The 226,949-nt window shown below is 40.6% G+C and overlaps 16 protein-coding genes and 3 long non-coding RNA genes across 28 annotated transcripts; 14 read left to right on the forward strand and 5 right to left on the reverse strand.

Moving 5' to 3' along the window:
• Positions 1-10,390: 10,390 nt before the first annotated feature.
• On the forward strand, positions 10,391-17,682 carry skor2 (SKI family transcriptional corepressor 2). Its single transcript, XM_068335345.1, has 7 exons — positions 10,391-12,385; positions 12,990-13,053; positions 13,722-13,799; positions 16,017-16,082; positions 16,214-16,312; positions 16,544-16,611; positions 17,626-17,682. Exons 1-7 carry the CDS (start codon positions 10,397-10,399, stop codon positions 17,680-17,682), a joined length of 2,421 nt encoding a protein of 806 aa, XP_068191446.1. The 5' UTR covers positions 10,391-10,396.
• Positions 17,683-20,098: 2,416 nt separating this feature from the next.
• ier3ip1 (immediate early response 3 interacting protein 1) lies at positions 20,099-21,620 on the forward strand. The gene is made up of 3 exons (XM_068334200.1): positions 20,099-20,232; positions 20,493-20,594; positions 20,852-21,620. The coding sequence occupies exons 1-3, from the start codon at positions 20,142-20,144 to the stop codon at positions 20,905-20,907; spliced, it is 249 nt and encodes an 82-aa protein (XP_068190301.1). The 5' UTR covers positions 20,099-20,141; the 3' UTR covers positions 20,908-21,620.
• A 1,965-nt stretch (positions 21,621-23,585) lies between these two features.
• Positions 23,586-28,213, forward strand: hdhd2 (haloacid dehalogenase-like hydrolase domain containing 2). Of its 3 annotated transcripts, XM_068334199.1 has the most exons (11): positions 23,586-23,640; positions 25,159-25,273; positions 25,426-25,528; positions 25,677-25,782; positions 26,316-26,400; positions 26,484-26,649; positions 26,822-26,872; positions 27,030-27,093; positions 27,238-27,340; positions 27,428-27,475; positions 28,078-28,213. In XM_068334199.1, coding segments are annotated over exons 2-10 (780 nt in total). In that variant the 5' UTR covers positions 23,586-23,640; positions 25,159-25,172; the 3' UTR covers positions 27,429-27,475; positions 28,078-28,213. The 3 variants fall into 3 exon arrangements, with proteins under 3 accessions (XP_068190300.1, XP_068190298.1, XP_068190299.1); XM_068334197.1 differs by lacking the exon at positions 28,078-28,213 and having other exon boundaries at positions 27,238-28,031; XM_068334198.1 differs by lacking the exon at positions 28,078-28,213 and having other exon boundaries at positions 23,617-23,640; positions 25,164-25,273; positions 27,238-28,031.
• Positions 28,049-33,148, reverse strand: katnal2 (katanin p60 subunit A-like 2). Its single transcript, XM_068334196.1, has 16 exons — positions 32,895-33,148; positions 32,050-32,120; positions 31,799-31,965; positions 31,660-31,696; positions 31,416-31,518; positions 31,245-31,334; positions 30,981-31,052; positions 30,763-30,840; positions 30,343-30,441; positions 29,487-29,550; positions 29,258-29,376; positions 29,064-29,155; positions 28,783-28,893; positions 28,479-28,641; positions 28,303-28,405; positions 28,049-28,189 (listed from the first exon to the last, which is right to left on the reverse strand). Exons 1-16 carry the CDS (start codon positions 32,946-32,948, stop codon positions 28,050-28,052), a joined length of 1,563 nt encoding a protein of 520 aa, XP_068190297.1. The 5' UTR covers positions 32,949-33,148; the 3' UTR covers position 28,049.
• Positions 28,254-28,929, forward strand: LOC137608128 (uncharacterized). The gene is made up of 3 exons (XR_011038157.1): positions 28,254-28,374; positions 28,444-28,708; positions 28,791-28,929. It is a non-coding gene; the product is annotated as an uncharacterized lncRNA (long non-coding RNA).
• On the forward strand, positions 29,239-31,794 carry LOC137608127 (uncharacterized). 2 transcript variants are annotated; one of them, XR_011038156.1, is made up of 5 exons: positions 29,239-29,378; positions 29,472-29,564; positions 29,646-29,977; positions 31,418-31,562; positions 31,640-31,794. It is a non-coding gene; the product is annotated as an uncharacterized lncRNA (long non-coding RNA). The 2 variants fall into 2 exon arrangements; XR_011038155.1 differs by having other exon boundaries at positions 29,272-29,564.
• A 7,889-nt stretch (positions 33,149-41,037) lies between the features above and the next one.
• palm2akap2 (PALM2 and AKAP2 fusion) lies at positions 41,038-106,382 on the forward strand. 3 transcript variants are annotated; one of them, XM_068335586.1, is made up of 16 exons: positions 41,038-41,106; positions 48,643-48,694; positions 57,171-57,251; positions 61,169-61,290; positions 70,757-70,871; positions 71,067-71,088; positions 72,006-72,119; positions 73,030-73,854; positions 79,651-79,736; positions 96,563-96,775; positions 97,147-97,509; positions 98,052-98,150; positions 98,247-98,348; positions 98,467-99,895; positions 100,476-100,651; positions 103,436-106,382. In XM_068335586.1, the coding sequence occupies exons 1-16, from the start codon at positions 41,063-41,065 to the stop codon at positions 103,553-103,555; spliced, it is 3,963 nt and encodes a 1,320-aa protein (XP_068191687.1). In that variant the 5' UTR covers positions 41,038-41,062; the 3' UTR covers positions 103,556-106,382. The 3 variants fall into 3 exon arrangements, with proteins under 3 accessions (XP_068191687.1, XP_068191689.1, XP_068191688.1); XM_068335587.1 differs by lacking the exon at positions 41,038-41,106 and adding an exon at positions 48,331-48,368; XM_068335588.1 differs by lacking the exon at positions 73,030-73,854 and having other exon boundaries at positions 41,045-41,106.
• Positions 106,383-109,117: 2,735 nt separating this feature from the next.
• Positions 109,118-121,271, forward strand: LOC137608383 (solute carrier family 46 member 2-like). Of its 3 annotated transcripts, none has more exons than XM_068334725.1 (8): positions 109,118-109,654; positions 110,178-110,348; positions 111,081-111,290; positions 112,877-113,048; positions 113,387-113,470; positions 117,380-117,536; positions 119,412-121,019; positions 121,151-121,271. In XM_068334725.1, exons 1-7 carry the CDS (start codon positions 109,181-109,183, stop codon positions 119,527-119,529), a joined length of 1,386 nt encoding a protein of 461 aa, XP_068190826.1. In that variant the 5' UTR covers positions 109,118-109,180; the 3' UTR covers positions 119,530-121,019; positions 121,151-121,271. The 3 variants fall into 3 exon arrangements, with proteins under 3 accessions (XP_068190826.1, XP_068190827.1, XP_068190829.1); XM_068334726.1 differs by having other exon boundaries at positions 120,886-121,019; XM_068334728.1 differs by lacking the exons at positions 117,380-117,536; positions 119,412-121,019; positions 121,151-121,271 and adding an exon at positions 116,536-116,856.
• LOC137608382 (solute carrier family 46 member 2-like) lies at positions 121,235-128,268 on the forward strand. The gene is made up of 8 exons (XM_068334724.1): positions 121,235-121,281; positions 122,346-122,801; positions 123,445-123,615; positions 124,346-124,555; positions 124,899-125,070; positions 125,446-125,529; positions 127,377-127,533; positions 128,086-128,268. Exons 1-8 carry the CDS (start codon positions 121,279-121,281, stop codon positions 128,201-128,203), a joined length of 1,371 nt encoding a protein of 456 aa, XP_068190825.1. The 5' UTR covers positions 121,235-121,278; the 3' UTR covers positions 128,204-128,268.
• Positions 128,269-129,713: 1,445 nt separating this feature from the next.
• LOC137608384 (solute carrier family 46 member 2-like) lies at positions 129,714-135,248 on the forward strand. Its single transcript, XM_068334729.1, has 7 exons — positions 129,714-130,265; positions 131,222-131,392; positions 132,085-132,297; positions 133,050-133,221; positions 133,487-133,570; positions 133,759-133,915; positions 134,777-135,248. Exons 1-7 carry the CDS (start codon positions 129,792-129,794, stop codon positions 134,859-134,861), a joined length of 1,356 nt encoding a protein of 451 aa, XP_068190830.1. The 5' UTR covers positions 129,714-129,791; the 3' UTR covers positions 134,862-135,248.
• A 2,759-nt stretch (positions 135,249-138,007) lies between these two features.
• Positions 138,008-141,738, forward strand: LOC137608840 (solute carrier family 46 member 2-like). The gene is made up of 7 exons (XM_068335431.1): positions 138,008-138,487; positions 138,967-139,137; positions 139,569-139,769; positions 140,288-140,459; positions 140,861-140,944; positions 141,317-141,473; positions 141,621-141,738. Exons 1-7 carry the CDS (start codon positions 138,008-138,010, stop codon positions 141,676-141,678), a joined length of 1,323 nt encoding a protein of 440 aa, XP_068191532.1. The 3' UTR covers positions 141,679-141,738.
• A 1,539-nt stretch (positions 141,739-143,277) lies between these two features.
• On the forward strand, positions 143,278-149,650 carry LOC137608385 (solute carrier family 46 member 2-like). The gene is made up of 7 exons (XM_068334730.1): positions 143,278-143,931; positions 145,387-145,557; positions 146,072-146,284; positions 146,745-146,916; positions 147,602-147,685; positions 148,210-148,366; positions 148,811-149,650. Exons 1-7 carry the CDS (start codon positions 143,458-143,460, stop codon positions 148,890-148,892), a joined length of 1,353 nt encoding a protein of 450 aa, XP_068190831.1. The 5' UTR covers positions 143,278-143,457; the 3' UTR covers positions 148,893-149,650.
• LOC137608387 (uncharacterized) lies at positions 148,254-150,467 on the reverse strand. The gene is made up of 3 exons (XR_011038183.1): positions 150,349-150,467; positions 150,105-150,148; positions 148,254-148,391 (listed from the first exon to the last, which is right to left on the reverse strand). It is a non-coding gene; the product is annotated as an uncharacterized lncRNA (long non-coding RNA).
• Positions 150,468-150,522: 55 nt separating this feature from the next.
• Positions 150,523-157,244, forward strand: LOC137608386 (solute carrier family 46 member 2-like). The gene is made up of 7 exons (XM_068334731.1): positions 150,523-151,126; positions 151,374-151,544; positions 151,992-152,210; positions 152,445-152,616; positions 153,119-153,202; positions 154,471-154,627; positions 156,247-157,244. The coding sequence occupies exons 1-7, from the start codon at positions 150,647-150,649 to the stop codon at positions 156,302-156,304; spliced, it is 1,341 nt and encodes a 446-aa protein (XP_068190832.1). The 5' UTR covers positions 150,523-150,646; the 3' UTR covers positions 156,305-157,244.
• A 1,738-nt stretch (positions 157,245-158,982) lies between these two features.
• snx30 (sorting nexin family member 30) lies at positions 158,983-170,288 on the reverse strand. The gene is made up of 9 exons (XM_068334490.1): positions 169,993-170,288; positions 167,129-167,353; positions 166,270-166,380; positions 165,997-166,155; positions 165,447-165,636; positions 164,455-164,654; positions 163,902-163,991; positions 163,192-163,344; positions 158,983-162,951 (listed from the first exon to the last, which is right to left on the reverse strand). The coding sequence occupies exons 1-9, from the start codon at positions 170,113-170,115 to the stop codon at positions 162,874-162,876; spliced, it is 1,329 nt and encodes a 442-aa protein (XP_068190591.1). The 5' UTR covers positions 170,116-170,288; the 3' UTR covers positions 158,983-162,873.
• A 3,282-nt stretch (positions 170,289-173,570) lies between these two features.
• inip (ints3 and nabp interacting protein) lies at positions 173,571-175,865 on the forward strand. The gene is made up of 4 exons (XM_068334421.1): positions 173,571-173,818; positions 174,245-174,341; positions 174,565-174,652; positions 175,198-175,865. The coding sequence occupies exons 1-4, from the start codon at positions 173,794-173,796 to the stop codon at positions 175,294-175,296; spliced, it is 309 nt and encodes a 102-aa protein (XP_068190522.1). The 5' UTR covers positions 173,571-173,793; the 3' UTR covers positions 175,297-175,865.
• A 150-nt stretch (positions 175,866-176,015) lies between these two features.
• LOC137608225 (uncharacterized) lies at positions 176,016-180,708 on the reverse strand. Of its 3 annotated transcripts, none has more exons than XM_068334418.1 (6): positions 180,571-180,708; positions 179,636-179,932; positions 178,529-179,012; positions 178,242-178,415; positions 177,232-177,426; positions 176,016-177,070 (listed from the first exon to the last, which is right to left on the reverse strand). In XM_068334418.1, exons 2-6 carry the CDS (start codon positions 179,921-179,923, stop codon positions 176,763-176,765), a joined length of 1,449 nt encoding a protein of 482 aa, XP_068190519.1. In that variant the 5' UTR covers positions 179,924-179,932; positions 180,571-180,708; the 3' UTR covers positions 176,016-176,762. The 3 variants fall into 3 exon arrangements, with proteins under 3 accessions (XP_068190519.1, XP_068190520.1, XP_068190521.1); XM_068334419.1 differs by having other exon boundaries at positions 180,496-180,689; XM_068334420.1 differs by having other exon boundaries at positions 176,934-177,070; positions 177,159-177,426.
• A 1,439-nt stretch (positions 180,709-182,147) lies between these two features.
• LOC137608049 (sorting nexin-18-like) lies at positions 182,148-189,413 on the forward strand. Its single transcript, XM_068334061.1, has 4 exons — positions 182,148-183,378; positions 183,694-183,987; positions 184,980-185,362; positions 189,008-189,413. Exons 1-4 carry the CDS (start codon positions 182,615-182,617, stop codon positions 189,232-189,234), a joined length of 1,668 nt encoding a protein of 555 aa, XP_068190162.1. The 5' UTR covers positions 182,148-182,614; the 3' UTR covers positions 189,235-189,413.
• A 144-nt stretch (positions 189,414-189,557) lies between these two features.
• Positions 189,558-208,641, reverse strand: LOC137608050 (chondroitin sulfate proteoglycan 4-like). Its single transcript, XM_068334062.1, has 22 exons — positions 208,499-208,641; positions 206,637-206,800; positions 205,006-206,106; positions 204,441-204,851; positions 204,239-204,360; positions 203,788-203,896; positions 201,773-203,098; positions 201,363-201,455; positions 200,570-201,061; positions 200,200-200,310; positions 199,687-199,872; positions 199,407-199,589; positions 199,094-199,270; positions 198,508-198,706; positions 198,278-198,409; positions 197,471-197,646; positions 197,175-197,370; positions 196,722-196,893; positions 196,227-196,608; positions 195,804-195,956; positions 194,779-195,360; positions 189,558-194,038 (listed from the first exon to the last, which is right to left on the reverse strand). Exons 1-22 carry the CDS (start codon positions 208,560-208,562, stop codon positions 192,938-192,940), a joined length of 7,632 nt encoding a protein of 2,543 aa, XP_068190163.1. The 5' UTR covers positions 208,563-208,641; the 3' UTR covers positions 189,558-192,937.
• Between the last annotated feature and the right edge of the window lie 18,308 nt (positions 208,642-226,949).

Consider the following 226,949-nt stretch of genomic DNA (forward strand, 5'->3'; position numbering starts at 1 on the left):
GGAGGGAGGGGACGGCGAGGATCATCAAGCTGTGATGACGCAAAAAGGCAGGTAAGTACACATTCATTAACATATGGTGGGAGTCAAGCATGGACTCTAGTGATTACCAGGTGTACACTGCATGTTTTGCAGTGTCAGTCATCTGTCTGTCCAACACTAGAATGGTGGTGGTTTACCGCGATAAACTAAAAGGCTTTAGATGGCTTACTTCAGTCTGTGTATGCCCGAAGTTTAGGTGCATTACCCAAAGCTGTTTTGACTGTGTTTATCTCACGTCTCATATAATCCTGACAGGTTCTATTACATGTATTTATACTAATATTTGTGAAGAGACACCCGCTGATTCAAATGAATTCTAGCTGATTAGGTCACTGAGATCGCTGTTCCTTCTCCTCTTTCTTTCACTTCTTTAATTTGATTTCTGTGGGAAAGTAAGCTCTCTCCTCTCCTTTTTATCCCTCTCCTTCATAATTGTATCTGTGCATCACTCTCTATGTAGCCTGGTGATTAAGCGGTAGATTAACCTCCAGGCCCCATTAATAATACAGAAGCAGAAAAAGCCCTGGTTGTTCCGCTTCCTGTCTGCTGCACTAATAGAGTCCTGAACACTCACATGAATGTGGCTCTTGTTTACTCAGGCAGATGGACTGACAAGTTGGGAATGTGGAAAGGCACAAAGGTGAGAGGCATCTAGGCATTGTGTGTAGTGGAATGTATGTAAATTGTGAGGCCAAAAGTATCTAGATAGATGAACACTACACCAACATGTGATTAATCAGTCTCACTCCAAAAGAATGGGCTGTAAAATAAAGATTTGCATTCCAATCGGATTCTTTCTTACCAGACTATTTGCTGTATTGTCATTGGTTCATGCACAGGAAGCTGAAATTGCACTCAAATCCTTTTTGATACTAAAGCAGTAAGATCTGTGTGAATGAAAGGTGTCTTGACACTTTTGGACATGTCTTGCAAAGTCTTTCTGCTGGCTTTGCCTCAGCTGAAATTGAGGCCATCCCATAACCAACAGGTTGCAAACATGATAGTCAGAATGCGTCCTACTAATGTGAGCCTGAGTAACACACTCAGCCCCTTTTGCCTGTTAGTTGCTCTGCATGAGCACCAATAAAATGTACATGTGCAAACACAGGAGACAGGCAATTACTTTCATGCCATTAAACATGCCTCTTCTTTTCAAATGTGCTCATATCATTTAGGAGTTAAGCGCTCCACATATGAGTACAAGGTTAATAACAACGAGGAACTGAATTTTCTTTTCTTTTTTTAAAAAAAAAAAGCTTCTACACACATGCACGCTCACACACAAAGCCAATAGACACACAGACAATACTGAACACGGGCCTTATGGGACGACATTTGTGGTAATTCATTCAGAATCCATTTTAACGCATTGTGCAGGCCTAAGTGCCAATCTTCCTTTTTGGTGAGTTTCCATGATTTTATGTCCCATATAAAACGATGCAGTTTCCTCCACAATGGCCTATTTAAGTTACATTACCATCGAATATTCCCCAGTAAAGAAAATTAAGCCGTGATACTGTGAGATCATCTCGGTTAGTTATCTTCTCCCCGCCGAGATGTGTTGCTTTGACACCCTGCGGAGAACTGAATGATTCTCTTGGACGAGAGATAATAGTCTTATGCAGAGTGGTGCTTGCCTACAAGCTCTCTCTCTCTCTCTCTCTCTCTCTCTCTCTCCCTCTCTCTGTCTCTCTCTCTCACCCCCCCCCCCTCTGTCTCTTTGCTTTACATACCTGAACCAAAAAACGAGTTGTATGTTTAGTGTTGCATAATGTTGCTAATTTGAGTTGTAAGTGTTACTGAAGGAAAATAACGTTGAACAAATGCATGGTGTAGAAACTCTGAATATGTGCCTATCACAAACAGACTCATACCTGTACATCAATGTAAATGTCGTTCAGCAAGAGGGTGATGTGTGAAGTGTTTCCATATAGCAAAATCAGACGGCGCCTTTCAATGTAAAATTGGTCTGCTCAGGTTTTGCAGTACTAATTGCTACATTAATATTATACAAGTAATAATAATAGCAATACATAATCCATTTTCTATTGTCACTTATACAATGTGGGTTTCCAAGGGGGGGGGGGGGGGGGCTGGATCCTTTCCCAGCTGACCCTCAGTGACAAGTTGGGTCACCCTGGAAGACCAATCACCAGCTCACCACGGTTGCCCGTTCATATATATGGGTCATTTTGTGTCAAAATTTGCTGAATTGGCATGTTTTTAGACTAGAATGAAACCCCACCACTCAGAGACAATACAAGTAAATACAGCAAGCATATCCAAACCTTGAGTCTGGATGCAAACCCAGTGCCTTCTAGCTTTAAAGCAAAACATTTCTCTGCTCCCACTACGCTTCTTGACACACTTTACAGCACACACAAAAAGTTTAAAGCAGCCCACGCCACACACTTTCTTGAAACCTTTATCTGAGCTATATTGAGCTATACTCGGGAGATAAAACCAGTCATAGAACCAAATCGGTGGTTTAACATGTTTTAGTTCATTAACTTCAAATTGTATTGTGTGCATTGGATTCTTGCTGCCAGTTTTCCACAGTACGCCACAAGTTTTGGCTTAGATTGATATCACAGCTTTGGGAAAACACTTCCAATCTGTTATGAAAATGATAAGGTGAAAGTTTCACCTCAAAATAACCTCATTGTTTGCAGGGAAGAATTGGTTATGCCAAAAACATTCAACCCTGACAGCTTCATGCTGTCAGTCACTGCAGGGGACATCGGAAAACCATTGACTTGCTTGTTTATCTGTCTGCTCCTGAGGAACGTGTGCAATCTTTTATGTCCAAATTCATCAAATATGAATGAACAAATGTAAAAACAAATACCATAAACACAGCAACAACAACAAAAAATCTACAGTTTTTCAAAATTGTCTACACACTATTTTAAAACATGCTGCAAATCATATATTTTAGAAGGGATTCATAAAATCCACAGTGGAAGTAGAATTTTTTTTTTAAAAACCTCTACAATGACTAGTGCTTGAAATACAGTAATTCCTCGCTTATTCGCGCTTCAGGATGAACGGCTTCACTACATTGCAGAGTTTTAGTGGGTAGTCACGTGATGCAGTAGGCACACGCTACTGGCTGACAGCAGCCGAAGTGCGCTGCGTTCGAGACTCCGGGAACGCAGCGCACTTCCATGAGACACAAAAGTGCTTTAAACAGTCGATAAAAGTGTGGGGAACTGTGATACAGACATAAGGTGGTTTAATATTAGTATGGGAAGGGTTCATAAACGTTTAAATTACGGTAAATAATAAAATAAATAGTACATCGCTATATTGCAGAATTTCGTTTTTCACGGGTGGTCCTGAACATTAACTGCGAGTAATGAGGGATTAATGCAAATACTTTGTTTTTTGTGTTATATTACAAGAAATCTCCATTCTGTTGAACACACAAACACACACACTCACACACACACACACAAAGTGCACTGCCCCCTCTGACCTTGCAGGCTTGTCGTTAGTGCGCACTGTAGCGCCCAGCAGTCTGTCTGCACTGCAGCTAATTGGCTTCAGCTCAGTGTTCACTGTTAACGTCTCATTACTCATTCCACTTAGAATAACTTCCACAAGTTTGCTTGTGTTCAGGAGTCATTACAAGTCAAGCAAGCCTTTAATTATGACCCAGCATCATTCAGTAAGTAAAATTGTATCTTCCAGGCGCTCTGGATGTACAGTTATGCTTGGAGGTCACATGTAATAGTAAAATCAATCAGAGGGAGAATAAATAAATCATTTTCTGATCAACAACATAATAATGTATTAACATAATTCTGGTATGCACAACACCCTCTACTCTACGCCATCACCACAAATTCCAATATGGAATCAATCGACCCACTAAATATGAGATATACACATTATAATTATTCTATGACTGACTATAACAGTATAGAAAAATTAATAGCAGCTTGCTCTTGACCTTTAACCCCTCCACTAACATCAGTGTTCAAGGTTGGAAAAACAAAATTATACAGAAATGTTATGAAAAAACTTTTTTTTAAAATTGTCTACATGTAATAAATATGATGTATTTTTATGGTTTCCTTTGACATTGTCTTTTCCTCTTTTGCTCCATAGACTGTTGTGATTTATTGTTTTTCCTGACTGCTCCAGTTTAATTCTTTTTTTCTTATTGTTTTGTTTTGTTTTATCATATATATTTAGTAATTATATTTAGTAATTATCACAACAGGCTTCTGCTTTTTTATTTACACCTACAATCTTTTTGGATTTAGGGAGGAAATCATCAACCCTCAATCAAATCAATCTACAAAAACCATGAGCTGCTATAAGGGTTTTAAATTTAGGGATTAAGAAACAAAGCACACTTAAATCTTTGACCTCCTTGGTGTAGCATGCCTCCATTACATTATGATCAAATTAATGATTATGCGTAAACCTGAGGGGCGAAACTTACTTAATCTTGATTAATAAACAATAAAAGCAATTAAATAAATACATAAAAGAAAATCTCATGGGATCTTTAGTGCATTTATGATTGATTAAAATCATTGCGCTTCTTTGTAGATTTGCATCATGTGTTTTGTGGATTTTACTTTATTTTTTAAATTCTCACCAGCATGCTTCTGATCTTCAATGAAATATGAGGATCTTTTGCGGTTGGTCTGCCGTGTTAATTGGTACAAGCGCCCCAGGCGACTACATGCAACAAACTGGGGAAAGCATCATTCACTTGAGGGATGCGTCTGTCCTGCTATGGGAACAATTTTGAATCGAAGCATAACGAATTTCAGTAAAGACATATTTCAAATAATGTACTTAAAACGATGTTTTAAAGTGAGATAGTGAAAACACCATAACAATAACTACTTATATATATATATATATATATATATATATATATATATATATATATATATATATATATATATATATATATATATATATATATATATATATATATATATATATATATATATATATATGGGAACTTATTCTGAAATAAACGTGTGGCTCTAGTTTTTACAATTTGTACATTATAATTTCTATTTTATTGCTGCAATAAAACTACAAACATTATAAAATAAAGAGTGACGGACGCGCCCTTATTTCAAACGCTCATTCAAAATCCCCTGCCCTCTCCAAATTCACAGAACAATTTTGCTCATCAAGGGGAATGGGCAGACCTCGTTATTATTTTCTCTATTTTATGTGAGATGTATGTTAATTGTGATGAACAGCTAAATCTTGCATCCAACAGAAGACTCCCATCCAACAACAGACGTACGGCATTAAGTGAGGATTAAAACTGGGGCATGCATGCAGGGCGACTGTGCGCCATGCTGTATAGCCTACATCTGCCTTTAAATCCACAATAATTAATAAAAGCATGGTAGCTTGCTCTAGGATGGCTTGGAACATGTCCCCTTTCACATGGTAAAACACTTATTTCTGCATTATTTGAGGACAGTTTTTTGTTTTGTTTTTAAATTCCATCCTATTAAACTGCCAAGATCAAAGTTTTGGAAAATAATTCAATAATAAATTCAAATCAATGCTATGTGTATGTATGTGATTCAGGTTTGCTCCAGTGCATTTTGAGGAATAAAGGAGGGGCGATTCATTTCAATATGGTAATCACTCACCCGGGGCATGTTTCATTTATTGACAGATTTGATGTTAAGTGTCTCAGGATCACTTACTGTTGAAGCTCTTCGTTTATTATGTTTCTCTGTCTCTCTCCCTCATTCTCCCTATAGTTTGACCCTCTGAGGTCACACAAGCAATTCTTTTTTTGAACGCATGATTAATTTCCCGGTAGGGAGGCCGACCACTGCATCAAGAAACAAATGTTAAATGTATTCCAAAGGGGCTAATGGCGCTATTGTATTCCAATAAGCTTTGCTTTACGTGGCTCAGACATGATCCGCTTTTGATAACATGTTGGAAACATCTTTCTAAAGGAAAGAGACTGAGCACTTTGGTTTATTGGCGTAGCAATAGTTAAACTGTTTTTTTTAATACTTAAGTATAGTTGGAAATTCGGTATGGTTCAGATAAAGACCGTCAATTTCAAGTGAATAAATAAACAACATGTATAAAAATCAGTTTTTATCACACAAAACCACGATTTTCTGCATGCTGCAGAAAAATCCCCATGTGAAAACCTACAAAACTCGGCAGCGAAAGGTGTAACATCTAATCTTTAGTGGTAACGGATATAAAATATCATAAAAGTTATTAGACCGTAGGCTATAAACTCATCACAGTCATCTTTAGAATGTTTTATTTCTCAGAAGTGTTCGCCGAAATGATTCTTCTCCAACGGAAAATTGTTTATTAGCTCTTAAATCCGCTCTTGGCCTACCAGTTTATTGGATCCCATTATCATTTGCGCTCATCTGTCAGCTGTGACGTCATCAGTTTCAATATAGCTGCAGCACGTGCGAAGCACCCGCTCGTGAACCGCAGCGCAGACGTGTTCCCGCGGCGTCCGTCCGGAAGACAAAAGCACGCGCGCTGACAACCTAAATTGGTTTGAAAAAGAGCAGATGGGGCTCGTGGTGTCCGTGTCGCACACACGAGCCTCCAGCGCACACTCGCGGACGTCACACTGTGAGCTAAAGTGAGCCTGACATGTTTATCAGGACGGTGGTGAGAAAAGATCGGGTGACAATAATTTACAGACATAATACCACACAGTTATATTGAACGCTGATTGGACACGCACATTTTAAAAATTATTTTTTTTTTTTTTAAAAAGACATTGAATAAAATATTTTCTCAAATATCTGTTGTTGTTGTTGTTGTTGTTTTTTTTGTGTTTTTTTAAATACTTTCACTAAATTTAAAGCTGATGTGATTTTCTTGTTTGGGAATCTACAACATATATAAAGCTCTGATTCGAACTAATGAGTAATGTTAGAACTGTAATAAATAAATAAATAAATAAATAAAAGTCTACCAGGTCACAAGTTTAAGAGGGAAAAAAAAAGATTGGCAAATCGCTGTCTTTACGATGTAGACTCTGTCTTATATGGAGAAAGTTTTATGAGGTGCTGACAGTGTAAGTGAAATAAACATGATGGTCATGTCAGCCATTTGTGAATGTTTATTTTTAACCACTTCATTCTTTATTCTTTTCTTGCATGAATAATGCATCATGCAGATGTAGCCACTTCCCTTTGGGAAATAAAATTAATTTTTAGTAATTACTAAGAATTCATTCTGCGTGATGCCAAAATTCATCTTCTTTTACAGTAGAATCAACTAAAACATTGTTGGCTATACTGCACGTGTGTTTCTTTAACGTTTGTAAATCTATTTCCTTTGTGAAACTCCATGCACATTCTATTTCGTAAACCTTTTCTTTTTCTTTTTGAATTTGTTCCTTTCGTCCAAGATCGTATGTGCCTAAAAAGAGTTTGTCCCGAAAACAACTTCATTAAGTTGTTTTAATTAACGAGGACAATCCCAATCTGAACTGACATTATCCTGACCCTATCAGCTTCATGTCTCTCTGTCCTGTTTTGTTCACATTCATCCCACATGTTCAAGCTTGTGTTTTAATCCATGCCTGTGTTTAAAAGTCACATTTATAATGCTCAATATGGCTGCTGATGCCAGCACCGCTTTTATCAATAATTTCCGAATTAATCAAAGTATCTGCTGCTGAGTGTCAAATCACACACGTTGTTATTTACTAAATTATTCCAGGAGTCGAATCTTCTTTTAACCACGTGTCTGTGATCCGAAGCATAGATTGGCTGCATAACTTTATGCCGTGTCAACGCACTTTATAATGAATATTAATGACGTCAGTATAGAAGTTGAAATTAAACTGTAATTCGTTGTCTGGTCTGCTGTGTTGTCATACTTTAAGAGGCCATTTAGAGTTTCATCCCCTGAGACTTCAAAGAGGTCGTTCCGCGCACGCGCCGACATCCAGCCCGCGAGCGCAGTCCATGGCTCGTGCGTTCCGTGTGCGTGCTGTTAGTTTGACTTTTCCAACAAATGAGTGACGTTATTGTAACGCTCTTGTCGGACGGGGGCAGCGTGTGTGTGTGTGTGTGTGTGTGTGTGTGTGTGTGTGTGTGTGTGTGTGTGTGTGTGTGTGTGTGTGTGTGTGTGTGTGTGTGTGTGTGTGTGTGTGTGTGTGTGTGTGTGTGTGTGCATCGTGGTGGGCTGAGCTCGCGCTGCACGCCAATCAAACTCGAGGCGGGTGTGTGGTCGAGAGAGACAGGGAGAGAGAGTCAGATCGGATTAGGACGCGCGTGGGGTCCCTGATAGGCGAATAAAGCCGGCGCGCGCGTCGCGGTTTACTCACACCTCCAGATCAACTCGGTCGACAGTCCGACACCGAACCCGGAACCGGTTCCACGTGCTGTTCCAGGATATAATCCAGTGAAATCGGTTAGTTTACGTGATGAATATGAGTTTTTTTAAAACAATTTGCGAAGAATCGATCTTTTTCGTGACGGGGATATTTTCTGGCGCCGTGACCGTTTAGGGATTATCCTCCAGACTCAGAGGTAAGGACCGCTGCAAAGTTGATTCACATTATGTTCAAAACTGAACTTTATGGCAAACGTGTGCAGTTAGGTTCTTACTTTCAAATAAAGGCGCTTGAAAAAATACCATTCCGTTACAGTAACTCTAATTAAAGATTCTCTTGACACGTATGAATTATTATTATTATTATTATTATTATTATTATTATTATTATTATTATTATTATTATTATTATTATTATTATTATTATCACCATCATTATCATAAATTGACCTAATAAATCAGGCTTGATTTTGTTCTTATGACTAAACTGTATCGCTACTTTGCTAGAAATCAAACGGGGGCTTCATATAAACGATAAAAATATAAATAGTGTGATATATCCTGTAACCACGTTTTGAACACTTGCGTTTAATTGGTTAATTTGTTCTGGCGTAATGTTCCTTCTCCTTCAGTTTGTTAATTGTTTATCACACAGTTCCACCACGTTGTGCTGTAACAAGTAGGCCTAGTATTCGGAACAAAAAACGTGTTAATAATTAGTCGCTACATGAGGGATTATTTACTTTTTAAATCCCACATTTCCTAAAATTAGCAAATGACAAAACAATTTCTCCCCTTTTCTCAGTTGTTTCTGTGCTTATTTTTTTTAAACTTATAGTACAGTACTTGTATTTAAAAAATAATAATATTGGCGTGTGGAAATAGAAATTATTCAAAGTTAATTTTCAAAAATCCTTTTCAAAAAATATTCACTTTAAGCCAGAAGTTAATAAAAGTATAATACGTGCTTTTTATTTCAAATTCAAAATATTTCATTATAAGTTTAAATTTGAACACAATTATGTTTGTTGTTTTTCCACAATGAGATGTAAAAAAACAAAAAAGAAAAGAAATGGCCTGTTTTAACAAATTAAATATTTGACTGATATAAACTGGATGTGCAGTACCGCAGTAACCTTTCTTACAGAAAGATGGGACTGGCATAAGGGTTCTAAAATTGTATAGTTTAATTATTACCAAAAACATATTTCTCTGTCTCTGTTTTATTGAGCACTAGTGGGATGAGTTGAATAAAAATGGTTGTTTTTTATGATAAATCTTTAATCAATTAAAGACTGAAATTGTGCAGTTAAATTTTAAGGAAATATTTGAAATATTAGTTTTCTTTTTTTGTTGTTATGTATGATATTGATTTTAGAATGCTGTAGTTTTTAACAATTATTTAACATCAGTGTGGCATCATCATGTGTCACAGTTCTTTTCCAATGTCGTTAAAAATGCACTCAAACAAACTCAATACATTATAACTATGAAAGGAGAAGTGAGTATTTTTAAATTAAATTGAAGGACTGACATTCCTGATTCAACATTTTAGGCACAGCAACAGCCGTAAAAAAAAAAGAAAAAGTAAATCAGTCATAATTTTGCTTTGGACCAAACACTTCACTTAGCATTCAAGCAGTGATAATTCATTGTATAAAGTTTCTGTGCCGTCAATAATTCAGTGAGAGAGGGCTGTGATCAACAGCAGTCCCATGTTGGAGATAAAGTCTGATTTTATTTTTTACTTTTAAATTGAATTTCATAATTCACTTTCATCTGTAGTTCTTTTTGGTATGGTTACATTTCTATTAGACAAGGTTAAAAAAATGACTTAGAATTATTTTAAACACATCCACAAACAATCCAATATTTATAAATAATTAGGTTACACAACATGAAATCTCTACTGAGTTCTTCATCATTCATTCTGTTTGACATGACTGATTTTTGATAACGACAAATTCAACGCATGGAATTTTCTTCTCTGTCTTTCATGCAGGTAATTCAAAAGTTTCCACCAAGTATGGACAAGACCCATCTTTCAAGCACAAATGACATCATAATGAACAGCTCAACAGGTCCTTACCAGCAGGAACCCCTGACTCCACCCAGGCCCACCCATCTCCACTCCTCATCTTCTTCGCTATCCTCTCCCTCTCCATCCTCTTCCTCTTCGCCCCTGAAGCCCAACCAGGTCGGCCAGGTCATCTTGTATGGCGTTCCCATTGTTTCACTTGTCATCGATAACAATGAGAGACTTTGCCTAGCACAGATTTCCAACACGCTCCTAAAGAACTACAGTTACAATGAGATTCATAATCGTCGCGTGGCGCTGGGCATCACCTGTGTCCAGTGCACTCCTGTTCAGTTGGAGATTCTCCGTCGGGCTGGTGCGATGCCTATCTCATCACGCCGCTGTGGCATGATCACCAAGCGTGAAGCGGAGCGCCTCTGCAAGTCCTTCCTGGGAGAGAACGCACCACCCAAACTGCCCGACAACTTTGCCTTCGATGTGACACATGAGTGTGCCTGGGGTTGCCGTGGTAACTTCATCCCAGCACGTTACAACAGCTCCAGAGCCAAATGCATCAAGTGCTCTTTCTGCAACATGTACTTCTCCCCAAATAAGTTTATTTTTCACTCCCACCGTACTCCAGATGCCAAGTACACCCAGCCTGATGCCGCCAACTTTAACTCCTGGCGACGACACCTCAAACTTAGTGACAAACACCCAGCCGATGAGTTAGTTTTCGCTTGGGAAGATGTCAAAGCTATGTTCAACGGGGGCAGCCGGAAGAGAGCACTGCCTTCATCAGCCCAATGCAGCTCCATGGGCCCTATGAAGACTCTTACAGGCTCAGTGGTACCTCACATGATGGGACCTGATCTGGGTTCTCAAAAAAGAGCCCGGTATGAAGATGAGGAAGATCTGGATGGCGCAAGCCTGTCTCCCCGTAAGACACCACGTAGCTACCCAGTCATCCCTGTCCCGAGCAAAGGTTTTGGCATGCTGCAGAAGTTCCCTCCTACATCCCTCTTCCCCTCCCCATATCCCTTCCCAGCATTCGGCCTCTGCCAGCAGAAAAAAGACGACAATGATGTTTCAAGTGGGCAGAAGGGAACAGGGTTGTCAGGTCTTTTGTGGCCTGGGCGCAAAGACACTTTTTATCCCCCTTTCTGCATGTTTTGGCCGCCAAGAACAGCAGGAGGAATCCCTGTCCCTACCTACCTCCAGCCTCAGCCCAGCGCCCTCTCTTCCCTGGCAGACAACCCCTCTCTCAGGCAGGCCTTTTTGGATCTGTCAGACCCCAGTGAGCCTCTACCTGTCAATGGAAATGCAAATAGTGTTGGTCCAGCCATGCCCCCTGGCAGTGGGACTACCACATCCAGAACTGGATTGTTTGACCCCGAGTGCACAACGGTAACGCCTGACCTTCGCCCTGTGACATCAGAGGGCTGGCTCAAACTCCTAGACACTCCAACTCTCCAAGCCAGGAAGCCAAGCTACGGCTCTGCCTTCCGCCCTGTCATTAAGGATGCCGAGAGCATTGCCAAACTCCATAGCAACAGTGGAGGGGTTTCTGGGGCAACAGATGACGACTTTGGAGTAGTGGTGGCCAGGTCAGACCGCCACCAGCGGCTGTCACCCAGCAGCAGCTGCAGTTACGTGAGCGAAAGCGGAGGAGATGGAGAGGTAGATGGAGTAGAGGGTGAGGAGGAAGGGGAGGTGGATGTGGAGTCGTCAAAGCAGGAGGACGAGGAGGAGGAAGCGAGCTTTACAAGCAGGCCGTCACAGACTCAAACCAACCTGTACCTCTCTGCACTGAGCGACAATCCTGGAGATGAGAGGGGGAAGGACAGAGGGAGTAGCACTGTGTATCCTGGCATCTCCCCTCCCTCCTCTTCTGCCCTCGTACAGCAGGCATCCCCCAGCCTGCCTGCCTCCCCTCCTGCCAGCCTGCCTCTCTCCAGCTCCACCCCACCTCACCGAGAAGACCCAGCTTACAAAAACGTAAATATCCCCTCAGGCCACTTCAGCTAATTATTATTTAAATGGTGCTGCAGTCGGGCAGTGATGTGATCTGCATAAGCAGATTGATAGGCTGGTTTCTCCCTGTAGAAATTGAAAGAGTCACCCCACTCTGATCCAGGCTAATAGGCCCAGGTGTGGATTGTTTAATGGCCACAGTGTGTTTGTTCTCCCTCTGTCACCTCAGCCTGTTAGGGCAATGCTAATCTTTAACCTATCAGCTCCCACACTAACTAGGCCTCCGAGAGACAGAAAGAGGAGGGAGCTGAAGTTATGACGACCAAAAAAGAATGAGTTAAATCCTATTAAAAAAAACACATATTCTTCACAATGGATTGGGTTTAAGTAATTACTGGCAGATAAAAGCAAGCTTTCTTTTGCAAAGACAAGCTATTTTATGTTAAAAAAAATCATATTATCAGAGAAGTATAACAGATACCTGCAATATAAAGGGATGTCTGTTGTTGCAAATAATATATTGATTTTGCAACATCTTATATTTCAATGTGTTATAACTGAACTGAAAAAAATCAATGAATAACGAATCACAAGTCTAAGATTCTAACTGGCTGTATGTTGTCTACAGACTCACAAAAACAGAGATGAAGGACTACCTGCATACGCAACCAAAGACAACTCCAGCATTTCTGGTGAGTTTTTTTTTTTAAATGACAATTTAAAAGGTCAAATGACTCTTGGAGAAATCATTTCTTATGGTGTTATTTGTCTCAATTATTTGGCAATATTAAAAAAAATATTTTTTCAATTTCCCATTTAATAATAAAAAATGTTTTCTTGAAAGTTCAAACACATTATGCACTTTAAAGCATTTATATAAACTAAAAAAAAAATCACTTTGCTTCGCTCTGCTGTCTGCACGGGTCGCTTGACACCACCTCGTTCACCGTGCAGTGGTTTTACTATGTGTTTGGTGTCATCAGATGTTTTAACATGTTTTTACACCATTTCATCAAATAGCTTTACACAACCTATTTCGGCAAACTGTTACACACTATCTGTTTCATCAGATGTCTGAGTCAGTTGTATTATGCCGTCTTTGTTTCATTTAGTGTCTGACTGAGTGGTTTTATAGTGTCTCCTGGTCCCTGCAAGGCTCATATTCTTGTGATGTTTCATTTGCTCCTCTCATCTCTTACTCTGACCCTCTCCCCAACAAAAATGTCTCACGGACACACACCTGCACACAGAGGACACACATTGGGTGCACACTTAGTTATCTCCATGTGTCCGGATAACCAGCTCAACAAATGGGCCTTACTGAAACTCTCCTGTCTGTCTCTGTTTCATTTTCCCTCAGATGAGAGCAAAGAGCAGAATAGTTTCTTCGTACCAGAGAGTGAGACGTCAGCGCCTGACTACTGGAGGGAAAGCTCAGGTAGAGACACTGTTTTTCTGCTTGTGGAGCAGCTGCAGACGTTAAATGACAACATAAGTCAATGAAAATATGACGGCAAAATTTTGTAACTGCAAGTTAGGCACTCCCAATAGTATAATTATTGGGGTGGTAATGTTAATATAATTACTACATTTGGTTTTACTCTAGTTTTATTTGAATCTCACATCTGAAGTCTCCATATTTAATCAGTCTCTGTAAAAGCAGGAAATAAAAACAACATTGTTTGCAAATGCAACTTTTGGCTGTAAATGTAATTTAGAATTTTCAAACTATGATCTTTAATAACTTTAATGCAGACCAGGAATCAAATTCATTCTCTTTAACTGCAGTCTAACATTAAATCCATTCCATGTATATCTTTTGCTTTTGTAAAAAAAAAAAAAGAAGAAGAATGTGCCTTGTAAATATCCCTACACATAAAACAAACAATGCTGATTCAAAAACTCATTTCGAAAAGGATATGACTTCATATACACAAGTTACAGTGGCTTTTCTTCTTATTACACAAATGAGACTCAGAATACTTAAAGCTCCTCAGTCTTCAGCTTCACCCCCCCCCCACCAACCCTCCCCTCTCCTCCTCCTCTCAGACAGTGAATTAAGGGATTCATATAAATACACAGAGAAATGAAACAGCAGTAGTAAGCTGCCTCTGCCACCGCGGCTCCTCTCTTTAGCGGCATTGTCACCAGGGCTGTTACTCTTAGGGGGGCCGTTATAGTTCAACAAGAAAACATCAGCTCAGAGATAAGCAGCCGAGCTGGCAATCTCCATCCTAGACTCATATCGCCGCCGACATAATTGCCTTTTTTTCCCTTCCTCAGCGCAAAAAAACCTTTCCGTTTGAAAAAGATCACAGCTTATTGCCTTTTTATATCTGTCAGGAAGACATTAAAAGTGCTTTATGACATCTGTGCCAACATTTATATCTACCCCCCCCCCACTCCCTCAACCCCCACATACACACAACGTAATGATCCCTGCGCATAATGTATAATGTATTTCGAAAAATTACACGAAACAAATTAAATGAGACCACCTTTCCCCTGATTGCCAAATGTCTCCCTGGGCGGTGGGAAGCTCTACGTGATTAGAAGGCCTGATTCCTCCGAGTCCCACCACCACCACCCCCATCCACTGTCTTTAAACTCTCCCTCTGTTTCTAGGGAGAAAAAATAATCTAATTTTCCATTTATGTAATGCAAACCGCCTTGGCTTTGACTATTCACGGTTAATTGACTGTCAAACGAGGTTGTTATCCTCGGGCACTGTCTGCAAATTTGCTTGTCAAATGAGACAGAGAGAGGAGAGGAAAAGAGAGGGAGGAGAAGAGGAGAGAAGAGAGCTCTCTTTCTCTCCCTCTGCTAAATGAGAGAGAGAGAAGCATAGGGAGGCTTAAGGAGCCAGGATATGAAATGACTGTTGGAGAATATACACATCGAGATGGTTGGATCGCTTCATTTAAGGTGTACACTCTCACAATTCAGATGCTGGCTCATACACATCCATACACATAAACACAACAAAACAAAACTTTAAAGGTGACAAATATGAAAATGTCTCATAAAGATTTTGGTTGAAATAAAGCCCTGCATACTTTTCATATGAAATGTATAAAAGTATTAAAGCAACAAGTACAAATCACATGAAATACAAAAAATACATTTAAATGAGGTATATATTACTTCCTCTTACTGTCACTGATTTCGGTCAAAGCTATGTGTCTGACAAAAAGTGATTGCAAATTGTGCTGCCACGTGAAGCAGAGGAACCTGCAAGCTTATTTAAATAAAATTGGTGAAACATTCTTTATACTTATTTTTTTCAGCACAGGGATGCAGTTCAATTTTAAGAGCTGCAAAATCAATTTACTCACATCTGCAAAGACAAGTGTGTCCTTTTGTTGTCCTAATAGAGAGCAGGAGGAGCAGGAGACTGTTAGACTTACACTGACACCTATTGGCCAAATAACGAATTACAGCCTTCTTGGCTGAGGCGATTGAGAAGGTTTAGTGCTGTTAATGCATAAATAAAGAGAGGATACAATTAGGAAGACTGATGGGAAATCAGTCCATGATAAGAATAATGGACATAATACTGAAATACTTATGTTGTGATGGAGTCTGCATCTACATCTGCTTCCTGCACCAAATGTACTGTAACTATAACTGGAATTAATGTCATATCTGTTCTCAGGTGATCCAAACCAAGACACAGCCTCTCCAGTGCCTCTAAAGAAGGATGTCGAGCACATGGAGAAAGGTAAAGGTTTGTCATCTGAATCACATAGGTTTTAGGAAAACTTTTCCATTTCATCCTGTGAGTAAGACATGCTTTACTGTATTTATTTCTAACAGACAGTCCTGTTTTCGTCTGTCTTCGTTCTCCTGCAGAGGAGCTCCAGAAGGTCCTACTTGAGCAAATTGACTTCAGGAGGAGACTGGAGCAGGAGTTTCATGCTCTGAAGGGCACCTCACCATTTCCTGTATTCCGTAAGTCTTTTTTTCCCCCCCTCTGCTTGTTTTGTTTTTTTCATTCTCTGAAGGACAATTTCTCCTTCTCTACCTTTCTTAAGTTCTTTTCTACGCCCCCATCCTCCTCCTACTGTTCTATTCCCCTTGTTTATGTAATTCACCCTCATCTTTTATGAGCTGTCTTTTATAACTGTATTCAATCATGACAGCACAGCTCAGGCACATCATAGATTTTTACGCTAATTTCAGATAATTTCCAAGACCAGATGAAACGAGAGCTCGCCTACAGAGAAGAGATGGTTCAACAGTTACAGATGGTAAGACCATTTAGATGCAATCAGTGCTGAACACTGATGGAAAATAAATATAACTTCTACACCTTTAATGACAAATAAAACATCCTTTTAAAGATACATTACTTAGAAGAAGCTAATGATTTAGAGAAGGAATATGATTGAGACTAACTATGAAGCACTTTTCAATAAAATATAGTCATCCAATTTGAAATGTTTAAAAAAACAAATGAGGGGATGGAATGCAAACATAAATATGAAATCTTACACCACTGCTTAAAATTAAAACTTTTAAAGTTAGGGCTGAACTGGACATTTCTGTGGTTGCTTATTTGTCCATCAAAAGACAGAGTCAATCATCTGGCTCGTCTTTCATGGGTGAGTGGTTCCTCTGCAGCATTCTTGTGAGTGTTCTGGTCCACATCCATCACCCAAGCTGCTGGCAGACAGGCTGACAGACGGTGTCTGTCTTTGCTTTCTGACACAGACAACATCTGCACGTGTGTGTGTTTGTGTGTGCGCTTGATCACAAACCCTACACATACACCAAAACTCACGCGAGTGCACGCTGTATGCAAGTGAGCGTAAAGGCAGACGGCTGAACGGGCATCAGAACTTATTGCAGAGCGTGTACGTACACAACGAAGAGCACATGAATGCATGCCGGTTAAAAAAATGACAACTGCCTCCACAACCAGCAGATGGATCCGTTTGAGAACTAATGATACTTTAATTTTACGCTCATTCTAATGTACTCCAACACAACTTGGGTTAATATCACTGCAGCTTATTTTAGAATCTGATGAATGAATATCAAACATATAGTCTAGATACATTGCTCTTGCTTTTAGGTTGACTTTAATGCATTCTTAATCATACTTACAGAATCATACTTACATCAAATACTTACAGAAGTTGAAAATAGGAAAATGCATTCAACTGTTCATCTCTATCACCATATCCTGTTTTATTATCATTAGTTGTCCGTCTTGTCTATTCAGGATTTATATAACTTAATTTCAGACTTTTTTCTTTTAGATTCCCTACGCAAACATCATCAGAAAAGAAAAGATCGGCTCTCATCTCAACAAGTAAATAAAAGGTGAATGCAATAATACAGCACGTTATTAGAACAGTGACTAATATATGTGTCTGTAATGTGAGGATATTAACACTTGTAAGACAAGGCAGCTGCAGCACTTCGTGTTTTTAAAAGGATTTTTAAAAAAAAACGTGAACCTCATTTATACTGAATTTTATTAAATTCAGATCAAGTTATACTCCTTGGTGTACTTTTATTTTAAGCTGGTAATTTTATGGTGAGGTTTAGTGATTTTTTTTTTTTGTTGCTATTTTAATTTTTCAGCAATTTCCTATCATGATCCAGTAAATCTCAGCTAACAGTAGTTTAATAATGTCTGAACCCACTGTAAGATACATTTGAAAAGCACAAATACTAATGGGTTGCTGTTTATTTTTTGTTTTCACAGGCTGAGTTAACAAAATCCTACGCAAGAACAAAGTCTTTGGATTTCTGTGAATGCTCCACGAATAATAAATGAAAAGCACATTTCACCCCAAAATTAACAGAAATATTGAAGGGAGATGCAAAAAAGAAAGGAATAAAACCATATAGTATTCGTACATTTCTTGCTTTTCCCTGGGACATGTCTGGCTCTGCAGTTAGTAATAGACTCTATTACTAACACTTTACTAAAAATCTGTCCAGTGACAACACATCTGGACACTGCAAAAATATTTATTACTACTACCAACTCCCATAGTCCAGTTTAGTGCCCAAACTGAGTGATCTGAAGTGGGACCAAACTGGTGACACAAAAAGGCCACCTGCCCACTGCCCACCACACTAGGACGCAAAGCTTCATCCAACAAGGACCAAACACCCACACCCTGTCTTGTCTTTTGAAAAGGGGCTGCTGAAGATCACCAGGAAGGCAGTCGTGTTGTAAGAAAAAAGTCAAAGCAAGACTGTCATCGTGCTGCTGGCCAAACTGTACATACACAAAACTGAGGAGGCCGACAAACTTCACAATAAGATTGTTGTCGTCTCAAAAGGGACCCTGAAAAGAATTGTTGGTCACCAACCCGTTAGTGTAATCTCAGAGGGACTCCCCTCTTCGTGTCCAGCTTTGTTTATTGACCAAACTTCCCCTTGAACACAAATTGTGACATTCAGGTTCAGTCACTGATGAAGAAGTCAGATATTAGTAGTGACTCAATGAAATGTGTTTCATTTCCATAACTTGAATTTGCCAGAGGAATAAATTAAATGGGAAACAATAAAGTGTTTCTATTATGGGGATTAAACCTAATGATGCATTTGGACCAGTATTAATACAGTGTGGCACCACTAGAAGGTTTTGTGTTTTATGCAAACTGTACACCTGCAGAAAAAAATTGTATCCACTTTTAGCATTGGAGTGATTTCTTTTCTGAATGTATAAAAACATAAAGTATTAAGTTCAATGCATATGGTTATTTTATACTATTAATATCTAAGCATGTTAAAGTGTCTTCACCCAGATTTTCAAGAGTGAACATAAACTGCTATCATCAGCTGACTGTTTAGGTGTCATCAGATGGTCCATGAGACATTTAAAGGCCAATTCTGTGTAACGGTTTGCTTTTTAAATCAATGCCCACGGCAGCGAGGCGCAAGAAGCTGAAGTTCTTCAGTGTTGTACAGCTCTCTGTAAATGAATTCACCTGATTGTATAACATGTCATACGTGAGAATATTGAACCTCACTGTCGGTCTATATGTGTTTGTTTGTTTGTTGGTTTATTTATTCATTTATTTATTTGAATATCAGACCTAAGACCCTGATTGTGAAAGTATTATTTATTCTAATTTTAAGTTGATGATGATAATGATGGTGCAGTTGAGCGTACGCAAATAAAGAATAAAAGACAGAACTCACACACCTCATTTATAGAATGAAATTAATTGATGAATAAAGTTGTCCTTTATGAGAGAAATGTTATCATTATAAACTGTCAATGCAGATGTATTTAAATATGTCCTTGTTGTTTCTCTACTATTTATGTGTAAATTAAAAGTCTATACAGTAACAAGAATGTTTGTGGATTCTCAGAAAAAAACAAATGCAAGGTATTATAGTATTTGTTATACCACTACTTGTAATTTTAAAAAGTGACACAAGTCACTTTGTTTATTAAAGACATTGTTTGCATTGACATTAAGTTGTTGAGTTACAACCTTTAATACTATCATTAAGATCATTGTCAGTTTCTCAGATGAAAACTATGTTTATTCTATATGTCTTGGTTTATTGTGAAGTCAAGTGTATGACTGAGTAAAATTCTTGTTAATTCATAATTTCATTATTGCATTTTAACCATATTGGAAGCATAGTGTGAAGCATCTGTGACAGGAGGCTCGAAACAGTAAAAGGTGACGCGCATCCTTTCCTTCTGCTGCGCGACAGTTCCCTGCTGGTTTACGGCACCTGTGTCTCCGGGGGTGGTGAACGAAGAAGAAGAAAAAGAAGAGACGAAGAAGAAGTTACCAGCATGGCGCTGACGCTCTACTCCCTCATCCAGACTGCTATTCTGTGCACGAATGCCATTGCTGTGCTCCACGAAGAGCGTTTCCTCAGCAAGAGTAAGCTCTCCGCCTGCTTTTAGAACTCGAACATCATCCGCTTCGAGGAAATAACGGTGCACGTCAAGCTAAACACAGCTAGCTAGCGTGAAACGTCACCACTCTGTTACAGCTATGGTAGCTTAAAACCTTAAAAAAGTGTACTGTCGAACAAGATACAGTAATCGTTTCTAATTGTTTTCCTCTACTTTAACATTTCTCCCCACTGTCTCCTTTCGTTTGTTTTGTTTCTATCCTCCCCTCTCTTGGTGCATGTCCAGTCGGCTGGGGTGTGGAGCAGGGCGTTGGAGGTTTTGGGGATGATCCAGGAGTCAAAGCCCAGATCCTCAATCTGATCCGCTCGGTCCGGACTGTCATGAGAGGTACCCAGTTTGTGTCACCGTTTTACTTTACGAAGCAATCCAAGTCACTCTCTTGCATCAATTTCAATTGTCTTCTCAACATAAGACAACCACATAAATATTTTGTAATGATGAAGAATGAAATTAAGCTTAAAACTACTTTAAAGTAGAAAAGCATGTAAAATTTTGTTTGCTTGTTGGTTTTTATTCCCTGAACAGCCAATGCCTTGCTATTTTGAAAGTTGAAGAATTTACCCCCCCCCCTCTTGTTTTCACAGTTCCTTTAATTATAGTGAATTCAGCCTGCATTGTCCTGTTGTTAGTCTTTGGGTAACCGCATCACAGCAGGTCCTGAAAGGAAGCTGGAGGGCTACAAATGGCCAATGACAAACCTCAAACACAGCCAGAAGAACCAGAAATATCCATCACTCATAGACTTCTACTTGATCCATTCATCAGCAAGATGGAAACGTTTTCCCATGGGGCTGCTATGAGAATAGAAGGTCCATATCCAGACAAAATATGAACTGGGACCTCTTCCACTTGAAGATATGGCTGGTGGGGACTCTCCAGCCTGCTTGTCTGCATGTGTGAAATGGAAAGTGTGTCTCCATACTTATTACCCCATCATCTCAAATATTTTCATCATGTTTTCTTTGGGACACATTGAATCTGTTTTGGTGATTAAATTTAGGTCATTATGGTTTTATTATGTTACAAACTTGTTACAAACAGCAGTAAGGCTTGACAATATGTAAATATCCTTGATTACTTTTACTTTTATACACGTGTGAAAGTTACATAACTTTCTTTTTACAACGTAATTTTATTCATATTTTAAACTTCTGCATCATGGGTTATTGTTTTTACCTGGAATATTCAAGGGAGAGGAAACTCAATTAAATAGAGAAGTAAAATTTTGTAAGTCAGGACTTGGCCTACTGATGAATACTGTACCCCAATCCAAACCTTCATCACATTGTCAATGCTGTAAACATCTTGATGCTTTTTTTGTCTCAAAATACAAGTATTATTTTGTTGAACTTATTCTTCAGTATTTGTGATATTTCAGCAGTAGAAGAAAGGAAACTATACTTGCATTAGAGAAAGTTTTCATAAGTTTAAAATGTGATTTGTCTTGAACTACTTTATTGTATAACAAGTTCTGTAAAGACGAGCTTTTGTTTCAGCTGCAGTTAACCAAACTAAAATGATAAAGAGCGTTGTAGTGTTTGGTGAACACCAGTAATCATCTTTACTAGTAAGCATTGTAAATTATTCTCATCAGAGTTATATAAACTCATTTAATACTTATTTAATACTTAATGAAAAAGCATCAGCTTTTTCAGTAAGATGCTATTTCATCTCACCAGCCCTTCATTCTCAGTCCAGGGAAACGTTGACATGTTTTTCTGGACTGATTGTTCATCTTTCCCTGCTCCATTTATTGATAATCCCCATATGTTTTGAATTATCATTTACTCTACTGCTAAGCCTAACATTTTTATTAACACTACTCTAGTGGCTATTCTAAATACATGGGAGGAGGCGATGAGAGAGACATTGGGATCTGTTGGAATTAGAAGCATATGTTTATCATGGAGATTTATACAGCAAAGCCAGTTTGATCTGTGATCAGTCAGTTTAGCTGTGGCCTCAGTAAAATGAGTAATTTTCACAGATGTCAACACATACTTATCTGCACGTCACAATACAGCATATGTGATGTTGGATTCCTGCACATTCATGTTTGATATAATTTGTTTCAGTTACTCTTAATTTAAACTAACTTTATGAAAACCATAAACGTTAAGTTAAAAACGTTAAGTTAAAAAGCAAATACAATTTGTTTGGGGAGTGTAGTTTTCAATGTAGTAGGTAAAAGTGGCATTAAAAATGAGCAAATGGATTGATTGTAAGAGAACAACTCAGCTGCACAAATGAAACTCAAAAGATAAACACTTTTCTCACTGAAAAGAGGAAGTCACAAATGTGTTATTTTTTTCAAAAAACTTTTATTAACTGTTGAAATCCCTGAAGGGAAATTAGGATTCTGCGCTACACGCAGGTTAGTAGTACCATGTAAATATTTTTATAATGTGAACAGGTCTGTAACACACATGAGGGGTCTGTGGGCATTCAGGTGAGGGGGAGGTAGAGTAGCAGGCAGCTCCGTCATGGTGCACCTCCAAATGAGCAACTTGTAAAGGGGATGGCGCTTTGCTCAAGGGTGCCTCGGCAACACTTGGGAGGTGAGCTGACACCTCCCCCTGTCAGCTCACGCTCCTGGGCAGGTTCGGAGCAGGAATCGAACCGCAGATCTTGGAACATTGGATTACCCGCTCTACTGCTGAGCCACTGCCGCCCCACAGAAAACAAAACAAAACAATAAAAAACTGAAAAAAAAGAAAACCATAAAAGTATTGAAGCAAAGTGTTCTAATTCATGCTTGATTGAAAAATTTAACTGATGCAGATATATCATAAAATAGTGTGAGATTAGTTGTTGTTTGCTATACTTTTCACTGTTAAGAGTTTCACAATATTTACTGAAAAACAGAAACCGAAAACAAAATAACAATGTTGACAAAAATATTAATTTGCTGGTGGTCTATGGAAAGAGGATTTGACAAGAGTTGTCTCCAGTGTACGGAGTAAAGATTATTTTCGCTTTGATAATACATCCCATCCTTAATTCTGAATGTCCTAAATGGCCCACTAATGCGATACATCTGTTGGTTGTTAGTGGGATGGAATCATGGTTTTTTTTATTATTCAAATGAGTGATTAAGTGGTTCAGGATAACCCTCTTAAATGATTAGGACATGTGAACAGGAAATAAAATGACAAACATAGATTGATAGAATTATTTCAGAAAGGACAGCGATATCAAAAAGGCTTTCCCCAAAAAAAGGGAAAACACTATTTCCACGTTAAGATTTAGGAGTAGGAGTGGTTAATACCTGCCACCAGGGGCAGCACTGAGCTCGTGGTGACGCAACTCTTTTGTAACCAGCGAAGAAGAAACGTCAACAGGAAATAGAAAGGTGCTGCTTCTGCTGCTGAAGGTTAGCTATGTTGACTCTTCAAACATTATTTTTATTTCATCTTTATGCCGTTTGTCTATTTGAGAGTATTGTGTTGCAAAAATGAGTAGAAATTAAAAGTGTGGTTTAAGTTTTTCTCAAGTGAGTTTCTTTGCATTTTGGCCCAAAGGGGATGTTTATCTTTATTTTGACAGGAGTACCGTTCAAGAGTTTAGCACTCGTAGAGACCAAGTTTCTGCTATTACATGCTGCAGACACAATAATCTATGTCTTGGGAGTCCATGCATGGAGCCAGTTTGTAAATTACGTGAAAGCAATACCAGAAAAAAACAAACAAAGGTATGACTGCTGAAGTAAGTCTGTGAAGATTACAATGGTGTATTTATTTAGAAGATTCCTTTATTAGTCCCCCGTAGGGGAAATTATTTTTTCACTTCTGCTACTAATCAAAGCATGGGTATAAGGTACAAGTCGGAACACACACACACACACACACACACACACACACACACACACACACACACACACACACACACACACACACACACTAAAATGACCGCCTCCCCTAAACCCTTACAATTAGGCAGTTTAATTTAATTTCAAACTCTAAATCTGTTTGCATGGAGAAAAAAAAATGCCATCACAAACTTTTTTTTCTTCATGATGCAGTGAACGCAATCCCTTTTTGATCCTGTGTTATTTGTTTTAAATAAAACACATTTTTTATATTGAGCTATTGTGAAATGTTCATTGTTGAGTTGGTTACTGCAAATAATTAATAGATATTGTTGCTTTAATGCTCCTGTTGTTATTTCTATGTTGCTGGGAAACACACATGCATCTGCACACATTGTCCTGGACACACACTGCCGTTTTCTGTTCTTAGTTGGACTAACCACAAATGACAGATTCGTGGCCCTCAGGTTGTGTGTGTCCATTTAAGCCTTTTTGGGTTAGTATTAAAGTCCTTAACTGTGACCTCACATTGATAACTACATGACCAAAATCCAAGCATGTCTAAATAATCGGGAACGATGCAGTCAAAGTGCAAAAAATAAATACAATCCCAAAAGCTTTATTCTAGGCAGGAAGTCATAACCAGTTGAAAATCCTCTCAGTTTGTCCTGATGAAGGTTTGATCGTTGCAGTAATCTGATCATTTCTGTCACTGCTAATGTGCATTATGAATTTATAATCTATAATATAATAATACATTATTATGACAGAATAAGCTTTTTTAAACTGAGTAAAGCCCCATTTACAGTGGACCTTGGTCAAACTTGGCTGTTTAGAAAATCAGAATCTTCTGTCACAGATGTCTGTGAGCAGATTGTATGTCACAGTGTGCTGCTTGGCTGCAGCTTCTGATAACAACGAAAACTTGACGGTCCTATTGTATTTCCAACACTATTTGAGAAAGTATAAGAAGAAAAATTGTTGATTTAAATCAGGACATCTGGGCGTCGTCATGAGCCACGTCATCTGTACAAGCTACAACACACTCCTGACCTATGGTCGTATGCACCATTCATCCCATAGTGCAGGTCTCCGCCATGGCAGGCAGACGTGCTCTGAAGGCCGTGCTCATCGACCTGAGTGGAACGCTACATATAGAAGACACCGCAGTGCCTGGAGCGCAGGAGGCCCTCGATAGGTAGGAAAACTCCCCCAAACCAGGTACAGACAAAAGTAAGGCTTCACTCTGAAGAATACTCTGTTGTATGACGTTAGAATTAAATTAATCATGAATTTTTCCACTGAAATTCATTTGAATTGTACATGATGTTGATGTCTTGATGGTGTGAGGTTACGGCAGGCGTCTGTTGCTGTGAAGTTTGTGACCAACACCACAAAGGAGAGCAAGAAGAAGTTAATGGAACGACTGCAACGTCTCAACTTCACCCTCCAGGTAGAACATCCAAATCCACGTTATTTAGTCCAAATGTCAATAAAATCCATGTGCAGCAGATCGGAGATTTACTTGTGTGTCTGTAAATGTTTTGGGTTTGATTTTGACCCCTGGGATTCTGGATTTGTTGCTGTTCTTCATCCGATAGGAGAAAGAGATCTTCACATCACTGAGTGCAGCCCGGAGTTTGTTAGAGCAGAAACGACACAGGCCGCTGCTGCTGGTGGACGACAGGGCGCTGGAAGACTTCACTGGTACGGAGCTGTGAGTATGTCTGAGTGAAGGGATAACAGAGATAAGACGCACATTTCGTTTCTAACTAAAATATTAAGTCTAAATATTGTTAATGTCTCCCCTTTTTTCAGTAATGATGAAACCCACCTTGGTTTTAAACTACTATATTTTATAGGTTACCTAAAGTCAGTGAAAATATTCGGCCTCTAGTAGCCTCATCAGCGTATTGTCCTGCTGTAGCCAAACTTCAACACTGACTTTCCCGTAAACTGACCTTCCATCATTTTTAAATTTTGACACCATTTTCCAGTACTGTATTTCACTTTTGACTTGGGGTTGTTAATGATGCCATGTGGTCGTGATTCTTTCTGAATTTCACAACAGCGCTGAAGACGCTGCTGTGAAATTTAGTTTTTTCGCCAAATTAAAAAACAAAAACAAATTATCTTTGTAAATCTGAAGATTTCACAGTGAATGACATTCAAAATAAATAGTGTGTCAAGACTAAAACTGCTGTGATTGAACTTAACACAGTGACATTGTTTTTCTGCAGGGATCGACACAGCAGAGCCCAACGCCGTCGTCGTCGGACTCGCTCCAGATCACTTCAACTACCAAACGCTCAACAAGGCATTCAGGTGACATACGTGTTATGGTGCTCTCCTGTGGACATCATGTAGCACCAAGTTCAGTCTGCTGATGATCCTGCATACGTTCCTAGAATGATCCTGGATGGAGCTCCTCTTATCGCTATCCATAAGGCCCGCTACTTCAAACAAAAAGATGGTTTGGCCCTCGGCCCCGGGCCCTTTGTGACCGGACTGGAGTTTGCCACAGACTGCAAAGCCACCATCGTGGGGAAGCCAGAAAAAACATTTTTCGTCCAGGTTGGGAACTAATATTTTCATGATTTCATTTTTAAAAAAAGCGTATGTATGTATTATATAAAGATTTAAACTTTAAATCAGTTTTAACTCGGCCATACAATTTATATTCACGTATTTGTTGTCTGAGCTAACCTTATGGGTTTGGTGCCTTCTGTTTTCTTCTTTCAAATAGGCCCTGTCCGATTTAGGATGCAGCCCAGATGAAGCCGTCATGATAGGAGACGTGAGTACATTTTCCATTTGGATTCATTAACTGGTTTATTATTTTACCGTTTTATACCATATGCAAATTTCTCTGTGTATGATACACGCATCAAAGCTTGTCGAGAATTTTTTTTTTCTCCATTTGGAACACTGAAATGATTTTGTTTTTCCCACAGGATGCCAGAGATGATGTGGGTGGGGCCCAAAATGCAGGAATGCTGGGAATTCTGGTCAGAACTGGTAAGGATCTCCTCTACCCCTTACATTTTGTATCTTCTACTCTGTTAGATAATTATGAGATATTGAATTTTCTGGTCCAGTTATTGTGTTGATTGTTTGTGTCTGTGGCTGATGTCATCCCGCCTCTCTCCTGTCATCTCTCAGGAAAATACAGGGAAGGAGATGAGAACAAAATCAACCCTCCTCCTCATCTGACGTGCGACAGTTTTCCAGATGCTGTTGAACACATCCTAAAGAACTTACAATAGTATTAGTCACAACAGAACTGTTTATTTTAAAAAGATTGTTACAGTTTGCAGACAGGAATACAGTTTATCTTTTTCTGTGTTTTAAGATCAGAGAGAAGGACGAAAACTATTAGTTCTCTTATCCACTCATCCTGGTAAAGTATGAATCACCATCCTAAAAGAAATATCCAAAAGTAGCAATCATTTCTAGAAAAATGTCCAGTGTTCAGTCACCACAATAATCTTGTTATTGCATCATAATCTATAAATGAAATCTTGAATAAACAAGTAATCAAAGTAAAACTAAAACTTCTCTTAAAACTTTGAGGCAAAAAAAATGCCTGAGAAATGTGGACTGTGGAATACTTGATCTAATGTCAAATATTCCAACCCAAGCCACACCCACTTCCATAATTGGGCGTGGCTAATCTCAACTCATTTGTATTTTAAGATACACACAGACGTTTATTGACAGAATGTTGAATATCCAGGAATCCCATAATGATCCAAGTGATGTTTTAAACAAGACACTTCAGAGGCTTGCTTTGGGTCCTTCAGGGCCATGTGTGACGTTACTAATCAAAGAACAGTCTGACATTGGACCTTCAAAATGGGTTATTTTTGGAAGCTTGAATAAATGACACTATCTTGCCATGGTAACAGCAGCACTTCAGGCATGTTGTAGTCATTATAAAAGTCTTGTACACCTTTGCCTTTGGTGCTTGTGTCTCAGACCGACTCGTACTCTTTCTCCCAGGCTGCATATTTGTCCATCAGGTTTCGGGCTGAGGGTTTGGTGTGTGTGATGACCTCCAGGAAGTCAGCGGTCGTCACAGTTTCCAACTGGATAGGAGGCACGTCAGTATCGCCTGTGAAGAATAAAGTCAGCATCTTATTTCTTAGTATATGTCATGCAAAGTGTGTGTGTGTGTGTCTGCTGTGAGGAGCTGATGGTGATGCAGTTGTAGTCTTCTCTGTGTACCTTCCTGATGTGACTCCAGAGCATCAAAGATCTTGCGGACGGGTCTCATTGCAGCCTCCTTACACACCAGCCGTATGTCAGACCCAGAGTATCCCTCCATCCCCTGAGTAATAGGAGTAATAATATTAAACTGTGAAGTAGATAACGGATCAACGCTCGTCTCAACTGTAACACACCGCTGACAGAGTTTCATAGTCCAGCTCTGTTTGAAGCTCCACCCCTCCCGTGCAGCTGAGGGGAGGCAGCCAATGGGAGATCATGGCTCGACGAGCGGGTAAGGAAGGAAGACCGACTAGAATCCGCTTCTCCAACCTCCTCAGCATGGCGTGGTCCAGCTCCCTGACAGAAAATCAGTTGTTACCGGCAGTTTCCTTCTCATTCACTTCTCCACCAAATGAGACATTTGGTATGACTATCTTTACTTAAGGATCAGAGTATTTCTTCCACCGACTAAACTGTGCCTTTATTTTTACGTGTTACCATGGCAGGTTGGAGGCTGCTAACACAAACACCAGGTCATCTGATCTGGCCAGTCCGTCCATCTGAACCAGGAGTTCCGTCTTCATCCTGCGACTCCCCTCATGCTCTCCTCTGGAGAAAAAAAAAATTCCTTACTTTGATAACGAGACCCTTAATAAAACAATCCCTTTACTTTCTTTATTCTGCCAATAGTCGCTCATGTTATAGAAGTTCTGAGGTGAGCAGACACCGTGTGCCCTTCTGAAGACAAGATATTTGCCACAGTTTATTGTTCATCTCACCCCATGCTGGTTCCTCTCTGGCTCATCACTGACTCCAGCTCATCCAGGAAGATGGTGGATGGGGCGTGGTATCTGGCCAGCTCAAACAGAACCTGTGTAAAAAAACAGGCGTTCAACACCCAAACTTTAACACACAAAAGATGTGATCAGCATCTGCCCCTCAAAAAACAAACATCTGTTGAGGACCAACCTACCCTGACAAGTTTCTCTGAGTCTCCTCTCCACTTGCTGACGATGCTGGAGGCTGAGATGTTGAAGAAGGTTGTTTTACACTCTGTAGCCACAGCCTTGGCTAGCAGGGTCTTACCCGTACCTGTGAGTGCACAAGAGAGAAGAACATACTAGAATTCTTCACATTAGGGCACTGATGAATCTGTTTTTATGAGAAAACCTAACAAAGTTTTACAGCAGTGCCATCTTTACCTGGGGGGCCATAAAGCAGCAAGCCCTTCCATGGACAAAGGATGCCTGTAAAGAGCTGAGGGTACTGTAAAACAAGAGGTAACGAGTCAAACGTGAATTAAAAGCACAGGCATCTTTAGTAAACGGCGTCTATGTAATAATGTTTTATTCTCTCTCTAGGCCAATCACAAACAGAGCTTTGTACAAAGAAAGCTGTGTATCGAGCTGGTGCTGCAAATACCACACATCACAAATTACTCTGAATTTTAGATGGCATACAAAAGCCGAGTCCAATCACCAAGCTGACCTTATACCCCAGAGAATGAATAATAATGGCGACAGAAGTTGTGGATTGGGAGGGTAGAGGTGTGGTGTTATTCAATAAAACAGGCCGGCAGAAAACAGGATCAACGCATCCGTCCTCATCTCTGTCTGCAAATGTCAAGAGGATGCAGACAAGCTGATTTGTTGTCATCATACCCATGAGAGGGGTCCAGGTGATGATGATAAAGGTGTGTGTGCGTTTCAGGTAGGGTTTATTTCCTCCATTATTGTTTTTGTGGAGCATCTTTCATCTGTGCAATCTCTGTATGCAGATAAAAAAAATGTGTGAGCGTTGCTTTGGGTATGAAATCTACATGGTATATCGTTCATGTGTGTTCCTTCATCCTGCTCTATCCATCAGTGTGTGTGTGTGTGTGTGTGTGTGCATGTGTGTGTTTTTCATATCATCTCAGATATAGATTTAATGTCAGCCTAACAGACTGGTCTGACCCCACCGCCCTCCTTCTCTTTAAGCCCTTTAAAGGAGATGTATTCAGAATCGAAGACGAGCGACCGGAGCTGAAATATCAGCGTGCTTCAGCAGCGGCCACACCTTAATGGGATATACGACGGCCTCTTTGACTAATCGCTTGGCATCCTCCAGGCCGATGATGTCCTCCCACCGAACATTGGGGTTGTGCAAATAGATATCCTTTAAGGGCAAACAGACACAAAGAGGCAGAGTGAGAGATGGACGGGGAAGACATGAGACCGAAACGGACACACATCCCAGTGCGATTAGGTTTGTGTAAATAGGTGTCCTTTAGAACGAAGCATCAGATAAGGGAAACAAATAGAATCTGGAACTTCATTAATACAACAGATCGATTCGTTCCCATTGCCATACACTGCCCTCCTGTGGAGGATTCTATCAGTGTAACCTTCTGTTAGGGCAAAGTCAGCATCTTATTTCTCAATATTTGTAATGCAAAGAGTGAGTGTGTGTGAGTGTGTGTGTGTTTGTGTTTACTACCTTGCTGATAGTTGCAGCCAAGTCTCTCATCTCACCACTCATTCCAGAAAAACCACTCAGGGGCTTCAGCAGTCGTTCCTGAATCAGAGCAGGAAACACTTTCACCAGGGTCACTATTTTTTTGTCTTCTTGGTCTATTTTGTGCCAGTCAGACATCAGACAAAACACTAACAGAAGAACTAACAATGCTACTGACAGAATCCATCAGGGGTAGTTACCATGTGCTCCGAGTCAAGGTGAGCTCCTCTGAAAGCGTCACGGATCAAACCTTTGCCATCAGTCACCTGACACTGAGGTGGAAAAACGACACAGCAGATGGTGAAGTTCTGAAGATCCAGGGGAATTGGGAAATATTTTATCACAGGAAATTGTCATTTAAATAATAGTTTGTACTGTTTCCACTTAGTTTCACTGGGTTGATAATATTTGGAAAAAGATATAATGATCGCCCTCTCTCATAAGAAAGACAGTTTCTTCAGTACCTTTCTGTTTCTGGTCGTTTCCTCAGTTGTTCCATTTCTGATGGAGGAAACGTTGAGACCAAATTCCACAGGAATAGAGGAGCCATTCTCCTGGAATGTTAAACATAGTTACCATGATGTCCTGTTCATTTTCATACTCTGATCTGGATCGTTCTGCGTTGGATGTTATACAGGTGCACAGGAGCTGGCCGCTGTCCTCTTGGCTCCGTTTCCAGACTTTGGGCTCTGGCACTGGCTAATTTTGGGGAGAGGCTTCACAGCTGAACGGGAACTCCTGAGGGAAAAGACAGACACAGATAACATCTAGCTATAACTGATGTATGTCATTGAATCAAACAAAATGTGTTGCGTATTTTACTGTTTTTGTTAATATGGGCCTACTTCCTCTGTTACAGTGAACAAAAAGTATGGAAACCTCTTCAATCCGCCACTTTTTGCGGGCCTGTTTTCCACTTGATGCAAAAAAAAGAAGAAGAAGAGAAAATAAGAATTTATTCAGGATGAACATCAGATCTAATTTGCTTTTGCTCAGTGTCTTTGTAATCATCACTGACCTGGTTCTGCTGCTCTCCTGATGAGTTTGGGATATTTCTGGAACTTGACGTAGTGGTAGCTCTCGTACTCCATCAGCACCATCTCCAGATCGACGTTATCGCAAACTTCGAACTTCCTCACGCCTCCGTTAGTCTCCTGATCCAAGGCCACAGCTGTGGCCACATAGCTGGTGAATGGACAAGGGCTCAGTCAAACGATCCACATCAGAAAGTATAAAACAATAAAAGTAAGCACATAACTTCCTACAGACCCTTGTCCCAGCAGGTGCTGGTAAATTAGGATGAGGAGACTCTTCTTCCTCATTTCAGTCCTCATCTCATCCTGTTGGTAAACAAAATAAAATTTCCACATTTAACCATTTTAATTTTGTTCAGAAATATTAACTTCATAGGTTTTCAATGACACATATATGAGAATGTTTAATTATTATATTATTAAAACATTTCAATAAAAAAAAAATCAAATGGGACTTACTTGTTATTTAACGAGGTTAAATTAAATTACATAATGGGAATACAATACTGTAATGCCAAACTTTTACCTTTACTTTCAGAAATGTATGGCAAATTATTAAATGCTCAAACAAAAAGAATTACGGTAAAAAAATTCACTGCAAATAAAACTTACAAATACGCACCAATTTTCAAAAACAAAAAGCTGATTTATTAGTTTAAACAGAAAGCAAACCGGACTTCTTGAGGCGGGACTTTGATAATGGACAGATGGATTCGCCACTAGAGGGAGACAAATTGGCACAAATGATGATCACCTGACTGCGTATCTAGGCAACCAGTAGACGCCGAGGACTTCTGGCTCTGACTGCATGTGAAGCTAAGCTGATTAGCTCAATGGCTAACTGCCTCGCCGGTAATCATATCAGTTTAAATCAAGTTTGCTAAATTAAATGTGTGCAAAATACAACAGCCCATCCCTTAATACGTGTAATAATGATAGAACGTTAGCACGATATATAATTTAGCTATATGCTAAACTAGTGACGAAGCTATAAATGCCCTCCTTCTAAAGACTCTTGCTGCCAAGAGTTCCCCTTAAAACCCCTTCGCAAACACGCTAACACAATGTTAAGGCACTCACCGCTTCCCTAGATTGATGGGAAATTTTGATCGATTGATACGAAAGTTCCATCATGTGTCTGAAGGATCAGACAGACCGGAAGTGAGTCAGGGTTGGAGCCCCCCTCGGATTACCGTAACTACAGGTGTAATGTCTCCTCAGTGCTGCGCCTGTGAGACACTGCATGGGACACGGTCTTTATGTCATGAAGAACTGCATCTGTTCACCAACTTCTTGATTCAACAATTGTTGGAATAAATCCAATAAATTATCCAATAAATTGATATATACAATTTTCTCCGGGATTAATAAAGTATCTATCTATCTATCTATCTATCTATCTATCTATCTATCTATCTATCTATCTATCTATCTATCTATCTATCTATCTATCTGTCTGTCTGTGTCTGTCTGTCTGTCTGTCTGTCTGTCTGTCTGTCTGTCTATCTATCTATCTATCTCTATCTATCTATCTATCTATCTATCTATCTATCTATCTATCTATCTATCTATCTATCTATCTATCTATCTATCTATCTATCTATCTATCTATCTATCTATCTATCTATCTATCTATCTATCTATCTATCTATCTATCTATCTATCTATCTATAAATTTAGGTTGATGCATCGTGAACTAGTATGACTGTTGTATAGTTGGCCGTCCAACAATCCAATTATATATTCAATTGCATCTACATTACAGTAATCACATTGAACACTTCATTTTAATGATAATGTATTTAATTAATATTTTTGCTCAGTCATTCTAACCTTACAGTGTTTTGGTGTGATGGAGTAGGATATGTTCTGGATTTTTGACTATGGAACAGAGAAGGATTGAGAAGGATTGGTGAGCAGAGAGCCAGAGAGCGGTGGTGATCTTTCTTTTAATGGACTTATCAAAGCCGCACCTGCACCAACTTTATATGAAGTTTTGATAAGATCATGTTAACTTTTGAATATTATTCAGTTGTTGATATGTTTGGGTTAGGGTTGAAATTAATAACGTTAATATTTTAGGGTGCTTGATAATTACTCTATGATAGTGGCTTGTCCTCCCTTGTCTGCACCACCCCCTCGCCCAGCTCCCTAATGTCAGTCTAAATATCAATATTATTCACGCTTGTCAAGTTCTTTTAATTCTTACCATACAGACAAAGATCACCCTTCAAAAAATATTTCATGATTCAAAAGGTCTTCATTATAGTGTGTCCAGCCTTCTTTCTTCCCATTGACAGATTTTGATATGAAGTATTGTTTCTCAAGTCATGAATTTGTTTTTTTTGTTTTTTGCCACAGCAGTATTTGCATCTGTGATGATCAGTGCTGGAAACCAGCACAAAGACTGAGTTATTTGGGATACATCATGACCTGATGTCCAGATTAATAGATAACAATCCAGGAAGAATGAATTACATTCAAAAACACTCTCATTTTGGCATCGTTAGCTTTCAGCTTTATCTGGGGGTAAAAGTACATCTGAAGATTCAAGTGATTTCTCCATTTACTTTAGAAAGCCACCAGATGGCAGTATAATCTGTTTTAAGATGAACATGAACTCGTCATCACTGTCCTGAAATAAACACAAAAAACTTTAATGTTGCTGGTAAATCTACACATTATTGAAATAATCTAAATCTTAATTTGCATCATTGATCAGAGGTAAGTTTCAATTATCATCTGGTCCAGCTCCACAGTCCACATTTGACCTTGTTTCCGAGCAGCTGATTGAAGAATGAACCGCCATCTGTGGGGATATGTGAAGGTTGTACCAGTTCACCGAGAGGAGGATTACTGCTGCAATCAATGCTAATGGGAGAACACTAATTACGGCACAATTTCATATACTCCATTTCAATCACCTAAAAAATGTATCTTTTTATAATTGATTGAAATAAATTAATAATTGTCCATCCATCCATCCATTCTCTTCCGCTTATTCCGCGGGTCGGATCGCGGGGGCAGCAGCTTGAGCAGGGAAGCCCAGACTTCCCTCTCCCTAGCCACTTCATCCAGCTCCTCCAGGAGAATCCCAAGGCGTTCCCAGGCCAGCCGGGAGACATAGTCTCTCCAGCGTGTCCTGGGTCGTCCCTGGGGCCTCCTCCCGGTAGGACGTGCCGGGAACACCTCACCAGAGAGTCGTCCAGGAGGCATCCTGACCAGATGCCCGAGCCACCTCATCTGGCTCCTCTCGATGTGGAGGAGCAGCGGCTCGACTTTGAGTCCCTCCCGGATGACCAAACTCCTCACCCTATCTCCAAGGGAGAGCCCGGACACCCTACGGAGGAAACCCATTTCGGCCACTTGTATCTGGGATCTCGTTCTTTCGGTCACGACCCACAGCTCGTGACCATAGGTGAGGGCAGGAACGTAGATCGAACGGTAAATCGAGAGCTTTGCCTTTCGACTCAGCTCTTTCTTCACCACGACGGACCGATACAGAGTCCGCATCACTGCCGATGCTGCACCGATCCGCCTGTCGATCTCCCGTTCCATTGTGCCCTCACTCATGAACGAGACCCCGAGATACTTTAACTCCTCCACTTGGGGCAGGATCTCATCTCCAACCTGGAGAGGGCACTCCACCCTTTTCCGACTGAGGACCATGGTCTCAGATTTGGAGGTGCTGATTCTTGTCCCAACCGCTTCACACTCGGCTGCGAACCATTCCAGTGAGAGTTGGAGATCACGGCTTGATGAAGCCAACAGCAGCACGTCATCTGCAAAAAGCAGAGACGCAATACTGAGGCCACCAAACCGGACACCCTAAACACCTTGGCTGCGCCTAGAAATTCTGTCCATAAAAGTTATGAACAGAATCAGTGACAAATGGCAGCCTTGGCAGAGTCCAACCCTCACTGGAAACGAATCCGACTTACTGACGGCAATATGGACCAAACTCTGACATCGGTCGTATAGGGACCAAACAGCCCTTATCAAGGGGTTCGGTACCCCATACTCCTGAAGCACCCCCCACAGAACCCCCCGAGGAACACGGTCGAACGCCATCTCCAAGTCCACAAAACATGTAGACTGGTTGGGCGAACTCTCATGCCCCCTCAAGGACCCTGTGGAGGGTGTAGAGCTGGTCCACTGTTCCACGGCCAGGACGAAAACCACACTGCTCCTCGTGAATCCGAGATTCGACTTCCCGACGGACCCTCCTCTCCAGAACCCCTGAATAGACATTTCCAGGGAGGCTGAGGAGTGTGATCCCCCTGTAGTTGGAGCACACCGTCCGGTCCCCCTTCTTAAAAAGGGGGGCCACCACCCCAATCTGCCAATCCAAAGGCACTGTCCCCGATGTCCACGCGATTTTGCAGAGGCGTGTCAACCAGGACAGCCCCACAACATCCAGAGCCTTTAGGAACTCCGGGCGGATCTCATCCACCCCCGGGGCCCTGCCGCCGAGGAGCTTTTTAACTACCTCGTTGACCTCAACGCCAGAGATAGGAGAGCCTGTCTCAGAGAACCCAGACTCGGCTTCCTCATGGGAAGGCGTGTCGCCGGAATTGAGGAGGTCTTCGAAGTATTCTCCCCAACGAGTCACAACATCCCAAGTTGAGGTCAGCAGCGCCCCATCACCACTATACACAGTGTTGATGCTGCACTGCTTCCCCCTCCTGAGACGCCTGATGGTGGACCAGAATTTCCTCAAAGCCGTCTGGAAGTCTTCCTCCAAGGCCTCACCCAACTCCTCCCACTCCCGAGTTTTTGCCTCAGCAACCACCAAAGCTGCATTCCGCTTGGCCAGCCGGTACCTATCAGCTGCCTCAGGAGTCCCACAGGCCAAAAAGGCCTGATAGGAGTCCTTCTTCAGCTTGACGGCATCCCTTACCGCTGATGTCCACCAGCGGGTTCTGGGGTTGCCGCCACAACATGCACCGACCACCTTACGGCCACAGCTGCGGTCGGCCGCCTCGACAATGGAGGCGCGGAACATGGTCCACTCAGACTCAATGTCCCCCACCTCCCCCGGAACATGGGTGAAGTTCTGCCAGAGGTGGGAGTTGAAACTCCTTCTGACAGGGGATTCCACCAGTCAATCATCGAACTGCGGCCTAGAGTGTCCTGGTGCCAAGTGCACATATGGACACCCTTATGTCTGAACATGGTGTTTGTTATGGACAGTCCGTGACGAGCACAGAAGTCCAATAACAGAACACCACTCAGGTTCTGATCGGGGGGGCCGTTCCTCCCAATCACGCCCTTCCAGGTCTCACTGTCATTGCCCACGTGAGCATTGAAGTCCCCCAGCAGAACGATGGAGTCCCCAGTGGGAGCGCTCTCCAGCACCCCATCCAAGGACTCCAAAAAGGGTGGGTACTCTGAACTGCTGTTTGGTGCATAAGCACAAACAACAGTCAGGACCCGTCCCCCCACCCGAAGGTGGAGGGAGGCTACCCTCTCGTCCATCGGGGTGAACCCCAATGTACAGGTGCCAAGCCGGGGGGCATAAGTATACCCACACCCGCTTGGCGTCTCTCACCATGGGCAACTCCAGAGTGGAAGAGAGTCCAACCCCTCTCAAGAGGACCAGTACTAGAGCCCAAGCTGTGTGTGGAGGTGAGCCCGACTATATCTAGTCGGAACTTCTCCACCTCACACACCAGCTCGGGCTCCTTCCCTGCCAGAGAGGTGGCCTGCACCCATGGGGCCCGACCAGGCCCCATGGGTGCAGGCCCGGCCGCCAGGCGCTCGCCTTCGAGCCCCACCTCCAGGCCAGGCTCCAGAGGGGGGCCCCGGTGACCCGCGTCCATGCAAGGGGAAACGTGTTCCATTGTTTGTAATCATCATGTGGGGTCTTTGAGCAGTCCTTTGTCTGGTCCCTCACCTAGGACCTGTTTGCCATGGGTGACCCTACCAGGGGCAGAAAGCCCCAGACAACTTAGCTCCTAGGATCATTGGGACACACAAACCCCTCCACCACGATAAGGTGACGATTCAAGGAAGGGAATTAATAATTGTAATTTTTTAAAAAAAAGTTATTTTCATCTGAAAACAAGCCAATCGCATTTCTACACTGATATTTTGATCTATACACATGTATATATACGCACACATACTGTATATGTACATATATATTGAATAATGCTGCATTTTAAAATCTGTTATTGCGTGAAAAGCGTGTATTATTACAATATTATAAATTTGGAACAAATAAATTATTTTCTAAATTATTGTTGTGGGATCGAGACTTCAAGTCTTCCTGTCAAATCAGTCTCCAATAAATTATAAATGAAAAATGAAAATAGCCTTTTCATAGCCGAGTTATTTAAAATGAAGTGAATGATGTCAGACAAAATTCACTGGAAGATTGAGAGATGAGAAACTCAAGAGATTTTATTTTTGCAACAAGCAGCAAAAAGTTGTGCGATACAGCTACTGTGTACGTGGGGTCAGGTGTCGGTCTTGGTGGGAGAGAGGGGTGGGTGGGCAGAGGCTGCATGTGGGATGTCCATTTAAGGTCGGCACCTAAACCTAAAGAGCAGCCTTGAAATAACTGACATACCACACAACATGATAACCATGAGCTCAACATGAACTGGGAAAGAGAGAGGGTGGGGAGGGGGGGTGCAGAGAGATGGCAGATCATTTAAGAAAAAAGAAGACAGCCAGTAATGTGGAATGTGTTAGCTTAAAGCTATGTGACCTTCACTTTGGCCTGTGAGCCTTAGCCCAGTTATAATACGATGGTTTGAATGTGTCAAAGAGAGTAGTTTCACATGATTTTATTTAGATATAGATATATATTTCTTCTTGAGTTTACTTATTTTTTAAAGTTGAATCTGATTTATTATTTATTTATTTTTGGAATATTAGACACATATATATTTGGACAAATTATCTCTGTTTACAGCCACCAGTGTCACATGTTTAAAGATATGTTGTTTTAATTAAGGGCGGTACATTATCAAAAGTATTTGATAAAACATTAAATTTGACTTAAGTAAACTAGATTATAATGTCTAACAACTATCAAGGATTAGGATATGTGCATGTTTTTGATTTTATTGCAGATGCAAAATAAAAAAAAGATAAATACAGTTGCATGTAATGTAATGACTGTCTGAATATTTTATTACACTTAATGCTGCTGTGCATTTAATGACCAGGTTGCATTTGCACTGTTTCTCCCCCACATCATTTACGTTTTTGAAAGACAAGCCCTCCCCATGCAGGGAGAATGAGGAGATGATAGGACATGGAATGAGAACAAAAAGATAATGAAAGGGAGGGAAAAAGAAAGTGATGAACATGTGGAAGGAAGCTTGGATGAAAAAACAAAAGTGAAAGTGGAGAGAGGAGTGTAAAAAGGTACTGAACAAACTAGGAAATGGGCAGTCACAGACTGGAACATCCCGCGACACCCCTGAATTCAAAATTTTATCCTGACCTACTCTCATACAGTAGATTAGGGCCATTTAATAAAAGAGCCATGATCCAACTAGTGCATAGACTGCATAAGGAGAAGACCAGTGTGAGTAAGACCATAGATCAAAGCTAGTGCATAGGTAGATCAAAGCACTAGCTCTGATCTATGGTCTTACACTGGCCTTCTCCCTCGTCTTATCTCAATCCTGAGTGTACAAAAGTTGAAATTTAACCTTGACCTAGTTTTCTCAAGGTCAAGGTCATCATCTCATTTCCATCCCCTTTGCTGCCTGAGTAATGTGCTTTTTGTCTCATCCTTCTATCTGCAACGGTTGTGAAGATATTTGGTGGACTAACAAACGAACGGACGGACGAACGGCCTTACGGATGGAAGAACACACCAACTCTGACAATTGCAATACACCCCCCTTTGTGGGATGTAACAAGTTGGCAAACAGTCTACCTGGAGAACAAAGAGGGATAGAAGGACAAAATTTGCGATTTAGAAAATAGAAAGCAACAGAGGAAGCAACAGAACAATGGCTAGCAGGGCTGAGCAATAGATGGAAGTTGAGATCTTGCTATCCCTCTTTGCTGTCAAGCGCTCAGCCCTCAGCCAGCAGGATAAAGAGCCTATAAAAAGTCCGCTGAGTTTCTCTGATGATAAATCAGAGGCTGCCTGTTAAACTGATTTCATCGTCAAGCTCTTACAGTAGCAACTTGATTCTTATCTTGTGGAGCATCAGAGGAGAAATATCAGCCAACTCTTCACTGCTGATGTCTTCAACAGCTGTTGGCTGTGGGATCCGACATCCGACGGCTGTTCCGTGTTGACTGGACAGTCATGGTATTCCAGTTTGCCTGTGAAATATTCTTATTTTTTCCACGATTTCTCAGAATTCAATTACTTATTATACATGTTAACATGTCAGGAGTTTGTTCTGGATGAGACGACTTCTCTGACCCTGTAGTCATGTCATCCCCTAATGTGTTCACACAAGTTGTTTGGAAAAATAGCCTCCTGACTCCTGATCTGTGTCATCTAAAATTGTCCATCCATCCCTTATAATGTATTACTAATTATAAGGATGTCAGCTTATCCTGTTGCAAGACACTCAAACCTAATAGATAATAATTGTTTCCCTCTAACACTAGACTACTTTTTGAGCATCCAGTCTGCCTCTTTAAATGAATCCCCTCCTCAGTCCCAGAAGGGAGAGGTTGTTCTCAGGGTAGCAGCTGGAGGAAGGTAGGTTAGCCACTCCTTTTCTCTCCTGTCTTTTTTTCCATCTCTCTACCGGCTTTTTCTCATCCTCTATTCTCCATCTCCATCACTTATCTTGTAGATTCCCTGCATCCTCCTCCCTCAGCTCTGTCTGTCACACTGCCTCTCAGTTCTTGCATCTTTAAGTCATTCTTTCTCTCTCCCTCTCACTTGCTCATTTTTTACACGCAAACACCCCAAGCTGTCCCTCTCTCCTTCTCTTTACATCTCTCTCTCTCGCACACTAAAACATGCTTACACCCATCCTCTCCTGCTGACAGAGCAGGGAGGTGCGGGAGTGGCGGCGGCAGCGGGAGCTGCTCTGACACAGCCTGGCGTGACGAGACCACAACACTGAAAAGACAGGAGGAAAGCAGAAGGAGAAGGAGGAGAAACCTAGAAGGAGGAGGAGGAGGAGGAGGAGGAGGAGGGGACGAAGGAAAGAGGAAGTGATAAGAGAGGAGTGGAGGACACAAGTCCATCAGAAGGACACCAAAGGACAGAAGACAGAGGGGAGGACGGGTGAGAGGCGACCGGCGTTGCAGCCATGTCTGACACACCTCTGCAGAGGAACGGAACAGCAACAGCACCGTGAGTAGAGCATCTTAGTCCGTCTGTTTCTGTCTATCTTTCAATCTATCTCTCCATCCCTCCTGCAACCCTCCACCTATCTCCTCTCCATCTGACAGACTGGGTTGCTATGGGAACGGGAGCTCTGTCATGGTGAGGTTTGCTGCTCAGTCATGACTGGCGAGGAGAAACGCTGTACTCCCAGCACACCCTTCCCCTCTCCTCTCCTCTCCTCTCCTCCCTCTACAAACCTCTCACCTCTTCCCACATCTCCCATCCACGGTTTTTACTCTCCACGCTCCATCCTTTGCCTCTTATCCAACCTCTCGTGTCCCTGCATTGCATGAATGTGCATCAGATTGAAAGCAGCATAGTCGGTTTTGAAGGCTGGAAAACCTCACGCCTCAGGTCCAGCCGATGAGTGTCCGTACAGTCCGCCATGCTGCAGTCCCCGTCCTCCTGCGTGTGGTTTGGGTCTTTTTCAGGGAAAGAAGATTTCAAAAATACCTGAATCCTGCAAAATATACCTGTAGTTGTACAAATCTAACTCTGGCCATTTTTAAAGGCTCACATACTTTTTTCAGATTGTTCTTCAGACATCAAGTGTTTGATTATTTGTCCCACAAGAAGTAAAAATGTGCAGTGTAAGCACATATTTTTTTACCAACTGGGTTAATCGCTTAAGATGGGCTCTTTGAGATCACCAAATGACATTTAAATTAACTAAAAAAGGAGGAAAATGTCCCCGTATTTTACAATAAATGTGTAACTCTCAGAACATACTGTCAGTTATTTAATTAGAATTGTCCTTTTCTCTGAAAAAATGTCTGCCTCTGTTCCAGCGGGATATTTGTGTTTGTCTGTGTGTCTTTGAAAAGGATTTGGAAAGAACTTCTGAATGGAATTCCATGGGATTTAGTGGCCTAATGAATCTTGAACAAGACTATGCAGTATTTCACTAAATTTTGGTGCAGCTGTGAATAATTGAGATGGTTCTGGATTTCTTTTTCTTTTTTTTTTTGTGGATTTTTAAAGTCACTTCAAAATTTTATGATCTAATAACAACCAAGACTCTACTTCCAACCAAGTGTGAGGGAAATTCAACACAACAAGGTTGTAGCATAACATAGTGGGACTGTTGCTTTAAGTGAGAGTTGCCTTCTCTACCCTTGTTGTCAGGTTAGAGAGTGTTTCCCCATGATGCCCACAGTGCTGCTGATGGCGTTAGTGAGTTAGTTTTTTTAGTGTTCAATATACCTAATTTATGTTAATATCGAAAAACAAACATTTAGCTTCCAAGTTTAATTATCTGGGCCAATCAACTGTACTAAATATATTCCTTGCTTGAGCAAAGTTTTGACAAAACAACGTGGATAAAAAACAGATAAAGAGTTTTAATTAAGCTGTAGTTTAAAACGTCCTTTCACCACTTTTACAGACTCATTTCAAAATGTTTTATAAGGGCAAAGAGTTTTGGGGATGAAGGGGAATATTTGGCTGCAATACCAAAAGAGGCCACTAGAAAAGACTGAAGCAGTGTTGAACAATAATGCAATACTGTATCTATGTTTAAATGAAAAAAGTATAACCAGCAGGCCAGTAATGGTGAGAAACAAATCATTATTAATGATGTAAAGAATGTAAATTATTATGAATTATACCAGGGATTTTTTTTTTCATTTTAAAGGATTGCGTTTCCAAGCCAAGAACATCACTGAACTTTGTGGGATAGTCTAGCACTTGTAAAACACACAGTACTAGCTTACCAGTTGATTGACAAATAAATTAACTATTATGGCTTACAAAATAATAATTTAAATCAATAATGTAGAGCATGTCATATGGATTAAAAAAAAAGATTAATAATAAGTAAGGGGAGGTGCTTAATCTCTCGAAACCTCTACTTTATACAGAATGTTGTGTTAAAAAATGGATGACCTGGCTTAAATGTGCTGGTGCAGAATGATTCTGAGAGCTTAGCTTGTGTTAGAAAATGTCAAGCATCATCAGCGAACATGTTTAAAGGGAAAACAACCTGAAGTGTGAGGACTGACACAAATTTGCTAAATGATCTTTACCAAAAAGACAAAGCCATTCAGCTGACTGCACTGATTATTTATGACACGAAAGGAAAAGACTTTGCTTTCAGTTTCTTGGCACCTGAACATGCTGCAATCAGCTGCTTCATGAATTACTGTCGAGCGAAGAAGCAAAGCAGGACAAGAGAGTGGGAGTTGTTCTTAAGCATTCAATGGTTTGTGGGTGTAGTGTGTTGTGCTGAAGTTAGTTGTGATGGAGATTCATATGGCTGCATTACAACCAAGTAGCATTTATTGCACCAGTGAAGCTCTCGACAGGCAGTTTGAGTGACAGGTCAGATTTGTTTGCATCCTCTAAACTTTAAAGTAAGCGTGAAAATGCATCGTAGTTTGGGGCGGGTCTGCTATATCAATACCTCAAAAGTTAGTGTTTTAACTGTGAAAATGTGACGATACTTCCTGCCATTCAGACTATAGTACACTGTAATATCCGTCTTCAGCTTTATTTCATTCCCTTCAGATACAAGCTCCATTTTTACACCATAAACAGTCTTATCTCTGCACTGTCCACTGTGTCTGCAGAAAGACAACATACTGTAGTATTTGTGGTCACAGTCACCACATTGGCAGATGGTCCATTCCCCACTGCAATTTATTGTACAGACACATATTACAGGGGGAGACACTTAACTATGATGGGATGGACTGAGCATACACAACTTAATTAAACCAGTAACCTAGAAAGAGCAATTTAATGAACTCCAGCGATGAACGAAGGCTTGTTAAAAATTGTATCAGCTGTCATTAATTGAGAAAAAATTCATTCATTCATTCATTCATTCATTCATTCATTCATTCATTCATTCATTCATTCAAGAAACAAGTTGAAATTGGAGTGATCACACAGACTGATAGAAATAATGACTAACAATAACCATTGATTAAAAAAAGAAAAATAATTATCAGTTCCAGCTGGTACTCACCTTTAAACATGGCTTGAGTTCACTTTATTCATAGACTGCACCATCTATGTTTTTTTTTCTTATCCCTAACCTTAACCTAACCCTAACCTTAACCCTAACCGTAATCCAAACCATAATCCTGACCATCTCCATAAACTCTAAATGACCAGAACATGAATTGTAAACACTGGATAAAAAAAGAAATGGAAATTACAGAGCAGAAGATCTGATAGCATTCAGAGACGGAGCAGATAAAGTCTGGAGCGACTGGACAGACTCAAGTCTCCGCTTCCCTTCTTAAATGAATCCCACAATAAAAATAGTTTCTCACTACCTCTGATCTTGTGAAAAGGTAGCAGCAAAGTTTACTGACGGTGTGATTAATTCATGTTCTGCCAACAATATCATTTAATTATCATTTCCCTTTTATTCCCTTTCCTAATGTGTCTCCAGTCTAAGCAAGAATCGTAAAACAATGGCTGGTCACTGCCTTATGTGTTATTTGTAAGGTATTCACACTGACATCTTAGAATTCAAATAAATAATTTCAAACAAATAAAATATAATATAAAGGTGTTAAGAGAGGAGGCTGCAGTGATCAGGAAATGGTTCATAGATTGAGGGCGAGGATTTATAAACATGTTCAATGTGGTTCAGCTAACCTGTGTGTGTGCAGACGGATGGTGTGACACCTCCCTCAGTCGGGTATCAAATATGAATGAGATCTTGGTCTGGCGCTCCCGTAGCCAACAGTATGTCTTATTGGGTTGCTCCCCCCCCCACTCTTCCCTCTGTCCCTCACCCACATACAATAACTGCAGAAGAGGCCGGTCCTCACTGGATGTGGCTCTATCTTGCGGCTCTTGCTTATTTTGAGAAGCATTGAAATGTGGGAGTAGTGAGCTGGGGAAAGGCAGACCAATGAGATGCCAGCATTAACACACACACACACACACACACACACACACACACACACACACACACACACACACACACACACACACACACACACACACACACACACACACACACACGTACAGTTTTAGGGACTTGTTTTCTTTGTCCGTATTTGTTCATTCCATCTACCTCCTATTCACCATTTACATACTGGTATATTTACGTTTTCCTGCCTCTAGTTCCAACATCTGGAGGCCATTACCTCTGGGCCGGGATGGGGGGGGGGCGGGGGGGCGAGCAGGCTGTGCAGTGAGGTCATCACGTCGTCGTGGCAATGCAGAGGAACAATGATGGTGTTGTCTCAAACGTTGACCAACCAGCCAACGTAGCTGACGCCAGAGCGAAGGGGGTGAAGTGGGGGTGGGGGTGGGGGGGCAGCTTTACTAGGCAAGGAGAGAGTTAAAAGTTAGGGTGAGAAGTGGATTAGAATGGAAATAAAAGAGAAAACGTTACATAGAAGCAGAAGGACATGATTTATAATGACAGTGTTGAGCAGGCAGGGTAACGGCATGACTGGAGTAAATCCAGGTGAAACAGTGACTCTCAGACAGGCCACAAGTCTTAAACTGGTGGGGGCTGTAAAGGCAGACAGCTGCACAGCTGAGCAACCCTGTTTTACTGGGACCCCAGATGGCTCATCGTCTGCAGCCCGCTTGTACCCACGTTACAGAAGACCCAATATGTCTACACGACGGGGGTTTATTTTAGTGGTGAGCGTCAAGCAAAACTTTGTATGATAAAGATGTCCCGTGTTTTTTTTTTGTTTTTTTTGGGGGGGGGGGGTTTCAACAGAATAGGCATAGAGAATAAAAAAAACAACATTTCAAATTATAAAAGTTGAAAGTAATATACATTTCAACATGTAACAAGTTAGCCCTATGCCAAAGAAAGTCGGCATGAAATCGATTCCAGTTCATTAGAAGTACAAGAAATACACCGAACAAAGTTAAAGAAAAGTTAAGCAGTTAAGAAAACCCCCCATATTTAGATTACGCTTAAAAACTGATTACATATGCAAATTAAATGCGGCACCTCCAATTTTATTTAGGAAAGATTGCTTGTTTACATTATAACATGCTGCAAACACAACGATAACAGGTAATCACCACAGGAAAGGGTTAATTTATTGCTTATTCATCTATCTATCTATCTATCTATCTATCTATCTATCTATCTATCTATCTATCTATCTATCTATCTATCTATCTATCTATCTATCTATCTATCTATCTATCTATCTATCTATCTATCTATCTATCTATGTATCTATCTATCTATCTATCTATCTATCTATCTATCTATCTATCTATCTATCTATCTATCTATCTATCTATCTATCTATCTATCTATCTATCTATCTATCTATCTATCTATCTATCTATCTATCTATCTATCTATCTATCTATCTATCCATCCAATAATAATCATACTAATGGATTTTTCTCATTGAACACTTCCTTGCCTCAGAATGAATGTACGTTCAATAATCCATGTCATCTTCAGACTCATGTCTCATCGGGAAATCCGGAATAAAATAGTATATTTATTTATTTTAATCCATTAGATAATTTCGCAGACATTCTCAGACTCTTATATAAACTCAGCAGCATCAGAAATATTAACACAGAACAATTCATATGTCTAGATTGTTTTGTGGTCTCAAAATAATTCTTTATTACAGCAGAAAATTTCATAACCCAGAAAAACAGTTTTCTTTGGAAGTACCTCCTCAAATGGCGTAGTAACAGTTTCAGGTCCTTGTATGTGGTTCTCTTGACTTCAAACTTCTCCAGACATCCTTAAGTGTTTAGCTGTTTACACAGTTAAGGTCAAAGTTCACATTAAGGACCGCTCTTTTCCTCTTGTAGCTGCTGCGTACGACTGCAGTTAATATACGATTTCTCAGAGTAATGTTGTGGCTTGTGTGTGTGTGTGTGTGTGTGTGTGTGTGTGTGTGTGTGTGTGTGTGTGTGTGTGTGTGTGTGTGTGTGTGTGTGTGTGTGTATGTGTGCGTGTTACATGCTTCTGTATTCCCTGAAGAGTCAGCAAGGACTGCCGCTGCTGTTTCTCCTTATAAGGATGTCTCCTGGAGGAAAGAGGGATGAAGAAAATGGACGAAGAGGAGGATGGTGGGGTTGGGGAGTGAGGAGGAGTGTAGGAAGAAGTGGGTGGGTGAAAGGACAGGTAGGAGACGAATAGATGCAGGACATGCAGTGAGGTAGAAGGGAGAAAGATGGATGAAGATGAATAGGAAGAGATGGACTAAGAGAGGGATGGAAAGAGAGAAAGGACAGGAGGAAGAAAATATTGGAGATGAAGAGTAAATTAAACTCAAATAAAGTTAGAAAGGAAAGATCGGAGAAATCTGGGAGGCTTTTACGCAAGCTCTGTGTGTGTGTGTGTGAGTGTGTGTGTGTGTGCACGCGATGTCTTTTCCTTTATGTCTGCCCTAAAGTTTACTTTTGATGTCCACAAATAGAGGAGCAGTCAGCTGTAGGATCGATAACATTTGCTGTCACAAAATATTTTTAAATTGACAGGAATGTGCTGTGCTGCAGGCTTTTTCGCTCTTCTGAAAGCGAGATAATAAAATGCATTACACAAGCCCTAAAATGAGAAAAAGTGTGTGTCCATTTCCAGCTGGTAATGCAGTGAAACAAAAAGGTGTGGAGTTGAAGTGACAACTGGAACACTGACAGCAGTTCTTTAGATTATGTAACACACCTGTGAAAGCTGCAATGCTCGAAGATGTTCTCGTAACCAAGTCGTGTAAGATGACACGTAAAGTTTAAAAATGTCGCTTACACGTTTTATTGTTGAGAACAAGTAAATATTCATCTTTTAAAATTATAATCTACAATTCTACAATAAATTTAAAATATAAGACAAACACCACTTTTTTTTTTATTCTAAGAAGTAAGCCCAAACAAATTCCAAGGTTGTAAGCAGGAAAAATCATTTTATACAATGGCCTGATTCAGACTTTAAACTGTTAATGTTCAGTCTTTTCCCACTGCCTTCAAATAAGACAAATTACTCCTCTGCTTCCCTTTTCCCTACTTCTGCACTTTTGCTCTACTCTTCCTCTTTTTCTCCCATTCGCTCTCTTTCTCCTCTCACAGTGTCCTACCTTCATGCCACTTCTCTCCCCCCCCCCCTACTTCTCTCTCTCTCTCCCCACCTCTCAGCTGCTCCTCCCAGCTGTTTAATCACACACGCTCATGCCTAAAAAAGCCAACCGGGGAGGGCAGGACGGGATAAATGGGAGGAGAGAGAGGAAGCCCAAAAAGAAAGATTGGATGATGGACAGAGCGAGGGAGAGAATGTGAGCAGTAGGCTGAGTGCGAGGCACATGGCCAGTGAATGAGATTTTTTTGCTTCCTCCCGTTTTGAGCTCTTTCTCCCGCTGCCTCCTCTCTCTCCACTTGGATTACCGCAGAGGAAGGACCTTGTCTGGATACTCCTCCTCCTCTTCTCTTCCTCATCCCTCTTTTCTCTACACCTCACCCTGAGGGACACCAGCTCACTTGTCTACCCAGATCTCACGTCTCTCTCTTTCTCCTTTTGCCCCCCTCTTCCCTTGCTTTCCCTCCCCTCAGGATGTCGTGTGAGGAGGCTCAGCTCCACAAAGAGAGGCTGCAGGCCTTGGCGGTAAGTCAGAGCATGTTTGAACTGTTCTCTGTCTGTCTGTCTGTCTGTCTGTCTGTTTGCCTCCATGGCCACCATGTCTTCAATCTGTCCAGGGTAAAATAACTCTCTGGCTCCTACACATCCTCCAGTCTTTCTCCATTCATGTCACTTTCACCTCAATCCAAACACATGGAAGGGGGACAGAAAATAATGTGTGTGCCTCTTTGCTCCATACCAAAGTTCAAGTTCACTGAACTCTGACAAATAAGAACTGCATGACGTAACCACAGCGGTGGGCCAGAGGTGCTGGACATCCCAGTGACCTGAAGCTAGACATTCAGCAATGGCAGTCTGACCTTCTGATATGCTTTATGGCTTTAAGCATACGAGCTCCTAACAACACATCTGTCGTCCAGTTTACTCATTTACTCAAACTATAGCTTGTGGTTTAGCTTTAGGCTGAACACGCACCAAACAAAAGCGTTAATGAACTTTGACTCATGCATGAACCTTTTATCAATGCATGGAGTCATCAAAATGATTTTCAGATGCTAAATTAAAAGTGAATAAGCTCAATGAGCGTGTGTGTGTGTGTGTGTGTGTGTGTGTGTGTGTGTGTGTGTGTGTGTGTGTGTGTGGGGCTCCACAAGATGACATCATCGCCTCCTACACGCATTTTCGTCTCATAAAACAGTTATTGTTGTTGCTCCCGTTCTGATGAGTCTGACTCCCTCACCAGCTTTCTGTCTTTCCATAACTGTCAGCTTTTCGCGTCATCTTTTAAAGGAGGTTGAAACCTACTAAGTAGAAAGCTGTTGGAAAATAACTTACATCCATTTTCTTTCTTCTGTTTGGCCAGATGTGTGAGGTTTCAAGGTGTATTATTTGTAAGGTAGACTGGTAAATGTTTTTGACACTCTCCGTCATGTTTCATGATGGTGGCGGCATCTGTTTCGGCGCTGGTGGGACTTCAGAGCAACCTTTAGACCGGAGACTAAATTTGGCGCCAGCGAGGAACCACAGCATACCACACACACTGAAAACGAAGAGAGGCTCGGTAGCACACACATGGACACACACACACACTCATACGCACAAGAGGGGGAACAGCAGCAGATGGAGAAACTATTTTGGCCACGTTGATCGTGGCAGCTGTACCAGTGTGCATGTAGTCTAACCAGTCAGGCACTTAAGCAAAGGAGGAGAGTGGAAACTTGTCCGGAGGTTGATTGTAGGGGAACAAACATTTCGGGTTCTTGCATCATTCTTGCACATGTTTGGAAAATCACACAAAATCTCGATTGCGTGCAAAAGAGTTTATTTGTTTGTTTGTTTTTGCAATATTTCAGTGGCAACAGAGGTTAACGTTACTGAGAATGCTCCATAGTCTAAATCTGGCCCGATCAGAGGTCCTGCTATAAATTCCAGGAGCTATAACAGTCATTTAAATTAAGGTCAGCTGCTGAGTCGACGTAAATCATTTCGGGCGATATATATCCTCCAAATGAACGTCTGTCTCGTCTAAACTGTGTGTGTGTGTGTGTGTGTGTGTGTGCAAACTATATCAAAGACAATAACAGCAGCAACAGCTTTCAAGCCCTAACAGGCACTTAAGAAGAGAAGGGCTACTATTACACTAATAGTCCTAACAACTCTCTGAGGCAGCTAAGCGCTCTTTAAGTCAAGGAGTCAGCCAGCAATCGCAGTTCCAGTGTAAACACAGTAGCTGGACAAAGTTTCTGAGACTCTCAAGGGGATGGAAAAGAAGATTTTAAAACTGATTTTCTCCCCTCCACCAAGCACCACCTGAACTAGTTTTCACATTTTAAATAAAAGTATTAAAATCCATCCCGGAACAACTCTCGGTTCTCCGCAGGTGCTGAACGTGGACGACGTCGTCGTCATCCTCTCTGGATGAGCGTTGCTTTTTGAACCTCCTGCAGTAAAAAGTACAGCGCGTTCACTCACACACTGTCGCCGTCTTGCAGCCGACATGCTAACGATTCCATCAATAATGGATTCTCTGAGCTTTCATTGTCAACACCGACACTGTCTGAACTCATCAATACTTAAGTGAGTCTCTTGGCAAATTGAAAGTCTCCTGTGGCATCAAAGCCAAGGTTAGACCATCGTATCTGCATCTGAGGTGTCTAAGCATTTAACCCCCAAATCCAGCACAGATTTTAAACAACAATAATGACTGGAATGTTTCAGCTGTTTGCCTTGTTTCATCTTTTGAATTGGACCAAAACATTAAAGTTTAAGGTAGTAAACAGCTGTGATTTAAACTTCCCATCAGACGCAGACACCTATCTACTTGCTATGGTGTGCATGAATAAATGACACTAATGGCAGTGAATCACCAGCCGACGCTAGAATCACCATTCAAACACTGATTATGACACTCGGATGCTGGAGATCCACGTTTCTATGGATACAAATTGTTCCGATTAGCTAACATATGTGATGTCATGATGTTAAATCCAGACCAGTAATTGGTATATAAATAACATATAGTTACAGCAGTCGGACCAACGTTTGGTCTGGGTGCCCTATGAGTGTGTATTCAAATATACGTGTGTGTGTGTGTGTGTGTGTGTGTGTGTTTACATACAGTCATTTAGTAGCTTCCCTGTAAAGTCTGTTACGTGTTTACACAGATGACCTCAGCCTTTTGGGCTCTGTGCTGCCCCCGCTGCTCCCAGCACCTCCACCACTACACACACACAAACACACACACACGCACGCACACACACACACACACACACACACACACACACACACACACACACACACACACACACACACACACACACACACATGGCCGCAGATCACTTGGGACCAACTCAAGTGGAATTAGGAAGTGGTGTGTGAGGAGAGGGATGATGTGTGTGTGTGTGTGTGTGTGTGTGGGAAAGAGAATGAGGAAGTGACAGCTGTGGACAGTGGGAACAAGACAGAGACAGATGTTTCATAGCAAAACTGAGTTTCACCAACTATCCTGAAAGACTAACAGCCAGTCGTGCATTGGGCCACATGTTGATCACCTCAGATGAGCTCTGTGAGGTGAAGCTCATGGTCGTTTTGGAGGTTCTGGATCCACTTAGTGAGGTCTGTCAGAGAGGGGGAGTGGGGTACCTTGAAGGTGAGGGGGATGCTGGAACTAGACCTTGGCATGCGCAGAGGTTTAGGGCTGTGGCATGCAGTAGCAGCTCAGGGTAATGGGCTGCGTTTAAGAGAGGTAAATATAGTGGGGGGCTGGGCCTCCTGCAGGCCTGTGCAGTTTCAGTTTACAGTTTACCTAAAGGTTCAAACAGTGACGGTAAGAATCCTTTGGGCTAGTAGCAAAGTACTGTTTGAGGATGCAGTGTCCTGACATTGGGTTACTATAATAACTTTAGATTGTGATCGTGTTTACATCAAGTTGTTTTTCCACTTTATTTAGGTGTCACCTCTGAAACAGGGTCAGGGTTAGTCAGGCGCTGCATGTTCAAATTTGCATTTCATTCGGGTTATTCTTGCTTTTATTAGCAGTGATCTTGTCTTAACGTAGGTAAACATTATTAGGTAAAGTGTTCTAAACTGACACAAACTTGTCCTTGTGTCTGTCACAGTCAAACACATTCGTGACTACGTCAAACACATCCTGTACAAGAACCATACACTCAGTTTGAGGCGTTTCCAGCCTTAAGGCGTTCCCAGTTAACACATATATGCCATCTAATAATGGAAAATGAAAAACGGTTTATTTAGTCAGAATTGTTGGTCAGTATATGTAACACAACCTGCATCTGATTAGTCACTGGGCTTCTGACCCAGAGACAGACTTGAGTGTCAGATTTTAGAGATTTTGCAAAGAGGGTGTTGCCAGCAATCGGCTACGCAAATTGGACCCTGGGGTCACAGGAGAAGGTTTGGGGAAGGTTTGGTTAATGACTTCAGTAGTTTCTGGTGGTGAGGAGGAGTACGCCTGGGGCAAAGTCATTTTTGAGGGGGAAGAGGGGGTGTGGCTTGTTTGGTAGCAGGGGGTCTGGGGCTCGCCAGGCTTTACATGGCATCTAAAATTAGCAGCAGCTGTCTGCTGAACATTCTGGCGTGTTTGTGCATGCGTGTGTGTGTGTGTGTGTGTGTGTGTGTGTGTGTGTGTGTGTGTGTGCGTTTGTGTGTGTGTGTGAGGTCAGAGTTCACAGAAACATCAGACAGGAGAACGCCGCTCTAGCGGCCTCTGCTCGTTTTGAATTTATTCTCGTGAAATCTGAGCTTTACTGGATTGTAAACATTGCAGAGCGACGGGATGGAGGTGACAGAGGTAGAGAAGTTGAGAACATTACAACCCAGATATACATTCTTACATATACAAAAACTTTATACAGTATTCCTAAACAGACACTCTGATTTACTGTGTGTGTGTGTGTGTGTGTGTGTTTGTGCATGTAAATACATAGGCACATAATATGGACATGATGAATGTAGTCACCACCTGCTCCTATCACACAACAAAGGTGTGCCAGACATGTCAGCGATGTACTAAGCTTGCATTCATCGATACCCTCATTGGTTCAGGTGTTACCGGTTAGCCCTATGTTCACTGTGGGCTTCATACATGTTAATAAAAGCAGTTGATTTTTTTGTTTTTAATGCTTCAGGTGTAAGATGCACCTCATGCTTATTTACATTTGACCATTGCTAAAATAGTTTCATCCATGAATTCATACGAGGGAATGAAGCGTAGTATAAAACCCCCTGACATTTAAAGTGCAGGTTAATTTCAGCCTCTGTTCTGTAAAGCATTCAGTTATGTCCTCCCACTTAATGGAAGATGATCTTTACTGGGAGACGTCTCTACTGGGTGGGTTGGCATGTGCAGAATGTGACCCGTCAGATCTATAACTCACGTCTGGGCAGCAGATCTTTGAATCACAAGAGTTGCTGCTCCGCTGCAGGACAATCACGTCCGATGTGACCCTTTGTGAGCTCATGTGCATCAGCGTACCGGATGCTTTTCATAGAAATGTGTCTTTGTATTAAAATACTTGAGGTTTTTTTCATTTTTATGAAAGCTTTATTCGTACCTGTCTTATTTGGATCATCTACTTGGTTTCAAAAATATAGGATAGAAAATATTTTGGGTCTTTTTAATAGAGCTTGGGAAAGCAGAAAGTCTACTGAAGGGAAACACTTGAAACCCTGATGAGTTAAATTTATATACACATCAAATTTGTCAACCATTTAGAATGGGAGTTTTCAAAATCCTGGATTCTGAATCATCACCCAGCATCACCATTGATGTTAACAGTGACGGTAAAAGTGAGGCACATTGTAATCGAGTCCAGGGCAACGCCAAGACGCAGTGAGTCAGAGTGTGGGAAGTCGTGACTCCGTCACCAAGAATGTCAGCATATTTTGATGAAGAGGAGGACGTCTTCTCTGAGGGGAAATGCAGTGCAGAGCTCGACTCGGGTTTTTCCTCCTGCACTAAGCAAAAGGCTCAGTCTATTTATTGATTATCAGTTTCAGTAATAGTTAATGGGTTTTTGTTTTAACTGTGAGGAGATAGGTGGAACGTTAATGAATCCAACACTCTTCCAAATGAACTCTGTAACTGATACACCTCCACAGTTCTCACCACTGGACCCAGATCAATCCATCTGATGGATATGATTTGTTTCTACATGTAAATACTTACATTTTTGTCAATTCAAACACTCCATAATTTATAACAAGCTATTTCTATACTAACATTTTGTCAGACTGGAACTTTTTAAAGTTGACGCTGTGCATTAAGGGGGTGCTCACACTTTTGGAAGTGACCCCCTTTGGTGTCTTGGTTGTGAGATTGTGTTTCGGATTTTTGTTTTCTGTCTCTACATGTTTTGCCTGCAGGAAGAGGGGTTGAGTAGCCTAGCTACCCTGGTTCAGTGCAACACACTCTTTTTCTGCAGTGTGTGTTGCACAGTGTGTGTTAAACTTTTGCTCACCACCTTAATGGGAATGGGATGAACGTTTCAGTACATTTTATTTCTGGTACTTCATGGAAACAAACGGCGCTAAAACCCTCTTTCATCTGCAGATGTCAAGAAGTTGTGGATTTCTGTACAATCAAGGATTTTCCAAAACATAATACAACTTGGCTGAGCACTGTTTGACTTTGGGAATAAGTTACTGTCTAATTATCTGTGCACATACTTGTGAGTGTATTTGCTTTTTTGTGTTTCTAAGTGTGCATCTGTGTGTGTGCAATTTTCCTATTCCTCAACCACAAGTCCTTAACAGTCCCTGGCATCTGGTGACCATACTGGTGCTCCAGCCCACCAAATGTAATTCACAATCCATGGGAAATGCTGCTGTGTGGGTTGCTGTGGTGTGTGTAGCGTTACCGTGTTACTAAAGGATGGTGTGAACCACTTTCATGGCCTCATGTACAAATAGGACACATGGGATGTCCTGCACAGCACAAACCAATGCCAGCCATTTTTATACAACAGGCAGTCATGAACGTGGATGAGACTGTGTTTGATCAGTGCAGTCACATGGTACCACTGTGACCAGTGACTGCACTGATCAAATACTATGGAAAAAAAGTGGAAAAAAAAACTTCCAGAAATGTACCTGATACCGGAGCTGAGTCGAAGTTGCGGAAATCCAACTTTATTTTGAACATGTCCTCCTCCACCCTGCAGTAACTGGCAAACAGAGGGGCCCCAGTAGCTTAGTGGTTGAGATGTTGACGATGACTCACAGTCCTGTCAACTCTCTGCCATAAAGAAATGTTCCAAAATATTCTAAATAACAAAATTAATTATTAGTCAAGAAGTCCAAAACAGGCCAATCTGCCCATCACAAAAGTAAATCTCATTTTTATGATCTGTCAGGGTAGAGCTGTTGTTACCGTTACCATGTTTTCCATGGAATTATGCTGATTTGGATGTAGAATTATAATGGTAGTATAGTCAAATAACAGATATTGAAAATACAGATTTTGCACACTTTCCACACTAATATAGATATATATATATATATATATATATATATATATATATATATATATATATATATATATATATATATATATAGTTATTATTTTTTTCATTAAATGTTCAATCTGTGCCATTCTTGTCACAAGTACACATGATGTTTTACTTTACTTTGTTTACTCCTTTCGAGAGGTGGTCTTGACTCATTTAGCATTTTGGGGTTTTCCCTGAAGCTTATAATTAGTCAACAGGAAATGTTCTCGAAATATTAGTTCTGCTCCCACTGAGAGGGACAGATAAAGCCACATGCTGCAGTATCTCATGCCCTTCAGCCCCAAGCAGAGTAGACTGGTTTCTGTTTTGTTTATATTCCCATGTATGTGTTGACTCCACATCACCTCATTCCGCTCAGTATTTTTTTTCTCCCACTCGCTGCCCCCCCGCCCCATCCCTCAGCCCAGCCTCCAATCACCAGTTCATCTCCACCTACTGTAAACTTAAACATCATTTTCCTGACCTCAATTCTGACCTCAGGGCTTTAGTGGTTTCAAGGACTAATCGTTCCTCTTTATGGCCCATAGACACCGACTCCCCCCTCACTCGTCGATAAGCCATGACCTCCGACAACCTCTGATACTTCACTTCCTCCCTGTTTACACCCACGGATCATTTTTCTCCCAGTCTCTCTTTAATGAAGAGTTAAACAGTGCAGAGGTAGAGGGTGAACTCTTTAAATAAGCTTATGGTTGCTGTTGGTCGTTTTCAGGTTATCTATCCCAATAGGATCAAAAGAGGAAGCGATGACATTATATATCTGAGGGGTTCAAAGACAAACTACCCTTTAACAAGATGACACGCAACAACAGGTCGTTATTCAACATCATGAAGGAACAGACGAGTCTGACTCATTTTCACAATTTGTGAGAAACTGAATCCGTGACAATAATCTCCTGTACCTGCTCCGAAACTGACCGTGTTGATGATCTGTGGATTCTTCACAGCAGTGTTCATATTTGAATCGTTGTAGTTCACCACAACGTTACTGATTTCAATCATGCTGAGGTGAAAGTGGTGAGAGAGAGCACGCCATATATACAATATACTGTATAATGAGCCTGCAGTGAAATGAGATCGACCTTATTCTTTATCCTTTATCCTTATTCTTTATAATCTTATAATGTAACCTCAGTATTAACATCTAGTTTGCAGTATTTCTGAAATCAAAAACAGGAGGAAAATTTGACTATCAATCGGTCACGTATTATTATTGTTGTATTGAGTTACACAGTTAATGTACAGAAAACCTTAAATAACTGCTCACTTACAAATATAGAATGTTTGAACACCTTCACTGCCTTTTTTAAGGACCTAGTCTTGATCAGCATTAGCATTAAATCTTTCTTTGCTTTTGAGAATTGGTTTGGTAAGCCTCATGATAAATTACAGCAATAAATTATTTAAAAACATTTGTGGTTTTTTCATGTTTTCTGTTTTTTTTTCTCTCTTTCTTTTTTGTGTCCCAGGAGAAGCGAAAGCGGCAAACAGAAATTGAAGACAAAAGAAGCCAGCTCGATGACTTGGTGCTACAACTGCAGCATCTCAAGGTTGGTTTGTGTTACAATTTACAGTATGTAAAGGATGGGCCTGATGCCTCTGGTCACATTACAGTCAGTCCATTACAGCCAATCATCATAAGCTTAATGTTCACAACAAGTTGCCAATTCATCACCAGGCTAATTATGAAGATGAAGCGCTGAAATAAAGATTTATAGCTCATGTGACTGCTGGGATATGTCACAACATCCTGGCAGGATTGTGCACTCATGAACCTCTTGCTTGCTGACGTTATTTACAGCTGTGTGCTCTTGTATAAACTACATAGAGACATATTCCTGTTAGTGAGGGATACTGTATGCGAGAGGTTTGAGGTGAAGAACGGTTTGATGATCGAGGATGCCGTTAGTTTAAGGTCAGATAGAGTCTGGGGGATGATCCGAATGAGGTCGGTGGAAAGGTGAAGGAAAGATGTGGAGTTGGAGTTTGGGTTGGGAGTTAATAGATGGCTGGTTTCTGTTAATGCTGATGCTCTGAGGAGAGCTCAACAAATAAATGTGATGTCTATTAATCTCTGGATCACATAGTTCTCACCTTGACCCTAGAAGAAACACATCTCACAGCTTCATTTAACATGTGTGCAGAAATTATTGAGTCCCTCAGTTCCTAACTGACAGGTCGGGGGTCATGCCATCCTCTCAGCTAAATATCAGTGTTCTCCTGTTTCATCAGGGTTTGCTTTGGCCAAGTGCAGCTGAGCTTTCCAGAAAAACACACAAACACATCCCTTAATGGTTGTTGCCAGTTCCTGCTAACCAAGATTACTCTTCAAGTAAACACAGATTTGCCATTCAGATGGCAAGTGGAGCATAAACAGAGAGACAAACCGCTGACAGGTTGGAGCAGGAAAAAACAAATGACTTTCAAAATCACCGTGATGCTCTTGAACCTTTCAACCCACGAAAAATGAGCACCTTAAGGTCAGTCAGACACCTAAAAAACACACATGACCCGTCCTGTCAGCTGGCGATGGAACAAATGCAGACAGACGGTGCATTTTTATGTGACATCTTTTAAAATCCACTCTTATTTAACTTATTCAGTAGCCGATTCCTGTGTCTCACCAAATGAACTAGAATGTACTTATGTTGAAGACAAAGGCATTGTTTGGAAACTCCTGCATTCCTAAATGTTTCATATAAGCAGGGTGAGCTACTAGTTTCATGAAACCTTTTGTCCTAAAAATACCAATTTTATATTTGCTATAAAAATGTATCCCTCTCGCTAATTACAGTCTTTCTAGTCAGCAGTAATGATCCCATAAGTTTGATTCCTACACGCAGTTTTCCAGAATTTTATACCCTTCTGTGGAAACAAGAGAGAGGAGGATAATTGATTGGAGCCATATGCACACAGTTTGGTCATTAAAGCAGTTCAGTGCAGAACAACCAATGATATAGTTGTTGCACCCATGTTTGATCACACAATGTGGATTTGTGCATTTAAAAAAAAAAAAAAAAAAGTTCTGTTTTTATTTTTATGTAAAATTATGTTAAAAACTTGATACATACAAGTGTGTTTAGAATGTAATGCAGATGGCAGTTTTATTTTGCATGGAATCAATAATCACAACCAATATTTGATTGTATTATATCAACTGCTGGCATCTCAGATTTTTACTTTTTAAAAAAATTCCTCTCCGTCAGTAATTGATAATTGTTTCACCAAAATGTTACTGCTTTATTAAATAGTTAACTGTAGAAATGACTCAGAATGAGGGTTAAGAGATGGGGTCAACAGCCTGACTTAAACAGGGAACCCCTAGAACACCAGGACACCCTACTGGTTATTCATTCCTACTAGTTGTACAGGAACTGGTACAACCCGACATTTCAAGACACCATAGATGAACTAAAACTGAAGCCTCACCCAAACAGCTTCTGAAAATCCTCCCTTTCTGTTATCCATCAAGCTGCATCTTGTATTGATGTGAAGCTATAACAGCTAGAGATAGCATCAAAATGTTCTCTCGCTCAAATACGTCTCTAGTTTGCTTAATAATCATAAACAACTGCTAAACATGGAATCAGAACACTGCAGACATATTTAAAGTTTTGTTTTAGATTCATTGCATTAAACACCAGTAGATCAGAACTCCAGATGTTAGCAGCATCTGGTCACAAAGTCCCCTTTAATGGTTTATCCTGCTGAGTGCCACACGGCCAAGTCAGCATGAAGAAAGCGTTGTTACAGTTCTCCAGAGACAGACTGGCCTGGGAGAGGAAATTGAGACTAGAGGGTCAAGATTTGATAAGGACGTCGAAGCTACACAATTCAGGCGTCTCAGAATGGAGGCGTTGATCCGCGTCTGGGACCGTGTAAACACCCAGCGGTCCCTCCTGCAGCTGGGCCTCCTTGGTGTAAGGATAATTTCCTCTCTGGCAGTTACACATTTTGCTGATTTGATACAAGTCTCTTCTAAATAACTCAAACAGCTCTAAACATTTTTTTTAAAATTATTCTCTAAGCAGTTGTGTGTCAGAGCTCATGGGAAATGGAAAGTCCATTAAACAGCGTGAGAGAGTGGACAGAGCAGGATGGCTCTCAGAGGAACAAGTCAGCTTTATCCATGTCCAGAAAACCTTACGTTAAAGGTCACGGCAGGCCAACATGCTATTGTCGTCACGTAATGGTCACTCTGTCAAAACATAAAGGATATCGATCTGATCTTTATTTAGCAGCAAAACAAATGAACAAAATTTACAAAAGAAAGTGAATGGACGGGGAACACGATCCCTTCATCTGTTTGATGTTTCTATTTGACAAATGGATTTTGACAAATATATATTTCTCATCGATCTCAATGATTAAGTGATTGCATGATGTATCTGAAGTCTTTTTGGGTGTGCGCACACACATGCCAAACACACACACACACACACACACACACACACACACACACAAAAATCACCAAACAAATAGCCCTGCTGCCACATTCTGACACCAGGTGATAAAATGCTTTGGGTCATCTCTTCGGAGCTCATTATGTGCTGTGTTTTTGGAGACAATCATATTGTTAACTGTCAGCTCTTGGACTGAGAGCCAAGCAACGGTTTGACGGTAAACATTCAAAGGTGAAGTGGAGTTCTCCTCTCTGATGTGGTAACAAAACAGTTCTGTCTGTTGGCTCTGTCTAACGTTTGAACCCTGGCTCTGTTCCAGAGATGAGACCTTAGAGGTATGAAGACAGTTCCGGTGTTTACGTTGATTGGCAATAACATGAAATGAAGATGATATATCAGTAGTCAGAATCAAAAGGAAGAATGTGGAGCATTGTTTTAAGCTTTATTTAAATATAGATTTCACATATAAAGACATAGAACCTTTGAAACACTGACACCACATTATATTACCAGTAGTTTGACATTTTGTCTAAGAAACCTGGGTTTCTTCAAATGAAATAGAAAGTAACAAGAAAATCCACTCTTTCACAGAGGGCTGCATTTATTATTTTAGTCTCTCAGTATTTAGATTTGATTCTCAAAATATCAAACTCTTTTTTGCAGTTTTTACATTGCTAATAATTTTTAACACCAAAAAAACAAACAAAAAAAAGAATGATGGTGTGTAAAAAGATAAGTTATCCTGTACAGTGTGAGCAAATTACTGTGGTTCCCTTGGTCTCGTGGTTTATCATGATAGTAACAGCATTTCTACGTTATCTAAAAACTGTGTGCATGTGTGGGCTTATGTTTTTATTAGTTGTAGCTGGACTTGGCAGTCATTTCATAAATCTCTCACAAATGAGTGTCCTTGAGGAAAGTTCACTGGCTGATTGCAGTGTAGAACTATTTAAATGCAATTCTGGATATGACCATCACCATATGCTGTGATCAATGGGCCCACATTTAGTTGTTATACCAGGCAATGCACGCACTTAACTCCTGCATATCTGGTCCCTTTTCAGTCCAAAGCCATGCGTGAGCGATGGCTCCTCCAGGGAATGGGAGCGGAGGAAGGGGAGGCACGGCGGAAACAGCTGGAACTGGATGAAGAGCAGGGGAAGAGGCTAGAAGACCTGATACGCAGGTACGCTAAACACACCGTCTCCTTCACAGAGCTCAAAAGTTGACATGTTGTGTTGGTTGGAGCACATCTGCTTTTTTTCACTTCACTCTTAATATGTAGTTTTCACCTCTCGTAGTCACATCCTATCCACACGCTGCAACTGGAAATACAGCAGTGAGAAAACTGGCATGAATTCATCACAGGTGATACATCCAGTAAAGAGCTGACAGTTTGAGTTGCAAAGTAGAAATGTGGATCCTATTAGGACGCCAACTATAGTATCTTTTATTCACCTCAACTATATTTGAATCATTAAAATCAAGGTTCTGGTGTAGAATGATATTTTTGTGTGAATATATTTGTCTCTGGCAGTGATTTGCAAAGAAGTGAGAAGGTTCTGTGTTTTAATCCACACCTGGGGCTTTTCTTCATGGATTTGTATGTTCTCCTCCTGTATGCTTGGCTTCCCTCTGGTTTCCCACCTTCTTCCCACAGTTAAAGCCTTACAGGAAGGAAAAATGGTTATTCTAAAGTGCTCACAGGTATCTGTGTCTCTATGTGTTGACCCTGTGAGGAACTGGCAACTGGAGGAATGAATTCTACAGGACAGCACTGCGTGGAAACAAAGGTCATGTGATCCTATAATAAATACAGTATATTCTCTGAGAGACTGTATTACAGAAAGGGAATTGGAAGATAGAGGACAGACAAGTGAAAACAGGGTCACATGAAGAGCACGAGATATTAAATAGGTTGACTAAGAGCACAAAAAGACAGAGTGATGTAATTCTGGGGGCACTTCCTACATTTGTGTCTCTGGGAGGAGCTTCCTGACTCCCATCAGTCACTGCTGTGGGATGGCAAGATTTGTGTTTTCCATTTCCAGGATGTGAGATATTCGCAGAGTTGCAACCTAGTCTTCATTTGATGCAGAATAAAAAGTTTAACAGTTTGACAAACATCAAACTACAGAGCATCTGAAATGTCTACTCTGATACCAATTCTGACTATCTACCACAGCATGAGAAAACACCCTTGACATTTTATAGAAACCCTGAGAAATTAATGGTGAAGGGGAAAAACAAATGGGCGTGTTTAGAGTTCAACCTAAAGCAGCGGAAACATTTGGCACCGAGTCTCAAAAGAGCAGAGGAAAATATGACACACATGACTGCAAGAAATAAAAATAAAGCTTTTGGTAAGGATAATGGAGTGGAAGCAGTTTCAAACGGTCAGAGTATAGGTCAATGTGCAATGTTTTATTCACTGATATATTACTTTAGATCAGAAGATCTGACTTGTGAGGAAGTTCATTTGGGCATCCGAGAGTCAGACTCCATCTCCTCATCCGTCATGAAAGAGACTCTGTTGGCTAGCGGCTACTGTAGCTTATCACCAGCACTGAAATAACATCAATATCAGGAGCATTTACTCTGGTAAAGCAGAACAGCAGTGAATGGTCAAAGCGAGGGCATTGTAGCAGAACAAAGTGCATTTGTAATCGCGGAGCCGCTTTGTGTGAATTATTTCATTGAGCCCTGCTGAATAGATCTGCTGTCTGGTTCTCTGTTTGGAAAGAGCAGATATTGCAGTTATTTGTAAAATAAATGAAAACCACATTGATCGTTCTCTACTGTAATTTGGTGGCATGTGTTTTTAAGTGTGGTTCCACTATTTTTTTTCCCCAACAGTCAGAGTAGCCAAATCCATCTTTTTTTAGTTCTTCAATATGGCAACAGACAGGAAGAAGAAAAACCAAAGTGGTGTGATGAGGATGAATTCTTTCTGTCTTTTGAAAACTCTGTGCCGTAAGTTAAAGGCTGAGTTTTAGACAACCACAGTAAGAACCCGATCAGCCACAGTTGGTCATTGTCATGCAGAATGCTTCCCAGAACGCTGTCTACATCTAAACCTACACAATTCTGAATCCATTGTGATAAAAAACAATCCCATATTGTGTTTTAGGTACAGTTGGGGTAACAGCCATTTTCAATTTTGGCCGAAAATACGTCTATATAAAGATCTGCATCAGTAATCATCTTAAAGTAAGGAGAAAAAAATAACTAATTTGCCTCCTGGGAATCAAGCTGTTGCACGGAATGCTTCTTGCTTGTTAGTTTACATGTTAGCAAGGCTACAGATGCCGTTCTCTTCAGACAGTAAGGCGTGAGCTGGAATTTCTTTGGGAGGTGCTCAATTGTCTGGGGTTCAATAATTAAACTGGAAAACAATCTTTTTTCACGGGTAAAATCGAGTTACAACGTTTGGAAGTTGTGTCAAAGACTTGAAACATCGACCTCGACAGACAAAAATAAATAAATAAATGAAATATGTGATGCCACGCTGTGATGGCGGGAGATATTTATTTTTAGACTTTAAGAGACACTGTGTGTTTGTGTATGCATGTGTGTGAGTGTCAGGCAGAGGGTGTGGTGTCTATATTTACACTCAGTGGGACGCTATCCCAGAATAACCTCCAACCCAGGCAAGCAGAGTCTACTCACTGCTGATAGGGACAGAGGTGAGCAGTCAGGATGAATTCTGACTCTGCAACATGTGTGTGTTTGTGTGTGTGTGTGGGGGGGGGGGTTGCAGATACCTGGATCTCAATGAAAACTCTGTCTATGGACATTATTAAACAGACTGCACCATTTTGCAACCAACAGCACAGAAGCTCAGACGTGTCCATCCCACTTTAAAGGCTGTTAGACTAATAACACAAGCACTGGTGAACATTTCACTGACAGAACAAAGATCTTTTTTATATGCTTGGATCGTTTTGTACACTGTGGCGCACATAAAACAGAGTGAGAAAAGGAGGAGGAATGACTATATTCATCTATTGAGAGCATTTCTAGTGCTACTGAGAAGCATGAAAGAACAAGCAACCCTTCAGATTATCCATACAATTATGCAGATCTAATGGGAAATGCATAATGAAAGGCAAAACACAAAAGCATAAGGGCAACAGCATTGTCTTTGTGTGATGTGATATGTACTGCTCGGTCATTTTCATAAAGGGGAAATGGAGCGAACAGTGCCACCTTTGTGCAGTCATCTTCCTTCAGATACAGTTAGAAAACGGAAAAAAGAGAAATAACAGCTTTTTTTAATCTCCCTCTAAAATGAGCAACACAAAAACGTTGCAATGGAGAACAAGCAGCCATTGTGTGCAGCTATTGCTTATTTTTCCTGTAGGATGAGCAGACAGGAGACAGTAATGGGAGAGCGTGGTGGCAGTAGTGGTAACGGCACAGATATCCCTATCATTACATGGACAGGCTACATAAACACAGAGAGGGACGCGGCAGCAGAGGCCCTTTCACAATGCGGCGCTGGCGGTACGCGAACCCACACCCTCCATGCTACTTTTGGATTACTGCTTTCATGTTGCACAGGCGGCATCGTGCAGATGTAGCCGTCGCTGAGGGATAGCAGTGTCGTTTTCTGCTGCACCCACAGCACGGGTTCCTCTTGTTAAAGGAACCATTGGACAGTTTTGGTGTTTTTTGTTTTAAACCACATTGTGAAGAATTTTATATATTCTAATTTCTAGTCCAGAGGAATCAGCAGCTTTTTTTTCCAGCACATTTCCATGTACTGTTCTGCAATACTGTTGATACAACCCATAGAAACTTACTTATAACTAAGGAATTAATAGAATGTGTTATATTTTCAGTTACCCTCATTTACTTACCTGTTCTAAATCCATATGTGTAATTAGATCTGCACTTTCCACTCTTGACCTCTTCAAATTCCACTAAAATTACAGATAAATGTTCTCTATAAGAGAAAACATCTTGTTTGCATCCCGTGTGGCGATGTAATGTGTTTTAGGTGTTTGTTACATCTCTGTGTAAAAAGAGTCAACAACAAGCCATGATGAAATGGCAGCTAGCCATGTTTCGCACAAAAACTACAAAAAACTGCCAACTCATTTTTAAATCTGTATGATCACAAAGGGCTTCAGAATAGAACAACTGACTTATTTCTGACTCATTCACTGTCCTTATTTCTGATCTTATCAGTGCTTGAGATATTACTGTTTTAGTAACAAGCAAACTGCAGATACCCACTTTGTTCAGAACAAATCTTCTTCAAAGCCCAAAATTGGTCAGAGTGTATGACCCAGTTCAAACAGACTGGATTTAAGAGTGTAGCACAGTCTTTATTTATGTCGTTCATTTAGTGTAAATAAAAGCAGATCCAACATTTTTCCGTCTGTCCTAAAATACAAAACCCGTTTACAATAACGTTTGGGCAGAAGCACACTTGGCTTGTGTTTCACCTCTCTAGAACGGAACAGAGACATTTAACCTTCTCCAATTCAAAACAAATCTTCTCAAGCAAAATAAATCATGCATACAGAGAAATCAGGAAGCTCTCCATTGAGGCCTTCGAAAAGAAAACACGAATGTCTTTGAGACGTTTCAGTGTCCGTAAGCCTATAATCTTGTGTAACCTTTTTTCCTTTTTATAATGTAACCCTATAACTATTGCTCTCATATACAGTATAGTCAGTTCAGATTACATTATCCACTGAATGAATGTCCAGTAAATTCCTACAGATAGATCTTGGATGGCTTTATAATCTATGAGTCATTATTGTTATATTTTGCAGAAAGACAAATTAAGAGGATTCCCCAATGTGTACATATCTGATTTATTCATTTTTGTCCAGCCTCATAATTTCAGGTGTTTCTGATTTAAACTTCTTTTTCACAAATCTGGTTTCTAAATGACTCACCTTTTTACAAGCCTGAGAGCCCCAGGCTACACCGGACAGTGCTTTCAGTGTTAATCATGCCCTTTTAAGATAACACAAAACTCAAGGGCAAAGCTGGAGCGCAAAGACAATCCTGTCAACCTCCTTTATTAGTATTCAAATCCAATGAATGTAACATAAACGCCTTCACTATCAAGAAACACTGCACTATATACTTGGGTTTGTATTTTATTTAGATTCCGTTCTTCTTGCCATGTCAGATTACCTGCAGCCTTTAAACTGTCTTTTTGTACCCTTCAGAAACAGACCATAAGACAAAATCTAAATTTAGACCCATGATTTTAAATACAGGAGAGAAAATCATGACAAAAGTAGGGAAAAACAACAATTAAATGTGCTCCTTATCTGAAGCGTCAATCCTCGTACCTGATCTGGTGGATAGATCCTCGCTGGACAGCAGCATTACGCAGCGGACCTCTGACATCAATGAGAGCATCGGAGGATGCTCCCACTTTGGGTTTAGTTGCATTTGGATGTACAATTCACTGCTGTCGACTAGACTTATAACAGCTAATAATAGAATAAATCAAGTTCTTTTAATGGAAACCATTAATGTAATCACATCTCCAGAGGCTATGCTGGAATAACTGGCTCACTGGTTCCTATTAATATATAATATGTTGTTTAATACACATTGTATTATATGTATCAGTACATATTTTGAGTTTAGAGCTGGTATACCATTTTACTAATACCATTTGCAACTACTCCTATTGATATATATTTTATATTAATTTATAGATTCCTTTTATTTTAATTTTATGCATCATCCTTCTTGAATGGGTGCATTTTAAATTTAAATGTACTATAACAGCTCATATGATGCTGAATAACTTATGTAGTACATCTAATTCTCCTGAATTGACACACACACACACACACACACACACACACACACACACACACACACACACACACACACACACACACACACACACACACACACAAACAGAAAACCAGATGTCTGCTCTTCCTCCCCCTGTATGATGTGGAAAACAGTTTCTTCCCACCCAGGCGTCGTCATGGCAGCCGGTTGGTGGTGAGTTGACAGGACAGGATGGTGACATCACTGGTCTGTTTCAGTATCACCACACAGATAGCAACACCTCCAGAGGACAGGAGGAGGTATCAACAAACACACTCACAAATTCAGACACGTTAAAGTCATATGTAACAGACTCACCTAGACTGGTGTTGGTTTTTATATGCAAAGCTGTTTTTGTGTGCCCTCTTAAAGTATAATTTAAAATCATAAAATGTTTTAAACTCCAGAAAACATACTTCCTATTTATTTACAAGAACTTCTCTTTTTGTTTTCCTCAGGAAACATTATGCAGGAATACTTGTTTTATTATAAGGGCTTGGAAGAAATTGGAAAATAAGGTGATCTCACCATTGGAATTATGGTGATAGGAATAAGACGACCCTGTTTTCGGCATGTTTCTGATTCGATCACCAGAGGGCACCAGACACAAGATTGACCAGCATGCTTCTCTTTGCTTTTTGCATTCTTTTTTAATTTCTTTTTAAAAATGTATAAATTTATTGGGTACTAAAGGCAGCAACCCAAACCAATTTACGTGCCCCTCTTCTAGCTGCTGTCTACTACCCATAGTTTGGTATGAGGGGCCGTCAGGGACAAATTCAGAAAATGTTAGAAACTATTAAACTCCCTGAACGGAGAATAAGAAATAAACAAAAGGCAGTTGGTTTCTTCACCTTGACCCCTCAGCTTCAAGGATGACCACTGGAAGTAGAAACAGGAAAAAAAAACTTCAGTCACAAATCTTGTTATTTACCTATTTTGGCAAGACCTCATGTAGCTTACGGGAAGCAGAAGTAAAATCCATTTCCCACCAGAAGAAGGGAAATCAGATCAGAGAAGAAGAAGCAATGGGCTACAGATGGATGTCTGCTGCAGAGAGAATAAACATGGATCAGACCCAAAGGCCTGTCAGTCTCCAACAGACCCCGAAGGTCACAGTTTGTGTGCCAGTATCTGAGGGTCTTTGTAGCTCACTCAACTCATGTTCATATATTGGTTGACATAAACAAATTATTGAAAACTTTTATAAAATTTACTTTCAAGCCCAGAATGCAAAATAACTCAAAAGCATATTTGGAGCTTCTGTTTTTAGGTTCATTAGATGATCTCTGCACTGCTCCGCTTCTCCATGATGTTCCCCTGCTCCAAAAGAAAGAGAAAGTTTGTTTGTGTGTTGGAGTTCACCAAAGTTGAACTTGCCATGGAGGTCTGAAGCACATAAAGGGTTTCATTTCTATTATCTGTCATTCACAGGCCATAAAAAAGGCAGCTGGATATATTTAGCACTCCAGGTATTACAAATAGTCTACTTACAGAAACTGATAACATTTTGCGGAACAGTCCTGTCAACTCAATCCAAGGTTGGATAATAGTTTCTCATACCAGCAAGGCTGAGTTAAATATAGACGTACAATACATCATTGCTATATTTATAAATGACAACAACTGTTAACAATCCGTGACTACAAAATACAATCAGCAATAGTTAAGTGTAGAAAGTTGGAGAAAATTAATCAAACCTACTTGAGACAATATAAAACTGCTGCGACAGTAACAGTGTAAGCATTGAGGCTTTAATACATGTCAAACTCTACAAACAGTTAAACAGACACACTACCGTTCACCATGACCTCGATATGCTGCCTTATAATGCACAATACCCTCTGATAAGATGCTAGCCAATGTTAAAATAGACTTTCATGGATGTTGCCTTATTCGTTGCCATTGCGAGAGACAATAGCCTTTTGTTTTAAACACACATCCCTGAATCATCTGATTTTATGAACCCTGACTGGCCCTGAACTGTGTTGACTGTTCATCCAGATAATGCCAAGGGCAGACTTACAAGAGGCCACTTTTTTTTTGATCAGGAACATCTATCTCTAAAGTTGTTGGGCATTCACATCACATCCAAAGTAGTGTGTGAATATAACAAGCAGCGACAATCAGCAGATTTGTCTACCAGATGCATTCTCTGCTTCTCCTTGCAGCGTTAACCCAAAACATGTTGCTCTGCTGTAGGTTTCTCTTGAAATATAAGTGCTAGTGTCAGTGAAATTAGACGATTATTATTCTACAAATGATTACTTGTGCAGCTTGAATCACCACTAGAATACTCAAATAAAAGTGAACCTGAGTTGAAGGTGGCAGATGGTGAACTAATAAGTGTGAACTGTTGGGATTTGCTCAGTTAAACCTCAATTGTCAGAGCCAAGGCACTGGGTTTCCTGGCAAATGTTAAACACACAATCAGTCACTTTGTTGTCCATCCTAATATCTTCCCTCTCAGATGTTGATATTGGAAAATCTCAACACTGTTCACAGTTGAATGCAGCCTATTCACACTAAAAGCCTGTGCACTTGCTCCAGAAAGGATTGTACAGGAGGCCAGTGTGTACAGTTTGTTCAGGGTTGCTGATGCGGAGCGCTGGTGATTCTGGAAAACTGTAGGACGACCATTAATGGCATTGTTGAGAACCTTGATATCTGTTTAACGTGCACACGCTTGCACACAGTGACGCAAAAGTTCCTTGTGTCACAAAAGAGTGTGTTCTGAAGTGTTGTGAGTTCTGGCAGTAAGTGAGGAAGCAACACTGGTCCTCCTCCCCTGACTATTTCCTACTATTGTTGCTACATCCATCTCTTAAATGTCCCTGTGTGTATGCGTGCGTGTACGTGTGTGTGCCTGTGTGTGTGTGTGTGTGTGTCTGAAGGTTTTTTTTTACCTTCTAGCAATCTAAGCGTCAGATTCTAAGGCAGATTCTAAGGCGGTACGGTGATAAAAATGTCACCACATCCTTCATCACCCTAGTGAAACTTTCTGAATGACACATGAATAAGGTCATATTTGTTTCATGATCATTATTTCTAGAAATCAATTCTTGAATTTTGATGGAGAAAAAAATGCCCAACCAGAGCCTGGGCTCTGGAACTACAACCTCGTGAGAGAGACTGGGCTCTTCATTTCTTTGGTACTGTCCAAGGTGAGAGGCGGTGGGCTGGTATGGGCTTGCGTATACCCCCACAGCTTATTTCCCCACAGCTTATAGCCCCACAGCTTATAGCCCCACAGCTCTGCCACCATGTGTTGGAATTTACAACAGTGAACTAAAGAGTCGAATGTTACACTGCAGGAAAATCCGCAAAGATTTGTATTTCATGAAATGGCCTCTGCCAGATTACCACACAATTTTTGCTACTCCTTGTCTCGAATATATATAAAATGTGGTGATGTAGTGGGTAGAACCTCACAGCAAAAAAGTCTTTAGTTTAAATCCACCTGAGGACCTGGTAATGTTCTGTGTGGTGTTTGTCTCCTTATGTCTCCGTGGTTCCCTCTGGCTTCCTTCTGCCACCAAAAAACAAATAAATTAATGTTGCAAAAATTGCAACATCCATCCATCCATCCATTCATCCATCCATCCATCCATCCATCCATCCACTTTCTCATAGACAGGATGATCACTATCGTGTCATCTACCAGCCTACCTGCCTGGTGGGTCCTGGGTCTGCTGGAGATGCTAGCCCATCAGGGCTTGAGACACATCTAGTTCAATGTATTGTCTTTTCTTTTTTCTTTTTTGTTTGTTTGTTTGTTTGATTGTTTTTTCCAGCATCATAACAGAACATTTTCCTCTATGTTTTCCTGCTTGTAGACTGGAGTCTGAGATCAGTGCGCTTGAAAGTGAAGAGTCACAGATATCAGCCAAGGAGCAGGATCTCCGGGAACGTTTGAAAGAGACAGAGCGATCGATAGAAGATCTGCAAAAGGTATGAGAACATCGCCCGCCTAGAAACATGAGGTGTGTGGAGAATTAGAACTATTGATTACTCAGACGCTGAAATCATTTTGATTTAACTAATTAGTCCATACATTAAGAGAGGGGTAAAGGGCACCAGATGTATGTCACGTTCTGATTCTTTGTGTTTATACTCAAATGCATTTTACCCTTGTTTCTTTTTCAGAGTTTGATGACCCAGGATGGAGGTACAATGACACGCACACAGAGACACACACATTCACACACACACAGACACAAAAGGCAAAACTGCGCAAGCCTTATTGTGATGGTGTCTCTCTCTTTTCATTAATTACTTGTGTGTGTGTGTGTGTGTGTGTGTGTGTGTGTGTGTGCGTGCGTGTGTGTGTGTGTGTGTGTGTGTGTGTGTGTGTGTGTGTGTGTGTGTGTTTGGCAGCCTGCCTGCTAGTGTGTTTGTGTACAGATAATAGTCTCGCTGAGGCAGGATAGATGCAGGACAGAACACGGCCTTGAACCCACACCGACATACACACACACACACACACACACACACACACGCACGCACACACACACACACGTATATAGACATATGCAGCATACACCTGCACACAAACACATGTGGTAAATAACACACACACATACACACACAGAACCCTGCTCAGCGAGACTATTGAAGCTCACACACACACACACACACACACACACACACACACAAGGCCATGACTCTGCAGCCTGCTGTCGCTGCTGTTATCCCCCCCCTATTCACCATCAAGCCCCATAAGCTCCGACAGCTTTGTTCCTGAAATCACAGACGCACTCACACACACTCACACACACACACATACACACAAACACACACACTTCTGCTGCATAAGCAGAGGACCTCAGGGGTGTTAGAGTTGCCGTGGACACAGAAACAGAGATGGGAGAGCTGGTTGTTGTATATGTGTGGAACAGGGGTAGGCAGGGTCACTTGGGGGTGTGGCTCTGGGGGGGGGGGCAATGGGCTGTGTATGTGTGTGTTTTTTGTGTCAGGGTGTGGTTACACATCACTGAGGTATGTGTGTGTGTGAACGCGTGTCCGTGGCTCTCTCTCAGGGCCTCTAACATCCCTCATTTCCTCTCCTGTGCTCCTGCTCGCTAGATACCACCGGCTGCATGTCCGCCCCTCTCTCTGACTGCACGGACCCTGACCCGCCGGCCACCCCGCTCCGGACTGGCCCACCTGTCTCTGGAGACCACACCATACCAAGACCTGGTAAGAAAGAGGGAGGAGAAGAGGGTGAGGGAGAGAGAGAGGAGAGAGAGGGAGGGAGGGGAGGTTTTGGTCCGCAGCCAAGGTGGATCACTGGAACAGACTCATACAGACGAAAGGATGGATGGACACACTTTTACACAATTTCCGTCAAATCTCATAAAGAATCCCTCTGCAACTAACAAACAAACAACAAAATTGCATCCTGGTTAGTGTTAGCTTGAAAAAGACACATTAATCAATTTCACACATCGATCATGATTTGTATTGATAGTAATTAGGATCAACTTTAGTTCGAATGATTCTTCAGTATAATATATTCAAATCATATGTATATGTAGCTGTTTCAATATATTATTAAAGAAGCATCACAAAAAGTCCATTTTGCTGATTTTGACTTAGTAATAGTTTTTCTACCTTTAGTTTGTACTTTGCTCATTAATGAAGAAAAACTAAAGGTATGCCAATAGTCAATTAGACACATGGTTCTCATGTTGAATGAGTAACAAGAAGTTGATAAAACTAAAGATCATTTTTTCATTAATACTGCATATAAAGGACTCCATCTCCCAAGATTCCATATAAGCTTCAAAATACCATCAACGTCAGACTTTTCCTCACATAGAGTAGTTTTGACACAAGGAGGGGGCGTTAAGGTGTGTCCTTGTTTCATCAGCTTTGTCTGTGGTTTGATCAGGACAGGATGAAGGTATGTTCACGTCTCCTCCTTCACTAATAACACATTTACAGTTTGAACTGACTCCGTGTTGTTAGTTTTGTTTTCTCATCCTCACACTTTCCTCCCTTCACTTTTTCCTCTCAAACCCCTCCACCTCCTCCACTGGCCCCTCCCCCCCTCACTTTTCTTTCAAACCTCAACCCACTCCCACCCCCACCCCTCCCCTTCTAACAGCTATGTTTGCCATGGAGATCAACGTGCAACACGACCGGCAAACCGGTGAGCAGCGCGTCCTCTCGGCCAGCCGTGTGAACCCACTAGAAGCGGCTTCACGTGGCGTGAAAGTCTATGATGATGGCAGGAAGGTGGTTTATGAGGTCACTTCCTCTGGGGGCGTGTCCACCACCACCATGGAGAATGGTTGGAGCTCTGCACAGGTTGATCAGCTGGTCCAACAAGCGGCCAGACCTGTCGTACAAAGAGGAGACGGCCGAGGTCAGGTGACCGTCACCCCAACCGCTCCGCACACCTACGTTTCCCCAGCAGACCTCGACGACCTGTCTCCCCCCTCGTGCGCCCCGCCATCGATCCCTGCAAGCCCGCCAGCACAGGTGACCCTCCAGAGAGAAACGCGTCTGGGAATGATGCCTCCCTCTGCTCCCATCACGACCCAGCCCGGCTCCTCGGCCCACCCGGGCGGCGAGCTCGTCTCGCCCCCCCAGGCCAGCACGGAGCACCCGGTCACCATGGTGTTCCTCGGCTACCAGGACATCGAGGACACGAGTGAAAGCAGACGTCTGCTGGGCTTCGACGGCACTGTGAAAGCTGAGGTGGTCCTCATTGACGAAGATGACGAGAAGTCGCTGAGGGAGAAGACGGTCACCGACCTCTCCATCGTTGACGGCACGGCGGCCGACCTGGTGTCGGGGCGGCCGATCACCTCTGAAGGTGCCAGCACGGAACTGTCATCCGATGGCCGCGAGCCTTACAGCGCCTCCTCGCCCCCGGCAAATCCTGACGCCAACACGGCCCCCCCACCTGGCCTCACCCCCACCACAGGTACAGACAAGAGGAAACGCTGCGAGTGCTGCATCCTCATGTGACTGACTCTTGTCCCTCTTCCAACCCTTTTATTATTACCCACCGCACCCCTCTCTTCTCCTCTGTCTCTGGATGGTTACTAACAGAAGCCCTGCCTTCCTCCACCTCCTCTGGACTCTGATTGGCCGACACACACATGCACGCACACACTGTTGTCTGACCTTTTGACTTTTTGCTCAGAGACTTTAATACCTCTAAACCTTTGCTTTCGTTCCCTTTTACATCAACACAGAATCTGCCCTCCTGCCTCTTATCTCCTCAGTGAACAAAGTATATTTCATTAAAGAAAATTAAGTGGGAATTTGAATTAATTCTTGTTGACAAACTGCTAAATCCAGGTGATAATATTACTCTCAGTGGTCAGTAAGACTTTATGGACAGCCACATCAGCGGCGTATCAAAGGAAACAGTATGTCTAGACAATCAAAAGCCAGTTTGTAAAACTTTTTTTTAAACAGATGGGGTCTCAGTTATTTCTTGTCTATCTCCACTTTACAGATTCTGTCCTGGTCTCTCCAAACATACGTAACGACACATAAACATCCATACACTCAACCTACAAACTACCCTTCCTCCTCCAGACTCTGACCAGGGCAGAGCCAGGGGTACTTGTTGCCTTGGTTTCTTTATGTGCCTCTTTATTCTTCCACAATGAAAGTTCTAACAATTTAGAATTAAGTAGAATTAATATTAGACTTTTATTTCAGTTTGCTTTTGTCAACATGATACATTCTCTTTACCTTTTGTTTTGGAATGCCATTGAGTTGTTGGTACGCCTGCTTCCATGTGGAACTGAGGCTTTTGACACTGTAGTCAGAAATAGTCGGACTATGTCCTTCCTCGTCTCTCTCACACTCACTCATTTTCTCCATTAATTCCAGCTATTCCACTGCTGAGGTCATTTCCTCCTATTTTGGTACTTCCTTCCTCAGCAGCCAATCAAAAGCTGTGGAACACCTTTTGGCAACCAGTAGGAGTTTTCACAACTTTTCCTATAGAGCACAAGAGGCTATTGGCAGCTTAATGAGAACAGTCTGGCCATAAAGGAACATGTACTTTCACTGATGAAAACAAAAGCAGGCTACTGCTTACACAACATTGTGTTTTATGAAAATTAAGAAGTGCTACAGATTTACTGAATCACCATTGCAGAAAGATACCAGAGATTATTATGCCTTTAACAATTCCAAGAGATGGAAAACACTGCCAGCTATGAAAAAGGCTCTCCTTGACATACAGTAGGTGCTACAAACGATGTGGCTCGGGCATCATTATAACATCCCATAGATTGCAATGCGGGGCGTTTATTCCTACAGCACTCAGCACGGCGTCCTCACTCTTTTGAATAATTTGATAAATGCTTTGGAAAGATTTAGGTTCGTGTAAAGTTAAATCAGTCAGACAAGTTACTGAGAAAGAGATCCACACATTAACAAAGATTAAAGATCAAAACAATGTGATTTAGAGCATTTTTGTGGCTCAGTGAGTAAATTTTACACCCTTATTCCTATCACTGTTTTTATTAGCATCAAAATGTTTTATTCCCAACATTTCACTAACACTGAACAACCTGCAGGGCCTCAACAATCCTTTCTCTTCTGTCATTTGTTTGATTGCTTTGCTGATCCTTGTCAGGGAGGAAAACACACCTCAACCAACTCTGACAATGGTCATAGAAAGACCAGAAGGTCTCCAGGTAAATCAGTTCCTCCCTTACGTAACGTTGTGCACAACTTGACAGTCCCACCTCTCAACTGCCCCATCGGTGCTCTCGTGTGTTTAGCCTTCAACCCTTTATACTTTATTTTGATCTGCTGCTGTTGCTGTCAGTCGGTAGCACTGACTGTGCAATTGGCCACAATGTGCATCTAGTTTTCTGTGTAGATAAAGAATGTAAATATGCTCTATATTCTATTTAGTTATGATTTTATTTTCCATATCTATATAGAGACCTAGAGATATTTCTGATTATAATGGCTATCAGACGTTGTTCTGATGTTCCACAATGCCATATCACACCTGTATGTGTGAGTGCACACGCAAGTTTGTATATTTCATTCTCTAACTTCACTGCTTTGCTGTGTGTAATCTCACTATTAACCCTTCACAACTCTTCTCCTCTTCTGACCACCATCACTGAACTCTAAACTCTCTGAACTTGTGGCCATTCTCAGATGTTTTACGGTGGGCATCCGAGGATATTAAAACACTATGCAGAGGTAGCTTCTAAAACAACCAGATCACTGGATTTGCATACAGCTCCAGATCACCTTCAGTCTGCATTCGTACTGACCACTGCACAAGATTACACATCGATACACCTTTAGCTTGCATTCACTAGAACTTCAAACAACTTTAAAATGACAGATTTATTAATAAAAAAAAATGTTAAAACACATGAAAAAATGAGATGACTCTTCTGAACGGTTTATAACAAATAAATTCCCTTATTAATTATACTGGGAACAATTATTCACTTTGTCCTTTGTTTGGTTTGATTGAGGAGGCTGTGTGGGGAACCATATTATGGATCATGTGTTAATTTCCGCCAAAGTGCAACACACACACATTATGTGTAAGACAGCAAAGGTGCATGCTTTATATAATTTACAAAATGAACTGCAAAAGGAAAAAAAAGAAAAGAATAAGAATAAGACACACGTAATGGAGTCTGACCAATCCAGTATGCCTGTGTGTGTGTGTGTGTGTGTGTGTGTGTGTGTGTGTGTGTGTGTGTGTGTGTGTGTGTGTGTGTGTGTGTGTGTGTGTGTGTGTGTGTGTGTGTGTGTGTGTGTGTGTGTGTGTGTGTGTGCATATGCACGGCACGTGTGTGTGTTGTAGATTGAGAAACTGTAAGTGAACAAGAGATTTGTGGAGTTCACCAGCCCCATTGCCTCCTCTGACCGTTTTGTCTGCCTGCCCTCACAGTTGTTTGGACTGTTAAAACAAAGAGGAGTCATTTTCTATTGTTCAGTCTCTCTCTCTCTTTTTCTCTCACTCGCTCTTATTCTCTCTCTCTCTCTGGTTATGACAACTCACTGTCACACTGTCTCTCTCTCTCTCTGATTTCTGTATCCTCTCTCTATCTTTGGTCAATAAAGCTAAGTTTCTCCAGTGCCCTCCTGCCGACTCTTGCTTGTTGTTCTTTCCATCTGTCTCTAACATTCACTTTTTCATTGGCTGCTGACAGTAGATCTCAAGCTGTCCTTACCGCACCCTTATCTGCTGTAATACCCACTGCCACTAACAAAGACACAGAACACATATTTTAAATTTATGACTCATTCAATCAATTTTTAATGTTTGGACCCAGTAGCACTTAACTACTTTTTTCCTTTATTGTGTGTTGAGATAAGGTTTTCAAGAAACACAGGATTTATATTCAGTGAAGGTTATCAGTCAACACAAGAAGAAATTGGTATTCATGTTTTAACATGAATGCCACATAAATGCACAAGTGATTCATATATTTTACATTGTAATCTGTTTAGGGTTCATATAATACCAATACAACTTAGGCCAGCGAGCCAAACAGAAGTTAAAACAAGAGTAAATCTCCCATCAATGAATTGGAAATTATTTTCAAAACCCCAATCACACTGATAAGTCACATAATGCCATAAAAGAATAGAAACCATAATAATCAATCATTTACTTACTTTTAAAAAATAACTTAGTTGATTGCTAACCAAAAAATATCTCCTAATACTGTTAAATATCTTCATCATTTGGTTTCAGTGTGTTCACATAATAAAGCTTAGAATAAAGGGCAGCTGTATACAATCTGTCTGTCAGTACAGCCACGTGGTAGAAGGTTGTTGTAATAATACTACAACATTTCTGCATGAATCAGTGTTGCATCTGTTACATCTAATGAATACAGCAGTCAGAAGGTAAGTATTTAGAAAGAAAAAGAAGTTGTCTGGTGTTGACTGGATAAATCTGAGTATCCCCCTGGCTCTGGGGCGCCCCCTTGGTATCAATAGTTGGTACTACTTGATACTGTGAAATACTACAATGGCATTCACCGCATGCTCATCTAACTTCACTGATACCACTGATAACTCCACAGCAGTGGACAGAGGACAAGCAAGACAAGAGGAGGTGAAGGAAAGCACCTACTCTACCTCACTAGAGCACTAAATGTTGTTTAGGGCACTAAATTATATATTGCTGACAGGAACAGTCTACAAAATATAAATTCAAGCTGTGGATATTAAAAGACAACAGATCTCCTTCAACGCTATGAAATCATAGTAGTATGATTTCATCATTCCTATTATCGTGTGTCTCTATTTTTGTATTAAAAGAAATAATCTGAGGGGGGGCACCAGCACAAGTATGACACACACTTTCACAAAAAAGGCACGATACAACACGGTTGAATAAATGAATAAATTATGACTCTATTCTAAAGACATCAAGGCAATCAGCATCTGAACACAGAAGGATCATTCAAGCTGCCTACACACTCCTGCTGCTGGATTTTCCATGATAATGAGCACCAATTGATCTCTCTTTAGACAATAACAGTCTGGTTTTTTTTCAACAGGACTCAGTACTGCAGCTAATTATAACTCAGTCTCATGACATCAAGATAATATGCATGTCAACTAGGGAAAGTACATACCTCTGTAAGTGGACATTGTTGAGCTGTTATTTAGACTATTTTGGGATGTGGTTCTGCCCCTACTATGACTATCAACATCAAATCCTTTAAAGTAATAAAACAATGTAAAAATAATATCATGAAGATCCAAGTTTAGCTAAGATCTCATATTATATCACATGTTCCATTGCGGCATAACTGTTCGATTACAGTATTGGTATTATTATTCATTCAGCAATGTTCAAGTAGGACATTTTAAGATTTACAGATTAATTTATATTTGTAAACTATACATTAATTTGACTTTTATGTAGAGCTTCGATCTCCAAAGTAACTAACACAAGTAGATCTTTTCCTCTGTAAGGTAGTGTTTAAAAGCAAAAATATTGCAAAATAAAAAAGAGCCACATATACAAAGTTCACATACTTTCGATACTAAGTAGTAAATACAGACGTGGTACTTCAAGATTGATGATTTGCCACAATTACTCTTCAGTAATTTAAATAACTAGTATAAATTAACAGTACAGCATTTACAGCGTTGGCCTATTTTGACAGTTTTGTGTTGTTATTTCGTGTTGTTAGATCAGCTGCAGTGAGTGTGAGTGTCAGGAGGTTGAGGATGATCAGATGTGAAGCCAGATAAACATTCATGAGGTGAAACTGGAATGCTTACAGAGAAGAGAACAAGATCAACACAAAGACACAGCCAGAGTGTGCAGTCAAGCCTTAAAGTGTAATAGAACTGTTGGAAAAAAAAACATTTAATAATTCTCACAGTGATAATCTCAAAGATTATCAAATGTTAATCTGATTTGCAATCTTTAATCATTCATAACGTCATTTATAAAATCACCAGTGAATGTTTGCCTTGTTATATTTTCACTGTCAGGCTTACCGGTTGAGGACAAATGGGTTTCCAAGCTCTTATGTACTCTATTTGAAGGACGATATATTCCATCATGTTGAGGCTAGTGAAATTTAGCCAACAAAGAGCTTTACTATTATAGAAAATAATAGTTATTACTATTATGAGGAGCTTTGTCGCAGTACACTGACAAACAGATGGTGTTGGTACAAAAGAACATGAAAATCAATATGAAATGATAATAACTAACAGTGGCTTAAATTTTGTTTCATCGTAGGCTCTGACCAAACATCAGGTGTTACCATGACAACAGAAAATGGGTATCAATCGGTCATGCTGACAGGATATCCCCACACTGCCATGGTGAGTAGACTGTACCCCTGTGACTTTTTTTCATGCAGATTTTTTAACTTTTAATTATGAAAAGCTATTAGATTACGTTCCATGGTACACTGAAGTCGCACCTGGCGTTTCCCCCGCCTCGTGCCCTCATTCAGATGGGATAGGCTCCAGCTCCCGCCACAGCGGATGAAGTGGTAGACGATGAATGAATGAATGAATGAATGAATGAATGAATGAATGAATGAATGAATGAATGAATGAATGAATGAATGAATGAATGATACTACGTTTTACAATAACTCTCTCATTCACAAGGCCTAAACTAAACAGGAGCTAGAGACCAGGTGTGACTTCAGCTAGAAACCTTTCATGATGGAGCTGTAATGGGGGGACTATTTGCTGGTCTTTTATGGGAAATTATGGGCTTTCAAGTCGCACAAGTCCATTATTACTTTTGGACTGGAACACAAATTATGAATGTGTCTGTGCTCTGATTTGAGGGGATGTGGATAAGAGACCCCTGGGAGCTTCTCAGGTCTTTGCTACAGGCACCTACTGGAGTAAATGCGGTTCAGCCTGTCAATGCTAACTCAAGGGATTTAAAAGTTGCTGCTGTGTAGTTTGTGTATTTTATTCCTGATTAACTATCAATGATTATCTTAAATTTGTCAGTAAAAAACAGTTCAAAAAGTAAGAGGCAGAAGATAAGCAATGTAAAACAATGTAAACATATTTTTCTCTGGTAACACAACTGGAATACACAACATTATTCATCAGTAATGGACGTATATGTCTGTTATGAGTACCACTAGTCCTGGTGTGAAGCAGATACAAGCAGCACCCCACAGCAACATAACAAAAAGTTAGAGCCATACAGGTGCCGTGTCAGAGTATGGCTTTCAGATTCCAGCAGTGTGCTGCACATGTCACATGTACAGTACCTGGTTACCTCCACATAGCCAGTGCTGAAATAGACATCTGCCTGGGGGCATGTTTGGAATGCCTTTCAGTCATATTGTGTCCTTTCTGCAGGTGAACCGTTGTGCTGTGGTGTGCTGATATGTTCTTTCTAGTATAGTATTCAAAACAGTATATCTATGGAACTCAGTTAATTCAATGAGATGTTTGGAGCTTTATTTTTTTGTATATGTTTTAGACCATATTATAATAAACTATATATAATGCCATATTTCTAAAGGAAACTTGTTTTGTGTCTGTGACAGACAAACTATCATCTAAATCTTTGTGCTGGATGTCGAGATACCCTGACTCTTATTTCCCAGCGTGAGGCAGGATCAGAAACACTGCTAGAGTCATTTCATTAGGGCACAGTGACCAGTATTGATCCCCTTTCTTCCTGTAGAATCTCTCGTTTTAGCTTTGGTGTGCAGCAGTGGATTTATTATAGACTGAATAAAAGGAATTATTTAATTTTGGTGATTAAAAAAAAAGAATCAGTTAACTATTATATGCTAATTATTGTGTGTGTTGTGTGTATTATTATTGTGAGATGCAGAACAAACAAATGTATTATCTTTAGCCAGGTGTTGGTATTATTCATGTGTGCAGGGTTTGACATTTATCACAGGCTGTCAGCACATTTCTGAGGGCCAGCAGACATTCAAAAAAAAATTTTTTTGAAGAACTTGGCGTCTGTGTTCCTATAACAATACACCTAAGACTGTCCGAAAGTAGAGTCACAGCTATCTCTCCAGCTAAGTCAGAGATACCCTCACATTTTGCCCCTACCATGTATCACTTAGTAAACTGGATCCTACACTTCCCATGATGCAATCTGTTAGCATTGCCTTGATTTATGATTTCATTGATCTCCACATTTATAGTCATCATAGTTGTATTATAGCCCTACACAAGGCCTGCACAGAGCAAATGTACAATGAATGTAAATGTAGAATACTGAAGTCACATCAGGTGGCATCATTTTATACTTTATATGTAAGTTATTATTGAAGTTTATATATTAAATTCCACACAGTAAAACTACATGCAGGCCACCATGTGTTGTCACCGCCACTCGTTCTGGTCAATTCTGAATTCGCTTTTGTTTCTCTGAAAACGCCACCTGAGCACATTTGGTTCAGGGGCAGAGGAATTGGAGGGGGAGAGGGGTGGGGGTGGGGGTACAGGAGCCGGGATGGGGGGGGGGGGGGGTTGCAGCCAGGCTGCTCCGTGGATGAATAAATGAATGAAAGGCGGTAACTCGACCCGCTCGGGTCGGCCGGACTCATTGTGCCCGGCTGGAGCTCGCGCTGGCGGCTCGCGCTATGATTGTCTCTGGAGCGAGACAGAAAACACTGCCGGGACCTCACGAGCCCTGCATTATTCAGCACGCGTGCCTTGACTAAAAAAGAAAAGTGTGTGAGGGAGACAGAGAGATACAGACAGGCGGAGAGACAGGCAGAGAGACAGGCAGAGAGAGAGAGAGAGGAGGGGACTGTGGGTTGGAAAAGCTGGCGCGCGCGACCCCAGCTCTACCCGTGTCAGTCACGTGACGCCGGCTCCGTTATTGATGCTGGTCGGAGCCTAGACGCACCCCGCCGCTGCCTCTCGTTGCCCGCTGTCTCCAGAACGTCCCGCCGGTCGGTGGTGCAGCAGTTGCGGCCACAGTTCAGGGTGAACACCGCTGACGAAGAACCAGAGCAAGAAGACGGAGCCCGAACAGACAGGTCGGTCACTGGCTCCGCTTTTGAAAGACTAATCCTGGTTATTGGCCGGTAATTAGTCGTTAGTGAGGAGCGTTCCTGTGTTCCTCCACACGACAGAAACGTGTCTTTATTATTCTATATATGACAAACAACAAATGGTTAAAGAGTGAAAGTGCATGAGGGGGGTGTCGGGGCTGCATGTGCCTTCTGTCGTAGGCTGAGGTTGTTGTCTCTTTGCTGGGTGTGTGTTGGTTGGGAGACACACCGCTTGTACTTACACTGATTGTTTTAAAGTGGGGGGGACACAGGATACTGTACTCCCCTCTCCTGACAAAGGAGGTCAGTGGACCAGACTACTTGCTGCAGCAGGCTCTATTTCTCTCTCCTTCTCTTGTGTGCTGCTCCTCCGCCGCATCATTTTACCCTAGATGCAGAACTGACCTTAACCTCCTTTCCTCCATCCACACACTGAACGACATCTCTCACCCCACCTGTTATTTGGTGTCAGGTTAATGCCTCATATGCATGTTCGTGCTTTCTGGTGGTGGGAGGTAGAGGTACTTAATGCTGTGTTTGTGTCCCTGAGTGGTGGCTGATCAATGCAGAGAGCTGGCACATGTTCACAGCAAAGCACCTGAAGCCACATCTCACTTTGTATGCACGTTTTTCACTCGTAGCTGTTGCCAAGCAACTTTTTTTTCCAGAATTTGACAGTGTTCATACTGGTTAAGGAGGCATAGATGATGTCACGCTGCATGTAGTTGGCAGATGAGTGTTATTTGTCCTCATGGCACTGGATCACAACACCAGTAGTTTGTTTTTTTAATATATAGACTGTATAAAAAATATCTCAATCAGGAATGAAGTCCGATCTTTTTCTGTGGAGCTCAGCTCTACACTAATTTTCTAGTAAAAGAAAAATCCAGGTGGTATCAGGGGAGTTAATTCATTGTGCATATCCATGTGTAGAAATATTTAATTACATATAATGTCATTACTAAATGCTTTTTTTATTCCTTCATGCCATCTTGACCTTGAGTTGCCTTCAGTGGTTCCTGATGCTTTGCAGTGCAGATGATGAAAGTCATACCAAATGGGATAAGTAGGTCTGCTGCAGTTATTACACAACTGTGTATTCATGAATGTTTGAGTTAACTGAAATTATATTATATTTTAGAATGATTAGAAATGGATCCATCAATTTAAATGAAACAGATAAGTTATCCTACCATAATTACTCCCATTTCTTTTGTCAGATGTTTGAATGGCTCTCATCGTTGATGCCATCTTCTGGGACTTTTTCTGCTAAGAGTGAAGATTTTAATTATCCTAAAGTGTCAGGTTCATTTCAGTGATCATCTATTAATTTGACATCATCTGGGCCACATTATTGGGCGATCTGAATGGTTGCCATAACAACGATGTCGGGGTAAAATCATTGTTCAGTGCATGTAATATGTGAGGTCATATAATTGTGACTTCATGTCGTATGGGACTGTTCAGACTACAAAAGAGATTTGCGACATCAATCTGGATGGGCTAAAAATCGCATAGAGGCGACCAGTCTGAACAAGGCCTGAAAGAAGTTACAAAATCTCCACTGATGACACTCTGGTCAGAAAAATCACAGCCAGCACCATAATTTGATGAGGCAGTACCAAAGCAGTCAGTGTCTCTTAGTGTTATGTGTGTGTGTTTGTGTGCGTGCCTGCGTGTGTGTGTGTGGTCCACTTTCCATCCCCTCCCCTCTCAGCACCTTAAGGTGTGACAGGAAAAACAAAGTTATCAATGGTGTCTCCTTCCTACAGACCTCTCCCTATTCCCAGAAAGCAGAAACACACACAGACATGCACGCACATATGCACAATGCAGGTTACATTACAGCTGTGTTGTTGATGGCACTAAGACTTGGTACACAGATGAGAGTAAATGATGTGATGACAACAAAAGCTGAGTGTGTGAGGAAAGATAAAGGGCATTGCAGGTGTGTGGATGCTACTTAGAGCGGCGATTGTGAGCTAAATGAGGAAAACATGAGAGGGAGAGGTGCAGGATGTCGATCAGGGAAGTCTGTTCAGTCTCTCCGGCTTGAAGGGTTGTTGACATTAACGGCTCTACGGCCTTTCATTGGTTGATCTCATGATGGGCCTCCATTGGCTGTCTTCCAGGAAGAGTAGTACACCACCTTGTGTGACTTGATGTTTTGCTGTGTTTTACACTAATGTCAAAGACATGTAGTTGTGGTGCTTTATGAATGGTAGCACAATTTGGATATGCAGAATGTTATCACCTCTCGCTTCACAAGTTTAATGTGTGCGACATCAGCTGACCGTGAGTAAATAACCTGAATTGGAAAGAGAACAGTCTCACTAAAAATCATGAGAGTATCCCCAAGGAAAATAATGAAAGCTTTTAACAAAGCCTGCTCATATTTTACATGTCTTAAGCAGCTCGAGTTGTGACTAGATCTTTGTGTGAATGACGGTAATTCTAGTGTGGTCCGTGGGAATGGATGATTGCTAGAAGCTGTGAAGGCAGACAGTGGTGTGTTTGTGTGTGAATCTGGGTTATTGTTCATGAGTGCTTTGAGAAAATGGCAAAAAGAGGTCACTGTGACAGAGCAAGAAAAGAGATTTCAAGAAATGATGGTGTTTTCTTAAAATATTTTCAGCAATTTGGAGATGAATCCAAGTGAATTGTGTCTTGTTTTCACTTTATTACCCAGTCTAATATTGTGTTAACATTGGCTGACATATCCACTCATCAACGGCCAAAATATAATAAATCTACTTGCCTTGTTTTTATTCAGGTTTTTCTCGCTGGTGTGTGGAACTGACTCTGTTGCTTTGGAGATACCAAGGCAAACGATACTCTGTATCAGTCTTATGTATTTATGCAGAAATGTTAATACTTGTTAGATTTCATCTCAATTCTCAATGTAATAACTGCCTGTAAAAAACAAGACTTGGGCAACATATTGTATGTCGGTGAAGATGGTCGGATGTGACAAAAGATGATGGAATCAAATTCATCTTATCATGATGTCTGCTGGTTTACAGGCAACTGGAATTCAGAGATAAAAATGAATCATGCATGGAAAGGATGTTTAAGTGTAAACATATCTCAACTGTTTTACCACTACAGCTGAATCTAGATCAAATTAGACCCTATGATTCCTATAGCTACTTACACTTGGAAAATGGGAGGGGGGGGTCATATTTCTCCTTAGAAAAGCAATTTATCCAGAGTTCTGGTATGTGTTCCAGAGAGGAAAGGAGCTGGAGGGATGCAGGAAATGTAACAATACGAGTGGAGCCATGTGATGGCCACCACCACACAGCTTCCACCACCCACTATTGTCCACAACATCCACCGACTATTGTTACACAACCCAACAGAAGTCATTCATTCAACACAAAGCAGAGCACGAACCACCTGGTCGCAAAAATGTTGTTGAGGACAATGACGCATACAGTAAATATGCAGCTCCAAAGTAAAGGCAACCGGACGCATATAGGAAAACAGCCTTTAATCTGGACATTTCTAGCTCTTAAAATGACATAAATTATTGCTTATTTTTACAAGAAAGACAAGATTCTGAAATTCACAAGATCTCTTTGATTTGTTACAGAAATTGTATAAGTCGGGAGGAACACTGAACACACTGCTGTGTTCATTACCACATTCCAGCTTTGGACTGTGTGCCATTTCGACTACAGAATGTGTGAGGGGGCTTGGGTGCCATCGTCTGGTTTGCCATTTGCTGTCAGTGTGGTGGCTCAGCTGAGCTGCGGACCCTCACACTGGTGATCACTTTTTAAGTGAGGGGCTTTCTTGAAACTTTTTGTATGATCTGGTTATTATTTGACCACTATGACACAGAATTGAGGGCTGGGGGTTTCCTTTTCCACTTGTGCTTTGCATAGTATAGATTTTCTTTGAATATCTGAACGTTCTTTTGAGAGTCACTGGAATTAAATGTTACAAATGATGCATAACAATATTGTCAAAGTAGCCTTATCATAGAATACATAAACATTTTATAAATGTAAAATAAACCTAACATAAACCAAAGGTCTACGTTATAAGTGAAAGTTTCAACGATGCAAAAGTTCCCCTTGCTGACAGATGGATTTAACAGGATTAAAAAAGTTAAGATATTGTAGTTGTGCAATATTTTCAATGAAAGAAACGAATCAGAACTGGATAATTCAGATGGAGCAAAAGCAAAGAATTAATGAAACCCTAAAGTAAACACTTTAATGATAAAGCAACATCTGGAATGTGGACTGTCAGAGACTAACAAATGGAACCTGAGAGGAATTTTCCTGAAATGGTTCAACTGGAGGTTACCAGGAGGGAATCAGCTGATTTACTGCTGCTTGTGTATCACGTACACAAGAGTCAGGGATTCATTCAATTCAAATCTGGTCTTTTATTCATTCTTCGTTCGTTTATTCGTTTGTTCGTTCGTTCGTTCGTTCGTTTGTTCATTCATTCATTCATTCATTCATTCATTCATTCATTCATTCATTCATTCCTGGATTTTTTTTATTTTACTATAAGATCACTCCAGTTTTCAAGTCATGTTTTTATTTTTTAAGAATTCTTATTTTCTTTTATATCAATTCTGAATGGTACAAAATTCAAACTGTATTTGATGATGTTCCCTGAAAGCCCACAGAGAATAACACTGACAGGAAACAGAGCTTTCTGAATTAATGGGAAATATTGCTACTCACAAGCTCAAACATGTGTTTTGTCATTAGCTTGTGTTCTTCCTGTGTGAAGCCTCCTTCCTCCATCTGAACGCTGCAGCCTAATGAGCTGCTTTCCTGAAATAGACCAAGTGATTAACACTCTGCTCAGTGTGAGGCACACCAGAGCAGAGCTAGTTAATGCTATAAGCTAACAGTGGGAAAAAGTCCAGTCTCCTAGGATAGCAGTGTTAAAACGTTCTGTCTGAAGGTTGGAAATGGACCCGAGCCACACCACAGGTCTTTGTTGACTCCTGTGCGCTCCAGGTCAGTCTGGATTGGTTCCATCATGTAGCATCAAAATGCATCGATGGGATATTGTTCCTAGAAAGATTGTAAATCTATTTCATTCAGCTCATGCAGAAGAGCATAATCGATTATAAGGTCGGAGACAGTTCCTGACAAAAGCTCAGGACACAAGTAGGGTTGGAAAGTTTGATGTTTGACTGTTGAGACTTGTTGATTGACACAATGTCTTCTTTTTACTCAAAACTAACTCACATGTGTCTTTAAAGTTAGAACTATTGCAGTGTTATAACTCTTGTATGCATTGTAAAAGTATTGGACTAATTAAACTACCCAGAGTGAAGACATGGCATCTAATTAGCTGCTGTGCTGTGGGGTGTTTTGGTGGGTGGACCTGTCAAGACTTCTGACAAGCAAACCGCTGTCTGGGTTCGATGTGCAACATGATAAGTTGTATGCCTTCGATAAACAATTTTTTTTAACAAATTCAAGCTAGTATTCTATAAAAAGAAAATGACAGCAACATTCAGCAGCTGCATTGTGAAACTGCAAGAAAGTGTCACAATGGTTTGCTTACACATATTCTTCATTATGCCTGTTTAATGGTGTCTTTTCACTTTTTGACTTCTCAGACCACAATCCTTAACTTAATTCATAACTATTAGCTCGTTATTTTTTCAGCCTCGCTGGGCGTTTTCTTTGCTGACATTCCTGCTAAAATGAGCTGGGAAAGGATTGTTTTTATATAAGATTTATAAAGATTGTGTTTGTGACACTGAAACTGTCACAAGGCTGGTGTGTTCAATGTTTGTGGTCAGTAAATTGTTGTGTTCTTTCTCAGTGTTTGTATTTGATGAGATATGAAACAAAGGGAATGATATCTGACAGCGAGTGCTGCGTCTCACTGGATTAACAGCAGGAGGGAGCTGAACTGTTACACAACCAGGGAGGCTGAGGACACGGAGGGACTGCAAACACAATGTCATTGGCAGAGTGTCCTGAAGGCTCTGGGAAGGTTTTATCCTGTTGTCATTTTAGTTTTCCTGTCAGACAAACCATAGTAATTTATATTTTTCCTGAACATCCAGCATGAATCATCAGCCAGGTTTAATTCATCTTTATCTCCTCACTCCATGTCTATTTGTCTTGGTTGATTTTAACCTCTGAGGCTTGAAACAAAGTTAGCCACCTAGCTCATTTGATAGGATCCTCCAGTAGCTACATGGTGAAAGGTTCAGACATTTGCAGACAACCACTTTCTAACTGTTTCAACACCTTTTAATAATGAGTCACTGACTATGTTTTATGCAGGCTTTTAGTTTTTCAAGTTGTCAGAGAAACAGTCTCAGGTAACATCAGGAGATGCGTAAATTTTTATCATTATAACAAATTACATTTGGCATTTCGTTCCTTGGTTCTTATTTAGAAATTATTTTTGATGAAATTTTAATATAACAACAAAACAGAAACATTTTTGGCCAACAACTAGCTTCACAACCTTCATGATGTTGACAATGACATCAATCAGTCTGTTCTTACTGTGCTGTCCTTGTTGGTTCTGCTCTTACGCTGAGAGTCTAACTCTTCTCTCTCTCCTGAACTAGTTGTTCTCTGTCACATTTTCTGACTCCAGACCTTTTTAGTGAAGGAGAGTGCTCTCTGTGAGTGTCTTGAGTGTGTTTGTGGAGTGCAGCATTAGTATGCAGGCTCAAGGGTCTTGCCGAAGTGTCTGACGGGCCTTTTGTTGTCGTTTCACAGAGGGGTCTCATTGGGTCTTCATCGTAAATTAGTGGTGTTATGAAAGACTTGAAAAGGGACACAAAATAGTTGCCATGAGTCCAAACATGCGCTGCATACCTCCGTTAGCCTCAAGACTCCAAAGGCTTCTCATCAAGAGCTCAGCATGGCTGTTGTTTCAAACTCTCTGAAAATGACTAGGTGAGAATTGCTTGGGTTGCTGCAGCATGCACTCAGAACCCCTGCGGGTCCAAGACGTGACATTTTCCTGACGTTTTGTGTAGTGAATGCAAGGCAGTAGTCTTTGTTGAGTGGGTTGTCAATGTTTCAAACCGGTAAACTGCTGAATAGCTTAACCAGGTGAGAATATGTTTGGTTCACGTCTATTTAAATTGGCCTTGCTGTCTGGTTGACTGGTTGTTCTGCCGAATATTGACCCCAGTGACCCCGTCAGCACTATGCCAGTCACCTGTGATTGTGTGTTTGTTCTGGTGTAGGTGGGCCCTAGTTTTTTGGTGTGCTTCCTGTGTTGAGGGCCATTTCCATGGATAAAGAAAGCAACTTCCTGGTTTCCTGTGATAGGCTTTTATCAAATCAGTTGCTTCCTTTTTCTTTGCAGCAGCTTTCGTTTCGATTTCTTGAAAGACCTGTTCAGCCATCTTTAAATTCACTTATAATCCAACAAGATCTGACTAATTGACTGCATGAGAAGGATTTACTCTTCATGACAGCATTTTTTTTTTTTTTAGAAATCTCCTGTAACAGGATTTTACAGCTTGGAGAAGCCCAGTTGTACATTAGCTGATTCTGTTTTTATCCTCGTCTCAGATGTCACTATCCACTCTTTCTTCCTGTTCTACAAATGTCAAATGTCTCCTTTGTGTTCACCCCTCATGTTATTATAGTTTTAGTGAGGCTAAGCCCCTCTCATCTACTCAACTGGTTGTTTTCTGGCTTAAACATCTTTAGTCTTCAAAGGAGACCCAGAATAATCAGAGGCTGCTGCTTCATAACAAAAGGCTTCAGATCTTTTTGTACACGTTATGCTGAAAACTCCACTAATTCCACCAGTTAATGGCTGAATTTGCAGCTTCTATGGGACAGAACTTATCATACTCAAAAGAAGTTTTTCTGCTTTGTGTTTTCACTGTATATTTGCTTTCAGATTGTGACTGTGGACCTTTGTTTATTTCTGGGTTTATTACATGTGCAACTGAACAATCATCATCAGCTTCAATGACACACGTCCACTATTGGCAATACGCTTTATTGACCGGACAGTGTTGACCCAGATGCATTGAACACCGGATTGAACACTACACATGTAATAACACTGAATGGGTTACTGTCCTAATTTTCTGTGACTAATTTACATTCATCATGTGAATTATTTCCAGACTAGGAACTCACCAGGCTTGAATCCAGATAAATTAGCAGCTAGTGAAAAGAAACGGATCCTCTCTGACAGGATGCCCAGCTATAGGAGGCACTTTTTAAATTCTGAAAGTCGTCCATCCAACTAGAAAATCTAATAACCTTGCTGACCTCTGGAACAACCTGCTGTCCCCACCATGATTCCAATCACTTTTCAATTTGGTCAATCATGTGAAGATAGAAGGCTGGAGGCTTGTACCATCTGTGTGTACCACCGTGTTCAGTTTGTTGTCATCAACACCTGGTCCATTTGTGACATAGTGGAAGAAACTCATTTTAACAGAAGTCACAGAACAGTCATCCATCCCTCTGTCAGATACTGCTTCCTTCTGTAGCACCCGTTGTTGAAATGCATTCTGACATCATCGCCACGCATGCACGGCTGCTAATTGATCCTGTAAATTCAAGGAAAGTGTTACCAGTTGCATCTTGATGTTTGTCAGGAGGGAAAGTGAACCATGACTCAGGCCAGATCTGGTTTCCACCTACCTGATCCTGTGACCCGATGGTTTCTAAGAGGCTGGAAGGTGACTCAAGGATGTAAAAATGAGATTTCTCTCTGTGGGATTATCACTTCAGTTTGACAAGGATGAAATGTTAATAATTAAATGCCCTAAAAGGTTAGGCTAAGCATTTTTATTAAAAGACGACCTGTCTAACCCTTATCCGGAACTGAGTCAACAGTCCCATACTGATGATGACAGAAGAAAATGCCATTGCCTCCTTTATCACCTCCTCCCTCTTCCTTCAGTCATCATCTTTTCATTATCGCCTCCCTGTTTCTGGTGGTCACTTCAGTTTTGAGAAGAGGTTAAAGTGGACGAGCGTCGTGCGTATGTGTGCAGGGAGGAGGGAGAGAGAAAGAGAGACACAGAGAGAGAGAGAGAGAGAGAGAGAGAGAGGGAGGGAGAGAGAGAGAGAGAGAGAGAGAGAGAGAGAGAGAGAGAGAGAGAGAGGGCTTGGTCTGCTCTCACGCAGGAAAGGAAGAGTGGGGAGCCACAGGGTGGATGTTTTTGGTATGTGTGTATGTTTGTATGAAGAGTCTGCACAGACGGGGTCTTTGTGTGGGAGGGCATCTGGAGAAACACACACACACGCACACACACACGTATATGCACACACATGGTCCATGACATCACAACTTACAGAGCAGCCAGCAGGAATGTTACTGAGAAAGGAGAGGCTTTGTGGAGGAGAGGAAAGAGATGGGAGGGGAGGAAAAGGAGGAGAAGAAGAGGAGGAAAAGGCTTGGCCAGGGAAAACCACGGCACTCCTACTATCTGGAATTGGACGCACCAAGCTGGACTGAAATGAACAGGGCTAAATAAGAAAAAATAAATTGAGGAATTATACATGGATGGTAGAGGATATCGTAATATTAGACTGAAGGGAAAACGACACTATGGATGAAGTTATTCCACTAAAATAGACAAATCTACAGTTGAGACACAGGATCCCTCTCAGATCAACAGGTGAGTTTAAATGAAGAAGTTTAATACATTATACTTTTCTTTAAATATTTTCTTTCAGGCATTTTCTTTATTTTTGATAGATTTTATTTTCTTTTATTGAGAAAAAGCTTTGGAATGGAACTTTGTGTTCTTCAACATCACATCCAATTAAATCCGTTTCAGACGGTGAGATTGAGCTCAAATAAAAATAACATTTGAAGATATGATAATATGAGGATAGACTAAACACTCATCCAAACTGGAATGCATTTGAAGATGTGTCTTTATATTAAAATTTATTTACTATTGATGGTAAAGGTGAGATTGTGGTGTTGTAGAATATGCCAGCTGGTGGCTCCATCACTCCCCTAACCAGCCATCACTCTGCTTCATCTCTGAACCATAGTGGGGACAGACTGAAATCATGACTATGTCCTAAAGACCACTGTGTTGCGGAGGGTCAGACTTCATTCTGCTGGGATACAAACTCCAGACTACTCCGGTTTCTACACTGGATCATGTTCATCCAGGAAAAAGAGCCGGGGACACTGACTGCAACGGGTTACACAAGAGCTCAGTTTTCTATGCTTTGTGGCTCCGCTGTGTGCTTTTGCAGCCCTGTGAAGCCATGGAAAATGTGTTGTGTACATATACGTATGTTTTGTGAGATGAAGAGAAGCCAAGAGGTTAAGCGATGCCAGAGATGCGTGCTTACTTCTAGGCAGGGAGCGTTCACATTCTGGTAACAAGCTTTACAAGCTTCCCTAGTGTCTGAAGCATGCAACTGACTGTGTGTGTTTAAAGTGTGTTTATTTATATGTGTGTGCTTGTGAGTTCTGCGCACCACAGTTAAGAGTGTAAGCGTTTCCAGATGTGATGGGGATGGTGACACAGAGAATGAGACAGCACTTAGCGAGAACATGAGGTTCAAGTCGCTGACTCAGATTTACTCTAAACTGTATCACCAGATGTGTCATTCATCCCTAGACCTTATAATATCCTGTTTTCTAGAGAAATCCAACATTACAGCGCGAAGTTTTAGCAAATTTGAGGTGAAAATTCAGCATCCAAAACATTTCTTGCTCATTTATGCCACCTGCAACAATTCCCCCTACAGTATTTCCATTCATTTTTTATCCACTCAGTCCTCCAAGTCATAAAATAATAACTGAGCAGGGACCTCAATTTTCTGCCCCAAACCTAAAGTCCTAAAGCCGTTCTTTCCACCATAACTGTCTTTATCATCTTTTCATCAATGCTAATTCAAGACCCTCTGGTAACTTCCGTTGCTTTCAAACAACTCACAAAGACATTAGACATTTTTATGTACATGTATATGTTATCTTACGTTGTGGTTCCAGGAGACACAACTTTAGTCTATTTTAAGCCTCCAAACGAATATGTTTTATTATTTAATGTAATACAAAAAAACGATCTAAATTTACAAATATAATTTGGCAATGTTTACCATACATCACGGGTAAAATGACGTTAACTTTATCTTTATGTTTTGTGTATTTTACTTTGAAAACCAATATATAATTGAGAACAATATAACTTGACGCAAACTGAGGTATACCTGTAGTTTGAGGATTTCTGTCCTCCTTAAACACACACACATACACACACACACTGCTCCTCTAGCTGGCCAGAAAGGGTGTGCAGTGTCCTTCAACACTGGTATTAGAATTCTAACCCTGAGGACAGCTAGTTATGTCTGGAATGTCAGCTCACCTCACTGAGAATAACACACACATGATTACACACACATGCTCTTCAGACACACTAACACTTCAGACACACTAACACAGCCATACACTGCTGCACATTTAGTGGAAGTCGTGTGTGTCTGTGTGTGCAACAGTAGTGCATATGAGACATTCCTGTAGTGTAGTACTGCTTTCCTGAGGCAGTAACAGGATATCCTCCCCCTCTACTGTTGTGCCTGCTGGACACACAATCCTACACACTCACACATTCCTCCACATGTACATCTGTACACTACAGAAGGGATGCAGTGTAACAAGAGAGATGACCTGTGTGAGTGTGTGACATCCGTGCTGCCTTCATTAGCAAACATAACATGAGAATGTTTGATGGATCAATTTGTCAGCTTGTTGAGTATTTTGTTCTGATTACTGGAGGACAGCCACTGAATACTACTCATAAATTGTTATATCATATTAGGGGAACTACAAGTCCCATATAGGCCATACGTAGTAAAAACACGCTGTTCAAAGAGACCAATGCTGCTTTTTAAACATTTAATTCTTAAATGTGACTTCTTATTGTTGCTAAACAACAGAGTCTATAATGCAAATCCATTAAAGATGAAACTTAAGCATGTGTCACAATTCCTGTCTCACAAGCATAACGTGATTTTCAACTCACTTTGGTACTATGTTGTTATTATTGGTAGATGAGCAGTAGTAGGAGAAGGAGTAGTAGTAATAGTAGTAGTAGTATAGTAGTAGTAGTAGTAACATGGGTGGATGGATGGATGGGCAAGTGGATGAACAGATGAGAGGGTGGGTTTGTTTATATCAGATTCATGCAGTCTCCCATAGACACCATCCTTCATGATAGAGTGAGGTCCACATGTGACTGAGCCTGAAAGCCCCTGAATGTGTTTCGTAGTATAAAGGATTGATGACGATAGGAGGAAGAAATACAACTTATTTTAAGAGAGGGAATAGTATTGATCTCAATTTAAGTTTAGGCTGCCATCTTTCTTTAAATTAATACCAAATATACTGAAATATGTAGTTGGCTCCTGCTGATAGACACATGGTGTCTGGTAGTGCGACAGTCCTCAAGTGTGAGCAAGTAAAAAGAAAAGACTTCCCCATTATGGTCGTGTGTGCTTAAACTGAACAGTGCTTCAATTCACTGAAGTGATCCTCATTAAATCTCCACACACATACACACTCTCTCACGTGTTAGAAGGTTGGGGGTCTAGGAGGTAAACACATCCGTGGAACAGGTTTAGAAGGCGCAGGGCAGTAAAACAGGAAGAAAATAGAGTGTGTGTTACTGAGAACAGAAGTAAAATCATGGCTGTGTCAGTGTAGCTTCTGGCTAATGGTGGGTCTGGAATGTGTTGGATGGACAGTTTACAAAAACAGGAGGTCACAGATCTGATCCCTGAATGCCAGTGTGTACCAGACACCCATCAGCTGGTAAAGCTCTGCCTGGGCTCGTTGCAAAGTAGAAGATCCTAATATCCATCTTGGTGTCAGAAGGGCTCACACAAAAGTCAAAGGTCAAACTTCCCAGATCCATAAGTAAAATGAGTTTGGTCGTTTTGGCAGCATTTGGTTCAGGACCTGCAGAGATTTACTTGAGAAGAATTCCTCAGCTGGTTCTATCAAAAGGCAAAAATGTCCAAAGAGCTGTGTCAGAACATGAAAACATCTCTGTTACTGAGGGAAACACATGACTGAAACTGGATTTGGATCCTAACGTGTTTTAGGACATATTTACACTGATGGCATGTATGAGGGTGAAGCATCAGGCTCTGGAGGATACCTAGTAGTTAATGTTACCAGCAGCCATTCCTAGTGAGGATATACAGTAATTGCCAGTGTATTTTCTAATCATTGTGACGGGCACGCTCTGTCCTCTTTCTGTATTTGCCTTCTAACCAGAATGCAGGTTTAGCCTTAAATGAGTCTGTTAAAATGAAAAAGGCAAGGACTGCCAGGAGCAAAAGGAAGACTTGTTCTGCTGTCACAAAGCAGACCTGGAAGTGAAGGTGAGATGATCAATCAGTCGAGTAAGAATAAAGGAAGAAACAGTAAATTTCATCAACAGCTCCAGAATGCTCCATTTCAACTCAGTTACAAAAACAGTCTTCCCTCACGCTCATTTTTCTAGGAAAAACCCTGCAAATGGATTGAAGCATTGTGTTAATCACTGCTCATAAATATTATGATTATGTTTCTTGGCATGAAGTAATTTCATCATACAAAAGAGAGTTCGCAGATTAGTTTAGATTGTATGTATTTAATTCAGAAACCATTTCATTCACGGTCTTATCCATTTCTACAGAATGTAAGATTAAGACAGGATGTAAATTTGGCCGTGGAACTCAGACTTCCTCTACTAACAACCTTGTTAGTAGCAACCTTGTTGTTAGCAGTTGACATTAGGAACAGACAGAGACCAGCGTCACATTTCAAAAAGCTTAGCAATACGCTTCAATTCTTTTAAAAATGAAAAAGAAAACACAACCTTCTGAACCTTGGTCAATTTTTTGTATAATTATGAAAGAATTATAGACAGCAGATAGCAGTTTTCAGCAATACAAATGATTTTGGTTCATACTTGATTGTACTGCAGCAGCAGCATGGGACTTGGCGCCCCCTAACGGTTGGAACCAGCAAGTGCAGTCCTGCAGACGAACTACTGCAATGCAGACAGATATGTTGTGTTTTTTTGTGTGGGGTGGATTTTTATAGATTATTTGAGATTCTGTTTTTGTTAAAGTGATTGCGAGATCATTTGAAACCCGTCAACACATCTCTGAATGTTGTCTTTTTTGTTTGTTCCCACAGAAATTGTGCCAAGAACCGAAGGATGTCATTGACAACATACCAAGAGAGCGAGCCTTGAAGAGCGTCAGTTTCCAGGAATCGGTCAGCATTATCTCTGACAGGCCAGCAAACATGGAACTGGAGAGCCAGCAGATCCAACATGGCTGCCCCAGTAACCGATCCCACAATGCACTTGGTGTGAAAGTAGAGGCTCCAGACAGTGAGGTGGTACAGGTATGAAGACTCAGCTCCAATATTCGGTTTATTTTATTAATTCTGGCATAGAGCAGTATGAGGAACATGGGAATTGTGTTGTTGTTTAAACATCTTAGCGAGTGCTTTTGAATTTCTCCATGTCACTTCCCTTTCTTTTCTTTCTGTAACTTTCTTTTCAATCTGAGAAATATTTGCCTCAGTTGACTTTCCTCTGCTAGACTGGTTTCAAAATGTTAACTCTAAGTTAAATATACATAGAAATTACATCTTATTGTCAACTGTGATAAAACAAGTTTTAATTATGGGACATGGCTTGTAAAAATCATCTCCCTACTATAATAGAATATCATGTATAGACTACAGTAGTGTGTTGTCTGTGGTGTCTACAGGAGATCTGCTACCTGGACCAGGTTTTAGATGCTGCCTCAGAAACACCCACCAACGGAAACTCTTCTCCATTGGAAAACACCAGCCCAATCAGCATCGATGGAAACTCTCCTTCTGTCTGTGTGTCAGCTTCCTCTCCTGTCGGTCACCACTCGGTCGTGGTGGAGGGGCAGAAACATTCTACATTCCTCCACGAGGAGGACTCTGCCGTGAGGACCAATGGACATCTGCAGGGAGAGGAGTCTGGTCGCGGCGGGCCAAAGTTTGAGCTGAGATCGTTTCACGAGGAGAGGCGACCGGCGAAACTCTTTACCCCCGGAGAGGAGCAGCATGTCAGGGTGACGAGGAGAAGACCCACAGAGGAGGTAAAGAACTGCTAACGTATCGGCTGTAAGAAGCACACTAACAAAAACAATCATAGTAGAAATGAGAGGAAACATTGGAGATGTTTCTCCACTGTTACTTAAATAATTCCTGTAAATCACCAAATAATCAAGGTTTACTTAAATTATTATAGTTACTTTACTTTATTCAGCACAGAGATCAACTGAACAGTTTGTATTTTTTTTTCTTGGAAAGCAAAATAAGAATTTTAAGAAATATTCTTGTTTTCACCCATGACTGTCACCTTTCACTGAAACAGCTCTGAGAATCCAGGAACACATAATATGTAAGGTGCATTATTAACTTATTATGTTAATCTCTTTATCCATAATATTTTGAATATTGTCTTTCAGTGAGTCAAGGTTTAGAGTGAAAAAGACATTCAGGGTCCTGTATGCAGTTTCCCTTTTTTCTACTGTCAACTAACCATAAGAACATTTCTCACTCATTATTATTGTAATCCCGGTGCTGCTTGCAGTTCTATTTCATATTCTTCCTCTTCCTGGTTTTTTTCTGCTGTCAGGTTCAGGAGCTGGAGCGGGAGCGTCAGGAGCTGATCAGAGAACAGGCCGTGAAGAAGAACCCTGGCATTGCCACGCGCTGGTGGAACCCTCCTCAGGAGGTAGCCTCACCTCACCTCTCTGTTTCAGGTTCAGTCCTTTAGATACTTAAATTAAATGATTCATTGATTCTTTGCTGGTTTGTTTCTTCAATCCAGGTTCCTTTGGAGGAGCAGCTGGATGCAGAGCAGCTTGAGTCTCTCAAGAAATATCAGGAGAGAAAGCAGCAGAGGCAGAATCATGCCTATGCATACACACAGGTAACACAAACACACACACACAAACAAGATACCATTCTGAGGAAATATTGAGTGTTTGTTTTCTTACTGCTTTGTTTGATCCTAACTTTGTCTTCTGTTCTTGCATCTGCATTTGTAGCCACAGTTGACAGGACCCCCCACAATGGTGACCTTTGACCCCGAATTAAGCAGTAAGATGGACATAGTGGAGGAGCAGATCAACTTCTCTTCTGCAAGGAAGCAATTTCTTCAGGGGGAGGCAACCAGGAGGGATGTAACCCCTCAAATATACTCTGCCAAACCTTTTTCAAAATCCTCAACCAAGGACAGCCAGAGGAGCAGCAACATCGTTGCTGAAACTGGAGATGGTCACGTGACCTGGTCCGATGAAGGCCAGACAGAAGAGTTCACCTGTGCACGAGCTGTAATGACAATCCTGCCTGAAGAGGAGGAAGGGAGGGGCCACTTCCATCCAGAGGAGTCCGACTCGGGTTTAGACGAGCTGTCTGTGCGTTCTCAGGACACCACCGTGTTCAGCCTGGATAGTGTTTCTGACAGCGGGGCTTCGCTGCCACCTACCCCACTGCCACTAACCCCAGTGTCGCCCCCCACTCCGCAGCCCACCACACCGGTCAATGGGCAGACCGTTGGCAGCCCAACAGAAGACAATCTGGAGTACCAGGCAGGGCTTCTTGTTCAAAACGCCATCCAGAACGCCCTCGCTGCTCAGAACGGAGACGACTGGCAGCCGTCCAGATTTAATTCGTCCCAGTTGAGCATCCCTGTGTCTCCTTCTTCGGTCTCTATAAGCAGTCCAGTGCCAGTTTCTTCCTCTCCTGTGTGTTCCAGTAGAGCTCCTGTTCTCCAGTCACCTGTGCCCTCCAGTCCCGCTCCATCCAGTGCGTCTCCTCCATCAGACATACAGCCGGATATAAGAGTCGCTTTCCAAGAGAACACAACAGAAATGCAGCAGCAGTCCTCCGGGCCGGTAGAGCAGCAACACCTCCAGACACCGTCTCCACCTTCTCCTCAGCCCATTTCTCCACCACAGAGACCCAAAAGTGGAGGCCCAAGGATTAAAATCCAGTCCTCATATACCAGAGCTCTCGCCTCCTCTGCTCCTCCTCCAACTTCGGCCCCCGTCGTATCGGCACCAACTCCCAGGCCAACCCCGGTGTACCGTCCCCCATCTCCTCCAAGCCCGGAGACCCCTGAATTTAGTTACTTCAGCAAATACTCTGAGGCGGCCGAGCTAAGAAGCACGGCGGCGGCGGCACGAGCCACCGGGGTGGAGCCCGCCAGCGGCCCGTTCCGCGTGCGCTCCAAGAAGCAGAGAACTTTTTCCATGATTGAGGAGGAAATCCGAGCAGCTCAGCAGAGGGAGGATGAGCTGAAGAAACAGAGGGAGACACAGCCTGTGGCGATCATCCGCTCCAGCAATGCTTCCAGCAGCAGCAGCCACGGCCATGTGAGGACTGGGATGCGGCCAACCACCATATCCCCAGCAGATAAGACGAAGAGCAACAGCCTGCCAGCGAGGCTCACACTGACAGCTAGGACAGCACCAGGTCAGTCTGCACCAACCTGCTTTAGAGAACTGGTTCTGATTTGTCGCTGACGCCCGGCGCGAGGTTGTTGTGGTTGCGTTGTTTTTAGCCAGGCTGGAGCTGCGTCAGTGCGTCAGGTCACCAGTTTAATCATTAATGGACATGAATCCATTAATGAAAGATGTTTTTATCAGACGTTCAAGTTGCAATCAGGATGAATGTGATTGACTGTTTTGATCCATACTTTACTTCTAGTGCCACCATCACGTCAGATCTTTTGATTGTTCAGTGCATCAAAATACTGTAGTTTTAGAATTTATGACTTTCCCATTAACCTTTGGTTTAATTTAAATTTAGGGATAATCATCACATGCTGGAACTTCAACATTAATGTAATTATATGCTAAACAATTATTTCAATTCAACTCCATTTAAATGTATTTATTTTAACAATAAACCAAATGAAAAATATAAATTACAAGATGTAACCTAAATGGAATGCAGCCGTAAAGGTTTATTCTGTCTCCAGTTATGACACATTAACAAACTGCGGTCAAACTACAATCATGTTTTTTCTCATGTGTTTTTGCGTGACGTGCAGGAAAGATCGAGAAGGTTCGGCCTGCGGCGCCTGTCTCACCCTCACCTTCAGAAGGAACTCTGTCGGATGCCAGCAGCGAGGATTCTGGGGGAAGACCCAAAAACTTCATGCAGACGTTAATGGAAGACTATGAAACACACAAAGTGAAGAGGAGGGAAAAAATGGAAGACAACAGTGTAAGTATTTAATCTGTCCTGTTTAGATAAACAATAAAAACAAAAACATATATTTGAAACCAATCACATATTTCTTGACATCCGTCTCCGGAGGTCAAGACAAAACACCTGACAAGATGTGTCGGGTGTTTTTGACGAATATACACAAATCACTGTGTAATATTCATGATGACACGCCCTGTTAGCCATCACTGGCTGCTGGTGATCAGGCTACATTGATTAGCCTACCTGTGCTACATGAGGTAAGATCGGGCCTAAAAAAATCCAGCCCGACGTGACCTGAGCCCATGGGTATTAAAGCCCAATCTGACCCGACCCGAACGTAATTATTGACATTTTGAGCCCGAATTCGGGCCGGGTCGGGCTTGGCCTCTGGCTCGGGCTTAAGATCTTACCTCTACTGTCATGATGGTCCGTCGTCTGATTGCTTTCTTAATATTTTTATTCTTAGTAACAATGTTGAGCAAAACTTTCACTCATAATTCGTCGTGGTCGGACGAAGATGTGCAACGTGAATTTACGTGTACTGTATAACGGAACGTGATGGAAGTCAGCGTTCTGCATGATTTGCAATGTCAAGTTGAGTAACTCTAGTCTCTGGCAAAAATAAAGGAACACTTCCTTAAGCTGCATGGAAAACAACAGAAACAGACTTTGGTGTGAAAATGACATTAGAGTAGCACTTGCCAAGGTGAAGCCACACATATCGGAACTGGTCTCTCAGTAACAACAGCAGAAGTCAAACTGATTTGCAGGTAGGTCATTTCATGTGAGTTCATGCACTGTCTTGGTTTTGTTTTTTGAAAAAGGTGACGTTAATGCACATTTCATTAACCAGTAAAACATAAAAAATATATTTATATTTTTTTTACTAAAGAAGGGTTCGGTGAGTGAGCATATGAAACTGGCAGGGTTCGGTACCTCCAACGAGGTTAAGAACCACTGCTCTAGATGAATGAAACATAACTAAATAAACATGGTTTATTATCACGAGCAGCGAAAATGTGAGAGTATTTTAAAATCTTTGTTTAATCAGTTGTTGTTGTCTCCATTGTTCAATTCCTCCATCCATTCCCTGAAAAAGAAACTTCGGGGACCCTCCCAGCCTGAAGCAGGAAATGAAACCAGAACTACATCACAGACCTTGTTCATTAATCCATCTCTCCTTTATTTGTATCTGAATATATTTTTCAGGATACCTTTAGCGGAAGGTTCAGAATTCACGTACTAAATAAGAAATTTGTCAGGAGGCGACAGTATATTACAACTACCAACAAATGCAAGGGAAAATGCATTTACGATAAAATGAAATATAATTTATCTTGGACATGCAGCGGGTTGTTGTGGATGCTATTTTTTGTTTATGATGACATCACATGTGTTGACTATGTGTACTATTCCTTCTCTCCTGCTGGTCGGTCAGTATGCCCGTTTGTTGCTGGCTAACGAGGTAACCACAGAGGTACCTGTCCACTCCGTTCACAGCCGTAAATGACAGACATGGGTCACGCTAACAGAAAGTAATACATACCTGAATAGGTCTGGACAGTTGGAACCCCCTACTGGAGCCTACCGGGAGAAAAAAATAGTCTTTGTATATTTAAATTATCTGTTTATTCATGACACGATTTCAGTTGAACAATGAGAGTTTAAAAGTGGTAAAGAGAAAGTTCACAAATTCAGATTTCACTTTCATATTGTATGTTAAATGTACATCATCATCAGCTTACATGAATCAGCAGATATAATAAACACAATATGACATATATCAAATGCAACAACCGTCCAGAGTGTGGGGATGTATTGTTTTTGTTAGCAACCCACACCGGGTGACGTCTGGGACGGACAGCTGCATTTTTAGACCCACGTCTGCTCGTGGCTCACGGCCTTACTGTCCTGCTCTGTGGTGTTGGTGCTGCATGTGCTTGTCTTCCGCCCCCACCCTCACAGACACACTAGGCATCCGCATCTGAAACAACCACTGTGGAACACCAGATAAATAATGTGCAAGTGAATTTTTGCATTACAGTATTGAAAATATCAGAACAAAATGAAAACGCTAGTGACGTGGTGATACTTGAAGCTGCTGGGTTGTTCTTTTTCAGCGATAGCCGCAATCTGTCTAAAGCAATGTCCTGACATTTTAGTCTTCATGCACAATTTTCAAGATGAGGAAGAATACAGTAGTGCTTAAATATAATCAAGAATAAAATTGGAAGAAGTTAGTTTGAGAAACACTTAAAGCCTGTCCTGTTACTGAAGCACACATAAATCAATGTTAGTATTGAATAATTCTTAATCATGACCGGACTCATGTTGACCGTATCAAATGAAAAACATTATAAAAACATCTCAAGATCCTCAATCACTTTCTCAGTCTTAATTCCTGCTAACAAAGAATTCTTTCCTGTGTGTGAAGATGCACTTGAGTTTGTTTGTTTGTGTGTTGTTGTGAGTTGTAAAAGCCTTGGTGACCGGAGAACATAAAATGGGGAGCAAATATGGTTTTCAAGCATGAAACCTTTCCTGAAGTGGAGTTGAAATCATTTGGTTGTTATTGTGAAATACTGCAGGAATGCTTTATTTGGTGTCTCATTAGGTTTGGTCAATACTTGTGAAAGCTGTACTGCAGGATAGGTGAACCAAGCGCTCCCTCTGTTTTGATAACCACTGCATGCCGTGTTTCAGTCACCGTGTTGTGTTTTTCATGAACCCTATGGGTTTCATCAGTAAATAGCTTGTGTTAATTCTTTGGCTTTTGACGACTTCTTTTGTAATCGACAGGTTCTGGAGGCCACTCGTGTTACCAGGAGGAAAAGCGACATGGCGCGAAAGTGGGAAGCTGGTATCTACGCAAATGAGGAAGGAGAGGAGGAAGAAGAAGAGGAAGAAGAAGAGGAGTAAATGTCTCCTTTTAGGGAAAGTTTAATAATTTAGTGGAACGGAGAAGGATGAAGAGACGGATGGAAAACTGGGAATGGGAGGAGGAGGAAGAGGAAGCAAAGGATGAAGAGGAGGGGAAAGATAACATATTTATTTCACTAATAGTATTCTGATGATCACATGACTGGCTTAACCAATGAGGTTCATGGAACAGATGCATCAGGGCGGGCTGTTTAGACCTGAGGACTGAAGACGATTCAGTACATTGAGTGACTTCAGTATGTGAGAGACATTTGAAGTGTTGAGGTGAGCTTGGAGACAAAACCTCCAGTGGTGTAAGAGACACTCAGAACGTGTTATGTTGGTTTAAGGGCGCTGATCAGACGGGAGTTTCTTATAAAAGGTTTTTTACTAGTTGGCAGACTCTGGTTGACACAACATGATGACATGTTCATAGGAATATTTACCTGCAAGTTTTGTATCTATATCCATTCATGAGATCTGATAAATTTAGTTTTGACACGTTGCCTGAAACTTGGTGATAGTGTCGGTAGTGTGTGCTTGATGACATCTCTGGTCGTCTCAGCAAGTGTTCAATAACTACAGGAAAAATATGCAAAGCGTGTGTGTGCAGCGTTGCATCAACAAACGCCAGGCAGAAGTTTTTTATTTCACACTCAAATAAGTCATTTAATCCAGTGTTTATTTATACCTGGAGTTTATGATGCTAAAAGAAGAGTTTCAACCCAAAAGGACCATAGATGTGTCATTCTCATAAGTACAGCACGCACATGAAGATAGAAATCGGTGCTGACAGCGGCCTCAAAGTGTTGAATGCTAGAAAAGAAATCTGCAAAACTAGCATCAAGTATTCAACTTTGCCTTTGTATGTATGATGTATTCTTATTATTGCTGCAGCTTCAGTAGACATTAGAGAAATATACATTAGATTGAAAATGTGTTTTTAAACCTCCAGTTATTTTTTGTGTGTTTGGTTCTGCAAGAGGTGACAATGGGTGGGGGGGCTAATGCAGGTCATGTTTGTGTCACTTCGGGTAGTGTGTGTATTAATTAAATGGGCTGGGTTTTATACACTAAAATCTGTTATTTTAACTTGCATTGCTTTGTTGACTTGTGCTTTCTGATGTAAGCAGTCGTTTCCTGTATTATACTGAGGTAAGACTGTGTATTTCATGTATGAACATGTATGTGAGATTCCAGCAGGACAAACTGCTTTGTGTTGACTATACTTTGTTTGCTGAGGAATATAGTTTGATAAGAAATGTTGAAAAGACTTTTACAATAAGTAGTTATACCAAAACAGAATGTTATTTACTCAACCTATGCTCTATTTAAGAAACACCGATTGTGTGCATGACATCACACTCCGAACTCAATAGAAGCACACGACAAGCAGTGAAAGGAAGATCGATTTAAAAGGCTGCAATGATCAGTGACTGTATGGAGATTAAAGAAGTGAAATTGTGCTTTAGTACTTAATATATTTTAATCTTTGACTTAACAGGACAAAGTGATTGTCTGCCTTAAATGAACGAGACATGGCCACAATGCAGGCCTCTATGGCAGTGATACTGTGGTGTAGAAGTTCAGCCTTCAAACTTAAACACAAAAAAAACTACAGGATTGTTTAGTAAGAGATTTCATGTAGAGGTGTAGATGTAAAAAATGGTATTTTGAACCACTTCAATGGAAAAGTAAAAACATGAGTACTTCTCAGGTTTTATTCTTTGTCTTTTTGAAGCCTCTATAAAGGTTAATTTTTTAGGATGATTGTGAAACATTTTCCTGTAAAGCACAGGTCACATATTTGACACCTGGTCGGACCGCCCGTTCAAGCGTCCCCCAGGGCGACACTTGCCTTCACATGCTAAGATCCTCAGCTAAACGAATTGACATTCTCTAACCCTTAACATTAATAATATATTTATTTGGATGAGTGACATGGTTTTCTGAGCAATCAAACTATTTAAGTCCGTCTGCTAACCTGCTCTCTGAGGCGTGCAATACCGCCACCTCCACCAACCAGAAGTGAAAACCAACAACCCGTGTCTCCATGATGTGTTTCTCCTGACACAAAGACCCTCTATTGATGGTTCCAGAGAGTTCTACTTGTTTTCATGCACATATAATATATATAAAATCCAAAAAAGTATTTTGAGGACTTTTATCCATGGAATTTTGGGGTGAAAAGTAAGTTTGCAACTTAAAGAAAGGAGGAAAAAATGGTTTTGTTCTTTTTCTGACATCAGGACATGATTTGAGCTGTTAGTCAATATTAAAAGCACTTGTTTTATTCATATGATGATGCATTCATGTGACTTTGCATTTTTAAAGGAAATATGATCTTACTGTATACAGACATTTTTAAGGATAAGTATCTTTTGTAGGAGCATACAGCATCACCATGGCCTGAGCAACACACAGACACACTCACACAGACACACACACACACATACACACACACAACAACATAAACATAAACTGCAAAGCATCAGACAACTTGTGCATCCAGATGAGACATATTTTTGTGATTTGTTTGTATTCTGCTTCTGTTGGTTGAATTCATGGTTCAGAGATGATGTATTTATCATTTTTAAATGCTGGTAGCTTGTTTTTGCCTGCAGAAGCTCCAAAGTATTAGTGTCAGCTCACACTGTCCACGTGTGATGAGTTAATCTAACTATGCGGTGTAACCTCTGTTGCTATGTTAACCACTTGTAATGCTCATACTCTGCTTTATTTTATAGCTCATGTGAGGCTCACAGTTAAACAACTATTATACATACAGGTATTACCCATATTTTCTCATTAAAAACAAAAGCTTGTACATGTTAGATGACTGAGAGTTTTTTGTGCATTCCCATTTTTTACAGATTTTCTGTCTTGGATACTAGGATTCTACACACTTTGGAAAATGGGCCAATTATTAGACCCTACCTCCCACTGTTGAAAAACGTGAAACTACACGTTCACTTCAAAATTTGATCAACTCATTGAGATTCAGCCTGTTGAAAAATGTCAGCAGAATTCACTCACAATGTTCCGATATACAAGTGGTCCTCAGCTTACGAACACAATTGCTTTCAAGAGGTTGTACGTAAGTTGAATTGTTCCTAAGTTGTTCCAATTATATGTCGATTTTAAAAAAACACGGAAAAAAGTGGTGGAGATGTGTGTTAGAGATGTGCAAACGTAGCGGTGCTGCCTCTCCGTGGGGGCTGTGGAAGAAAAAGGGACTGCAAAACAATAGTCGGATATGTTTTGCAGTTTGTATCTCGGAAAGTTTGTAAGTCAAATGTTTGTAAGTTGAGGGCTACCTGTGCCATGTTTAGCAAACAATTAAACGGAGAAGATCACATGACCGCCACTCCAAACTTTAATGGGCTCGTCACTGGCCAACCCTTTAATCAGCTTTCATGAAAATCTGATTAACGGTATTATAAAAAACACATAAATGCCATTTTTGATGGGACCAAGGTTTATTCTTCAGCTCTTCACTCAGTTATTATGAGTGGTCTTTTACTCACACAGCAATTGAGATGAGGAACACTGACCACCAATAGCACCAGCGTCCGGACAACTCCACCATCACTAATCCCACCACACTCATGAAAAAGAAAGGACAATTAGAAACATGTTGAAAGTCTGCTGCCACAGTCCTTTATATTGTTTTGGGGGGAAAAGCAAATCCAAGCCCAGAAGGGTCTAACAAAGACCATTTAATGTAGAAATAATAAGGGACTGTTATTATAGAGCAAGTGGCAGTCTGTCTATAATGAAAGAAAACATGTCTAATGCTTCTGCCATGAAGTAATTTGTACACACAAGAAATTGGCCTTTGACCTCCTCTGGAATAAAACCCAGGAATCCACCTGTGGGAGCAGGAGGGAAGCCATGGAACAAAACCTAGCTGACTGCTGCCAAACTCTGACAGTCTCTACTGTCAGTGTTACACGCCCCAGGGGTGTGGCTAGTAAAACAGATTATATTTTAAACTGCTCCGCTAGGTAGACCTGAATAAACAGGGAAAAACACGAGACAGAGTCAGTTTTGGTGTACGTTATCCTCTCTTCCTTGGTCATCTCAATTTATTAACAATCATGTTTCTTAAATCACTTTACTGTTCTTTGTTTTAAAGAGGTTCCATCATTTCAATCATAAATCATGTTCACAAAATATCAATGACACATATTTTCTCCATAGTTTCATCATCAATTCAATACATTCTTCTTTACATACATGTCCATATTCCCATATGTTTTCATTTCTCAGCATCCATATACTGTAATAATGTTTGATTTTTACCAATCATGTTACTTACTGCATAGAATTAGTCCATTCTGTTTTCGTACCGTCACATCCCTAATGACTATTGTTTTTAATCATCACATCACTATTAAAGTATTTATAAAATCATGTAATCATTTATATCATCATGTAACTAGGTAAATCAAGAAATAATCATGAACAAAACACAATATCCCTTCTGTTCTGCTAACAGGCTAACACTGTATCAGTATAATATAGTGTATAAAGACAACTGGATGCACTTCAAGGCAAAACTGGAGAGAATTAACAATATACAAAATACGGAAATGTACTCTTTCAATGTAAACAATAAATCACACATCCAAAACACAAAACAGGAGCTTGTAAGACTAAAGGAGCAACAAAAATAACATCAGTGAAAACCACCCACATGTCACGTAGTGGACGGCCGGAATGGCTGCTGCCATGAAAGTTAGCATAAAACCCTAGATTCCGCTACATACATTAAACTACTAGAAGGTAATGTCATTTCTGGCATAAAACTGAGTCAAGTTTTGTTTCATAGTACAAAGTGCTCGTAATAAACGTTTTTCATGTGCCAGCGTTATACCTACCTGAATAAACAGGGGAAAACACGGGACAGAGTCAGTTTCGGTGTTCGTTATCCTCTCTTCCTTGGTCATCTGAAGAAGAACGTCACGTGGGCACCGAGCTAACCTGTCTCTGGAAACGTAGCGGCCACCTGGTGGCGGAATGTGGAATAGGTGTATTCCTAGAATATAGATCCCTATTTATTCACAATCCACATGAAGGCTATTCTAAGTACAGGACAATTATCTAATATTACAAAAATGTGACTACACTTTTGTGTATGTCACATCAGCACATACCTTTATAAGGAAGATAACTGATTTAATGTAATTAGAGGAGACTTAAGATTTGGAACCAGTGAGGCAGCATTTTGTTGTGAAGACATAATTATACGTTATGTATGCATGGAAACAATGTGTTTCAAACGTTGTGGTAGTGAAAGGCAAAGGTTTGCTGGCTTGACAATAAAGTAAGTAGAGGGGGTGGTGAAGATGTACTAAGTAGATTAAAAGCAGCACACATGGAGACAACTTCCTACTCACTGTTGTCAGTGTTTGATATTAATATTGAGGAGGAGGAGGAGCAGGAGGAGGAGGAAGAAGGAGATTTTACCCGTCTCCCTCACTGGCTTCATATTTAAGACATTATTTTTGAGGGGGATAGTTGTGTCTCTTACTTAATCAGAAGAAGTTCGTTATTTACTATTGTCAGATTATCTTAATTCTGATTTGACTTCTTAGTATCATCATTTTCATAAATCAGATCATGGTCCTGTGTTACCAGGCGGTCTCCTCGGTGCTCCGGGGGATAGAGCCGCTTATCGTGCTGGAGCAGCTGGGTGCCACCTTCTTCTACGCCTCCCTCCAGATGGTGGTCAAGGACCGCTCCGTCAACGCCTCCTACCCCAACGCCTCCCTGTCCTCGGAGGAGAGCCAGCAGAAGTTCATCTCGGACTTCTACATGATCTACTACCTCATCCTCCAGGTGGCTCCGATCCTCCCTGCGGTGCTCCTGGCCAAGATAGGAGACCGCCGCTGGAGGAAAGCCCCCGTCGTGGTGCCCCCGTTGGGGTACTTGCCGTGCAGTCTCGTCCTGCTGCTGGTGGTTCTGCTCCGGCTCCCGCTGGAGGTCATGTTCGGCGCCGGGACTCTCTTCGGGTTGTGCGGCGGCTTCTGCACCTTCTGGTCCGGCGTGATGACGGTGACGTCACTCGGGTGCACGGCGGCCGACAGATCCAAGGTCAGTTCTCTCATTCATTCATGTCACATTGACCAATTCATTTAAATGCAATCAAAGACAACAATAATAGATCAAATAGAGTTTAAACATTTATTTTCTTAATAAATACATAAATACAAGCGCTAGTTTCCCTTAGATATGAGATCAGTTTTATTCAGATATATTATTTTGGGCTAGTAGAAGTAATAGGTGGGCAACCACAGGGTAGAAAAGTGGACTGGTAGTGCGGAAGTCTGGCCCACTGAGGATCTATTCACGGCAATACTCACAGCATCAGAACATTCATTTATTCATTCATCTTTTTGACAGCTTCTTCCACTTTTATGGGTCACGGAGGTTGCTGGAGCTTATGCCAGCTAATTTAGGGGCGAGAGGTGGGGGATACTCTAAGCGCCACGCCACGAATCAGAATCAGAATCAGTTTTATTGGCCATCGTTTGTTAAAAGCAGACAAGGAGCCCACCAATGCCCCAAAGCTGCTGCTGGCCTCAGATGAGGTGAGGATGTGTACATGTCCACACAGGTGCTGATGAGAATGGAGCTGCTGTATGGGCTGGTAGGTGTAGCAGGAAACCTGGTGTCCGGTCACCTGTTCCTGTTGTGCAGCTCCAGTTTGGGACGTGGGACTGTCGCGCTCATCGTGAGCGCACTGATGATCCTGTTGTGTCTCATTCATGCTGTAGGCCTTCTGCAGGTTTGTGTCTGTGTGTGTGGGGGGGGGGCATACTGGAGCCAATAAATGTTTAGATACATTTAAGCTTACAGTAGGTGTCAGTTCCACACATGCTGGTTTATTCAGCATGTGTGGAACTGGCGGAATCTAATAGTTTAGATTTTTTTTAATATGACAATTGTAATCCCGCTGAGTAAATATATTTTCATAATTTTCGTAATTATCTGAACATCTCTATAAAGGTGCATCATCAGTTTAAAGAGCAGATTTTCATGACAAATGCTTCACTAATAGACAATTAATAAAGGAACCTCATAACAAAGTAACTATCAAAAGTAAAACTAGAAAAACAAATTCTGTTCTCATTAAAGTTTGGCTGTTCTGTTTGAATTTGAATAGGACCTGGGATGGTGTGAGTTAGACTTGTACAAATATAGCAGGAATAGACTCGATAATTTAAAAAAAATGTTTTTTCCCTTTTTTCAGCATTTGTGATCAAAGTCATTTTAAAAATAATTAATTTGATAAATTATTGAAATTTATTACTACAACACTATTTTTAGCTACAGATTCATTTATAGATGAGACATTTTCCGGTTACTCCAGGATCTTACTAACTATAATATGAATGTGTATATAGAAACTTTGCCAGGAAAACTTCATGTTTGACTGGATTAGTGTGACATTATCTCTTCCTCTCAGTGGTAGAGACAAAAAATAATCTATGAACTCATGTCTACATCTTAAATCAAGATTAATGAAATCAAACAAGAACCAGAGGAGAACCGCCAAGCCCTTTCCGATGACCCCCACATCCGGATGGAGGCTCCTGCTGGAATAAACAAGGTGAACATGGTTCTGCTGTTTGCAGCCGCCGTGTTGTATGGTAATGCCATGACCGGAGCTGTGACTATGCTGGGAACATTTGTGATGAAGCAGCCGCTCAACTGGAATGCCACTCAGGTGAAATGTTAATCTCTTTGTATCTTAACCTGTGTTTTAGGTTTTGGTTTTATATATAGATTATTGGGGCGGCACGGTGGCGCAGTGGTTAGCGCTGCTGCCTCACAACACGGCGGACCCGGGTTCGAGTCCCGCTCTGTGTCTCCCTGTCCCTCCCTCTCCCTGTGTCTGCGTGGGTTCTCTCCGGGTTCTCCGGCTTCCTCCCACCTCCAAAAGCATGCGCTTCAGGTTGATTGGCCGGTCCCAAATTGACCATAGGAGTGAGTGTGTGTGTGAGTGGTTGTTTGTTTCTATGTGGCTCCGCGGTACACTGGCGTCGTGCCCGGAGTGTCCCCCGCCTCACGCCCTGAGACTGCCAGGATAGGCACTGGCTACCCCGCGAACTGCGTTAGCGGATTAAGCGGATTTGGAAAATGAATGAATGAATGAATATAGATTATTGTGATCTACAATCCCAACTCCAAAAAGTTAGAAACATCATATGGTGTTATTAACTTTAACCTCTGTGAAGTTACCTTAAGGTTCTTGTTGCTGTATGGTATACAGTGGTACCTCTATTTATGAATGTCTCTTCATACGAAATTTCCAAGTAACGAAATGCCTCAACAGAAAAATACTGCCTCTTGTTACAAAGAAATGTCAAGATACGAAACAGTATGGGCTGCTACAGTTCCCAAAGTTTCCTGAACGCAACATTCTTATAGCTGATCTGCCACTGGCTATTACCTAGCATCTTCATGACATCCCATTGGCTAAGAGGGACCTCTATGTGTAGCTAGATAGGTGTCTATGCAGCGTCCTCGTCATTCGGCCCTCGATCCATGAGGTGTTCCTATAGTTTTACGTAAAAATATTTGTGAAGGAGGATTCAGGCAAGGGAACGTCGACGAAAGAACACCAGGAGTTTAAGGCATGGCGTGGGTGGTTGGAGAAATTCAAAAGGAGGACTGGAATTCACTCAGTTTTTCAGCATGGTGAGGCAAGTAGCGCATGAACCAAAGAGGACAAAACACAATGAGGACAGCAGTTAAAAGGTTAATGACCATTTTTATTCTTTACTCTATTCTTTGTTTTTCACATTATGCGCAACTCTCATTTATTGTGTCATAAGTTACATGTTTTGATGCATTTTTATGCTTTATAAAACATTTATGTCTGAAATTTGGGGGGCTTGGAACGAGTTAGGGTATTTACATGGAAAACTTACAAATTTTTTTACTTGAGAAATTTCTTCTAGAACCAATTAATTTCGTACGTAGAGGTACCACTGTATATAGGTTTTGGAATAACATTTGTCATGTAGGTAACAACATAACAAGTTTTTTAATCACATGTGCTTATTTGTGTGTTACAGTTTGTATGTCTAAATAATTCTGCTGTGAGACTTTAAACAAAACTCTCTCACTAATGTTAATTAAATGGCGAATAAGCTACACTGTAGGTTCATATGTTTGTAAATCTGATTATGATGAAGTCAGTGCCTCACCAGCCATGAAGCTCACCGCAGGTCACTGCCACACATAATCTATTTTATTGTATATTCCTTTTGAGTCACTTCTAATTTGACTGACTTGTCCCGCCTCCAGTTGGGTTATGGAAATGCAGCAGATTCTGTGATTTTCTGCACCAGTTTCCTGGGTGTCGTTGTGTTTCGTCGTTGCGTCAATGAAATCGTGCTCATTCTGATCGGCATGGTGTCGTTTGGGTCTGGAATATTCTTCATGTCCTTCGTTACAGCGCCCTACATGTTCTACCTCGGTAAGAATGAGCATCTCAACACTGAGGATTATGAATAATAAATATTTTAATCCTCCCTAGAAATGAATGTGTGTGACTGAGCCTCCATTTTTCCCATTTAACCATATTCTCCTTGAATACAGAAGAAATTAAATCCTGCTTCTTTTAGCATATTTATTCTGGTTTGAATGACCAATTAAATGACTTGGATTAATGAAAACAACAGATTTTTACTTTTTGCTACTTAACTACCTAAATTTTTTTGATGGGGTGAGACAATAAAATGATCACAAGGATAATTTGCATGGTAAACAGGGACTTGAAAGTAAATCAATGAGTCAGTGTTTGTTTCTCTGCAGCTCGTTCTCTCAACATGTTTGCTGTCATCCCGATGCCCACCATCAGATCTCTGCTCTCACAGCAGGTTCCAGCCTCCTCATGTGGTGAGTAACCATTGTGTTTGTGTGTGTGTTTTCAGTCCTGTAGCAACATTATCTAAATATATAGCATCAACATATTAGTTTCAGACAAAAATGATAAATCTGAGAAGTGCATTGAAGTTGTTGTTAAATATTCAGGATAACAAAAATAAACCAAATTAAAAATGGGAATATTCTGTCTTCTTCTGGGACCTTATTTCTCTTAAAACGAGAAATAAGACAAAGAAAATTTTTCACAACAAAAATGTTCACAACAAGGTCATTTATGGTAACAGAAACTTCATTTAATTGCAGCAGGTTAGGGTGATTAAGGATAGGGATGGAAGTGTATTGACAGGTGCCAGTAGTGTGATGGGAAGATGGAAAGAGTACTTTCAAGAATAGTTGAATTAGGAAAATGAGAGAGAACAAAGACTAGAAGAGGTGACTGTTGTGGACCAGGAAGTAGCTAAGATTAGTCAGGATGAAGTGAGGAGGGCACTGAAGAGGATGAAGAGTGGAAAGGCAGTCGGCCCTGATGATATACCTGTAGGGGTATGGAAGTGTCTAGGAGAGGTGGCAGTAGAGTTTCTGACTGGGTTGTTCAACAGGATCTTAGATAGTGAGAAGATGCCTGAGGAATGGAGAAGTGTGCTGGTGCCCATTTTTAAGCTTTATTCCTCTGTGGCAACTACAGAGGAATAAAGCTGATGAGCCATACAATGAAGTTATGGGAAAGAGTAGTGGAAGCTAGACTAAGGGCAGAAGTGAACATTTGTGAGCAGCAGTATGGTTTCATGCCAAAAAAGAGTACTACAGATGCAGTATTTGCTTTGAGGATGTTGATAGAGAAGTACAGAGAAGGCCAGAGGGAGCTGCATTGTGTTTTTGTAGATCTGGAGAAAGCTGATGACAGGGTGCCCAGAGAGGAACTGTGGTATTGTATGAGGAAGTCTGGAGTGGCAGAGAAGTATGTTAGAGCGGTGCAGGACATGTATGAGGACTGTAAGACAGTGGTGAGGTGTGCTGTAGGTGTGACAGAGGAGTTCAAGGTGGAGGTGGGACTGCATCAGGGATCAGCTCTGAGCCCCTTCTTGTCCGCTATGGTGATGGACAGGCTGACAGACGAGGTTAGACAGGAATCTCCATGGACTATGATGTTTGCAGATGACATTGTGATCTGTAGTGAGAGCAGGGACCAGGTGGAGGAGAAGCTAGAGAGGTGGAGGTTTGTCCTGGAAAGGAGAGGAATGAAGGTTAGCCGCAGTAAGACAGAGTACATGTGTGTGAATGAGAGGGACCCAAGTGGAAGAGTGAGGTTACAGGGAGAAGAGATCAAGAAGGTGGAGGATTATAAGTACTTAGTGTCAACAGTCCAGAGCAATGGAGAGTGTGGAAAAGAGGTGAAGAAGCGTGTACAGGCAGCATGGAACGGGTGGAGGAAAGTGTCAGGTGTGATGTGTGATAGAAGAGTTTCAACTAAAATGAAAGGAAAGGTGTAGAAAACTGTGGTGAGACCAGCGATATCATTTGGTCTAGAGTAGTGGTTCTTAAACTGGGGTCGATCGAATCCTAGGGGTTCTGTGAGTCGGTCTCAGGCAGGGAACTTCCAGGCAGGACCGAACGTACAGGCATGATGGAGAGAAGTGTCAGGTATGATGTGTGTAGAAGAGTTTCAGATAGAATGACAAGAAAGGTGTACAAAACTGTGGTGAGACCAGCGATGTTGTTTGGTCTAGACCAGTGGTTCTTAACCTGGGGTCAATCGAACCCTAGGGGTTCTGTGAGTCGGTCTCAGGGGTTCGGCGGGGATGGAGGTCAAGACAAAACACCCGACACATCATGTTGGGTGTTTTTCCCGAACATACACGAATCACTGTGTACGTTTGACACATCGTGTCAATTTGTGATGACACGCCCCCCCTTAGCCATCACTGGCTGCAGGTGATCAAGCTATGTCGATTAGCCTACCTGTGCTACATTGGATTTTGCACACTCAGTAGTCGATTTATGCCTGTAATGATGGTGTGTCATGTGATTGCTTTCTTAACATTTTGATTCAGTAGCTATGTTGAGCAAAAAAAATAAAGTAGTCGGACGAATTTGTGCAACTCAAATTTACATGTACAGTACTGTATAACGGAACGTGATGGGAGTCAGCCTTCTGCATGATTTGCAATGTCAAGTTGAGCAACTCTAGTCTCGCACTGGCAAAAATAAAGGAACACTTCCTTAAGCTGCATGGAAAACAACAGAAACAGACTTTGCTGTGAAGATGACATAAAAGTAGCACTGGACAAGGTGAAGCCATGCGTATCTGAACTGGTCTCTCAATAACAACAGCAGAAGTCACACTGATTTGCAGGTAGGTCATTTCATGTGAGTTCATGAATTTTCTTGGTTTTGTTCTTTGAAAAAGGTGTCATTAATGCACAATTCATTAAATACACCAGTAAAACATATACTCATGTCTTAAATTTTGAAGAAAAAAAAAAATTACTAAAGAAGGGTTCAGTGAGTGAGCATATGAAACCAGTAGGGTTCAGTACCTCCAAAACGGTTAAGAACCACTGGTCTAGAGACAGTGTCACTGAGGAAAAGACAGGAGACGGAGCTGGAGGTAGCAGAGATGAAGATGCTGAGGTTCTCTTTGGGAGTGACCAGGAAGAATAGGATCAGGAATGAGTACATCAGAGGGACAGCACATGTTAGAGGTTTTGGAGATAAAGTCAGAGAGGCCAGACTGAGATGGTTTGGACATGTCCAGAGGAGAGATAGTGAATTTATTGGTAGAAGGATGCTATAAAATATTTGTCAGGTACGGAGATGATGCAGGCGGGCAGATTGCAGGGACTTTGACGAACACTATGGCTGTGTGGTCAGGCACATGGAAACACTCAAGATTTCTTCTGTTGTAATTTATTATAACTTTCAGGGCAGCAGATGAATCAATGGGCTGACAGAATGAAGGCTGGTTTTTATATGATAACGCATGCAAACATTTCTGTCAGGTGTGGTATGGCGATCTGCATGGTAAATGGAAAGGACACAAAGCTGTTCTCTATCCAATTATGTTGTCCTTCCTCTAGCTCCTCCCACTGCCTGATCCTTCACCTCCTCCTCTGAACCTGCTCTTCACAAAAGAGTTTTGAACTGCCAGGCAGGAGGCCTAGAGGAAGACCAAAGAGGAGGTTTATGGATGTAGTGAAAGAGGACATGAAGGTAGTTGGTGTGAGAGACGAAGATGCAGAAGACAGGGTTAGATGGAGGCAACTGATTCGCTGTGGCGACCCCTGAAGGGAAAAGCTGAAAGGAGAAGAACTGAACTACCTGTCAGCAGACAGGTGTGGCCTGTCTACTAGTGTCTACTAGTGTAGACAGGCCACACCTGGCAAAGTATGCAACCGTCAAGTCCCACACTCCTACAGCACATTGAAATTTCCCTAAAGCTACCACTCGATGACATCAGAGCCTGCTCTGAAACTGGTTTTGCCCATAAGACCGGATTCACTGATGTTTATCTGTCGTCGGTGTTTCTACTTGGCTGTTTGCTTTGACAAGACTTTTGTTTGAGATGTCATTTTGAGATAATTACTCATCAGCTCACCTGTTTTACGCTCAGATGACCTCAAGTCATTCTCCGTGGATCGATAGAGGCTTTAACAATATGGTATTTATACAGATTAAAGAAATAACATATGACGTGAAATAACTATGACTCCACTATGGAGTCACAGTTGGCCTTGTCTCTCTCACACAAATATTAGGCAGGACCCTTTGACAGTAGTTTATCAGTGACATTTTCTGGTTTAAAATAATGCAAAGCATTGGTAGTAATGCAGTCCCCAGAGGTAGGTGTTGCTTTTACCAGATCTGAGATCTATCTTATTTGTCATTTATCTTTCATTTTAATCTGTGTGTCTCTCCCATCAGGCATCACTCTCACCTCCCTCCATGTATCTGTGAAGGTTGCTAGTCTGGCGTACATCCCTGCTTTTACTAAGATCTACCAGAAAACATTGAGCTGGTTCCCAGGTTTCGTCTTTACATTGTCTGCATCCTTAACAGTCCTGGCAATGATCCCCATCAGGTAGTGTTGGCTGTATTGGAACTGTTAACTGTTAACTAATTTATTTTTTTGACATTCCAGACTGTTTATTTTTCTGAATATCTCTTTTAATTAATCAATATGTGAGTTAAAGAATCTACTACACAAAAATTAAAGTGGATGTGTACATTTAAGAGCACCATTTATAATGTAAACCCTTCCTTTAAAGGGACAGTATAGTCAAAATGAACCAGGTGTGTATTTGAAGTACATAATTAAACAAAAGTTTTGGTGGCATTTTTACTTTTTTATGATCAGTGGGGACTCGGAAAAACAAAATTTATCATAAGTTGCATGACAGCGGAAGTGACGCAATCGTAGACATCACGGTAAATCCATATCAGCGCCGTTATTTAAATATACAGCAAGGGACAACTTAACAAGCCAACATTATCACATTTATTTATCACAAAATCATCTCAAATTATGTTGTGCTGACCCTCTAAGACTTCAGTGGATTGTTTGAGCTGCTGAACTGTTTGTTGTTGCAGGCTTCTGTAGTTCTTAGCTGTAGTTCAGCTAGTCATGTCAGTTGTTTCCACTCACCGTTCTTTTTCTTCCTGCTGTACCTAGACGGCTCGTAAGTCTGTGAGTGAATGCACATATTGGTTGAGTGACTTACTAGTTATAGTGTCCCGTTTTGGTTTACTGTGTGTATGTAAAAGTTGATCGCCCTACCGATGCGAACGCACTAGCCCATCAATGGGATTTTCCATATTATGTTAGCATTGAGTTAACCGCCATTCGTTACTGATGGACTGTGTGGAGTTAATAACAACTATAGTTTATATTAATATGTCTTGTATTTACGAACGTATAAGGATCAGGGCCTGACATGCTGTTTTTGTATGTTTTAATTTCTGTTTCACAGATTGTCAGTAAAATATCACAATCTATCGCTTTTGATATTGTTTACTTTTCGCAAGTGCCATAATCGTGTGATAATTCGGTAATAAAAACATTTATACAATAAATCCAGTAGACATGAATTAATTATCCACTAAACCTTGGGAATTCAGAATAAATAATATGGGTTGTCAGAAAATGATCTTACCTTCTAATCTCTTTGGAAATCATCCGGGGTTACGTGCTCATGGCAGATTGTTGGATCTTGGGTCATTTTGACCCTGTTTGTCCCTGCTTTCCAGTCTTTCCAGAAGGTATTTTAAAGAAAGGTAGGTTCCTATATTTGTGTTTAAGTCCTGTGGTGTTGGAACAACCATTCACCTCACAGGTGACCATGGTTTTATTGGGTTTATCGCTTCAGTGATTGTATTGTGTTGTAATGGCTGCCCTGCCTAATGAAGCGACGGGTGTCGCCGATGATGTATGACCCCACGTGACCACTGGATACAGAAGCTGCTGCAGCGCAGATCTTAAGGTTTTCTGACCACAGGGATGATGCCAGACTTCAGGGAAATTTTTTTCTTCCTTTTTTCATAATGAGAAACAAAATATATATAACACTTTAAAATGAGTTTACTGTCCCTTTAAAAGTGATAAGAATTTTCAGAAATAAACGTCTTTTTTCCGATTAAACTTGTAATTTCCGATTAAACTTGTGTACAATTGAACGTCGTGTACAATTGAACTTTGAGAAGTCATTTTAATGTACCCCTTTGTTTAGTTTTATGTACTCTAAGAATCCCAGACAATTACTTTATCACATTATTATTAACCATCAGTAAGCATGCATGTTTACACAAGGATGTCAGCAAATTTTTGTCAGCATGACAACAATTAAGAGGTAGATTCTCCTGTTCTAGAAGTATTTATTAATTCTGCTGTGTTTACATTGTCTCTATTCTCTGGTGATGTGATTTACAATCGTGAATAATGCACAGCTGCTCTCTCCAGCATCATCAGCTGTAGATCAGCTCAGAATCATTTGAATGAGAAGATTCTCGAAAATGGTGGAACCGACATCAACGAAACACTTCAACAAGAGAATGTGTCTGACACTGAAATCGTGTAGTGAGGACCTGCAAAAGGACAGACTGACTGTTTACATTAAAACTGATTTCTCCATATTAAACTTCTGAATCTCAGATTCACAACTGGCTGGTAGTGAAAATGTTGCAAATAAATTAACCAATATCTGTCATCATATGAAAAAAATGGCTATTGCTTTACATGAACTCCATAAAGATGAATTTGTATTATTTTTTTGGTGCTGCTACAGTCACATGGTGATCTGAACCTGCAGGTCAGGAAAGGTAAAAAATGAAGCAAAGTTATGCTTAAGGTATAATTTACATTGGTATAAGTTTTGGAATTCACAAGTCGGTTTTAAGTTCTTTGGAGGTTTTTTTGTTTGTTTTGTAGAAGTACATTGTCAAGGAATTAACTGGACCGTAATCAACTCGTGCTCCACTACTTATCAGAAATATGAGTTGTGGGTAATGCTGGAGTCTTTCCCAGCTGAACATAAATATTCATTCTTATTCTTGAATGTTATTTAGTCATTACCTGCTTCTTCAGCTATAATGGGTCACGAAGTTGCTGAAACCGATTCCAGAAAACCAGAGTGTACCCTACCTCAATGTAGAGTACACTCTGGGCGCAACCACCATCATGATATAAGCACAAATTAAAGAACAAGTCATATGAAATGGTTTTTAAACACTTGTATCAAATCTACAATTTTGAAATAAAATTACTGAAAATGCTGTATCTCAAAAGCTGTACATTCTCTCGTCGTAAAAAACCCCCACTTTTTCTTAAGTTGAACAGAGATAACATGACAGACAAGGTAATTGTAAATTTAAATATAATAAACCAGGCCAAAAATTGAGGTTTGGTGATAGGCTCAGGTCAGAACCATTACATTGATATCATCACAAAGTTGGCCTACTGTCACTACAAGAACATATCAAGGACGAAAGGACTAATTCCTCAGTAGGACTGTCAGAACACTGCTGATTGGTTGGCTTGGTGCCAACATTAATTTATGATCTGCTGCTCCATTATGAACGATTTCAACTCCTCAGGACATTTAGGACGGATCAGCCTTCTTTTCCCAGACTGTACATTAACAAACCTCCACAGAACATGCCCTGAGAACATGCCCTTAGACGCTCTACATTAACAAACCTCCACAGAACATGCCCTGAGAACATGCCCTTAGACACTCTACATTAACAAACCTCCACAGAACATGCCCTTAGAACATGCCCTTAGACGCTCTACATTAACAGTCCTCCACAGAACATGCCCTCAACTTTTAGACCCTTGAATTGAAGAAAAACTCCATGAAAACCTTTAAACCAGTCTCGAGAGGACATTTCCTTCATTGTTAATAACTTCCCGTCTTGTATTTCTTATGTGTTAGACTTTCACATTAACTAGAACCTTCTTGCTGTGAGGGAACAGCAGTACCCACTGAGCCAGCTGGGCGGGTCCACAACCCCACCCCATCTGAAGATGCCTGCCTTGAAAGCAAACAACAGGGAGGAGAAAGTGCCTGTGAGAATTTTGAATTGTTTTTATAGGCAAACATAGCTCTATATAAACCAGAATAAATTTTGAAATTTTATTTTATTTCTGGAAATCTTCCCATGAGTTCCAACTTTGACTCTGCTGTGATCATTCTCTAGAGCTCAGATCATGGTCCTGTGTCACCAGGCGGTCTCCTCGGTGCTCCGGGGGATAGAGCCGCTTCTCCTGCTGGAGCAGCTGGGTGCCACCTTCTTCTACGCCTCCCTCCAGATGGTGGTCAAGGACTATGGTCAATATACAAAAAACGGAAATGTACTCTTTCAATGTAAACAATAAATCACACATCCAAAACACAAAAACAGGAGCTTGTAAGACTAAAGGAGCAACAAAAATAATAGTATCAGTGAAAACCACCTACATGTCACGTAGTGGACGGCCGGAATGGCTGCTGCCATGAAAGTTAGCATAAAACCCTAGATTCCGCTACATACATTAAACTACTAGAAAGTAATGTCATAAAACTGAGTCAAGTTTTGTTTCATAGTACAAAGTGCTCGTAATAAACGTTTTTCATGTGCCAACGTTATACCTACCTGAATAAACAGGGGAAAACACGGGAAAGAGTCAGTTTCGGTGTTCGTTATCCTCTCTTCCTTGGTCATCTGAAGAAGAACGTCACGTGGGCACCGAGCTAACCTGTCTCTGGAAACGTAGCGGCCACCTGGTGGCGGAATGTGGAATAGGTGTATTCCTAGAATATAGATCCCTATTTATTCACAATCCACATGAAGGCTATTCTAAGTACAGGACAATTATCTAATATTACAAAAATGTGACTACACTTTTGTGTATGTCACATCAGCACATACCTTTATAAGGAAGATAACTGATTTAATGTAATTAGAGGAGACTTAAGATTTGGAACCAGTGAGGCAGCATTTTGTTGTGAAGACATAATTATACGTTATGTATGCATGGAAACAATGTGTTTCAAACGTTGTGGTAGTGAAAGGCAAAGGTTTGCTGGCTTGACAATAAAGTAAGTAGAGGGGGTGGTGAAGATGTACTAAGTAGATTAAAAGCAGCACACATGGAGACAACTTCCTACTCACTGTTGTCAGTGTTTGATATTAATATTGAGGAGGAGGAGGAGCGGGAGGAGGAGGAAGAAGGAGATTTTACCCGTCTCCTTCACTGGCTTCATATTTAAGACATTATTTTTGAGGGGGATAGTTGTGTCTCTTACTTAATCAGAAGAAGTTCGTTATTTACTATTGTCAGATTATCTTAATTCTGATTTGACTTCTTAGTATCATCATTTTCATAAATCAGATCATGGTCCTGTGTTACCAGGCGGTCTCCTCGGTGCTCCGGGGGATAGAGCCGCTTCTCCTGCTGGAGCAGCTGGGTGCCACCTTCTTCTACGCCTCCCTCCAGATGGTGGTCAAGGACCGCTCCGTCAACGCCTCCTACCCCAACGCCTCCCTGTCCTCGGAGGAGAGCCAGCAGAAGTTCATCTCGGACTTCTACATGATCTACTACCTCATCCTCCAGGTGGCTCCGATCCTCCCTGCGGTGCTCCTGGCCAAGATAGGAGACCGCCGCTGGAGGAAAGCCCCCGTCGTGGTGCCCCTGTTCGGATACCTGCAGTGCAGTCTCGTCCTGCTGCTGGTGGTTCTGCTCCGGCTCCCGCTGGAGGTCATGTTCGGCGCCGGGACTCTCTTCGGGTTGTGCGGCAGTTTTTGCGCCTTCTGGTCCGGCGTGATGACGGTGACGTCAGTCGGGTGCACGGCGGCCGACAGATCCAAGGTCAGTTCTCTCATTCATTCATGTCACATTGACCAATTCATTTAAACGTAACAGATGACAACAACAATAGATAAAATTGATTCTGAACATGTATTTTCTTAATAAAATAATAATAATAAGAGCATCAGTTTCCTTTAGAGATGACATCAGTACCCGTTTCATTCACATATATATTATTTTGGGCTAGTAGAAGTAATAGGTGGGCAACCTTGTGGTTGCCCACCTCCACTAAAAGTGGACTGATATGTGCCCCACTGAGAATGTATCCGCGACAGTGCTCACAGCATTACAAATTTCATTGATTCATTCAACTTCTTGACCGCTTCTTCCACTTTTATGGGTCACGGGGGTTGCTGCAGCCTATCCCATCTGATTTAGGGGCGAGAGGTGGGGGATACTCTAAGCGCGACGCCACAAATGACAAAGAGGTCACTCTGACATTAGAATGAAAACATAAAAATTAAACACAAAATTCAATTCAAAGTGAAACATATAAGGAAACAACTCTGAAAGCAGGTTGACTTCAATAAAACCTTCATTCATACATCAGTACTTTCAACTTCTTTTCATTAGAATAGCCTACCAATGCCCCAAAGCTGCTGCTGGCCTCAGATGAGGTGAGGGTGTTTCCATGTCCACACAGGTGCTGATGAGAATGGAGCTGCTGTATGGGCTGGTAGGTGTAGCAGGAAACCTGGTGTCCGGTCACCTGTTCCTGTTTTGCAGCTCCAGTTTGGGACGTGGGACTGTCGCGCTCATCGTGAGCGCACTGATGATCCTGTTGTGTCTCATTCATGCTGTAGGCCTTCTGCAGGTTTGTGTGTGTGTGTGTGGGGGGGGGCATACTGGAGCCAATAAATGTTTAGATACATTTAAGCTTACAGTAGGTGTCAGTTCCACACATGCTGGTTTATTCAGCGTGTGTGGAACTGGCGGAATTTAATAATTTTGATTTTTTAATATGACAATTGTAATCCCGCTGAGTAAATATATTTTCATTATTTTCATAATTATCTGAACATCTCTATAAAGGTGCATCATCAGTTTAAAGAGCAAATTTTCATGACAAATGCTTCACTAATAGACAATTAATAGAGGAACCTCATAACAAAGTAACTATCAAAAGTAAAACTAGAAAAACAAGTTCTGTTCTCATTAAAGTTTGGCTGTTTTGTTTGAATTTGAATAGGACCTGGGATGGTGTGAGTTAGACTTGTACAAATATAGCAGGAATAGACTAGATAATTTAAAAAAATGTTTTTTCCCTTTTTTCAGCATTTGTGATCAAAGTCACTTTAAAAATAATTAATTTGATGAATTATTGATATTTATTACTACAACACTATTTTTAGCTATAGATTCATTTATAGATGAGACATTTTCCAGTTACTCCAGGATCTTACTAACTATAATATGAATGTGTATATAGAAACTTTGCCAGGAAAACTTCATGTTTGAGTGGATTACAGTGTGACATTATCTCTTCCTCTCAGTGGTAGAGACAAAAAATAATCTATGAACTCATGTCTACATCTTAAATTAAGGTTAAAGAAATCAAACAAGAACCAGAGGAGAACCGCCAAGCCCTTTCCGATGACCCCCACATCCGGATGGAGGCTCCTGCTGGAATAAACAAGGTGAACATGGTTCTGCTGTTTGCAGCCGCCGTGTTGTATGGTATTGCCACGAACGGAGCTCTGGATATGCTGGGAACATTTGTGATGAAGCAGCCGCTCAACTGGAATGCCACTCAGGTGAAATGTTAATCTCTTTGTATCTTAACCTGTGTTTTAGGTTTCGGTTTTATATATAGACTTATTGTGATCTACAATCCCAGCTCCAAAAAGTTGGGAATAAACATCATATGGTGTTATTAACTTTAACCTCTGTGAAGGTACCTTAAGGTTCTTGTTGCTGTATGGTACATACAGTATAGGTTTTACAGCGGAAAATGTAAAATTAAAAATTGTTGAATTCTGTTTTATTAATATTTGATATAACGTTTCTATTTTTTTTAACTGTGTTGTACATATGATCTATATTATTGTATACTACCTTAGCCTCACTTCTAATTTGACTGACTTGTCCCTCCTCCAGTTGGGTTATGGAAATGCAGCAGGTTCTGTGATTCTCCTCACCAGTTTCCTGGGTGTCGTTGTGTTTCGTCGTTGCGTCAGTGAAATTATGCTCATTCTGATCGGCATGGTGTCGTTTGGGTCTGGAATATTCTTCATGTCCTTCGTTACAGCGACCTACATGTTCTACATCGGTAAGAATGAGCATCTCAACACTGAGGATTATGAATAATAAATATTTTAATCCTCCCTAGAAATGAATGCATGTTGCTAACCATCCCATTTTTCCTGTTTAAGCATATTCTCCTTGAACATTTACAGAAGAAATTAAACATTGCTTCTTTTAGCATATTTATCTTGAGATAGCCCAGCATATATTGACTGTAGCTGTTTTGAATGACCAGTTAAATGACTTGGGTGAATGAAAACAACAATAATTTTGACTTTTTACTTCTTAACTACTTAAATTCCTATAATGGGGTGAGACAATAAAATGATCACAAAGATAATTTGCATGGTAAACAGGGACTTGAAAGTAAATCATTGAGTGAATGTTTGTTTCTCTGCAGCTCGTTCTCTCAACATGTTTTCTCTCATTCCAATGCCCACCATCAGATCTCTGCTCTCACAGCAGGTTCCAGCCTCCTCATGTGGTTAGTAACCAGTGTGTGTGTGTGTGTGTGTGTGTGTGTGTGTGTGTGTGTGTGTGTGTGTGTGTGTGTGTGTGTTCCAATACTGTAGCAACATTATCTAAATATATAGGTTCAACATATTAGTTTCAGACAAAAATGATAAATCTGAGAAGTGCATTGAAATTGTTGTTAAATATTCAGGATAAAAAATGGGTCGGTTTGTCTTGCTTTTAATGAACCAAATTAAAAATAGGAATATTCTGTCTTCTCCTGAGACCTTTTTTCTGTAAAAACAAATGTGAGAGAAAAATGTTCACAACAAAGTCTACAGATCATTCATGGTAACAGAAACTTCATTTGATTGGGGGTGATGCGGATGCTTTATAAAAAATGTCTTTTTTCAATGCAAATATTACAAACAAAATGTAGTTCACCTTTACTGTTTTGGGAAAGAGGACGTACCATGTAATTTAAATAAAACTACTAGATTCCACCAGGTGAAATGACAATTTTTTTTTTTTTCAATGTGGTAAAAAAATTTTAAAAATTAATGTACGGCCGCAGGAAAGTAAGTTATGTTCTGTAGTATCCTGAGACTTTAACTTGACGTAACTTATCTTAACTTAACTTAACTTAACTTAACTTAACTTAACTTAACTTTTATCTCTCACCTGAATGGAGCTCCAGTCTTCTTTTAGGTAAAAAAAAAAAGAGACGTAGTAGCTCTGAACTCTGATGCTTCAGCCACTCGTTGCTCCAGGGGACTGAAATATGAGCAGGATTTTGTTCAAGGCTTGAACTATATTTTCTGTGTAGCTGCTGACAATAAATACAAACCATATGGAATCTATATTAATGTTAATCTGTATTAATTGTTGGTCTGGGAAATGGGACCTCACTCATCACACAGTCAACAGGTGTGGCCACCTATAGAATGGCAGATGAACATAACCGTCAGGTCACACACTCCTACAGCATATTGCATATTCTAGAAGCCTGCCCTTAGATGACATCAGAGCCTGCTCTGAAACTGGTCTGCCTTCCACATGAACCCATAAGACCAGATTCGCTGATGAGAAGAAAATTGTGGTTTTTTGTTGTCGGTGTTTGTACTTGGCTGTTTGCTTTGACTCGACTTCTGTTTGAGATGTCATTTTTAGATAAACACCAGTCAACCTCTTTTGCACTCGGACGACATCGAGTCATTCTCCGTACGACAGGGATAGAGGCTTTAATACTACGGTATTCATACACATTAAACAAATAACAGATGACGTGTTCATACTGGAGTCATAGTGGAGTTGGCCTTGTCTCTCTCATGCAAATATCAGGCACAACCAATTGACAGCAGTTTATCAAGTAACATTTTCTGGAGTAAAGTAATGCAAAGCATTGTTAGTAATGTAGTCCCCAGAGGTAGCTGTTATTTTTGTTACAATCTGGAAAAAAGGGAGATTAAAATCACCACATGAGCAACGCCATTAGTTCCAACTTTTCATCCTTCCGTACGCACTGTGCTCGCGAACTTCTTGTCCTTCGTTTTCCTTTGTTTTCTTGTTTGTTTTTTTCTATTTTCTTTTTCTACTAAACCCTGCGAATCTTCCCCGTCTCATTGCGGACCAAACCAATCCATTTTTTTCACATATAAAGAACCTAACCTAAATTAATCTAAACAACCCAGTTACTATATCTTTGGCTGAAGTTATTTCACCTGACCCTGTTGTGGTATTTTCTTTAACATTTCTAACAGCATTCAGCTACTATCTATTACACACTATTACAAGCTATTACACACTATTACACTTTGATCTAAGATCAATCTTATCTGTCATTTATCTCTCATTTAATCTGTGTGTCTCTCCCATCAGGCATCACTCTCACCTCCCTCCAGGTGTCTCTGAAGGTTGCCGGTCTGGCGTACATCCCCGCTTTTACTAAGATCTACCAGAAAACATTGAGCTGGTTCCCAGGTTTCATCTTTACACTGTCTGCCTTCTTAACAGTCCTGGGAATGATCCCCATCAGGTATAGTGTTGGCAGTATAAACCCATTGGAACTGTTAGCAATTGATTTATTTTTTTGACATTCTGAATATCTTTTTTAATTTAGCAATATGTGATTTAAAGGATCTACTACACAAAAAGTAAGATGAATGTGTACATTTTAGAGCACCATTCATAATGTACAGTAAATCCTTCCTTTAAAAGTGATCAGAATTTTCAGAAATAAACCTCGTTTTTCTGATAAAACTTGGTTAAGGTGGTTAATCACTTTTATTTTATGTACAATTGAACTGTACATAAAATAAAAGTGATTTTAATTTACTCCTTTGTTTAGGTTTATGTACTCTAAGAATCCCAGACAATTACTTTACCACAACTTCATTATTAACCATTAGTAAGCATGCATGTTTACACAAGGATGTCAGCAAATTTTTGTCAACATGACAACAATTGAGAGGCAGATTCTCCTGTTCTATAAGTATTTATTAATTCTGCTGTGTTTACATTCTCTCTATTCTCTGTTGATATGATTTACAAGCGTGAATAAAACACAGGTCTTCTCTCCTCTCTCCAGCATCATCAGCTGTAGATCAGCTCAGAATCATCTGAATGAGAAGATTCTCAAAAATGGTGGAACTGACATCAACGAAACACTTCAACAAGAGAATGTGTCTGACACTGAAATCGTGTAGTGAGGACCTGCAAAAGGACAGACTGACTGTTTACATTAAAACTGATTTCTCCATATTAAACTGGCTGGTAGTGAAAGTGTTGCAAATAAATAAATAAATTGCTGTTGCCTTACATGAAGTCAATAATGATGCATTTCGTATTATTTTGTGGTGAAGCTACAATCACATGATGATCTGAACCTGCAGGTCAGACAAGGTTGAAAAGTGAAGCAAACTTACACTAAAAGTATAATTTATGTTGGTATAAGTTTTGGAATTCACAGGTCAGGGGCATAAATTGAGCAGCAACGATAGCAGCCCACTAGAGGAAACGTGTGCTGGAGGGGGGTGAAAGTCTGATATGATTGTCATATTTTCATGGGTTCCTGCTAGTTAAAAAAAAAAAATTTCGTTTTCGTTTTCATTCCTGGCAAAATACCAAAAGCTTCTGGTTTTCGTTTTCGTTCCATGAACTGTTTCAAAGTCCTGGTTCTCTCCGGGTTCTCCGGCTTCCTCCCACCTCCAAAAACATGTGCTTCAGGTTGATTGGCCGGTCCCAAATTGCCTGTAGTGTGTAAGTGTGTATTTGTCTGTCTCTGTGTGGCCCTGCGGTGCACTGGCATCATGCCCAGAGTTTCCCCCGCCTCACGCCCCATGCCAGCAGGGATAGGCTCCAGCTCATCACAAAGTTGGCCTACTGTCACCTCAAGGACTAAATTAAGGACTAATTCCTCAGTAGGACTGTCAGAACACTGCTGATTGGTTGGCTTGGTGCCAACAGGTATTTACGATTTACTGCCGCTCCATTATGAACGATTTCAACTCCTCAGGACATTTAGGACTTCTTTTCCCAGACTACATGAAACATGGTGAAACAGCATTCAGTGTTTAGACGTTGCATATTAAACAAACCTCCATAGAGCAATCCCTCAACCTTTAGACCCTTGAGGTGAAGAAAAACTTCTTGAAAACCTTTAAACTTGTCTCTAGATAGATAGATAGATAGATAGATAGATAGATAGATAGATAGATAGATAGATAGATAGATAGATAGATAGATAGATAGATAGATAGATAGATAGATAAATAGATAGATAGATAGATAGATAGATAGATAGATAGATAGATAGATAGATAGATAGATAGATAGATAGATAGATAGATAGATAGATAGATAGATAGATAGATAGATAGATAGATAGATAGATAGATAGATAGATAGATACTTTATTAATCCCGGAGGAAATTGTATAGAGGACCTTTCCTTCATTGTTTCTGACTACTCGTCGTTTATTTCTGTTATATGTCATAATTTGGAATGATCAGTTCACATTAAAAGGAACCTTCCTGCTGTGAGTGAACAGCAGCCACTCCACAACCCCACACCAATTGAAAATGCCTGTCTTGAAAGCAAACAACGGGGAGGAGGAAGTGCCTGTGAGAATTTTAATTTTTTTTTTTGTAGTCAAACATAGATACCTGGAACTCTGAGAGGGGAAAGAAGCTCTTTTGAAACCAGAATAAATTTAGACATTTTATAATATTTCTGGAAATCTTCCCATGAGTTCAGACTTTGACTCTGCTGTGATCATTCTCTAGAGCTCAGATCATGGTCCTGTGTCACCAGGCGGTCTCCTCGGTGCTCCGGGGGATAGAGCCGCTGCTCCTGCTGGAGCAGCTGGGCAGCACCTTCTTCTACGCCTCCCTCCAGATGGTGGTCAAGGACCGCTCCGTCAACGCCTCCTACCCCAACGCCTCCCTGTCCTCGGAGGAGAGCCAGCAGAAGTTCATCTCGGACTTCTACATGATCTACTACCTCATCCTCCAGGTGGCTCCGATCCTCCCTGCGGTGCTCCTGGCCAAGATAGGAGACCGCCGCTGGAGGAAAGCCCCCGTCGTGGTGCCCCTGTTCGGATACCTGCAGTGCAGTCTCGTCCTGCTGCTGGTGGTTCTGCTCCGGCTCCCGCTGGAGGTCATGTTCGGCGCCGGGACTCTCTTCGGGTTGTCCGGCGGCTTCTGCACCTTCTGGTCCGGCGTGATGACGATGACGTCACTCGGGTCCACGGCGGCCGACAGATCCAAGGTCAGTTCTCTGATGTTTGTAGTCGTTTATAATTTATATTTGTACTTGTAAAATACTTGCAGCAATTTTTATTATTTAGAATTCATTTCGTGAATTTGCATCTTCAAATGTCATTCATTTTTTAATTTAGCGCGACTGATTCACTGCTGAAAAAGATCAGATCTGAGTAAATTAAATTTTTATTAAGTTTTGCATGTTGTATTTGTTCAATAAAACAGTTCTCTAAACCGGTGCCACCTGATACAGGCTGCCTCATTTTAGCCCTACAACAAAGCAAAATGACACATATTTAATTTTCTCTTCTTCCATTGTTTACTTTGGGAACATTGACAACATTAATGGTTTAATTTGCTGATTTAGTCAAAAAGAAAAGCATTTCGACTTTTCTCCTCAGTACTGATGTCAATAAATGAATTAGATCGACCTCTGTTATATGAAAGACTCTCAGAAAAAGTATTATTGCACACTATATTAATTGATGACATTACATTCATGCCCCTTGACAAATGCATGTATGATAAACAACTAGATTGTGACCAAGAATAGCATTAAAATACCATAAAAATTTACTCATTTATTTTCTAAATGAAAAATAAAAAACCCTGAAACAACAGAAGGAGTGTCATGTCATCTCAGTTTCTGGTGAATTAATTTTTACACACCCTAGAATATTCTGCATTTCTATTGACAATAATCTTATTCATTCATTCATTTTGTATACCTGCTTAAACGCTGTTGCGGGTCGTGGACGATAATCTTAACTGATTAAATTTGGAAGAGTTTGTGAAGGAGATTCATCTTAATTTTTGATAGTGTAGTCCATTACTCAAGTCAATTCTTAAAAGCTAAAATGATCTGATCTAACAAACCAAGCAAACCACATGACCTCCTTGGTGGAGGTAATTAGTTGTCTATGTAAGAGATGAGATCATTCTGTGTGTTCATATCCCACGCAGGCCATGATGAGAATGGAGCTGCTGTATGCATCAACAGGCCTGTTGGCGAACCTGGTGTCTGGTCATCTGTTCCTGATGTACAGCTCTAGTTTGGGCCGTGGGACCTTCCTCCTGTCTGTGAGCACACTACTGAACCTGCTGTGTCTCGTTCAAGCTGTCGTCCTGCTGCAGGTCAGGGGATGCCTGGAGTATTACAGAATATATTTTATCTACTTTTTATTTTGTGTCTGTTTGTTGGAATGGTTCATGATGAAGGTATTTCAATATTTTACAGTCATTTTCCATTTTCGAGTTTTAAAATAAAAAGATCAAAACGTCTCCTTCTCAGTATATTAAGACATTGTTTAAAAAACAAAATATCATCATCAGAATTACCACTAAATATAATCAGCTCTGGAAAATGCAAATGTCCTTCTCTGGAGAAAATCTTGCTAACAATGAGATGCACAGACAAGGAAACCAAACTAATCACACAGCCTACTTGGCAGTGTGTGTGTGATCTTTTTAAAAAAAAAACACACCAGGAAATCTATGAGTCACAGCTGAAGCTGGATGATGTAAATCCAAACAATATAATACAAAAAAAATCATATGAAGGAAATCCATCAGTATCCAGTAAAAGCAGTAAAATGAATAAATAAAATCCCTTTATTCCTTCTTATAGGTGGCATTTTTTGCCAAAACAGACTGAACATTTAGAATGCAATGTTTGCATTGAAACAAGTTTGACTGGATATCACGTGTCATAATCTCAATGCTTGGCAGATAAATGGTAATACTTGAATGAGCAGTACGTATGTACGTACGTACAGTACAGCTCGTACGTACAGTATGTTGAATGTGTTTCTGTGTCTAAATTTAAGGTCACGCGAGTAACCAGTCAGAAGTCCGATGAGGACTGCCAGCTCATTTCTGATGCCTCCAGCGATGTTCCAGCAAAGGCTTCTGGGATCAACAAGGTGAATGTGGTTCTGTTCTTTGCAGCGGCCATGCTATACGTATCTGGATACGATGGAGCCATAGACATGCTGCCCACATTTGTGATGAAGGATCCACTCAACTGGGATGCCACTCTGGTGAGATGTTGCTTTATTATGGGCCGCTATATATCTCCAATTCCAAGAAATTGGAATGATGTGTACTTTACTCCTTATCAGATTCATTCATTTGTTTTGTTTCATAAATAGATTTTTATTCAGAATTTCATTGCAAAGTTGGGACAAGGGAAATAAAACACTGGAGAAGCAGAGGAGTGCTGAAAAAAACTGATTGGACCCTTTCTCAGGTTGATTGGTGAAGGGTGGTGACATCATGCTGGAATATGGAAAACCAACATGATTCTATAGAACATATTACTGTAGGACTCGGGAATTCTTCAGAAAACCATTGTCACTAAACACAGTTCAACAAAATGCAAATTACACTCATGTTAAGACCCCATGACACAAGAAAACTGATTTAGTCAAGGTCTGCCTTATACAAGAAAACTTCTAAGGCAGACTCTGAAGTAAGTCTGCCTTAGATTGTTTATGAGGAGCATCCATGATTTCCAAAAAGAACTTAAAATATTTCTTAGCGATCTGTGTTTCTTGATCTGGAGGATATAATTTCCACTTTGCTTTCATTTTAATCAGGAGAGACTTTTGAAATACGTAAGAATATTCATGACTTCCATGTACATAATCTAAGTTTAATTTGCAAATGAAGTCAGTTTTTATAGACATTTAACGTAATGTCCCAATTTTTCTTTAAATTGGAGTTCTACATTTTCTGTACACTTTTGTATATTTCTTTGGTGTCATTTTAATCAGACCTTCTCCTCCTCTAGATTGGTTATGGAAATGCAGCAGGTTCTGTGATCGTCCTCACCAGTTTCCTGGGTGTCGTTGTGTTCCGTCGTTGCTGCAGTGACATCGTGCTCATCCTGATCGGCATGGTGTCGTTCGCTTTGGGAATTTTCTGCATGTCCTTCGTGAAAACAACCTTCATGTTCTACCTCGGTGTGACTGAATTTCTCAAGAAATAGACACAAGTTGTGATCAAAGTGATTTTGTACTGTGAAAGGTTACACAAGATGAGTTGTTTTTTTTAATTCAACACGTGTGAGATAATGAAATAGTCCATCACAGTAATTATACACATTACTCTAAAGAAAGAAAGTAGTCACTGCATGTTGATTGTGGTTGGTAGATGAATAAAGGGACAATGTAGAGATATAGAGTGGCTTGAGAAAAACTAAACTCACCAGCGTTTGTTTCTCTGCAGCTCGTTCTCTCAACATGTTTTCTCTCATCCCAATGCCCATGATCAGATCTCTGCTCTCACAGCAGGTTCCAGAATCCTCATATGGTGAGTAACCAGGGTATGTTTTGGTATAAAAAAATGACAAAAATGATTTTTCTGTAAAACGAAGTATGCTTTTTTTCCTTATACTGTTCATTGTCAGCGTTTCTACTCAACAAGTAACCAAACCTGACCGTCTTTCTGATTACAACTAAAACATGTTTCTATCATGATGCCTCTGTCTCTCCCATCAGGCATCACTCTCACCTCCCTCCAGGTGTCTCTGAAGGTTGCCGGTCTGGCATACATCCCTGCTTTTACTAAGATCTACCAGAGATCATTAGGCTGGTTCCCAGGTTTCATCTTTGTGCTCTCCACCACCATAACAGTTCTTGGAATGATCCCCATCAGGTAGGGTGAGGGAAGTGGAACGTGAAAGTGAGCAGTGATGTCCTGTTTAGTTCAAGTTAAAATTCTCTGAACCTATTTGACCTTATGATACAAACATCAAGCTGATTTTTCAGTATAAGAATACCTGACATTTATCTGTGTGACCTCTGCTAACAATAACCATCATTACATCTCGTTCTCTTTTCTCACACGAGGCAAGATTAGTCATTATCATTCTTGTTTTGTCTTAGGTAAGCTAATTGGATCATTTAGTTAAGTTCGTTGACTCCTTGACATTGAAAGCCATTTATTCTTTTAATTTCTTGTTTTGTTTGACCACTAATTGGTTAGAATGACATGATCCTATTGTAATAAATATAATTATCAACTGACGTCACCCACAGAGCTACAGATAATGACCTCGCTCATTTTTGCATGTATGTTTGCTCAAGAATATCACCAGGATTTCAGTCAACATTTAATGGACATAAATAGTTTTAAAATCACAATGATATTGTTACTTGCATTTATTTGAGGGATTTTCTTATCTAACAACGTACTGATGATAAACTCACTAAGAGGTGGACCTGTTTTTGTCCTCTGCCATCGATGAAACGAGGAGGCGGATCATGTATGGGTTCAACATTAAAACAGAGTGAAATAACCCTAACCCAAACCATCTGCAACTTTTTTAAAATTAAGATATTGAAAAGTTTTTTTAAAAATTCTTTCTATACCATATTAAAGAGATCAACTCATTCATGGTGTGTAGAATTCATGCAGTGTCTCCATTCTCTCTGTCCTGTGTTGATTTACAACTATGACTGAATAACAAATGTAAATACACCTCCTCTTGTCAAACTGTTCTTTTTCTCCCTTCAGTATCATCATGTGTAGATCATCTCAGAAGCATCAGCATGAGAAAATTCATGGAAAATGGCAGAAGCAACATTGTCACAAGCATTGACCTTGCGTTTGTGCAAGAAGGAACCTGACAACGTAAAAAAATAATAAAAATAAAATAAAAGCAATAATGGTGCCTTTAAAGTCACTCCATTATAATAAACACTGTAAGATTTAAAGGCAAAAATTATTATATACTTTTGCTAGAATACAAGCCCCTGATTAAAAATGATAGACACACATTCAGATATTCTTGTTGCGGTGCAACAATGGTTATTTGATCCAATGTCAAATCATATGCCATGAAATTTGTAATGCAGTAATGGGCTGAGGAACATGGACGGTTACACAGTCAACAGAGTCCTGAAATAAGAGAGGAGAGCTGGACAGTGTGTGTGAGGCTGTGCAGCTGGGTTCACTCTGGGATACAGAGTGTGTCATCAGCAGACAGTTAGGGCAAGGAAAAATCAATTGTCAAGAAAATTAAAAGGGTAAATAGTATTACTTTATGTTTATTTTGTGTTTGCATAGCCAGTTCCAACCTTTCAAAGATTGCAGCTCCTCACCTTCTGTAGCTTTCAGTTTAATGTCAATAAAATAATTGATTTTAAGTTACTTCCTAAGTTCACGTTGTTGTTTTTCACACTCCACCCCAGATGACCCATTCTTTCAAACAGCCGTTTCTCTGGCATACATTGACACAAGCATAAAGCTGTGACAGAACTTTGACCTGCATTAACTGCATGGTTCACCACCACACCAGCGTGTCCGACCAGTGGACGGTCACAGACAGTAGTGCTGAGGTTGTAGAGAGAGGGAACTTGGTTGTTAAACTATGATTTTTTTAAAAGAGCATCTCGTAGACGAGACAATAGTAATCATCTCATCGACAAGAAATTGGATGGAATATTGAATATTATAAAGAATTATTACTTTTTGAAGTAAATTAATAATATTCAAATTCATAGTAATTACCAAATTGCTGAAGGTTAGGTAGGAGGAAAAAAATATTTTTCAATAATACAATTTTTAGGGAATAAGTTTTAATTATTAATAAGTTATTGTTATCAATAAGCAAGCATTACAGGGCACTTCCTGGCAGGTAGGTAATGAGTAACCAAACATTGTGTAGCCTCAAATGACATTGACTGGGAGATTTCTGCATCCAATTGATGGCATACTTGTACAGTGATGGACTGTTAATTGTTGCAGCCGGCATTGAAAACAGTTTTAATGTAATATGATACCAAATACAGTACAACGAAGTTAATAAAAAGAGATCGTTGATTCTGATCCGTCTGTCCTATCTGACTGGGCCCTTTAGTAATTTACAGGTTATATATTTTGGTGACCTGACCGGACAGGAAGGGTTATTTGTATGTATATGTGAAAGTAGCACAAGCACTATGGGAGCCGGAGTCTTCTAGCACATTTCCGATGGATGGACGAATGGATGGATGGATGGATAGATTGTCATCGCTCAGTTTCACGACCACGACTTTAAACAGAACTTAAGTTTTGATCAGCAAATAAAAAGTTGAAAAACAGAACAAAGTATAATATTTATAATAGGTTATGTAAACACCCACATAATATTATACAGAAAGCATTTTCATGGCAACATGCGAAAACTCCTCACAGTACATTTATGTTAAGTTCATAGTCACATCAGCAATGGGAAAAATAAAGAAGCAAGTGTGAGCAAGAATGCTGTTTGTCCTTCGTGTTGCAGTGATTGAAATATTTTTTAAATTAAATTTAAATTAAAGTGCACATCGTGTATTTTTTTCAGTGTGTCTCAAAATTCCTTTGAGCGCTGGTTTGCTTAGTACCTGTGCTGTTTATATGACATAGCAGAGAATTTCTAGAAGTCCTTAAGTTCACTGAACCAGTCGACCAGCACAATCAACAGGCCTGTGATCCATGATATCAGTTTAACCACCAGGTTGTGCTGCTAATACCAAATCTGTGGTGTGGCCTCAGCTTCAGTAAAAACAATGATTCACTACAATAAAAAAGCAAGTTCCCTGACTAAGTAAAACAAAGATGCCAACATGTGGTTTTAATCATGTGGTCTGTCACACAGTCACATCTGATCGTCTAAATTCATCATATAATCACTTAAATTGTCTACTAATGATCTACTAAACTATTTTTTGCAAGCTAAATAATTCCTGTCATCCAAACATTATAATATATTTGTTATTATAGGAATGATTATTAATGTAAGTGCCATTCCGAATACATAAATTATTCATGTATTGTGAGCTGCTGATTTACTGTCTTTCACTGGATGCCTTTTCAGAACTCACCTTACCACAGTGAGCTCTGAAACCAGTGCTACTAAACCAGTACCAGTGATCCTGAACCAGCAAATCCTACACTACTGGTTTAGGATTTCAGTAAGGATTGTTGGGTTTTTATTATATTGTTAATTCCAAAGGAATTGCGTATATCTGCTCTCATATGTTCACACTTTACGTCATAACCATAAACAGAATGCAACTTGTCAAAAAACAGAGGGTGGATTTTTTTTTTTTTTAAATCATGAAAAAAATAGCCAATTAACTGGTTAGATGCCTTTTATTCCCCCCTTGTTTTCATTAGCAATACTAGTTTCCATGTGTGTGCATTGGGTCGTTCATGAGCATCCAGATTTCCAATAATAAGGTTGAAAGTTAGTGGCAGCAATGAAGACTAGAGGCTACCTGCCCTGATGCAGACTGACGCGCAGTCAATCCCCACCTACAATATTAAACAAGATAAATCCAGTTTCTCCTGTAGTAGGCGAGGCTGGATGGTGTTAAAGGAACTGGAAAAGTCACACAAAAAAAAGAGCACCCTAACAGCCTTATCAGAGATCGTATTCTAGAATATAGGAGAAATTATTATTTTTGTGGATTTAAATATCACTTTAATGTAAATATGTATGCATGATATATGTTCTACCAGTTATTTTGAGTGGGTCCTGGTGAGCTTTTTGTATAGCACAAGTCACTCCCCATATACTGAGAAAATCGGAGATGTGGGTGTGGCAGGCTTTTTACTTTCTGCCTCACTGCTTTTGTTTCCTAACAGACACACAACACTGGCGAAAACAGACAACACGTGCTTCATGAATCAGTTCATCTAGTTTTGGACTACTGTGATTTTTGCAGTTATTCTGAATGAATATTTTCAAGATTGTTGGAATTTTTTAAAAGTGGTGTCATGGTCTTGCCGACCCCGTGTCAGGCTATTTTAGTTGTGATCCAGCAGACAGATCCAGCTATTGTCCTGGAGCAGATGGGAACTGCTTTCTTCCACAATGGCCTTGCGATGGTGGTCAAGGACCGGTCCGTCAATGCCACCTACCCCAACACCTCACTCTCCAAGGATGAAAGTCAACAAAAATTTATATCGGACTTCACAATGATCCATGCTCTCATTGACCATGTGGCTCATGTCCTACCTGCACTGTTCCTGGCCAAGATAGGGGACCGCGGTTGGAAGAAAGTCCCCATTGTGGTGTCTCTGTTTGGATCTTTGCAGAGCAGTCTCATGCTGCTCTTGGTGATCCACTTCCACTTTCCATTGGAGGTGATGTTTGGGGCGGCTATACTGTCTGCGATGTGTGGTGGCTTGTGTAGCTTCTGGTCTAGCGTGATGACACTGAGTCTCCTCAGCTCCACGGTGGCCAACCGGTCCAAGGTCAGTTTTTGGAGTGTTATTGAATTAAATACTTGAAGCAATCTTTCATTAATCTTTCATTTAAAATTTGAACTACTGTACATACAATTCATACAATTACCACATAATGTCATTTTTGTCTGTGTGTCACTCAAGCAGGGTACTCACCTGTATTAACTATAATTAAAGCATCCCCTTAACATAATTTCATTTTATAGATTTGCAACAAATCACACTAAGAAGCATGTTTTAAGATTTATATGATTCTTGCTATTTTTTCTTCAATTATAAAACATTAATAAAATCGACAAAATTTCTATTAATTTTTTCCATGTTGGTAGAGGATGACTTATTTCATTGCTTTCATCTGTAGACAATTAATCTAGATATGTCTCTCCAACACAAGAGACAAAATATACATTCTAATGTCCTCTGTTCTGCAAAATATGAATTATTGTCCTCAACATAACATAAATGATGTGTGTCTGTGTCCCACAAAGGCAATGGTAAAACTGGAGCTGCTGTGTGGGATCACAAATCTGGTGGCGAACCTGGTGTCTGGTCACCTGTTCCTGTTGTTCAGTTCCAGTTTGGGACGTGGGACCTTCCAGCTGTCTCTGAGCACATTGTTGATCCTGCTGTGTCTCATTCACGTTATAGTTCTGCTGCAGGTCAGAGTGTGTCTTCAGTATTTCCGGTTTAACTTGCAACTTTATGGAACAGTCTTTCCTGTTCCTTGGCATGACTGGAGATCGGTTGTTGGGTAGAAATTCTTTACTCCACCCACCCACAAGCACATCCATATAGTCACAAACAGGGTTTTAGAACTCCAAAATTTAAAAGCTGAGCTTCTTAACTGAGGTTTGAAAAAATGTGAACAACTGTGGGTCTGAAATCTGAAATTCGATGGTTCAACATGCATGTCAGGGTGCAGGATGTGTAGACAGATAGGGTTTTTAGGGTTTGAATTCTGCTTTGTCAATGAACTAAACAATCTGTACTATAAACTTTTGACTGGATTTCAGTCTAGCATGATTATCCAGAGACTAATATTTAAATGATCAGGAGATGGTAAATCACTCTGTCTTTATCTAATTTCAAGGTGAATGTAATTGAGCGAGAGGCTGAGGAGGGATACCAACCCGTTTCTGATGCCTCCACCAATGCTCCTGCTGGGATGAACAAGGTAAATGTGCTTCTGGTCTATGCAGCGACCATGTTGTACACATTTGGACATAATGGAGCCGAAAGCTTGCTGAACACATTTCTGATGAAGGAGCCACTCAACTGGAATGCTATTCAGGTGACTTGTTACTCTCTTTGCATGCGGAGCTGCGATTCTGGGTTTTATAGTTTTTGATTTTGATGCATCATCAATCACATTTTCAAAAAAAAGATTATTAAGCATTAAAAGGGAATGATAGTTGCCTAAATTTCTTTTACAATCACTTATATTGCAAACAATACATACACAATATATCTAAGGTTGTACCTCATTATCTTCATAGGTTCGTGTTCTTGTTGTCTTTGTTGTTTTTGTTATCCATGTCCCAAAAGGGTCCAAAAAAAATCCTGAATGGACAATTCATCTGATTTATTGGCAAAAGATAATGATATCCTGATTAATTATTAAAATCATCATGATTCTATGAAGCCTATTACAGCATTGCTCAAGAACACTTTGAAAACCTGTCAGTACACAAAGTTTGACAAATGGAATCCAAGTAAACAACAGCACCGAAACACTGGGAGTGTAGATATTATCTGTTATAGTGGTTAATATTTTATCTTCCTGTTGGGTTCTTCTGTCTCCTGCTCCAGTTGGGTTATGTTAGTGCAACAGGTTCTGTGATCAACATCACCAGTTTCCTGGGTGTTGTTGTGTTTCGTCGTTGTGTCGGTGAAATCTTGCTCATCCTGATCGGCATGGTGTCGTACGCCTCAGGAATTTTCTTGATGTCCTTTGTTACAACAGCCTACATGTTTTACCTCGGTAAGACTGAGCAGCTCAAACTGTGGTGCAATTGGTGGTGGATTATGAATTTTTGTTTGAATTTAATTCGTATAATGACCATAACTAGATTACATTACCTGAAATATGGAATGGGGAAGTGAATAGTTTTTCTTTGATAGTACAGTATTTATTAATAGGTTTTTTCAATCAACAAGGTACTCACGCAGATATTCAACCTGCCTGCAGGTAATCACAACAGTAAATGGAAAATAGCGAACAATGGTAGTTACAAAGCAAAAGTGAAATATGGAAATGAAATGCCCTGTTATGTTTTGTGCTAAAACAGATCAAACTACTGTACTTCAATTTTTGAACTGACATAGGGTGAGACAAAAGGGACTTGAAAGTAAATAAATCTATCAGTGTTTGTTTCCCCGCAGCTCGTACTCTCAACATGTTTTCTCTCATCCCATTGCCCATAATAAGAATTCTGCTGTCACAGCAGGTTCCAGCGTCCTCACTTGGTGAGTAACGCACACACACACACACACACATATATATAATGTGTGATGTATATATATACACAGTACATTCACATATATATATATACTGTGTGTGTGTGTGTATATATATATATATATGTGTGTGTGTGTGTGTGTGTGTGTGTGTGTGTGTGTGTGTGTGTGTGTGTGTGTGTGTATATATATATATATATATATATATATATATATATATATATATATATATATATATATATATATATATATATATATATATATAATTAATAACCAAGATCTGTAACAGATCAATGTTTGTTTAAAAGACAATATAAATGTTGGCCTCTTATCTTTATTTATGCATACATAATTAGACTCTTCTATCCTTTTTCCGATTAGTTGTCACTTTCACTTCACTCCACATATCTATGAAGCTTGCTAGTTTGGCATATGTCCCTGCCTTTACTGAGATCTACCAGAGCACATTGAGCTGGTTCCCAGGTTTCATCTTCACACTGTCTTCCATCGTGACAGTCTTGGGAATGATCCCCATCAGGTACGGTATGGGCAGTATATTGGCAGTGATGACGTGATTTTAATATTTCCTACCCTGATATAATGAACAGGAACACATTTTGAAATGTATGAATAATTTGTAAATACACTTCTTCTTATTGTAATATTTGGTTTCTTCCCCCTACAGTATCATCAGATGTAGATCACATCGTAGGCATCAGTATGAGAGGATTCCGGGAAACTGATGTAATCGCATGAAGTGACTTAGCATTGCTACAAAAAGAAAAGTGAGACTTGAAATCAGCCTTTATATCTTAAAATTTTAGATTTCCTACAGATATTGGCATGAGCAGACCAAAAGTTGTATGTTTACCCTAAAAGATTAAAACATGTAAATATGAATTATCTGTTATGTTTTCATGAGTCCTGTGTGAGTTAATATTCCATAGAGAAATAATTTCATTTGTATATAACAACCCAGTTTGACAAATCTTAAAGTATTAAAGAAAACTACTTATTTGTTTCCTCTTGTGAAACTTCTTGTCATGATCTGCTTAGGTGTCCTTTTGGTTTCCTGATTGTGGCTCGAGTCACGTTTGTGTTTCATTCTTTATATCAGTTAATTATACACCTGGGTTTTCTGTTAACACCTTTATAATATTCCTCTTTGCTCACTGGATGCAGAGGAATGCACACGAACAAGACGGGTGACAACTCCTGAAAAACCTGAACGCCACACTCAATATGCACAAATGTGACTCAAATTTTACCTCCCTTATTTTTCACGTGGTTTCCACACTATGTCCAGGTTGATGGCTTTGTCTGCTTCCTGCTTTGAACTTCCTCAAAAATAAAAAAATCTCACCCAGTTTCACAGCTAGTTCTTCTATTTGCATACACTCCCGACAGCCATTCCGTCTTAAAAGAACCACATTTCTTTTTCACTTCAGCGTAGTGAGTCGATGTGTCGCTGCACGTTCATTTCCAGTCTTTAACTAGCTAACCTGCCTGGCGCGTATAGCAGGGTGCACCCTAACCCTAAGACTACGTCCTCCCCCTCCCTGGAGGTCCTCATCAGAGGGCACTATGCCCAAAAGGCAGCACCTCCCACAGCCAACTCCTGTGAATTTAATTCCATGCATCCTTGTCCTAGTGCAAAGGGATTGAGATTGTTTTGAAACAGGATATATCAGTTCCATTATTTCCTGGGGTGACGGAGATTCTCACACCTCTATGAACCAACAATAATGGCTGGTCACAAGGGCGCCAAGACACACCATAGGTTAACCCAGGGGTCGGCAACCCGCAGCCTTTATAAAATAAAGACTGTTATCAAACATCATCATTGGACGACCATCACTGAGAGAACCATGCACACATTTTATTATTGTATTTGTTCTTTACAACATGAGAAATTTGGATTTGGGTAATACAGTAGAGTAAAACACACTCGCAGTGGAAAATTACACATTAATAATACATGAAGCAAATAAGGCAATGAAAATACATTTGAACTACCACACCATTTAAATTTAAAAAACTAGATAAAATTGGGTTAAGATGATCTGTATGTCGGATGCACAAAATCAGAAGAGTCGACAGTCCTCAGAGTGAATAATGCATTATTATTTTTTTCATTATGTGACTTTATATAAATATTTAGAAAAGGTGAAATTCGTGAGGAATTGCGACATGACATAACCAATCCGAACTACACATTTCAAACGGAGGCGGTAACGAACAGAAACCCGACATAAAACACTAGAAGAAGAAACTGAGAGACAAAAACAACAGGAAAAAAAATAAAAAGACAAAAAAAAAGTGGGAAATAGGGGGCGGGGGGGAAATAGGGGTAATTGTCTCTCCCACTGCTTTTGTTTCACAAATGACACGGGGAAAAGACGACGCGTCCATTATCATCAGAAAAAAGTTTCGCAACTTTTTATTTTATTTTTTTATTACTGGAAATCTTCCCATGAGTTCAGACTTTGACTCTGCTGTGATCATTCTCTAGAGCTCAGATCATGGTCCTGTGTCACCAGGCGGTCTCCTCGGTGCTCCGGGGGATAGAGCCGCTGCTCCTGCTGGAGCAGCTGGGCAGCACCTTCTTCTACGCCTCCCTCCAGATGGTGGTCAAGGACCGCTCCGTCAACGCCTCCTACCCCAACGCCTCCCTGTCCTCGGAGGAGAGCCAGCAGAAGTTCATCTCGGACTTCTACATGATCTACTACCTCATCCTCCAGGTGGCTCCGATCCTCCCTGCGGTGCTCCTGGCCAAGACAGGAGACCGCCGCTGGAGGAAAGCCCCCGTCGTGGTGCCCCTGTTCGGATACCTGCAGTGCAGTCTCGTCCTGCTGCTGGTGGTTCTGCTCCGGCTCCCGCTGGAGGTCATGTTCGGCGCCGGGACTCTCTTCGGGTTGTTCGGCGGCTTCTGCACCTTCTGGTCCGGCGTGATGACGGTGACGTCACTCGGGTCCACGGCGGCCGACAGATCCAAGGTCAGTTCTCTGATGACAACGCTTTAATGTTTGTATATGTAACATGTAGAATATATTTTGTACCGGTCCGTTGGTCATTTGGTACCGGGCCGCACAGAAAGAAAAAAATAGTTTACATTACTTTTCTTTATTTCGGAATCTGAAAGATGTTTTATTTTGAAAAGTGACGTCAGTGCAGAATGATGCATTCGTCTGTCAAGCGGGACAGACCAATGCATGCGTCCCGCTTGACAGGGCTCGGTCAAGTGACAGGTTACGAGCTATCCCTAAATTAAGTGCCCACAACTGCGTCAGTGTTCTGGATTAAAGTCAAGACAGATTATCCTGAGATCACCCAAAAAGTATTGAAAACCTTTTTTCTATTTTCAACCTCCTGTCTTTGTGAAGCGGGATTTTCTGCATTGACCGAAAAGAAAACCAAACTGCGGAGTAGACCGGACGTCCGGAACGCACTTCAGGTGTCGTTGTCTCCCGTTACCCCTAGATCAGCGGTCCCCATCCACTAATTCTCATCATTCCAATTATTATTATTTGATGACTTGTTCACACTTTTATTGGAAATGATCAGTATTTCTCCTACGTTGAATGCACTGATTGTAAGTCGCTATATTTCAAAATATACTTAATCAGTGCAATCACTTCAATCGAGTTTTTAATTTCATTATTTCTTACAATTATTTCGTTTACAGAGATGTTGATTATCAATTTATGAAAAAAAGAGTCATTAACGATTATCGAACAAATGTAGACCGGTCCGGTGAAAATATTGTCTTAGATAAAACTGGTCCGTGGTGCAAAAAATGTTGGGGACCGCTGCCCTAAGGGGCTCCGTATTTAATATATCTGATAATATCTTTATTTTTGTCAGAATATGTGTCACTAAAATAATAATAATCGGTACGACAAAACACAAATCCGCAATAAATACGACCCGGAATAAAAAAACAAATATGTTGAAGTTCTGCGTAAAACTTTAACAGAAGCATGAATGGAAAACATTGAAACTCCATATTTTGTTCAAAATATCGCAGAAGTGACGAATGAAATGTGATTTTGCAGCAGGAAACGTTTTGACATAAATTGTGAAATTAAAAAAAAACCCCTAATTGTCTCAAAATTTAAAGAACATTTTAATTTTTTTTTTTTTCAGTTATACAAGGCTTCATTGGATTGCCAATAATATCGCACTGATTCACATCTTGCACAATTTGAACAATGTCCCAACTTTTTTTTTGGAAGTGGCTTAAATAAATTTTAAAATTATTTCTGCAACATTTTCGTCAATTAAGAACACTCAATGTTTACTAAATTGGCCTTCATGGCAGATTTTGGTGTTTTGATCTGAAAGCAAAGATTGTAGACTTTTATCTCCAAGACTGGTGATGAGACATACAGTACATTCCTTAGATGTCTTTGTAAGAGATTATGTCCTGATATGTGTCCATGTCCACACAGGTGCTGATGAGAATGGAGCTGCTGTATGGGATGGTAGGTGTAGCAGGAAACCTGGTGTCCGGTCACCTGTTCCTGTTGTGCAGCTCCAGTTTGGGACGTGGGACTGTCGCGCTCATTGTGAGCGCACTGATGATCCTGTTGTGTCTCATTCATGCTGTAGGCCTTCTGCAGGTTTGTGTGGAATATTACACTGCATGCCCTTAAATCATCATCAAACATCTTCAAATAATTATTGTCAGACACCAATAATACACTTCATAATATATATATACTATAGACCATCTATCATGCAGCCCAAGCACTCAAAAAGAAATAAAACAAACATAAATCATGGCCCAGTTTAATGTGATGATATATCGTCGTTTCCTGGAAAACCAATCTTCGAAATATGACATTAACAAATAGCGATTTAGTAATTTTCTACTCTTTTCAAAAAAAATGTGTACAATATTTTCAAATATAGATTTAAATGACAAATATTTTAATAACAAAGTAGTTAGGCCTTAATAAGTAACTGTTATGCCAGTAAAAGTGGAATAATGGTATACAAACATAAATTTAAACAATCATTCCATCGTGTGTTTTTTAGAATTTTGTTCTGACAGATAGTAATAAAATCATTAGCAATAAATAATTGGTAAAAACAGAAAGTTGTTAAATGTCCATGTCTATATATTAAATTCAGGTGAAAGTAATCAATCAAGACTCAAATGACGAATGCCAAGCCCTGTCAAATGCCCCCAGCGAGGGAACTACGGAGGCACCCTTGGAGATCAACAAGGTGAATGTGGCTCTGCTCATTGCAGCAGCCATGTTGTACGTATCTGGACACGATGGAGCCGTTGACATGCTGCCCACATTTACGATGAAGGACCCACTCAACTGGAACGCCACTCAGGTGAGATATTACTCTCTTTGGTTGTCAGCCTATGTTTAAAGGGTTTTTTTGTCACTTGTAAATAAGAGCGATTATAATCTGCAGTCCCAAAACCCAAAAAAGTTGTGATATTTTATCAAACAATAAAACACAATGTTTGTGACAAAGAGTCAGTTGCATTGTGAACAGTCCATAGACAATACAGTATCTAAGTCGTACTTACTGAAAATGTTTAATAAATTGGACAATTTCATTTGTTTTATAAATACTGTACATCCTTATTCCAAATATCATCCCAAAGTCAGAACAGAAGAAACAAAAGACAGTCCTCATCCAGAAATTTGTTTTGATCGACTTTTAATAAGAATTTCCTTTTTTTTTTATTTTTTATTAAGGAGAGTTACAGTATATTAATATATTTTTTCATGAAATGTATTCCTTTTGTGTCACTTCTAATTTGACTGACTTCTCTCTCTTCCAGTTGGGTTATGGAAATGCAGCCAGTTCTGTGATCAACATCACCAGTTTCCTGGGTGTCGTTGTGTTTCGTCGTTGCGTCGGTGAAATCGTGCTCATCCTGATCAGCATGGTGTCGTTCGCCTCGGGGATTTTCTTCATGTCCTTTGTTAAAGCGACCTACATGTTCTACATCGGTAAGTCTGGGCATCTCAACAGTGAGGCACAGTTTGTAATGAACATTTTTATCCTTCCTAGAAATGAATGCATGCTGCTTATGTTTTTTCCCCATTTACTGAAACAAATTTGAATCATCTTCACGGGTCCTATTATGTTCTATTAGTAAAAAAAAATACTGGTTGATGGTATTGAGAAAGGAAATAAAAATTCTGATGTGAACAAAGACAAGTTTAACTGACAAATTAAACAAAAAAAGAAAAAGGTACAACACAGTATGCGATTGACTAAATCACTAGGAGGGAGGGTTGGTTGTGGCAGAAAATGATTAAACAAAACCAAAAAACTCAGATCTAGAAATTCTAACAATCACAATAAATAAATAAATAATGGGACTAATCAAACCAAAAGATCCGCAAGTCAGTCCCACAAATGCAACGTTCCATTAACAAAACACAGCAACAGCTTTAATATCAGATGCCTTAAAATGAAAATAAAACGTTACCTACCATCTTCAAACTGGCTGAATCAAGTTCACAAAATACAGGCATTAGAAATGGTAACTGTGATCCACAGAACAAGATTAGCATCTCAATTACTGTCAAATGTGAGTTTTGATTTACTGGAGAGGTTTTGGGATTTGTTTTGTAAAACGACAGATTACACTACTTTCATTTTTTTAAAAATGTTTTCATTTCTCCACAGCCCGTTCTCTCAACATGTTTGCTCTCATCTCGATGCCCACGATCAGATCTCTGCTTTCTCAGCAGGTTCCAGCCTCCTCATGTGGTGAGTGCATGACTGCATTGTGTGCATCTTTTTTCTTTACTTGTGAAATAATTTCTGCATTTTCCAATCCAACTGTGATGATAATGCATCAAAACTCTCCTTTGCCTCCTCAATTTTCAAATTAAATACCACAGTTGAGTTGTACTTCACCTCCATTGTGTTGTGGTGGAGAAAGAAACAGATATATTAACACACTACCAAATTAAACCCCAACTATCTGTTGGATACTGTACTTCTCAATGAAATGAGAAAATACAGCTTTTGATTTGAAACATTATAAAAAGTATTACTACATAATAACTTTATTATTTTATTCAAAAGCATTCCAAAATCTGATACACTTGACTTCATTGTTTCATACCATTTGCGGTACATCCTGTGGTTATTTACTTTATATACTAAATGTTATAATATAATATGCATAGTGTTCCTAGTTGCCCAATTGCAACTGCAAATGTCTAAAGACACTATGACAGATCACCATGAATGCTTAAAAGATAAGGAATGTCTTTCTTTCCCATCAGGCATCACTCTCACCTCCCTCCAGGTGTCTCTGAAGGTTGCTGGTCTGGCATATGTCCCTGCTTTTACTAAGATCTACCAGAAAACATTGAGCTGGTTCCCAGGTTTCATCTTCACACTGGCTGCCACCTTAACAGTCCTGGGAATGATCCCCATCAGGTAGGGTATGGGCAGTCTACTGTTGCTGGTGATAAGAATTGATCCATTTAAGTACTACTTTATGGAAATGTCTATTTTTCAATCAAAGAAAAGGTAGTTTGTTTCATGTCTGATCTATTCAGTAGGTAATCACAACATTTGCAATTGTTTTAATCTTGGGTAAGCTACCATAAGATAAAATAAAGCTTTAGTAGTCCTATGTCAGCAAAATTACAGAGGTGACAAAAACTTCAAGCCCGTCAGCAACTTTTCAAAACTATAAAGAAGATAAAAAAACAACAACTCTTCTCTGTAACATTTCAAAACTGATATAGGGTGTGTTAAAATCATCTAATATGTCAACGTGTTTTCTATTCTGTGTTGATACGATTCAAACTATGAGTGAATAACAGACCTAGAAACAAAGCTCCTCTTATCAGAACATTTCCTCTCTCCTCCCTCCAGTATCGTCGGCTGTAGATCCCCTCAGAAGAATCTTAATGAGAAGATTCGGCGAAAAAAAGAGAACCAGCATCACAAGCCGTGAATGAGGGTTTTGCGAAAAGAGAACTGACGTGACATCGGCCAAAGAACTCCTGTTATCTTAAAACAGGACAGGAGGGTTTCCTACAGGATTTTACATAAACAGACAGGTTTTTATGCTTACCTTATCCTAGACTATAAAGGCTTATACTAAACATCTACATCGAAACCTGCGTGAAAATACATATGATCTTCAAAAGGTCTTCAATATGAAGTGAAAAACAAAACATTGTCATTAACAAATTGAAATGTGAACATCCCGTAGCGTGAACCCGCTTAAGGAGAGGAAGGAATAAAAAAGACTGACTCTACATTGAATGACGTTTCCTGTTGTGAAACTGCTGAATCTCGGATTTATCCACTGGCCAGTATTGAAATTGTGCAGTAAAGTCCTGCCTGAGAAACACTTGGGAATAAAACTGAGTGACAACTAACAGAGAGGCTTGAGGGGGAAAAGGGACACAATTGACACCCCATCCCTGCAGAAAACTGGATTGTTTGTGTAGAAAAATAATTTCAAATACGTACAAAAAATAATTAAAACATACTGTATACAAATCAAGAGTGACAACAGGGTGACAGCGCCCCCTTTAGGCAGTAAGGGAGAACAACATGTACACGACTGAAAACCAAAATTATTGTTCAGGATTTTGAACTTGGCATATTTTAAATTATCTTATAATTGTTTTTTATTGTTTTGCACAAAATAATTAATAAAGATGCATTTTATAATATTTTGTGGTGCATAAAAAGTCACACATATTGAGACATATGACCTATGATGTTTTATTTCATCTGTCTAACTCTTGCATGCAATTTGTCATAATCTTCCACTAGTCTTTATAGCCATTAATGGTTATGGGTTGTTTTTTGTTTGTTTAATTGGATTTGATGTTCAGGCAGTGCATCCAGCATAATAATTTTTATCACATAAATGGTAAATAATGATGTACATTTTAAATTACAGTATACAGTATATACTACAGAATTATAAGTTAAGACTTTCCTGCTGGTGTTTTGAGTCTTGCTGTCAGTGTTGGCTCTCAAACAGAAGACATTTCGTGCTTATTTTTCAACAGAATGCTGTCGTTAATAAATTCTCACAAGCTTTTCTCTTTTCTTAGTAAAACTGAACATAAAAAAACCCCCAAAACTTCACATTGTCACTCATGTCGAATGATTTGAATACCAAATCTCTGAGGTTACAGTTAAATACCTGCATCCAGCTGTGATTTTATCTCCTCTGGTAATATTTCAGGTCTTGTGGTTGTTGCACATGAAGTAGGGGCATTTAAAAAAAAAAAAAAAGTTAGCAAAATAATATCTAGCAACAGAAAATTTATCATCAGGTCTCAAAAATATACTTTTCCACAGCAGATGTATTATAAAAAGGAAGACATTGTTAGGGTTTATTAATCAGTGCATGTTGACCCATTACAAAGAAGTGGTTTAAAACTCACAAATGTTTCCAGGCATGTTTTTGCCCATCATCGCCGGTGGGTCTACCTGGGGGCCCCGGGCCCCTGGGCTCCTACAGACCGCTGGTGAATGTAGTTTACTGCTCTCCCTTCAGATACTCATGCGTCTGGCTCAGATCCCTCGGTAAATTCAGACCGTGTGGGGAAGAGGAAGTGTCGATCTTCGTCACTGCTTTCATTTTCAGTCTCAGACGGACACGAGTGGTTCTAGGGAGAGGCGTCTGTAGATTATTTAATCTGAAGTTGTCTCGTTTAGATTGTCGTAACTCTTTAAACCATCATGGTCCAGCCGAGCCGGTGCCAGGCGGCCGTCACGGTGCTCCGGGGAATCGAACCCGTTCTGGTTCTGGAGCAGCTGGGCAGCAGTTTCTTTGATACCGCGTTGCTGATGGTGGTGAAGGACCGGTCCGTGAACGCCTCCTACCCCGATGCGCACCTGTCCAGAGAGGAGAGCCAGCAGAAAGCCATGACGGACTTCTACATGACCTATAACCTCGTCATCCTGCTGACCACCATCCTCCCGGCGCTGCTGCTCGCCCGGTTAGGGGACCGAAGCCGGAGGAAAGTCCCGATCGTGGTTTCTCTGGGCGGGTACCTGATGTCCAGGGTCGTCCTGCTGCTGGTGGTTCTGTTCCGCCTCCCGCTGGAGGTCATGTTCGGCTCGGCGGCTCTCTTCGGGTTGTGCGGCGGCTTCGCCGCCTTCTGGTCCGGCGTGATGACGGTGGCTTCTCTCGGCTCCGCGGCGGCCGACAGATCCAAGGTCGGTCAACTGGTGGTGGTGCTTTGTTTAAACACACCTTTAATTACATCATTACCATGACAACGTTATAATGCTGTATAGTGTATACTTAATTCATGGCAAGGTTTACTTTGACTCCTAGTCTGGATTAATGACAGGTAAAGTCAGGTAAAGCAATGACCTCTCTCTGTAGGAGATGAGGTCAGAGCCCCTCTGCTGACCTCTGATGAGGTGATGGTGTGTGTTCATGTCTCTCTCACACACACAGGTGCTGATGAGAGTGGAGCTGCTGTATGGGATCACGGGTCTGGTGGGCAGCCTGTTGTCCGGTCACCTCTTCCTGTTGTACAACACCAGCCTGGGGAATGGAACCTTACTGCTGTCGTTGGGCACACTGATGAACCTGCTGTGTTTCATCCACTCAGCAGTCCTGCTGCAGGTCAGTGAGTGTGTGGGATACCACAACCTACAATCTATTCTATTTCACTCTATTTATTCTATTTTTATGTGTGCACGAAGGACAATTGTATTGTCATTATATTTTGACTTACTGGTTGTTAAAAAAAACCACATCTTTAATAGATTTGAGGTATTTTGTGTGTACAGATGATGATGAGGAATCACTGGAACAATTTAATTGTATTTCATTTAACAGATAAGTGTTGGTAGTTGTTGGTATATTGACAAAAGGCTCCGTCCAGGTGAAGCTTCAGTGACTTAAGAATTGTTTCTGAGGTGGTAATTATTCCCATCAGGTCTAACTGGATTCCATTGTGACAATCATGAACTCAGAGCAGCCAGAGTTCTTGGCAGAAGCAGTAACACTGATAGAAGCGGTATTAAACGCTGACACGTGTTCGTTTGTTTTTCTACATCTTAATTCAAGGTGAAACAAGCCACCAATCAAGAGGCAGAGGAGGATTCCCAGATCCTTTCTGACGTCTCCAGCACCGCCGCCGCCACAGAGGCTCCTGCTGGGATCAACAAGGTGAACATGGCCCTGCTGTTCGCCGCCGCCGTGCTGTACGTGTCTGCAGTGGGCGGAGCCGTAGAAATACTGCCCATGTTCGTGATGAAGGAGCCTCTCAGCTGGACCGCCACTCAGGTGACGCGTTGCCCTCCTTACGCCTGTGTTTTTAAGTTTTTAAAGGCATTTATGTTGAAGCGTGAAACATGAAGTAACAAGGTTTTTGTTTTACTTGTAAATTAATTGTGATCCAATCCCAACTTTAAAATGTTTGACGTATTCTATGAAGGATTAATTAAACTGAATCCATGTAAGGATTCAGGATGATTACTGAATGTCACTTTTACTTGGGTTCTCTCACTCCTTCACCAGGTGGGTTATGGAAACGCAGCAGGTTGCGTGATCTTCATCACCAGTTTCCTGTGTGTCGTTGTGTTTCGTCGTTGCATCGGCGACATCCCGCTCATCATGATCGGCATGGTGTCGTTCGCCTCGGGGATTTTCTTCATGTCCTTCGTTACAGCGACCTACATGTTCTACATCGGTAAGACTGAGCAGCTCAAGACGGCGGCGCAGGTCTCTTCTGTCTGCAGCATTGACTCATTGTATTGGCTGCTGGTGACTAACAGATAGACGTTTCCAACTTTTGGTCTTTCACATGTGACCTGATGGTTCAACAAGCAGTTTAGTCCCCCCCCCCACCAAAAAAAAAAAGGGAACCGGTTCTCCGTTCTGGTTCTGGTGTGTTTTTTCTTCACTGGAAAAAGTCCCCTTTATTTTTCATGGTCTCTGAAGGATAGAAAGTCATGATGAGTGGTTGGTTGGTTATAATCTGCTTCAGCATAACTAGGACATACATAACCTTCGCACTCAAATTACACAGTTATGTGTCGTCTGTTAATTTCCAGGATAAAGAAATGGAATGCAGGTATTGATTGCCCGATAAGGTTTTGATACTACTTGGTACGGGGTTCTGTCGGTCAATAAGTTAAAGTATTCAAACAGATACCAACCCAGAATGAATGGGTGTGATTGTTTCTCTGCAGCTCGTTCTCTCAACATGTTTGCTCTCATCCCGATGCCCACCATCAGATCTCTGCTCTCACAGCAGGTTCCAGCATCCTCATGTGGTGAGTAACCAGCGTGGTGCACACACACACACACACACACACACACACACATACACACAAACTCCCACCAGAACACAATTAAAAATCAGATACAGTAATTTTTATTTACATACAGTATTTATTTATTTTTGTATATTCATTTTTTATTAACATAATCAAAAATTAGTGTCCACATATAGTTGAACAGTTAGAAAAGCACGTGTAAATTTAAGTGGGGAAATTTGAGGATTGAAGTTGTCAAGATAACTGTCTTGGATTACTAAAAGTACAGTTTATGTAATTGTTATGAAAAATGCAATCCACTGTGTTGGAATGGAGGAAGAAATCTCAACATCTGTCAAATTAAACCAAAACTGTCTGCTAGATACCATTCGGTAAAATGAGATTATACAGGGTTTGTAACTTAGTTGGACTTATCCCAAGTGTATAAATATCAAATTCAAAATATATACGAGTATACCACTTTCAAATTTGAGAGAACTGATTTCTTTACTTCATACAAGTGTTGTGTTGTTGTTGGAGTGTCTGTGGTACATTCTGTGGTTGTACAACAAAAGGTCAAAGATCAGAAAGAAGTTGAGTATGTCAGAGTGAGTACAAGAGGAAGTCATGGAAACGGAATTACAACAATACATTTACTCAAAGTCTAAGGTCATGGAGAGGTCATTGAATAAATCAAATATTATCTGATACCGACTTAGTGGAACATTAACTTTGAAGAGGAAATTTAGCTTTGCAGATGAAAAGTCAACCAGTCTGGCTGCTTTATTTCAGATCCTGTCGTGGTTCAATTCAGATTATATTCCTTCCTCTTTCACATCAACACACGCTGGTGGAGGTGATTCACCAGCGGTAAGGGAAGTACTGTAGTGTTATTTGTTCTCAGGGTTTTTCTGCGTGTTTACTTTGACATTGGCGTCTGTTTGAGAAGTCAGTGCAATGCAAACATCATAGCTGAGGCCTGGCTTTCTTCCTGTGTACAAGCTATTTGACATTTTCACGCTTTGCTGTTTGTAGAGCAATATGAGATGTTTATTGAAATACGTAAGGTGTCTGAAACAAACGTTTTTCTTCAAATTCAGCAGAACTTCAACATCAGTTGCATCTTCTGGCATGAACTTGCTTCTGTGGCATATATTTCATAAATGTAAAACAGTTGTATTCAGCGGATCCACTTTAAAGGAGTTTTTAAAAAGATGTAGTCCTACACTTTGATTTCTGATTCTTATTTTACTTATCTGTCATGTTTCTGTTCTTCTTCCCATCAGGCATCACTCTCACCGCCCTCCAGTTGTCTCTGAAGTTTGCTGGTCTGGCGTACATCCCTGCCTCGACGAAGATCTACCAAAAAACATTGAACTGGTTCCCGGGTTTGATCTTCTTACTCGCTGCCACCTTAACAGTGCTGGCGATGATACCCATCAGGTATAGTGTGGACAGTAAATTATATAAATGTAAAATATATCAAATTGGATTTAAAAATGTAATAAAATTAAAGTGAAAAGGATTATTTCGGAAAACAATTTGTCACGGAAATAGTTTTAATTTATTTCAACTAAATTTTATAACATATTCAGCATTTTCAAAATATATCTTTTTTTAGCTCCTTTTTTTGCAATATAATGTAAAAGGATCACTCTTGCTTTGTATGCACTGGAGCGTAAACTCAGCTTAGTTTAAAGTGTAAAAACGGAAACAGCTATTTGTTTTGCATGTCATTCTTTTTTTTACTTGTTTCTAGGCTTGGTTTTTCATTCATTTATTTAATGGATCAAATTTATATCACTCTTTTCTGGACACTCAAAACACTCACAGTGGTTCCATTATTATTTACCTCCTCATTCATATTTACTGATGGTGAACTACATGCACATGTGTATCAGCTGCCCTGGGGCAGATTGATGGTAACGTGGCAGCCAATCTGCACCAACGGCCTCTCTGAGCACCACAGGAGCATTCACACACATTTACACTCCAGCGAATGCCCTCACTATTTCTTAACCAGGAAAGTCCCATCCAAATCACACATCTGTTTTTTCATCCGGGCCAAGAAGCAGCAACAGAATACGCAGTAAGAAAAATAATACAGTTAAGAATAGTAGTAATGGAACACATAATTACAGATAATAAAATATTAAAACAAGTAACATAAAATAATCAAGAAACTCAGCTAGCATATATCATCTTAAAAATAATGACAGCGTCTGCATTTCCAGGTCATTTATCATGGATTTAAAAAGCTTAATAGAGACGAGGCTTTGGAGTCTGAATGAGTTCTGTGAATTGTTCTGAAGGGGCACACTACTGACATTCCCTTTTCATACTGTGTGTATGAGCACTGAGGAAAATCCGTGTGACGACATCCTGAGAGTCCAGTGTGTAAGTAAGGACAGAGGGTTTAAGCTGATGTTACGTACACAAATAGTTTGGAAGTAGGCCAGGAAGACATTTATGAACAAGTCTTAAGCAGTGATTGCTTGGATGGTTTCCATCCAACCCTGGAATTGAGGTTAACAATTTGTGATGGAGATGAGACTAACATATGCAATTTCCGGGATTAATAAAGTATCTATCTATCTATCTATCTATCTATCTATCTATCTATCTATCTATCTATCTATCTATCTATCTATCTATCTATCTATCTATCTATCTATCTATCTATCTATCTATCTATCTATCTATCTATCTATCTATCTATCTATCTATCTATCTATCTATCTATCTATCTATCTATCTATCTAACATATGCGCTGCCTGCGCATTGGGAATAAAGATCTCCATCATCCAATGCAGGTTTTTAAAAAGTGTAGCAGCAGAATTCTTTTCTAAAATAAAATAGTCAACATTAGATTAAAAAGATAGAGCCATCACTTTAAAACACCCAGATATTTAATAGTGAACAATATCAGTAGTCGATCCATCAGGAGGTTTCTTTGGAGGTGGGTTGTCTAACTTGTTTGTGCTTGTAGAGAAGAGCATTAGTTTGATTTTGTCAGCATTCAACACATCTCATCAGATTGTTTCCTCTGTCCTCCCTCCAGTGTCATCGGCTGTAGATCAGCTCAAAGGCGTGACTATGAGAAGATTCGAGAACACTAATGGATCTGACGTCGTCAGCAGCACGTGACACCATGTTGGTACAAGGAGGGAATTGAATCATGAAATCAGTAAGAGAAGAGTGTTTAATCTCATTCCCTTGGATATTAAAGCTGTAGTCCCCTCAAGACAGAAGGATTTCCTTTAGACGGTTACATGATGTACAGTCAGTATGTTTTTTGTTTACATGAGATTTTTATATTAAAAAGGTGAATACAAATTAGCTGATATATTTTAATGAGTTCTGTATTGATATTGTACATCTGTACAGATAATTACATGAAAATATCATAAAGCAGTTCAACAGAAGGGCTTAAATTGTTAGATTTTTGACATCAGCCAAAGACAAAGTGCCACAAATGCAGCAACATACGTAATGTAATTTCAACATAATGATGTGTCAGGGATAAAAATCACAAACTGAAAAGCCCCTTCATTAGAGGAAGGAAGAAAAATGACTGTATTCGCTAGAAGTTGCCTGTAACTGCTGATTTTTTTTGGTTTACAAAAGTTTAGAAATGTATTTTGTATGATGTTTTATTTCGGTTGTTAGACATTTTCTTTTATGTGTGGTTACTCATGCGTGTCTTTGTCGCCATCAATTTTTATCGTGGTAGTTTAATTCATTAAAAGTGTAAAGAACTTGGAAATACACTAATCAATCTGAATTTATGATGTTTTGATAATTGATTTTAAGCTTTTCCACTTTTACCTGTGTCACTGTATTATTCTGTAGGGACTTTGTCACCATGAAGAAAGCAAATCTCATAGTGCATCGTGTCATTCTGCTTTATGTTACTGAGTGGATTTGAAGGGAAGTCAGTTTACTCCATAAATTGAATGAACACAATTATTTTTTCAGTGTCTGACAGCCTGGAGTATTCCAGGGTAACTGCTTCTCCAGGGTCAGTTTTCTGAGTGTTTCAATAAATAAAAGTTATAATCTTTTTTTATTTTCCGGATGACTATCTGTTTCTTTCTGAGCAGTTTGAAGTGAAGACTGAACATCCAGAAACAACACGTCCTTTTCTTTCCCTAAATTCAATCAGAGGCACGAGTATGAGAGGAGTCAGGGAGGTGTTGGCAAAAGAAAGGAACTGTTGAATATTTCTCATCACCCAATGGGATTTCGACATAAGTGTATGCAAAAATACCAAAGTGAAAACCCCTAACAGAGCGGAAGGAACAACAATAATAAAAAATAACAGTATACTGTGACCACTTAATGAAACAATTTTCCTGTTGAGTAATAGTGGCTGACTTTAAGTGTTCACAAATTTTATTTTATAAAAAAAATTCATCTTAAATGAAAGAAATAATATTAGTCTATATATAAAACCAAAATGATGCACTTTATGGTATTTAGGATGTTTTTTGCAGGAATTATAACATCTGAACCTGCAGGAGAGGAAAGTCTGACAGACGGGATGTTAACTGGTGTTTTGACATTGATGTAGAGTATATAATACTTCATCTCAGCTGTTGGACAGGTTCTGCTTTGCGTGTGCAAACATGCATGCAGTTCATGTATGAATTTCTCTTTGTTTCTTTATGTTGTCATTTAAAGATACACTTTTGGTCAGTTTTGCTTTTGGTGGTAAAAAAAAACAACTTGTGACCTGTTGAACTCACTGATGAATGTAAGATGTGACAGACTGTACAGTGATTGACTGAATGACTTCAGACAGTGTGTATGTATGTGTATGTGTGTGTGTGTGTGTGTGTGTGTGTGTGTGTGTGTTTTATTTCCAGCCAGTTAGACAACCTGGATTACTTCTTGGGTGTTTGCACTTTATGGTGTAACCGGTTCTGGTCCCCATCAAGGGTTGCAGCTCCTGTGGCGTTCAGCTCCAACTTTGTTAGTGAAGTCTTTTTCACAAGAGGCAGATCTTACATTTCTCTAACTCAGGGGCCATTATTTTAAACAGAGGGGCCCAATATACAGTTATGTTCATAATAGTAGTATGTTTACAAAGGTGAGTAAACCTCAAAATTTTTCAGATAAATTCTATTTTAATGCACACAAATGCTTTGGAGACGTTGCACATTCTATTTCAAAGGAAAAAAAATTGAAAAAATAGTAACTGAAGTTGATATTTTAGAGAAAGTCAAATATGTTCACAAAATAGCATATTGTTGACATCTTTATTTACAAACTCAAAAATGTACGGTATAAACTAAGAAGCGCTTGAAGATTCAACTTTGAGAATCATAAAGTAATATTTAGTTGCGTATCCATGTTATCTGATGACTGATCAGATGTTTCACTTGTTTTCTCATTGGTCCTACATATCCAAAGCAAATTGAGGTAAAAACCAAGTTATGACTGCAAGTGTTATTAAAATCCAAATAAACAATGAAAGCTCTGAATAGTGTACACACACACACACACACACACACACACACACACACACACACACACCTCAGTTTAAACCTCTCATTCACGTTTAATTCATCAGGTTGGTCTTTAAATCTGATCTTCACTGGATGACAAGAAAAGATGGTGAAATTTGACTTCGAAACATTTGTACAATAAAGAAAATCCAACATGACATCCGTCGAAGCTTTCCTTTTTAAATGCTGGTCCAGTGGTAGCCTCCATCGTCTGTTTGCGTGACGAGTTCTTAACACAAAACCAAACTGAAACACAAAAACACGTCTCGAACAAGTCGACACCAGACAGCTTTATTTATTTTTTTTGGCAACTTCAACAAAACAAAGTATTTGAACTTTTCTAGCAGACACATCTGCCAGGGTTGAAGCTTAATCTATAGTGCAAAATTAAATCAGCAGGCACAGAGTAGAAGATGGGGAGTTTACATCAGCCATGAGTAAGAATAAGTAAATAATGAGACAATTGCTGAGATTCCACTTAGTATTGTAAAAAAAAAAAAAAAAAGTGCCCCCCCACTCAGTTTTTGGTTATGCAGGATTTACATTGCTGGTAAAAATCTCCCAAATCCCTTCTAAGGTGTGTCCCGTGCTTATTGTTAACCAAACGATGATCTGCTGCTTTCATATAAAAATAGACTCCGCTGTATCGTATAATTCAGATATATCAGGGTATAGTGAATACACAGTATGTTGCATTAAGAACAAAAACAATTTTCAATCAAGTCTGAATGATCACAAAAGTTGTGCGTGCTCAGATATTATGTTGGTGTAGATTCTAGTTATAGCAGGTAAGTCCACAGATGCCATCAGATAGCAGTAACATCTGATTCAATAAATAAGTGTATTCAAAGTAAACTTTTTAACTCCTTACAAACTTTTTAAACATCAAATTATACTTCGGTTACGGTGAACATTTATTAATGGTTGAAATGTGAAAAATACTGTGAAGAAAATGTGAAAAATTATGCCAAATTTATTACAAGCGTGTAAGAAAAGATCGAAAAAGGCAAACGAGAGAAGCATGGATGAGCCTACATCAGACCAACAGAAGTCTACCCCTCGAGATCTGAATATCCAAACTGCTGGAAATGAAAGGAGTTGCTGTGAGTCACAGTTTATACTGTGTATCAGGAGAGTCTGTGGCAGAAACATGAAGCAGACCGAGGGTTTCTGGCGTTTATTATGGGCTATGTACAGGTTTCAAAGTCATTATACAGACAGAATTTCAGTGGAAACATTACAAAACTCCTCTGGGTACCTTTAAGTTCAGAGTGGAATTGAATGTTTAAGTACAAATACAGTAATTTAGCATCAGTGCATCCTCAGTACTGTCTGCTGTAAGTGGAGCAGTGAAACCACACTGACAGCTTCTCTTCATCTACTTCATGTAGCTGCACTCATAATGAACGTGTCAAGATGTTTTTTGCGGCGTAATGCCACCTCACTGGCATCGGTGAGTAAGAGGACCCAGTAGCCGCTTTGTGCTTTTGAAGGGTCAATGGAAAAACATGAGGAGTAAATACAATGAAGAAGTACCAAACTCAAGTTTGCAAAGCAGCAACAGTCACTTCCTCTCATCGCTGTCTAACAGCGGCTACACTGAGAAGCTCCAAAATGTGACAGCAGCTTGTAAAAGACATTCAAAGACAGTTGGACCAAAGAACACAACAAAAACAACCAAAAACAGTTGTTTTTTTTAACACAGGAAGGCAGAACTGAAAACATCCATTAAGCACCTTATTCTGAAAATTTTGTCAATAAAAAGAAACTCAGGAATTTTTTTTTTAACTTAATGGAATAACAGCTTTTTTTCCCAGTTTGCTACAACACAAAAATAAATATTAAAATTGGCATCTTTTAACATCTGTTCTCACAATGTTGTGCGTTTATTACTTCGCGTTAAATTAAACGAGCTTTAACGTCAGCTGAGCCAATCACCCACTATATTTGAGCGATTACTCTGATCAATTATGCAAAATCTGAATCTACTAAAGCAGCTTTAGCTGAGATTACCTGCTGTCTTCTGACAAAAGGTTTAAGTAAAGGCCACATCAGCATCATTTGGAGAAAGAAAAGTTGAAACGGGTACAACAATAGGATGTTGATCGTACGTGTAGTGGCTGTGACATCGTTCCTCGGAGTCATCGGACTGATCTCTTTTCCACATCATTTAGTTGACTGCATACGTTGAAATCAAAAGAGCGATTACATTGTTTATGCAAAGTGTTATTCTGACTTGTACAGTTTTTGGGGAATTGGTTTGTCTAACTCGCCAGTTGCTAGCATGATGCTGCAGACAATTCCAATAGAATCAACATATTTGAGCTAAACCAGGTCAGAATCAGCCTTTGAGACATTTTTAAACAACACACATTATGATAACATCTTGTTTTGAATGCAGTTTGCCGTTTTAAGAGATGGTCTTTCGAAGTCACCCATGCAGCTGAATGCAGAATTTACATTTGACTCAAAAATGATACAACCTTTTAGTTTTGTTTAAATGGAATAATTGACAGAGTATCATTAGAATCTCAGCTCCTGTTTGTGTGGATTTCATTATGTAAATAAGGGACACGTTGCAAAACGATTGAATTTACAGACAGAAAACAACAGCAGTTAAAACAAGAACCAAGGCAGTCAGGGACTGCAGCATCCCGCGACTTACCCTACTTCCAGGGTAGGTCAGGGTACCCTGAAAGTAGTACCTGGACTAGTGCATAGCTTTAACCTTTTAGGGTAGGTTAAAGCTATCTATGCACTGGCTTTGACCATAAATCAAAGCTAGTGCGTAGGTAGACCAAAGCAGTAGCTTTGAACTATGGTCTTACTCACACTGGCCTTCTCCCTCGTCTTTCTATTCTTATCCGGTTCCTGAGTGTACAAAAGTTGAAATTTCACCTTGAACTAGTTTTCTCAAGGTCAAGGTAATCTCATTTCCATCCCTTTTGCAGCCCGAGTAATCTTGGTTTCATCTTTCTGTCATCAACAGTTGCAAACGAATGAACGCTTACAATTACATCACCGCTTTGAAGGATGTAATGAATGTAGAACATCAACTTTATGACCACCAGGTGGCGCTCCTGCACTGTCAAACTAAATCAGCTGTGAGGAGCTCTGCTTAGCTCCATAGTTTAAGAACTAACAAGAAAAATTCTTTTACACGCATATAAATGAATTTCCCAGAAAAAAACCCCAAAACATTCACCTGTGGCACCAGCAAGTGGTTAAAGGCAGTGCTTTGAACCGGTTCATTGAACGAAAACAAAAACCAGAAACTTTTTGTATTTTGGTAGGAATGAAAACGAAACCAAAAACTTTTATTTTTTTTAATATTGTGAAACAGAATCGGTTATTCAAAATAACAGTGACCAGTTAATATCTTTTTTCTGTTTCGTTCAACAGGGTAAACACTGCAGTGTGTCAATCTTAAAAACAGTCCGATTTAGACTCATTGGCTGCAGCCACCAGAGTTCCCCGGACTCTGCTCTGAAACTTTGAAGCTTTGTTGCATCATAAGCTGGGTCAGTGCTGAAACATCACATCATAAAGCTCTGATGTCATAGCAACTTAAAACGAATCCCAAGTTGATTTTAATAGCAGGGAAAACAGAAAAATGGTGATAAGAATACAACTTGATGAATGAAAATCTGCAAAGATAATTGTTTTTTTTTGTTAATTTAATTTACTGCTAATGTGATGCTTTTACAGGCATTGTTCCACAGCAGAGTTTCTGGTGTTTTATTCTGGGCTTTTGCAGTGACAGAAAAAATAAATCTTACGGAGTCTCTTCTCACCAAATTATATCTGCTTTCTTCAAGTTATTTTTCAGGCTTGGTGAAATGTGAGCATGAACAGAGCGAACAGAAGCTCTCTAGGAATTACAATTAAACAAACACACATACTGTTAATTGAAAATATGAAGTAGAAAAAGTTGATAAGAACAATGGCAAATTTAAAAAAAAAAAAAAAAGTCTGTACATGGTTTGTCTCTCCTCTTTCCCTGCTTTCCTTGAATGCGACTTTCATTACCTCCTTCGTGGGTCAGACCTCTGGGAGGGAGTCGACTCCCCTGCATGAGAACTGAGTCCAGCCGTTAGACAACACGTCTCGGTTGGCTCTCTTCCTTGGCGTGAGAGCGCGTATGACACAGGAGGGCAAAGGCACGAGGAAGAAGCGTTTCAGTTCGTTTTACTCGTTTTGTCCTCAGTCTGTTTGTCCTGGAGGAGACTTACGAGTGACTCCCATGCTGCCTGGTGCTGCAGAGATGCATGAGGATGAGGTGAAAGAGGAACACAAAGGGGAGACGCAGTGAAACAGGAGGAATTAGTCAATGTTTCATTTAATTACAGATTTTAGACACACATGTACAAAGAGGGAGCTTATATTACCAAAACATGAATTTATTTTCATTAAAAGTTTTTTAGATGATTCTGCTGTGTTCAAAATGACAAAAAATAAATCCCTTCCCATCTCCTACATTGTGCTTTCTTGTGTACCTTTTCGTAGCTGGCAATGTTTTTGTCGGCCATGCCTGTGAGAAGATTTTTGAAGTCCTGTCTCTTGTTGATTTGCCAGCGCTCCCAGTCGGCCTTCAGGTCTGCGTTGAAACACTCCATTTTGTCCTGGCATGTCTCCACCTCTGATGGAATCTACGTTGACAAAGAAAACTACAGCTACAGGGGGCCTCGTAGGACATAAAACAAGACTACAGGTGACAGAACTACAACAATGGGGGAAGGGTTTTTAACAGGAGGGTTCTTTTAATCTCAAATCTTTATAATACACTGTACTATTTTTTTAATTGACTGTGGTGTGTTCATAAAATACAAACTAATTCATTGTGAATCACAATTACAATTTATTATCCAAATGTTCCATTTTCTATATCTACATGTTTTTTTTTCCAGATCTACATGATTCTTATGTGCAAACTGAAATAAAAATTCAATCCTACTTTAATTTTCTAATTAGTCACTTTCTAATAAAAACAACCACAATATCAAAACTAAGCTTTTGAAAACTAAAGTGACAGTACATTAACCATTTTATTACAACACTTGTAATAAAATGGTCAAATGTTACATTTATAGACCGCAGTTTAAGGAAGAAAAAAAAAGTTCTGTCCGGTGAACTTCAGACACGAATGGCACAATTTTACAGCGTTGGAGAAGCTTCACATTCGAAGTAGAGGAAGGAGGATCCTTACCGGCGTACTGTCCTCCTGTTTGCGCAATATGGCTGCTTCGAATTTACACTCGTACTCCCCCTGGCTCTGATCTCGCTTCCTCAAAACATTCTGCAGTCAAACCACAAAACATTGTCTGTTTGAAGGAGATGATTAAACAGACAAAACATGCTGACTCCGCAACTTAGTGTGCTGATAACACACGTAGTTTGGTTAAATGTCTCATCCTCAGCTTTGGGTCAAGGGTTACTCGGCTGAAAGACAGCGTGTAATTGGTTGTGTAGATGTGCCTCCCAATCTGAACCACAGACTAATTTAAAAAAAGCAATATTTTAGTAACCAGGAACACTCACTATGAATGATTTGCATGACTGTTGATGCAGAACACTCCCCAGAACATTAAAAACATATTCCCTTCACATTTCTACTTTTCTTTTTAAAGTCAACGCCAAATGGAACAATTTTCCAGTTCTGCTCCAAGTGAAAAGGATGGAAAACTATTTACACGCTTGCAAACCGACATCAAAGCTTCGCAAGGGGGAATATTTAACGTGTCTTGACCACCACCGCTCACCTTCATGGACTCGACATACAGGATGTACTCTCTGAGAACGGGAAGGAAGTCCTGGGTCATGCTTTCACTGTGGTCCTCCAGCACTCTGCAGCAGGTCGTCACACAGCCAGCTACGCTCTCTAGGGGGTGCCTTAGCACCCGCTCCGCCATCGCCCAGTTGGAGTACACCGTGCTGTATTCTCGCATCTCCGTCAGGTACTCTGGTGGGGGGGGGGGCAATGTTACACAGCCAAATAAATGAAGACTGTTTCATTCATCTAAATGACATAGGGATATCGTTTCTACAGGATTTCTTTTGGTTGTTGGATTTCGTCACATCTAAAAGCCTTGAACACTTGGTAACAACGAGTCTCTCTCAAAGGCAGATGACATTTACAGTCTGTCATGCGTTAGTGAGGCCTGCAGTTTATCACCTCCCACAGCCCAAAGGTCTGTGATTTTTTTATTTTTTTTTAAATCACAGACCTGCTGATGTGGCCTTTACTTAAACCGTTTTTTTTTTTTTTTGCATGACATAAGCTAACCACAAGCACAGTGGAGCACCAGTAAACAGGTCAGGTGAGAGGAGGCGTAGCGTGTGAGGAGAGCTACTCCAGCAGCACAAATGCCGGTTACAAAATGTTGCTTCACAGCACTGGAAAAAATAAAATACATGTGAAGATGGAACCATGATGTGGCTTCAGCTACATAACATAACTCCCTTAAGTTATTTGATTCAATCTAGAATAATAAAATTATTCAGGTGCCAATTTAGCACACTTTTAAAAGAAAACTTCTTTCAGTTTTTCTTTATTAAACATAGTCTTTAATTTATTCATTTTTAAATTTGATAGATTGTCATTATATATTAATGGATCACTAAATTAGCAGAAAACACTAACTCAAGGTCTCTCCAGTTTTAAAATATGATTCAGTTTTGATTCTGTACCAACAAAATATAAAGTAAATGCAAAACCAAATCAAAAACCTGGATGAATCTCGTGTTCTGATACCTGACTGCTCCTTGATGATCCTCTGAGAGATGCGGTCGATGGTTCCCAGCTTCTGGCTGAAGGTTTCCAGGTAATCTACCATGGCGTTGAACTCGGCCGGCCTCGCCCGTAGCTTGTAGCCGCCGGCCACCTGCTTCACGGACTCGCCCACCTTGGTCAGCAGAGCCAGACCCTGGCGTTTGTTCAGGTCCTGCAGACACAGCGACAAGCAGATGATTCACACAACGCAGCCATGACGATCAAATCCTCAGACTGTAATAATCTAAGACCTAACATGCTGAAATCTGAATTCATGAACCCTCTCAGCTACTTCTGAAGTTTCATTTTTTTGTTTTATCACATTTTACATTGAAGATTACACATTTTAAGACTTTCACCTTGTTTTACTGCTGCAATGACCTCATTCCATCTCAGAGATCAATAAAATCCTATCCTGTGTCTCAGGTATTTCAAATTTAACTTTGGACTGTTGCAACTGAAACTATTTAATCTGCATAACAACACAAAGGACACAGTTTTCACAGTTTTGCGAAAAAAGTTCCCGTCTTACCTTGGCAGTGAGAAAAGCGTGAAGGTGTGGGTTGAAAGAGAGGACGGGGTGGTCTGCGACTCGCGTCAGGTACTTGTCCAGAGCTTTCATCCTCGTCTCCACAAACTCCTCCGAAAAGCGGTCGACCACGCCCTTCATCACAAACTTTTCCGGCAATGGCTAAAAATAACAAAGATGGGCGAGGAGGAGGCATGAAGAGCACAGTGTAAATACAACATCTTTAAGTGGAATGGAGAACAAGACGTGGGTTGCATCACGGCTCGTTCGACCTACAGGGATGAGGTGGGTTGGTTGGGTTTCGTCCAACTTGATTCGCAGCCAATCGAAATCCTGGTAGCGCCGTCTCACACAGTACTCCGGCAGGTCGAACTCTAGTCGTGTTGTCTGGACAAAAACACAAATAACACACACAAGAGCATCACAAATAACAACTTGAAATAACTTGATTTGTGATTTTTTTTTTTTTTTACAATTACTCCAAATTATGCATTAACACATTTAAAGTGTTTGTTTTTAATCGTAAATCAGAGATATAGATACAAGATTAAAAAGTCTTGAAAGATTTCTGGCTTTAGAAGTCTGTGACTGAAATAAATGTCTTTGTCAAATCTGTTCTTTAATTGTGACATAATGTTTTAAATTTAGTTTCTATATAAATTGCTATCTGCAGGTATTCTGTTTGTTTCCAACTCTGTGTGCAGCTGTCAGTTTTGTCAAAGACACTCTTGAAAATAGATTTTTACCTCAGAGACACTTAAAAGAAATGTTGAATAAAGATTATTTATAAAATGCGCATAGACTTTCAACTATTGCTGACAGTGCATACAGACAAACGCACCCACTAACTTTCTCCCTCTGACAATACAGTGTAAAAACCCTCCAGCCATTTCTCTAAATTAACATGTTGTGTTCATGCTGGGTTGTGATATTTGCCTGGGGCCTGTGTGTCAAATCATCACACAGCTCATCTATCTGGCTCCTTCTTTCATTAGCTGATGGTGAGGCCTCCACAGCAACAAACGTCCTGTTGAAATCTGCTGTTTCTAAATGCATTGCTGAGCACTTGGATATCAAATTCTCTTGAACACACCAAAAGAACCCAGGCTTGACATGACAGCAGCCAGTAACAGACCTTGGTGGAGACTCTGTAGGTGATGAAGGTCTCCATGGTGGAGACGTGTTTCTTTGGGTCGTCAACGGTGACAAACAGGTCGCGGGTTTCTGCGGAGGCGTAGAGGTCGGAGACGCCCGCCTCTGCATCGTCGTCCAGCTGCAGCCTGTTGAACAGTGAGGACGTGGAGGTGGGGCTGGACATCTCAACCGGCGTACCATTGGCCAGTCCTGCTTCCTGCGTGGACTAAGACAATGGAGATATCAAATTCAGATGTCGTGGTGGGGTAAAGCTGCCAACAAAGAACTGATAGATGGATGCTGAAGGTGAAGCATTTGTTTCTCCGTCAATGGGCCCGTTGTTGACGCTGGCGCTGCGAACGCACCCTCCATCATCTCACACTAGTTGTCTTTTTAACTGAATGATTGGACGACGGGAGAGAAAGAGGGCATTTGTCAAATGGAGACTGAATTTAAAAAAACCAAAAATAAACAAACTGGAATTAAAATTAAATAAAAAAATCAGTGAGCTGACAACAGTCTTTAAATTCAGATTTTTTTTTTGAAGTGAATAACCTGTGTTTTATATTTTTTTCCCCACCCACTCTTCTACTTTATGGACAAACGTAGTTCCAGGTAGGATAATCAATATCATTAGTATTTGAATCTACAAAAACAAATCTGATCAATGTTGCTATCAAACCGATGCAAACGTAGGCTATTACTCAGCAGAGAGCACACCTTCCCCGAGGCCAGCAGCCTCATTCAAGGCTTACCCAGATTCAACGCGAGCCTGTAACATAATGTAACACTATAGGATTTATAAGAGTCCTATAGTTACAAAATGTTGCTTCTGAATTTGGATTTGCCTTCAATTTGAATTGTACACATTCAAAGTTACCAGTCTTCTAAATATGCCTGAGCTTGATCCACATATTAAAGCAACAACAATGTCAGAAAACATCCGTCTTTCAAGAAAAAGGTGTGTAAAAATAATAATTTAATGAAGTCTTTACTGACTTTCATGGATTTCCATTCAGTAGTTCTGTTGCATAATCCTGCTGACAAACCAAGCAACATACAAACCAATCAACAAAACAAATCAACTAACCAACAAACCTGTGTCAAACCTTTAGATAACTAAAGATGTTCCACAGATGAGGCTGTTTTACTGCCGTCTGTGCACACAGACGGCAGTGGAAGACAAGTAGAGACAACAAAATTTGACTTCAGGCTCCAAACTCAGCAAGAGAAATCTAGCAAAAGTCAAATAACTGGAGAAAAGAGGAGGTTGTGCAAAGTCTCTCCTGATAGAACGAGTCTGACCTGTGGATTGAAAAATCACGTTTTAGCATATCGTTGCACATTTACAGCAAATGCTGAAGACGCATTCACTGACTGCAGGGAAAGCTGCCAACTGAACGTCAAATGTAAACCAAGTCCAGAATGTGAACTGAAACAAGAAGGCAGACGAAACACAGGCGTAAGGCTGGATCTGAAAATAAAGTCATCCAACAGACCAAATCTCTCTCCATAACAACCCAAATGTTTCAGAACTCCTGACAGCGTCATACCAGCAGCCTCTCGTGGTGCTTCTTCAGTTTATGTTGATTGTAAGCAGAAAGGCTAACATTCAGCCTCAAATCACCTTTTTCCACCACACACATTTCAAACTACCATAAAAATGTACTCAAATTTTAAATTCAATCAATGTCTCTCCTCCACAGACACACACACAGAGTGCATTCACACACACATGCTGTTATAAATGCTCTATGTTTTACAGTGTGGTGCTAACCTGCACTGTTAATCACAGCTTAAATAATTGCATGGCGTTGCATCATTACACCAGTGTCACTTAACATCTGAACACAGCACACTCATGGAGATCAGAATGAAGAATCTGAAAATACTAGAGAGGAATCAGAATAATCTGATTTATTCCATCGCTGTGACAGAACTCAAATGTTGCACTTTCTGGCTTTTAAACTGGACAGCTAACAGACTGGGTTATCTTCACAGCAGGAAAAGAAGAGTGAAACACTTTTCATAATAGCAGGACCTTGAAACCACTAAATGTCATTTACCCATTTCACTAATAACAAGTCTGTTGTTCCTGCAATGAAACATCACAAAAAAAAACAGTCTTCAGACACGCTCAAAGACAGGACGCCATCCTCCACTTACAGATACGATCTATTATTCCTTCAAAAAGTAAAAAGTTGTGCTTATTGTTCAACAGAGACCAAGTCAGAAATGTCACCATCAGTCATGAACTGTAGATTCTTGGTTTTCAACAATGCCTGTCTGAACACAAACTCCTGTTTGTCTTCTCAGGCTAGCAGGAGGCAAATGACATGATTTAGAATGGCATGTTTGCTTTATGTGAGTCCCAGAAAATAAATAATAATTAAAAAAAAGACAGTGGTACATAAAAAAAAATAATTTATCAGGGCATTTAACTTCTTACTGACCCTATTTTTAAATGGTAGAGCTGCACTAGAGCATGCATGTGTCTAGGGGCCTCAGACATGTATACTGTATGTGTACTTAGCAAAGTAACCATGAGGGGAGGTTATGTCACAGGATCTCCCACTGCTAATAATTAACTGCAATGCCAAACAGTTGTTAAACCCGTCAGTCTTTAAAAAAAAAACCCACGTAAAAACCAAGTGAGGAGGAATCAAAGCTCCGTGATTTGTTTGCCTGCTGCTCCATCAATATTTACACAACACGCTGGTACTGATGCCCGGTCCCATTTCAAAACACTGAACTGTCCTTTAAGAAACGTGCAAAATGCATTCTGTGCAGTGAAACGTGTAAAATATTATATTTATTTAAAAGGCCTTGGATTGTCTTTGATATGAATCCATTTCCCAGACATACCTTGTCCACCTCTACGTCGGCGGGGACTGAGGGCGACTCCTCGGCGGCGGACAGAGGGTGGGGGACCTCCGCTATGGGCTTCTTCCCCGAGCTGGCCAGGCCTTTCGAAGCGACGGCACTCATCCTGTGGGAGACGGGAAGATGTTACCGTGTGTCGCTGCTAACTGCTGTCCAGCTCTCTGCGGCTTCGTGCAGAGACAAAAAAAGCTGTTTTATCCGTTCTCTGGTTCATCAATCGGGCATAACATCCGTTGTTTCGACAACTGTCAGCTGACTTTATACTTCAGCTCCGGACGTGAAACTACACGAACCCGGATGTAAACATATGCGTCACGTGACAACAGGCGACGAATGATATCATTAGAGCTCACGCCAACAATGAAACCTGAAAGATCGTCAGTCAAGAAGATGAGTTAGCTTCCACTGAAAACTGAAACCGTGTTTTCTTTTATAATCAATATTGATATCAATAGCTTGCAGCGCCACACTGAACATAAAAAACTCCACGGTAGTGCTGTACTATGTTAGAGAAGACCATATGAATGCACAAATGAAGGTACAAAAATCCACCTGCACAACACTTTACCAATGAACTGCTGTATTTTAATTACATGGTGAAAAGCAAGTAATTTTCAACTTAAATTAGCTATATCATTCAGTTACGAAAGCCCAGATAAACGTTCGTGCTCAAACATGTTGGTCAATCTTCTTTTCCCTTCGGCCTTTGCCTTCAGGGGTCGCCACAGCGAATCAGTTGCCTCCATCTAACCCTGTCTTCTACATCCTCTTCTCTCACAACTTTCATGTCCTCTTTCACTACATCCATAAACCTCCTCTTTGGTCTTCCTCTAGGCCTCAGTTCAAACCTCAGCATCCTTCTACCAATATATTCACTATCTCTCCTCTGGACATGTCCAAACCATCTCAATCTGGTCTCTCTGACTTTATCTCCAAAACCTCTAACATGTGCTGTCCCTCTGATGTACTCATTCCTGATCCTATCCATCCTGGTCACTCCCAGAGAGAACCTCAACATCTTCATCTCTGCTACCTCCAGCTCTGTCTCCTGTCTTTTCCGCAGTGACACTGTCTCTAGACCAGTGGTTCTTAACGTGGGTTCGATCGAACCCTAGGGGTTCGGCGAGTCGGTCTCAGGGGTTTGGCGGAGACGGAGGTCAAGACAAAACACCCGACACATCGTGTTGGGTGTTTTTCCCGAACATACACTAATCACTGTGTACGTTTGACACATCGTGTCAATTCATGATGACATGGCCCCCTTAGCATTCATGGCTGCAGGTAATCACGTGACGCTACATCGATTACCCTACCTGTGCTACAGGGGAGTCTGCATACTCAGTAGTCGTAGTAGTAGTAATATGTCTGTCATGATGGTCCGTCATCCGATTGATTTCTTAATATCTTAATTCATAGTAACTATGTTGAGCAAAAAAAGAAAGTGGTCGAATGAATATGTGCAACGTGGATTTACATGTACAGTACTGTATAACGGAACGTGATGGGAGTCAGCGTTCTGCATGATATGCAATGTCAAGTTGAGCAACTCTAGTCTCGCACTGGCAAAAATAAAGGAACACTTCCTTAAGCTGCATGGAAGACAACAGAAACAGACTTTGCTGTGAAGATGACATAAAAGTAGCACTTGCCAAGGTGAAGCCATGCGTATTTGAACTGGTCTCTCAATAACAACAGCAGAAGTCACACTGATTTGCAGGTAGGTCATTTCATTTGAGTTCATGCACTGTTTTGGTTTAGTTCTTTGAAAAAGGTGTCATTAATGCACAATTCATTAAATACACCAGTAAAACATAAACAGTATTTTTTGCACTTAAAAGCCTTTAATTTTCTCAATTTCTTATAATCCAATGTGCCTTATAAATGAAAAAAAGTTTTAAAATAGACCATTCATTGAAGATGAGTTCTCAGATGCGTTTTATAATCCAGTACACTTTATAATCCAGTGGGCCTTATAGTGCGGAAAATACTGTACTTATGTCTTAAATTTGAAAAAAAAATTTTTTTAAATTAACTAAAGAAGGGTTCGGTGAGTGAGCATATGAAACCAGCAGGGTTCGGCACCTCCAACAAGGTTAAGAACCACTGTCTCTAGACCAAACAACATCGCTGGTCTCACCACAGTTTTGTACACCTTTCTTGTCATTCTATCTGAAACTCTTCTATCACACATCATACCTGACACTTTTCTCCATCATGCCTGTACGTTCTGTCCTGCCTGGAAGTTCCCTGCCTGTACTTTCGGCCCTGCCTGGAAGTTCGGTCCTGCCTGGAAGTTCGGTCCTGCCTGGAAGTTCCTTGCCTGTACGTTCGGTCCTGCCTGGAAGTTCGGTCCTGCCTAGAAGTTCCCTGCCTGTACGTTCGGTCCTGCCTGGAAGTTCGGTCCTGCCTGGAAGTTCGGTCCTGCCTGGAAGTTCCCTGCCTGTACGTTCGGTCCTGCCTGGAAGTTCGGTCCTGCCTGGAAGTTCAGTCCTGCCTGGAAGTTCCCTGCCTGTACGTTCGGTCCTGCCTGGAAGTTCCCTGCCTGTACGTTCGGTCCTGCCTGGAAGTTCGGTCCTGCCTGGAAGTTCCCTGCCTGTACGTTCAGTCCTACCTGGAAGTTCGGTCCTGCCTAGAAGTTCCCTGACTGGAAGTTCGGTCCTGCCTGGAAGTTCCCTGCCTGTACGTTCGGTCCTGACTGGAAGTTCGGTCCTGCCTGGAAGTTCCCTGCCTGTACGTTCGGTCCTACCTGGAAGTTCGGTCCTGCCTAGAAGTTCCCTGCCTGTACGTTCGGTCCTGCCTGGAAGTTCCCTGCCTGTACGTTCAGTCCTGCCTGGAAGTTCCCTGCCTGTACGTTCCATCCCGCCTGTATTGGTCAATAAAAGTCGTAAGTTGACAAGGAAAAATACGTGTATCACCCAAGTAGAAATGAACTAATTTGTGCGAACAAATAAATGTTGTACTTTATTAGAGTATTTGATGTATTTGATTTCACTTTAATCACTTTTATAACTTTTAACATTCACCATGACGCTTTGATCTTGACTTCCTACTCATTTACAAAACACAACAAGCACCAATCCAGTCAGAGACTGCAACATCCTGGGACACCCCTGAATTCAAAATTCTACCCTGACCTACTTGCATAGATCAAAGTCAAAGTCAGCTTTATTGTCAAATGTACCATATATGCACGACATACGGCACAGATTAAATTGCAGTCTTCTCTGACCCACGTTAAACAGGTAGTACAACAGGCAGTACAACACAGGCAGGACAACACAGGCAGGGCAATACAGGCAGGACAACACAGGCAGGGCAACACAGGCAGTACAACACAGGCAGTACATCCGACAGTACAGCACAAAGTATTAGATTTGATCAGAGATCAAAGCTAATGTAATGACTCCAAAATAGTACTCTTTCAAATAAATATTGATTTATTCCGTTATTTATTCGGGTATTTTTAAAAAATCTTTGGTGACGTCTGTGCCGCTCTGCTCGTTCTTGTTTCGCCGACAGAGTGACACCTCTGTCGTGACTTCCATCGCCGGTAGAAGGGCTCGTGAGGCTAATGGTGACTGATCTTAGTTCAGTTCCGGGTTGAACCTTCAGTCGCTGTTGCGGTGGAGAGCACCGACAGGCCCCTCAGTTAGTCACCCCGGGTCGAAGCTACACCTCTGGTCGCGGAGGACTCCAGTCGCCAGTTCAACGTTAGCTGTGCGGTTGGAAACAAATTACAAATTTTAGACGCCGTTCATATGTTTCTGTCGTCTTTCCACCAGCATGGCTGCTAATCCTCCGGGACAAGGTAAGGGTGGTGTTTGGGGACAGATACCGGCTTCTGAGTCTTTCCCTTCTGGTCGTCCAGACTCCAGGGGCGTAGCTGTTACTCCTGGACCCCTGAGGGCCACGACAGTGTAGTCAATGCTAACAGGCTAATGTAGCTTCTGTGGCTCCTCTGGTAAGAGTTTAAACCAAACTCTTTTGCTTTATAATAATGTAAATTCTACTCTGTAAAAGATTTTTTAATTCAAATATTGAGTTTTATGTCATATTTTCCCATGTAATGAAATGCTTTTCCTGTAATTCAACAATAAAATAATTGCTGACATCATTATTTTTACTTGAGAATTGTTCCCTACATTTTTTTTTTAAACTTTTTTTTTTCTTCTGGATAACATGCTCACCACTGCTAATCTTTTCTTCTTGTCTTCTCTTTTCTTCTTTCATCCAGCCGTCCCAAACAAGGCCCGGGTGGCGATCCTGGCTGAGCTGGAGAAGGAGAGGAGAAGGCTCCTGCAGAATCACTCCATAAACACACCTGGAGCCAGGTCGGGATAACAGATTTCCCCTATCTAATGATATATTTTTTAAACCTTTCTAATGCGATTTAGTTGTTGCTAACAGCTGATGAATACTATATTTTACCTGTGTGCATAAAATTCAATGGGGGTTGAATCATTTAGCCTCAAACCGTGTATCCCCAGAGGTGGTCATCAGTAAAACTCCTTCTTTCTATTTCCTCCTTTCCCCCTTTACCCTTCTGTTCTTCAGTATCTCGCTGTCCAGACCAAACATGAAGGAGTTCAGAGACAACGCAGAACAACAACACATCGCCGCCCAGCAGAAAGCTGCCCTGCAGGTGAGTCACACAGGAACACAAAATACTAAATAAATTGCCATTAATGCAGTTGTACTACATTTAATAATGAAAAAAAAATCCTCAATCTAAAGGATTATTTCTAACTTTGCTTTATTTTGATTATTATATGACCTCATTTAAACCAAAATGGTGATGTTGTTACATTTTCAAGTCAGGTTTCCATTCAGGGCTGTTCATTTGTTTGGCATATCTACACCTACACTGAGTGCCTATTGGATAGTAGTTCTTCAACATGAAAACATGTTATTAGTTCTTCAACCTCTTATCCAGAACTGGGTTGCGGAGGCATGGATGGACATACTTCCCTCTCTGACACCTTTTCTAGCTCTTTTGGGGGGATCCTGAGGCGTTTCTAGGTCACCTGAGAGACATAGTCCCTCCAGAGTGTCCTAGGTCTTCCCTGAGGCCTCCTTATCAAGTAGAATTAAAACCTAAACTTTTTAAGACCAAACTAAAAAAGGATTATTGATTGTTCTTCAGAAAAATCATCATTCAACTCTGATGAAGTGTGTCTCTTCTTTCAGCATGCACATGCACACTCATCAGGATTCTTCATCACTCAGGACTCCTCGTTCGGGAACCTCATCCTCCCCGTTCTTCCACGCTTGGAGCCTGATTCTTGACCTCTCCACTTCATCCATGACACAGAGCTCTGAAACAAAATCCCTGTTTCATGTTTGATTGATGAACATTTGTGTGTTATGTTGTATAATCCCAGAGGGAATCTTTCATTTTGTTCATGTTAGTGAGCTGACCGACAACTTTAGGAACTCGCAGATCAATTTGGAATCAGATCCCAGATACCTGTGACACAACTTGTCAGGTCATGCAGGGACTGAAAACATTCATAACAGAAATGCTATAATTTTGCTTCTGGTTTTCACAGAAAGCATCATATGGCATTATGTTTAACGCACATTGACTCCAGTTTTTCACATTTGTAATGTATTTGTATCCATATTTATGTGATGAGGTTGTTGCTATCGGTTGCTTTCTTGTAAATTGGGAAAAGGGGAGAACGGCTATATTCACTTCATTGATTCAGAATGTTTCTCATCTGTTTTGAGAGCCTCATTATAAGACAGACTTAATCCTATTCTCTAACTACACACTCTGTGCCAAACCAAGAGGGGGATGTTTTTCCCTCTTTGTTATGTGATAACGCTCACTTTTTTCAATGATTTATTTTGAAATTGTTTGTCAGGCGAATAAATTGTGATAAATGAAGTCATTTTTGATCCAGTCAATCTTGAGTCCTCCAGAAGCTCCTTATTAATAAGACTAATCACTGGAACACTGTAGCTAATAGTCACATAGAGTCTTGCATGTTTTTACTTCAAAGTTGGACCTTTATTCTGATGGATTCTGAGCTGCCATATCTGTGACATCAAGTGCTGGACAAAAGTTTTAGGGATGGTCACGAAAAAGAACAAGAACTTAATTCTTTCAATATTCACAATATTGCACAAATGTTTCACAAGCATACAAGGATAAATTCACCAGAGAGAAATAATTAATTCCACATTCACAGCAGCAACTATGTGACCAGAATGGAATGCAGCCACGCGATCATCAGAACATCAGACTGAAAAAATTTGTACATAAAGAAATGTGATGATAAAGACTCAAAGACGGCTGAATACGAGAATCCACTAATCCACTGGTGACCTCTTTACAGTGGTGTGAAAGGCCACCTTGATTTCTTAATTTCTTCACATGCTTGTCACACTTAAATGTTTCAGATCACATTTAAATATTAGTCAAGGACAACACAAGTAAACACAAAATGTATTTTTTAATGAAGGATGGCCCGACCAGCTAATAGCTTTTTTAAAAAAGGGCCGTGAAGGTTTGGATTTTTATTTTTATCTCCCTTGACAACAAAAACCTTAAAAACTGTATTTTGTGTTCACTGACTAATATTTGACTAATATTTAAAATTGTTTGATGATCTGAAACAGGTAAGTTTGACAAACATGCAAAAAATCAAAACATCAGGAAGGAGGCAAACACTTTTTCACAGCACTGTATGTCTGCGTTACATTTTCTTTCCACGTGCACAGAAAGTGTGCACCAGGCCTCTGACCCGTCATTTTGACACAATGGGAAGCAGTTCACCTTTTGCCTTCATCATTTTAATCTTAGCCTTAATGTTGTCGTCCATCACTTGTCGACAGCGGTGGGCATAATGCGCCAGCGTCTCCTCCCTCTCGTTCCAAGGTGCCAGAGTGCGAAACACCTCCGGAGCAGCCAGGCTGAGCTCCGCTATGGCTGCCGTACGGGAGATGGTGTTGCGATCCACGCCGACCCGGTCAAAGGCTACCTTCATAGAAACGCTGCGGCGAAACTCCTTCAGGGCCGCTACGTAGCGCGCTATCACACCTACAATGTTTTTCACTAGAGGGGACACAAACAGGGACCGTGACAGAAACAACAGAAAACAGAAAACACAATGATTGCAATATTTAGTAAAAAAAAACCATACATTCTGCTCTTCTAGCTCAGTGAGACTGATATCAGTCGTGGTGTGGTGCATCTTCCTAGTGTCATGTCCTTACTCCTGACCCGGGTGTTTTCTCCATCTCTGCTCCTCTTGCTCTTTGGAGGCTGCTGGTGCTCCACAGGTTGAAGCTCCACCTCCTCAAACGAGTCAAACATTGTTGGTGGGGAATCAAACCCTGCCATGTCGTCAGGTGACGCCACATGTGAACTTCCTGGTTCCATCTGATTAGAGAAACGATGCAACCTCTTCTCTAGAATGAGAAAGAGACTAAAGATGACTCAGGTTTCAAAGTTTTATGCAAATGTTTGACTAGCATTTAGATCACTGACTTATCTGAGACTTTCACTGAGACTATCGTGATCCATGATGACCTTTTTTGAACATCTGTCACAAAGATTACATGATCTTCTCTGTGTGTTAGCAGATTTACACAAAAACTACATGCAAGAGCTGCACTAAGCTTACAAAACTGTTGGGCTTGTGCAAAGGAAGAACCCTTTTGAAGTCGATCACATAAAAGGAGAGCATTCAGGATTTTGATAATTACAGTTATACTATCACACAGATTTAATAGATCCATGATTTTTCCTTAACTGTGAGAAACTTTAAAAAGCTAGACAGATTTGTATGAAACTTATTTCCAAAATCGGCATCAGGAATGGGAGCAGGGGACAAAATATTGTGAAGAATCTGTCCACAAAAAGAATAAAAGCTGACTCTTCTCTTTTCTGTGTGATAGAAGTTACGAATAGATCCGAGTTGTAGGCGTGTGTTTGCAAGGGAAACTAATCTTTAGGTTCTTGTCCCATGTGATTCATTTAAGTACCCATGTTATTTTTGTGGGCTCTGAATACTTTTGCTGCACATTTTTATTTTACTACTTGCTTATGTATTTATACTAAGCAATTTAGCATAAAAGATGTAAGGAAATTCAATTTTATTCTATTTGAAGTGACAGCAGCCTGCCAACCAGCTATCGTTTCAAGATCACTGCAAGTTGTATTTAGCATTTTAAAAATGTTAGACTTCATTTGTCAATAGATTGACTTTCAAAGCAGACTGTACCCGGCTGCAGCTTGTCCTGCAGGAAGTCACAGATGAGTTCAGCTTTTTTTGTAATTTCATGTTCCAACAGCTCTTTGTCCTGCTTCAGACTGGAGATGATCTCTGCCATCTGCTGGTTGTGGTTCCGCTCTGCGCAGAGTAATGCTTGTAGCCTCTCCAGCTCGCTCTGAGCCCCTGCAAGTTCCCAAATAAGACAGCAAGTTTTATTTGATGGGACAAAACACAATTATTCAAAACAAATCATGCTGTCTCTTCAGATTTCAGCAAGCATCACAGCTAAACTGTACCTGCAGGCCTCTCTATAGTCTCTGGGGCAGAGCTGCACCTCTCACACTGTTCTGTGGTCCCTGTCATGCAGCTGCCTCCTCCAAGCAACTCCATCTCTGGGTCTACTAGTCCCTCACACCGCAGATCCTGTTCATGCTGTGACTGAGGGCTGTGCGTTAGGGTCTTGTTGGTGAACAGCGCATGTGCAACGTCAGAGTGTGTGCTCAATGCCGGACCAGCCTGCGATACAATGACATCGTCTGTTGCTGTCTTAAAAGAAGGGTCGTTGTCTTCTGCTGAAGGTGTTTCCAGCTTGACCTTCTTCACGGCAAATGCTCCTACTGCTGCCCCACCCCTTTTCCTGGATAGGCGGGGCTCATAGTTGCAATCTTCATCCGTAGCTGATGAATCACATCGAGCGATGTCAAACAGACGACTGCTAAACTCCTCTCCCTCTGATGCAACTTCACTACAAGTCAGGTCACCTGATGTCCTCACAGTCTCCTAGAAGAAAAGAAAACAGCTGCTTTATGGCCAAATTTTACTATTCTTTAGTTAAATGTGTCCCTTATAGTGTATCAGACTGTGAGAATGAAATACTAAATCATTAGATCATCTCTTCAAAGTCTGCAGTTCCAATAACTCATAGAGATACTGTTACTATTAAAGACATAGTTCAGAAAACAGCAATTTTAGCACTTTTTTAAACATCAAATTTACATCACTATTTCTCCAAACATATAACCATTTTTTACATTTAAATAATAAATAGATTAACTGCTAAAAGAAACTGGAATCAGAGTATTAAATGCACACCATGTTGGTCTTGCAATTTATCATCTTCTGAGGGTTCATCAAAACCCAGACAAGAAAAGGAGCAATCGTTTAACTTCAGACAGTCACCCAAATTCTCTTTTAGGTTTCGGAATCCAAATTCTTTGTAAAAATGTAATATTTCTTGCTACAATTGTAAAAGCGACATCATCTTGAAACAAATGTAAAACATTTTATTCTTGAACAGAGTTACATATAGTTTCCATATTTCCCTGATGGAACCTCCTGAAGGGTCCAACTCTACTCTCTACTCATATATTGCACATATAAATACATCAAAAACTCTTCTCTACCTTATTAGATGGATGCCCACCAGCACATCTCTCCTGGCTCTGACTGACAGTGGTTAGGCCCCTGCAGCTGTCACCGTGGTCCCTGAGGGGCCAGTGGTAGGCATGTCCAGCCCCACAACTCCACACAGCCACAGGGATGCTCCTGGGTTCCGGTGTCAGCACCGGATCACAGAAACCACGGGTCAGGTGATGCAGGCTGGGGATCAGGCTGCAGATGGTGCCGTGGCTGTGAGCCCAGCGAACCAGTTTACTCAGACTGTCAGAGGTGGTGTGGACCGGGCTGGACATGATGGAATCCTGAAGAAGAGAGATGAGAGGTTTCAAATCTGGTGTTGAACTCAGTGTAAACCCAGCTTAGGTTCCCTTTACTGAGAGTTTACTACAAAAAAAAAACACTGCAAAGCTCAGATCTGCAAGAATAATTCAAACATTTTCATCAGATTTTACCAGTATATAGGTAATAGTTACCTTATATAACGTAAAAACTCGTTTGATCGTCTTGTCTATGAACTGTCTAACAAAGATGAGGTCAAAACTAAACTAATCGAGGACAACTTTTGTATTTATAAGAGCTACAGAGCAACAAACTAGTAAAACTACAACAATCCTCTGACCACTCACTACAAAGTTATGACGTGACGAGGCTGACATTTACACGTCTTATTTTGTTTAACCAAAATCTGCAACACATCTAAAAAATGGATTAATCGTACTATCACGTATGACATAGAGAAAGCATCAAATAGTATCAGATAAACAGCTCTCCATCTCATCACGATCATTAGCATGACGACGGTGTAACACGTACGTCCCGGTTCACCAGGAACACACAGAAACAGAACGGTTTGTCTCATGTTTACCGTCTTATTTACGAAACACCGTTTTTAGTCCAGGCTCGCTTCATTTAATCACATCGTCCACATTTATTACTTCACCGTTTGTGCGCCACCTCACAAAGATGCGTCCATCTTGCTTGTCAGGTAAATTAGCTTTGCTTAGTTATAACTGGCATCGTAACAAATAAGAGACTACAGTATTTGTTTGTTAAAATAAACGCATTCGTTGTCTGGAAGGTTCAGCGTCACCAAAATGAACTGTGAAAATCTCATTACTGCCACCGTCAGGACAGGAGGAGGAACTGCTGCCTCCCTCCACATAGTGTGACAGTGACCCCTGGCGGTGGAAAGTTATTTATATTATATCCCCACCTATATACAGTATTTGAATAAGCTCACTTGAAAAAGTATCACGCTGTCACCAGAAAACGGCAACGAATTCTGAGTGAAATTAGCTGGCTAGCACAACAGAACAGTCTGTTTCACTCAGAATTCGTTGTCGTTTTCTGTATCGTTTCTGTTGTTTGGACTTTCTGCTCAAAAATATGAAAACTGTTGGAACAGTTATGACTCTCTAAAATTATGTTAACTGGGAAGTCCATGTATAGTTATTTCTTCTCCTTACATAGCAGATGCCTTATGCATATTTTTCATATGATTCCTTCTGGCAGATACGCCGTGATTGGTTGGGTGCTTGATTGACAGGTGGAGGGTGGAGTTGGTGTCAGCGTGACAGTGTGAGACTTTCAAGTGAGCTTATTCAAATATATAGATGGGGATTATATTATATTATATTATATTATATTATATTATATTATATTATATTATATGATATTATTCATCTACTTGAGGGGAGATGATCACAATCACCTCTTCTTTCTGTAAAGCAGCTATGAGACAGCTACTGAATGAACTCTTCTATAAAGTGATGGCAGCATGCAGTGTGTGGCTGACATAGTCAATGACTTTTCTCTCTGCAGTCACTGAGTCCAGTTCAATGCAAATCACAGTCAGCATGTCTCATCAGGTTGTCCAGACTTTGGGTGTCCCTCCTTCTGGTAATGATTAGAAAAAGAAACTGGCAAACACAGCCTTATAAAACATTTGCAGGGATGAAAGGTCAGCTTGATAAAACATCTGCATGGGTCAAAAGCCACCACATCCCCAGGAAGTATTGGACCAGCCTAATTAATTATCCGATTTCTGATTAAAATAATAATAATGATCATCATCATCTCGTCATGATCATCATAAGTGTTTACAATCCTTAACAAGAACCAATGCTGTCACAGACTGCAACATACATCGACGCCCCTGAATTCATAATTGTACCCTGACCTACTTGCATAGGTCAAACATCAAGGTCAAGGTCATCATCTCATTGTCATCCCCTTTGCTGCCTGAGTAATGTGCTTTTTGTTTCATCTTTCTATCTGCGACGGTTGTGGGTGGACATACGAACGCAGACAATCACAATACATCACCGCTTTAAAGCGGGACGTAGAAATAACAGGACGGTACTTTATGCGCTGGGGGCCCCATGGAGCGTCATGAAGGAGCCTGTGGGTTTTTTCCACGCGTGACTCCAGAGGCTTGCCCGGACTCATCGTGGCTCCACCCTCCGCCCGTCAGAGGCTCTAACTACGTGTTAAGACTGGAGCCTCGAACTCCGGAGCATCTCGGGGAGTGGAGGTGGAAGAAACGGCTTTACCCCGTCTGCGATCTGCAGCCGAACATCCGTCTGAGCTTCATCAACTTTAAACGCCCTCCCTCACAGAGATCGCCTCTTCAAACATGTTTTCCTCCCTCACTTGCATTAAGTTCTGCATGGAAACCGATGTTATTTGAACCCGCGGAGCGGAGCGCACAGAGGAGGAGGTGGGTGTCGGATGCGAGGCTGGGTTTTCGTGTTCTTGTTCTATTCGAGCTTGTTTGGGTTCTGACAAGCGGGATATTTTGTCCCCCTGCTGTGCGATCAGAACCCTTTTCAAGGGGTCCAAGGAGGTCAAAGGGTCCAAGGAGGTTTCAAGGGAATATCAAAAGAGGAAGAGGAAGAAAAGTTTTTTTTTGTTGTTGTGGCAACTCTGTAGTGACACAGAGACATAAAGAAAGAAAGAAACTCCAGTGATAGAGATATAAAGTCATGGCGTTGACGGCCAGAGTGCTGTACGACTTCCGCTCTGAAAACCCAGGAGAGATCTCCATAGCAGAGAACGAGCTGGTGACTCTGTTCAGTGAGGAGGAGCTGGATGGCTGGCTGGAGGGGGAGAACAGCAGGGGGGAGGCTGGCCTCTTCCCTGCCTCCTATGTGGAGATCATCAAGGACCACATCACCTCCAGTACCAACAACAATGGATTTTCTTTAGCCAAAAACAAAGCCCACACACCCAGCAACACCTCCTTCACCTCTTCGGGCTCCCATTCTCCACGAGGAGTTGGCGCTGGCAGCGGCGGAGGAAGCTTCCACACCAGTCAGGGCAGTGATGATGATTGGGATGATGAATGGGATGACAGCTCTCCTGTGACCAATGTGCCCCAGGGTTTAAGCAATGTCCCCCCACTCTACCCGGTGACTTCCTCCCTGCCGGCGCGGCGTGAGAGCGGCCAGCAGCATCATCAGCAGCAGGCCAAGAGTTCAGCAACAGTGGGGAGGAACCTCAACAGGTTCTCCACCTTTGTCAAATCTGGAGGGGAAGCCTTCCTACTTGGGGAGGCCTCTGCTTTTGTGAAAGATGGGGACAGGATCTGTGTGGTGATGGGGAAGCACGGGCCGGAGTGGCAGCAGGACCCATATCCCTTCACCTGCACCATCGATGACCCCACGAAGCAAACCAAGTTCAAAGGCATGAAGAGCTACATGTCCTACGGCCTGACTCCCACGCACACCAACGTACAAGTCAATCGCAGGTACACCTCCTTCATCACTCGGTTTCTTCGATTCCTCCCCTCAGTGGGTTTTCTAAACTGGCATCTTTACCAGACAACCCAGCCCCCGCTTTCTTACAATATCCTGTAGCAACAATTGTTCTTGCAAAATGGCAAAAATAGTCCTCTGGAATCTCCCTTTTCCTTTCGGAGATTCCTGTTGCACTTGTTACATGCAGTCTATGTCAGTAGATTTATCATTTCCAACTTGTTTCATCTCCATCCCTTCTGTTTCTAATTGCTTCTCGTCTCACATTCCTTCATTTCCCTCAACCCTGTTTCACCTTCCCTTTGCAGGTATAAACACTTTGACTGGCTGTACGCTCGGCTTGTGGAGCGTTTCCCTGTCATCTCAGTGCCCCACCTGCCGGAGAAGCAGGCCACCGGCCGCTTCGAGGAGGACTTCATCTCCAAGCGTAGGAAGGGATTGATCTGGTGGATGAACCACATGACGACCCACCCCGTGCTGGCACGTTGTGATGTTTTTCAGCATTTCTTGACGTGTGGGGTAGATGAAAAGGCCTGGAAACAAGGCAAGAGGAAGGCAGAGAGGGACGAGCTGGTTGGGGCCAATTTCTTCCTGACAATCAGGTAGGAGGAGGTTGGAAAGTTTTAGGTTTGAATTGTGGAGTCGTGAAATACATATTTAGGATATTTCTAGGGCATTTCTAGGACATTTTCAAACAGACATGCAAATCCCCTGTAGAGGAGGCATCTGATAACATGAGTAGGAATGATGCTCCCACACAGATCAGGTTTATCTTGTCCAATCCTCACCTTCATAACTTCAAAATCCACCAAGAACACTTTATGCAATCGTTTATCTGTAGTTGTTTAGTCTGTAACAACTATTTTTCAATTGCTCAAATTTTTAGGGGAAAAGCCATTGGAGTCGGTTTACCTTTTATCAGTGCTTTCTAATTTTTTTTATTAAAGTGGTTTATTATCAGTTTATATATTGCTGCAGTCTCGCCTCTCTCAGACTGGACGTAATGACAGCGAACACGTCATTGTACATATGACTCAAGTCCGCCAAGTCCAGAGTGCACTAATTTGGTTTTACTGTGCTTATCATTATGTGCTCATACTACATATGTAACCTATTATTAAATATGTCAAGTCCCAGACCGTCTCATGATTTTAAAATGCATTCTGGGAAACTTAAGCAACTACTAGCTAAAGTTAAAGTACATGGAAGTACAAGGAAGAGACATCAAAAGGGTAAATATTAGGAATGATATTTGGGCCTGTTAATCTGAGGATCTTATATTATTGATCATAACATGGCAAAAAAGGTGCAAATCAAGTTCGTGGTGTTGAGTTCTATCACTGATTCGTGCAAGGTGTTGTGATTTCATTCACCCACTTTATAACAGTATAAAATAAGACAGAACTTATTTGCCCTTCAACAAGACACTGTTATCATTTTCCAGATAAGAAATGTCTGAGATAAGAAATATATGGGTTACTTTTCCATCAAGTGTTTGTGAATAGCGCTGACGTAATGCTTGAATCAAGACAAATACGTGTTAACAATAAAGTCACAAATGCTTAAATGACTCTTTCTCCATTCTTTTACGTAGCACGCCTGCAGTCCCACTGGACCTCCAGGAAGTGGAAAGCAAGATCGAAGGCTTCAAAACCTTCACCAAGCGGATGGATGAGTACAGCGTGGTGGTGAACACAACCATCAACGAGTTTGCCCGCAAACAGGTGACGGGTTTCAAGAAGGAGTACCAGAAAGTGGGTCAGGCCTTCAAACTCTTGGCGCAGGCTTTCGAATTGGACCAGCAGACCTACTCGGTTGGCCTGAACAAAGCCATCACCAACTCTGGTGAGGCCTACGAGGCCATAGGAGAGTATTTTGCTGAGCAGCCACGCCAAGACCTAGATCCAATTTCTGACCTGCTGGACCTGTACAGAGGACACCTGGCCAATTTTCCTGACATCGTCCATGTACAGAAAGGTAGGAAAGAGTGTGTGTGTGTGTGTGTGTGTGTGTGTTAATGCATGAGAATGTTTAAGTCTTTAAGTTGCTTTCTTTGTGGATTGTAAATGTCAAACATGACATCCAGTGGTATAGAAAACCGTGATACAAGTAGCAACAAAATTACCGCACACCTTTTATTTCCTAACAAGAAATGACCCAATGTAGGATCTAACATACTTCTCACAGGAGGGTTAGAGGTCAGGGGTTAGCTTGACGTGGAGCTGGTAGGGAGTCAGGACTCTCACTCATGGAGGCCTCTGCAGGGTTGAGAAAGAGGAATTTATAATACAAGGTCTTTTTCTCTGCGTTTTCATTCTGGCAGGCCACATAATCTCCCCTGACACAAACAGGTTATTCATTTTTGTTTGCATTAGAAAATAATTCTGTTTCCAAAGGCCATTGAATGTGCAGCCTCCCTGTCTATTCCACAAAAAAAAAAAAAAGGCAAACAATGCAGCGAGACCCAGATTCTAACTGTTTGAACATCTGTTTTCAGTTACTCAAATGCTGTGTCAATCCGGGTTGAAAACTGAAACCCACGGCTGGTCCATTGTAACTCTCTTGGTTACTGCCAGAGCCTGCATTTGCTCCCTGGAAAACACAAATACAGACGTGTACAAAAGACTCACAGAAGAGTTAGCTTGTAAGTTCCATACAGGTTGGGAGGAGGGAGTTACTCCTGGCACACAAATTCCTGACGTTTGCCAAAACCTAGAGGCACTGTTTCTATAGTCCGCTGAGCTCTGTTCTCCTGATACAATCACAGTGCTTAACCATGGAAACACAGTCTGAATCCCAATAGGCTCTGAGACTGACAGGGTTTCAACTCCTTTCTGATTGACAAATAACACGTTGTTTCATGTCCCTGAAAAGCCTCTCATCTCACACCCTTTCCTCTGCGGCACTGGAAAACACTCCTCCTGTGATTTGAGTTTTGAGTGAGAAGATGAAATTAAATTTACTTAACCTAATGTCTCAAATAAACAAAACGTCTCTCTATGTAGCAGTATCCCATTTAAAATGGGACAGCATGCAAAAGTGGGAAAACCAGGTAGGGGAAACTTGACAAACCCAAACTATTTAACCTTATCCTAACTCTCCAAACTAAATATGTGAGATTACTCTACAACATTTTTCTGCTGCTTGCAAGATGGTTTTGTTGCAAGCAAATTTATGAATTCTACAAAGAGGGTCGTTGTCTCAAAAACTCATGAAACGTATCCAGTGTGAGTGAGATCATCAGTCTCAGTGGTTCTGAGATAAAAGCAGGGACTATAATGCATCACAGCTGCCAGAGGAAGCCGTGTTTTATCTGATGAGTGAAGCCCACTCCACTATCTCCACTATCCAAGGCCTACACTGCTGTCGCATCAAAATGAAATGATGACCAGTTTAGTGAATAATCCCCATAGACAAGACGCTGATGAGATGAGTTCACACTAGTGCAAATATTTGAGAAATCCGCACGCCTCTTTTTTTTTCTAAATAATTGGATTCCTTTCACTTGGCACACAATGAAAACCTGATGTCAAAGGCTTCACTCTAGATTCCACAAATATCTATCTGTTACAGCACTGAACTCCAGTAACAAGAAGTTACCAAACTACAGACACATGTTGGTGCTGCAGCATAGACAAACCAGAAAAATGTCTCCAGGTTTCTAAGGTGGACGGCTCTGATGACCTATATATCCCTGGACAACATGGTCTGACTCAGCTGGTTCTGTCTGTCAGGTCCAGAGGCTACATCTGATTTGAATGAGAAGAGATTCCTGGGCCTCCTCTCCTGTGTTGTCCTGGGACTGCAGGAATGTAAAATGGAGCAGTCTCAGGATTAGCTCCCCCTCCTCCTCTTTTCTCCTTTCTCCTCCCTCTTTCCTTCTCACTCACTTGGTATAAAGGAGGAGGAGGAAGATTGAAGAAGAAGACGAAAAAGAAGAAGAGAGAGAGGAATGTGAGAGAAGGAGCAGAAAGTCACAGAGATGTTCAAGTTTCTCACCAGCCAACAGCATGAGAGGTCACATTACAGCTCTGTCGTCACATCGACAGTCTGGGAAACAAAGTTCAGATTCATTTAATCGTTTTCATGATGGTATGACTTTCAATGTCTGTGTGAGATGAAGGAAGGCAGAGATCGAGTGACGAAGATAACTAGGTCGGGAAGTGTGGCGGCTGCCAGCTAGCTCATCATTTCCTTCACCTGCTGCCATGTTAGAGCCATACTCCATCCATTAGTTTGTGGACCATCCTCCCACACAACGTTAGTCACACTTCACGCTGTGAGTCACACACAATTGGAGTTTGGTACAAGCACACAAGGAAAAAGTGTGCAGTAGCCAGATCCTTTCAGAACTATGAAAAAATGTTGGCTTTGAGAACATGCTGCCACTAAAACAGTGGTTTGTATTAGTTACTCTATAAAATAGAGGTAACACACAAAAGGCTCTGCCAGTGGAAGGAAGTGGGTTCACTTCCTGTCTCCTTAGTGGGCGTGGTCACATCTTTGCCCATTGCTACTACTTATTATCCAACAGTATAAGATGCAGCCACATTTTTTTTTTTTATTACAAAAAGAACATACACAAATTCAAAAACCCATCTGAGTGTAACAGGGTTATACAAAACTATAACATTATAACCTGTACTACTAAACATAACACTGAACACTGGTGAACCAGGACATCAGATATTTGACAAGACATTAACAGGGACAGGTTACAAGGGGATTGGGGCTGTATGTGCGTATGAGAAGGAAGGAGTGACATGCAGTCACAAATATAAGGGGGGGGTGCTGGTTTGACATGCTGGCTATGGATCTCTAAATCTCTGCGTTGCTACACAGATCTAGGAAACGTTTAATGTTCTTGTGAAAAACTGTTTTCATAATTGAAGAGACGTTAAACTTGATAAAATAGTTTATACTTTGTTGACTATAGTGTGAAAGGGGTAGAGTTAGTGATCGGGTTTAGCTAGGTTACTCTTCTAATGTTGATCACCCCTCCCACTTCATTCATGGGTCCATGTTACCTGTCCTCTTGCTAGCATTTTTGGTGTTTGCTGTATGTGTTCCAAATTTGTTTGTGAATTGTTACGTGCCTATGGAAATATTGTTTTGGAGGTACGCAAAGGCCAACAAAAATCAATGATTACAAAGTAAAATAGTTCAGCATGAAATGTAAACATTGGTGTCACCCTATGATTACATTTAAAGCTGAGGTCTAACATTGGTATATTACCAAACGTGGGCCTATATATGTCTATACCACACAACTATAAATTCACGTAACTGTATCTCTCATCTGTACTGGACGCTCATATTTGTTTGGCAAAGTTTTTTATGCTGGATGCCCTTCCTTCTGCAACCCTCTGCATTTATCCAGGCTTGTGACTGGCCTACAGTTAACACTGGTGTGCTCCCCATAGGGCTGCAGATGCCGGTTTCGAATCCAGGGCAGCATACATGTGAAGCATGCACTCTACCACTGAGATACATCCCTGGCTAAGAGAATATAGAGCTAGAGTCTAGTTTCACCTCTGTTCTTGTAGCATAAAGAGTATTCTCAATGTAGTTGTTGCACTGTCAGTCACCAGTCCTCCTTTTGTCTTCATCATCATTATCCAGGTGCTCTTACCAAGGTGAAAGACTGTCCTAAGAAGGAAGGTGAGCTCCACGACCGCTGCAACATCATATCCTGTGCCACGCTGGCTGAGATCCAACACTTCCACCGCACACGCGTAAGAGACTTCCGCTCACAGATGCAGCATCACCTTCGTCACCAGATCAGCTTCTTCCAAAAGATCACTGCCAAGCTGGAGGACGCGCTTCAGAGATATGACGATGTCCAGTAGGAGGAGAAGAAGGAGAAAACGGAGAAGTTGGGACAGTAAAGCCTTAATGAAACGTCAGCTGGATGGGAAAGGGTTTTTCCGCTATTAATGGTGAACATGTTATTGGGGTTTGAGGGAGAAAGATATTTGATGTGGTTAATCCTGGGCGTGGTGCAACTTTTGTTAGAAATAAACCACTCTATTTAAAAATATGGGACACTGGATTGCGGAATGACAACTCCTTGAATCATCTGGATGGCTCTGATGAATGTACCAGTAAACAGAGTTTTGCTGACGCCCTGCAAACATCTTGCTGCTCAGCAGGACTGCAGTGATATTAAAAACAGCTGCTCTGAATAAATTGAGACTTCCTCTCGATTCCCTGTTTTGGAGTCACGTGAGCGTCTCACTGCCTCACACCTTCACAGAAACCCTCCATCTGGAACACGGTAGCACAACAGGAACTGAAATTAAATATGATTGAATTCTACAAATTCAGGACTTCCCTAATTTTAGGATTTTTTTTTTTTGTACGCGTCTGCTTTTACTTGAATGACCTCTTTAGTGTTGTTTCGAAGGGACATGACAGTATACGAGAGAATGTTGGCAAATATGGAAAGAAGCACAGCGGGTGGAAATGTACTCACCATTGAATCAGCATGGATTGTTGTTACAGCCTGGAATTTGACCTACTTCTAATGCCTAACATTTCACACAGCTCACATTTCTAACACAGCATTTTAAGCTGTTTGTGCTGCATTTTAGTCCACATTGCCTGACAAGACAATGATTGATATGTTGTTGTTGTTGTTGTTGTTTTTTTTGTTTAATGCATTCCCTGCTTGTTCAAGAGGCAGCTCCATAGTTATCCAGTTTTCCATAATGTCTGCTTTGCCCCCGTGTGGGCAAATCAGAGAATAAGGGAGGGTGCAGTCACTAATGGATGCTTCCTGGTGTTAAACCTTCTAACCCAGCTCCCCTCGCTTTAAAGCCACTGTGTGATGATTTATCTCATTACAGCATATTTCAATCTCTTCTTTTGTTTGTTTAAAACAAAGACAGTTTATAATTGTGTCTTTTTGAGCCCACTCTTGGCATCATTGTCGTGGCTCAGCGATGCTGACTTCTTTGATATGTCCACTTGATGACACCAGAGTGGGACATTTTCAATTTCTATCGTACATATTGTAACTTTAAGGATGGCTCCTTTGCCCTGTATGCTAACCAGCTACTGCAAATCTTTATTAAACCAATAAGTGCCCAAAAATATGTTCATACATCTGTTTGTTGACACTGGGCTTGAACACTCCTTTCAATAAAATAGACTTTAAACAGACCGTATGCTGTAACCAGATGCTGTTTCTTCACAATTTAACTGAAACACAACAGAACATTTTTATTGTGAATGAAAGCATTAGTTTTAATCATATATATGTAATTTTTCCTTAAATATAATTTGCAGCTGTCATTTGTCTCTTAGTTTTGTGTTTTGGTAAAAAGAATGCTTTACTTATTTTCAAAATATTCTTTTGCTTTAAAGTTGTCACACAGAAAAGTTATAATGCTTGTGAAAGAAAGAAAGCCAATATTGTGAGTATGAAACAATCTAATGTGGGTTTTTTTGGTTATTCCTCATTAAACCACACAGCAACAGAAGCATGGCATTTACTCTTGTGTGTTTTTGAGCACTTCATTACATTACTTGCTGTTTTTCAATGGCTTTTTGCAGTGATTAAATACATTTGAAATATTTAAATTTAAATTGTTTAAACTGGCTCAAACCATTAAAAAAGAACAATATTAATGATCATACCTTCTGTTTAACATTGTGGCGATGCTTTTTTTAGTGCTGCACATGGTCAGATCATTGTCAAGACACATCAGACTCCGGATACCATTTTATATGATTACGTAAATCAAACTCTATTTTTAAAATTCACGTCTTTTCTCAACCCAGTCATGCTGACTTTTGTTTTTCTGAGGCAGCTTCGTTGCAGTCTGGGACAGCCGACACCACCCTTCACAGACCCCAGGTCAGGTTACTGCAGTTGATGCCTCTTCATTATTTAGACCAGTCTCCTCTTCTTTACCCCTTGTTTCCTTCTTAATTGGCCAATAATTTTAATTCTTAAAGATGTTCTAAAAATGAGTCGACTTTATATTTCCTTTCACTCCGAGTGACAACGCTTTTGGGGTCATTTGAATTATTTCCACGCAAAATAAAAGTTGAAAACCAAGCTTTATATCCCTGACAAATCACAGCAGGTGATATAGTGCAGAGACATAATAATACAAATGAAAAGATGTTTCAAATATAATTAAATAACAAAGGCGACATGCAACTGTAGAAAAACTATTATTTCCTGAGGCCTGCTTCTGCCAGTAGCTAAAATTTTAAATGTGCTGTATGCACTAACAATCCACCCATCCATCCATTCATCCATCCATCCATCCATGGGGTACACCCTGGATAAAGCACCAGCTCATCATGGTATGCACTACCCTTATTAAAAATACAAAAAACAAACGACTAGTAACATTATATTTCGTACTCTCTCCTGCCAAGTTGAAGATGTGTGTGAGAGTTGTGTCCTTGTTCTATAAATATTTGTTCTTAGTTGATCCTATCCCATCTCAGAGTCACCAGGACAGATGGCAGTACATCACAGGGCAGACACAGAGAAACAAGGAACCGTCCGTGCCCACTTTCACACCTATGGGCATCACTGCGTCACCAGTTCATAGAACCCAGAGGGCTGCGTGTCTGTGATCCAGAACCTCCTAACTGCGAGATGCCCAGGGTGAAGCATGTTTACAATATGTTAGTACTTAATGCATTAAAAATAAGGATTTCAAGTCTCAGCGTATGAATCCGAACTGGTTGATGTAATAAGAATGAAGAATTTTATGCTCCAAAAAATCATTCTTTGCACTTGTGTGTTTAAAATGAACTCAGGGATGAATTTTAAAGAAATATCCTTTATTAAAAATTGATTTATCTTTTTCACGGTATTTACAGGCTTGGATGAAAGAGTAAAATGTACATAGCTACCCTTGTCTTTGTTCCTTCCATATGGACTGGCAGAAACTGTAACATGACATCTAAATGAATCCTGTCTCGTCTCATTAATAAAAAGGAAAATTACAGTACAAACAGAAACTATAATTTACTTTTGAAGATGGAAAACAAGCTTCGTAAATTTACAGTGAGGTGAGAGGCTTTGTTTACCTGATACATTATCATCTAGCAATTTAACCAAAGTAAAACTCAAAATATTGAATAAATTAAAGCTTCACTCAGTCTACTTGTAGGATTCTCTTGCTTGTCCAAATATATAGCACAATATTTATCAAAAAGTAAGACCAGCAATTTCAGGAATCAGCAAACAGACAAGTTGGGGTCAAGTTTATATCGTTCAGTTAAAGTTGCCAGAAAATATCTTGAAAGAAGAACAGCAAACAGAACATGATCAGTAATAATAGATTCTGTTTAAATATCTTGCATGTTGCTGGGAAAATCAGGAACTTAAATATAATGGCAGTGATACATTTCCTACACAAATAACTTTTTTTTTTCCAACAACTGTGCATATTTCTGTCCTCTTTCTAAATAATTCATTCATCTGATTTGCCTTAGATAACCAAAGATGTCCTGTGGAGAGCATGGACACCGTTCAGTCCAAACACACACCTCTAAGGCACAGTTTTTCTTTGAACACGTCCATCAAACCCAGTATTGGTTCTCTTGAAGAGCAAGAGATCTGGATCTTGGAGAGGTCCTTACTCCTGCAGTGAAAGCCACACTACTCCAACCTGTATTATCTCTTCCTCTACTCTCCGCACTTGCTTGATCAGCATCAAATGGACCCCAGAAGGTCATCCCCGGTGCCAGACTTCTCCTTCTCGGACTAATTGCCACCCTGGGTGAGCTTGGACAGCTTCTATTGCCCAGTGGGGTGACAACCACAGACGGCATGGCCATGCTTCGCTCAGCGCGGCCCAAGTAAGGGCTCTCCTCGGTGGGTAGCGCCACTCTGGCCAGCTGCTGGAGGAGCTGCAGCCGGGCTTGTTTCTCCTTGCGATGTCGGAACACTAGAATCAGAACTATGAGGATTATGATGAGGAGCAAACAGGCTAGAAGAGGCAAGATGATGAGGAGAGGGTCCGAGGCGGGACGAGGAAGGACCTCCACATGAACAGGATGGGTGTCAGGAGGAGTCGCTGGACCATGTTTGTCCGGAACAGAAGGATTTTGAGATTGTGTGGTTTGACTGTGACCCCCCCTGGCTCCCTCCACACCGCTGCCGGATCTTCCTCCATGACTCCCCCCGCGTGTGTGGTTCCCCCAGCGGCCGTGAGACCTCATCTTGTGCTGTGTCCTGTTGGGATGCTTATGTGTCAAAATATGGGGGGGCAAACCCACCCCGACCCTGCTGTCTGTCGTGGACCCCCCTCTTCCTCTTCCTTCTGCTCCTGTAGTGGTTCTGTTATGTGTGGACAGATGGGTAGTTTCATGTTCCCGACTTACGCCATCTGCTTTATTTGCGCTGCTCGGACCATGATGCATCTGGTGGTGGGGGAGGATGGTGAAGTGAAGCTCACCCTTCGCTGGCTGGACATTTCCAGCCTTCAACAAGAAGGTGAAAGAGTCGTTGAGCGGCGTAGCGGGGGCATGACCTCGACCTGTCGTCAGTGCAGATTTGTTACCATGAAGCTGGTTGTCATCGTCACTGAGAATCTCCTCGATGGCAACTCGGCCCTGCACCACATCTCTGAATGTAAATGAATTCAGGACCTCCGATGCTCTGTTAGGGTCAGAGGTCATCTGCATACATGTAAACACAGACCCAGATGAAGACAGAGTGAACAAAATGAGATGATTAGACTTTTTTGTTGTTGTTGTTGTTGTTGTTGTTGTGGTTGAGTTTTCTGAAAACTGTTGTCATTTTTCACAGAAACAAAGGGGAATTTTTTCTGGTTGTATGATTAAAAAAATTTATAATCACACAGACATACACTTCTGGCTCAGGAAGAATATAAGTAACAAGATGAGAACTAAAAATCTATGATGGTACTGATCTTTTTATAAAGCACAGTATAGTCATTGTTTTTTGTTTAAATTTATAGACACTTTTTTGTGCCACTAGGTTTAGTTTGTGTCAAACACTCCCAATCAGCATATTGTGCCAGTTTTACTCTATTGAAATTTTTATCAATATCACATTGTGTTCATTTGGTTGAGAGGAAGGAACTGCAACTAAATGACGTGCAAACTGCCAAGATGGAAAGCAATGTTTTAAATTCAGGAAATTTTGTGCAGCTGGCAATTTTTAAGCAGGAAACTCTTAAGCCTTAGATTTTGGAGTTTTCCACAACAAGTGTCTTTTTGCGTTATGTTGATTTTTTTACTGTATTTGAAAGTAAAACAATGGCTCTCTATGAAGGAGGAAAACAACCTAAAAATAAGCCACTAGTTTTTGATAAGTACTCAATGGGCTATCAATTATTTGAGCTATTTGAGCTAGCCTTTGACCTTTAATAGATGTTGACATGGAACGAGTTTACCTTGACCAGTTTTCCATGTTTTGGTGGGGAAAGAACCTCGAAGACTGGGTTGGCTCGGCTGATTCTGGCCAGCTCGGAGGCGTCGATCATGGCTTTCCCCAGTTTGACAGCGATACCACTGGGTACTCGAACCGGCTCCCTCAAGTAGACCAGAGGCCGAACGCTCACCTTCACCGTCTGTGCTGTAACACTCCCATAGTCAACACCCGGGGAGGAGGCTGACACTGAGACTTGGAAACTGTCTTCTGATTCGCTGAGATCAGTCATGTGGTAGACAACACGTCCAAACTGCAGGTCCTTGTGGCAGAAGGTCGTGACCTCCAGGTCATTAATAGCAATGCGTCCGTGGCGAGGGTGTGCAGTGACCCTGTAGGTGATGTTGGCTAGGCTGAGACCATTTGTTTGAGCAGCAAAATGATTGGTTGTCAGGACCACAGCAGTTCTGCCTTGGACCAATGACAGGCCAGTGTTGTTCACCATGGAGACAGTGGGCTTTATCACCTCCAAACTGAACAGTTTGTAGAGGGGACGATGGTGACCGTCTGTTACATTGAAGTAAAAAACACCTGTTGAGGGCTCACCCTGATAGAGGAAGGGATAGAAATGAGAAAAAATAACGTGTAAATTTATTTAAATATATTATAAATATAAATATAATAGAAGCAGAGTAGAAATTGAATGAGAAAGGATACAAAGTCAAAAACACTAAACATGTGTCTGTCACGAGGGTTGATTTCACACCACAAAGAAAATAATATAAATCAGTGGATACCTGAAAGCAAGGGGGAAAAAATCCACGATCTAAACAGCATGGGTTGAGGTTGATTTCTTGAAATTTTAATGTCTCCACATAATGACATCACGGGATAAAAATCTGAATTAAAATCCCTGGATTCCTAGGATTTTAATATTTCTGTCATTGTATGCATCATTCTAAAAGCAAACAACTTCTGAACATCCTTCACGTAGATGTGTTTAAAATAATCAGATCAGCAAAGTCTACTTCCATGGTCTGATTCTCTCACCTGTTGTATAAAGTGCAGTCGGTTGTGGTTGACATCATACTGGGTGAAGGAGGTCACCGGTTCTGGTCGTTCCCCCAGTGTCAGGTAGCCATTATTGGGCTTACTGATCACCAGGTAGTGCAGTTCTTCTGGAGGGGTGTCATGATCCTCTACCTGGAGGGGTCCACAGGGTTGTACATTGTAAATATACATGATTATGTATGGTAGCAGGCTTAACGTATTTTCATGTAATTTTTCAAAATGCAAAAATGATTTTTTTCTGGCATATTTTGGAAGAAATGGTTTATTTCACCATCTCTGTTGTTACTGTGACTGTGAGTTTTGATGCATCATGCATAGAATTCATACGTTACTTCTATGGTGAAGATAAATGGAAATCTGTGTGATGTATAAGATCATTTTAAATGCGATAGTTGACTCAACCTGCAGATTGTCTGGTCCAAGTACAACTCTCTCTCCGACCACAACCTTCATACTCGGAGCTCTGCTTCTGATGAGCGGTGGCTGGTCATTGACCGGTGTCACGGTGATGTTGAACTTCTCTGTTACCAACAGGCTTTCCTTGGCGCGGCGGAGAGAGGCCATATCTAATGATGAATGGGAGGAGGATGAGGCTGAATGCAGAGGGGAAAATGAGGAGGAGGAGGAATCAGAGGAAAAGGCAGACAAGGAGGAAGAGGAGGCACGATACAAAGGAGCCACCCAGGCTCGGAAGGTGAAGCTGTCGTTCGTTGTCTCCGAGTCGTCGTGGATGTATGTGATTCCAAACTTGTTTAGTGTGACCTGAGAGAAATCATGGTGATTTCTGAGAAGAGATGAACGCAGAAGTTATTAAATACTTCCAATCTGAATTTAAATTACATACTTGTGCCTTCAATTTATTAATAGTCACTGTGATTTTATTGGTCGGTTCCACACCTGGTGAGGTTGTATCCTTCTATGGACAGAGTTCCGTGTTGAGGCGGGGAAATGACGCGGTAGAGGACGTGGTGGTCCTTCCTGTGGGGCTCTGGGAGTTGTCCAAGGAGGTTGGAGGCGTCGAGTTTAGACCTGTCAATCTTCACCTTGCCTCCCTCGGCCACCACGGCACCTGAACGATAGGTGAAAACACCTTATGTCAGGGGTTAAATATGGAACCAGGCTCATCCTGCTGATGCTGCTCATGAATCCAGGTTGTGTTCAATGATTTCTAGTTGAAATTCACATTTATTAACTTTGTTTCTCTATATGTAAACAAAAAAGGACAACACTGTAAATTTACAGCTAAACAAGACAGCACTTGCTCTGGCTTGGAGATATGACCAATGTCATGACAAGAACAACAAAATAAATGCACACACACACAGACACACACACACAATCATACAGTACCTGCATTGTTTAGAAGTCTGGTCTTGCGCTGAGCATTGTTGTGGTGCTTGTTAGCCTGGTAGGAAATTATGATGGTGAAGCTTTGTGGAGGAAGAAACGCAGGACGGGAGGAAACAGTGAAAGAGAAAGAGTCTGCAGCCGACCATCCTACTGACTCCGGCCTTTTCTGATCATACAAGATGACCCCGTCATTCACCTGAGAGATAAACAAGGTAGGTCAAATAAAATCCTTTCAGCCGAGTAAACAAGCATTTTCAACAACACACACGCAAAAAAATACACACAAACATTCCTACCATGCTTTGTGTGAACACGGAAACGTTTTGCATGGAGTTGTCGGGCATACGTCGGACCAGACGTCCGAGTTTGGGAGGAGTGGTCACTGTAAACAGCACGGAGCGATTTCCATTGATGTCACCAACGTCGTTGGTCACTGCCTGAAGCTGCTGCTCTGAGATCGCCGTCACAGAGCCTTCGAGGGTTAAAATGATGGAGCATGAGGGTGAGCACATAACAGATTCATTTAATGTGGAGACATCCTCATGCTTCCACCTGGCAGAAAAGCTGAGTCAAAATTAATGACCGTAAAGGATGTTTTGTGTTTCTATTTTCAGGACCACACAAGATGAATTTTTTCAATTGAAAATAACAATACTGATATCATGAATATTGAATATTAATATTAAATGTTCCATAATCAGTTATGAGCGTTACAACTGGTGAGCGTATATGCTGAAGGTTAGAATAACGTAACTCCTGAATGAAGAGGCCATGTCGGTGCAAACTGAGCACAGAGAGACATTGACTTTCCTGGTGATGTAACCCAGTGACTTTGTCATGATATAACGGCACTACCTTTAAGAAACTTTCGTTGTTAGATTTAATTTCATTATGAATCATAAGGAGAATGATGCAAAAACACAATCACAAGAAAATTCGCAAGAAAAAAGAACACAGAAGATGATAAATGGATTAGACTGGATTTAAGCAGAACGTAATCTCGGTGAAGAAAACTCTAACACCTTAGTGAAGCCTTCTCTGACTTTGACCTTTGACTTTGACTTTGACCTACTCAGACTTTTTTAGGAATTCTAAAATCCCACCTGGGTAGACCTCCAAAGGCTGATTTCTTTTCAGCGTAAGCACCAGAGAGTAAGCGGTTGTGCTGAAGATCTGGCGAGGGGCAAAGTTCACTCCATCGTTCACCTGGAAATGAAAGCCACCCGACAAAGCACCTACACACAAGTAAAAAAAAAAACCCCAAAACATTGGTTATTTGTTTTATTATTATTAATTCTAGTGAATACATACACTTATAGTAAAACATGCTCACCGCTGTGCAGGAACACTAGTTGACCAGTTTGTATGTGATACTGGGTGAAGTTTAAGATAGGCCTGGAGGGGGCGCTCTTCAGTGCCAGGTGGCCGTTGCTGGGTGGTGTGATGACAAACTCCAGCCCCTCAGGTAGAGTATCTGTGTCCTCTGCACTGAGCTCCTGTACGGTGATTTCTGTCACCGAGTCCACCCACACCTGAGGGCCCACGAGAGCTTTTAGAATTTGAACGTTAGAAATGAAAAAAATAAAAAATAAAATACAGCTGTCCCCTGTATCAATACATTTCAATTAACAATAAATTTAATTTATTGTTAATTGAATAAATTTAATTCAATAAATTGAATTAACAATTTACCAATAGCACGTTTAATTTTGAAATGACTCCAAACCAAATGAAAGTGGTTTGGAGTCTTTACATTTGTTAGGCATGTGAGTGAGTGTTGATCTTTTCATATACAACACATACGAAAGGTTTTATTTATCCATTCAGATACCCTCATTCAGGCTGAAAATAATCAGCCATTTCTCTCTCTGTTTATCTCCATAGACAGATAGATGGATGGATAGATGATAGATACCCACCTTAAGGCCCTTGTTGGCTATGACCACAGGAATCTCATCATTGACAGGTATGACCACGACATGGACGGCGCAGGGCAGACTGTGCTTCCTGATTTCCGTCTGATTGGCCACAATGGTGAAGCTGTCTCTCTGAGTGTCGCTGCCATCATGGATGTAGGAGATGTACTCACGTTCCACCTGGATACGGATGTGAAGAGATGAAAATACATTCAGGTAATAACACATTTTTATATATGTTGAAATGAGTGTTCCAAAATTAATTTTTTACGAGATTTACAATCTTTATTTTTATATTTAGTCTGCTCAATCAGACCTCAGTGTCTGTGAAGGCAGTGATGGGCATCCCTGGGATCCGACTGTGCTCCAAGTGTCCATGTCGAGGAGGAACGATGACCTGGTACAGGAAGCTCATTCCTGTGAAGTGTTGATTGGTGACCTTGATGATGTCAGAGGTCAGCGGTAGGGAAGACCCCTCATCGAGGGTTAAGTCAGACACCTAAAAAATCAAAACATAGTCACAGATATTAAATAATTTTTGTTGACTGGTTTCTGGGTGGCTTACAGTGTTCTGTTTGCGTTTATTTATTCTGTACCTGTAGAGGCAAGAAGTTAGGAATGATATCAATGTCCAGCCTGATTGATCCAACCTTTGTGAGCCCATTGGTAGCCTCTAACAGGACAGAGTCATTGGTGCTTCCAGCAGAATCCTGATGATAGATAATCATTCCCTGGTTTATGTCCTCTTGGGTAAAGGAGTTTGGTGGCTGTTCTGTGACACCCTGTGAGGAATAGCACAAAAAATGTTGTTTTTAATATGAGCTTTTAAAAGCTGTAATTGGTCTTATTTTGAATCATCTTAGAAAGTGGTATAAAAACAACAAATAAAAACAAGATGAGAAACAGCCATTGTATTGTTTTCTAGATCAGAGATACAGTGATTAATTATGAAAGGGAAAACGTTAAGGGACGGTGTCTCTGTGTCTCTATAATATTAACTATCTTTGAGTAGCTATGAGTAAACGAAGCACAGTTGTTAACATTTGGAATGAGATCCCATATCTGTTTCGGTCAGCTGTAACTCTAACAAAACTATAAGTTGTTTGTACTTGATAGAAATGCTGTTGTTTTCCAGAGGGAAGCCTCTGAAGGAACCCCACGGTGGGAGAACGTCGGACCGTAAAAAGTATCTCCGATGGATGGTTGTCCTCATGAACTACCTGTTGAAACAAAAAGTAAGCATCAGTAAATGAGCTGACTGAAGGTGGAAGGTGGGGGAAACTCTGGGCGTGACGCCAGTGCGCCACACAGAGACACAGACAAGTCGCACGCACACACTCACTCCTGTGGTCAATTTGGGACCAGCGAATTAATCTGAAGCGCATGTTTTTGGAGGTGGGAGGGAGCCGGAGAACCCGGAGAGAACCCACGTCTGTTTGTTTCATACACACTATGATCACACTCATACTGTTGGTTTACCTCCAGGTGCTCCCTGCTGACAGAGACATTCTGTCCTTCAGGTACGACCACTGGATGGTTATTTTTGAGTGTTGGTGGCCTCTGGTGACTTTCCAGATAAATTTTCACCAGGACTCCGATGTCCTGATGTACCTCCCTCCTCCCTCTGTCTCTCTCTGGACCATTCTGCCTCACTCGTGCCGTCACATTGAACCCATCTGACAACTCATGGCTACCACTGTGTTGGTAGACCAGGTGCCCCAACAGCAAATCTTGCTGTGTGAATTCCGAAATTGCATCTGTTTTTGTTCCAGTCTCTTGATCGCTGTCCTTAAAGCAGAGTGTGCCATGTTTAGGTGGAATGAAGACCTCAAATGTCACTTCCTGTGGTTCTCGGATGTCAAGGTTGCTGAAGACGCTGAGGTTAGCAGAGGTCAGGGTTGTCAGCCCACCTTGCTGGACCGTCAGGCCAGTGTTGTTCTCAGTCCGGAGGTAAGGATCCTGAGCCATCACCTGCACCAACCCAACAGCAGCAATGAGCAAAAAATGCTAAATTCTTACCCTTGATATTTCTAAATATGAATAACACTTGATTTATTTTACTTTTTTTCCAAATCTTTCAAGCATTTTCCTTGGATTTTTAATTTTCATTCCTTTGTATTTTTTTTAATCAACATCTGACCAAGTTATCTTATTTAAAAATAACAATATAAAAACACTGGACCCTTTTACAGTAAGCTGATCTTGTTAAAAAAAATTCTGATTTTCTTGTTAAAACCATCAAATATTTAAAATGTAAAGACTCTATAATCACCTCCAGCAGCGTGGAAACATAATGCTTCCCATCTGTTACGAAAAGCACAAAACGCCCAAAACTCACTCCTCTGTGGACAAACAACACCTTTTTCTGAAAGGATGAAAAAAAGATAACATGAGATCAAGAGAAGTAAAAATTACTAATGGGTCAATGAAAAATCCAAATGAAGCAAAGTCAGATATTAGTTTTACCCTTTTTAATAACTCTAGTACAACAGAGAATCTATGGGTCAAAAGTAGCTGATGACATGATTAATCATCTTTATCAGTTTTACTGTTAATATTGGTTGCAAAGCTCGTGTCATTTATAATGGTTAAATCTATGAAGTTTAAAATCCTTATACCTCAATACTAAAGAAGCACTCTATGGATTTGAATGAGCAGAAATGACTCAGATAAATTGCTCACCTGCTCCAGGTCCCGCTGTGTGAACTCATACAGCTTGTGACCGGTGTCACCAGCCAGCACCAGCTCTCCCATGGGAATCCCCCTCCGCGTGTACACCAACCAGCTGTCCTCAAAATCAGAATCATCATCCCGGAAACGAAGGTCATTCAAAGTCACCAATCTTTGCCCGTCACGGGCCACGTGGAAAACTTTATCAACAACCCTGACAGGTCTCTGATCATTGACAAGCTGCACGGAGATATTAAACGTATGTTCAGGTGTGTTCTTGTCTTTCTTCTTGCCCGTGTGTTTGTGGGGTTTATAAACTATAATCTGAAAAGTAAAGGAATCCTGTTTGGTCTCGCTATCATCATGGATGTACATGATCCGCTCCTCAATGATGTCCTGGTTGGTGAACGTCACAATGTTGTCATTGATGGAAGTTGAGTTGGAAAGATTGATCCTCCTCATCTGCCCATGCTTTGGACTCCTTGTAATGTTATAATGGACCTCCCAGTTACTTGCCGTATGAGTGAACAGGATGTCCTTGTTGACGACTTTACTTTCTCCTTCTAGGATTGACAGACCTTTGTTTACAATGGTGACAGCGGACGACTCGGTTCTGATATTGATTCTGAAGGTGTAAGTCGTTGAGTTTGCTTGTGCTGAAAACACCTGAAAGCTGAAAGTGTCTCTAGCGTCGTCGGGCAGCCTGTTGAGCAGCTCGTACTTCACCATGCCATCTGTGATGTTCTGTTGGCTGAAGGTTGAGTACTTCTGTAGCAGATTGTTGTTGAGGAATAGCCTCCCTTTCTTCGGTACTGTCAAAATCTTGAAGAACAGGTCGCTCTCATTGAGTTTAACACCCTTTGAAATCACATGGAGGTCCTCAGGAGTCACAGTAGTTTGAACACTGTTGACTTCCATCTTGCTCCGTGTGACCTTGAAATGGATCCACCTTACCATAATATGGAAAACAACCTCATCCGAAACCAGAGAACCTATGCTAATTTTACATTTGAAGCAATCGGTCATGCTGTTCTGAGTTTGAAGGCCCAGATACGTGCTAACGTATCTGATCCGTTCTGCTTCTAGAAGTTTCTGAGTGAAGGAGGTTGTTGGTTTCCACTCACCACTTGAGTGTAACTGCTGGAGCTCACCGTGCTGTGGCAGCTCTGTGACATCATAGAGGATTTCCACTTCCTGATCTGCCACATTAACTTGTACTGCAAGGTTAGTGGTAGTGATGGTGGAAGTTCCGCCTTGGTTTATTTCCAGCGCAGTGTTATTCACCAGTTTGTGTTCAAGTGGCACAGCCATAATCCTCAAAACTACTGTGTTGCTCAGCTGTGGAAAGGACAAGAAACAAGGAAGCAGCAGAAGTGAAATAACACAAAGGGAGAAGAAGCATAAAAAGAGCAAATGCAATAGGTTAGGAGTAAAAAAAAAACTTTGCATGCCAACAGGAACTCATGGATAACCAAGCATTTACATACTTTATATGTGAAATGTGTCTAAGTTTTACAAAACTTACAAAACAATCATCTCCATGGGAACATATCCAAGAGTCTGAGACCATTCTAGTGGCCACAGTGATGCTTTGGATCAAATCACCAGATATCATCAGATATCAACATGTTGTCTCTGATAGATACAGACACAACAGTCTAGACATTTCCTTTTCGGAAAGTGACATGAAATGTAATTTGGGCTCTGCACATTAAATTTTCTTAACCTGACTTCACTAGCATTGCCATCTCTAGAGCTGCTGATGGAGTTGAGATGATGACAACAACATGTTGCCAGTGGTACTTCTTGGTCACCCAGATCATGATACATTTCTATGACGACAAAAGTCTCATGGACTGGTAGGAAAAGCTTAAAGACATCTCATCGCTCATCTTCTTCAGTTCTGATCAATTGTCGGGGAAACATCTTCAAGTGTTTCCTACAAGTCCAGTTGAATTTATTCAACATAGAGATCAACATTCTTTATGTTAGTTTATAGATTTCCTAAAAAGTGTGACTTTACTTACTTTCAGCCCATCACTGACCCTGAATGCCAGCCTGGAGGTCAGGACACCGGTGTGGACAAAACTGATCTTTCCATTCTCCAGATCACTTAAGGAGAACACGTTTATGGCCCTGCAAGATACAAGCATTACAGTGAACTTCAATGTTCCTTCTTGTAGAGCTTTTCCTTTGTTATTTAGAATAGTCCAGGTCAACTTGCAACCAATAGTAACAAATACCTGATTTAAAATATCCTTATTTGTAAGTAGATAGATAGACATTGTTTTGAAATGTCCTTTCTCTGTCTTCAAAACCCTTTTTAGATACTTTCCTCTCTTTAGTCCTTTTCTAGTCTTTTTAAATACATCACATAAATAGTATGCATAGATACAGAAACTTCTCCAGTAGACCTCTATGGTTGGTTGTAAGTAGATTTGAGATGTATTCTAAAGCCTTGCACATCCTAGCACAAACCTGCCAGGGTAATCCTGGTGCTCAAGGCGTCCGACATCAGAGCTGAGGTTTCCCAGGGAGCTGAACACCAGCTCCGCTGGACTGCTGTCAGGATCCCACACTCTCAGGACATCTGTGGTCAGCTGGGGACAACAGATTCATTATGATTATAATATCTTACAGCCATACAGTTACAATCGTTTGAGCATTCTGTTGTTCTTGCCCGTCGTCTGAATTTTTCCACCAGTGTGAAAAGGTTTCCCTCTGGCAGGCTGAGCTCTGGTGCATCATTAACAGGACTGATGCTGATGTCAAATCGGTGCCGGCGGTTGTCCTTCAGAAATGCAGGCAGCTCTTTCTTAGTGTTGAAGAAGACTGAAAACATGAAGTAATCCTGCAGGGCCTCTGACCCACTGTGAACATATGTCACCCGTCCCTGCCACAGATCCAGCATGCTGAAAGTTTGGTCGACCTTTTCTGGTCCGATTAAGATACTCCTCTCCTGCCCCTCTCCAAGCATCCCATCGGAACCCGGAGTGGGGTCAAGCTGAAGCTGGCCCTGAATAGGCTGCTCTTCAATACGGAATATCAACTGGGACGGGTGAATACCCAATTTACGGAAATCCAGATTTACCTGGAATGAAGTGTAAACAGGAAGTGACTTAAATATCGGCGCTATCAAATGAAAAATCAAATAAAATTAGCTTATTGTAACTCAAATTTCTGAAGAAACCTGTAAATAACTATATGTGAAACTTAAGAAGACGGTAGGTGACAATCAGTCCTACCCTCATGTGTTTTGGTTCCAGAGGTGCTTGGCCTCCCTCTGCTACCTCCAGCTTTCTCAGAAACAAAAAGTTTGGGCTCTTCTTATAGTTGCTAACTGGTTGTGAGGTTGTGGCATCAGGTAGATAAGCAGTCATTGCATCCGCAGCATGTCCTGATGTACAGCCGACTGTTATATCCTTGGTGACGACAGCATGCGGTAGACCCATTCTTTGAGCGTTCACCTTAACTTCACGGAGGCAACCTTTAAAGGAGCTTCCTCTGCCGACCAGTTGCCCCCCAGATTCAACAGACATGAACCCAGCTTTCCTCGCCTCTGTGCGGGCTTCTTCATCCATTCCTCCGATGAAGAGAGGACTATTGAGCTGGAGGATCTGTAACTCCCGACTCAGGTTGGCCCTCAGCAATTCTTTATCCACTCTCAGCTGGATGCTGTCGGGCAACAGGTGTAGCTGGATGGGGTACCAGGTGTAGTTGCTATGGACATGCGTTAGAGAGCGCAGCTCAGACTTACTTCCCTCTCTACTCCCTACTGTTGCAACCAGGTGACCATCTCTAATTTCAACTGCAACAAATCCTCCATTTTTAGCAAAGCTGTACAGAATCACACCATCGTCTTTTCGTGACGAAGGACGTAATTCACATTCAAACACTCCCTCTGGTGACACTTCCCATGACGGGAGAGAGATAAAGGATTTAAAACTGGAGAAACCCACAGGATCTTCTTCAGTTGCAGAAAACTGTGAACTACAACCCAGAGACACCTCATGGACAATCTTGTCTCCAGAATTAGATTTCAGGTTTGAGAGCAGGTTATGTTCATTGAACACAACTTCATTCATGCAACCTCTAAATCCAGTGGAGATGTTTGAGAGGTGGGGGTGGTTTAGTCCAGTTGCCCCGCCAACAAAAAGCCCATCCTCGACACTGAGCTCTAAATCTGGTCCTGGCATGAGGAGACTGGTTTGGGAATTTTGGTCCACGGTCATGGTGATGTTATGACGGTGGTGGGCCAGCACCATGTAATGCCATGCGAAGTCATGGAGATTGATGCTCCTTTCTGAATGAAGCAAACGCTCGCCTGAGCCCAGGTCCAGACGTACCTGAGGGATGAAGGGGGAGGTAAAGAGGGAAAGCGTGAGGAAAGGACGGATAGCACATTAATATGAAGTATTTGAAATATTTTGCTCAACACCAAAGCGCAAACTTTACTTCATAAGACAACAAGAAGAAAAACTAAATACATAAAGGCAGTGATTATGTGGCAGAATCTCCTTTAAACTGAGAACACAGTCAAGGGAGAATAACAAATACTACCCAACTCTTGCTTTAGCAGCTCGATTTTTATGAACTTGAAGTTTTCATTGAAGAGTAGCAAGGCTTCTCTTTTAACTTGAACTAACTTGTTCAGAAAAGTAAGTGCCAGAGGCTTGTTTTTTTCTCTCCCTCTCTGTGAGCAATCTGACACTGAGCTGAATGCGTTCAGTCTTTTCAGTCACTTTACTCAGATCGCATAGACCAAGACATATATTGAGATATGTGTCCCCTGGGCAGTAATCCAAGGGATATTTCTCTCCATTTGAAGTTGTTCTGATTGCTTGTTGATGAATATAATGAACACAGTTTAGTTTACCTGTAGGTGACCAGAGATGAGCTCCAGCAGCATGAAGTCTGTGCCCCCAGAGGCCAAAAACAGCAGCCCCGTCGGACTGGAGGTACGAAAACGAACATGGAGCAATGTCTGAACGGACGATTCCTTGGTGCGCAGATGGATGTGGCCATCGCCGTAGAAGGACACTGTGACATTGAAAACGACATACAGAGAGATTTACCAGCTCACAGTGTTGCTCATAGGGTTGACTCTTTCACTGATCCATGCTATTCCATTTGCTGTATTGACTCAGTTGTAATTGTGGTGTCTACTCTGCACTTTACACCTGGTATCCAAATTCAATTAATGACAACTAATGCACTCTGAGGGGGTGGGGGGTGGGGGTCATCCCAATGTGTTCCAATGCTAATTAGAATTTACTGTTGACCCAAATGCTGCGGATTGGACATTTAGTTCCACAAACTTTCTGAAAGGCAGAGCTGTTCTACAGGCATGCAAAAGGTCACCGCTGGAAGCAAAGCCAATAAAGAGATCTAATTGATATTAGAGAAAGAACTATAGAAGGTAATATATATATAAAACATTTCATTGGTTAAAAATTCTACAAAATAATCAGATTACAATCATATAAATTAAAAGTTTTACCTTGGATTCAACTTTTATGTTTTCAGTGTCTAAATGTTACCTTTCTTGCAGGAAATAAAAACCTTTGAGGAGATGACAAACATTTCTGATGAACTTGTAAAGTTTGATGATTAGTAAAATAATTCTGATTTTTATCTTTTTATATACTTTTTTTGGTGAATGATGTTCACTGCTTCTAGTTCAGAAACAATTTGCTTTAAGGAAACAATGGAGGAAAAAAAAAATCTTATTTTTACGTCTGCATTTTTGAATCCCTTATTGTCATTCTTGTCTTGTTTCCATTTCATAATCTCATTTCATTTCAATTGGCCTACTTCAAATCTCTTTGCAAATCACTGTGTGATTCAGATTTGCACTTCCTGTAAAAATTATGACTTAATGTGAAGGCTATATTATGCATTACAAGAGTAGTCACTGTGAGAAGCACTCAGTCAGCAGGCTAGCCCAGCACGACTCTGTTCATAAAGCCTATAAGCTTCTGTCAATGTATCCCATGTCTGTCCATCTACCGCTAATCTGCTTCTATGATACCACTGAACATTGGATTATTAGTAATCTCCCTCCAGTCATAGACAAACCCAGGACGTGTACGCAGGTTTTTAATGTGCTACATCAGCAGGTATAAAGACAGAGGCATGGCCAACTGTGTGACAGCCTTGCAATGCTGTTGTACACATTCTTCCTCCTCTGTTATTTGATGACATCTCTGAAGTGGCATTGAGTGGATTATTTGCAGAACTGTGTTGTGTGCACAATATTTTTTTGTGTGTTTGGTAATAATAATAAGGTCTTGTTTCCTTGTTTCAGAAAAATTATGTCACTATAGGAAAATAAACTTACTAAACTTTTTGTGTGTCACATCAGGTACATGCAGCCCCCCCAGATAAGTAACGATAGGCATCCATCCAAATATTCCACATGCCTCCTGGTAATATAAGGCTGGATTAAACAATTTGTCTTACTATTTTCACTGATCTTCAATTTAATTAAAGGTGTATGTAATAAATTGGAAGATGATTATCCTTTCCCGCATTAAATCACTAAAAGCTGGTGAGATTCAAGGCAACTACATCGAGTATCAATGTCACAGCCACATTAAATATGCATAAATATTAAAAAAGGTGATACAATTCCCATCATTACAAACTGTACTAATATAAACTTCAACAGTAAGAATTTGTATATTTTTCTAGTTAGTTTTTCTAAAGATGCTTCTCCCTCAACACTTTTTTTCTTACCTCCACAAACGTGTCCTGTAGAAATCAGCAGGAGCAGAAAAAAACCAACTACTAAACTTCCCATTGTCAGTCAGGCATTGTCTTCAGGACACATCTGTGGCTTCAACTAACCGCCATTCTACAAGTTCCCTGACAATAAAAGCCTCTGCACACTTTGGCTTAGAGTCTTCCAAAAAAAAAAAAGTACCTGTGAACCAAATCAGTGAAGAGGAGGAGGAGGAGGAGGAGGAGGAGAAGGAGGAGGAACGCCTCAATCTGACACGCCCCTTGACGGCCGTAGTGTTCAGTACCGAACATGACCGCTAGGGGGAGGTGTCTTAAAACAAAGGAAGGCTCAGGTCAGTCGGAACTGAGACTGAATCTAGGGTCTTATTTGACCACTGGAGATGCAGGTGACTTCATTTTAGGAAGGTTCCAATACTTTATATGACAATTAATAATAAATAGAGATTCTTTTAATCTTATTTATATTCTGAGTTTAACTGATGGCAGCCGTTCTCCTATTTTTGTGATGAGAAAACCGTCACATATAATCATTAAAATGAGCTGTTGTCTTTGACTTGATTGAAATAGTCAAAGGCAAATTAAAAATGTTTTCTTCTAACTTCACGAAAAAATGAAAATAAAATAACATCTACCACATAAATTAAACATTGTTTTGTTGAATAACTATCAACTTACTAAAAATTTAAAAAATGATTTTTATTAAAAAAAAGAGTTAATCATGGATAATAAGGAAAAAACAGTTTCAAATCTGGAGACAAACCTTCTGCTTGGGTTATAATAGTGTAACTGCTGACAACCCTGTAATTATAGTCTTTGTATAATGAGTAAGTTCACATTAAGTAAAACTGTCCAACTGGACAACTACATGCGTGAAAATTAGGGACTAAATGTGACATTGCCTTGTGATATACAGGTGACCTGTCAAATGATGTACCTGACTAACCACCTAATGTAAACAGGTACAGGTGCCAGCTCTTCCCGACCCTGTGTGAGTATAGATAATGGAAAGAAACCAATGCTTCACACCCCTGATGTGAAAGAAAATGTTTATTTTGGACAGAAGTCACTTGAATGACTGTAATGAATTGCAGCAATTCTCCTTCTTAGACCCCCAACACGATACCTCATAAAAGCTCATAAAAGCTGTTCTTTAAAAAAATCATCCACCATTTAAAACGTACTCAGTTATGGCTAAAGTAATGTCATTATCAGTAAGGCATTCAGTTAAATTGAATAATGAGTTAAGGTATGGGCAGAAAATATTACGAGACAGCAAAGGAGGAAACAAGAGAGGGGAAGTAAAAGGGAACAAGAGGAAATAGGAGGGAAATGTCCTGCGGCTGATTGAGGTGAAGTGGAGGTTTGGGTGTGATTGTTCAAACTGCACAACACACTCCCTGGTCTGCATCCTGAACCCCTCCCACCCTTTAACCTACCACCTCTACACACAGACACACAAGGATGCACACACACACACACACACACACACACACACACACACACACACACACACACACACACACACACACACACACACACACACACACACACACACACACACACACACACACACAGAAATGTGCTGCTTCGTGAGAGTTTGGTTCATTAAACTGTTGAATGGACACATAAGGGCTTTTATTCAGCTGCTGATTCAAACTGCTTTTTCCTCACATGAGAGGAGCGCCGAGCTTAAGTTTAGTTCCCAGGATGTTGAATAACAGCCTGCAGACTGGTTTCTTGGGATCACACCCAAAATGGGTCACAGTTCAGTGGGTGACGGGTCCACTCATGACAAGAAGGGTGGTGTGTTTTAATGAGTCGAGATCCCACGCTGAGAGGATTACCGTCTTGTCTTTTTAGTTTGTACAAGTCTTTCAAGTGTTTCATTCAAAGTCTCAATCTAAACTAAATTCAATACTTGAACTGAGTCCACATGCATGGAATTGATTGTTAGCTTGCGTCAAAAGTCATTGTGATGTAAATAAATGTTTTCATGTACGTAACTAGTTGCAGGTGAAGTTGAGTTACTCAAGTCTAGCAATTAAAAAATACAAAAACAAAAACATCAACGCTAAGAAGGAACTTGCTCCAGCACGTATTCCTCAAGGGGAAATTGTAACTTTTCTGTTGCTAACAATCACCAAGCTAGACATAGTTTTTAAATTTATAAACTTAAGTAAAAAGATGTCATTAATAACTTACAGTAATTTTCATATCTTGCACCAACAGAAGAAACAAGGCAGTCAGAGACGGCAACATCTCGTGACACCCCATGAATTCAAAATTTTACCAGTTTTACCTTTCTCCAGAATTTTGCACCCTAAATGGTAGAAAAGTGGTACGTTGGCATTGACCTAGTTTTCCAAAGGTGAAGGTCATCATCACATTTTTGTGCCTCTGGCTTCCTGATAATGTTGCTTTTTGTTTTGTGATTATATCTCATCAGGTTTCGGAGATGTGTGCCTGAAAAGGTATAAAAGTGAAAATTTGACCTCAACCTAGTTTTTCAAGGTCAAGGTTGTGATCTAATTTTTATCCCCTTTGCTGCCCGAGTATTTTGCTTTTTCTTTCATCTTTCTATCTGCAACGGTTGTGAAGATATTTTGTGGATGGAAAAAAACAGAAACACTGACAGTCAGGCTTGTTAGAGTATAAACTGTACTGAACTGAGTCTGGTTAGTTCCCATTGTCATATTTTAAGCAATTGCTTCAGTCTAAAAATTTTTTCGAGCCATCTGTTGACTTGACTAGTCATTGCCCTCTTGGATTCTGTTGTAGGTAGGTAGGAACAGGAACCATCTGGCTTAGGATAAGGCATAGACCAGGAAGAGATGGAGGACTGGGACCAATTTAACCCCAGTAGCAGCTAAAATAACAACAAAAAAGAAAAACAAAACAGTACACAGCTGAATGGACAAACCTACTTCTTACCCTGTCACCAACGCTTTCCTGCATGTTCAACTGAAAATGTAAAGAAAACATTAAACCAAGTCTGCTTTCCTTTTGAAATATAACGGATGAGAATGGATTCACACTCTTCCAGCAACGTGTTGGCACATCTTTTAATGCTATTACTTGTGTCTGGTCCACTCTAGATGAGGGGTTTGCTACAGATCTATTAATATCTGAGTAGAAAACAAACAAGAAAATAAGAACAATAAACCCAGGACATCATTCATCTGTGCAGCTGAGATCGCTGAGTCACAGTGTTTTAACGCTGGAATAAAAACAAAGTACATGGAAAACTGCGTGTGGGCTCTGCTATAAACCTTCCTTGGGCCTTTAGTCCATTTCCAGTGTAAATACTGTAACTGAGTGACACATGCAGTTCTATTTATGAGTGGGTTGCATAAGATTCAGAGAGAGAGAAGAGGCGGGGAGAGAGAAATCGTCCCTGGCACTGGGATGCACACGGCACAAACAAAGTCAGGATGTCTCTTATGTCAAGCATGAAGGGTCCACAAGTCATTGTTGTGCTTCGTTGTGTACCTGCAAACACATATGAGTGGCTTTTTTTCCTTTTTAAGCAGGTCCATCCACAGTCACAGTTGCTCGATTGCGTGGCTTGCTTTTGTTTTAGTTGAAGGAGATATGTGTGAGCAGTATCAAATGTACTGTATCTATTTTTATTTTCAAACTGCTGCATCATTTCATTTTTAGGGGAAAAATGATGTTTGCCACATAAACTGATGTGTCAGTATGTCAGAAAGTCTGGTGTTTTGACTCTTCAGTCCAAAACAACGGCCGAATGTCTCCTGGAGTTGAGACGCTGGTGGTGGTGGTGGTGGCCGATGAATCAGTGAAGACTGGGAGATGATGGGGAGCTGGAGAACACAAAACAGCTGCATGAACAGGGAAGATGAAGACTAGGATGGTGTGTTGCATCTTTAAAAAATGTTTTATTCATCCACTTTAATTATTACCTTGAACACTATTCAAACAGGCAGAAGTTCATTGAATGCATTGAGAGGTCACAATGGGAGTAAGCGTCTACCAATTTGAAAATTGTATAGATATAGAGTAAGTCTACTTTGAGGTGTAATGTTAGTCTCTACAGAAACACAAATGTGTAGCAGCATGGAAATCTATCTTGTCCCTTGTTACTATCCTTATGAATAAATGTCATTCAGAGTCTGTTTACCAAGTCACCTGACAACTTTGTAGCACAGGCAGTTTGTTTGGTAATCTCCTGCAGAGTTCAACTCTGAACCTCATTATTAAGAGCATTAAAAACTACTTGACCAGTTAGAAAGACAATAATACCTTTATTGGGTCCACTTCAGAGTCCTCTGCAACAGTAGGACAACTGAGGCCTCACAACCAAGGTAAAACAAAAAGTGACTCACACTCACTCACATATGTAGCCCCCGATCAAATCAACAGAATGCTAGACTATATTAAGTGTGTGCGTGCGTCTGTGCGTGCGTGCGAGCATGTGTGTGTGTGTGTGTCCCATCACCAGAGGAACCTCCTCAAATGTTGAGGGGATCTTTTCAGATACTTGATATTTCTCTTTTCTCCTCTACAAGATGCAACGTGATGCTGGGACCAGCTGCCACCTTTGCTTGGGGACAGTTTACAGTGTTTCTTTGTGCTGGTTTGTGTGTGTGTGTGTGTGTGCACGTATGTCACTGTGTGTGCGTGCGTGCGTGTGCGTGCGTGCGCGCGCGTGTATGTGTGTTTGCGTGCGTGTGTGCGACTAAGGAGTGACTCACTTTGACTCATGTGATTTATTTAGCTCAATTGCGGTAAAAGAAGACACAATAAGAAGAGAGAATGATCACAACAGAGCGAGAAAATGTGACATGAAATACGTTAAGATGAACAAATTCTGAGACTTGAGGAGTGACACAGATGCATGTCTTCAAGTCTCAAATCATGTACAGTACTACCATAAATACGTATACTCACAAAGAGTGTACTAGATGTGTGCATAAGTATCTTCCTTCGTAGCAGTGTGTGAATATAAACAGACACACATAACACATATGAAGAATGATGACTACAAGTGTGTAAATAACAGGTAAACACAATATAAATATATCATATGACAAACCATTAGCATGCATACACCTATTAGTTAAGAAAAGCACTGCGTGACTTTCGGATCATAACGTGGTTATTGATTTCTAGAGCACTTTATTTGATTTCATTTGCAATGATCTACAAAAACAAAGATATTTTTTTGAAGTTACAATCTCGACTTAACAATACAATACTATAATATTTTCAAAGCACACTGGCTCAGAACCCAACGATTTTCTCAAAGGTACTTTTCCTCTCCTTACCAAACCAATTAAAAAAAAAACAAAAAACAGATCGCTCTGAGAAAACAAAGAAGGGCAGCATCTGCCTGATCAGCACTTGAGGAGCGACGGGAAGGGAAAGTACACAGAAGGAAGGATGGGCAGAGATGAGAGGAAACGACCAGTGGTTACTGTCTAATGGGTTTGTTTTTTTTTAATGGAAAGAAATAAAACGTGTTCACGTGTCTCAAGCCTTGGGCCTTCAGTGCTTTCCTTTAGTGCATAGCTCACAAAACAAAATTTCCTCCCAAGTACAGGAAATCACCTCTCAGTCTGTGTTTGACTTACATGTCAGGATTTTAATGAACACTTTGAACACAAACTTGAAGAACCTTCGACACTCTCGGTAAAGATACATGCATGGAAATACTCAAAAGAATCCCTTACAAGTGAGATGAACCATGTTGCTTTCTTTTGCACACACCCACACATACACACACACACACACCCACACACACACACACACACACACACACACACACACACACACACACACACACACACACACATGCATACACATACACATGCATGCATACACAACCTCACAGCTCCTTGACACTATATCACTCTCTCAGAGGACTGTTTTGTTCTCATTCCAGCTCTTCCCCTTCATCACTGTGACAAAGGTCAGTCCCCAAACACAATGGCTGCCAGCAGCTGGTAGCCTGACTCACGGACGGACCAGTCGACCCTGCAGCTGATTTAACATTGTTAAAGACTTCCAACCAAAACATCATCTGAGTCACTGCCTCCGCCTTAGTCACAACAACAAGAGCCCTGTGAGGAACAAGTCACAAACACGGTTCATAATGTCATCCTCTCTGCATGTAAAGTCACACAGCAGGATGCAGAGCTAACGCGCAACATGCTGCAGCAACTTTGCACCCAGTCAGTTGGTGTTTTCAACTCTCTGTGCCTATTTTCTCACTAACCGGCCTTCAAAACAGATGGCAGACTTGTTTTTTGAGTTTGAAAACTGTAAATTAATTTAATATCATGTGCTGTACCCAAAGTTGATATCTGGTCTCTGTGTTCTTTATCCAAGAGACTTCTAACATGATTATGTAGGGACATATCGATTTCTCAGCTCGCTCGCCAGAATTTATTTCTGCGGTGAGGTTTTTGATTTCTGGGAACAACAACAAAAAACACACAACATCATAGTAATTCACGTGCAAACAATATTTGGACACTGTGGACAAAATAAAACAAAAATAAAACAGAAACATTTTATTCCCATCGCTAATTAAGTCCTCTTCACAACCATTTTAGCTTTTGCAATCAACAGCTCATGTAGATTAGTTAAAGAACATTAATCTATTTGGTAAATAAATAAACGTAGATAAAATTTACCGCTGCACATTCTGTTCCATAATAACAGCTTTTACACCTATGACACATCTAGATGTGCTAAGGTCTTTAAAATGCCGCTCCACTGCATTCAATAGATTCTTTCATCCTCAGCTGAAGTAACAAAACCAGTACGACCACTATCTTTATCTTTAACCCACATTCAATGTGCGTGTTTAGTGTCAGAACCCACGCTGACACCAAACACGCACTTTGGATGTGTTTTCTGCGGTCTGTGCTATAATCCACATAATTTTCCTATAAGGATAAATGGGTGTGGGTTGTTAGGGTTAAAAACAACAGCAGAGAAGCTGCGACGACAGACAGACTGGGTGACATATTAATGAGCCAATTGTAAAGTTGAACTAATTAGAGGGTCACCATTGAGATCCATGCACAAAGGCTGGGTTCAGGAGGTCAGACTGCCACCTGGTCATTAAATGACCTAGATATGAATCGACTATTGTTTGTTCATGTGTGTCATACTTTTGAGAGCTTATAATTATCCTTTGCGCTGAAACTAAAAGCATGGATGACGGCAACTTATTTGCAGAACGCATGTTGGCAGGACCGACTTTCTTGTAGCTTCTCTGCCACAGTTTACACAGAGCTGCCGCGCCTCACGCTGTGGTGAGATTATAGATGCTGCTGTGAAGCCAGCGTCCTGAAAAAGCACCGCTGCTGGTTTGTTATCACAGTCAGTCACATTACTAGAATCATGTGAGACTTTTTCTTTCATAACAAAACTCTGTATGTATGATAAAGTTGTCTCGTGATGTAGAATGTACTTTATAGGTGCATTTGAGTAATTTTGCCAATAAAGAGGAAAAACATGTTAGAATCCCTTACAAGTGAGGGACATGGTGGAGCTATTGTTTCTACAGGAGCACCATTCTACACTGGACAACATTCATATTTAGCATCTGCTCACATCTGTTAATGTGAACTCTTTTACATTACTGGAAGACTTCTGACTCAGTTCTAATGTGAAAGACGATTGTGCTGTCTCAGTTTCAAACTCACTGCTACGATTTTCTTGCCAGGAATTCATTCAATTCAAGCATGGAAGCTCACATTAGTAGTCCTAAAACATAAAATACAAATTACATTATCAGTATTTACCTTCTAGAGTTACAAATATGCAGAGGCGTTTTATGTTTTGGCATTCATATTGACAAAACCACAGTATTTACTTTAGTTACAGATGACCACACAGAGGTAGAATGAGGGAGCTGTAGAGATCCATTTGACTTCTGATTCTGTCTTTTCTCTTGAGATGAAAATCTCCCCATTTCTGTAAACGTTTAACTATTGGTTTTAGCAAAATAACCATAATTATCTTATGAAGTCACAGACATTTATCATTATGACGTTGTATTGTTATATGATGTAGTCAGTGGTAACTACAACTGTTATGTAAAATGGGTTTGCATCACTTCATGAAACTCCCCAAGGTCTCTCTCTCTCTCTGTCTGTGGCCACAGGAATGAATCCCTCCCATGAGCGGAGCTGGGGTAATGCTCCACTCTGGAAACAAACTCTTCCCACCCCTCAGGCACCAATGTTTACAGACGAGCTGTTTATACACCACATTAAAATCACATTAATCACAAATAAAAGTTTATCTTATCTTATCCATGTGTCTATTTGTGCCGATATCGACTTGAAAACATTGAATTCAAAATCAGGATAAATACGTTTATTTACTGAAAACTTGACATCTCAGACGTGAGACACGTGCCGTAGCTCATGTCTGTGGGGCCGCAGTGGCTCGGAGATCGGCGGATCGATTCCCACCAAGCCATCCTTGGTGTGTGAGCTGACAGTGGGGGGTGTCAGCTCACCTCCCAGCTACTGCTGAGGCGCCCTTGAGCAAGGCGCTGTCCCCCCTACAAGCTGCTCATTTGGGGCGCTACCCAAAGTTGAGAGTCGTCTGACCTTACTCTTGATTAAGACACAATATTTTCCTGGTACCAATTTAAAAAGTTATTTTAAGGGAACCTATTATAGTCAGATGGTGCTCAAATCTGCAGATGATCAACACTGTTTGTAGCAAAGTTAGAGCCAAACACACAGACGACCCCTCCCAAAACAAACAGTCCAGGAACACATCCGGGACAAAGTGGCGGTAATACATGGAAAACATGAAGAAGCAGACAGGGAGGAATGCTTAGCGTAACCCGTTAGTGACGCACTATTTGTTGTTGTGTCAAGCTGCAGTGCATTTATTGTTGAGGAGGGACACTTCTCACCAGTTTGGGGGGAGGAGGTGGAGAAAGCGGGGGAGGCAGAGGGAGGGGTTTTGTTGACAGAATGAAAAGTCGAGACTGTTCTTTCGTTTCCATGAAAGATCCCCTCCTCTCTTCATCCGTCTCCCTCCCTCCACCCCCAGCGCCTGTGTTGTTCCCAGTGTCTTTCCTGTACAGGGGTGGGACCTGATCCCACACACAGTGGACATCCCACTGACACACTGAACATACAGATCTACATACTGTTGTAGTCTGGACACATACTTACTTACAATTACTGTATACTGTATGTATAAATGACATTAACGTACAGTTGCTTTCTTCAGAGTAAGTTCAGTTCCTACACAGACGGACAGGCACACCTCCCATTATGATCTATCAACACATCAGAGACTGTGTGGGGACAAAAAAATGTGATGAATAAGGCTGTCAGAATAATAGAGGTGAATTCAGTGGGTTAATATCTTTCCACAGTCCCTGTTATGTAAGCTCCTGGCGAAGCCCCCGGTGTTAGATAAGCCCACAAAACGGCTTGAGCAAGAGCAAAGTTTGGAATAAACCCCTTCTAGTGCAGGAGGGAACACAAAGCTTGTTTCCTGTTTGTGTCACATTTAAAGCCCTCCCACCCATTTCCTTCCCCAGGGTTCGGTGGTGCACCTGCACCTAAAGCCCACCATAAACACTTTCAGCAGCTCGACTCGACGCTGAATCTATCAGATGCACAACAACACATGTGCAGAACAATGCAGGTCCTGTGTAAAAACAAGTTTGTTTTTCACTGATCCTAAACAAAATGAATGGAAAATCCAGGATGCCTTTAGATTCCTCTTGCATTCCATTCATTTGTTGTTGACTGATTACATGTGGGCACTGGGATAAATATAGATGTTAAATCCATCTTATTATGTAGATGACAGAAAGGAATGGGACCAGCTGCAACTCTTTGTGGAAACATAATATTTCTGGGTCACACTGATGTAAAGTACAATCATTCCATTTGACTTTCATGATTTATTTTAAAATGTAAAAGAGAGAACTGATAGTTTTGGACACAACTGACCTGACTGTGGAAAATACCATTCAGTTTTACAATATATAGCATGAAAGGACATAAAGATCTGTCAGACATGGCCAGACATTGTTTTATTACTCAACATGGTGAAGTCATCGAACTGAAGACTTTAACATTTGTTCATTTATTGATCGTACAAAACTTTTAATATTGTTTGTAGAGCTCTGAGACAACCTAACTGTTTGGGTGAGACTAATAACATTTGATTCATCCAATTTCCAAGGTTTCGATATTGAACTGTTTTGTTTTTCTTTGGTTAATTTTGAAATGTTTGCTATCGATGAAGATTGTGCAGGTGAATCATTTGTTTTGTGAACAGAAACTGCTTTTGTATGTTTGTAATTCACTGCAATTGCGGCCTCTAACCCACAAAATCCCAGCCAAATTATTTTACGGGCTGAAACTCATATGTTTTGATCCTATACAGATGCAATGTTTCTTATGAAAATTTATGGTTAAATATGGCATTTCTCTGTAAAGAAATACTATTATTTTTTCCATTTCCACAAGGTTGAAATTGGATGACCTCTTCGAAGCTTGTACTTTGCTATGATGATAATAAGCATTCAGCAGATACATAAAGCAATACAGTATTATCATTTGTTTTGTAGGTCACCTGATAAATGTAGGCCCGATGGTTATTCTCTTCTTCTAGCTCTGTGTTTGGTCTCCACCATCCAAAACACACTTCAAAATGCAGTCTTGTCAGTCTGCTGTTTGGAGTTTGGAAGTCAGGTATTTTATTTACCTTTCATATAAATTATTTATACCATTTACAAAGTCTTGTTTCATCTTCACATATCATGTATAAAAAATATATCCCCAGTAACTGATCAAAGACAGCTTTAAAACTCAGAAAGACAGAATTCCTCCAAAAGAATCCAAATTGGTTTGAATGTGTAGCTGAACACACACAATAAACACATGCACTTTCAGCACACACACACACACACATTCCCTCGACTAAATCGAGTGCCACATCTGCAGACGTCGTAGGAGTGGTTTACAGTAAAACCACCAGCACTACAGTGAAATTACAGAAGTAAATCAAAACACTCACAGACTGTGCTCACTCCCAGATGTAACCTTACTTTTGTTTTTAGTAAGCGTGTGGGTATCTCACATCCCACCTCAGCCATCGACCGGGATTAACACTTTACTGGCAGGATCAAGATTGCAGCACATCACAAAGATACGTAATTGAAAGAAAATCCTACGCTGTGTCTTTAAAAAGAGACACATGGAAGTGTATTCCACTGACTCCTTTTAAATATTTACTTTTCATGGGTTGTAGGTTTTAATTAGACAGTAAATAGGGTCGTGACTCAGAGGAAATATAATTGAGACCAAGGAGGAGAAGGAGTGAGAGGAGAAATGTGAACTGTTGCATAAATCAGGAACCATGGTCAGACATTCACATTACAAGTGGACAGTATTGAAGAAAAGCTGGACTACAAGTAGTCTGCATTCCTAACTACATTATGTGGTGAGAGTGTGATGACTGACTGATATAGTTTTAGGTCTATAATTTAATAAGTAGTATGTTAGCATCCATGCATTTCTGAGACTCAGACGTATCAGTTATCTGCTGCTGCCTCTAACAAAACTATCAGTAACTTGTAGGTCTACATGGATGTATACCCTACAGAAGTGCTTCTGTATCAGGCTGTCATTGAACATCTCAATGCAGAAATCAAGACAGAAAGGAATTGAACTCGACAAGTGAACTCAACACTTGTTCGTTGTCGATCTTTGACTGAAGGTTTTAATGATTGCTGTGACAGGACTGCTTGGAATGAAGTTGGTTCAGTTTAAAAGAATACAACTTTGGCAATGATCCGTCCATGTCTTCATTTAATGTAAGGTAACCGGCAGTCAAGCTCCCAACATGCCCCAAGCAGTCTGTCCAACACGCCAAATAACAAATGAAAATATATGGCTAAGGATGCAATCTAAAAGAAAACATCTTTTTTCAGTCACTACACACTTGTGTTCATACCGGAGCCCACCTACATAGACAGCATTGTGCAAGTTTCCGAAGAAGTGTTGTACGAAGCTGCAGTAGCAGCACTTTCAGTAACCACTTGGCAAAGAAATGGTGTGAGAGAGAGAGAGTGATGGCAGTTTCTATTTAGTTGATAATCCAAAAAGTGTATCTCAGAATAAAAAGAAAGAGCTTCACTATTAAACTCTTTTCTATGCTATTTATTTCCCTTACTCAAAAAAACATCCTTTTCTTGAAATATATATCTTAAGACAAGATACAAAAATAAACAAACATGTTGCATCACCCTCTTTCAGCAGAATCCCTGCATTCTTGAGTGATAAAAACACACTCCATGAGTATGTTACTTAACAGTTGGCCATCAGTGCACTAAGGTTTGCACTGAGGTTTAGTCTGGAATTTTCTGTGCTGGGTTTCACATGTTTTTTATGGATTCATTGGAAGCAGGGATGTAGCTCTTGGCAGAACATTTAGTCTGTAGAGGGTTCGGTGAAAGGGTTCAGCTGCTTGATGTCCTTTCACAGGTACTTATCATATTTTATAATAATCTCACTGCACTGCAATATGACTGCAATCATTTTAAGCGTACACCCAGAGGTGTCCGGCGCTTAAGAATCTGACATTTGACCTCCAAATATCTTGTTTAAGTCTGGCTTTTGTTATGTAAAGCAGATGTAGGTCGGTGTATGGAATGTAATACAAACATGAGTGCGTGTAACTCTCACCCTCAGAGGATATCTGCGTGTTTGACATGGAAGTTAAGGGCACATCCAGGAAACATGCCCTACACCCAACACTCATCCATCACCATCAACCATCACTAGAGTCCTAGACAAAAGAAATCCAAGGGTCAAAAGAACGTGAGGGTTGGGAGTCGCTCAAGGCGCACAGACCCATCCAACTTGTTCCTCAAAGCTACATTCTTCTTTAATAGTTATTTTCAAGTAGCTAGAGTCAAGTGGAAAGTTGATTCTCACTGCAGACACAATGGCACCAATTGGATTATTGATTTATTCCACTTTTTGTCTGGGTAACGACAGTCTTCCTCCTTATAGACTGTGCTGCGGTGAAGAAGTGAAAACAAGAACCAAACCAAGTCTAGAAACAGCAGGATTCAGGGAATGAAGGAGTAATCATTCGTATCGGATGGGCTACAGGTCTTGTCACTCGTTACGATTGCTCCTAATGTTCTGATGTGTTCATATCCTTCATTAACAGCAGGAGAAATCACACATTTATCGTCAATTATGTAACCAAACACCTGCATTTCCCCTCTTGTTCACCACACACGAGCCAAAAACAAAGAGCGGCAACATTTTTACACAGTTGGCACGCTTCTACTGATCAGCTGTTGCACCAACCTGACTCATTATGTAGCATCTCTTCAGCAGTTCCTGTTATTACATAGCTACTGTTGCCATGGGTCAAAATGAGGCAGAACAGTAAGATCAGAACAGTAAGATTCATCACGTCAAAGAAACAGCAGAAGAGCATTAGTGACTGAAGGAAACACTGAAGGAAACACATGAATGGATGGACGACAGCATGATTTCTGTTCACAGGGTGAGTGATGATGAAAGGAAATTCAAAGCATATAACTTCAAAAAAACACACACAAGTCATTCATGCACTTGTGTTTCCGAGAAGCCAAAGCATCTTTAAAACTGATCTACGTTCTGTTGACTCATCTGACAAAAAGTGGAATATCTGTCTGAGGAGCAGTTTTATGTTGATAACACATGTATAAATAAAACATCTCCAGAATAGTAAAGAAAAAAAAATCTCCAAGCAAGGTCAGGGGGGCTTCCAGTAGCTTTGTCAGACCCCTTACTGGAAGAAAGTGAGTCACCCATCCAGCCCCCACCCACCCCCAATCCGCCCCGTCTGCTCCTCTCATCCTCCCCTCCTTGTACACGGCACATTCAGACTGTTCCTCTTCACGATCGTCTTCTGCTTCAGGTCCTTCATTGTGAACACACAACCAACAGGACGGCCAGAGCATGTCTGGATTCATTAATATGCAGCAAAATTATTTCCTCTTCAATTCTTTAAGCACTATAGAAGTGCACCGATAAGAGACTGTCACAATGAAAGCCTCCCACCCCTCTGCTGCCCCAACACTCATTATTCCCCACACCGGTCCATCCCCCATATCTAGGGTTTTTCCCCTTTTTCTTTACCCCCCCCCCCCTTCCCGAAAAGAAATGATCTCACCCAGCTGTCAATGTTTAACCCCACCCACACTCACTACAGCACTATGGCCTGTTGATGCTGCTGATGGTGCCTGACATCATTTATTCTTGTCATTTTGTCACAATTTCCCTGAAATCCAAAACACTCCACCAGTCAGATGATTTTGAACTATATTTTGACATTTTGTTTTAATTCATTGCAAATGAATGAATGAATGAATCAATCCTTTATTTCGAACATGTGCAGAATAACAACAATAATCAAGACAACAATAATAATAATGATACACAAAACATGTCCGAAAAGGAGTAGGATGAAGCATAAGCTTATTTAATCCTACCCCTTCTTCACTTCTCCATTAACATGAAATCACTACTTTATATTAATAGAGTGCATAGTACAAAAATAATAATAATAATAAATAAATAAATGAAGTACTAAACATATGCATGTATACAAGAAAAGAGAATAAACAGATAGAAAAGTAAGTAACAAATATAATTAATAGAAAACACCCTATTGTTAGACCCCTTCCCTGTACTCATACCCTATAGTAAATAAATAAATAAATAAATAAATGGTGGGGAAATAGTGGGATTATTATGTAAAAAAAAAAAAAAAGGAGGTTAATGTCATTGAATCAGCATGCAAATTGAATTTGGGTTAGTACACACACTATAGCAGAAACGTCAACAATCACAAGTCTTGGCCCTGAAGAAGTAGAACTGAGTAGGTTTACACCATCAAGTCATCTGCAGTAATTTATCTCATGCCAAGTCGGGTGAACACAATATTGATATCGCCTTCTAAACTGGTGTGTCAAACTTCTCAGGACTCAGTTGCACAAAATTAGGATTAAGTTGCATTAATGTTTCCTTCAACTGATTATTTTAAATTCAAAATCCATACAGCCCTTATCTGCAAAATTCTCTGCTAGCTATTTGCTAACATGTTCTGTTTAGACATCTAGTACCAAAGTTCAAACTTCTATAAGTTTCTTTGTTACTGACAGAACTGACACTTTGAATGTAGAGAAAGGAAATAAAGTGGTTAAATTATTGAGCTGAAAAGAGGTCATGTTGATGGTAGGGGAATGACAGAGTTGGAAGAAATTCTTCTTTTACTAGTACACATGGTCCCTGGGTATTTTCATTGAATTTACAACTGAATGGAATTATATTTCACCGAAAACTTTCATTGTGTCTCAACGATTCTCTCAGTTCCTGCTTGCCATCATTATGTGAAAATAAGAACCTTTCTTGGCCTTGCTTTCTGTTTAGGACCTGTGGACAAGGTAATGAATGGTTCTCTGGTGGTTCATAAATAAAGAACAGCTTAAACAAAGTGGCATTTATACTTAACACCCTCACATGAGTTCTATGTACTTGCACAGACATGTAGTTCAGCTCTTTCTTGATGATTTGACCGTTTACTTGCGTGACAGTGGGAGCAGATCAGAGGCAGTAAACATCCCAAACTCAATTAGACTACAGAACCAATTCAGCCTCTGGAAGCATGTGGCCTTGGTCTGATGTTCCCATCCAGCTATTACATCATTATTAGTCTTGTTAGAAGATCATTAAGTCATTTAGTCCATATTAAAATGACTGTGAATTTTAAGTCCTCGCTCTAGTTATCATGTACTGTGTTTGATGTAAATTCAAATATTGATCCAATACTTCTTCATTTGAAGCTTTGGACAGAGAGATATTATGAAGAGACCATGTGACAAAAATTCAAGTTATGATAAGGATAAGAACAGAGCTAATACTGTATGTCCATACAACAAATTCTATGATAATGGTGGTGGTGTTACCACCATTAAGTAGCTTACTAAAGTAACTTATATTTACATCCTTAACTTCAATCGCCAGTCAGAAAGGAAGTCTTCCTGTCACCCTTTGAAAAAAAGCTAAATCCCATGAGGACCCTCACTGGAGCATCACCGTGGTCAAGTGGCACCGGAAGGAGATACGTGTGCAAGCGTGGGTGTACATGTATTGGCGTACTTTATGTTTGTGATCCACACACGGCTGAGCCAGCTTCGGACTGTGCACCTGTGTGGCTCGTGTAGGAGTTGGGTTATTGAAATGATAGAATCTTGCTGCCTGAAAGACTCAGAGATCATCTATTCTCACTCAAACGCTGATGTGTCAGAATATAAGAGGCGTCAGTGATATAAAAAAAAACACCGCCCACAACTTCAGGTCCTGGCTGTATTGTGTACATAATGATGTGTTTATATAATTTGATGTTGACACAGTGAAAAAGACAGGACTGCTGTGAAGTGAATGGTAGCAGTGCAGTGGTCGTTGAGTGGGTGGGTATGATATGCACCCCACCTCGCTTTAATTATCACAATTCAGAGGAAATTAGACAGTTTGTGAAAGCACGGTATATATATTTAGAGTATACTCTTAACATGTGGATAAAGTGATGAGTGCCTTTGTGTACTGTTTACAAAGTTTAAAGAAAATGTCAACTCCCTGAATTTTGCTGTTTTAACCCTGCTGGTGCCTAAAAAAAGATACACGGACACGCATTTCACAACCAGAGAGGGATTTTTTTGTGTGCATATTTCTTTATTGTCACATGAAAACTTAATTTAGATCATCTTCTTGCTTTAATAGATTATTGCCATCAATTTAAGGATAACTTAAATGTTATGAGTTGAGCATTTTCTCAAACTGTCTGGGTTTGCAAGAGTTAATGCAACCACATGCAAAAAAATAATAATCCCAGAAATTACCACATTGCCTGTAATACAATGTTGAATAGTGCACACAATACAGCTGGGAGTCAATAACTGTTTATAGATTTACTCAGAAAGGTAGAATTAAGTGGTTGAGCAACATACAGTTACATATAGGTGTTGTGAGCCTGGCTATAGTCAGGGGTAATTACCTGTACACTCTGAAATACAAACGTATTTTGTCAGCATGTTCAGCTCACTGCATCTTCACAAACATAAATGTATAAGAGGTACAATAAACATTTTATAAAATAGTTTGAGGAATCTATCACCACCAACATATCAATTATTTAATCCTGCTTTGAGGTTGAATTACCAAAAGAAAATAACTCAACTTAAGCTGTAAAATTTGTAACATAATTGAGAAAAACAACAACATTGTGTTGCTGTCAGTTTTTAGTGCCTTGAAATGACATGTAGTATTTGTTATTGATCCTCATTCACCCACAAAGACTCACAATATGTTTTACATTAATAATCATCCATCATACATGAAAAGAGACCTCTTGAAGGAGCACCCCCAGAGGGAGTTGTTACCTAACTCTGTAGTTCTCCCCAGTTTAATAGAGCGTTGTAATGATTTCCAGCTTCTTCTAGTTATGTAGTCTAGGGGCTCTATAACTATGTCATGTCAAGGATCCCTTGACAGAAATTGAAAGCAAGGACACCCTTTAGATAGGTTTTTGTTTTAGGGTCCATCATTTGATAAGAATTTTATTAGATACTCTGCTGCGATAACTGTGTCAAACATATGACTAATAGTCACACTGTACTTTCTATCATTCTTTTACTTATGAATGGATTTATAGAAAAAAAAATAATGAGACCTAGAAAAAGTTGGTTTCAGCCTCAAAGCTCAGAAAATTCCACTAAATACTATTTGGTCCTATTTTATAACAGCCAGGAAAAAAAGTTAGCAACACACTGGTGAACACAGAGGAACATTTAGCAGCTACAAAAGTTGGATATATTCCTCAGTAGTTAATGGAAACCAACAGCCGTAAAGGAGGATTATATAATACATGAATGGCCAAACAAGAAAAATATGTCTGTATTGCAAATTCATGTCTGTGCCTGCAGAAATACACATTTTTTAAACATGTCTATATCCACACTATACAGGGAAAGGAAATACCTTTGAGGCTTATAGCACAAGCGTAGGGTGTATTTTAAGTTTGTTCCAACCCACCATGTCAATTAATTATTAAATTATGCTTTGAGGCAAGAAAATGTTCACTGAGAAGTATAAACTATATTTACCTTTATTGGAGGAAATTTAAACAAGTCATCCATCCAATTCGACCTGATTCCAATGCAGTGCTGAGGAGGAAAATCATTAGGATGGTGGATTATTTGTGAGGATACAACATGAAGTGATATGGTTAGGACTACAACCAATTGTACCTGAATGTTATATTTGTGAATCTTGTGTGGTGAATCAGCTATGATTCATGACATGAACGACTCTATACAAATTTGGGAACCAGCTCATGAGCTTATACTTTAACAAACTTGATT

This window comes from Antennarius striatus, chromosome 15, assembly GCF_040054535.1.
Source record: "Antennarius striatus isolate MH-2024 chromosome 15, ASM4005453v1, whole genome shotgun sequence".
Classification (NCBI taxonomy): Eukaryota; Metazoa; Chordata; class Actinopteri; order Lophiiformes; family Antennariidae; genus Antennarius; species Antennarius striatus.

What these genes read in the sequence shown, in the direction of transcription:
- skor2 (XM_068335345.1), top strand. Translation starts at nt 10,397, where the DNA reads ATGGACAAGACCCATCTTTCAAGCACAAATGACATCATAATGAACAGC. An exon ending in CTACTGGAGGGAAAGCTCAG is followed by an intron (nt 13,800 to 16,016) that starts GTAGAGACACTG and finishes ATCTGTTCTCAG; the next exon opens with GTGATCCAAACCAAGACACA. An exon ending in CTCACCATTTCCTGTATTCC is followed by an intron (nt 16,313 to 16,543) that starts GTAAGTCTTTTT and finishes CGCTAATTTCAG; the next exon opens with ATAATTTCCAAGACCAGATG.
- ier3ip1 (XM_068334200.1), top strand. Translation starts at nt 20,142, where the DNA reads ATGGCGCTGACGCTCTACTCCCTCATCCAGACTGCTATTCTGTGCACG. An exon ending in AGAGCGTTTCCTCAGCAAGA is followed by an intron (nt 20,233 to 20,492) that starts GTAAGCTCTCCG and finishes GTGCATGTCCAG; the next exon opens with TCGGCTGGGGTGTGGAGCAG. An exon ending in GGTCCGGACTGTCATGAGAG is followed by an intron (nt 20,595 to 20,851) that starts GTACCCAGTTTG and finishes TTGTTTTCACAG; the next exon opens with TTCCTTTAATTATAGTGAAT.
- hdhd2 (XM_068334199.1), top strand. Translation starts at nt 25,173, where the DNA reads ATGGCAGGCAGACGTGCTCTGAAGGCCGTGCTCATCGACCTGAGTGGA. An exon ending in ACGCTCAACAAGGCATTCAG is followed by an intron (nt 26,401 to 26,483) that starts GTGACATACGTG and finishes ATACGTTCCTAG; the next exon opens with AATGATCCTGGATGGAGCTC. An exon ending in GGGAATTCTGGTCAGAACTG is followed by an intron (nt 27,094 to 27,237) that starts GTAAGGATCTCC and finishes GTCATCTCTCAG; the next exon opens with GAAAATACAGGGAAGGAGAT.
- katnal2 (XM_068334196.1), bottom strand. Translation starts at nt 32,948, where the DNA reads ATGATGGAACTTTCGTATCAATCGATCAAAATTTCCCATCAATCTAGG. An exon ending in CAGGAGAGCAGCAGAACCAG is followed by an intron (nt 31,697 to 31,798) that starts GTCAGTGATGAT and finishes TTTTGCATCAAG; the next exon opens with TGGAAAACAGGCCCGCAAAA. An exon ending in TCTGGAGTCACATCAGGAAG is followed by an intron (nt 28,190 to 28,302) that starts GTACACAGAGAA and finishes TATTCTTCACAG; the next exon opens with GCGATACTGACGTGCCTCCT.
- palm2akap2 (XM_068335586.1), top strand. Translation starts at nt 41,063, where the DNA reads ATGTCTGACACACCTCTGCAGAGGAACGGAACAGCAACAGCACC. An exon ending in AACGGAACAGCAACAGCACC is followed by an intron (nt 41,107 to 48,642) that starts GTGAGTAGAGCA and finishes CCCTCCCCTCAG; the next exon opens with GATGTCGTGTGAGGAGGCTC. An exon ending in GGAGAAGACCCACAGAGGAG is followed by an intron (nt 97,510 to 98,051) that starts GTAAAGAACTGC and finishes TTCTGCTGTCAG; the next exon opens with GTTCAGGAGCTGGAGCGGGA.
- LOC137608383 (XM_068334725.1), top strand. Translation starts at nt 109,181, where the DNA reads ATGGTCCTGTGTTACCAGGCGGTCTCCTCGGTGCTCCGGGGGATAGAG. An exon ending in ATGCTGTAGGCCTTCTGCAG is followed by an intron (nt 110,349 to 111,080) that starts GTTTGTGTCTGT and finishes TCTTAAATCAAG; the next exon opens with ATTAATGAAATCAAACAAGA. An exon ending in GGTTCCAGCCTCCTCATGTG is followed by an intron (nt 113,471 to 117,379) that starts GTGAGTAACCAT and finishes CTCTCCCATCAG; the next exon opens with GCATCACTCTCACCTCCCTC.
- LOC137608382 (XM_068334724.1), top strand. An exon ending in TCAACTGGAATGCCACTCAG is followed by an intron (nt 124,556 to 124,898) that starts GTGAAATGTTAA and finishes TCCCTCCTCCAG; the next exon opens with TTGGGTTATGGAAATGCAGC. An exon ending in GACCTACATGTTCTACATCG is followed by an intron (nt 125,071 to 125,445) that starts GTAAGAATGAGC and finishes GTTTCTCTGCAG; the next exon opens with CTCGTTCTCTCAACATGTTT.
- LOC137608384 (XM_068334729.1), top strand. Translation starts at nt 129,792, where the DNA reads ATGGTCCTGTGTCACCAGGCGGTCTCCTCGGTGCTCCGGGGGATAGAG. An exon ending in AACCTTCATGTTCTACCTCG is followed by an intron (nt 133,222 to 133,486) that starts GTGTGACTGAAT and finishes GTTTCTCTGCAG; the next exon opens with CTCGTTCTCTCAACATGTTT. An exon ending in GGTTCCAGAATCCTCATATG is followed by an intron (nt 133,571 to 133,758) that starts GTGAGTAACCAG and finishes CTCTCCCATCAG; the next exon opens with GCATCACTCTCACCTCCCTC.
- LOC137608840 (XM_068335431.1), top strand. Translation starts at nt 138,008, where the DNA reads ATGGTCTTGCCGACCCCGTGTCAGGCTATTTTAGTTGTGATCCAGCAG. An exon ending in AGCCTACATGTTTTACCTCG is followed by an intron (nt 140,460 to 140,860) that starts GTAAGACTGAGC and finishes GTTTCCCCGCAG; the next exon opens with CTCGTACTCTCAACATGTTT. An exon ending in TTGGGAATGATCCCCATCAG is followed by an intron (nt 141,474 to 141,620) that starts GTACGGTATGGG and finishes TTCCCCCTACAG; the next exon opens with TATCATCAGATGTAGATCAC.
- LOC137608385 (XM_068334730.1), top strand. Translation starts at nt 143,458, where the DNA reads ATGGTCCTGTGTCACCAGGCGGTCTCCTCGGTGCTCCGGGGGATAGAG. An exon ending in GACCTACATGTTCTACATCG is followed by an intron (nt 146,917 to 147,601) that starts GTAAGTCTGGGC and finishes ATTTCTCCACAG; the next exon opens with CCCGTTCTCTCAACATGTTT. An exon ending in GGTTCCAGCCTCCTCATGTG is followed by an intron (nt 147,686 to 148,209) that starts GTGAGTGCATGA and finishes CTTTCCCATCAG; the next exon opens with GCATCACTCTCACCTCCCTC.
- LOC137608386 (XM_068334731.1), top strand. Translation starts at nt 150,647, where the DNA reads ATGGTCCAGCCGAGCCGGTGCCAGGCGGCCGTCACGGTGCTCCGGGGA. An exon ending in TCAGCTGGACCGCCACTCAG is followed by an intron (nt 152,211 to 152,444) that starts GTGACGCGTTGC and finishes CTCCTTCACCAG; the next exon opens with GTGGGTTATGGAAACGCAGC. An exon ending in GACCTACATGTTCTACATCG is followed by an intron (nt 152,617 to 153,118) that starts GTAAGACTGAGC and finishes GTTTCTCTGCAG; the next exon opens with CTCGTTCTCTCAACATGTTT.
- snx30 (XM_068334490.1), bottom strand. Translation starts at nt 170,115, where the DNA reads ATGAGTGCCGTCGCTTCGAAAGGCCTGGCCAGCTCGGGGAAGAAGCCC. An exon ending in CCGACGTAGAGGTGGACAAG is followed by an intron (nt 167,354 to 169,992) that starts GTATGTCTGGGA and finishes CCATTGTCTTAG; the next exon opens with TCCACGCAGGAAGCAGGACT. An exon ending in ACATTGCCAGCTACGAAAAG is followed by an intron (nt 162,952 to 163,191) that starts GTACACAAGAAA and finishes GCATCTCTGCAG; the next exon opens with CACCAGGCAGCATGGGAGTC.
- inip (XM_068334421.1), top strand. Translation starts at nt 173,794, where the DNA reads ATGGCTGCTAATCCTCCGGGACAAG. An exon ending in TGCTAATCCTCCGGGACAAG is followed by an intron (nt 173,819 to 174,244) that starts GTAAGGGTGGTG and finishes TCTTTCATCCAG; the next exon opens with CCGTCCCAAACAAGGCCCGG. An exon ending in ATAAACACACCTGGAGCCAG is followed by an intron (nt 174,342 to 174,564) that starts GTCGGGATAACA and finishes TCTGTTCTTCAG; the next exon opens with TATCTCGCTGTCCAGACCAA.
- LOC137608225 (XM_068334418.1), bottom strand. Translation starts at nt 179,923, where the DNA reads ATGTCCAGCCCGGTCCACACCACCTCTGACAGTCTGAGTAAACTGGTT. An exon ending in GACTATAGAGAGGCCTGCAG is followed by an intron (nt 178,416 to 178,528) that starts GTACAGTTTAGC and finishes GGGAACTTGCAG; the next exon opens with GGGCTCAGAGCGAGCTGGAG. An exon ending in GCAGGACAAGCTGCAGCCGG is followed by an intron (nt 177,427 to 178,241) that starts GTACAGTCTGCT and finishes TTCTCATTCTAG; the next exon opens with AGAAGAGGTTGCATCGTTTC.
- LOC137608049 (XM_068334061.1), top strand. Translation starts at nt 182,615, where the DNA reads ATGGCGTTGACGGCCAGAGTGCTGTACGACTTCCGCTCTGAAAACCCA. An exon ending in AACGTACAAGTCAATCGCAG is followed by an intron (nt 183,379 to 183,693) that starts GTACACCTCCTT and finishes TTCCCTTTGCAG; the next exon opens with GTATAAACACTTTGACTGGC. An exon ending in CATCGTCCATGTACAGAAAG is followed by an intron (nt 185,363 to 189,007) that starts GTAGGAAAGAGT and finishes ATCATTATCCAG; the next exon opens with GTGCTCTTACCAAGGTGAAA.
- LOC137608050 (XM_068334062.1), bottom strand. Translation starts at nt 208,562, where the DNA reads ATGGGAAGTTTAGTAGTTGGTTTTTTTCTGCTCCTGCTGATTTCTACA. An exon ending in CACCAGGATTACCCTGGCAG is followed by an intron (nt 203,897 to 204,238) that starts GTTTGTGCTAGG and finishes TGTATCTTGCAG; the next exon opens with GGCCATAAACGTGTTCTCCT. An exon ending in CACAGCGGGACCTGGAGCAG is followed by an intron (nt 201,456 to 201,772) that starts GTGAGCAATTTA and finishes TCATCCTTTCAG; the next exon opens with AAAAAGGTGTTGTTTGTCCA.